Source organism: Alligator mississippiensis, chromosome 14 (genome assembly GCF_030867095.1).
Source record: "Alligator mississippiensis isolate rAllMis1 chromosome 14, rAllMis1, whole genome shotgun sequence".
NCBI classification, from domain to species: domain Eukaryota; kingdom Metazoa; phylum Chordata; order Crocodylia; family Alligatoridae; genus Alligator; species Alligator mississippiensis.
Window position 1 is genome coordinate 10,233,415 of NC_081837.1, and position 288,358 is coordinate 10,521,772.

General features: G+C 43.0%; 5 protein-coding genes across 13 annotated transcripts; 2 read left to right on the forward strand and 3 right to left on the reverse strand.

Moving 5' to 3' along the window:
- Nucleotides 1–2,476: 2,476 nt before the first annotated feature.
- On the reverse strand, nt 2,477–19,790 carry NIPSNAP2 (nipsnap homolog 2). Of its 2 annotated transcripts, none has more exons than XM_006260188.3 (10): nt 19,685–19,790; nt 15,669–15,808; nt 15,540–15,585; nt 12,646–12,740; nt 10,119–10,189; nt 9,229–9,369; nt 8,080–8,111; nt 5,778–5,872; nt 5,359–5,442; nt 2,477–3,852 (listed from the first exon to the last, which is right to left on the reverse strand). In XM_006260188.3, the coding sequence occupies exons 1-10, from the start codon at nt 19,747–19,749 to the stop codon at nt 3,788–3,790; spliced, it is 834 nt and encodes a 277-aa protein (XP_006260250.1). In that variant the 5' UTR covers nt 19,750–19,790; the 3' UTR covers nt 2,477–3,787. The 2 variants fall into 2 exon arrangements, with proteins under 2 accessions (XP_006260250.1, XP_014463561.1); XM_014608075.3 differs by lacking the exon at nt 19,685–19,790 and adding an exon at nt 18,149–18,432.
- A 3,003-nt stretch (nt 19,791–22,793) lies between these two features.
- Nucleotides 22,794–26,420, reverse strand: MRPS17 (mitochondrial ribosomal protein S17). 4 transcript variants are annotated; one of them, XM_014608129.3, is made up of 4 exons: nt 26,331–26,420; nt 25,757–25,796; nt 24,662–24,808; nt 22,794–23,563 (listed from the first exon to the last, which is right to left on the reverse strand). In XM_014608129.3, exons 3-4 carry the CDS (start codon nt 24,782–24,784, stop codon nt 23,273–23,275), a joined length of 414 nt encoding a protein of 137 aa, XP_014463615.1. In that variant the 5' UTR covers nt 24,785–24,808; nt 25,757–25,796; nt 26,331–26,420; the 3' UTR covers nt 22,794–23,272. The 4 variants fall into 4 exon arrangements, with proteins under 4 accessions (XP_014463615.1, XP_019348911.1, XP_006260248.1 ...); XM_019493366.2 differs by lacking the exon at nt 26,331–26,420 and adding an exon at nt 26,134–26,222; XM_006260186.4 differs by lacking the exon at nt 25,757–25,796 and having other exon boundaries at nt 26,331–26,404.
- A 91-nt stretch (nt 26,421–26,511) lies between these two features.
- On the forward strand, nt 26,512–55,267 carry LOC102557928 (merlin). Of its 2 annotated transcripts, none has more exons than XM_014608073.3 (18): nt 26,512–26,984; nt 32,098–32,215; nt 35,039–35,164; nt 35,539–35,661; nt 40,915–40,998; nt 41,965–42,033; nt 42,293–42,375; nt 43,601–43,676; nt 44,114–44,251; nt 45,843–45,917; nt 46,745–46,858; nt 47,303–47,425; nt 48,114–48,331; nt 49,622–49,724; nt 49,968–50,095; nt 51,226–51,376; nt 52,050–52,259; nt 54,115–55,267. In XM_014608073.3, exons 1-18 carry the CDS (start codon nt 26,962–26,964, stop codon nt 54,148–54,150), a joined length of 1,998 nt encoding a protein of 665 aa, XP_014463559.1. In that variant the 5' UTR covers nt 26,512–26,961; the 3' UTR covers nt 54,151–55,267. The 2 variants fall into 2 exon arrangements, with proteins under 2 accessions (XP_014463559.1, XP_006260247.2); XM_006260185.4 differs by lacking the exon at nt 26,512–26,984 and adding an exon at nt 27,159–27,609.
- Nucleotides 55,268–55,598: 331 nt separating this feature from the next.
- On the reverse strand, nt 55,599–60,767 carry SBDS (SBDS ribosome maturation factor). Its single transcript, XM_006260183.4, has 5 exons — nt 60,592–60,767; nt 60,249–60,378; nt 59,215–59,415; nt 58,469–58,633; nt 55,599–57,908 (listed from the first exon to the last, which is right to left on the reverse strand). The coding sequence occupies exons 1-5, from the start codon at nt 60,717–60,719 to the stop codon at nt 57,780–57,782; spliced, it is 753 nt and encodes a 250-aa protein (XP_006260245.1). The 5' UTR covers nt 60,720–60,767; the 3' UTR covers nt 55,599–57,779.
- Nucleotides 60,768–60,874: 107 nt separating this feature from the next.
- Nucleotides 60,875–198,287, forward strand: LOC102576049 (S-adenosyl-L-methionine-dependent tRNA 4-demethylwyosine synthase TYW1). Of its 4 annotated transcripts, none has more exons than XR_009456485.1 (16): nt 60,875–60,987; nt 62,006–62,148; nt 62,603–62,743; nt 63,687–63,788; nt 64,338–64,532; nt 65,718–65,999; nt 67,620–67,742; nt 93,879–94,005; nt 108,440–108,492; nt 111,510–111,628; nt 123,164–123,273; nt 129,571–129,748; nt 134,197–134,332; nt 142,994–143,208; nt 144,418–144,516; nt 164,134–164,219. XR_009456485.1 is itself a non-coding variant. In XM_059717103.1 (16 exons), the coding sequence occupies exons 1-16, from the start codon at nt 60,984–60,986 to the stop codon at nt 197,046–197,048; spliced, it is 2,211 nt and encodes a 736-aa protein (XP_059573086.1). In that variant the 5' UTR covers nt 60,879–60,983; the 3' UTR covers nt 197,049–198,287. The 4 variants fall into 4 exon arrangements, 2 of the variants coding, with proteins under 2 accessions (XP_059573086.1, XP_019348999.2); XR_009456484.1 differs by lacking the exons at nt 142,994–143,208; nt 144,418–144,516 and adding exons at nt 180,989–181,165; nt 181,296–181,376 and having other exon boundaries at nt 60,877–60,987; nt 164,134–164,244; XM_059717103.1 differs by lacking the exons at nt 142,994–143,208; nt 144,418–144,516 and adding exons at nt 181,296–181,463; nt 196,830–198,287 and having other exon boundaries at nt 60,879–60,987; nt 164,134–164,244.
- Nucleotides 198,288–288,358: the final 90,071 nt, after the last annotated feature.

Sequence of the window (288,358 nt, forward strand, 5' to 3'; positions counted from 1 at the left end):
TTTAAGACAGTCTCCTTTAAATTCTTCTTGAGAAAAATCTCAGCAAGTTCCAAAAATGGCATGTGTACAAAAAGGCTTGTGTGGGCAGGAGTGCTTGAGTAGGGCAAGAGTAAGCCATTCTATGCAGCTCTCCTATGGTTCCCTGACATGACAGAGATTTTGTTACAACCTTCTCTTGAACTAAGATATTGTTACAATAATTTAATGATCAGTGCCTTAGTTCTGGAATATGCTTTATTTTCAAGCGTAAGTAGCCCTCAAGTCAGAATGATATGCATATACATAATAAGACTATGCAGTATTGAGACCGTAGTAGAGATCTTAAATTTATCTCTATATGCATCTGTCAGGGTGGCAGAAAGTGGCAATATGGCATTGTGCCTGTTATTTCACAAGAGTTCTTTGGCTGTGATTAGTTTGAAAATTGATGCCCTTTTTCACCTGGCAAGGACTGAGATGCACTTCTCCCCAGGTGGAATCAGAAATTGGTATTTAGTGTAGTTAGCAGGTAACCTGTCTCCTCCCCACTGACCTCTTTCTACTGCAAAACACCCAGCAAAGAGAGGCAGTGAAAGAGTGAGCAAGGCCAGCCGCATGAGGAAAGGTTCCATACTACAGCTAAGGTACCAGGCTAACTGTACACAGACTTCATTACAAAAGAGCAGAAGAAAGTTTCAGAAAATGTTTCAGGGGGTGAAATAATTGGGTAGATAATCATGTGACCATAAAACACCACCGAGAAGCCAAAACAACATTAAGATTTATGGATGACAGGTTAAGTTTACTACTGTTACAGTCTATTTAACACAAGCAAGGCAATAACATTTTAAGATGTATATTCAGAATGAATGAGAAGATTCATTAAAAGCACAGATGTAGCCTCATTAGGAGAGCTAGTCACAGTTTGGGTCTCAAGAAAAAACCCTTCACACTGTCATCAGACAAGGTTCTTTAGACCAACACGGCTACTACCTATACCCCTGTTACAGATTGAATTCAAACATGGATTATTGAATGTCCTTTCAGGGATTGTTCCTGCTTCCCAGATTACCAGAAATTGGCACTGGCAATGATTGTTACACATAAAATGACCAATGTTGTGTCATTAACTGATGACACATCATTAACTGGTAGAAGAGAATTTGCCTGTGAAGTAACAGAGGAAAAGCAGCATGGACTTCACAGTAGTGAAGGGAAGGATTCAAGCAAAGAAACAAAACCCCAAAACCTTAGTTTATATATGCAAAGCAAGGTTCTTTGATTAAATGTGATATCTTTTATTAGACCAACTGAGTAGTTGGAAAAAAGTTACTGGCAAGCTTTTGGGCGCAGCCACCCTTCTTCAGGCATAGGGAATATAGTTCATATATATTAGTTCATATATTGCATTCTTTTAAAGATAAGATTTTAATCCAAAATAAATTTATACCTACTTATCCCTCTGATTACAACAACAGAACAGTTTGGAAGCTCACAACTACTTAGAAGCCATATTCATGGTATATTACAGTAGTGCTAATTGTGAATAAAGAAGACCGATGAGAATTGTTCCACGTGTTGGAACACTTTTAGAATCGTCCTCAGGCTTCTTTATTCAAAAAAAGAAACTTCTTGTATTTCAAACAGAAGTTTTGCCTGATAGGACTCATTTCTCAGTAAGTGTGACAGTAGATAAACTAAGTGAATTGCACCATTGGTAACTCACATCTTATTACATTAAAAAAAGAAGATAAAATAAAAGACAACCGTTCTCTGCCCTATCACATCAAAGTTGCAGGTAAAAAATGGTAGTTGCATAACTGGATCTAAAGAGAGAGTGACAGTAGGAGATACTAGAATAATTATTTAACAAAGAGTAACTATGACTGATGTTGTTTATTCTTTCGTTTTGCAGTCAAGTTAATCTGGCACAAGTACTTCTACTTGAGAGAGGCGTGCTATTAGAATGAAACAAGGATGCTGTAGTAGGCAAAGGATGAAGACAGAGGTATGGCAGCTTACAGAGCTCCCTTGTACACAATGCCATGCTCAAATCTGCATTGTTTGTCCCCAGCTTTCCTGGGCACTGGATATTTTTCAGTAATTAAAAGCAAAAATAAGACACGCAATATACCTGGTAGAACTGCATGGTTCTTTTATAACAAGGCCAATTCTAGGCCAACAAATTAGCATATCCAATTTCAGTATCAGGTTTACAAACACAGATTTCTGAATCCTATGTGGAGCTCTACTGGATCTACATGGGGCAGGGGATCCTAAACACTTCTCATTTCCATATGCCAACACCAAATACTTTTGCAATGAAATCTCTTATTTGGAGGTTGTTGTAAACTATCAGCTCAAAGCAGGTCTTTGTGGAAGTTATAAGCATATTAGGACAATGTTAGTCATGCAAACTGTAATGCTGTGAAATATTTATTTCTATTTTTCATAACAAACACTATACAGGATGAATGAAGACATAAGCTTCCAAGAATATGTGAAAATTAAAAGAATTTTATTGACTGATATGTTTTTGCAGAAAACTCATTGAAATGTACAAATTGGACATTCAGTATTTGATTTGTATATACTGTATATTACACTGATTCTTAAACCACTTTGAATAAAGAGAATATTATTTTCACTTACATAATGTTCACATCATTACATTTACTGAAAATATTGGTATGTCCTAGTCTAAAAGAGAAATCAGGATAGAACTGGACATGATACATTGCTTTATGCCAATCCTACCGACAACATGCATCAGCTTCACACATCATTTCCAAAATACCTAGTGTATAATTAGTGAAACATATGATCAAGCATATGTCTGAAGTCATGACTGCTTATTAAATAAAACCCCTTTTCTTAGACCTCTGTTATTTTTGGAAATAAATACATTTAGCTACACTCGAGTGCTTGTAACGTTTTCACATCACTGTTCCTTATAAAGGATTGTTCCAACACTGTGGATCATAGAGCCCAAAGTCCAAAGAGTTGCTTAAATAAATTTAAAGTTAGTTCCAGATGTAATCACCTAGATGCCATTTCTTTCTGTCAGCTTCAAAGTCTTCTCAGAATGGAATCCACTATTGTTTGTACATTTATAAACTATCACCTGATCTTCAGAATCATTTCTGCAAGTACTTATTCTTTGATTGTAGGTGAAAACATTTCAGTAATTCTATTGAATTGTACAATTTCAATATTCTCAGCTACTTTTTAGAGTGGGTTACTGATTCTTTTCCCAATAAAACTCCTGCAATAGTGTAAGCAGCTAGCGGTATTTTGTTGGTTCAGAGCTTTGTCCGAGACATTATCTCCCTTGTTTCCAGGAACCAACCAACTTTGTTTTCACAATCTGCAGTTATTACAAACACAGTACACATTTTCCTTTGTACAAAAGCCATCTGAACTGTAACAGTTTTCCAGGATTAAAATACAGCGTTGATTTAAAAGTTAAACCATGATAAATAACTCCCCCTTTGCTGCTGCTGAGACTTGGAAATTTTCTATACACCAAGTCGTATCAAGAACCGTAAAGCTCAACTTTAAGAGCCAGTTCCATAGATGAACTGGTGCATCTTTGAAAATTAAGCTTGAAACTATAATCCTACATTTATTTCCCTGGTAAATTTTTAAGTGCAACAAGTCCTTAGATTCTGAAGAAAAGAGGTCTCCTTTATAAGCTTAATACAGTACTTTCATATTTCTTACTATGATATACAATGTATACCATAAAATTAATTTAAGACAAATACTTGTCACTTGAATCTATGTAGGCACAGGTAAATCAATGACTTTACTGAAGTGGAGAGATCTTCAATGGTATCATGATTCTGGACTCCATTTCCTGAATAAGGGGCACTGAAAAAAGGAAACAGGTAGGACTCATTTACTAATAAAGATCTTGTCATTATTCATGCACTTAACCTATACAGAGATTTGCTGATATCAAATTACACCAATCAGTTTAACAACCTATACCTAAAGAACAGTAGATTTGAGAGAAGCAACAGAGAAACAAGCTTATATAACTCTTCTCTTAATTTGCACTAGAGGGTTTCCAAGACAAATCTCTATCATTTTCCACCACAACTTAAGGTTATCTTACAGTTACAATTAGGACTGTGCGAAGCAGCTAGTATTCGCTTCAGATTCGGATGATTTGGGGGACAGTTATTTGATTTGGTGATTCAAATCACTGTCCGCAATCGATTTGGTTGACTCTCCAAATCACCCAGGCCCATCCCCTGCTGCTCCCCACTGCCCCACGTTGCGTGAGGGGCTTTACACGAGCCTCCCAGCCCCCTCTTACTCCCCCAGTCTCCTCCATGGCTGCCCTGCCGGATGCAGCTCATGCAGCTCTGGCCCTTTAAGGAAAAAAAGCCCCCAGATTCACTGCTCCTGCCGGCAGGGGGCGATTCCCACTGCCCAGTACCACATGGGGGCCTCTGTACGAGCCCCCCAAGGCTGCTGCAGGAGCAGTGAGTCCCAGGGCTTTTCTCGATCTTTTTTTTCCTTAAAGGGCCAGAGCTGGCCCAGGTGGGGCAGCCATGGGGGGGCTGGGGGAACAGGCAGGGGTCCCCCCTCCACCAGCCACTCCTCCCCCACCCCTAGTACTTACCAGCATGGAGTCTAGCTGCAGCTCCCTGGTGCAGCGGGCAGGGACTACCCAAATCAAAGTTCTCCAAATCTTTTCCAAAGATTCGGAGAGCTTTGAATCGATTTGGACCTTTTAATTGGTCCCCTGATTTGATTCGGATTTGGAGATTCGGACACCGAATCGGGCCGAATCTCCTCCAAATTGAATCACCATCTGAAGCTTCGCACAGCCCTAGTTACAATGCAGTATTTCCTTTGTGATCTATCCCATGGAACAAAATTTAAAGTATTTAACACAGCCCTTATATGCTAGATTGCTATGAAAGCTGTTTTGGATACCAAAATTAAGGTAGATCCTGGCTCCAAAGGAGTTCATTCCTCTTCAAAGGAATGTATTTAACAGGGCTCCAGTATTTCATGAAATATTGTGGCTTGCTACAATGAAAATATAATGGGTTCATTTTAAGTTACGTTTCACTATTTACTGTGTATTTTTTCTGGATAGACAGATCTCTTCCTTTGATGCACATTCTTTAATAAAAACATTTACTCCTGGTATAGTTCCTATAGCAAGTTAGTGACTTTCATAGCTTGCTGAAGTACAACCTCTCTTCCCTTATGCTAACAGCATTGACTAATACTCCAGGGACATGAAGTATTTACGATGATTGTGCAATTTACTGAAACAAATATTATGGCATCTCAGTCATAAAAAGTGTTTATTCCATTTCCCCCACCAATCTCCTTTGAATTCAGTTAGGCTGTTACCTGTATAATAGACTAGTTCATCCCAGCCATGTTTATGCCAGGCAGCATTCCTTATCTCTTCTCTGGTCAGAAGGTCCTTGTAAGCTACATGGAAGAAGTACATTCATAAAAGAAGGCTGATGTTTAGCTATGTAAAAATATTTCCTCTAAACTATTTTGACTGTACAGTTAACATGTTGCAGTTGTTGGTAAGAAAACAAAGACAGAACCCTCTCCTCCATATCAAGTGAAAAAAAACACATTTCAAATCCATTAGAAAAATGGAGGGGAGAGGGAAGGTAAAGACTGGCTCTGCAGCAAGCATGTGATTCTGTCTTATTCCAAGCATCTTGTTTTCCTGGACTAATTCAGCATTTGTGTTAAGAATCTGTTCAATATAGTGAGAAAGGAACGTGTGCAGCAGAACAGAGAAAGCCTACCCCAAAGATGATGAACCATGTATAACTGTCCAATTTGTGAGAAAAATCCTCCAACCGCCTCTTCACTGTCCTGCCGGAAACGAATTGCACGAGCCCTACAAGGGACAAGAAGAACCTTTACAAAGAGCAGACTGATACAGGTAACAAGTGATGATTGAAAGAAAAGGTGGAGTAGAATTCAGCCCATCTTAAGTGTAAAACAGCACTTTTAGTAGAGAGTAGTGAAGAAGGAAAAAAAACCTTCCAATTCCCAGCAACAAACAATTATAATATATCCTGTTAGAACATGTTAATTGGTTGCATGCTGATTACTGCCTTGTCTTCACCTCCAACTCTGGAGCCTATATGCAATTACCACTGTTACAGAGTAAAACAGCAGGACATTTTGATAAAGTTCCTTTTAAAATTGAATCCTCAAGTTTAGTCAGACTAGGAAGCTAAGCTATTTTGGCATTTATACACATACATTTGTCTGCTCTGATGCACTGGAAATCCAGTGCGTTGGAACAGACTGGACTGAGTCTGCAGAACATGCAAACTGACGCACCCAGCTGGGCGTTGCGTGTGTTTGTATAAATGGTGAAATGCGCATCAGAGCTAAGAAAATGGCGGCGGAGCACTTTGAAGCTAAAACACCTTCGATGCATTTTAGTTCAAAAGTGTGTCACCGCCATTTTCTCAGCACTGACGCACATCTCACTATTTATACAAATGTATACAATGCAGCACTGGGCACTTTTAAAAGCACCCAGCACTGCAGCAGATACGTGTACAAATGCCCTTTTACACTCCCACAGACCCATGGAGTTGTAAGTTACTGGGATGGAAAGTGCTTGTACACATGCATGTTTCTTAGCCAGTTCTCTCCCTTGGAGCCCCCATGTGAGTTTTAAAGATACATAAGAAATACCATCTTCAACGTTTTCTAAAGTGGGCCTGCTGTTAACAAAGAAATGTGCCTGAACAAATATTTTCAAAATAAAAGTACAAAATCAAACTTGCTGGCAAATTACTGAAATTAAATGAATTACTCTGAGAAAGATTATGCTGTGTAAATTCCAAAGCCTCATTTTATTTCAAAGTAATTATAAAGATTCACAAATCATTTAAACTGCTCTCATTAGAACTGCTTGGATTTAGTTAACATAAGTGAAAGAAACTTACACCAGTTTTAAACAAGATAAAGTCAGGAGAACACACTGAAGCACACCGTCTTTAATACTTTTAACCTATATATTAAAATACAAATGTGATGTTCAATAGGATTTTGAAAACACCTTTATTTTAAAAAGCTAGAAAAGCTAAGATTTGGGGCCATTTAATAGCTGCCAACATGTAGCGTTGCAAGTGTTGCACACTTGTCAGACCACCTAGAAGCCAGTATGTGCACTGGCTAATGGCCTCCGAGTTTGGTTCTGGTGATTTTAAAGAACAGGGCAACAACAGACAGTCACTTGACAGATCAGAGCAGAGATTCTGCGATACTCAGACTGATTCACTGGCTTGTACACTAACTTTTGTCACACGGCCCACTTTGGCTTTTTTTTTTTTTTAAACAATGCATTATACACATGGGACCCATCTGCACTGCAAACTTCTCGTGCCAGCAGTAGCACACATATACATGTGCAGAACTAGAAACAGCATAGCCAGGTTTGCACAGTGTCATCACTAATCAGCATGGTCTTTCAATAGTGAAAATTATCCCACTCTGTAGCACTGAGCAAATGCAATTACACTATTACTTGTAGCACAGAGCAACACAGTGTGTTTGTGAGTGTTGTTGCCTTGCATGTTAAGTCTGTGGTGTTGACACAGTGACATCATTGAGAGATGAGTGTAACAGAGATGTACAGAACATTTTATAGCAGTCTATTTTAAATATGTCTGAGTTATAACAAACCTGAACATTCTGTAATGATACATTTTGGGCACGTTGAAGAAAAGTTTTCAGGACACAGAGACATCATATGAAAAATCGGTTGATATGGTCATTTTTTACACGAGTCTATTAGATTTGACCATACTACCACAGCCAATATGGGCACGATTTGTAAAGAAGTAGAGTTGGCAGAGATGGACAAATGAATAGCATGACATTCTTTGCAACAGATAATGGCAGCTGCATAAGACAGCCAATGTTAACAGTTCCAAAGTGCACAACAAATGTGATGGCATCCTGTCTAAAAATATTTACCCTTCCAAAAGCATAAGCTTGGTCTCATTGAATCAATTCCCATTAGTTTCAATGGCATAGGTTCAGAGTTAGATTACAGAACACAAGAGGATGATGTACACTTACCAGTAGTTGCCCCATTCAATCATTGTTCCAGGCTAAAAGCAAAAAAAGGGAAAATTAAGTGCTGGAACCGTCATGCTGGAACACTTTTGAACATGGGGAGAGAGAAACAACAAAGAAAAGAGAAAGGGGATGAAAGGATTTCCTCCATATTTCACACACTGACAATGACATGCCAGCTGCTTATCTAAGCACTAGATTCCATCTCATATTACAGCATGGGGAATGAGAGGGATCTTAAGAGTTCAGAAATGGCCCTAAAAGACACTGCTGTTCAAAAGAATATGATTTCAAGAATGTGGGGTCATGTGAACCAAGGCAGGAATGTGTGCAACAGTGAGTCAAGAAGATAATTCTTCAGGCCTGAAAGTCCTTGCTAGCCTCTCCAGTCTCCTCTCTTGTCTGCTGGCATTATTACAGATTCCCAGCAGCACTTTATTCAGAAGTATGCCTCTTGCATGACTTTTCTATTCATGAACCTGCTGAACACTAATTTTCACTAGTTTTTGACGTTTTTGTTTCGCCTGAGGTTTAAAAAAAATATTACGGCCAAGTGCAATCGAGATCTAGAATAGGCTAACAGCAAAGGGGAACAAAAATGTTTTAAACAAAATACTGACACAACCACAAATGGTCGCATGCTTTGTGCGTGGCTGAACCGCTTTATCCTGTCCAATTATATTTGGAGAATAAAATACTGAGAACTCAGTCATCAATATTAATGAATCCTATTCTCACAGCATCAAGCAGAATGGAAAACAACATCAGTTATCAAATAAACTGCTCCCTTTAAATGCTTAAAATTACGACTAAATATTATCATTATCCAGAACTGCATTGTGCATCAATTATACTCTTTTTCAGTCTTTTGCCTGAAGGTAAGTGTGATCTTCTTTGACATCAGAGTTGAGGTTGCTCAGCTCTTCTCATAAGCCAGCCAGCATCCTGTAAGATACAACCTTTACAGGATATAGCACCTACTGAAGCCAAGAACATTTCTGCCATTGATTTTTGACAGAAACAAAACTGGGTTCTCAGCTGATTTTTAAGGTGAGGTCCACTTTTTGTTGTATCCATGCACCTTGAAGATTTTATAATTTAAATTTATTTACTATGTACAACAGAAAAAAGAGAAAAATGTGTGACACTTACTCTAAGTTGATAAGATCTAAGTTCATAAATATTAGGTCCTTCCCTGGGAACAGGTTCATTCCAGAAACTAAATTCCAACAGCAACTGGTTCTTGCGAGAAAGCAGCATGTTACCTCTTTCTTTGCGAAACGCTGTGAATTCCTTAAAAACAAGGAAGCGGCGATCAAAATTTGCAATGCCTTGTCCTAACAAAGTGCATACTTCTATAGAACACAGCAGCAGAGATTTTGTAAAGCTACTCCAAGGATTTGGACACACAAATCCTATTAGTTTTAATGGTATGCAAATTCCTCCAGCAGCTTTGAAAATTTCACCCAGTGTGCTTATACAATACAGGCTATAGAAACAGCAGAGCTTCAAATCACTGGTAACACCACCCTGGATTTTTGTACTGTTTTTCATCTGATAATCTCAAAATGTTTTACAACCATTAATGCATAACCAACCGGTTTTACAAACAAGTCAATTGAGACAGAAATGTAGAATTATCCATGGCCACAAAACAAGTCTGACATAGCCGAATATACAATTCAGGAGTACAAATTCGTGCTGGATCTCGTGCTCTTAGTGTGACTGTCCCATATCATACTAACTAGATATCATTCCTTGGAGAAGGTTATTCTTTTTGACCTAACAGACAGAAAGCAGAAGGTTGGGTAAGACCTTGTATATGCTTAATAGATTACATCAAGTACTATAGTGGAAAAAGACAGCCCAAAAAGTAGAGAATCAAACTTGAAAGGCATCAGCTACCATCAGATTTGATGGTCTAGTAGGACTGTCTAATTTAGACCTGTACTATGCTCTCCAGTGGCATTGGAAAAAATATTTCTCAGTAAACCATTTGTCATTCCTAGCCATACTTTTGAAAAACCTCCATGAAGTCTTACCTTATTTTGTCGGAGCTTACTCATGACCTCAGTGAGAGCTGGATAGCCTCCTTCATACCGCCAGAGATGGACTGAAATAAAAAATTGCACCTCTTTAGAGACCTGGGGCATTTATGGCAAAACATATGGAACACCACAAAGTATACAGAGCTCAAAATATTACCGCATCATACAACAGCAAAAGCTGGGTAGTAGTTTCAAAATGCACTATCATTACAGACAACAGTATGGGTTTGAGCATTTTAAACGCAGTGAAATCATTTGATTTTTGACCAGGGGGGACTCCTGAAAAACTCAACTTATTCTAGTAAACAGACTCCTTACCCTAAAGGTAGGAATGTATCAACATTACTGAAAGGACCATCACGCTACTTGAATGTGATGCAACTGTAATTAAAATTGATTTTCCAACTTAAAACAGTGCAACTCGTCAAAACGCCTTTGCACATAGGCTTCAAGGGAAGGCAAGAGAGATGTGGAACTTGTTTATCAGTTAACAAGTCAGAAAAAAACACAAAAAGTACATTTATTATTAGTTGCTCAGTGATTATTAATAACTTTCAAAAGTAAAGCAAAAGAGGCCCACATCTCCTAAAATGTTAATAATCAGTAGGATATTCCTCATCAGAAAATAATTGTAAGATGAGAGCTTTGACCTAAATTTGATAGCGACTTCTATACGCTATGTTGTAACTAAAATTCTTTACCAGTGATTAGTATAGCAATGTTGCAACTAAGATTCGCTGACCCATCCATTTTTCTTCCATCTTCCCTTAAAGGAACACAAAATCTACCTACCCTCTTTTGGACTAGTTACTGTTGCTCCTTACATCTATCACAGGAACGGATTAGATTCTAATATGAACATGTGTATGCTGTATCTGCAAAGATCCAAATTTAAGTCCAAGAACTTGTTTTCCTAACATGCCAGGCTGGAAGCTTCTGTTATTTAACATCTTGTACAAATTTAACATATCCTGAGTAATAGCTACAGACTAGAAACACGTATCACACAAACCAAAACCTAGTAACCTGCTTTGTTCTACTGCTAGAAAGGTTGCTACATTTTCAGGCAGACTATGGATATAGTTAAATTATTTTGGTCTATATACCCCCAAATTAAAAAAAGAGATTCTGCTAAGGAAAACAGTATTTTTGGTGTAAGCCCTTCAGACCCTCTCAATTTTTAACCCACTCTTAGAAGCTGACAAATCTCTTTCTACGGTTGTCCCCTCAGGTGGCCAGTGTTAGTATTGTGAGTACTGCAGAAATGAACACGCACATTGATATATTTTCTTTTATTTGAAGCAGCACCATTTGATATTAGCATAGATCTGGAAATAGAGTCTACTATACAACAAACAATTGCGGCTCTCACAAAATTAATGGCCATCCCTCAGAGGTGTAATGACGCTGCTGGACACCCAGGGCAGCTCCCGCACACAAGGCAGCTTCTGGTTGCTGCCGCACTGCACGATCGCGATTGTGATCCTGTGGCTGCAGCAAGAGCCTTTTTTTTTTTCTGTCCTCATCCCACCAAGTCAGCACCCAGGGCAGCTGCCATGGTTGCCCTCTCATAGCCATGTCACCGCCACCTCTGTTCTCCTTCAATTTTATAGAGACTAGGGGATTTTTTAAATTCTGAATTTTAAAATTGTTTCTGCTTCTTCACATACCAAATTCATACCAAATTTGAGCATTCTGTCATTATATAACACTTTTACAAACTTGAGCTAAGATGATGTTTTGATCTTAAAACACTGGACAATACAGATAATAAACATACCTTATTTTACAACAATACAAACCCAATTTACTGTAAAACTAGACCATTTAACTCATTTGCATTGCATTATTATACAACAATGACACAAAGTCAAAGTAAAGCCTTTTGACTGGCTAATGGAAACTAAATTCCACTTCAGGAAACAAGTCTGGGCTTTAAGCCTGAATTTTCAGAACCTTCATTGTGCTTGCAAAATATTGCAGGCACAACATATATGGTGTAAAAAATTAATATAAAAAGAAGGCGTTTACCCTATATTTTTACCATCTGATTAAGATGAGATGTAGACCCTTGGTGGACATTCCATTTATTTAACAACTGGTATCTTAGTCACTTGATAAAATGTAACAAGCCACACATTCAATCAATTTATCATGGGATAAAGGCTCGCGTGGCAAGATGTGTGATTTTTGGGATCCAGGATAAAACTGTTCAGATCCCAACACGTTTAAATTCACATCTGCCAGAGACCTTAGGTATATTAACATGAGATAAACTAGTGCTGCCAAAACATTTTGGGCATTAATGCTTCACTGTTAAACTCAACAAAAGAAAAAACAAAACACATTTAAAGATAACAGACTTGTTAACAGGTTATGCTATATACTCAAGTGCACATGTATCCTCAATGCATACATTGCTAAAGGTTTACTACAACAGTGATGATTTAAAGAGAAGAAACCTGCTAAGCACACATTTCACTTGTATGGTTTTACATTCTTTTGTACTTCTATCTCCTACCAGCCTGATCTTGCTCTCCGTACCACGTGTTCCAAGTTCCCACCAGTGCACATGGGTAGTGTTTTTCTTCATGAATCTTTGGCAGCACCTCTTGACTTAAAAACAAGGAATACAGACACTACGTTGCATTTCCTTTAGGGAGGCTACAGTTGATATGTATAACAAATCACATTATGCCACCACATGATCATAATTATGGTATGAACATTGCCAAGCTTTATTTTTCAGAAGAGAAAGCTGAAATACAAAACCTGTATTCAGGAAAAAATGATACGTGCGACCCTCTCTGTGTAAATTAAAGCTAATGCAATCATCCATTAGGCTGCATATCTAATACACAGCATGGCATATTAGATCTTTTAATGTGACTAGATAAACTAGGCAATGTCATCTGAAAGGGTGTCTGATGCATTAATAAATAGCAACATGTCCCACTTGGAAGGACTGTAGCACATCTGTGCATGTATGGACTTGATTCAGGAACAAGTTTTCTTCTGCTAGCAGCAACGGTAAGATACATAGAGATGGGAAAGGATAATCTTTCTCTTGTATTGAAGTTCTGTTACACTCACATTATTCCTTTTATGCCAAATGGATAAAGACAATCACTTTGATGGATATGAGTACAATCAAGCTATGGTTGCTCCCTGTAGTATCACCAACCTGCTGCTTTTGAATAGCTTAGAAAGAAAGAAGGCCTAGTCTGAGACTGACTTAACCATTAAAGCACATATACAGTGAAAGCTGCCTAAAAATGATTTGTGATGTGCAACCTGATTGTAAGCAACCACTATAAAAATATTCCTAGTGCTTCCAGTACAGATGTAGGCTTCAAACTTGAAAGGCCACCTACATTAGAAAGTTCCGTTTTACTGCTCCCCAGGGTATTTTAAAGACAGATTTCACTGTACTATACTTTGATGAATAAGCTTGTTTCAGACTGGCTAAGGCTTTGTCTTCATTACTTTTTTATCACTGAAAACTGTTGGTCATTTTGCATTCTGGCTCACCACCAGAGATCATATCTAATTTATCAAATAACAAGGAAGAAGGCTGGTCTTGTGGTTAAGAAACAGTAGTGGGAGTCAGGAGACCTGGGTTTTATTCTTGGCTCTGCCACTGGTTTTCTGTGCAACCCTGAGCAAGACTCATGCCTCAAGTTTTCTATCTGAATAACAGGGATAATTTTATGTACTGACCTCACAGAAAAGCTTTGAGTTTTCATCAATTATTTTTGGAAAAGCACAATAAGATCCTAAAATGGTAGTTACAACAAACATGCAAAATATTACCGCAATGATTCTAGAAGCTGTTTTGTTCTAGATTAGGAAAAATTTACATCACTTGATCATATGTGTGAGAACCACATTTTGCTTTTAAAATGCAAAAATCAAATTGGCTCCTGATGCTTCAGAAAGGGATCTTGGGTCCAGTGATTCACAGGTTACTCTTTTATTAGTCTTTGTCTATTTCTGCTAATGCATAGTGGCTAATGCTAATCAGACTGATTTGGGATTACCCTAATGGTAGGAATTTTAGCTGCTGAAGCTCACCGTGATATTTAGGCAGGCATTAGTTTAAGACCAATCCAATAACATTCAGTTCAGTGCACCTCCATCAGCAGTTGTTCTAACCTTTGCTTGAAAATAAGTCTCTGCTTGACTTAACATTTAGATATGTCACGAAGCACTGTTGTGCTCCACTTCCCTGTTCCATATAATCGCACACTTTCATGCTGCACTTTTAAACAGAAGGTTGGTTCAAAACTATTTGCCAACCTCCGTGTTTTAATCAAAAGAAGTTAAAAATATTTTAGACCTGGAAACTATATTAGAAAGATTTTCCACTCTGGATAAGGAGGTTAGTGATGTACCATACCCATTTTAAAAATGAGTAAGGGAAAGCACAGAGAAGCTGGGTAACTTACCCATGGATACAGTAAATCAGTAACAGAGCTAAGACTATAAATCAAGAGTTGCGACTCACAGGCTGGCATTCTAGCCACATATTGGTTGCACTAGGATATTATCTATAACAGTGTTTGATTTAATTGACACAATCTTTTAAATGGTCACTTCCAATAAAAAAGAACTGCCATTTTTAAACATGTGAGGCTCACTGCGTTTCCCAATTTAGGTAGTTAGTTCTTTAGAATGGCAGCTCTTATAGCTCCAAACAAGCGATTATGCAGCTAAATCAGGATTATTACTTCTGCAACTGGTCTTTAATTTAGTATGTTTAACATGCCCTTTTTCAAAACAGTAAACATTTCTTTTGGAAGTCATTCATAATCCTTCCCCCTTTGGATGATGTTACCCCAATGCAAAAAGCCCTCTCTAGGTTTTACATATCACTTAATGAGTGGATTTCCATAACATCATTTTTCACAGAAAATAGGGTCAGGGCTACTGAGCAGCATTTCTTTGACTTTAAACCCCTCTCCCCACCCTTAACACCTTCTTTTTTTTTCCGCCCACTCCTCCCAAATGACTCTTTCCCCTCTCTTCCTGTTTGCAGATAACTCCACCTGGATAAATTCCTACATTGCAGCAGGAAATAGGGAAAACTAAAACAGCATCACCTGCCTGAAGAGGCTGTAGTAGTCTTAATACAACTACACAGAGGGGAGAAAGGTATTCTTGCATCCCTCACAAACACTCTAAAAAAGCATCTGGTATGGTGTAGGGACAAAGCCCTCTAAGAGGAAAGGCAGCAAGAGAATGAGGAGGGAGCACCTGTACTTGATTTGTTTTACTTACCATAAAACACAAAAAGTAAGAACAGGGGTTTCCACTTTCTCATAACAAAGCCAACCCAGACCAGCCAGCTTTCAGTGCTCTCCCCCAGAACAAATTAATATGTCCAAAATCACAGTGAATAACATGCACACTTACCAAAGCTTGTTGTAGGCTTCTAAGCATTCTGGCTTTACATTGTGAACTGAAAAAAACCCAAAAAAGTCAATGAAAAATACAGGAAAGGAATAAAGAAAATAAACTGTTAAATATGAAAACATCACTCACATTGTATTTTATACAGACTGCTGGTCTCCTTTTTGGCTAGAAGATTGGAGTGAGCATCTTTCCGGGGATCAACTTTGCGAACAAACAGTGATTTTAACCAGCTGTCTTCACCGGCTCTGTTAGTTGAGGATACCAGTCCCCTACACATTAATGGAATATGCAGTCACTGAGTGTTCATTCAAAATGTGAGGATTGTTGAAAACAGCTGAGATAAGTTTAAATCAGTCACATTGTATCTTATACAAAGGTATGGTGCTAATTTTTTCTATTATCTAATCTCTAGCAATGCAACAGGTGCATGTGTACTCAACAAAGCACATCCTTACTGTAAAGACATCCCTGGATGGCCCAGAACTGCTCTACCTGGCCTAACACTGCCCCTCTTACACCCCTTGCATGCAGAGGAAGCAGGAGCACAGCAAGCTGTGGGTGAAGTGCTGCTGTGCTAGAGCCGTTCTTAGTTGATGCAACGGGCCCATGGACTACTACAGTCAGACACACATTTAGTATCCTGGAGCTGTTCTAGTTTATATCAGGTCTCAAGACAATATGTGGCATAAAACCCTGCCTGTTCCTACACTGATCATAGCCGTGCCAAGAGAGAAAACTAAGGCTACTCTGTCTTTGCTCAAGCACAATGTGGAGGTCTTTCATTTCTTGGAGTCTCAGAACAGGAGAGACTCCCTATGCCTGATGAAGGGTGACTGTTGTGCCTGAAAGCTTGCCAACATTTTTTTTCCAACTACTCAGTTGGTCTAATAAAAGATATCACCTCTACTCAAAGAACCTTGCCTGCCTAGGTCTTTCAAGAAACCCATAATCAACAGGAAAAAGGAGGTGCAGAGAAGGCAGTATGCATAAACAGGTTTGTCCACTGTGAATGACAGCAAAAACACCATGTGTGTTATGGCATTTTATAAAATAAATTTTTGCAAAAGACAAACTAATGCACCGCCCCAGAGAAGCTAATTTGGAAATGACTTAAAGAGTGGCAGGGGCCCTGAAGCCTGCATAGATTTTAATTCAGAGTAAGAGCAGTTCTAATGATCAGAATACAGATTCACTGTCTTTGCTCAGTTTACAATTTTTCTTGCTCTGGAACAACTGCACTGACTTTGATGGATGAAAGCTTGAATAGCATGTTTGAGTGCTCACAGAATTGATACACTCAAATTAGCTATTTATGACTTTATTACAACAACAAACAATAAAAACATAACAGGTAATCATGCTCTGAGTACACTAGAGGGACTTTTTCTTTTCTAATTGGCAGAAGGCCACCTCAGCTACCAGATGTGATTCATTAGTTCAGTTCACAACAATAGTAATGAGCTTGCATTGAAAGTGAAAAGCAAACAATAAAAAGCATTCATCTTATGCTGATTCTTTATACTGTACTTTTCCTCCTTGTCACCATTAGAAGTATTTTGTTCCTCACTCTTCCCTTTTCCCTAAATAATTCTGGCAAGTTTGGAATGCTTAAGAGACATCACAACCGGAGGGTTAAACCTCAACTGATTCCTCCAGCCTCAGAGGACAACTCTCCTGCTTCTAATCAATGCCTGGGAGACCTATCAGGGAGTTCCTCTAAATCAGGGGTGGGCAAAATGCGGCCCGCGGGCTGGATGTGATCCGCCAGACCATTCTATCCAGCCCGCGGGGCTCCTAAAAAATTTAGAAAATTAATATTTATCTGCCCCTGCCTGTCATGCAGCTCTCGATGGCTTGCCAAAACTCAGTATGCAGCCCCACACCCAAAATTACTGCCTGCCCCGGGTCTAAATGAATTACTGTCTTTCAGGTTCTCAAAAGGCAGTGAAAATCATTAAGGAAAAAGAAATTGGAAAAATAAATTTCTTTCATAAAATCTTTGAGCCAGTAGGCTTTCTGCATCTTAGAGCAAGAGTAAAGGAATTTATTTTAACATGCTTTGCAGTTCACTTATACAGACTAGATTTGGGCATTTGCTTTTGAGGAAGCAAAAAACACGTGATGGCAAGGGAAAGAACAACTGGGAGCGAGGTGACCTTCAACATAAAGAAGTGAGTAAAAACCTCTCAGTGCTCCACTTACTGGAGACTGCATTAATTTTTTTTCACTGTAGCCAAAGAAACAAACACTCTATTGTGTAGAAGTTATACAGCTTTCCTAAAAGTAAATATTTAAAAGGGTGTCTTGTACCAGAAATACTGCTAGGGCACGGAGGGCTGGAAGACATGCATTCGTTCTGTACTCTTCTCTGTCCCCATACGCACTGCAAAGGCTCACAGGGCATCCATGAGTTGTGATCCCACCCCTGAAGCACTTCCTTTGCTATTTTGGGGGGAGTCATTTAACCACCCTGCTTTATTCCCTCCCCAAAAAACCCTCTCTCATAGTTAAGGTTAATGAGTATTTATCTTTCATGGAAGGTGTTGTGAGGAATGGGTAATAATATTGGTAAAACAGTGAAAATGAAAGTGCTCAGCAAGCATGTTTACCTCCTTATCTGTATATGAACTTTACCACTATTCACAGAATTTGTGGTTTGATGTGGCCAGAAGCTTAGGACAGTCATTTGGTGGGGGTGGAGGCAGTTTTCTCAGTTTTTCAATGAAATGGTCAAATGAGTAATGTTTTAGAGCTGCACTGAATCTTTCAACCAAGAACTGGAAAGTGCTTTAGAAACAAGGCATTATTATTGTTGTTTTGTTGCTGTTGTTATTCCCATCCAGCAGAGATTGGCAACACTGACATTTCTGAAAATGGGTGCAGTTTGAGACAGTTAAGGACTGATTTTTTAATCAACACATCTTCTGATAAATCATGTCTTTTTAAACACGCACGCTCAAAAAAAATAAAATACATTTTGTAGCGTAGTTCCATAGTTCTGGAAGACAATGTCTTATTCTAGAATAAATGCAGTTACCTTCAGATAAAACTAAATGTTTACACTACAAGATAAATTCCACCCCAGGGGGTATCAGGAGTTTCCCACTGTTTTGAAGTGCTTGTGTTTGGGCAGAAAAACAGATGCAAAAGGCTATTTAACCCACAACTCCTTTTAAAATTTGTTGGGGGAAAAGGTGAACACAATTATCTGCATTAACAAAATAACAGCTTTAATTTCCTCTAACAGAAATATTATAAGGCACATAATAGGATTATAAACAAAATTCCAGTTTAAAGATCAATCCGATTCTGGAGTTACAGTACAGAAGCAGAGAAAATAAAAAGCATACAGAGTATCTGAACTTTAACCTCGTGTAACCGAACAATAACGCTCTTCTAAAGGAGGAAACGTCTGCTGCCAAATGTCATTTCTGGAATTAGATCAAAGTGTCCCTAATTAGTACAGAGTGAATTTGCAGGTCACATTCAATCGGTGCGGTTTTTGGAAGGCATCGCCTAGCTCGGCACAACGGGGAGAACAGGATCCCGTAGCTCGCTGCTACGAAAGAGGTCACTGGGTCACCTGGTCCCATCTTCTTGCCGGGGGCATCCCGGTTTCCTACTACTCTGTCCTCTATCCATACAAAACCCGATGCCTTTATGTCCTCTGTTTTTCTCTTGAAAATAAAAATAGAGGATGCAAAGGCATCGGGTTTCGTACCAATGGTCCCAGCCTAGCATCCCAAGTCGTACCCCAAGTCCCGGCCTTATGTCTTGGAGACACAAATAGAGGACATAAAGGCATCGGGTTTCATATCAACAGAGGACAACCGGACCGTCCTCCGCGATGGCCACCCTACTTCGCACCAGCGCAACCCCAGCGCACCACGACTCAGTCCCCAGCAGACCCTCGCTTCCCGCCCCGCCCCGCCCGATCGTAAGGGAGCTTCAGGCTGACCTCCGCGATGAGCACCCGCGTCTCCAGCGGCGCCCCCAGGCCCTGCAGGGCCCGTCAGACCCGCTCCTGCCGAGGAGAAATAAACACCCCCCCCCGCGAGCGGGGTGGGCCCGGGAGCCGACGCGGGGAATAAACCAGCTCCTCCCACCCCCGCCATCCCCACCCGCGCGGGGCGCGGCGCGCTCACCTGAGGGCCAGGCCGCGAGGCCCGGCCGCCCCCAGGCTCGGCTGCAGCAGCACTCGGGCCGCCATCTTGCTCCGGCTTCCGCCCCGCCCCCCGCTTCCGGGCGGCCGCAGGGGGAGCCCCGCCCCCGGCCCCGCCCCCAGCTCTCCCCCCGGCCAGGCTGGAGGAGCACGCGGTGGGCAGCCAGGCTCCGCCCCGCAAAGGGACTAAGAAAAAAGCAACCCCCCCCCCACCCCCCACAGCCATGCAGCATCGCCTCTGTGCCAACGCCAGAGGTTTCATCGCCCTGCACGACAGACTGCGGAAGCAGGGAGCTAGGGGCTGCCTGTCTCCCACGGATCAGACCCGGGAAAGAGTCACGGGCAAAACACCAGCAAATGTTGGGCACTGCCAGGCACCAGCCAGCACTGCTTTGCTGGTGCAAATGTCTGCGTACGCGTACGCCTGCTGCCATTGGGGCTGGGAAGAAGCAACTTGGCAGGAGTCTGGGAAATACGTCTAGGTCAAAACCCTGCGCAACGTGTGTGTAAAGAGATAAGCTTCAAGGCTTCAATGCTTTTCAAGTAAAAAACAAGGGCTGGGTTGCTTGATGCAGCCTTCCTCAGGAAAGAGAAGTCACCCTCCGCAGAAGGTGTAATGTTTTCTTCCTTCACCTCTTGCAGTAGCACTAGGGCTTCAATTGACCCAGACCCCGCGCAGTGTGAAGTAGCATTACCTCTTAAAATAACCTTAAAAAAGAGAGACTAACATTTTTAGAAGACTTTTTTTTTTCTTAACTAAGTTTTCTTTTTAAGGGCAGAACTCTAAAAACACACAGAAACCTAGATGAGAAATTACTACCTTGAAGTAATAGCTGGATTTTAAGATTATATTATAAATAGCATCACATAGTCCCTAGTAGGTGCGTCTACACAAGATGCTTAATGCCCGGTAGACTAATTCTACTGTGCGTTAGCGCAGCTGGCAAAATCCATGCTAATGTGCAGATTAATCCAATACGCATTAAGCATCACCTAAAAAGTGTTCCTCTACGCTAATGCGCAGTTGCAGTGATTATGGTGCATTGTTAGTATCTGTTTCTGCATAATTATGGCACATGAATGAATGTGTAGACAGTAGATATCAATTATACAAAAACTAGTTCTCATAAAGATGCGTTTTGGAAACAGCAGTGGTAAGATACGAATACACAGGTCTGTCCCCATGACCGTTCTTTCCTTTGGTTTATCAGCCAACAGGAGCTTCAGTAAAAGATCTATTTGCTGGGTATTTTTCCAGACCAGGGAAAAGACCTCCAAATAGCAAGGATGTCAACTGACCTTGTTCTGACCGAATCAATGCCACTTGGTAAAGTACAGAAAGAAAATACAGAAAGACAAATTCACTAGTGAATGAAAACTATACCAACATCAGATCAGAACGATATACAGCACTGCAACATTTTTGCTAAGATAACTATTCTGTAGCTGTGCTCACTGATATTTAAGTGAGGCTAAGAGTTATTTTCATCACCTAATAGCTACTCCTGAATGCCCAATGGTATGGAAAAATTTGACTTGCTATGAGTTTAATTTTTGTTCACAGCAACCCAAGTCACTTAACTTTTACTTTAAATGTGAAATAAAGAGTTTCACTTTCCTGGGTGCATAATGATTAGATATTACTGTAAACTGTGTGAAGACGCATCCAGAAATGTGCATGCAGTGTCCTTCAGTATCAATGAAATGCGAAAGCATGGTGTTGCAGCTTTGGTCGTTATTGATAAGTATTACAGTTATTTTTTATTAAAAATAGCTTGCCTCAGATTGTTTGTGGGTTACTATCGTATTTAGATCTGAACAGAATGAACCACCAGGCTAAATCTCCAACAGCCTGAAGTCACAGCTCTACAGTTCACTTGATTTTCTGGTTTGTCTGCTAGACTGAAAAAGATCATTACAAAAAAAATTTTGGGTGAACCCCAAACATTTTTCAGCTTTCTGGAGGCAAATAAAAATAGTCACTTCCTGTCAAAAATGTTTTGTTTCACGTAAACTATAAACTGTTTTGTTTGGATTTCAGGCATTTTTAACGAAGGCAAAGGACACTAAAACAAAGGGCTAGACCTACAAAGGCATAATCCCTCTTCGGCTACGGAACAGCTAGTGTGCAGCACTGGGCACACTGCAACCTTGGGAGACAAAGCTTTTAATTACAGAGCAAGCCCTAGTAGGGCAGGAATGAAGGACTAATTGGAAGGCATATAAATTAGAGGGCGGCTTTTAAACTCCATAGAGTAAGGCTGAAGTAGGCACAAGTGACACGATACTCCTATTTGGGCTGCAAATAAAAATCTATGGCAGGATATACACAGGAAAATCTATGCACCTATATAGAGGAAGATTCCTTTTCTGGTATGTTCTTCCTATGGCATCAACATAGGACCAACACATGCAGCCTGCAAGCCTTAAGTCTAGGTCCTGGAAGAGAGTGTCCCTGCGCTTTCAGCATAGAAATTGCTATTAATCACAGCAGCAGAGCCCTACAGCCCTGCTCTATCACCTGCCAAGGGGTGCTCAGGTCTCCAGGCAGCCTGGAATTCCAGCAGCACAAAGTCAGCTTTAATCTCCAGTCGCCACAGACTGAACTTTCTGCATTACAGCTTTCAGAGTATCAATCCCTGTATCTCTTAGCAGGATTTGGCACCTTAATTAGCTTTTCTTATTAGAAGATTAAGACTCTAAACATCTCTAATTTCATTTGCAGCACTGCATTCACAACATTTTCTTGTGTGTGTGTACTTTGTAACTTGTCTGTCAGGAGCCGGATACTTATTGGCAGCTTAAAGGGATATATCTTGCAGTTTATCGGTGTTAAATACATATCCACTTTCCCTTTGTTTTTGGAAGTTAGCTGAATTATAAAGAACTAATTTTTCCTTGAAATGTGGCTTTTATTGTACTGTAACAAAACTTCACTGACTTCAACCAGTGCTGGGTTGGACTTAGCATAAACTTACAATGAAACAGTGGCATAGCTTGGCAAATTCTCTATGGGATCCTTTCCACAAGTATGTCTAATAATAAAGCAGCCAACTTCAGCGTGGTGAACCAGAAAAAATACGCAGTTTAAATGAAGACAATTGTCACTTATTTTATAAGTGGATTTCTGAAGGTATAACACAGGCATAGTGACATAACTGGTATTACTTCTTTTAAAGGGAAAAAGGGCACACACATGGCTAGCTTTAAGCTTTCTACACTTCCTTCTAAAAACTTTAATAATGTTCCTTTAAACATATGCAGGCAAACTACAACAGATCCAGTTCCAGGCTTCATACAAACATCAAGAAAACAAGGAAGAACCATTCTGAATGACCAAGATGGGGACCTTAGCCATTCCTTCTGGTGCTGCAAGGGAACGGGCCAGAGCAGAACATAATTGTCGCTTACGTTCTCCTTCTCTTATTTCTAAGTTTATAAAATTTGGTGAGTTTATCAAAATTTTGGTTTTGGAAGTGGCTATTTATTGTCACTAAGTTCAGAGAAAGGTTTGCATACTAAGACAGTGGGGCACAAACCATGCCTCAGATAATGGGATGGTTCTCATCCTTTATTTCTCTGTTGAGCTAACATTTAGTTCTTGTAGTTTTTCACTGAGATAGGTGGCATCCAACTCTGTCAGACTATCCGAGTCTGACAGAGTTTCCAAGAACTTGGTTCCTGCACAGGCTTTTCCTGTCACTGGGTCTATTACTTTTCCAACCTTGAAAACAATCTCAGATAGCTCATGTTTCACATGCTTGCTCCTCCGCTCAGGCAACGCTTTTAGAAGAACAATGTCTCCAACAGTACACTGCTGCAGTGGATCGTGAGCAAAATATGTTTTCCTCTTGTTAAAAAACTGTTGGGAGAGGATAGAAAGAAACAAGCATTAGGATTCAGAATTTTAAAAGGACCCATAAAATTATATTTGATGACTAAAAGAGTTAAGTTTCAATACTGTTATTACAACAGTTACACCTAATCAGCTGACTTTTTGCCTTTTGAAAAGCTGTAATTTGGACTGTTTTCCCCACAGTCTCTTACCCTTCTCTATCTCAAACCTGCTGTAGCCTCCCCAGGTAGGCTCTCTATTACTACTAGGTATCCCGGCCAACTGAAGTAAGGAGAAAGAAAGTGAACAAAATCCCCAAAAACCCATTGATAGACATTTGCATCTCTGGGCATGTGGGTGTGTACTAGGCAAAGGCAACACACACTCTTCTTCACCCAAGAAAAGTACTACCCTGTACACTCTTACCATTCCTGAATCTCTAACCCACCCACCTTCATTATCGACTCTGCCTCTGCATCTCAGACTTTCCCTCATTCTCCCCAGTACCAGCGCGCAGCATCGTCAGCCAAAAAGGATGCCATGGCCCTTCCAAGCCAAATTTGTGTAGACTGTAGAACAGAGACGGTCAGGAAATGCCACATCCCGCTCTTTCCAGCATTCTCAAGCCTTTACTACTATGGTATTCATATTGCACCAAGGTCTCCCACGCGAGGCGTTTTCAGTTCAATTGATCCTTCCTTACATACAAGAACTTAGCCAAGTTTATTGCTACAGAAACAAGTTTTACAACTTTCAGAATGGAACGAGCCCCAAACATGAGTAATAATTTTTAAAAACAAAAAGGATTTTTTTTTAATCAAAAAGTATGAAACAGCAGATGCCCATATTCCCAACTCTGGTAAAACAAGATTCATTACAAATAAACAAACAAACAAACAAAAAATCAAAGAAACACATTTAATAGTTAACCTGGCATGAAAGAATACTATATTTATATACCAGTTTTCTTCCTTTGCCATCATTATCACAAAACTAAGTATCATGCAAAAGCCCTAAAGTGGTTCACAAAGTTAATAGTTTATAATGAAATCGTAATATATTAGAGAATCAAACTGCGATGTTTCTTTCAAAGCAAGTACAAATAAGTTGTTGACCACCCTTTACCTTCAGCAGATAAGGATCTAGCACAAGCCTCGTCACTCTCACTTTGGCAGTTTTAAGCATTTTGGTTCCTATTACTTTCCCTACTATCCATTTTGCATGCGTGACTCCATGTACCATAGACATGGTCTAGCTGGGCTCATCCAGTGCCTGGCAAACAAGAAAACATATGCATCATTTTAAAAGGAAAATTAGGCGGTTTCTGATCACTGCCAAACAACTACTTCCAGCTACACCTAACCCAATTCAATCTAAAATTAGAAAAATTAGTGCACAGACATAAGCAGTTCAAGTTCCCCCACATGCTCAACTGTGCACTTGAGATGCAAGCTGGGATGTGAACACAGGTCAGGATCTAGCCAGACAGTTCATTTTATGTTGACAACAATAACTGAGGTTTTAGGGATGTGACCTTGGACAGCTTTTCCACTGGGAACTGGACTGAGCCCAACTCACTTTACATGACTTAAGCAGCCATTACAATAACTAAGTAGTCATATGTACTAGAGATGCACCAATACGTTGGTCCATATTGTACCCGCACTGAAAGAAGGAAAATTGACATTATCGGCAATTGGCTTTTTTTGGCTGATGTGGTCAATAACGTTGCCGATAAGCGCCTTGTGCATGTATGCAGCCACAGCATGTGCGCAGCCAGCCTGGCAGCATGGAGAGTAGTGTCCCACTGGTAAGTCTTGGGGAAAAGGGGTGTGGGGGGCAGCAGATCAAGGCCCCTGTGGTGAGGGAGGGAGTGGGAGCTGGGCTGGGGCTAGAGTAAGCACTGCCCATGGGGGAGAGGGGACACTACACGGGACCAAGCCACGAGCGGCTTGTCTGGGGGGTGCAGGAAGAGGGGGCTCCCGCTGCTATGTGCAACCCTGGGGGAGGCATGGGGGGGGTGTTCCCCCCCAGATCTGTGCACGGGGCAAAGGTGGGCTGCCGCTGCAGGATGGTGGCAGTGCTGGGCTCTTCACACCAACTTTTGTTGAAACAGGAAGTTTTCTCTGCAACTGCAGCTCTCTCTGGAAGCACTTCACGCCCAACAGATCTCCAAAAAATGAAAATAAGCTAGGTTGTTTTCAAACAAATCGCAATCACCAAGTCTCTTTATCCAGACTCTTGCTTAAGACGGTCAATCCTTAAAAAAAAAAAAAAAAAAAGAAAAAAAAAATTCTTCTCTAACATATTTTCCATTAACAGAACATATTTTCTTAGAAACAAAAGAAAGGTGTACAGCCCATATTTCTGTGTGCATACACGTGTAAGGGGACACATTTCTACCAGCCGGTGTGCACACTGGATCCCACGGGGCAGGGAACCGGTGCCCGTCGCAGGGACGAGCGGGGAGCGGATGGCAGCTCTGCCCCGGCCCTGCATGGTCACTGCCCCCTGCCTGCCAGCCCACGGGGGTCCTGCGCTGGTCTCCAAGGAGACGTGTGTGTGTGTGTGTGTGTGTGTGTGTGTGTGTGTCGCACCTGTTTCTAGTGGACGTGGCAGCAGCAGGGGAAGGCAGGCCTGGCGCCCCGCCTGGGCCCTCCAGACGCCTCCCCCGGAGCCCTGCCGAGGGTCCAGGCAAACACGGGACGAGGAGCGAACACGCCCCCTCCCCCCGCCAGCAGCCGGAAGCGCACCCCCCCCCCTCCCCCCCGCTCGACACCAGCCCCTGACTCACCCCTCGGCTGCACAGACACCAACCGAAGAAGCAGAGCCGACGCCGGAAGTAGCGCGACGTCACCAAGGAGGCAGGCCGCCGCGACGGAAGCAGAGGGGCGGGGCCCGAGGGAGGGGCGGGGCCAGCGGCCGTGAGGGGGCGGGGTGTTCAACCCCAGCCCTGTCTGCGCTCCCCTGTGCAGTGCTGGGCCGGGCCGGGGGGGTCGCGCCGCGCCCCACCTCCCCTCCCCTCCCCTCCCCCCCGGGGGGTGGTCGCGGCTCCCTGAGGGAAGCCAGGCCCCCCCCGTGTCCCAGGCCGCGGGTGGCGGTTGTGGCAGCGATGCTCTGACAGCGCCGCCGAGCAGAGCTGGGAGGAGTCCGCCCAGCGCAGGCAGGAAACAGCGGAGAGCCCTTCCCATCACCTGGGAAAGCCACCCCTTCGCTTGCTGCCCGGGCGCCAGCATGCTGCACCTCCCCGGGGACAAAGGGAAGCGGGTCCGCCGCTAGCCTCCTGCCTGCGCTTCGTTTTGGGCCGCAGCAGTCGCTGGGACCTCGACGCGCCCTGGGCCATGCGCGCTTTGGGAGTAAAAGCGGTGTTTCCCCCCTGGGAAACAGACTCGTTCCCCCGTTTCTCCTCCAACTGGGGGGTTTAGATGCGTACGAAGTTATCCGACAGGTGAGGAGGGTTGTTTCCGTCTTTAAAACGGCGAATGATGTGCCGAAACGTCACTCGCCTGGGCTGGGCGAGTCGATTTGCTATAAAAGAAACGCAGCGCCGCTTTTCTCTTTAACTGTTGATTTGCATCCACTTCTGGGCTTCGCCGTAGACACCTGGGAGATGGGGGCGGGAGGCGGGTGAAGCGGGGGGACTTGCGAATGAAAGTGTCGGTAACGTTCAGTAGTGCCGAGACTCGAGAGGTGTCTTTCCCTTGCCCGCGTTCGCCACTGGCGTGTCTGTCTGGCACCTTCTTCGGTTGGAGGGAATCGAAGCGCTTCGCGCGGTGGCTTCTTCATCCAAGGGCGCTTCGTTGCGCTGCGCTCCCCGGCGTGTGCAAGGCTCGACAGTCGTTCTGGCTGACTGACTTGTCCAGAGATAGCTAGGCCTTGCCTCCTGATTATGCTCGAACCCTCTTCTGGAAGTACAAAATCACTCCTAGGAGCGAGGGGGGAGCTGACGCTTGATTCACTTCGTGGCCTGTTTGCCTTGCAAAATTTCTGTTTAAAGGCAGTGCTGTACGTGCGTGTGAGAGGGGAATCTGAATGCTTTTCTCCTTTGGAAGAGACCGCTACGCTGTGGGCAGGTGATTAAAATTTTCCTCGCTACCGACCGCAGCAGGATTCAAGCAAGTGCCGTTTCTGTGCAAACTTTTATTATTGAATGCCCTGGCAGGACTAAATTGAAGCCAAACAACTCAGCCTTCAAGAGAGCTGATTACAGCTGTCATTACCTTTTAATGTCCTTGCTTCTGTCATTTAATTCCAGTAGCTATATTAAGGCTATCGGGTTTGCTGTTTCTCTCTTATTCCCACTTCTGTTTTCGGTTGGCATTGCCAGTTTAATGTTTTGGCTTGTTAGCACATTTTGATAAACTCAGAGCAGTGATATGTCCCAGGCTGGATCTCAGCAAAGTGTAATGCACACCTGTATACATTGACTATGATCCCTGCAGTGCAAGAGTCACCTTGCCAGTTCTTCCTGCTGCAGTTGCTTCCTTTTCTCATCCTCCCCTTAATACTCTGTAGGTGCTAGTTTCTGGGTTTGTCTACTGGCAACAATGGAAAAGAGCAGTGTAATGAAGGCTGATTATTTAGGTCGGTTGTGTAATTTCAGAGTGGTTAACAGACCATCTTTAGCTTGGAGATGTGCATCCTAAGAGGCAGGATCGTTGTCGTTTCGTTCCTGCGATTAAATTAGAGCGTCACCGCAATTTCTATTTCCATTTTTCAAGTGGAGCTGAAATCATTCTTGGAGTTATTGTGGGATGTGGGAATAATTGGTCATTTCTTGACTATTCCTGGATTGTCAGATTTTCATTTCAGTTTCCCTAGGTACCTGCTGTGGTTTGTGTTCTTATATGCTGTGTGTATGTGACATGACTATTTTGGCGCTCCAGTGTAGCCTTTGTTTTCCTGGGAGTCACATAAGTACATTCAGTTGCAAGTGATTCACAGTTTTAAGTGGTTGTTAGTAGCAAGGCAACATGATAATTTCTATCACTTTTGCATTTAAAGAAAGGATTTCAAAATTTGATCATGTTGTCCTGCGGGGTTTTTTTTCTTTTTCATTTGAAACAGTTCCTCCTTTAAGTACCCGTTTTCTGCTTTAATTTGCGCTGATTACAAACTTGTGTAACCACATGCTGGATTCAGTATAATTACTCTTCATTAGCTAGCATAGAAGAAATAACCAGTGGGCCTTAGACTGACCTGTTGGAAGATTTCTCTCCTTTTCTATTTCCCTGAGAATACAGCTAGTAGAAACTAGGATTTTCCCTTCTCTGTCACTCTGCAGTTTCCTGAATCGGAATTAAATTCTAAAATTTCCCACGAAATGAGAATTCGGAACATTAAAATTGTTCTGAAAATGTTGACACAATCTTTATTAAAACTTTACATTTTGGTTTATAGTTAAAGTGATAAGGTCAAAATGAATCACTTGGATAACTTTTGATACATTTCAGGTAAATAGCAGAGGAATGTATTGCTTTGATCAGCTTTTTCCCAACAGAGAAATAAGTAGAAAATGGTCGGCTGTCTTCACGTTAGAGCAGTGATTCTCAGCCAAAGTGCTGGGGTACCTAGGGGTGCCTTGAGATCCTTTGAAGTGTGCCCCAAGGTATGAGGAGATAAGCAGATAAGTGCAAGCTCATGCTCAGTTCCTACCTGACTAGTCCTTCACCTTCACTTCCTGCAGTATTGCCAACCCCACCATGTCAAAAATCATGAGATGACTCTTAAAAATCAAGACATTTGGAATGTGAGTCGTGAGATGGTATTTTTGAAGTGGGGGGGGGGAGGAACGGTTATTTGTGAAGGTGTGGAGCCCTGGGGAGGAGGGGTCCCCACATACCCTGGCAGGATGTCGGGTACGGTGGGTCAGGAGTGAGGGGCAGCGGAAGGACTGGGGGGGTGCTGTGGCTTGGGAGTGGGACAGACGCGCAGAAACATGCACACAGCCAGCCAGCCATGGCTTTGTTGCATGATTCGTCCTAACCCTGGGGCTGCATTCACCCCAACCCCACTCCCTCCTGCCCCATGGGGGTCTCAAGCTGCACTCCCCCCAGGCTTCTTCCCTCTCCCCCTGCCACTTCCACTCCACAGACTTACCAGTTTGGCACTCTGTATCCATGTCAAAAGAAAAAGATCCCGAGATTTGATCCCTCTATCAGGAAATCATGAGTCGGAGCTAATTTGACTTGGAAATCAGGAGTCTTGTGATTTTTTTTTTTTCTTTTCTTTCTTGAGAGTTGGCATTACTGACTTCCTGTCCCCTCTGCAAGGAGGTAAGCACTGTGATTAATAAGTTGGTTTTTGAAATGGGGTGTCGCTCAACTCACAAAAGTTTTGGAGGGGTTCCATGAGTCTAAAACGGTTGAGAACTTCTTCAGAGCATACCCATTTAATTGAATTGATGAATCGGAAGGATACACATTAAATAAGGTTAAATAAGGTTTATTATTATTATCTCCCTCTCTTGCCTACAGTCACTATTTTTTCTTCCTTGGGACAACTGGCAGTTGGAGGATCCCTCTGCCTTTATCACTTTGATTCAGGTGGATTCTAACATTTTAACTCTTGTACCAATGCTAGATTCATCTTTCTGTCATGTTCTGTAGAAATGTTGTAACCTTTATAAGAAAAGGCTCAGAGTGACCTTTTGTGACTACAGCAGACCTCGTTGCTGTTGTACATGTTGATCAAATCTTGAGTGTCTTGACAGATTGGGACCTAAAAAGGCATCGATATCTTTAAACTGCTCTTTCATGTAGTTTCAATGGGAGAGTCTTCCTGAGGTTTATGGCAGCTGAAGTGTGGGCAGACTCTTGGTTTTACCTTTGACTGTATTAAGGCTCAGAGAGATCTGTGCAGCTTGGATCCAGCTTGGGTGCATGGATCTAGTGCCAAGTGTGGAGCAGCCAAGGCTGCGGGCAGAGCAAGCTGCATCTTCGTGGTGTCTCTGAAGGGCTTGTTGCTGGCTGGCACAGAGTTGCATTCTCTCCTGAGAAGCTGTTTTGAGTTCTGCCATTGATAACCAGGTAACTCTGGGGAACCCTCCTTCCCCCCCCCCGCCCCCCCCAACCTGTTCTCTGCCTCAGTTTCTATGTCTGTAAAAAGGAAATGCAGATTTTCATTTTTATTACAAAGCACTTTGTGATTCTTGAATGAAAGGTGCAAGTGGAAAATATTCAGGAAATCTGCATGCCAATTTACAGCTCAGCGGAAGAGAAGGAAAGGACACAGATGCTTTATAAAGTTTTGGAAGGTCCAGACAAATGAAACTTTTCCATTCAAATGAGAACTTGATTTGGGATGTCTTAAGGAAAGCCTGCCATGCTATAACAATAGGCTTGTCTTTTAGAAAACTGAAAATGCTCCAGTCTCCTTTTGGCCTATATGGCCTGCAGATGTTAACTAGTAACTAGATGGCTCATATCTGAATTGTTAAACCTTTTGTTCCATAAGTCATCTGAAAGTTTTGAGTTGTCCTATATTGTTCTCAAATTATGTTTTTCTGAGCCTAATGCGGAGCCATGGCCCACTGCTTAATGTCCTGCTGGCTGTGGAGCTAGTTCATATTTTCCATGCAGGTTTATAAAAGGCATTTGGTCAACTGTGCTTAAAATACACGTGCAAAATATATTATGCAAAACTGAATCCATTTCATATTGCAGGCACTCTACAGTGCAAATAAGCAGTTTAAATACCTTTCACTACTTCGATTTAATTGACATATATGCTGAAAGGAAAAAGTGTGCGCCGTATAGTTTCACCAAGTATACTGTTGGTATGTATTAGGTCAGGGAGACTGGGCCTGTAGCATTATGAAATTCAACAGGCTTGTTGCTTAGGGAGTAATAACAAATAAAGAGGTTTAAACTTAATGTTGACCCCTCCGATCAACACTGTACATTTCCAGTGTATATTTTGCACTCAGAGCTCCCACTGATGTCAGTCTCACCTGGGGAACAGAAAGAGTATAGTATATACAACAGAGATCCTGCCTTGGACAAGAGAATTTTGCCCAGGCCTACAGAAGACAAATGCAATGTCATATGTATTAGTGCAGCACAAAATCTGTTTATAATAGCTGTAACATCTGCAACATCTGTATCAAAATACTGCAACAGGTGATGAGTCTGCTGTTCTTTGATTGTCAAGAGCCAGGAGACTGGATCTGGGTATCTCTGAATGCCCTTGCTGGTGGTAAGAGGCAGAGAACTGGGGCTTGCTGTATTAGAGCTGAATGATACTCATTCTAGTGTTTTTACTCTTTAATATTTACCTAAATCTGATGGAATTGTTGTAAACTTCATTTGAATAATAGATTAAAAAACAATCTCTAGGACTCATAAACTTCAAATCTTGAATTCCTTTATTGATCACTGCCTAGGTCACTTTTTGGTGTTGGGTATTCTGAGAGAGCTCATAATGAAGCATGATTTCCTCTAACATGGTTAGACATATTCTGTATTGGAACATGTCCCAGAAAATATTGCTAGATTTCCAATTCAAAGCCATATATTGCAATTTGTGATATTGATAATGTGACTTTTGTTGCTCAATTCCAGGTGCAGTTATCTCGATAAGCTACAAAATATGTCTATTAGGGGATTGAAGAAGAAACAACCAAAGACTTTTAAAGTCAAAGTTGTAACAATGGATGCTGAAATGGAGTTCAGCTGTGAGGTAAGTTTCCTATGCATAATCCCGGAAAGAGTTAGAATCTGTATCTTCCTATTACCAAGGTCTGACTTTGAAAGCTCCATATAGAACTACAAACAGCCTTGAGGGGAAAAGTAATGGATTATAAAGAAGCTATTTGGCTGAAGAGGATAAGAATGGAGTTATGAGCCTGATTTTCCATGGATCTGCACTTTGTACATTCACTTATGCCTGTGCAAAGTAGGTGCAAAATATCAAAACAGAATGGTAGCTTTTCACTCACTTGGCAGACACAACTGAATAGGTAGATGTACAGCAGTGGTGAAGAATCAGGGTCATTGGATTTAAATCAGAATTCTACCCAGGCTAGTAATGTAGGCAAGGCATTACTCTACATGCCTATGTGCCCTGAACACCTGTGTGAAGCAAGTTGGGTGGTCTCAGCTGAGGTCCCAGGGGGCAAAACCCATTTAGTATTTGTTGCCAGCAGAGAGGCCAGAGGTCCCAGTGGGCAAAACCCATTTAGTATTTGTTGCCAGCAGAGAGGCCAGAGACTGAGCGGATGTGCAAATAGAACTTCCCTCTCCTTTCAAGTGGCTGTTGAGCATGGAGCTAATTACACCAAGGTCACAGGCTTGATCCCAGTTGGACTAAGTGATCTCTTGATTGTAGGACTAAATCACATTTCCCTATGAAACTTACCCCTGTGATAGGTCTCCTTAACTTTAAGATGAAGGTGTGCTGAGGAGCATGAGAAAAGGAAGCTTTTATTGCCACTGAGCCTGCCTTTGTTCATAGGGGTCATGATGAGTAGAACTTAATGTATTCAAGATGAATTTTTAAATTTTTATCAGAATGTGTTGGTGGGTGGATATGAAATGACAATCACACAAGTAAAATCAGCCAAAGACTTGCTGCCTGTGATGGGCATCCTTTCCAGTTATTAGTGCGCTGGTTGTTCAAAAATGTATGTTATCGGAAGTAAGGCAACAGACCATAATTATGTTAGAAACTTGTACATTGTGCACCTTTTGATTTAAATACATTTAGTAAAATCCTAAAGCTGACTCTGTAAAATCAATATGACTGGAGCACAAGAGTATAGAGAAGCGGCATTATACCAGGTGGAAACTTCAGTCTGATTTCAATCTTGGTTACATTGATGTGTGTGTACAAATGACAGCCCTGTACAGCGTTATTTTTGGCCATTTCCCACTGACTTAAATGAAAATTGTGTGTGCTCAGTGCCTTGCTGGAGCAGGTCTTAAGAGCTTTTGTTGTATGAGGTCCAGGATGATACCTCCTTAAGTTGGGGGCTATGGTTTTATCCTCAAAAAGGCCCCTATTGGCTTTCTGGGTCTAAGCACTGAATCTATACTCAGGTATAGCTGTTTGAGTCAGAATGATATTTTTAGAAAGTCAAAGCTCTCATTTTCTCTGGGGAACAAAAGAAATTGATAAATCTGGACATACAAGCCAATTCTTTACCATTTAAGTCTCCTAAATAAAGTGGATCAAGGAATCTTGGCTGTAGAAAAGAGAGGGAAGGAGTGCCACAGGCAGAAAATAATACATCTCATGATCACTTGTGGATGGAATTGGGCTGCACTCTTGAGATGCAGAGAGAGCCAATAGATCACTTGATTACTCAACTATAGGAAAAGAAGGTGGGAAAGACTCTTTTGAGCATGACTGTTTTTTTGGGAGATGTGACAGTCTTATGTCACGAATGAAGAACTGACAATCCCATGTAATTCTTGGTTTTTAAAGGCTATTCCATGATTAAAGAACCCAGTTGCAAGTGATAGGTGTCTGTGGCACACTGATCAAAATAGTTTAGGCAAGGTCACAAAAGTAAAGGGCTTGGGGATATTATTTACAGCTCAGGTCCTCACTAACAAACTGGATGAACTGGATTTATCCTCCTGCTTTCCCTCAAATGTTGGTTCAGTTGCTAGGGTGGTTTCCTTCTCCTTGTCTAAATATTGATCTTAAGTTTTTGGGGTTTTTTGTTTTTGTTTTTGTTTTTGTTTTTTTTACCATGAGGTCCTCAGTGACTGGCCCATATTATTGGACAGAAACACTTTTAATATCCACCCAAATAGGTGAAAAAATGTGCAGTCTTTTCAGAGAAAAAAAATGGAAGTGTGTATCTGTGAACTTCAGGACCCTTAATCAAAGCCTTTTTTCCATAAGCACCTATGCTACCTAATCCCCCTTGCTAATGATAGAGCTAAATATAGATTAGATCGTCTGTTGTTTTTTTTTCTGGATGCAGCAAATAATGATTCTGTTATGGGCTGAATCTTACTTCCACTGAAAAGGGTGGCAAAATTTCAGTGATTTCAAATGGCAGTGACCTACATAATTAAGGTGCCAAGATTGTCCTTCGTGTGCTTTCATTGAAGTTGTGGGCGGATTTAACCTATGACCTTCAGGCCTCTCTGCTTTTCTCTGCAGTCCCTCCTTCAACCCCCATTTGTCTTTCTGATTTGCATGACTGATTTGATACTGATTTGCAAATAGTACTGAAGCTTTGTAACACCCTGTGAGGTAAATACTGCAGTTATTCTACATGGAAATAGAATGCATGGTAGAAAGACTAAATGACTTGAACTTGCCTTGTAAAACTGGGAGAGCTAGAAGTCAGGAACCTTGATGGCCTAGCCTTTGCTGTAACTGTTAGATAATATCAACAACCTTACTTGAAAGGATGTGAAATAAGCTGACAAATGACGAGTGAGTTACCTTTCCATGCATTACAACAGTGTGCTTTAGGGCGCATGTGCTAAAATAATGGCATTTTAAAAATCCGTTTTCATTGTTTTGGTGTTTTTTTCCCTCTAGATGAAGTGGAAGGGAAAGGACTTATTTGACCTGGTTTGTCGAGCATTAGGGCTAAGAGAAACGTGGTTCTTTGGCTTGCAATATACAATAAAAGGAATGTGCACCTGGTTAAAGATGGATAAAAAGGTACGGAAAACAACTGGTCTGTAAAAACAGCTACACAGAAACCTTTCAGCTAGGGCATGTGGAAGTGAGTTGCACCTATAGCCCCAAAAGTAAAAGCTCTTGCGTTTAGTGATGACCTATGATTTCCAGATGTGTAAGGCCAGACGGAATCATTATCTGGTCTGACCTTCTGTATAACCTAGCCCACATAATTCATTGGGAGATTCCCTTGCTTCACAGTAGCGATGCTTACACTTACGATCAGCAGTGTGCTTTCAGTTGACATGTGAAAGCCCTGCTTTATCTTGAATTCTGATTGTTCTCTACCCTTCATTTAGAAATTTATTTGGAGGGCTTTATGCTCTAGTTTCCATACTGATTCTGTTTTTCAACAGGTTTTAGATCAAGAAATCCCCAAAGAAGATCCAATTAGTTTCCGGTTTTTAGCTAAATTTTACCCTGAAAAAGTGGAAGAGGAGCTATTGCAAGAAATCACGCAGCACCTCTTCTTCCTGCAGGTGAGGAGAGAATCATCTACCTATTACCCTTTGCTCTGTTTACCCCACCCTTTTTATTGTTTGTATAGTATTGTGTTTATTCTTGTTGGAGTAGTTTTAGTCCTCCCTGTCATGCTGCAGTGTCTGTGGGATATCCTGCTTTGAATAGAGAACGCTCCGCAGGCTGGTATGGCTCAACCTCTGTTAGGCTGGACCTGCCTATTTAAGTTTTAGTAGCTTCTGTTCTCCTGGTGTCTTTGCAAACTGTGGGTATTCAGCTGTTCAGAAGCACAGCCCCAAGGGTGACTTATACCCAGTGTTTTGGGCAGTAACTTCCCTTACATGTGGTCACTATATTTCACTTCAGATACCTCTTAAAAAAAACACAAACAACAAAAAGCTTTGCTTTCCTCCTAGGAAAAAAGAAGGTAGAGCAGGGTAGCATCTGAGATTAACTGGCTCAGAGAGGTGCGAGTTTTCACAAGAAACGACCTATTTCATTAGATGCTAGGACATCTGACAGAGAAAATGATGAAAGCTCAGGCTTCTGAGCCAGTTAATTTAAGGTGTCATCTCTCCTTGCTTTCTGCCTGATTTAGGACTTTACAGCTAACCACCTCTGTGTCCCTAGCAAAGTGTGTGTAAAATTTTCAAGTAGACCTATGGCTTCCCTCCTATGGGAAGAGAAGGAAGAAACAGCTGAAAAAGGAAGTTTTAACATTTCTCTGCATCTCATAAGTCCCTACTGGTCTTCAGGGCTGTAAGTCTTTTTTGTGCATTGGGGTTGTTGCTTGAAGAAAATAGAAATCAGTGGAACAAACTGGTGAATACAGTCCCTGCTGCTAGTGCTTGATATGTCCATGCTGGGAAAGTTTTGTGTCTTGGTTTTGTTTTTCATTCTGCTTCCTGGAAGCCGACAACCTGTCCCAAATGGAGGTTTTCAAAACTTGTTTTGTTGGCAGTATAAGACTTCATGAATCCTTTAAGGATTCGGTGCTCAGGTCCCAGTCTGTGAAGGGTCTTTAAAAATGTACCCTCTGTACAATTGAACCTGTTATATTGAACAAAGCTGTTTGGAAAACTTGCTATTTTTATTGGGATTAATTAAAAAGAAAAATCTTTTTGGTTAAAAAAGAAAAGTAAAAAATCAGCGGTGCTAGCCAGACCCTTGGCTTCCGTCTTCTGGAAATGTATTACAGATAAATTAACATTGGATTGTCTTTGCTCTTCAAGTAAGCAAGCAAGCAATATACCCTGTACCGTACAACTATTTTTAAACCTCATGCTTATTCATTGCACACTATTTCAGTGGTACTCCAAAGTGTTCGGGCACCTGGCCCGCTCTTGACTCCTGCCAGTCCAATTAGCCAGGTGGAGTTACCTTTCGCACCACTAGAAATTTAATGGAATCCCAGTGCTGTGGCTGATGTCATGAACCCCACTCACTGTGACACCCTGCAGCGGGGATAAACTCTGTGGATAATGGAACAATTTTCAGCAGTTGTGGAGTTGTTGAGGCACTCTTACCGAGGAATGACAACTGTTCTTTGTTTTCAGAAGCACAGCTGTCTAGCTGTGAGAACAAAATTCTTTGGTCAGGACTTCTGGGTTTCATGTCTAGTTCTGTCAATATACTGTGAAATCTTAGATAAGCCACTTATCCTTTCAGTGCCTCAATTTTTCCCCTCAAAAAATTAGGGAGATAACACTTCCCAGTTCTGCTCTGAGGCTGTCTGGAGTTCTGCACGTTCTTTGAGTGCAAGGTGGTTAAAAATAATCACTTGTGCAAGATACCTTTCTGACTTCATTGTCAGGTTGGTCACTCCCATTATATTGTCCCGGAGAGGGATGGGGTTCTTTGGCAACTACTGACTGTGGGCCAAATTCTTATGTACTGTGTAGGGTTGCCAACCCTCCCGGATTGGCCATGAGTCTACTGGAATCAGTATCGATCTCCCGGTGACTACTGAAAGCAATCTGGGAGATTTTAATAGGATATTTTAAGAGGAAAAAGTCCCCTGGAATAGCTTCAGTCAGAGTTGGCAACCCTAATACCATGATGAATAAACAAGTTTGCTGCGGGGACCTTAGCCTATCTTGCTTCCGCCTACCTGGAGCAGAGAAGCCATGCTGTCACTCCACAGTAATTGGTGTATATGGTGCTTGGGTTTTTGGCCAGTTATTGAGCGACCCATTGTCTATCCGTTCATCCATTCGCTCACCCACTCCATCCCAAATTTTTTCCTGGTGTATTTGGAGTTCCTGTGGAATACTGCTTCCTGTACAGCTTTTTTACAGATTTCTTTCCTTTTGTAGCAGGACTGTGGCAATTCTGTTGCTTTTTGACCTAGGGATTTCTGTGCAAGGATCCTGGGGTATAGGATAAGATTTGTCTGCATGCCACTTTAAAATGTAAAAGTATGTAAGCACACTTGTTATTTTATAGGTCTGTACAGTTATGGAAAATGCCATTGTTTCAAGGGTTAATATATTGACGGGAACTGTCTTTTCAAGTGCAGTCTTTTGAATTGACAACCTGTTTCTTAAGATATCTTGGAAAGAGATGACAGGCTCAGAACTTGCCCTCTCCTTTCTTTTAATCCTGATTTTTGCTTTGGGTTATAGTTTTTTTCCCCTGTGAACCTGTCTTGACTGGCTTTGACTTTCAGATATGCAATTAGTGAATTCCTTTCATTCTGAAGTAGAAAAACAAGACAAAAACAAATTTGAACTTGCAGTTTCCTGTCAGTAAGAACTTAAGATCGCACCTGGATACTAATAGGAAAAACATGTACAGACATCTGGATGCCTACTGATTATGACTTTATAGACTATTGAAACCTTTTAAATATTAATGTGGCATGAGTGTTTTGTGAAGCCTGAATAAAATTTTGCAATTAAAACTAGTTTATGCTGTTTGCAAGAGAACAATTGCATGTTTATAAGATTTTGTTAAAAACTCAGAGACATTTTCTGCAGGATTTGTCCAGAGCTCTTTTCAATTGTAAAAGATGATTTGTGTTATGGAATATGAAAGCTATAGCTTTCCAATTTGGAACAAAAACCTTGTCATTCTTTCCATTTTAGCAGCTCAGAAATGAGTTTCCCTGCGCTATAACTCAAATACATATATTGTGCTCACCAGAAAATAAAGTTCTAATAAAAGCCTTTCCTGGACGGTTCATTTCAGTTCACAGGACCTACTGTTCCAATGCATATTTTAAAGATAAGTAAGTATTACCCCAGGTCATTCGTTTCTTCTGTTATGGAAGAATTTAAGGCTGCAAATGCCTTTTTTTTTTTTTTTTTTTTTTTTTTTAGACTCCTGTCTGTTTATTAGGGTAAATTTGCATGTGAAAGGGATGGGAGGAAGGTCTGTGAATTGCATTCTTCAATTCCCTTTTAAACCATTAAATAAAAATAAGTTTAAAACCATCCTAACCCCACTAATATGTAACTATATATATTGGCAATCCCTCATAGATGAAGACAATTGTCTTCCATGACTGCTTTTTCTGTGGTGCTCAAGATGGCTGACGAGGCCGTTGCAGGATTGACAGGCTCTGTTGCAACTCAGAGTAACAGTTGGTAATTTGCCTATGCTACTGATAAAGCTTCAGTCATTAAAATGGAAGGAATTCTGAACTATCTAACCGCTTACCATTTATGAGTCCTCCTTTTGCTCCCTCTTCACTTCTTGCACTTTGACTTTCTTGGGCAGCTATAACGGGCTGCTCATTTGCTGGCTTTCCTTCCTTAGTCCAGGTTCAGAGAAGTTAGCCCTTGCTTGGAGTCAGACAGAAGGCAGAACAGAGTTGCACCTTATAGACAAATTGAATTGAAGATGCAACGTATGGATTGCAAGCACCGCAGAACTCTATAACCAGGGGATTATTTTTGATAAGATTGAAAACAATTTTATTAAATTAAACTTTCTCAAGTTGATATTTGTTTTTAAGAAACCTGTATCTTTGGATCTAAATTACCTGTCACTGCCCCGTTAAATACAGTGCTGCAGTTCCTCAGCTAGTGAAATCCAGTCTAGCTCTGTAGAAGACAATGGGAGTTATGCCAGTTCACAATAGCTGAGGAGCTAGCTGCCCTTTTTTATAACGCTGAAAGAAAGCAAGATTTGTTTATAGCTTCCCTCCAGGATATATGTGCTAAGAGTAGGTGATAAATGGGAGCAGGAGCTTGGTGACTCATTCCACTTATGTGAACGAGGCATGATGAATAAACCTGATGATACTAGGTTCAGAGCTTCACCCTTAAATTTTTCTTGAATTTATGGAAGAAACCCATTCTTATCATTTTAAAGCTTAGGATAATTTGTGGCAGCAAGCAAGCTGATTTGCTATATTTTCAATGGATTTCCCTGTTGCTGTTGGAATGATGCCTCCAGTCTAACACTTACCTTTGAAACATAATTTCCATTTACAGTTGGGTTGCAGTGTGAAGGACCCATTTCACACCTCCCTGTCACCTTAGCGGGGGTTTGGGAGGGGGCAGGATATGGAAACCACTTTGTTGCCAGAGTGGTGTTAAATAGTTCTCATATAATTTAGAATCAAGCGTCTAATTTGTACACTGAACACTTGCTTTGGCAGGGAAATGCTGCAATACTTCAATAAGTCTCAGATAAAATTGAATAATTATTGTGGATCTTCCTGCCAAAGTGCCTTTTACAAGCATTTGATGAACTTTCCTGCACTGTAAACTAGACAAGTTTCTATAATTCCATATTCTAAAATGGAAACATTTGGGTAAAGTGAAATTAAGGCTACTGGAATGTGTTAGTGGTTTGAGTGCATCTTGCTTTTCAATAGCAATCCAGCTAAAGAATAAGAAGGTGCAGATTTTTAGAAAGCCAGTTAATGTAAAGGTGAAATTTGTAGGAAACCCAGAAGTTTGACAGCATGAAAATTCACAGTGGAAGTAGCTAAACTATCTTAACTCAGTGCCAGCATTGATATATTGCAGAAAGGAAATGCATTACTGTATGGTAGTTTCCCATCCAAAACAAATGCCTTCATTTTAGCACTGAGCTCAAAAACTGGTGCCTTTATTTTGATCCTACAGCGGTTGTGCTTTAACGCCTACATACTGTTTCCAAAATATCTTTTTTTGTTTTGTTAACTCATAATTTACTACCATGTTAAATATGCCAGGATGTGGTCTAGGCATGTTTGATTTCAATTTTAGGCATGATACAAACCCTGAATTTGGAGCATCTTTCATACTTTGGTGCTATTTATTTATTATTTTAATCCTTAGGTTAAGAAACAAATATTGGATGAAGAAATCTACTGCTCTCCAGAGGCTACAGTTTTACTGGCTTCTTATGCTGTTCAAGCTAAGGTCTGTGTACAGAGTTGTTTTTTATTTTTATTACATTTTTAAACAAACATAATTATCTGCTGTTAACTGACATGTTCAACACTAGCTTTGCTCTGAAAAAGTAGGCCAAGCTGGGAGATCTGTGTACTGCAGAAAGAAGGATGTTCTGTTAGACAGAATTACTTGCAATTAAGGCTAAGTTGACTTGTTTGCTATTTTACATGACGCTTTTAATGATCCAGAGGCTAAAACTAGATTCATGTCTCTGAATCTGCTTAAAGTGCTAAGAAGCAGAGCTCAAGAACATGAATAACTAGATTCTGGCATTTCTATACACAGCATTTTCATAACACCTTCTTTCCAATGTAGCATTACAGTCTGGCTCTTTTTAGAAAGTGTCCAGGGCTACTGCAGATGCCTGGTGCCCTCAGTTCACAGTGGTATCTGTGAGAATAGAGAACACTTGTCATTTCACAGCACATGTTCAGCATCTTACAGTGTCAAGCCTTATTTGCCCTCAGGGGTCAAAATCACCCTGTGGCAGAAGGCCAGGACACAGCCTGTTCTTCTGACCCTCCCCATCAGTAGTCCTATGTGGGGATGCAGGCTTACAGAAAAAGTACCTGAGCTGGCTAAGTCCCCCAACTCCTGAGTGCAACTGAAGTGGGCTCCATGCTGGGCCTGGGGAAGCAGGTCAGTGAGAGGTCCTTGGATCTTTAGTTTGCATGATAACTGGTCCTACTGTTCCGTAGATTGGCAGTGTTGGAACCACGTCTTGCGAAAGGGCTGGGGGTAAATTCCACATTGATAACCTATTTAGGCATCCTTTATGTAAAGCCTATTTACTTGGGCAGGACTTCGTCCTTCAGGTCGAGTTAAAAAATCCTACTGTCTTAGGTGATCATTGTAGACAGAAGCTGTGCAGCCACCAAATTCTTTCAGCATTCTGCTCATAGTAAAGTTTCTTCTTTCCTTTTTCTGGGACAGTACGGTGACTATGATCCAAATTTCCATGAACCTGGCTTTTTGGCCAATGATGAGCTGTTACCCAAAAGAGTAAGTATTTATCATGCATAGAGATGAACATTTTACTCAGCTATGTGGAGGGGCGTACGTTTCTTGGGACTGGCTGGATCACCCGCCAGTTGTTCTGTATGTGTGAATGCATTTTTGTGTTTGTGTTGCTTTGGATATGGCAAGAACTGTGAACTTCCTTGATATTATTTCCACACCAGGGGAAGCCAGATAGTAAACCCACGGGCAGTGCCTGTTCTCACCTTTTCTATAGAAATCCAACCCCTTCCCTTCTTTGTAGGTTCTCAGGCAATATCAGCTGACGGCAGAAATGTGGGAAGAGAAGATTACAGCTTGGTATGCAGAACACAGGGGCATTGCCAGGTACAGTTACACACTTCAGTCTTGGAAACATCACGGGCAAGGCAGTTACACTCGTGCAATCTTGTTGGCTCCAGTTGGGTTTTACTAGCGTAAGTGAGACATGGGATCTGTGACTCCAACCTCTGCTGCTTATCACCATTCTGTTTCCTAAGTAACAACATGGTAGTTTGGAGTCCTAAGGGCCTGCTTATGTCGGGTGCTAAGGCCCTCATGCGAGGGGCTAAATGTCTTCAGCCTGTCTTGAAGCCATTGGTGGGGTTAAGGCCTTCAGCACCTTTCAGGAGGCACAAACGAGGCTTCACCTTCAGAGAGAAGAAACCTGATTTGTGGTGCACCTTCTTTTGGAAATCACAAAGAAGGTACCAGGGTGTTAGAGACATCTAGGTACTTAGCTAGTAATTGAAACAGAGACAGGACGGAATCCACCTGTTCAGCAGCATGTAGTTGGTTTTGGTGCTGTTTCATGTGGATGTTCAAGGGCTCTTACAACAAACATTGAAGCCTCTGGAAGTAAAACAAAAACCTGAGGGAAATAATATGGGCAGAAAGAGTTGCCTGGCTCAGTTGATATGCACAAAATTCTTTAATTTACTTTCCTTCTCTGACTGCCCTGGAAGTTCATTAATATTCTTTCCTCACTATTTATTATTGTTCTACCTGCTTTGTGAGGAGAGAGAATCATGGGCCTTGATTGCTAGGTGAAGAGATTTTTCTACTAGGCACAGGGCAGCTTCTGTGTTTTGTTTTGGACTCTGTCCACACTGGTGTTTGGTGCCTCTTACATCCGTGCTTGTCAGTGAACCATAGCAATTTTTATGCTTCCTGAGGGAGATACTCTTGAGTCATGGAAGGCAGTATTATAGAGCTCTGTAGTCAGTGGTTAGAGGTAACACCTGCAAGCAATAAAATAGACACGCTGGGCTGAGATCAGAGCCAGATACCAAAAATCAGTAAAAGTCATTTTGTCTGGCAAGTAACAAAGTAGATAAAGCTTTATTTTGATTATCCTGGTTAGATGCTGCTGCTCTACGCTTTCCATGCTCTGAGCAATAGACCTTGCACTTAACAGCATAGCTCATAAACACTGCAGAGAGAAACCATAAGAGCAATCAAATTGAATTAAAAAGGAGATTGTTCTCCTTAAAACAGTAGTAAGTAATTTGATCTGAAGAAAAGGGCTGGAGTTTACAGGCTTGTCCAGTGTGATCTCTGATCTGTTTTGCAGGGATGAAGCAGAGATGAACTATTTGAAAATTGCACAAGACTTGGAGATGTATGGTGTCAATTACTTTCCCATTGCTGTAAGTGTCTCTGAGTGGTATTTCTAATTGGTATAGATTCTTGCAGTGTGGTTTTTAAATCTGCAGCATAGTTAGATCCAGCGTGTTCTAGTGCCAGGAGTTGGGATTCCTAGGTTCTGTTTCCACCTCTACTGGTGACTGGTGCTGTGACCATTTTCAGGCTCTTCTATGGCTTGATTTAATTGTCTATATAATAAATCCCTGGTAAGGATGCAATTTGGGACCTAAGGATCTAGAAGTATGAGCCTCTTTTGAATGAGCTAAAGGAACAGGTTAGTAGCCAGTGGTGATAGTGGATTTACAAACCTGTTTTGTGCTGGAAACCCTGGCTCCTAATAGATACCAATAACATTGCTTAGAATAAACACACTGCTGGATGAGATGATACCTGCTACTAGAAATGGCATTTATTGCCTTATTTATTTGTTCCTTTGCAGCAAAGTAAGAACCATACAGATCTCCTCCTTGGAGTTGATGCCAAAGGTATTCATATCTACAGCATAAATAACAGGTTCTCTCCAAATAAGTCTTTTGAGTGGAGTGCTATCAGAAACATTTCCTATAGTGAGAAAGAGGTAGGATGGACCTCTGTTTTGTGAGTATGGGCTTTTTTGTACTGGACTGGAAGCTGTCTGTCTGTCTGTGCGTCTGTCTGTCTGTTGGAAGATTTGTTACAAAACTAAGGTTCTGGGCTGCACGCTCTTGCTCCCTTGAAAGTAGTGGGAGCTGTGAACTTTCAGCAGCACTGAAAACAGGACCTATCATTACAATCTAAAAACCAGTTGACTCTGGTGCAACAATGATGATAGTGTCTGTTCATTTTCCAGCAGCAAAGGGTTATACGTAAGTGGGAGCTCTTCTCTCAGCAGGAAAACCAGGGGCTGAAGTGTCCCTGAAGACTGAATACCATTTTCTTTCATAGAGGTGCTCTCTCTAGGTTACACTGAAGCCCGCTGGCAAGGGAAGTCATGAAGGGGATGGCTTACACATCTCCTTAGGTTCTGCTTGTTTTGTCTGCAGGTAGAAGGTTGAGTCTTCAGGACTTTTAATCTAGCCCATCTCATAAATATTAACATTCACTTATAGAGCACAGATCATCCTCTGTACAGCACATAGAGGGTAGGAGGTGGGAGAAGTTAGAAATTTTTAAATGGAAAAAGATGTGCTATCAGGAAGACTGTGACTTGGGAGGGTGGGCTGGGAAGGGAACACAAGCCTAAATAAAATTAAGCATAAAAGCAGAGCATAGCTGTTCTTTTTTTTTTCAGTGTGTTTTTTTTTTTTTTTATAACGCTTGGGGTCCAAATTCAGCCTTGTATTAAAATTGGAGGCATGCATGTTTTTAAAGCTTCCACTACTTTGAATTCACAGTCCTGCTTCTTGTAATTGTGGCTGTTACCTACAGGGCAAAACAAGCTGTAACAAGTTATGATCTCAATGATTCAGATGACTTGGGCTGAGATTATGCAGTCCTTTGCAATGTGTCGAATAGAGTGCTAATTTATGAGTCACAGCAAACAGGATTTAAAAGAATGGACTTGCTTTTATTATGCCGCTCAGCTGCACACAACAGAGGAAGTGAAGCCCTAGATGCATGGCAGGGTGTCAGCTTTTGCCCAGCTCATCAAAAAACAGCCTGGAAGATGGGCTCAAAATAAGGAAGAAAAAACTCCATGAGTTTCCCTATGTTCAAAAGCCTTTTTGTCGTGTCTTCTCCTTTTTATTCATGGTGGAAATAACTTGAATTGAAGGAGGTGTTGGATACTTCTTGAGGGTGGGCTTGATTATATTGAATTTGTTAAACTAATGGCTTCTATTGGAGATTTAAGCCAAAATAACAATAATCAGTGAGTATGGTGGTATTAATGTAGAATCATGTGGTCACATCACAAAAATTACCATCCTAACTGGTCTCTTTGCTGAGGGTTTAGCAGATTGAGATTGGGACAGGAACTCTTATGGTGAGCTCCAGTCCTCTTGTCTCTGTTCTAGCTCTGTCCCTGAGGCTTTGAGCGAGCCATAACTCACTCTGCTCTGGTTTCCCCCCATACAATTGGGAAAAGTGGTGTGGGGATGAGCTAATGTCTGCAGCAGCATTCAGTAGTTGAGCTTTGTAGTGATCCCGATCTCTTCTGCTTTCTTTCCTCTCTCTTTCTTGTTTGTCAGTTGACGATTAAACCCCTTGACAAAAAGGCAGAAGTTTTCAAGTTCTTTTCCTCGCAGCTCAAAGTAAATAAACTGGTAAGCACACTGACCTGCTTTCACTCTGGATGACGTATCAGTCTCAATTGTGTTGAGTGATATCAGAATGAAAAATATTATGTTCAGTATGGCTTTCATGGTCATGTAGCCGTAAAGACCACAGAAGTATTGGTGATGGGGGAGGGTGGGGTGTAGATTAGATGACCTCTGCAGGTCCTTGCCAGCCCTACTTCTCTATGAGTCACTGATACTTAAGAGACCTGTGGCCATTATAACAACTAGCATTGAAAGTGAGTTGGTAAAAATTGATGTAGGGGGGCCTGGAGGACCACACTTTGTTCTTCAGGAGAACCTCCTGAGGGGAATCGGAACTTGAGGTTGAACACATGACTTGTCTACAGATTATTCTGTTTGACATGTGGGGTTGGGTTTGTCTTCATTTATAGCAGCTGCAGGTGGAGAGTTGTTTAAGTCTTGAGACTCTCAGGGAAGTGATGGAGATGTAGATTGGGATACAGTAGGAAGAAACAACACTCCAGTTGTATCTTTTTTCTGGAGCCCTGCTTTTTTAGGTTCTCGCTCTAGATCAATTCCACTTAGCTCTCCTCTTACAACTGTAGTGGAGTAAAAAAGTGGAGCCAGAAAAACAAAGGCACCCTTAGCTTGTGAACCTGGCAATGTCATACCTGCCAAGATAAAAACCTGTAACCCTGCACTCCTATTTTTATTGGAGAGAAAGGACCTTCTGATTGCATTGCTGTTAGCCCCAAGTAGGATGTGTGTTTGTATCACCGTGCTGTACTCTTTATCGCTCTTGCTGCTGTGCAGATGGGTTTGCAGTCATTTTTTTGTTTTGTTTGTTGCAGATTTTGCAGCTGTGCATTGGAAACCATGATCTGTTTATGAGGAGGAGGAAAGTGGACTCAATAGAGATCCAGCAAATGAAAGCACAGGCCAGGGAGGAAAAGGCTAGAAAAAAGGTGGATTCTGTTTCTCACTACTCAAAATATTGTCTATTTTATTACAGTTGGTCCAATCATTATACCTATATTATCTACCATATTTGTTGAGATCATGAACATAGAAGAACCTAGTTGTTTGTCTGTTTACTGTCTGCCACATAAGTGCATGAGTTTTCGACCAGACATGGGACGTCTAAAGTTGTGGGACAGAAAGAAAGATTGAGAGTGAAGGGGAAGGGGTGACATGAGTGCTCCCTCCTGTGTATGACCAGGAATTCATTTTGATGCCCATGTGCTGACTGGGCACTGCGTGGAATGCCTAACTGATGCTGGCTGGCGGTGGTGCAGCAGGATCATTTCAGCTCTTCAGAAGTCCTTGCCTAGTTTGCGCTGTGATCCCAATCCCAGCACGGACTATGCTGCAAATCTGCAGACTTTTCACATTGCTTATTACCTCCCCAGATGGAGAACCAGAGGCTAGCCAGGGAGAAGCAGCTGAGAGAAGAAGCAGAGCGAGCCAAAGAAGAGTTGGAAAGACGTCTCTTCCAGCTGGAAGATGAAGCCAGGCAAGCCAATGAAGCACTAGTGAGTGTTACAGTAGACTGTAAATGTCATTAGACCTTGGGGACAATTGGAAAAAAGCCCTTTTTCCTATGGCCCCAGCCAGGAGTCTGGGGTTATTCTTCAAGAAAGGATGGAATGCCTTGGGCTAATGGGGAGCAGAGAATATAGGGATGGTTAGGAGGAGCAAGGCCTGGCCCAACCTTTTTTTTTCCTGGAAATCATTCACTTCTACCTGCTGCTAGTTCCAATACCTCTCTCAGGCTAGGAGCCAGAGAGGAAGAAGGCAGCAGGTTGGATTGGAAGCAGATGGTAGGGAGGAGTTAGCATTGAGCACTGGCTCAAATATACCCTGGCACAGTAGCTGCTGAACCTGGCAGCTGCGAGATGGCTCTTGATGCTCTGCACATTTAGGTGCAGTCTTGGTCCAGGACTGAGTAAAGGTGAGAGCCTGCTACAGTGGAGAGATCTTGTATAACAGAAAGACAGGCAGAAGGGAAGACTAGAATCTGGGAGCAGAGAGAAGAAACTCTGCAGACATGCTATTTATTCCTGGTCCTCAGTGTAGAGATCTTAAGAAATGTACTAGTCCTTGCTGTGTAAAGGGTTAATGTTTTATCCCTTAATGCAAAAGGCCGCCTGACTGGAAGCTGACTGTAGCTGTTGTTCTTTTTTGTGTGCTGCATCTGGTAGCTAATAAAAATTGTCTTAGCTCCGCTCCCAGGAAGCAGCAGAGCTGCTGGCTGAGAAAGCACAGATTGCAGAAGAGGAGGCCAAACTGCTGGCTCAGAGTGCTGCAGAAGCTGAACAAGAGCGGCAGAGGCTGGAGATCACAGCGCTGAAAACCAAGGAGGAGAAGCGGCTGATGGAGCAGAAGATGCGGGAGGCGGAGCTCATTGCAGTGAAGCTGGTGAAAGAGTCGGACCGAAGGTTAGATTTCCTTGTGGGTGTGACATTGTGTGAGGTTGGGCTACTCATGAAATGTGTGGACTGTCTTCTCAGAGCCCAGCCATGGAAGAAGGCATTTCCTAAATGACATTTCCTGGCTATGGAACCTTAACATGCCTTATTCAGTTCCACCTCATCTCAGCATATTTGAGATTTGTGCCAGAAAGACTAAACAACAGACAATCAGGCAGAGATCTTAGGCTGGAAAGAGACTAGTATCTCTTTCCATAGCCTCCAGGCTGCAAAAAGATTTTGTGCTTACATAAACTTGGTGTAAGCAGTGCACATTAAGTGCTGAATAACCCATCTCCATTGCTATCAGTTCTGAGGTACTAGCTGCCCACAAACTCAGTAGCCCCTGTGAATTTCAAGGTGTGTAATAGCAATGTCATGATGTTCCCCTTCATGGTTTCTGGTGCCTGCTATGAAGCTGAATTTAGTACAGTTATATTACAAAGCAGACAGAAGGGCTGAAAGATGTCTTGTACTTAACTGGTTTATGTACTTAACCCAGGTGAACTTAACTTTGTTATAATGAATGCAACAGGTAAAACACCAAGATGGGGACGGTGTTATGGGATATTGAGGTCAATTATCCTTTTACATGATAGGCAACACCTTTCACTTAGAATTAGCCAAAGACTGCGGATTACCTGTGGCTCACTGTATTTACTAGTAGCGAGGAGACTGTTTAAACCGATTAGCATAGCTGGTCAAGTTCTGTTACAGCTTTCCTGAACTAATGTGATACACTTAACATAAACCCTGTTGTAAATAATACATATTCCTTTGGCATTATAGGGCAGATTTTGAAGGCCTAATGCTGTCCTGATGTTGATGGCATGTCTCTCAGCGCTCCTTATCTCATCCCTGAGGCTCTTCATGTGTGCCAGGAGGGCATCAAACATCTTCCCAAAATAGAGAGCATGTACTTTGCAACCTAACTTCCTAGATAAAATCTTTGTTAATTAGTAGTCAGGAGCCTTGGAATTCCAAGTCAGTAGGTGAACAACTGGGTCCGTAGAAATTGGATATGGAAGGGACGTAAAAATCAGCCAGCTAATGCACCATTGTCCTCCAAGTGCCATCTCCTTCTGCTTTGTCTGGTTTCTGGTGTCCCATGTTACCACACTCACCATTTTGTCAGGGAAAGGCTCTTGTAGAAGTTCCTAGCTCTTGATCTCAAAAAGCTAGTTAGGCAGAGAACTCTGAAATCGGTGTCCTGCTCTGTGTTTGAAATCTACTGCATACATCACAGTGTTTGTCTGACAGAGCCAAAGAAGCTGAACATCTCAAGCAGGATCTGCACGAAGCCAGGGAAGCGGAACGGAAAGCAAAGCAGAAACTCCTGGATGTAACCCGGCTGAATTATCCTGTACGTCACCTCATTTCCACTCGGGGGGTGGGGTGCGGGGTGGAGCACTTTATCTCGGAGAAGACCGATTTAATCTTTTAGCATGTAACCAACTATCCTCATTGCTTACCTCTTGGCATTAAAGAAGTCAACTTTGAGAAAAAAATATTGTAGAAGCTGGGGATGCTGGTTGCCAATGAAGAAAACTGTTCAAATTGTACTGCTAATGGTATAAACTTACTCTGATATCATTTAATCTTTCAGCATGTAGCCCGATATCCTCATCACTCGCCTGCTGACACCAGAGATGTCAACTTTGACAAGGGATCTGTAAAGCTGGATTTAAAAGACATAGACCTGAAGAGACTGTCCTTTGAGATAGAAAGAGAGAGGTACTACAATGCTCCTAGATGTTAACAAAGTAGGAAGTCTTCATTTTAGAAACTAGAGGTGGAATAAATCTACTGAGCTTCATGGTGAATCTTCCTGTTGGTGCAGGATCATGCCCTCCTGTTCATATTACTGATGCATCTTACATCTGCATAAAACTAGCTTTATACAAAGAGAAAAGATGTTTTCTAAGAATCAAGCCTTGATGAATACAGAGTTTCTGTTTTAAAGGCATGTTTTTTTCTGGTAGCAGTGTACTCTGCTTGGGTAAGAGTGCATAAGAGGATGTAAATGTCCCTCTATTGTTGGGTTATAGTATTGCACAAGTGACCTGGTGCATCAAGGAGGGTTTTCCTTCCTTTGCAGCACTGCTTGCAGTGCTGTTTGTTTTGGACACTGAATAGTGGACTAAGCAGATCATTGATTTGTACTGTTGTGATGTGATTGTTCGTATTTCTGTAAATACTGACTTTTAAAATCTGTCCAAAAGATTATTCAGAATGATCCTATATATACTGCTGCCAAACATAGATTTTTAGAGAGAATCAAGAGGTTGTCTTGAATGTTAAAAGTTTTCTGCATGTAAAGTGATGCTTACTTCCCTGTGTGTACTGTATCATATTGTATACACCTGATAGATCATTTGCTGACAGTGAAAGAATCAGAAACATTTATAAGTTCTGCCTGGCCTGTGTCTAGTGAGAAACATTCAGTGGAGCTGGCAGATTCATTTCTCATTGTTCCCACTTGTCCCGTCAGCAAGGGAACCAAAATCTGCAAACTTCCTGTGAGCACTATGACCATAACGGCAGCCAAAACTAAAACCAGTGTCACGGAAAGCCTTTCCCCTCTATGAAACAAAAGGGGAACATTTTGTCAAGCCTATGGGATCAAGTGTTAGAAGTACACATGGACTGAGATAAATGACAAATCACTATATGTGTCAAATTCATCCCTAGTGTAATATCAACAGACAGCCCAGAATGGATTTGTCCCAAAAGCTGAGTACAAGAACTTTTGGGTTATATAAAGTAGGAGAATGAAACAGCTTTAAAAATAACTATAGTCCTTTTTTTGAGCAATTCACTGATTAATTTGACTCCTCTTTGGCTTCTCCTCATGTGGACTGCAGGTTAGATTACTTAGACAAGAGCAAAAGATTTGAAGATCGATTGAAGGAACTGAAGTCAGAAATCCATGCTCTGAAGCTGGAGGAAAAACAAACTGGGCTCTACTCTCATTGGAATGAAGTTCTTGGATCCTTGGATCGTTCCTTAGGACATGTGTGTAACCTTAAGTATAGGTTGTGTAGTAAAGTGACAGCTAAGCTCATCCATATCATGGAAGTTGCTCATAAGTATCTTGTTGGCAGCACTGAAATCCCTAAAATAATTGTATATGTGAATGTATGTTAAATGTACAGCATTTACTTTGGTTCCCTACATGTTCTCTGATTCCACTGGCAGAAAATGTGAGAAGCGTGACTTGAGAGGTTGAAAAAAGCCTTTTTAAATCTGAGAGAAGCTTTTTGTGAGTGGAATCCTTTCACAGACACAATAATCCCAAACTCCCCATATGATATGAAGGCTGTTGAAACTAAATGAATTCTGTCCATTTCATGACATTTAAGCAGTCCATACTCTTCTGGGTGATACTTATTGTTCAGAGCAGTTTGGTATTTTTTGGTGAAATCATAAGGTTCTTGGGTTTCCGTATACACAATTCCTAGACCCGTATTCAACCAGTGCAACAGTGACATGGACTCAGTCCTTTCAGTAGCCCCAAACCAGGCAGAAGTGACTGAGGAGTAAAACATTTTAAAGACAAAAGGAGGTGATGTTGGGGAATGGATGAGGGGCCCACAATTCCAGATCGGTGCATTTTAATACTCTTATTGGCTTAACATGAATTAGCGTAGTGAGAGCATTAATGTTTCACGTGTTCTGCTCTTTAAAGGTCCCATCATGGATGAAAACCTTTGAAGCTGTGGACTCACTGGATATAAATTTTCAGAGGCCTTTCCCTGCTTACCCACTAAATACTACAAGCAGCTGGCCGTGTACCAACAAAAATCAATATATGGAGCCCATGGGAAAGTCACCTTTTCAAACAGATATCTTGGTTGCCAGTAATGTGGGCACAGGAACTAGAAAACAGATTGTAAAGGTAAGGAGATTGATTTGATCTTTTTCAAAAATTGAATAAATGTAGTACTTAAAGATTAATAGCACTAGTTTGGGCAACCTCCTCCCAGCCAGCTCCATCTACCTCAGTCCCAAGATATGTATGTACTGGTACTTATACTAGTTGTGGGATTTCCTGTCCACAATGGTCTTTCAGGAGTATGCAAGTTGATGACACATGGGCTAAAATGAGACCAGTTGACTCCATTCTACTTGTGAGCCAAGCTGAAGTACGAAGCTAGGTCTCAGTAAATGAAGTGCAGGTGTCATTAGGTACCAAGGGAGATGCAGTCAGCTTCTGGGGTTGACTAATTAGACTAGGAGCTATATAGGAACCATCTTCTGTGTATGAGAAAGATTTAAAGGCATGCAGCCCTGACACAGCAGAAACCTTGCTCTTTGTACTGCTATTTGTGCAGTTCTACTAGAGAACCAATGGGAGGGGTACAGGACACTTGTGTGTAGATGAAGCCAGGGCAAGAGTTTCTATTTTATGACCATTATATTTGCACTGTGCTCATGAGCAGGGATCCAGGTTTTCCATGTTTTTCCACAATGAATGGATTTTCCCCTTAAAGGAGAAATGCAGGAAACTGTGGATTTCCCCTTGCAGACTGGCAGAGTTCCAGCCTGCAAGGGGCTGCTTGGTGCCAAGGGGAGCAGGGGGAGGATGATCAGAGGCAAGGGGTGCCATGTGCATGTGTGTGTACACATACATGCATATGGCTGGCAATATAGCCCCAGGCAGTGTGGTGGAGAACAGCTTCTGTAGGTACCTGCAAGTAAGTCTATGCGGGGTGGTATAGGTGATGGATGGGGGGGATGACTTGGGAGACTGAGGCAGCAGCTTGCACCAATCCTGCACAGTGAGGGATGGAGTGGGGCAGGGTTGGTGGTTGGGGCTTGGGGGGTGCTGCTCAGCTGGGGCAGCGTGTGGTATTCAGGACCTGGGGGGGAATGTGCAGCCATTGGGTCCAGCTGGGGAGCAGGATGGGGCCACAGGTGGCTACTTGGAGGTGGAGGGGCGGCTGCCTAGCGCTGCATGCACTCCCAGGGAGAGGTTGGGTGCCAGAGGTGAAGCATTGTGGGGGGCATGTGTGCCCCCCCCCCCCCCCCCCCCCCGATTTTTGTGCCTACAGTGTGGCAAGGAGCTGCAACCTGGCTGGATCAGCACCAGGCTGGATCTACCTTCTTGGCCCAGCAGGTGGGACTCAGCACAGGAGGGCAGAGCAGGTGGCGAGGCTACTTGCCACCACAAGCCTGGTGCCAGCCACCTGCAGGTCATGCTAGCAGGGCAGGGAGTCACACTGGCAGGGCTGGCAGGGAGCTGAGGCTTGGGACTGAGGGGCACTGGCATATCAGGGCTGCTCAGTGCCATAAAGCAGCGGGAATGCTTGAGGGGGACAACACTGCAGTTGAACCCGCATCCTGGTGAGGGAAGGGGGAGCTTCGATTTTTCCACGATAAAATCAAATGCCAAAATATATAGGTATTAAAAATCTATTTTATTGCAATGATTGAGGCACTGGTTGGCTTCCAAATTGCTTCCAAATTGTAAATATATAAATAAAACATTGTGTTCAGCTGATACCTATATATATATATAGTGATGTTTTATTTTAATTGTGGAAAAACACAGCTTTGGGGGTTTTAATTAGAGAATTTTGGATTTTTAATCAGAAAAAAACAGGATCTCTGCTCATAACATCCTTCATCTTTAGACTTTCCAGGCTCACTGGTACATAATGTTAGAAATTTTACAATTTTGGCTCCCACTCACATTTTTTAATAGGATGTTAGGGTGGAAATAATTTTTTTTGTCTCTGATTTATGTGTAGGTTCAGCAACACGATTCAGATGTGATCTACATTTGAAACATCTTGACAGTTTGGTAGTGCTTTCCCAAAGAGGTGAATAGGCAAAACTTTGTGATGATCCATTTGCCTGACAAGAAAAAAAAGATTTATGCAAGAACATGATGTAGTTCTAGCTGCTGAAATACATCAGCATAAAATATGTTCTGTAGTGACAGCATGGTGCTGTTCACCTTCTAAACAAGCAGCATATGCTGCTTATATTAAAAATGTCAATGGGACATAATAAGCATTTTTGCAAACAAGCAAAACAGAGGAGCCAAACTGCATCTTGTTTACTTTTCATGCACTTTGCAAGGAAACACTTTATGCTTGAGGTCTTTTATCCTAAAGTGTTTTGAAAGCTGATGGACACGATACCGATGAAATGCCAGACCCGTAAGTGAAGTGTGGAAGACAACAGCATCTAGCATGCTGATGGGAAGAGACATTTGGACCGGAGAATCAAGGGAAAAAACCCTGCCTTTACAAAAATGCGTTTGTGTAGCATCCAGGACTTTAGTTTTAAATCTTATCAATTGGGCATGACACTGATACTGTTCAAATACTTAAGCTATACCAGTCTAACCTTCACAAACATAACTGTTCACATACTTTAAGATTCTGTTGGGGAAAGCTTGCCTTCCTATCTTAAATAGATGGACCTTTTCCTCCACATTTGTTCACAGCTCTCTCATGTTGATCAATCCCGGATGCAGGATAAATCCTTAGTGTGGAAGCATGAGGTTTCTGTTATTTTTGTGTTAAGAGAGCACTTTAGTTGCTCACACTTGTCTGCTGCGTAACTGAATACTTCTGTGGAAGCTACTCAGAAAATGCTAGAGACAAAGGGCACCCCTTAGTGTCTGCTAAAGATGGACTCATGTCTGATGGACCATAAAATATGGCATATGCCACAAAGCACCTCCTTTTCAGTGGAACCAGTCAGTACTTTCAGATTCTGTGCATCAAAAGTATATTTAACTGAGAACTCTTCCAACTGCCGAAGTCTGGAAAAGATGATAATATACTTGTAACTGAAAGTGTCTCTGTGTGCAAGACCATAAAGTAAAAATAGATGTTAATGTTCATAACTAGAGTCCTAAAAACCAAAATAAAAATCAGAAATGTTTAAAAAGGTTTCCATTCACTTTTGTTATCACTAGCTTCTTAGCCAGTTAGTCTCTATTACTGTGCTTTAGAATTAAGGCAAAAGATGAAACGCCAAATAAATTATTTCCCTTATGTGATTAAAATAAGATATATCTACCACACATGCCCTTAAACTTAAACTACTCTCAGCTTTCATCTTCACAGCCCAGCATAACTACCGTTTCCCCGTTGAATGGAATTACAACCTATATACATATCTTGCGTTTTCAGGTGTACCCATGTTATTCAGACACTGTGCAGGGAAATACAGGCTGCCACCGAAGAGGGTAAGACTAGAAAATTAGCACACTTGATCATTGTAAGCTTTTACTGGGGTTTATTTTGATACCAAGCAAACATCCTTGCTGACACGTAAATAAACCAAGTGTATATGAATTTTTTTAAATCAAAAAGAACTTCTACTACTAGAAACAACCTTCAACTCACCCCCTCCAAGTACAGAAAGAGCCTTAATACAGAGATAGATTTGCAAGGCTCTCAATAAGCTATACATCAGACTAGGCTCAAATCCTGGGTTTTTCCCTTGGGTAACCACCAAGCTGTTCCAGACACCAAACTGTAAAGGAAAACAGACCTTGTGGTTGTAAGCAATGCATTGTTATGTTTCCACACAACCCAAAGTATTGGATGAGTCTCATAAAGAGCCCAATTTAATGTCAACCAGATGTTAACACCAAGTGCCAGTGACACATTAAATAACAGTGTTTACTCTCACCATTTAAAGTGTATATGAAAGAGGAATGGTCATCTCAAAGATGGGCATGGTTCAGTAAGGACTTGTCTACAGAGCAGCTTATGAGCCTCATTATGTTTGTATGCCCCTGAATTTGGGCCCATGTCCCCAGAGAAGTGAATGGGGTATTTATGGTGGTTAACTTACATAGGTAGCAGTGACGTGCTGCAGATGAGCAGGCATTTTGAATTTGCTCCCACAATTTAAAAGGGGCTTAGGGTCACTGGGCTATAGGCTCCATCTGTGAAACTTTGGTACATCTAAAGACTTTTTCAAAGCTGGCCTTAAACCAAGCTGAGTCTGGGGGAACTAGTGGGCCTTTCTGCTAAGGGCATTCCCTCCTACTCTCATTTACAGAGGACTTTCCAGCTCTTGCTTACCTCAGTTGACTCCAATTGTCTTTGCTTGTATACGGTAGTAGTCTTACCTCCTTGTAGAAAACATATGCATCAACTGAGAATAAGGGACGTGGCTGTGCTTGTCATGTAATGCAAATGAACGTACCCCTTGCACCAGGCACTGTGGATTCTATTAATTAGCATACACATTTTACTGCTCGATACTCCTATCACAGAATTTAGTTTAAACTCCGACTGCTTTGTCTTTGTTAGCTGTGGCTGTAGAGTTTGCCAATTCTCCATGTTTAATAGTTTAACCTACCGCTGCTACCCTAGTCTCTTTCAGGAACGATGAATCTCTTGCTCTCTGAGAAGCCTAGTGTTTAGTTGTGTTACATACACACATAGGGTAACTAGCTCAAACAGGTGCTCTGTAAAGTATCTTACCAGTAGTGTTACATACAGATTTTCATTTTACACTCAAGCCCCTTGTCAGAAATTTTACATAGACACTGACTAGAGACATTTAGAATAAAGACAGATCAAGAGAAATGCCTTCCTATTCTCTTAGACTGGATAAGAAAAGGAGCATGTACAATTACTAGTGAGAAATGAAGGTACAAGAGAAGCATGTCTATCATAGCCAGAGGCTGTTATCCATTACAGACCTGGTTAATTTCAGTAGTGAATGTGCACGTCAGCGAGAACAGCAAGAGAGAAGCATCATGCCATAGCTCAGGGGCAAAGGCTATTCTAGTGGAAAGAGGTCTCATCATCACTGATGACTCCTACACTATGACAAAAATACTTGCTTTATTTTATGTATAAACAATAGTTTCTTATTAACTTATCCAAACATAGCTGTAAGAATAAATTACTCTGCAATCTTATTTCTTTTGAAAAATACAGTGTGTCCCATCTGTCCCCACTGAATGAAGGCTGCAAAAACAGGTCTGCAAGTCATCAATATGTTTCTTTATAGCAGGCTAGGGCACCTAGCTTTCATTGTGCGCGCTGTTTTAGGGATGACACATCACTTGCTTGTCTACAGGTTTTTTGCAAAGCCTCCCATGCAGCACTGAAGTTAGGTAAAGGAAAAACAGCTTGGCATACTATCTAAATCAAACAGTGTTCAGCTGCAGTAGACACCCCTGGCAGAAAGAAGCTAACAGCAAACTTTCAGTGTTAGGTCTTTAACTTTATCTTGGCTAGAGCATTCAAATACTTCCCATTCAAAGTCACTTGTTATGCAAGTAAGTGCAAGAAAACACCACATGGAAAAAATCCCAAGTAGAACTAGTGTCAAAAATTTGGCAGCAAGAGGCTGGAAAAGCATGAGGGCATAGCAGGATGGACCTGCCTTTTAATACAGCGTCCGTCACAGAAATGCTGTTCCTGAAAAGCATTTACTCAAACTTTTCATCGCCTTCTTCCACATCTTTCAGGCTGACTACTTCCAGCGTGCCTTTCCCCTTAGTCTCGCACCGGATCAGTTCATCAATCTCTCTGAAGCAGCCTGGGTCAATAAGGCATACCTGAAACAGTTCACATTATCATCAGTCACACAAGAAAATTTAGTCTATGCCATTTCCTGTTTATGTATGATAGTTTTCTATGCAGAGATGTCTGATCTGTTAGCTTTTACTAAAAGAGGCTTCCCTGGCCACCACTAAAAGCCAGTTTAACAATGTACCTCGACTGCCCCAAGGTAGTTTGGAAGCTCTACACGATGGTAAAGTTACTGATTCAAAACAATTAGACTGCAAAAAGGCCCAAACGCTCCCCAATTCCAGATCTCATTTATTTTTCCTGTAATCCTATATAAAAAAAATTACAGTGCTGTCTGCACTGAACTGCAATAAAATACAATGTAAAATGATGCTAAGACAGTCCATTAAAGTATAATGCCATTTTCTTTCATTTGACAGTGTCAGGAAGTTATAGGTAACTCACTGTCCACTCTGTATCTCTAACTAATGCAGGCTGAGAAATGTAGTATAACTATGGTTAACCCAGCTTCCCTCTTGTTCGTTTCCTCTACTGCTACATGCAAGAATAGCAAAACTGCCCAGAACCAAGAACAGATTTCTCTTACAATTTCGAACTGGTCATGGAAGTCTTCACTTTCTACAACTTTGATCAATGGTTTAAGCTTCTCTTTCAGCTTCTTCCCTTCTTTTTGTGGGAGAACTAACCGCAGTCTCATGTGAGCTCGCTCAATCTTCATGTTCTCCTTTAACTGTCTGATCACTTCCAGTGCCTACAAAGACAGTAAATATGAGTGAAATCTCACCTATACTCATTTATTCAGAATATCACCTGCCCACACCAAGATGTAGTAGTGCCTTCTAGTGTCTTGTATGGGCAGCAGAAGTGTTTTTCAGTACCTTCTCCTGAAATTCTCTAGCATTGAGACTGATGTGCTGCTTGCAGCTGATTCCTGTGACAAGACATATCTTTTCCACCAAGCACTGCTGGGTTTTTGTTGCAAGTCTTTAGAAAAACTGGAAATCTGGCTATAGGTCTACAGTAGAACTATAAAACCACAACATTCAAAAGGTAAGGCTAAATACACTGTTCATGTTAACAGAAGGTAAGATTTGGAGCCCAAACAATATGTTTTAGGAGACTATAAAACAGCAGCAATATTGTTTTTGTTGGTTTCTTATGCTGGCCCCCCAATGAAGAGTTACTAAATCATGCTCTGAGGTTTTGCATCCTGGGTCTGCTTTGAGCAATCTGCTCTAGTGCTACCTGTCTGTCATCCCTTTAGCATCAGAAACTGCACACCAAAATAAACTCCTTTAAGTGCAACCTGAGTGTTTAGGTTGCACTACTGACCTGCTGTTTAGTGCTCTTGCTTGGTTTGACCGAATAGTGAATATCCTTCATGGCTCTTTCTATCAGGATTACAGTGTACGGCCTCTTGGTTTCAGGGTTCACACATTTTTCGGCTACAATCGTTGCAATGTCTCTAAACATCTGCTCCAGCTGTGTATGTCGCTCTTTGTCAGACACCTGCAACTCCCCTTTTGATAAGATCTGGAAGTAATGGATCAAAAATAAAAGCTTCCGTTAAGAAAGTTTCTTATGCCATAAGAAACTTTATGGCAAGAATGGCATTCTCAATGATTATTATATATTTCAACTTTTGTTTTTAAATTGGAGTATTAATTTCTAACTACAAACAATTATGCAAAAGTATAACAACAATTCTTTGAGAGGAAAAAAGAAACCAGCATTTTCAAGTGTTAAATTTGATGCATCAAGCTAAAAATTTCAGAGGAAAAAAGTATCTAAACTCTGCAACTGTTTCAAAATAAGCACCATTACTCTTTTATTTGATTACAAAGCATAAAGTGACTAGTTAATCCCTGCTCTATTATAAAAATACACACGTAATTAAAAAAACCCAAACAAACCCCGCCCCCCCCAAAAACCTTTGTGACCAGGCTTCTCAAACAAAAGTGTCAGTACACAACACAGATTTATAAACGTAGCTGAAAGAATGACACAACAAATGGAACAACAGCGCTTTCCATCCTGGGCCGCTGGTTTGTTAGCAATTGAAAAACATCTCTCGAGTTAACACCAGTGCTGCCAAGAGCAAGTAGGTAGGCGTCCATACACGCTGATCTAACACGTTGGCTCAAGTCGGTATTCTTAAAGACAACAGAATTCAAACACTTCCCTACCCAAAAGGGGGATTTCTGTGACCAATCTCCGAAAGGAAGAATAATACACTCGAAAACTTTATAACTTGAGCAGCCACAGAGCGAGATTCAGCGTAGCCGACTTTCAATAGCAGGCAGCTCGGATCTCGCATTGCCCGTAACAATCAGCAATCCGCACTCCTGCGTGGATGCAGAACCCACCGTTTTACAGATTTCTGTCTGGTCATCAGTCCCGAAAGCCTTGACGAGATCTTCCTTCTTTGCAACTTGGCCTTTAGAGACGTTGACAAACACTGTGTGGGTCTGCAGAACTTCCTCGATATCTTTTTCACTGGTAAAAGGATTGTACAGAGGATTAGAAGATGCCTGGAAACTGTCTGAAGTCTCCAGCGTTAAGTACCCCAAATAATACCATGCCATGTGCATCCTTGGAGGAGCAGAGAGGAGTAGGAGACAAGCCAGCGGGTGCTAGCATCCTGCCCGGGCCCGATACCCCCCCGCCCACACCGGCCCACGGCTCCCCGCCGGGCGCGGCCGCACTCACGAGCCGCTCCGCCAGCCCATGACCTTGTTGCGGTAGCAGGCGATCTCGAAGCGCTTCCCGGCGCGGCGGGCGCGCACCACGGCCACATTGGTGAGGCGGATCTGGTTGGTGGGGGTGAAGATCGACATGGCGTCTCCTCCACTGCGTACGAGTCCGCCGCCTTCTCTGTCCCCCCGGGGGAGGGGACGGGCCCACTTCCGCCCCTCCCCATTGGTCGCTGCCCGCCCCGCCCACCCTTGTGACGTCACGGCGCCGGCGACAAGCGGGGTCCGGCTGGGAAAGGAGCGCGGCCGGAAACGCGGCCTCAGCGCGCGGCGTTCCGGCGTCTGCCCCGCCCCCCGCTCCGTGCGTCGCCGCCTCCGCCTGCGCCTCCGCCTCGCTGCGGCCTCGGCATGGGTGAGGGTGAGGGTGAGGGTGAGGGTGAGGGCCGTGAGGAGACCCCGGCCTGGGGCTGCAACTGCCTCTGCTGAGGGGGGAGGGGATACGAAACCCGACGCTTTGATGTCACCTATTGTTCTCCTCTCCCCTTTGCTTGAAGAGAAACATAGAGGACGTTTCTCCTCAAGAAAGAGAGCGCATGTTTCTCTCCAAGAGAGGACGGAAAAGCATCAGGTTTCGTATCCGTAGAGGACAGGGCATGCTCCTCCACCTGGTCAGACTGGTCCGGACTGGGCGGGGAGAGGAGTTTTGTAGCGGCCGCAGACCCCTCGAGCGCGCCTTGACGGTGTCTCGTGCAAGCAGGGTTTGGGCTGCGGCGGTTGCCCGGCGTCCCCCGCGGCAGGCTGGGTGCTGGCGTCAGGGTTGAGGGTCGTGTCGCGTGGAGTTTCGACCGTCCTGCCGAGATGAGCTCGGCTTCTCTCCAATTTGATCGCCCCGTGACACTTCAAAGCGTGCATGCTTCACTTGGGATACGAGGATGCGGTTCAGATCCAGCGCCAAGGCCTTATTTTGCTAGGCGGAGGGACAGCCGGTCTCTGCCAAATGGATTTGAGAGGCAATCTCCAATTGCACAAGTCCAGGCGGGGTTTGTAGCCCGGGAAGGCTGCATCGAGGCGTTGTGAGATACTGCGTGTGTGTTTTCTGCTTGCTTTAAGTGGGTTGGCGCTGAAGGAAGCTGTCACTGCTTTTGCTTTTTTTAAATGTCATCGATTTCATTGATTTTTAGGGTCGGAAGGGACCTCGGTAGGTCATCGAGTACGACCCCCTGCCCTGGGCAGGAGGGAGCGCTGGGGTCAGACGACCCCAGCCAGGTGCTTGTCCGGTCTCCTCTTAAAGACCTCCAGGGTCCGGGGAGCACCCCCTCCCTTGGAAGCCCATTTCGGATTCTGGTACCCCTCACTGTAAAGAACGTCCAACCTAAATCTGCTCTTGTTTTGTCTAAATCTGCTCCTGTCATGATTCATTTTCCTTTCAGATACATCAGTGGATACTTGGAGTTACTTCTACACTCACCTGATGTCCTTGTGGCTACACAGGTTTTACATCTATTCTTGTGCAGCTTTTGGCATCAGTATTTGGATCTGCATTCAGTTCTTTGCCGGCAGAACCAAAAAGCAAGTAAGTGACATTTCCCAGTCCTGGCATTGTATCATTCGGCCTGAAAAAATCCCATCGTGCCTATACAAGAGGCAGTGAACCCACCAGTGAAACATATCCCTCTCTGCTGTGTAACGTGGTGCTTCATTTTACTTTGGTCCCCTCTAGAGTCAGGAAAGTTCAAAACTATTGACGTTTAAATGCGGTTTGGGGTACTTGAAAGTCATGGTACTTGATGTGTGTTAAGATTCCGGCTGAAGAATGACCTGCTGAATGCTTTCTGTGCGTCTTGTGTATAAGGAGCTCCCTCAAACAGTCACGTCAGCTCGTTTTGCAAAGAGTGGTTGCCATTCAGCATTGACCTGTTAGCCCTTTAAATAGGATATGCCACTTCTGATAGTATGGCTAGTGTGCATGATATCTATGTGAAACTGACTGAAAGGGGAAAGGGTGAGATGCTGTTACTGTTTTGTAGGATGGAAAAGCCAGCTGGAAGCTAGCTTCATTGGAAGTAACTGACGATGTACTGGTCAATGGATACGCAACCCCAAAGGCAGAAGAGGCTTATGTGGCAGGGGTGAAGATTTTCTATGGATCACAGACTGGCACAGCTAAGGTAAAAGTCACTTCATTCCATTTGGTTAAAGGGATTGCAAAATGACACTAGGGTCTCAAAGTGTACATAGGTAAACACCTGCAATGGGGTGAGACCTGAAAGTGGAACTTGCTAGCCGTAATTGGCCAATACGAAAAATAAATAGTGAGAAATGAATTAGATTAAGAAGTATTCAGCTCTGACCCAAAGGGCTGTAGATCATAGATAAGAACTTAAGGTGCCTGTACACGAGCAGGGAGGCTGTTCCAACATGCTGTAATTTCAGCATGGCGGAGCAGACTTGATTAATAGAGTCTGCTGGAGTGTGGTCATTACTGTGCTTCAGCAGCCTACTGTGTCATGTATCAGTGTCTCCACGCTTCAAACTGATGGTGGGGGCACTTAATCTAAAGCTAGGTAGACGAGCTTTAGATAAAGCGCTCCCGCTGCCATTTTGAAGCGCAGGGACACATGCATGAGCTGCTCCGGGCGCTTTAATTAGAGCAGCTCTCGGAGTTGCTCTAATTAAAGTGGTTCCCACCCCCACTCCTGAAGCACATGTATAAACACCCTTATGTTCTCAATTGTCTGCTGTCTGAACACCCTTTTGAGGGCAGGTATTGCTTTATACTGTTTCTCTCTCAAAGGCAAATCTACCTTAAAGTTCTCTCTGTCCTGCGTGCATGTCACTAGTCTGGAAAACATATAAAACTTTTTTTCTGAACCTTTTTCCTCCCAAAAAGAGAATGTTAGCTAATATGACAACCATGCCATGTGCATCCTTGTTCTACCTCTGTACATTGTATTAAATATTATTTTTCTGGTATCCATTGCAAGGTTTATAGGCTCATTGCAAGGTTTATAGGTGTCTTGCACCCTCTCATGGCAGCCAAACAGAATGGAGTTTGTTCAGCACTCACTTTGTTTGGGTTGATGTAATTAAAGGTTTCTCCTGTCTCGCCAGGGGTTTGCAGCAGTTCTTGCTGAAGCCGTCATTGCCCTTACTTTGCCTGCAGAAATTATTAACATGAGAGAGTACGATCCTGATGACTGCCTAGCTGAGGAGGTTGGTAAAATACTTGTAACCGTTTCCTGAGGATGTAGAAGGGCCTGGCTGCTGCTTTCCTCTGTGTTTCCCTGCAAGCATCTCCTCAGCTCCCTGCAAGTCTAATGTACCTGTGTTTGAAGAGCACTTTCCTCTTCTGTGTGGAGTAACAGAGCTCCTCAGTGTTCGGCTACAGAAAAAAGCCAGTGTCTTGAGAATGAGGGTCTGTGTCACAGACTGGGAGGATCTGGGCTCTTTTCCTGGTTTTGCCACAGACTTTGTCAGTGAGAGTGAGCAGCTTGCCTGGAACTTCACAGCCAGGAAAATGTGGGACTGTGACATGGCACATTCATGTTCATTAAGTCCTTTTGAGGTCCTTGGAGGTGCTGTAGAGGTCCAAATCCAGATTCATAGTTCATGATCTCAACAATGTCTATGCATTTTTAATTTACAGACCCCTCAAATGAACCCATATGCTTTGTCATGACATCCTGTGATGGGAAAGCTGGCTTAGAATAGTCAGTGCCCTGCCTTGTAAACTATTCCTTTCCTCTGCTCTGTTATCCTTAGACAATCAGCAAAAATGTCTGTGTGTTCCTAGTTGCAACCTACACAGAGGGACAGCCAACTGAGAATGCAGCCTGGTTCTGCAAGTGGTTAGAAGAGGCTGCAAATGACTTCAGGTTTGGCAAAACATATCTGAAAGGCATGAGATATGCTGTGTTTGGCTTGGGCAATTCGGTATACATCGACCACTACAATACGGTAAGGCTCCCTGAAGTCTCTGTCTCTTGTCTCCTTATCCCACAAGTTGCAGAGTATCCTCCAAACCCACAGATTTCCATGCTGTTGCCAAGGTTTCCGTGTCAATACGGTTCTGGCTGTTAGTGTTCTGGGGCATTTATATATGCACTCTGGGAGGGGGGGAATCTGCTTTGAGCATCTTGTGTATCAGCATCCCCGCACTTAAAAATGGTGGCAGGGGCGCTTTTATCTAAAGCTCATCAAATGAGTTTTAGATAAAGTGCCCCCACTGCCATTTTTAAGCACGGGGACGATGATACATGAGACAATGGAGTCTGCTGGAGTGTGGTAATTACCACACTTCAGCAGACTCGATTAATTGTGTCTGCTCTGATGCACTGTAATTACAGCACATCAGAGCAGCTCGCTGCTCATGTGTTAGGTGCCCCTGGTGACTGTTTCTGTGAGGAAATTGGTGAACTAGGTATGAAGATTTTTTGTGGATTTGAATAGGAATTGTGTTGGACCATAACCTTTACTGTGAGTGCAGTATCGATTCAGAGAGAAAGGGAGTGAGTCCCACTGGTCCAGGAGGAACTTGTGGGCTTTTTTTTTTTTTTACTCAGGATGTTGTAGTCCATTTACATTTGCTTTCCAAAGGACAAAAGGACCCTCTTGCTTGCTGCCTTTTCCATCATCTCCTTTTTGCTTGCTGTGAGGGACCATATAAATATTGTTTTTGGAGCCCTCCTCTGAAATTGTTTAGACCTACTAACCAAGATATATCTAAACTAGAGAGAAAAAAATGATGAAGCTTATCATTAGGTTAGTATATTTGTCCAGTACTGGGTGGTCTGGTGCCACGTCATGTATTTTAAATATATCGGGGCTTGTTGTTATCAGTCAATTTTGGACAAAAAAGTCTCTAGCCCTTAGAGACTGCCTGTTATGTGACTGATGATAGTAAAACTGCTTTAAAGGTGAAGAAACCGTGAGGTCTAGAGACAGTGAATGAATGGTCTTAACCCAGTCTCCTGATCAGTAGCAGAGATGATATTGGAGCACAGCTGTCCCACTCTGCATCCAGTCATCTCTCTGGGTAAACTCTGTCCAGTTTATTTCTCAAATGACTCTCTCTATCTATCTATCTCTGTCTCTCAGCTGTGGGAACATTTTAATGGGCTTTTTCTTCATCTCCCATTCTAGGTTGGAAAAAACATTGACAAATGGCTGTGGATGCTCGGGGCCAATCGTGTTATGACACGTGCAGAAGGAGACTGCAATGTAGCCAAGAGCAAGCATGGCAGCATTGAGGCTGACTTTGCTGCCTGGAGGGCCAGGTTCCTCCTTAGGCTCCAGGCCCTTTGCAAAGGGGAGAAGAAGTCCTGTAGTGGAAACTGCAAGAAAGGGAAGTGCAAGTCCAAAGTGAAGCAGAGCAAGGAGGGATCTGATCATGAGCAAAGGGTGTCGGAGCAGGAAAACACTGAGGTAGAGGGCGTCTTCTTGGCCAAGTAAGGTGGCCTTAATTCCATCATAATAGTTTTGTAGCAGGGATGGCTCTAGTGAACTTGAAGATCCTTTTGGAGAGTTACCGACTTCCTCCTTCCCTTCCACAGCTCAGGGTGAAGAACAGTGGTGTGACCTTCACCTTACATTTTGGCTCCTTACTTCTGTGCCATGGGATTGGGTTAGTTTGGTCCCATGGTGAAGGAGAGGCCCAGATAATTAGTAGTGGGTCCTGAAATGAGGGGGAGGTACACATGGAGTGGCAGTGTGGGGATGTTAGAAGGATGCTTACTGCTAAAGGTAAGGAAGGTCATGCCATGACCAGTAGATGAGTTACTCATAAGGGTCTTCTTATCCTCCCAGCCCTTGTACAGTATAGGAGCAGGCACAGTCTGAACCCCACTAACATTTCATCCTGTGAGCTTCTCTTCCTCAGTGACATTGATAGCTGCAGGTGGAGCTGTGATATATGAGCCTACCCTGTCTCCATTCTGAATCTCTATTGCTCTTGTCTTCTCCATGGTGTTTGTTAGCTGCAGTTTTGATCAAGAGCGATGCGACTACATGGGCTATTACTACGCATGAATAAACTCTGTGACTCATTGCTTTGGAGTTTATTCATGTGGAGCACGTTGAGCTAGGTTGGAGCAGCTCCCAGCTGGCAGATCGCCCCAGGAGTTAGCCTGCCAGTCTGGGGCTTCTCCCCACAGCTCAATATGCTGTGGAGAGGCTGGATGTAGCAGCCTCCACACTGAATCACTCGCATGCCCCAGCCAGTTGGGGCAGTGTCTATGTGTGTGCTGCTGTAGAGTTTTTTAGTCTGCAGCAGGATGGTACTCATATTTACTTCCGTGGAGTAAATTAGTTTACTCCAGCCTAATGGAGCACGCACAGATGCCGAGATGTTTACTGGACAGCTAATTAGTCAACTGGGCAGTAAACATCTCATGTAAATGTGCCTGGAATAATCTCTCTTGCTCAATGGATTGTGAACCCAACAGTTGCTGAGAGGCTTGAATGCTCCCCCTCGTGCCCTGTGTTGTTATTACGCGCAAGAACGTATCGTTAGTGGTGCTACAGACCTTGGCAGAAAATAGGTTCTCTACTTGCTGAATGGGCTGTCTTTTCTTTAGGCTGCCACTGTAAACTGTTGATATAGCAGCCTGACTTACTGGAAAGTAAGGCAAGTTCCCTTCTCTCATCTTTACTTTTATCCTGCTTACTCCAACTGTGAGGGGAATCTAAGAAAATTAGGCACCCAAAGTCCCTTTGAATTCTAGTGGAGTTGAGTCACCAAAGTCCTTATTTTCAGTGACATGGTAGCAAAAAAGACCGATCAGGTGAAAGAGCAGAATGAATCTGGAAACCAGATCATGAGTTGTAAAGGGCTTTGTACTGTTAAACTCATGTTAAGAGTGAAATGTTTGAATTACTTCTGTGACATTGGTTGTTATGTGGGTCCAAAGCTGGCTTGGTGCTAGTCTTCCAGAATACTGTTGGATGCCGTAGCATTGATTCCCTGGGCTGGGATTGGTGGGTGTTTTATCAGTGCCATGGAAGGCAGCCTTCTAAAAATTCCTTCTGCAATTTGATTAATCCTAGGTAGAAGAGTTATTTGAAACCACCAGTGAGGAAGAGTCTGGAGCTGAGGAAGATGGAGATGCTAATTCTGTTATTGACGTTGAAGATCTGGGAAAACTGATGGGTCACATGAAGAAAGCCAAGGTAGCGCAACTGTGGCAAGTTTATAAAGAGAAATTGCTGACTGCCAGTGGGTGGAGGTGATGAAAATACTATTGTCAGATTTTCATGTCCAACTCTCTAAGAGTCTTATATACCAGTTGCCATAATCGCCACAACATGGATTATAGGCTAGGGTTCCATATCAGCTCCGTCCTGAACCCCAGCTCTGCAAACTCAAGCAACTGCAAGTATGAACTTTAGGCTCCACTGTCTTGCTGATAAAAGGGGAAAGCCAGGGATACCGTGAGAAATTTTGCCTGGACTTTGAAAGATGGAGATTAGAACAGGAATCTTTTTTCTGGGTAGGGTTTACCATTTGGTCGCTGTAGAGAGTCTAGAAAAATGGAGCTGTTCCATGGGAAGGTCTTGAGGCGCTACAGCAGCAGCAGTGTTACCTAATAATCAAAAAATGGGTCTTTTGCGTATGCTCCCAGTAAAGCTGAAAGGGTATGCAGTATTTATGTTCTTGGAAATGTGTGTGCATGCACAAATACTGCCCGTGTTTCATGTGCAGCAGAAAAATCTTGCTCCCAAAAATGGATACGGTAGGTTTTAGAGGTGAATGTGCAGCAGTTAGTTTTGCCATGTGTAAAATGAATATTTTTGTATTAGGAAATGAAACCTCTTGCTCTGTGTGGATTTTATTAAATGCTCTGAGCAACCAGTAGTTCCCAGTGCTGTTGAAAAACCAGCCTCTGCCCCTGCCGCATGAACATGATCCATATGTTATTCAGAGTGCATAATCAGGGCTCTGAGGTGTTCACTTTAAACTGAAGGTTCAAGTTAAGCACGGTATGACAGTGAGTGAGTTGTATATGTTGTCATGATCTGCAGTGTTAAGAGCAGTTGCTGGGATTGGCACAGAAACCTCTGAGGTCTGACTTTACATTCCTTCTACATGCAATTCATTGCTTGCTTATTTTTGGGATGTCTCCCTTCCTTTAGCATCAGCGTAATGTCCCTGTCCCAGTGAGTGGGGCTCAGGGATCCATTTCCTTCTTGTAGGGGCACAAGGTGGTAGATCTCCCTTGCTCTGAACCATCCTCAGTCCTATTTGCCATCTGGCACAGTCTCTTTCTCTCTCTGTCTCTCCTCCACATATTTGCCGCTAGAGAGCACCAAACAAAAGGAAAAAACAATTCCTTTCCTTCACCTTCATTTGATTTGAAACCACTTCAGGGATAAAGAATAATTATTTTATGCCCAGGATTTTATGGCAGAGTAAGCCTTGAGGTCTCACTGACTAATAACATCTGGCAACAGCTCCAGGAGTGTGCAAGGTAAAACTAATAAACTAGACAGTGGACCATGTATTTATGGACAAGCAAATGACCACAGCAACAAATTGCTGTCACTTCTAACTTGTTATGATTACTGCATTGGTCGTGAGCAGCTCTGGAATTTCCAGCAGAATCTGGTTTTATGAATAGGCAGCAAAAATCCACTGCTGCTTGACACTTGGCCCATGGAGAATCCAGGAGTGAAGCTGCTTTCTCTGTTGCTTGCTGTCTGGTGTAGCTGGTGTCTTTTAAGAATCTCTTTTCCTCCCCAAATTGTCTTTTTGGGAATCATTGCCCCTTGCTGGCCGGCTGTTTCAGAAGTGCAAAAACCTAGTGCAAACTAGAAGTTCTGTGCTACGGCTCTGACACAAGTTGTCTCATTTTGTGAAGTCCTGTTCCCTGGGTTTTGGATTCAAATCCATGATTATTTGTTAAATGTGGATTTAGCTGTAGGCTACCTGCTGCTGTCAGTTTTAATGTAAAAGCCTAACATACCTCAATGGGAGCTCTGTGTGTGTAATCCTGGGAGGAGATGGCCATATAAATGTTGCATGAGAGCCCAAATAGGTGACTGTCCATACCGTTAGCTGAGAGAACGAATGACTTTGGCTCAGTGACAGATCTTGGAATATGTAGACTGGCTGGTGAACAGATTTGTGCAAACACTTGAAGTGGAAAACAGTCCTTGAGGTGCGGTTATTTACTGTAATAAAAATAAATGCTGAAGATTTGATAGTAAAGTGCAGAAGAATCTGCATCGATGAAGGCAATTCATCATCTATTTCCTTGTTTCCAAGATGGAAGTTACAGTTGTGTGTTAAGTCTGAGATATCCTGCTTTCCCAAGCTGTGTCTTTGCTTTAGCTACTGTGAATTAGCACGGGGGAAAGACTGCCTCGAGATAGACACTGCATTTAAGCTCGTCATCTTTTACAGAACGCTGAGTTGCTCCATTCAGGGCCTGATTGATATCATTTTACATTACTGCAGCCAGTGGATTACAGCAGTTATTCTGATTTAGATGAGGAAAGGGAGAGTGTAATAGGCCCTGAAATCTGTTTGCAGAACTCAGCGTGGTATGTTAGCTACTAAGACCTATACTGTGCCAATCTGTGAATTAATATGCATAGACTTTGTAGCATGATGTCAAACCAGACCTTCCAGCATTTGTGGAGGCTTGGGATGAGCATTTGCACACTCTGTGCATATGGGGCAGTAAAATTTCAATTTTGAGGGATTTGAGGGCCTGGTTTTGATTTAGTCTCAGGGCCCATGTTGCCACTGATAAAAATTATTGGTGGGAAAGTGAATATGCCATCTGTGTAGCCATAAATCCTTGCAGTTTTGATTTTTATGTCCAGGCAGCAAGCTTGTGGTGGCAGCATCTTTAATGAATATTTGTTCAGAGCTGTGTAGTTGATCTCCATATAAGTGTGCTGAATTGGGTCCCTTAACTGGATGGGAAATCCAGGCTAGATTTTTCTTGTCTTTTTCCCACTCCAGCATTTTAGCATTATACAAAAGAGGATAGGTGTTTGAGAGTGACAAGCGAGATGAATGCAGACACAGAGAGCAGAATTACAAGGAAGGGTGCTGGCATCTCTCTCCCAAAGGGCAGATCAATTCTAGTTCATCCCTCTAGAAAAGTAAGCGATCTCAAACAGGTGCTAGACATAAGACAGCTGTTTTAATCTGATGGAGCCCACTTCAACGTGCTGTGTATCAGGGCTGAGCCCAAAGGTTGACAAGCAGAGGCTTGCAAAGGATGCAGGTGTAGAAAACAATGAATAACACGGGGGTAACTGTCACTCTTCTGTTTGTCTTCTTGGAAGAAGGGGCAAAGAACCTTGACTTTGGTCAAAGAAATAGTGAGTGGCTATTTTTTTTTTTTTTTTTACTCTGATATGTAGTTAAGTTGTGGCAGTTCTTACTGGAAGATTAAGGTTGAGTGCTTAGTAAGGCTTTCAAAAAACAGGACTGGGAATATATGCCTTTCCCAAGCATCGAAAAGCCATTTTGCTTTGGGGCATAAAATAACCAGTAACTGATAGGGTTTAGGACAAAACTTGCCTTTTGGCAAAATGGTGGATCCGGCTCGCTGCACAGCTCCTGGCTGGTCTCAATGGAGACCCTGGGAGCATGGAACTGTGACCGCATGGGGCGATGTAACCAGGGCTGTGCCCTGGCCTGTCCCCTTGCTGTCATGGCTCCGTGTTCTTGGGGTCTTAATAGAGACTGGGCAGGACATGCAGCTGGTTGGGGAGCCGCTCTGGGGCCAGGATCTCTGGGGCAGCGACAGCACGGGGCCCTGGGCCTGGGCAAAGCCATGATCCACTCCCTGCTGCAATCCGCTGCCTGCAGAACCCTCACTCGTTGCAGGGGTATCTGAGCAGCAGATTGCGGCTCTGCCCCATCCCGAGACCCACGCTGTTGCTGCCCCAGGATCCCGAGGTCTCCCCAGCCCCTCCTGTCTGTCTTGCTCCCAGCCGCAGCCCCATCCCAGCAGCTCAGCTGCATGCCCTGCCCACATGGGTCCTGCCCCTGGCAGTAGGTGCGGGGTGGAGGGGCTGCGGTGCCCGGGCAATGGGGCTGGGTTCAGCAGTGGCAGCCCACAGGGGCTGCTGGGTAATGGAGTCTGGCGTGCGCCCAACTTTGCCCACCCCTGCCCTATGGGAAGGTTATGCCATTATTGCATGCTGTGGGATTTCTGTGGGGTTGTTTCCCTGAAGCATCTGGTACTAGAGATGAAGAGACAGGATTCTGGGTTAGATGGGACACATCTGGGGTGAGCAGGATTCATGCTGTATCTTTGGCTTTGCTACATTTTCAGTTTTTGTGATTTAAGGAAAGGACCTGTTTGTGTTCCCTCCCTAGGCTTTCCTATAGCAGTGGAAATGGGCTCCTCGATAGATATAACAGCCAACTCTGCTTTTGATCGATACAAATGCAGTGCACTTTCCCTGTCCTCTAAAGCAACTCCCCTGGACTGTGTTTATCAGATAAATATGAAACCTAATAGATATATTTGTGGCCTTGAAGGCTGTGGTCATTAATCACAGGAATACTGGTTCTTAATACATGGTATCTCCCACAGCTGGGACATTGTGATAAACTAGAAATACAGATACATCCAGGTCTCTTCCTTGGGAAGGGAATTGTTTTATTAACCTTTGTGTTTATAAACTACATTCATGAATACTAACAGTATCCTAATTTGGGGATCAGTTGAGAAGTTATCATACAGGCATATTTTACAGTGTTAAGATTAATGCCTCTGTTTTCTAAAGAAAGCCACTGTAATGTGCTGTGCTCCTGGTGGGGTGGGGCGTTTCAATTGGAGCCACTTTTGGGAGCTGCTCTAATTAAAATGCCCAAAGCGTCTTGTGTATTGAGTGTCCCGCACTTCAGAGTGGCAGTGGGGGCACCTTTAAAGCTCATGTGAGCTTTAGTTTAAAGTGCCCTTGCTGTCATTTTGGACGCTGAATAGACGTGATGGCGAGGCTGCTGGAGTGTGCCAATCCAGCAGATGAATCAAGTCTGCTCCAGAGTGTTCTAATTGGCATCCTGCACATGTGTACAGGCGCTCATAGGCTCTTACTCCTGTTCTGCCACTCGTGAGCTGCATGATCTGAGGGAGGTCCCATGACCTTGTGTCACCTTAGCTATGTTGTAAAATGGGAGTCTACCTGTTGGGCAGCTGTGGGGTGGGTGAACCTTTTCAGAAGGTTTTTGAACAATTAAAAGAAAATGAGAAAGAGAAAACCACCTGCAAGGTATTATCCCTGTGAAAGACCCTGTCTTGCTGTGTTTTCTTGAACAAAACTCTTAGTGAGGTTGGTGGAAATTTTCCTTTGAGTTGTGTCACACAAAAAACACTGTCTTAAAAGGCCTATGTAGTAGCTTCGAGATCTGTGCAAAAAGCCGATTTCTTGTCTGTACTGAACCCTGATTGAGTGAAGTTATGAGATTCAATTGTGCAACTTAAAAACAAGCAACTAAAAAGCCTGGGCCTTACTGGAGCATTCCCAGAAAGTTGTCATTGCTTTTAATTGTCATTGGAAAGTCATCACTGGAAAGCAGAGGTGCTGAAGGGGAGCTGAATGGCTCTTTCAGTAGGTTAGACCTCTGGGCTAGATTCTGATCTGTTATCCCAGCCCTAAAACTGAAGTAATTCTGCTTTTTTTCAAACAAGTTTTTAAAGAAAGTGGTGCCTGTGATCTCATTGCACTAGCATCTTTTTCCCAGGTTGTGTGATCAAATCTAAGTTCTCCCTGTTTTGTCTGTTGAAAGGTATTGCAGTTCAGGAGCAGTATAATTAGAGCTTTTGGGGGTTTGCAGTTTCCAGTTAAAACTTGGGCTGCCCAGTTAAAAAAGGGGAAAAATGCTTGTAATCATACAATTTCAAGCCTTTTGCCTCTCTGGTATATGGGCTGGGTGACCTCCTTTTACAAGATGCTTTGAGATCTCTGGCTAAAAAGGGGTAGATAAGGCTAGGTATTATTTTTATTCATGTGCAGTAGATCTCATACCTATAGCTGCCATCTGTAGTCTGCCCTCAATTACTCTGTCAATGGCAAGCTGATGGATGGGGAACAGATTGGGTGCTGAAAACTTCCCTGGACGTAAGTTTGTTTCCTTCTCAGTTTTAGCTCTGGCATGGTCTCCTTCCTCCAGGGTGCACAGCAAGGCACTCGGCTCCACATGGTGAAGTTAACAAGCCATAGCAAGTCACTGGAGTTGGCAAGCTTCTAACAGATCCAACAGGGCGAGCCAGTTGGAAAGCCCACCAGACTGTTCCCGGCACAGATCCACTTCTCATCTCATGTTGAATATCTATCTATCTACTGGTATCACCTCTTTCACTTTGTTGGAGTTACTTCCAAGGTTTACACTGAATCTGAGAGAAATTGAGCCAGAATAAAACATCAGCTTAATTTATCGGTGTGCTTTTTGCTTTGGCGTTTTTTTCATAGTCAAGTTTAGTAGTCGTTTTATCTGATAATGATTACCAGAAACCTAGGCTGCTGCTGCTAGCAAGTCAGAGGAGCTGAAGTGTGAAGGGTTGGGAGGCTTCTTAAAAGCCTATCTGTTTGTAGAACTTGGTCCAAGTCAAGGTGGAGCAGGAGAGGTACATCTCCTCAGCCAGGTGTCACCTGGGTCATCAGTAACCCCATGTGCAGGCATGCTCTGATGACTCCAGAGCCATTTACCCTGCCATGGGCTTTATTCCATAGTGAAGAGGACACATGCCCAACCCACTAGTAGGTGCTACTATAGCTCTTGGCCACACGGTGGCAGAGGGGACTATTTTGCTTTCAGTAAATGGTTAACTGATTCATAGATTCATAGATTGGAGAGTCGGAAGGGACCACAACGGATCGTGTCCAACCCTCTGCCCCTGGCAGGAAAGAGGACCGAGGTCAGACGACCCCAGCCAGGTGCCTACCTCCCCTCCTCTTGAAGACCTCCGAGTTAGGTGATAGCACCACCTCTCTTGGAAGCCCATTCCAGATTCTGGCCACCCTTACTGTAAAAACTGATTAGAGGAGTCTAGGCTGCCTGGATAACTAGAGTTACTACATAAGGTTAGCGGCAAAGAAGCGTTAACTTTATTTCCGAGGCAAATGCTTTCATGGAGTGTGAGCTGTGAGAGAAATTCCATGGCGAGGTTTTGTACACGGTCCGTTGGTGCAGTTCAGGCACAATTTAATATTGGCTTCACTCGTGATCAGGCCTGCCTATTCCCATCTGTAAAACTGAGGTCATTCTCCTTCCTTTCTGCTGCCTTTTATCCATCTCCCGTGTTTAAGTTTTCAGGGCAGGTGCTGCCTATGCGTATGCGTAATGTCTAGCACAGCTGAGCCCCAGCTCTCAGTGACTGCCTCCATGCACTATGTGGACAGACAAGAGGGAGATGTTGGTCCATGTGCTGTGAAGGGAGCAGCGCCAGAAGACAGCTACTTTTCCTTCCTGAGATGGTAACAACCATTGGCAAGGGAAGCAGAATGATGGCTCACCTCAAAGCAGAGAAGAGAAAGCCGGCTCCCACAGTAATTGATGGGTAATGAATGTCACAGTAATGCTGTCTCTAGGTGGGGAAGAAAACAAAAAAGCAGGAAGCTTAGCTAGACAAAAGACACATCCTTTTGGAGCTGACAACCATTTATGGACGCTGCCAAGTACTGGGCACTCATGATAAACTAGCAGGAGGTTGGATTAGAGATGGAACGTGGACAGGTTTACTGACAGCTTTATTGTTGAATGACCGTTGTGCGAGGTCTGCCTGACTTTGCTGTAACTGTGTGCGAACATATTTATGAGACCTCTTGATTTTGTATAGTAGGGCAGTGGGGCCCACACTGGGTATCCTTGAGTGAGGCTCTGTACAAACATTACCAGATGAGCTTGTCCTAATAAACATTGTGCCCAACGAGTGACCCATAAAACTGAATGAGGTAGCTTGTACAGGATATTTTAAAACAACTTTTTGTGCAGCTGTGAATACAGGTTTCCCTCGCCAGCCACTGGAGTTGGGTTCTCGTGGCTGACAAAACCATGGTTGGCAAGACAAAAGGCTTATGGGGAAAAATGGCAGGTGACAGGCTGGTGTGTGGCTACAGAAAACGGTGGTTACTCAAAACTGTATACCATGATAGCCAAAATGATATATATATAGCATGTTAAGCATGGAGACTCAAAACTGTGGTTGGCAAAACTGTGGTTGGTGAGGGAAACCTGTATAGCACTGATGAAAGATGCTGATCTGACATCTCCAGAAACTAAGCAAGGACTGCAGGGAGGGAGGCAGTGTAAGCTTCCCTGGGCTGTCCTGCAAACATAATATATTAACTACTAATGCAGCTTATTCTGTTGCTGCTGATTGTATGGGAAGGACCTAGTGATTGGTGTAAAGATCCAAATTTATTTGAGGCAGTCTGGCCAAGTAACGTCTTTTCAGTACATGCAAGCCATGGAATGAATATCCATGTCTGAACTTCTACAAAGTCTTGGGTCAGGGGTGGGCAAAATGCAGCCCGGGGGCCGGATGCGGCCCACCAGGCCTGTGGGGCCCTTAAAAAATTTATAAAGTTAATATTTATCTGCCCCTGGCTGCCTATCATGTGGCCCTTGATGGCTTGCCAAAACTCAGTAAGCAGCCCTCTGCCCAAAATAATTGCCTGGCCCTGTCTTGGGTTGTGGCTCCAGGATTTGGGTTTAGCCTGGAGGGACCCCAGATATGCATACTTTGGACTCTGCTTTTCCTGGCATTCCCTGAGGTATTGTGATTGCAGTGCTTTGGGTTGGGCCCCCTTTTTATGAAACCCCAAAAATGAAAGGGCTGGTACAGCAATATTGCCTTCTGCTTTTGGATGTCTTGTTGTAGCAGCAGAAATCTGCTGGAGTTTTAATGACAAATAACACTTCTGAGACAAATCGGTTTCCTAACTTGCCTTTCCTAACAAATAGGTTTACCACAAAGATGCATGCTTCTGGCTGGCGCCAGGTTAGTTGGTTGCCTATGATGACTTTTAACAAAAGAAATGATTGCAGAGGAAAAAATCATCAGACTTTGGATGTGTGCATGTACTGTTGACCATTTGAGTGACAGATGCCAAAATGAAATGTCTCCTCTCCAGGTCTGAACTGTAGTGGAAAGAATGGTGGACTGTGAGTGAGGAATCATTTGCAGAGTGATTTAAGGACCGTACAAAAGGCAGTGCTCAAAGTGAGTCTTGGAGAGATGGTAGATGGAGCTGGGCTCGGTGGGTGGTGATGGTATGTTACTGCCCATGATACAAACTCATAATGGATTTAGATTTGGGACTTTAACTGTTGTTAAATCCCTTTGCTTTGGGTTTAGTTATGCTAATAGGTAGCTTGCCACAGGAAAATGAAGGTAAGAAAATGAAGGGAAAAATAATCTATTAATATAGGTCAGAATTTTCCAAAATGATCAGTGACTCTTATGGGGAGATGGACTAAAAAAAGGGACCTGACTTCTAAAGGAGACTGAGCATTTGCCTGAAGAAAAGTCGGTCTCTAAGATGTCTCAAGTCAGGTTTCCAGTACTATCTTGGTTTTAATCATCATGTCCGTAATGCTTAATGTACTTGTGTATTATCATACTCCTTTGGAAATCAGAGGTGCTGTTAGACTCGTGGCCACCACAATATGCTTTAAAATCTATTTTAAGGTTCTCTGGCTTCAGAATCTTGAAGCATAAAAAATCCCTGAAGTCTTGGCTTTGTAAGGGTGCAGTTAATAGCTATGCAAGTCCTTTCCTTCCACATCTTTAATATTCCTAGACAGCACTGCAGACATTGCTGAAATACTTGGATTCTGTTAAGGATCTGTCAGGCTGACTTGTAGGAATCTAATATGGGAACCTTTTTTCTCTCTCTCTCTCTTTTTTTTTTTTTTTTTTTTTTTTTTTTAAGATGGTGGGATTGATCATGGGAAGCACCGTCTACCATCAAAATCTGTGACCAAACTTAAATGTCCGTCAGGGGAATCATGGTCATACCGGCTGTTGGAAGCTGTGGGGTGGCACCTTCTGTAAGACTGGCCTCCTTGAATAATAGCAGAGGTTTCCTACTTGTTTCCCAGCTAAAGGAGCTTAGAGTTCAAAGCTGGGCAGTGATGATGGGTACCCACTTGCCTTAGGCCCATCTGAAAATCTCTCTTTTTTTTTTTTTTTTTTTTTTTTTAAGTATAGGACTTCCTTGTGCAAGCAAACTGGTATTGTCTGTTCAGGGTGATCATCAGGTAGCAATGCGTTGGGCTTGGCCAATCATTTGTAGGCTTTCAGATGGGAGGAAACAAAGGTTTCTGTTTCTGGAAAAATATCCCTGTAACCAATTTGCTTGTGTTTTGAATTAGTAGAAACTTGTCAGAAGTCATCCTTCTTTTCAGAAGTGCTTCTTAAAACTACTTGTCACATTCTCAGCTTTTAATCAAACCACCTCCTTGATCGAGCCATTGAAAAGTAATCGTTTTTCTTGTTCCCCATCTGTCAGCTGTCATACTTTCCCTCTCTCTTGCCTGCATTTTATTTCAGTGCAAGCTTTTCTACTTAACTGGACAGTGATGTTTAGCATTTAGCCTGCTATTATGTAGACTCCAGTAACTACTTTTAATAAGCTTTTCTTTCTGTCTTGCAGTTTTATGGGTTTGCTGACTATTCAGGCTGGTATTCCAGCTTCCTTTTAGTGTGAAATTGCCTTTATTCACAAATTCTCTAAATCAGCTTTTTTTTGCTGCTCAGTGGTTGGAAATCAGGGTACTCCATATTGGTATAAAATTAAAAAGGGTAACTGGGATAAAGGACTGAGCAAGTCTATTTCTACCTGGTGCCATTTTGTTGATGTGATAGGTGGCCTTGTGGCACTGGAACTAGTAGGGGTTCCCAACAATGGACTGGAATTTTCTTTCCTGCAGTTACCAGGAGTATCTGTTTTAATGCCTTCCCTAGCCACCTCTTATTCAACTGTACTTACTTCAGCTGTCTGTGGAGCTTGAATGAAAACAAAACCAATGTCATTAATGGGTGCAGGCAGAAATTACATTTATTGTGTGATTGGCCCCTTGAAAGCGCTGCACAGCCATGCTCTAACAAAAGTGCACAGCTGCAGAGTGCTTTAAAAATCCCTGATCGTGTGACAAATTAACTTCATTATATGAGGGTTCAAATGAAGGTGCTCCAAAATCTTCATTAACTTCTGCCTGCTCCAGTGACCACGCTGCTGCAGCTCAGCCCTGGCCCTGGTGCTGCCTGCACAATGTGGGGCGGGAGATGAGGGAAGAGAGGGAGCTTGGGTTAGGGTTTGCCCAGGCTGTGCTGGAGTGGGGGGGTGGATTAGAACAGGGGGTTCCAGTCCACCCACACCCACTCCAGTACAGGCTGGGCAAACAGCATCCTGAACTCCCTGTCTTCCCTTCCCCCTGCTCCCATTGTGCAGACAGCACCAGAGCTGGGAGGTGGGGAGGCGTGCCTAGGGGAAAGAAGCTGCAGACACACAGTTCCCTGGCTAAATTGGCTCCAAAGTGGAGCTTGATTTCCCCCACCCTTCCAAACTAACAACAAACATCTGTTGGGGGGTGTGTGTGTGTGTGGGGGGGGGGGGACTGGTCTAACTCATAGTGCTTTCTGTGAAGTGCCATAAGTTAGCCCAGGGAGCTGCGTGTCTGTCAGTGCCCAAAATGAGCAGCACAAGTTCTTATATAGCTATTACATGGAAAGTAAAAATGCTACTGCTGAGGCTTTAGTTTGAATTGGAAAACTCCTTTTGTGACCTTATCCAGCCTATTTTATTCATATGGTAGGAATTCCACCACTTCCCTGGGAGGTGCTTTCATAGGCCAATAGCTCTTGCTTTCAGGAAGTCTTTATGGTTCTCCTGCCGCCTATACTTTCCCTTTTAGTTCCTGAGTTCCCTAACAGTTGGTTCTAGTTCACTATAAGTTCTAGTCCTTTTAGCTTATAGTAATACCTATCTCAGTCATTTAAAAAAATGTTGGACCCACTTGATGACAAAACTAATTTACTATATATAAAATGGACCGCTCTAGGAGAATCAGTAATGTGAGTAGTTAGCTGGTTGTGAATAGGAATTGCCTTTTGTGGACATTTTGAGTGGCAGTTGCCATTCGGAAGTAGTGCATTGTGTCTCCCTGTGCGTGTCTGTATGTGCACGTATATTTGTATTTTAGGCAAGATATGCAAATAAGGTAGTATCTAAAACAACTGAGCTGCAAATTTGAGATAAATAGTTATTGTGTTTTCTATTCCCACCTTAATGGGGAGTTCAGAACCTGCCCATTTGGTTGGGCAACTGGTTGCAGTTAACTGGATTTCATGAGGATGTGGGTTGGCCCTCCACCTAGCAAAAATCCAAATAGTTGGGATTTCTGTGTCCATAAATTCTTTCTGCCCATGATTGAAGAGCAGCAGATGACTGTTTAGTTATCAGCACCTAAGTATTTCAAGGACAAGAAAAATTAGTGGTAGCCATCACTTTTTTGATTTCTTATGGAAAGACAATAACTTAGAAAAATTAGAAATAAGAAGATTGTGGGCTTAACTGCTCAACAGTGCAGTGGGCAGAAAACTGGCTGCATGGTAGGACCCAGAGAGTTCTCATGAACAGATCTGTGTCGTCTTGGCGAGAAGTGGCCAGTGGTCTCTCTCAGGGGTCTGTGCTTGGCCCAGTGCTTTTCAATATCTTTATCAATGATTTGGATGTGGGGGTGAAAAGCTCGCTGGCCAAGTTTATGGACAACACCAAGTTATGGGGGAGCGTGGCCATGTCAGAAGATAGGTTGTAGATACAGGCAGACCTGGACAGGCTGGAGAGTTGGGCGGACCGGACCTAGATGAAGTTCAACACTCAGAAGTGTAAGGTGCTCCATTTGGGGGCAAACAATCCCCAACGTACCTACAGGCTTGGTGGCGACAATTTCGCTTGCACCACGGCCGAAAGGGACCTAGGGGTAGTGATAGACCATCGCATGAACATGAGCCGGCAGTGCGATGCCGCGGCCAGCAGGGCAAACAGCATGCCAGCACACACTAACTGTTGCATTTCATGCAAAACTAAGGAAGTGATACTCCCACTGTACTCCACACTGGTGAGACCACAGCTGGAGGACTGCATCCAGTTCTGGGTGCCACACTTCAACAAGGATGTGGAAAAACTTGAGAGGGTTCAGAGAAGAGCCACCCGTATGATCAGGGACTTACAAGGCAAGCCATACGAGGAAAGGCTGAGGGACTTGGGCCTGTTCAGCTTGCAGAAGAGACGGCTGAGAGGGGACTTGATAGTGGCTTACCGCTACGTCAGGGGAGTACATCAAGACCTCGGTGAACAGCTGTTCCCCAGTGCACCCCTGGGGAAGACTAGGAGCAATAGATACATTTGTGAGAGCCCAGCAGGGCAAATTATGCTGAGGGGAAACCAGCACGGGTTTGTGGCGGGCAGATCGTGCCTGACCAATCTAGTCTCTTTCTATGACCAGGTTACGAAACGCCTGGACACAGGAGGAGGGGTGGATGTCGTATACTTAGACTTCAGGAAGGCCTTCGATACGGTATCCCACCCCATACTGGTGAACAAGCTAAGAGGCTGTGATGTGGATGACTACACAGTCCGGTGGGTGGCGAATTGGCTAGAGGGTCGCACCCAGAGAGTCGTGGTGGATGGGTCGGTCTCGACCTGGAAGGTTGTGGGCAGTGGGGTCCCGCAGGGCTCGGTCCTCGGACCGATACTCTTTAATGTCTTCATCAGCGACTTGGACGAGGGAGTGAAATGTACTCTGTCCAAGTTTGCAGATGACACAAAGCTATGGGGAGAAGTGGACACGCCGGAGGGCAGGGAACAGCTGCAGGCAGACCTGGATAGGCTGGACAAGTGGGCAGAAAACAACAGGATGCAGTTCAACAAGGAGAAATGCAAAGTGCTGCACCTAGGGAGGAAAAATGTCCAGCACACCTACAGCCTAGGGAATGACCTGCTGGGTGGCACAGAGGTGGAGAGGGATCTTGGAGTCCTAGTGGACTCCAAGATGAACATGAGCCGGCAGTGTGACGAAGCCATCAGAAAAGCCAATGGCACTTTATCGTGCATCAGCAGATGCATGACGAATAGGTCCAGGGAGGTGATACTTCCCCTCTGTAGGGCGCTGGTCAGACCGCAGTTGGAGTACTGCGTGCAATTCTGGGCGCCACACTTCAAGAAGGATGCGGATAACCTGGAGAGGGTCCAGAGAAGGGCAACTCGTATGGTCAAGGGCCTGCAGACCAAGCCCTACGAGGAGAGACTAGAGAAACTGGACCTTTTCAGCCTCCGCAAGAGAAGGTTGAGAGGCGACCTTGTGGCTGCCTATAAGTTCATCACGGGGGCACAGAAGGGAATTGGTGAGGATTTATTCACCAAGGCGCCCCCGGGGGTTACAAGAAACAATGGCCACAAGCTAGCAGAGAGCAGATTTAGACTGGACATTAGGAAGAACTTCTTCACAGTTCGAGTGGCCAAGGTCTGGAACGGGCTCCCAAGGGAGGTGGTGCTCTCCCCTACCCTGGGGGTCTTCAAGAGGAGGTTAGACGAGTATCTAGCTGGGGTCATTTAGACCCAGCACTCTTATGCAGGGGGTCGGACTTGATGATCTATTGAGGTCCCTTCCGACCCTAACATCTATGAATCTATGATCAGAGGGCAAGAGAACAGGCCTTATGATAAGAGGCTGAGAGCCATGGGACTCTTCAGTCTGGAAAAGCACAGGCTCAGTGGTGACCTGGTGGCAGCCTATAAGTATATAAGGGGCTAACAGGATCTGGGCGAATGCCTGTTCACCAGAACGCCTCAAGGGATGACAAGGTCAAACAGTCACAAGCTCCTCCAAGACCATTTTAGGCTGGACATAAGGAAGACTTCTTTACTATCTGAGCCCCCAAGACCTGGAATAGACTCCCTCCAAAGGTGGTTTAAGCACCTACTCTGGGCTCTTTCAAGAAACATTTGGATGCCTATCTTGCTGGGATCCTTTGACCTTAGCCGACTTCCTGCCCCTGGGGCAGGGGGCTGGACTCGATGATCTTGCGAGGTCCCTTCCAGCCCTAATGTCTATGAAATCTATGAAGCAAAGAAGCAAGACTGGAACATCAAAGCATCAGAAGAACTGAAAATTGAGAGCTGAAAAGAAACCAGCTCAAAAGGAGAAAGGCACGAAGCAGAAAATTGGGGGAGAAAGGTACAAAGCAGAAGACTGAAGAAGAAAAAACTAAAGGACTCGATGATCTATTGAGGTCCCTTCTGACCCTAACATCTATGAATCTATACAAACTCCTGGAAGCCCGCTTCAGGCTCAGTTCCAGGAGAAACTCCTTCATGGTCAGGGTGTCCAGACTGGAATAAACTCACTCCAGCGGTGGTGCAGTCACCTACCCTGGAAATCTTCTAAAGGAGACTGGACAATCACCTTGATGGGGTCACTTGACCCCAATTGTCTTTTCCTGCCTAGTGTAGGGGGGCTGGACCCAATGATCTACAAGGTCCCTTCCAGCCCCAACGATCTATGAATCCATGAACTTGCGTCAGATTTACTGCAGTGCTTCTTGCTAAATCACCATGGGCAACAAGTTTGCTCTCTGTGCAAAACTTCCTTTTGTTCTCTTTCAAAATGTAAATAACAGATGCAAGAGGTTTATTTAAGTAAGTAAGTGCAGCTATTAAGGCAGCAAATTCCATCTCCTGTAAGTATTTTGAATTGAACACTTGCAAGCGCAGGATAAATCGGTTACTCTGGCTTGGAGGAGAGCAAATGATTAGTGTCCTGTGTACATGCTTTCAGATCAAGAGGAGACCGCAAAAATGAAGACCGCTTTTTTAGAGACAGGAAAAATGACAGATTCTCTTTAAAAAAAGAAATACAGAATCTGATTATACTCTTAACATAAATAGATTTATTTTTTGTTTACCATAAATAGATTATTTTGTGGCTCGGATGCTACAGCGACCACATTTTCATAGATTTCATAGACATTAGGGCTGGAAGGGACCTTGCAAGATCATCGAGTCCAGCCCCCTGCCCCAGGGGCAGGAAGTCAGCTAGGGTTAAAGGATCCCAGCAGGTTAAGCATTCAAACGTTTCTTGAATGAGTCCAGAGTAGGTGCCTGCACCGCTTCTGAAGGGAGTCTATTCCAGGTCTTGGGGGCTCAGACAGTAAAGATTTTTTTTCTTATATCTAGCCTGAAACGGTCTTGGAGGAGTTTGACCATTGGTCCTTGTTTTCCTTCGGGGCGCTCTGGTGAACAGACCTTCTCCCAGATCCTGATGTACACCCCTTATATACTTATAGGCTGCCACCAGGTCCCCCCCTGAGCCTATGCTTTTCCAGGCTGAAGAGTCCCATGGCTCTCAGACTGTCTTCATAAGGCTTGTTCTCTTGTCCTCTGATTACGCACGTGACTCTCCTCTGGACTCACTCAAGTTTCTCCTCATCCTTCTTGAATTGTGGAGCCCAGAATTGGATGCAGTACTCCAGCTGCGGCCTCACCAAGGCCGAGTACAACGGGAGGATGACATCCTGAGATTTACTTGACAAGCATCTATGGATGCAAGCCAGAGTTTTGTTGCTTTACCAGCTGCGACATCACATTGGTGGCTAATGTTCATGTTGTGGTCAGTCATGACTCCCAAGTCTCTTTCAGCAGTGGTGCTAGCAAGCGTAGTGCTGCTGAACCTATAAGTATGCTGTGGGTTTTTTCCCCCCGAGGTGGAGTACCTTACATTTATTGGTATTGAACATCATCAGGTTTGTATTCACCCACTTACTAAATTTGTCCAAGTCAGCCTAGATCGCTAGCCTGTCCTCAGGTGTGGATGCTATGCCCCAAAGTTTAGTGTCATCGGTGAATTTAGCCAGTGCACTTCTGACAGCCATGTCCACATCGTTGATAAAGATGTTAAAGAGAACCGGTCCAAGGACAGAGTCTTGGGGGATGCCACTGGTCATGGAGTGCCATAATGATTCGCTACCATTGACCATTTTTTCCTACCCTCTAGGCCAAAAGATGTCTAATCATTCAATACAGCTTCTTCCATGGTTCTGCATAAGACACCTTATTTGTCCTTTCTTATGTATCAGATGCTGAGTTAATGCAGCAACATAAGTACATAATGCACTTCATGCTCCATAGGAAGACAAAAGGTAGTACCCTGGCATCACAGCATGTGGTCCAAGAACCAGAATTTGCCCACTTACTATTTAGTGGTGAATGGATCTACTCTGAGCGTAAGGTACAGAGGACAGAGTGAAGTGTTACGTTACAGATTTTGGAGAAAAGGCTGTTTGTTCAGGATTTAATAGTTACTTAAAAGACCATTTTATCTCTTCCTTGTATGAAACTTTTTTTAGTAACATTAATATTTTATTGTCCATGTGTCTTGATGAGTGAAGATGGATTTTTTTTTATTGGATTTAAAAGCCCATTTATGTTCATGGACAAGTTCTTTATATAGCGAGCCTTTCAAGGGAAGTTTTGATGAATTACAAAGATGCTGGTAGAATTGCCAATGAAATGCTCTACTTCCATCTTAATAGCATTTTTGAGCAAACTGTAAAAGAAAGGAAACAGAGGTTGGAGCAGACTTTCTTCCCTTGCTGAGAGTCTGCTTCAGTTACCAGATGGTAGAATTTGGCCCTAAATGGCTTTAATAATCTGTATTACCTGATTCCTGGAAGTGATGACAAGCTCTGAATTCTTGGTTGTTCTGAACCAGCTCTGAGTGCCTAAAGATATTTTTTGGAGTACAAATGAAATACATGCATGTCTTTAGGCACATTCAGGTGGCTGCCATATTTGGGAAGATCTTAAAGTCGGGGTCTTAAGAAAAATTGTTTGACCCTTATTCATTTTTAAAAAATGTATTTACTTGAATACAAGACAAGATTCCCCCCCAAATTAGCATGGAGGAAATACGCCCCTCATCTTGTAATTGCATACGATGAAATCTCACTAAATACATTGTCTATCATTGAACTGCTGCCAAAAGCAGCATGTGCTTAGCAATGGAAACCAACTATGAAGTTGATTAAATGCAGCCAACACTGAGCATGACTATAGAACACATGGCCCAGATTGGATAAACCTGCTGATATTTTTTTTTGTGTGGCCTTTAAACAAATAAACCAAATAACCAGGCAGTTGTTCCCCCAGGAGGGAATGAGCACTGGGCCTGGAGATACTGCAGTATCAGGCTGGTGCTTGGAGAAGCTGGAGCAAGCTCTAACACTGTACCCTGGTGCCAAGTGCTGATAGGAACCTACCCCCCCCCCCCCTTTTTTTTTTTTAATTAAAATCAAAATCTTCTCCTCCCCATGTTAAAAACAAAACAGTTTATATCACTTTACATAAAATATTTCCCCAAACAAACATAGAATCTCCTCATTTATATCCTTTGACATCTACCGTTTCATCCATCTATGCACTTCTTATCCTCTGGCATCATTTACCTCTTCTTTACATACAGCATCAACAAGGTGCATTCCCCCACGATATATCCATTTTAAACGATCAACATTGCCTTTTATTCCACATCATATTAACATTTCTATACCGGTTCTCATATAACCACCCAACTGGCTTCCCTTACCACCCGCATCTCTTCAGGTGGCATTACCTGTCATGCTGTCATCAGTCTCCTCCCAACCCATTCTGTTATTTCCCTTCTTCCTCCTCTCTCCACTCAGAATTTTCCCTGAACAGCTCTCCCCAGTCTCTTAATTTCCAATTGTTAGTCACATTCATTGCTCCCAGCTCCTCCTCATCTCTTTCAACATATGCTTACGGTTCACGTGTGGCTAGCTGCACGCGTTCTCATGGTGTGAAGAAGTCTCCATCTGCATAACCTCTCCCTTACCAGTAGTACTTTTTACGCCACCATCCATGCGATTCCTGCATGTTCCCTCTTAGTGTGTGCTTCCCACGTCCCCTTCTCCACTTCGGCTGACTCACTCTCTGTCAGGTTCTCCACTTCTGTTATTCTTCCTCTGTCCCTTATATTCCTTTCAAGGCTTTTACTATTTTCCCATTTCTTTGGGTTCCTTTCTAACAATGCGTATGGTACCATGAACTTCCCCACTCTTGGGGTCCAAACCTAAGGCGATTTCCATCCCTCCTTCCCTCTTTCCCATGTCTTCAACACTTTGACGGCTAAATACCTGCAAAAGTCCGCTGTTTTCCCTTCCCCTTTTACCCCCGCCATCCACGTTCTGCTAATGAATGTTGTGTAAATAAACACCTCTCAAGTTTGGCATTCCCCATCCTCCTGCTTGTTTCCCCTTGTGTATCTCTAGTCTCACCATCCACTCCCTTTTCTTGCCCCGGAAAAAGGTGCACAGTTCTCTTTGTGTCTTTCTTGCTTGTTGTCACATTGAAGAAAATGCAATTTCTACATGGAGGATCACTGGTAATAATGCTGTCTTTATCAGTTCCCCTTTACCTTGTTCGGACAGCGTTCTCTGTCTCCAGAGGACTGTTATCAGCCGTATCTTGGCGATTTATCTTTTCCCAGGCCTTGTTGCCTTTCGTGTCCATCTGTATTTGTGGAATCTTCATTACTTCTGTTTGTAGCTGCAAACCTCAGTCTTCCAGCCCACCCCAGTTCCCTAGTCCCGTTACCATGCTCTTCTTTTTATTAATTTTTGACCCTGCCGCTTTGCCATAGTCCGTCACGTGTTTTTTTTTTTTGTACCCGATCAATCAACAATTTGTGTTGTCCTACTACTCTGATGCTGTCTATGATATAGCATGCACTTAATTTCTTCTTTACTAGGGTTTTTAACTTCTGTAATCAGCTTGTCTCTTCTTAGTTTCTGGGCCAGCGGCTGTATGACACATATGGAAAGCCCCGCTGATAATAGTCAGCCTTGTCTTACTTCAGGTTGTATCTCAAAGTCCTGGCTCAAGTCACCTTTTATCAATATCTGGCTCTTGGCTGTGTCATACAGTAACGGTATTGCCTGGATCATCCTATTTCCTAATTCCATTTTTCTTAAGACCACGAGCATGAACCCATGCTCTACTCAGTCATATGCTTTTTCCAAATCTATATTCATAACCACCGTGTTTCTCTTTGTCTTGTACATCTACCAGCGTGTCCCTTATTAACCATAATGCCTCTGCAATCCTTCTCCCTGGTATGGCACATGTCTGGTCCTCATGAATTAGATCCTTTACGTTGCCTCTCATTTTTGGGCTAACACTTTCATGAAGATCGTATAATCTGCATTTAGCAATGTAATTGGTCACCAGTTCTCTAGTTTTTCTTTCTCTCCTTTTATAAAGATAAGGACTGTGACTTCCGCAAACCTTTAGTCTCTTTTGCCTTGCTCCCAGATTCTATTAAATAATTCTACCAGGTCTTTGCCTAAAATTTCTCATAAAATTCACTTGGTAATCTATCTTGGCCTGGTGTTTTCCCTCTCCTCAACTTTCTCATTGCTTTATATACCTCCCTCTGGGTGATTTCTCTCTCCATCTCTACTCTTCCTCCTTTGTTTCTTCTTTGTACAGTTTGTCTCTTCTTCTGTTCCTCTTACCTTGCTGGCATAGGTGGTCAGACATCTTTTATATAGGTGCCCTTCCTTGTTACATACTGTACATTTTATTTTCTCCTGGCAGTCTCTATCCCTGTGGCCTGTCCCATTGCATCTGTAGCAGTGGGTTTATGTGCAATATGCTGCTGTGTGCCCCTCTTCTCCACATTGGCTGCATATTTTGGATTGCCCATAATACCCTCTGTGGGGCCCTAGCTGGATGATTGATGGCAGGTACCTCGTCCCTCCTCGGTTGAATTCATCACTCTTGAGGGTTGCCTTCACTCTCCAAGTTCTGTACTTATCTAAGACTCTCTTCACTGTCTCTACTCTTTGTATTCTTTGTTCCACCCATCTTCTTTATGGCTTGTGTGTCACCTCTGAATACATCTTTACTATTATGACACTCTCCCGTGATTGCTCCCTGGCGAGGAACTTAATCCCCCTGGGCTTTGTCATCTTGTTTTTCCTTGTACTAGTCCCAGAACTCCTCATAGCCCTCTCTCCCCCAGAAAGTGAATTGCCATGCTCTTCAATTTTCGCCTGTCAGCATGCTTGTCAATTGCTCTGGCCTTATGTTCAGTGTCTCAAATAATATTTTTTCCCTAAAGGCATATTTGGCCACATATGTATTCCTTTGTGCCTCTCTGTCAGTTAGGACCGTCCTCACTCTGAGCTGTGGGTCCCCACCATAGTTGCTGTGTTTCTTCCCCATCTTTCTCTCTTTCCACCTCCACATCTCTTACTGGTTGTTGCTGTCTCTTGTCTTCTTCCCTGGGTTGCTTTGGTCCTTTAGTTTTTTCTTCTTCAGTCTTCTGCTTTGTACCTTTCTCCCCCAATTTTCTGCTTCGTGCCTTTCTCCTTTTGAGCTGGTTTCTTTTCAGCTCTCAATTTTCAGTTCTTCTGATGCTTTGATGTTCCAGTCTTGCTTCTTTGCTTCATAGATTTCATAGACATTAGGGCTGGAAGGGACCTCGCAAGATCATCGAGTCCAGCCCCCTGCCCCAGGGGCAGGAAGTCGGCTAAGGTCAAAGGATCCCAGCAAGATAGGCATCCAAATGTTTCTTGAAAGAGCCCAGAGTAGGTGCTTAAACCACCTTTGGAGGGAGTCTATTCCAGGTCTTGGGGGCTCAGATAGTAAAGAAGTCTTCCTTATGTCCAGCCTAAAATGGTCTTGGAGGAGCTTGTGACTGTTTGACCTTGTCATCCCTTGAGGCGTTCTGGTGAACAGGCATTCGCCCAGATCCTGTTAGCCCCTTATATACTTATAGGCTGCCACCAGGTCACCACTGAGCCTGTGCTTTTCCAGACTGAAGAGTCCCATGGCTCTCAGCCTCTTATCATAAGGCCTGTTCTCTTGCCCTCTGATCATAGATTCATAGATGTTAGGGTCGGAAGGGACCTCAATAGATCATCAAGTCCGACCCCCTGCATAAGAGTGCTGGGTCTAAATGACCCCAGCTAGATACTCGTCTAACCTCCTCTTGAAGACCCCCAGGGTAGGGGAGAGCACCACCTCCCTTGGGAGCCCGTTCCAGACCTTGGCCACTCGAACTGTGAAGAAGTTCTTCCTAATGTCCAGTCTAAATCTGCTCTCTGCTAGCTTGTGGCCATTGTTTCTTGTAACCCCCGGGGGCGCCTTGGTGAATAAATCCTCACCAATTCCCTTCTGTGCCCCCGTGATGAACTTATAGGCAGCCACAAGGTCGCCTCTCAACCTTCTCTTGCGGAGGCTGAAAAGGTCCAGTTTCTCTAGTCTCTCCTCGTAGGGCTTGGTCTGCAGGCCCTTGACCATACGAGTTGCCCTTCGCTGTACCCTCTCCAGGTTATCCGCATCCTTCTTGAAGTGTGGCGCCCAGAATTGCACGCAGTACTTCAACTGCGGTCTGACCAACGCCCTATAGAGGGGAAGTATCACCTCCCTGGACCTATTTGTCATGCATCTGCTGATGCACGATAAAGTGCCATTGGCTTTTCTGATGGCTTCGTCACATTGCCGGCTCATGTTCATCTTGGAGTCCACTAGGACTCCAAGATCCCTTTCCACCTCCGTGCCACCCAGCAGGTCATTCCCTAGGCTGTAGGTGTGCTGGACATTTTTCCTCCCTAGGTGCAGCACTTTGCATTTCTCCTTGTTGAACTGCATCCTGTTGTTTTCTGCCCACTTGTCCAACCTATCCAGGTCTGCCTGCAGCTGTTCCCTGCCCTCCGGCGTGTCCACTTCTCCCCATAGCTTTGTGTCATCTGCAAACTTGGACAGAGTACATTTCACTGCCACGTCCAAGTCGCTGATGAAGACATTAAAGAGTATCGGTCCGAGGACCGAACCCTGCGGGACCCCACTGCCCACACCCTTCCAGGTCGAGACTGACCCATCTACCACGACTCTTTGGGTGTGACCCTCTAGCCAATTCGCCACCCACCGGACTGTGCAGTCATCCACATCACAGCCTCTTAATTTGTTCACCAGTATGGGGTGGGATACCGTATCGAAGGCCTTCCTGAAGTCCAGGTATACGACATCCACCCCTCCTCCTGTGTCCAGGCGTTTCGTAACCTGGTCATAGAAAGAGACTAGGTTGGTCAGGCACGATCTGCCCGCCACAAACCCATGCTGGTTTCCCCTCAGCATAATTTGTCCTGCCGGGCTCTCACAAATGTGAGCCTTGATAATTTTTTCAAATACTTTACCAAGGATGGAGGTGAGACTGACCGGCCTATAGTTGCCCGGGTCCTCCTTCCTCCCCTTTTTGAAAATGGGGACCACGTTAGCCCTTTTCCAGTCCTCCGGGACTTGGCCTGTGTGCCACGAGCATTCGAATATTCCCGCCAGTGGCTCTGCAATGACGTCGGCCAGTGCCTTCAGCACCCTGGGATGGAGCCCATCCGGGCCTGCCGACTTAAAGGCATCCAGTTCTTCCAAGTGACTCTGCACCACCTCAGGATCTACGCATGGAAGTCTGGCGCCTTGCTGCTGCCTCTCTACAACCCCAGTGAGAGACTTGTCGTGCCCCTCGCTTAGGAACACTGAGGCAAAGAACTCGTTGAGGAGTTCAGCCTTGTCCCCTCTATCTGTCACCAATTGCTTCTGCCCATTTAGCAGGGGTCCTATTCCTCCCTGGGCCTTCCTTTTACTCCCTATGTGTGTGGTTCTTCTGTGGACTCCCTCAAGCTTTTCCACATTCTTTTTGAATTGTGGAGCCCAGAACTGGATTCAGTTCTCCAGCTGCAGCTTCCCCAAGACTTGCTTTCCACCATTTCCCAGTCTCCCAAGTCTTCTACTTTTTCCATCAGCTCTCTGCTTCTTTCTTTTTCTGATGTGGCAGATTCCATCCCAGTCATCTGGAGCTTCTCTGTTGCTTTTTTTTTTTTTCCTCCCTAGCTCCACCACTCCTGGTCTCTCTCTCACCCTGGGAAAACCACTGCCAGGATCATGTTAGTCCAACCCATCTGAATAAGACATATGGTAGGGCCCATTAAGTGCAGTACCTGTCACTGCCTACTCTTTTCCAAGTCATGGTGAGCTACAACATTGCATACAGTTTACCCAGAATCCCTCTGTCACCCCCTTTCTCAGCCTGGCACATTTGATTAGTGTGGCCCTGCCCTCCATGAGGTAAAGCTGGACCAGGTTGCCCTGTGCCTCTTCTGAGTACAGATTTTTGGACTTGTGACAAGAACACCCAGTTGCAGTTATGATTGGGGGCTAGTTAGCATATGGATCCTTTGTGGGGGGTGTATCTTGAATACACACATATACTGAGCAATTCTGAGCTGTGGGGTCACCATAGCTTGAAATGATGTTGACTCTGGTGTGGTCCAGCTCAGTGAACTCTGTGGTAAATCATGAACCTTTTGACTAATATCATGCATAGTTTGATTGCTTCTTGGTGTTTTGCCTAAGATCAAGTGAGACTGGGGGTGTTTGAACCCCAAGGCCTCTAGATCTGGGGCTTGCACATAGGATGCCTACCTGGATTTGGGGAATATCCGAAGCTGCAGACTGATGGATCTGGGAGGCAGGATACTTGCTGGATGGTAGAGTCGCACAGACTTGACAACTAAGCTCTGCTTAGTTGAGTTTTGGAACTTGAGTGTTGGGCTTTGCCCAATTGAATCTGGAACTGATTTGGCCTTTAAAATGGAATATGCATTTAAAAAATAGTTTGTACTACATATAAGTAGGTGCCAAAGTGCTGCTCAGAGTGTGTTTATGGAGTACCTGTGCTAAAGCTTGCAGCAGTTTCAATAAGAGGCAACATGCATCAATTCTGTGCATGGGTACTATATGCAAATTGCTACAGCCATGCTTAATTTCAAGGTTATTGTTTTCAAATTTGCTCCTTGCGTCCTTGTGCTCAGGGAGAGCAGGGTCTGACAGTTAGGACAGGGGGGAAGGGGCTGCCAGGGGAAAAAAATTGAAGGGAAGCAGAAAGGAAAGGGCTAGCTGCGCCTCCTGATTTATTTTCCCTGTTGTAGCAGTGGGAAGGGGACACATTCAAGACAGGCCTCCAATAATTCAATTCTATACCTGGAAAATTGTAGCAAATTTATAAATTTTTCATATATAGAATGTAATTTGGGGTGGGGCTCATTTTATAATCAGGGTCATCTTCTATTTGAGTAAATATGGCAGTAACAGGGATGGGCTGAAACTGGAACAATTTGAGCTTTTTAGTGTTTTAGTCAAAGATACCTGGATGTGACAGCTTTACTCTTACAGAATCAAAATGGCCTCTGTTTTTGACCACCACTTGTTTGTAGGTTTGTGACTATTTCAAAAATAACACCATATATAACTGACATGCAACGAGTCCCATCAACTATCAAAGTCATTCTTATACTCTCAAGCCTCTGTGTGCAGAAGTGGAACTACAGATGGTTGTAAAATTTTAGAAGTAACACCTGTACATCAAAGGACTCTCAATTTTTTTATTTATTGCTACCTTTTAACTTCTGTTAATGTATGCTGTCCCTTTCTTCATTTCTAACGAGACTTAATGGGACTAACTATATTTGTAGCACTGGATTTCTTAGCATTCAATTTTCAGGATATGCTCTTGGTGAAAATAGTATGCCTAAAATGAATTGGGAGGCCTGTCATAACAGTTTTTTTAGAGAAAATATCGTTTCCTTTCAAAAGGATTTACTTGATTCTTTGTAGACAGTGAAGAAGCTGTGTTTTGTCTATCTAAACTTTTTCTGGTTTGGATTGTCATTGGATTATTCACTAACCTGTACTAAAGATTTGTGAAGTGCTGTTGGAGCAGCTGTTACATTTTACCTGTGAAATGGCCGCATTTTAGTGGGCAGACAGTGGTGTTATTCCTACAGATTATTACCAGTTTATATGGTACGTGGAGATGATGAAAATCTGTATGGCTGGGATTTTGTGTGCCCAAATCCCATTAATGTTTTTGAGGTACAAATGCTGAACTCTGTTAGGTTCCTTTTAAAAATCTTCACCTTAATATTAGTTTTTAATTGTTAATTTCAACTTTATTTTGATTATAAAATTTAGGTGTAAAAAGTCTGTTGAATCAATGGCAGCGAATACTGGATGGTCATCAGTTTGACATGGGGTGGGAAAAGCCCTAGGTTTGCAAGGGAGGCAGGCTTCATTTTTGGAGCGCTGGCATAGTCTGTAGGTTTCTTAGTTCTGATGTGAAGTGGTTGGGAAATTTGCTGGCATTTCGATACTGCCTTTTCAGCTAAATAACCACAATTCATTGTCTTTAAACAGAAAGAACACGAACTCGACGAAAGAGCTGGCAAGATGGATCGATCTTTACGGACCATTGGGAAAAAGGAGGAGAGCGAACAGAGGGAGATGATAACGCCAGCTCTGAGAGATGCGCTTACAAAACAAGGTAAGTCCACCAAGATTGTATGTTGATCAGATTCAGAGTCTGGGGTTTAAAAGCTTTAGTAGATCTTATTTAATCAGAAAAGACACAACATAAGGATTTCAAAAGCTGAGCTGTCTCAACCCTGTGGTTAGTCAATTATTGGTAGCCTGTCAGGCCCTGGTAACTGGCTGTCTGATTGCCCTGACCCTGTCTTTTTGCAATTAAAAGTTTAATAAGGCTGGGCCTGAGACATTTTGAAGGTTGACGCGGGCCTATCAGTCCGAAGAATTTGGTAAAAATTGTCCTAAGCCCTTGACTGTGGTAGGTTTTATAAGGTCAGGAAATTGCAGGTATGAAAGAATCTGTGTTTAGGTGTCATAGCTTCAGAATGCAAAAATGGGACTCTCAAGCCAAGCAATGCAGGCCTAAAATCTTTAATTGGGCAGAACTTTAGCTGGCTTCACATTCAATAATGTATGAATAAGAATTTGGGAGTCTGAAGGCATCCGGTGTCTTGCTGAGCCTATTTATTACTGTTATGAATGAAAACTCCTTTGTGTACCAGTAGTTCTCGAAGGGCATTTTAAGTTGAGCCTGACATTGTACTTTTACATTTTTTGTCCGCTACTTTTCAATTTCATGCTCTGATTTTAGGGTTGACACTTTTCTCCAAAAGAGTCATTCAGATTAATCGTAATGATCCATGGGAGAAAAATGAGGCCATTTATTCTGTCAAGAACCACAGAGAATAATGTTAATGGACTTAATGCCACTTAAAAAAAAAAAAAAGAAAAAAGGCATGCTTGAACATGCGTAAAAGTGCCAGATTAGCAACTCTGCAGACAAAAGGCCTCAGTTCACAGGACAGGTATGGTCTGGGTAGTAGCAGCAGAAACTTCCCCCGGTTGTTCTACTGATTGAGCTAAAAGGCTCATCGGAGAGGAGTTCAGGCCTTGTTTTTCAGTATGACTAGGTAGTTTTCTGTGCAATTAGGGGTCTCTCTCCTGAGTCTCTACAAAGCAGTGCCTACTGTGATATGGAGACCTGACTTAGCCAGACCTGAGATTCTAAACTTGCTTTATGCGAATCAAACATCTGTGGGATGGTAACACTTGCAGCCACCAAGATCTTCATCAAGCCTCAGCCTACTTGTCTGAAAGGGAGCAGCTGCATGTTCTAGCAAAAGGGGTGGGCAAAGTCCATCCCATGGGTCATATTGGACCTATGGCGGACTGTGTTTCCCAGCAGCCCCTATCCATGCTGCTCCGGCCAGTCTCCCTGGAGATCCCAGGAGCAGCAGGACCATGACAATATGGGGCCATGATGCCCTGCCAGTGCCGCTCCAGGCTGGGACCTGTGGAGACCCTGGGAGCATGAGGCTGTCATGGCCCCGCGCTGTCACAGTCCCACTGCTCCTAGGATCTCTGTGGAGATTGGCTGGAGTGGCACAGCCAGGGGCTGCTGGGAAATAATCTGGCACCTGTCTGGATCCACCATTTTACCCACCCCTGTTCTAGCCATGTCCTCTCAGGCATGCATTTTATCTTATCTAGCATCACTGTAAATGGAGCTATATATGATGCTTAGTTAGGCATACAAGAATCCAGCAAAGGTGGCTTCAGAAATGAGCTTCTTGGACACTGATCTGTTGTATTTCCATGCCTGTGCCCATCTCACTACTTGCTGAAGTCTTTGGAAGCCTTGAATCTCTCCCAGATGGCAGGGTAGAGCCCCCCTTTTGTGATTTGGTCCTAAAAGCCACCGCACTGTAACATGCTCTGACGAAATCTGCAGTGCTATTATATTTTTTCACTGCTGTTCCTATAGTGAAACATATGTAATAGTGTCCTAGCCTTTGGGAAAGCTGGGAGATGGGATGTGTTGAATTAGCCAGGACAGAATTGTATGGGGGAGCTGGAAGGATTGTGCCGTGTTGTGCATCCCCAAGATGGCAGGATGTGCATCATGGACTATAAGTTAGGAGTTCTTACTGTTCCCACAGCTGAAAGTGAGTCCAGGAGAGCACATTGTGCATCAAGCAGTGCAGTAGCTGGTTCCTTCCTAAGTGATTTCTGGGCTCATGAGAAGGAAAAGCATTTTGTTATTGTCTGGGCCTGGGGGTGCATAGAGGCATCTAATGTCTTCTAGTTTACACACAAACCTTTAAAGATAGGAAGTGCTAGAAATATCGTTTACCATGTCATGGTTTTTGAGATGCCTCTGAGAGTAGAAAGAAGAGGGTCAGCATCCTGCAGCGTGGGACCTTCATCATATTTTATGGAAATAATTTACATATTTTTGAGACTGCAGCGATGCAGATATAACTTACATTTTTTGCTGAGGCTTTGATCTGCTTTAATCTGGATTGTTTTTGTGGCTCTAACAAGAAGGAGTCTGTTGGGTGGTACATAAAAAGCACCCCTTCACTATCAAAACTGCGCACAGAGTTCTTTTTTTTTTTTTATGCTGTCAGTCTTAAACACAAGACTTCATTGCCAAGAAACTTCTTTAATGTCTCAGATCACAAGAATTTACTCTTCTGGTGTTAAATTCCATTTTGTAAGTACATAGTTCGTTTGCTTTTGTTCTCTTCTGTCATTCTGGATATCCAGTCAACTGAAGAAATTCAACATTTGTGAATCTGCAGGCTTCAAAGAGTTAATGCTAACAAGCATCTGCTTAGTTAAAACTGCTTCCTATTGAAATAAACTTACCCAGTGAATAATGTGGTAGTCACAGAAACCTTTATTGGTGCATGTTGTTATGAAGGGAGATAATCTAATTTCTGTTTTCACGTCTATGAAGATCCTCCTGAGATCACACCATTAGGCCCTATTTACATGATAAAAATTTGGTAAAAGAAGAAATGGATTTGAAAGATGATATAATTTATTTAGCAGTAACTGGTTGATATGGGTTGAACTTCTGTTTCTTATCCAGATTACCCCTGAGGGCATAATTAGCTTGCATAGGTAAAAACTAAGGCTGGTGCTTGCAGAGGAAAGCTGCTCCTTTAAAATTTTAGTTGCATCACATGAATTTGCCTTTGAGCAGTGTCTCTTTGGACTATCTTAACAATCACTCATTTTATTTTTATTCACCTTCAGGCAAATTTATCTTGTTTAGCTGAGGCGAACTGAATATCGATTAAACAGTTGGGCTTTATTTTAGCATTGGTGTTGTGCGTCAGTAGCACTTAGCCTTACTCCTGGGTTGCGTGGGGCCTTGTAGTTGTCTATTTATAAACACGTTTATTAAAGGCGCTCTTCAGTAGTGTCTTTTGTAGTCGATTTTGCATTGTTGGGAAATGTTAATTCCTTTCTCTTTTCTTAGTGTCAAATCTTGCATAAAGTACAAATGCAGGGTAGGCTGTTGAGTGCTTTCAAATGACAAATGTATCTAGAGAGAGACAAGGTATGACAATTGAAGCAGCTGGCTGTGTTTATTACATTTACCGTGATACCATGCTGCAGTGTTAGCCTTATAGGAGATTTCATCTGTTTAGGCGGACAACATGTAAATAAGATGGAAATGGAAACAAAACCTTTGATGTTGCATTGTTTGCCTGAGCAAACGTATATAGCTACAGCTAAGATGTGGCTTGCATTCTAATTTGTCTTCTGCTGTTGCTTGTATTCTTCCCCCCCAATCCCCCCACCCTCCTCCCTTCCCAAAAACTGCACCGAGACTTTTCGGGCTTGACCCAAAGATGAAACGTTGTTTGTAGTAAGATTTGCCTCCAAGCACTTCTAAGTGCCAGGAGCTGACTGTAGTCGAGGAGGAAAACTTAAGTCTTGCTCTGGCTTCAGAGGGGCCCCTGGATTGTCTCTTCCAAATCTACCCGCGTGTTATTCATCAGCACCAGATAGGATTAATTTACTGAGGGTGAAGCAAAAGGTAACCTTCATTTTGCTGTGCTTCAGTGTTAGCATGTCTAGGGCAGAAACCACTATTCTCTTCTGGTTTGCTAAATCGTTTGTAGAATTTTAACTCCTTTCCGATTGGCCAAATCCTTGACTGGTGATGGGAAAAGTCACAGAGAACATACCATGCCAAGCAGGCTCCAAGATGAAGGCTGGTAGTGAGGGAAAAATCAGGATGTTACCAGTAGACTGCTTTGTCTTGAATAACTTCCATGTGCAATATGAGACCCTGGAGGGCCAATTCTACAGTGGCTCTTGGGCAGTATTACTGCACTTCATGGGACTTGCATGGCTCTTTCAGGCATGCTAATGCAAAATAAAGGAAGGATGAGAACCAACACCTAGGGAGAGTCTAAACAGTCTAGATGACTTTCCATGTTGCCGTTATTAATTCAATTCCCGTGGATACAATAGCGTGCTCTTTTCCTTTTTCATTTTAAACAATAATTTTTTTTGCTTTTTGTATGTGTTATGGCATGAATTTAACATAGCATGGCTGAGCTGATGTTACTTAGATGCTTAATCCGGTCAGCTGCACCAAATTTCTTCTGTTGGCTTCTCCAACTAAATCTGGAACAAGCTTACCCAAATCCAGTGGAGCTGGTCTTGGTTTTTACCAATCTAAATGAGAGCAGAATATAGTGCTGTATTGTCCAGAATAGTCTCATTTTCATGGGCTTGATTACTCAACCTTGATTTTTTTTTCCCCCCCCCCATTTAATTAAGACCATAATTTCCTGTTTGTTAACTGAACTGTAATGGAAATACCAAATATTTTTAACAACAGTGCATGTATTTTCTCTCATGCTGTTCTTTAAAGAATCATCATGATCTAGAAAATTGCTTTCTTATTTAATGGAAATTGAAACCCAAGAGGGAGCAATATTACAAGACAGCCCTGTATCAGAAATAGCACAGGCTGTTACGGTATGGTAAGATCTTCAGCACATTGACTTCCTAGTGGGAAGGCAATGTTGAGTACTTTGATCTGTGATTTTCAGAGTATATTGGACATGTGGGAGCTGACTTTTGGAAGAGCTCAGGGCCAGATTTTCAAGTGATCGGCACCCATCGCTGGCTCCACACTCTTTAAAAGTGCTCAGCAGCTCTTGTTGTTCATTCTTATAGCTGGATTTCCTTCAGTACCCAGTGTTCAGAGCTGTTTTGACAATCTGGACTCTACTGTGGATGCTTAGCCCTTCTGGAAATCCTAACTATACGTGCCAGAAGCTATATGTGCTGTGAAAATAATACAGTCCCGAGCCTGACATTGGTTGGCTTAGAAAGCGCGAAGCATTGCTAAGGAGGTTATAGGCTTAGGGCTGTATGGTTTGGGGATGGTAGATGTAGGTAAAGCCCTTGAACGGCAGGGGGCACTAGCAGCCTGTCAGCTGCATTAAGTCTTAGTGACACCAGCCCAGCTAACTGAACTATGTGTTGGAGAAGGACAGAATTCAAATGTTGGTTATGGAAATATTGAATATCGGTGGTGAAAATCTAAATAAAATCAAATAAAATAATTCCTGCTTGAATGCCTGGCAGAATAAATGGAGTGACTTATACCATGAGGCATTGCATCTGCTAAACATACTTGCTATTCCTTGCAACATTTGTGCATGAGTAAATAAATAGACTATATACAGCTCAAGAAAGAAGATACTAAAAGTGCTGAGACTGAATAGGACCATAGGCCGGAAGCTGGAAGAGCTCATGGAAAGGTGACTGCAATGCTAATGTGCTAGTGCAGAAGTAGCTGCTTTGCAGGAATAGAGCTAGAGAGTAATAACCTAGGTGGTGTGCTTATTTGTGGGCCTGATTTTTTTTTTTCTCCTTTTGCCTACAGCAGTGGAAGACAATGAAGGGACTCTTCTATAAAAGTAGGGGCAGGGAGAACTGGATTCTCTGCACTTATATGTTAGGTGTGTCCATTTTTCCAGGTTTTTGGAGGGGCTGGGGATGGGTCTTTGAAGTTAAGACTGTTAGAGACAAAATACAAGTTATAGACAGGCAAGGATGAAATTGTGTGTGCTTCCCCATTAATATTGCTTTCCCAGACAATAAGATGATGGGGTGCTTTTTAAAATAAATTTTAACTAATTCCTAGGGGTAAGAGTGAATGTGCCCTGTTTGTGAGATCGTGGGGGCAGGGGGAACAACCCACTTGCCTGCCCCAAAATCCTGCCTCACCTTTCCAGCACTTTTTTTTTGTTTGCTTTTTTTTTTTAAAGTACCAGGAGGCTGGGCTGGGTGGGGAATGGGGCTGAGCAGGGCAGCCATGGGGGCTTCTCCCGCTGCTCCCCCAGCTGTGCTGGGCGTGGACTGCACTGAGCAGACTTGGGTGTTGGCTCAGCGACAGCCTGCTGTCATCCCACATGCAGATCCGGGGGCTCGTGCCCCCTGGGAGGGCTGCGGGGTTATGCTAGACTCCTTCCGGGTGGTGCAGGCCCCTAGATCTGTGCGTGGGATGACGGCGGGCTGACATCGCTCCCCCAGAGCAGTGGGGTTGGAAGGGACCTTGGGGACAGATTGCAGACGCTGGCCAGCTACAGATGTCAGTATCAGAGCAGTCCTTCTGCCCCTCTTCCCCCTCCCTCTTCTTAGTTTCTGTTTCCCTGCAAGCCTGGCTCCGAAACATCCAAAATATATACAATAGCTTAAAATGAAGTCTTACTCTTGTATATTGTGAAGGGCATGGGGGGTGGGTATAGGTATGGGGATGGCTGTGGGTGTGTGGGGGGAGGATAGGCGTGAGGGGTATGGGTGTGGGGTAAGGGAGTTTTTGAGGGGTGTGTGGATATGTGGGGTGTGGGTGGCTTTGGGGTTTGTGGGAGGATGTGTATGGGGGAGCGTGGCTGGGTGTGTGAGGGGTGTGGATGTGGGGGTCTACGTGTATGGCAGTATGGGGGGTATAGGTACATATATAAGTGCAAAGGTATGGTGGGGTGTGCATGTGGGACTTAAGCTATGAACACACACACACACACCCCTCCTGGTCCTGGGGTACTGGCACCGGCCCCGTGCTCCTGCAGTCCAGTGATGCAGCTGGGGGCCACGTGGTGCTGGAGGCTGGCTGGCATGCAGGGAAGCAGTGAAAGCGGCGGCAGGCAGAGGCTTCTGGTTGGGGGCTGAGCAGGCACAACTGGGCTGGGCCGGCCTTGCTGCTCTGTCCTGCCACTGGCTTCCCCTGGGTCCTACTGCCCCTGGCTCCTGTCATCTTTGACAGCCAGCCAGGAGCAAATAAATATAAATTTTTTAGGGGCCCCAAGGGCCGGATGCAGCCCACAGGCTGTATTTTGCCTGCCCCTGTGGTAGCTCATTAGTTGGGTTCTATCTGAAAATCTGGCTGTGATATTAGACTCTGGTTCAATTATTGGAACAGACTGTTACCCAACATTTATCACTTTTAGCATTATTATTAGACTACACCCATTTCTCTCAGAAGCTGACTTGAAGGCTGTAATTCATGCCTGTTAACACACATTTGATTAGAGAAATTCATGGATGTTTGGCAGGTTCTATCTTATTCAGAATGCATCATTCAGAGTAGGCTGATGTGGTAAACACATCCCTGCTTTTGAAGTTCTTGCACTGTTCATAAGGATTTTTTGTTGCCTTCTGATCCTGTTCATGATTAAGATATTTTAGGGGCTTGACTTCTATGAATACTGGGTCGTTGAAGAATTAATCAGACCATTCATGCAGTGATATTCCAAGGCACAATCCACCAAGTTGTGCTTAGAGAATACTATCCGGAAAGCAAGTTTTTTTTTTTTTAATTATCTGGAATATACAGTAAAAGCTGCGCTATCCGACATCTTACAAGCCGGCATGCTCCACTAACCAGCATGCCAGCTTGTAAGATAAAGTGAAACTGGAAGTACCTACCCACCACGGTACTTTGGGTTTCTCCAAGTCCCCATGGACTGGGGCAAAGCAGCTTGCGGTGCCGAGCCCCCACAGCCCAGGGGCATAACAGGCTGCGCAGGGCCATGCAAGGCCCGCCTCCCTGTCCCATGGGGCAGAGGGATGGGTGGCGATGCCTCGGGAGGGGCAGAGGGACACCCCAGACGTGGCAGGAGAAGTGGTGGCCGGGGCCGCTCAATTAACCGGGATATTTTGTTATCTGGCATCCCCCATTCCTGGGGGATGCCGGATAGCAGAGCTTTTACTGTACTGAAAGTACAGGCTTAAGCTTGTTGCTTATGTGTTGGGTGTCTTTAAAAAGTAAGAAATGTATAATTTCTTTGCTATCACCCAGGAACTGATAATAAAGACAATTGACTACATTAGCCATGTTCTTGGGAATATTGTCAGCATAAACTCAGTTAAAAAGACCCCAGGAGTTGGATCTGAGACTCCCATTGTAAACCAATTTTTTGAGTGCTTTAGGCTAAGAAAGACTTGCCATAGAGCCAAGGAAGGGTAGTAGTGAAGGTCATGTGGCAGGACTGATGCAAGAGGTGAGCTGGCTTGTTACCCATGGTGTCTTTTTAAACATATACAATTTGGTGTCGTTACAAATTATACTCAGTATTTCTTGCACAATTTTTTGTATTCCCTTCCTCTGAGTAACTTAAGCTGGTTTGCTGCCCGTGTTGATGGATAATGGGCTTTATTGAAATTTCAGTGTGTGTTTTCTTAATTAAAATAGCCATACATAGACTATTTAAATATAGTCAGTCTGTGCAGAGAGGAGTTTTACTTGGCTTAGGACTCTGCAAATACTTAGCAGGTCCTGAATTCACTAGGATGGCTGTATGGGTAACTCCTGCCAAACTTTCCATACAATCTACCCAACTGGTAAAGAGCTTGGCTTGCTAGCTGCTTAAATTGCTTATAAGCTGCTCTGCAGATCTGTATAATATTTCTTCCAATCCCCAAAGCTCTGATTCCTGGCAGAGGCTATCTGGATGAGTCAGACCCTTTTCATTGCTAAAATTGGCTGAGGACCTCCAGCCCCTTTTGGTATTGAGCCAAGTTATAAGAGTTGATGAAGGTGTGGGATTCTCTTAGTCTTCTTGGGAGGATTGTGGATGCTCACACAAGGTAGAAATTGTCCTGTGTAGTCCTTTCCTTGAGAAATAAGCTTTGTGGAGGTTAGACCTCAGAGTTTCATCACCTGTCACAATTTCTCATTGTTTCATTACCTTGCACTGCTCAATAGGGGATTCAGGCAGGTGGATTTTGCCTTCAATTTATTTTTAATATAATTTCTATCTTAAAAGGCAATAATGTTAAGACATACTGACGTTCAGGGTTATAGTCTGGGAGAAGAGAAGTCTCGCATAAATACTGCTGATGAACTACAAGCAACTCCTGAATAAGTAACAGCTTCTAATAGAAACATGGAGCACAGGAGTCACATTGATAGATCCGGCTCAGAACTTTTGGCTGAAGGAAGAGCATGTGGCATTGTATTGACACAAGTTGTTTAATACGAATTAAAAAAAACAACCACGCAACATTTGGGGAGCTCTCAGTTGAAATCAGATCCTGGACACAAGAGATTGCTTCTGCCCCAGAGACCTCGAAGGTGGAGGGAAAGCAGAGGTACAGAAAGGCAAAGTGATTTGTCCAAAGTCAAGCAGTGGGTTAATGCAAGAATGAGGAGTAGAACCCAGGTCTTGGACTCCCCGGATCAGGCTGGCTTCCTGGCATTGTGCACTTTGGGAGAAAAATCTCTTCCAAATTTTAAATTTTTTGTTGGTGTTTAAACAGGACCAACACACCTGATTTTTCGTTTTGTTTTGTTTTGTTTCTTCCCCATGTAAGATACAGGTGTTACCCTCAGCTGTGCAAGATGGTATAGGTCCATTAAATTTAATCAGCCTGGCCCATAGATATCTTGACCATCAGTAGTTGATTCTCTCTCATTAACTTTTGCTTAACTTTGAATACAGCATTGTAAGGCTGCTCCTTTGTGGGGCTGAGAGTTGTGGGGCTTTGTGAGAGAGTTGTGGGCTCCTTTGTGGGGCTTTGTGGGGCTGTTGTCCCATTCAACTCAATGGGAGTGGTCCCATTGAGTTGAATAGGAGGGATAGCTGCTCAATTACTGACAGGAGTAGCCCTTAATGAGTGTTATGCATGTTGTATGGGCTTTTCTACTCGTGCAGTTTTAGCTTGCAGATCCATCCAACTCAAATGCCACCCTCATTTAATACTAACTGTCACACTGGCTTGATCTCATTGGGGTTACAGAGGTGGCTAAATGGGGCAGAGATCCATTTGCCCTCACCATCTAGTTGTAATGCAGAGTGTCCAACAACTTCGTAAGTAAAGCCTGGAATGTAAAAACAAAAATTCTTCTCTTCCCCAGGGTTGGCAGAGGTTGGTTCTTTGTGCCGACTGGCAGGTTTTTAGGTTCAGCTCATGCCGTTTGGCAAGGAGGACTTGGTTCATAGATTTTCATTTGAATGAAGAGCAGAAATAGAAACATCTGCTGGAACTAGCAATGAAAAACTCACTAGCTGAGGTGACCATTCAGGTTTAGGTATGCCCAATCTGCCTTACTTAGTAAACATCCTGGCTCATGGTGTGAATGGTACCTAGTGGGTTTTTCAGATCCTTTTCATGCATCTTCTAATTTTGGAGGCGATTTTTATTGTGCAGGCATCTGGGTATTTAAGCACATTTCAAAGAGGGAAATTTAGGGTAATACTAGTATTCAGTGCGTAATGAGCATGACCACTGCACTTGGCAGCACAGCTTGGGAAGGAGGTGAGCAGCCAACTTCAGTAAAAGAACAAGTTAGGGGCTATTTAGAAAAGCTGGACATATACAAATCCATGGGGCCGGATGGGATTCACCTGAGGGTGCTGAGGGAGTTGGCTGATGAGATTGCAGAGCCACTGGCCATGATTTTTGAAAACTTATGGCAATCAAGAGGGTTCCTAGATGACTAGAAAAGGGCAAATGTAGTGCCCATCTTTAAGAAAGGGAAAAAGGAGGATCCAGGGAATTACAGACCAATCAGCCTCACCTTATTTGCTGGAAAAGTTGGGGAGCAGGTCCTAAAGGAATCCATTTATAAGCACTTGGAGAAGGAGCAGTTGATTAGGAAGCATCAGCATGGATTCACCAAGGGCAAGTCATGCCTGACCAACCTGATTGCCTTCTATGATATGACTGGTTCTGTGGATGTGGGGAGGCCAGTGAATGTGGTATATCTTGACTTTATCAAGGCTTTTGATATGGTCTCCCAGCCCCCACTTTGCCATCCCAATCAAGGAGCAGGGGCTGGGAGACCCTTATCTCTCAGTGTCAGCTGTGTGACAGTGAAGCCAGTGCTGGAAGATCCTTATTACAGGCTCCCCAGGCTGTTCACTACCCAGCTCGCTACCCAAAACTGAGCAGGGAACAGGCTCTCCAGCCCCCACTCTGTGGGCTGGGGACTGTCCTGGTCAGGGGTAGGTCCTAGTCCCATGCCCCGATTGGTTGATTGAGGTGCGGGGCTTAGAAAGAGCTGTGGGGAAGGTGAGGGGGAGATGAGCAGGTCCCAGTCCCCATCCCGTGCCTTGATCCACTGATAGCGTAGCTAACAGCGAGCTAACTCCCCTGTAGCTCTTTCCCCTACCCCTGATTAGGAAGCTGGGGCCAGGAGCATCCTGTTGCCAGGGCAGGGGGACATTGCTGCCTGCTGCCAGCACAGGGACACCTCCAAGGGCAGGATGTAGTATCCCAGCCCCAGCCAGGAGCAATGACTCCCTGCCAACCCCAGGGCTGGCAACCAGGGGGGACCTAGAGCTCCCCTGGTGGTGGCAGTGGCCCATTATAGGGCCTCAAGAAGTGGGAGCTGTTTGCTGCCATTAGCAGCAAATCTACTTCTGCTTTCCTGCACATGTGGACGCCTACCTGGGAGCGTTTACTTGTGTAAACCACTCCTGGATCTAATGCATGTGCAGACACACCCAGAGAGACATAGACAAATTGGAGGACTGGACCAAAAGAAATCTCATGAGGTTCACTAAGGACACATGCAAAGTCCTGCACTTAGGACCGAACAATCCCATGCACTGGTACAGGCTGGGGGCTGACTGGCTAAGTAGCAGGTCTGCAGAAAAGGACCTGGGGGTTAAAGTGGACAATAAGCTGAATATGAGCCAACACTGTGCCCTTGTCAAGAAGGCTAATGGCATACTGGGCTGAATTGGTAGGAGTGTTGCCAGCAGATCAAGGGAAGTGATAATTTGCCTGTATTCAGTACTGGTGGACCACATCTGGAGTACTGTGTTTAGCTCTGGGTCCCCATTACAGAAATGATGTGGACAAATTGGAGAGAGTCCAGTGGAGGGCATTGAAAATGGTTAGGGTGCTGGGGCACATGACTAATGAAGAGAGGATGGATGAATTGGGCTTATTTAGTCTGGAGAAGAGAAGACTGAGAGGGGATTTAATAGCAGCCTTTAAGTACCTGAAGGGGATTCCAAAGAGGATGGGACTGGACTGTTCTCAGTGGTGGCAGATGACAGAACAAGGAGCAATGGTCTCAAGTTGCAGCAAGAGAAGTTCTGTTAGATATTAGAAAGAAGTTTCTCATTAGGAGGGTAGTAAAACACTGGAACAGTTTACCCCGAGAAGCTGTGGAGTCTCCATCCTTGGAAAGTTTTAAGACCTGGCTAGATAAAGCCTTGCCTGGGATGATCTAGTTGGGGTTGGTCCTGCTTTGACTAGGGTGTTGGACTACATGACCTCCTGAGATCCCTTCCAACCCTAATTTACTATGATTCTGTGATCATCTAATTAATCCTCTCAGCCCAATAAATTTAATAGAAAGTATATCAGTACTGCTGTGATATTGGGAAGCTGTCTCAAATGTACATTGTACACAGAATGTCAAGTTGGATTCTGACCGGGTGTAAATCAGCATGGGTCCACCGAAGCCAGTGACAGTAGCTGAGATCTGACCCATGAAGTCTTGAGGCCAATTTGGAACCCGGACTTAGAATCCCTTTTCCACCGTCCTTCCCCAGCCTCATGGCTGCAGGAATGGGCTGAGGAGACCTGGGTTTGGTTCTCTTGGGCCTGTTGCCCAGAATGAAGAAAGATGAAGATACTTCCTCTGTCATTCAGACAATGTTGTCTTGAGGCCTGTAGTCCCCGCCATAAATATGCCAGCGACTCTCTTGCTTATTTACTGGCCTGTCTGAATTCAGGGTGTGGACTCAGCTCCATTTCGTGGATGTTTTGAATGAGCTAGAGCTATGTGGTTTTCCTTCTGCCATCTTGGATTTGCAGGAAGTAAGAAAAAGCAGGGGCACAGTGATGCGAGCAGACTTTTTTTTCCCTCCGTTTTATCCCTTTCGCAGTGTTTCTTGTCACATCTACTGGTACTTCCAGAGGGGTAGGGGTGCAACTGATTAAAGATTTTCTTGGCTGATACCAATAGCCGATTATTAACCAGCCATATCAGTCGGTACTGATTTGATAACTGATTTGGTTACATGTGACGCTGGAGGTTGCTGGAGCGTGCCAAAAAAAAAAAAAGGTTTATTTGTGTCAGTACTTTAAAATGCATTTTTAAAGGTCTTTAAAAAACTTCACAGAGCCCCAAGCCAACAGGAGGCAGCCTACATCCATCCTTGCCCCACTCAGCTCTGCTCTGCTTAAAAGCATCCCTGTGCTTAAAAATGGTGGCTGTAGCACTTAAACTAAAGCTCATTTACCATGGGCTTGGGGCTGTCAGCACCAGGAGGCACAGTGAGTGTGCTGACCCCATGGCTGCTGGGTGGGCAGGGGGATACGCGGCTGGTGTGGGGCTCCCGAGGGAAAGGCAGCAAAGTGGGGAGACCTGAGCACACAGCGAGCAACCTGCACCCACGCGCACACAAATCTTGGGGGGGGGGGTTATGCCCCCCCCCATGCCTCCTCCAAGGGTGCATGCAGTGGTGGGGAGCCACTCCCACCCCCCAGCACCCTCTGGACAAGCTGCCTGTGGCTCCATCCTGCTCCCCACCTCAGCCCCAGGTCCCATTCACTGTCCTGGCTGGGCAGCACCTCCAGCCCCTGCCCCTGCTCCACTCCCTCCCTCACCGTGGGGAGCCTTGATCGCCCCTCCCCCTCCACAGACTTACCTGCAAGGAGCTGCTCTCCATGCTATCCGATTGTTTTCCTGGCCATGCACATGCGTGTAGGCACACACAAGCATGCAGGACCCCTTGTAGGCTAGAATGCTGCCCATCTGCAAGGGGAAACCCGCTGTTTCCCGAGGGAACCCAGCCATTCAGGGGCCCGGCCCTGCAGGTGAGAGGAAACCTAGGTGTCCAGGGGACCCAGCCAGAAGACATAATTAATTATATTTATCAGAGAACATTATCAGCTAAATGGGCAAAAAAAGCCAATAGCCAATAATATAAATTTCCCTTTTATTGGTGCCGATCCGATTATGCAGCCTATACGCAGAGGGGTAGGGGAGGGGAAGGATAAGAGTAGCTGCAGCAATAAGAGGTTAATGCCTAAGGAATAGATTCTCTTTTTGTGCCAATTATTGACATTTAAAATCAACTGTATTAATTGTTTTCCCTCTTCCTATTCAGGCTACAGACTGATTGGAAGCCATTCTGGTGTGAAGCTTTGTCGGTGGACAAAGGTACTTCTCTCTCTCTCTCTCTCTCTCTCCCCTAACAAAAGGAAATTACTAGAGACCTAAAGAGGGTGTGACAATCCTGTATCTGAAATAATCTTTAAAAACCTATTACCTGTAAGATTGGCTTCTGGGCTGCCATTTTGCATTGGTAGGTTAAATCCCTGTCACTTAGGGTAGACATATATATGATTAAGGCACAGATGTCAGAGCTACTGTCTGTCATTTTGGGGTGTTTGCTGTTACCATTGTTGTACCCCTGTCTACAGGAATGCATGTTATGGAAAGAACAAGGTTGAAAATACTGTAGAGAAGACACTGCCTAGACATGGCCTCCAGAAGAAAACCAGTTGCATTGCAGCATTAAAATTAGTATAGGTGTAGCAGGCTGCTGAAATCTCTCTGTAATTAATATTTCTGGTTTGCTCAGCTTATATTCCTCCCTGTGTCTAAGGATCTGTCAAACAGTGAGATAAACTTTATTTAAAAGTAACTATGCTGTTGCTTGTCTTGTAATTAATTTGATATAAATGATGGCTTCCCTTTCCAAGTCATACAATTCTGTGTATTGCGGGACATTGTAAAGGATCTGCTTTTCTCACTTGGTGAATCGGTAATGTTACAAATTTTGGGCGTAGCATGCGTGCAGTTTACTGATGTGTGCAATATTATTAAAATTAAAGGCCTTGGGAATAAGCACTTATTGAAAGTGCTGTCACATCGTTGTTTCTTGTGCACCGGCAGCTATATGTTCACTGGTCTCTCTCCCTCCTTGCTGCATTATTAGCTGTGTTTGTTTTCAAAAGAACTTATTGAATGATGAATCCTTTTTTTTTTAATTGAAATGCCAGATATCAGTGAGGTGTCGCATCAAAACATCCGCACCTATGAATAGCTTAAAGAGCACCTGCTGTACTATCATGAATATTTTGTAAGGTGTATTGATCCTGCTAACTTTTTGCTGTTTACATTTTTTCTTTAAATGTTTGTTCCTTCTATTGTTTGATTTCTTGTTAACATAAGAGCAGGCGATGAGATGCTTAAAAGAAAAACGTTGTGAGACTTTGTTAAGGCTGCAAATGAGAGGAGGAGAATGAACGGGTTTGTTAGAGAGTGCCACCTCTTCAAGCATCGCTATAAAAGCCATTTAACAAAAGTAAATAGAAATACACTGTGTTTAGATGGGGGCATGCCATTTTTAGATAGGCTGGAGCGTTGGGTGTATGGCAGTGGAATAAACTACAGCTGAAATGGGTTCTGGAAAATCAGTCTGCTTGACCTGTCACCAATTTCCCAATGTTCCTCAGCTGATTTCAGTAGAACTGGTCCTGGCTTAAACCAGCAGAAGGCAGAATCAGGCCTGCTTTTCATTTAAACTGGACCAGAATATCTGAGTTAAAAGTATTTATTCTTAGAAGTGCCATAGAAAATAATTAGTGTGTTCAAAATTCGTATTTCTGTGTTTGTCATTAGATCATTGATTGTTGGTTTTTATACAATCTATATGCATTATATGGTCTCAAAAGATAGACATCTTCTAAAATCTTTCCATATGACATTTGGCATCTTCTTTGGGGAATGGGATAAACCTTTTTATTTTTAATTTAACTACATGCTTAAATTTTTGTTACCTGTATTGCCTTTCTTATGGGATGAGACTTAATTTTGAATCTGTGGGGCTTTTAGCTCAGGTTGATTACAAGTTATTTTGTTATATTCCTGTACCTCATTTTATAGTGGTAGAGATTGTCCCCTGTTTATTAGTATTTCTTAATTGAATGAAAGGCAGTCTTAATTTAAGAAAGCAACTTGCATTCTAAATAGATTGTAAATGCCTAAAGGATGAGTGCAGCAATCCCATTGTCAAAGTAATATTGTGGTTTTATTGGTGAAGCCAACTACTGGTGTGAATGAGAGTTTACAGGATCAGCCTATTTATTTGAATTAGAGTTGGAAAAAGTACTAGACTTTTAGGAAACTAAAAATCAGTGGGAGTTTATTATGCAGCCTCGAAATGTATTTTTGTTGCTCTTTGTACTAGGTTTTTACAGTAATGATCCTTTTAATGCTAAGAAGTTTAATCCAGTTCGTTTTCAGTGTTGATAGAGAATATTTAGTATGGCTAAAAGCTTAAGTAAAAGACACTGGTGTATGCTTGTGCGTGTGAAAAATGAATGTTTAAATTAAAGGATGCAATTGTTTCCTTCTAGCAAAGGAGAGTCAAATGTTTGAGCACTGAATCATAGTGTTTGTATAAGGACATGTATAAGGTGCTATAGCAGGGGCGGGCAATTATTTTGGGCGGAGGGCTGCTTACTGAGTTTTGGCAAGCCATCGAGGGCCGCATGACAGGCAGTCAGGGGCAGATAAATATTAATTTTCTAATTTTTTTAGGGGCCCCGCAGGCCGGATAGAATCGCCTGGCAGGCTGCATCTGGCCCATGAGCTGCATTTTGCCCACCCCTGTGCTATAGTGTACGCTGATGTATGAATGTTTGCCATGAGTTTCCTCAAAAAGACTGTCTCTTTGCTTGGTGTGACCTATGGCCCCCAAGTTAGCCTGCCTTGTAGAATTTCTGCCTAGATAGATTAGAACATCGTAGTGATTATTAGTTGAAAAGTGCACAGATGCTAGGGGAGCAAATGACTGGTTGGCATTGGATATGGATAGTAGATATGGATATGACATCATTTAAAATCAAATGATGCAGAGCTTGAAGGAATGCTTTGCTGTGGGTACTGCTGTAGAGGGAACTTTAATCTCTATTGCAAGGCATTGATTCTACTTTAAATGAAGTTTTCTTTTCTTAGAGTACCTAAGCAGCTTTGTTGATACTCTGGTTATTGGCTCTATTATATCCATTACACTGAGATTAAATTTGTTCCACGGTTTCCTTTCTTAAATAAGGCTGGAGCTGTCAAAGCTGCTTGGTTTTTTTTCAAAGGCAGCTTGACTTTTTGCATCATTTGGCTGTAGACTGTGTTAAATTTCTGTGTTGTTCTGTTTTCTTTGCTGCTTCTAGTCGATGCTTCGAGGCAGAGGAGGCTGCTACAAACATACTTTTTATGGCATTGAGAGTCACCGATGCATGGAGGCCACCCCGAGCCTGGCTTGTGCGAACAAATGCGTATTTTGCTGGAGGTAAGGTACTGCTGCTCTTTGCCTTTGGGGAGCATCACTCCATTATGTAGCGTATTACTTGTGCATTTACAATATCTCTCCCTGGATTGTCTGCATGAGGAAAACCACCACTACCAGGAATTTTGCAGACCTATTTTTAAAGAAGCAAAACAGCAGTGTTTCAAATGACCAGTTCTGATTTGTTGTGAACTCTTTATAACGTGGAGTATGTTGTCAGGCCTGGCAACACATGGCTGTGGTCCAGCATGGCTATGTGTTGGCCTGTGGAAACCTAGCTTGCCTCAATGTTCTTCCAATTAGCATCTCAACAGGGAAACTTTGAACAATCATTTCAGTAAGATATATCCTAGTCCGGGCCTGCTAAATTGTCATTCTCGGTTATAAGGTATTAACGTGTTGCTTAATATATTAGTGTTCTCTTCCAGTTTTTAATCTGTTATGATGATATTATTTTCTTAAAAAAAAAAAAATCCTTTTACAAAGTGCAGAGTTTGGAGGCTAATTATCTAATATATGTTCTCATTATTTTGATATATAGGGGTTGTAGGAAAAGAATTGCAAAAGCGTCTTTGAGGTTCTTGAGTCTTTCTCCTCTGTAAAGCTGACACACAAGAGCCGACCAAGAAATTGAATATGCAACCTTTTTCAAGAAATTGAATATGCAACACTCCTTTTACCTTTACGTTTAGGGCTCGCCCCTCTTGCAGTGTTACATTCAATGCATAAAAAGGCAATTTTTCTAGTCATCCATTTTGGGACTTGCTTCAGTTAGAAAATAAGAATCAGCTTCCATGTTGTGCAAGAACTTGGTATCTTTAAATGTTTTATATTCTATGAAACTGCCATGCACTCTCTCTCTCTGTCTTCCTTTTTTCTAAGTATTGTCTCCAATAACTCAATAGCATACATTGTAGGTGAAAAGTGAAACAGGTTAACTGGTGGCTTATTAAGACTACAGTTAAAAAAAACAAAATTACTTTTCTATCACCAAAGTGACCCCTCTTAGAAGATGAATTACCTTGTTAAAAGTGCCCTAAGGGGGAATGAGCTTTGTCAGAATCTGAGCTGTAAGATCAGACCTGAATCAGCAGTCCTCCTTCAGGCAAGTGACTTGACTTCAGTGAAGTTTCTTGCCAGACTGGGGAGTGTAGGAGAGGCCTGACCATAAATAAAAACAGTGATATGAAAATATGATGAATGGGAGGAGCTGAAAATGTCTCAGTCATTCTTTCTGCAGCTGATGAACTAATTCAGTATCATTCCAGCTATACTTGACTTGGCTGTCCTTTCTATCCAAGAACACTTAGTTGCCACTCATTTTCAGTTCAGAGGTCTGAATGATTAGGATCAGCTAGTGAGAAAAGTTGCATACTGATATGTGTCAGTTGCTTACTGATTTTGATAGTCTACAACTTTGAATAATGCAAATACTTAACAACAGCAGCAATATAATGCTATGCTATTGATGTACTCCAAAAAATATACATCCCCATTATGTAAGTGCTTGGTATAATCATTATATACTGGCCATGTTTAAATCCATCTTAGGGAGCTTTAAATTAAAAAGTGAATTAGTGCTGCAGTCCGATAGGTTTTTATCACTTCATGGCTTGAAAAGAGTCACCGAACAGCATATCTAGCACGTGTTTTTATCCAGTCTTTTCCACAGTGTATAAATAATAGTCCAGTAGCTGGAAACAAAACATGTTGCTTATTCTCATTTCTGGACTTCAGTTTGTAACAGTGGAGTTAATTCTGTAGCAGTAACAGCACCAATAAGAGGAAAATTGCCCAGTGCATAACTGCATCCAGTCTTAACAGGGGGCATATCATAAATGCCAAATAGAAAGCAGTGAAAAAACCAAAGTGGAGCTCTTTGGTACCTTATGCTTACTGCAGAAGATGTAATAAGTGTTTTTCTCCCCTCTATAATAGCCTGGCTTTAGTATATCCTATTGGCAGGAACCCGTCTTTTGATTATGAGACTGTATCCGAGATGCTAAGCATGTGTCAATTGGAAGATACAGTCATCGGGATAAATTGCCCAGTGTGACTCCCACTGTATGACAGACACACAAATCTGTGGCTATCATTTGTTACTCTAAAAATCCTGGAAATAGAGGAGCTCTAATGATAACTAATACTGAGAAATTGATTTAACTAATAGTGATGAAGGCAGCACAAGCTAATCACTTTTTGTAAAGGATGCAGAGAAACATTCTCTTAGATTTATTGTGTGGGGATGAAATTGGTTTCATTTAGACTGTTCATTATGGATGGATGTTCTTGGTCTCCTCTGGGATCTGTAGTAAATTCCAAGAACTTGTGGGGGTCCTTCTCATCAGTTTGTTTGAGGATATCTGGCTACAGCTTACAGGATAATTTAGAGCACTAGCCGAGCTCATGCTTTGTCATGGTAGGCCAGGTCTGGTGGTTGTTCAAGGTCTGAAGAAGCAACCGAGATCTAATGGGAGTCTGCAGAGTCCATCCAAGAGATCCACGAGTAAAAAGGGCAGAGCACGGGGTCAGGAGACCGCCTGACTTAGGTATCTGAGAGACCAAACCAGAGTTGGGTTAGGGAGCCGAAGGGTCAGGCCAAACTCCAGGTCTGTGAGCAAGGTAGGTAGAGAATCCATCAGAGAGTTGGTAGGGGCACAAGCCCAAGGGCAAGGCAGTCTGGGTACAAGGTTGAGCCCTGTTGCTCGGACACTTCCTCTTCCAGGTCAAGGATTTTTCTAGCAGGGGTAAAGGATGGGCTGGCCCTGGCTGGCCACTCCAGTTGCAAAGAGTAGATAGATCACTAGGCCCAGATAGTGGGTTCTGCTCACCTGTGTCCACCCCAGTGCTCAGCTGAGGTGGCGGCAGACCAGGAGTGGCAAGCTGAGGCCCCAAGTTCAAGGTTCGGAGTGAGACCCAGGTTCCATTATACTGCCTATGTTACTGAGGGCAAAGTACTTGGTCCCCTGGGCCTCTGTCCCACACCTTCAAAATGGGAATAATGATACTGGTTAAATATTGTGAAGCCTTCAAATACTACAGTCTTGGAGTTCTCAGAAAAAGCACAGAAAATAGTGTTCTTGTAAGGAATAGAAGACAGAACTTGCTTAGGTAAGAACTAATCCTGAAGCACCATTTATGTGGGCTGTGTGCTGTCTCTGGATCTCTGATGCTTGGAGAACTGCTGGAATCTTGTTCTATCACACATGGGTATCCTTGCCTTTGGCTTGGACTTGGCAGACGCACACTTCTTTCCTTGACTACACTAGAGGTGACGCAGCATTGCTACAATAGTCCTCCCACCTTCCAAGCCTGTTTAAAATCCCCAGTTTGTAAGGAAAAGAGCTAGAGTCCTATTTTAGTCTTTATTAGGAAACTCTGCTCTAAGCAGCTAATGAGTCGTCTGCAGGCGGGGTGTGGAATAGCTGGCTTGTAGTGTAGTGTGTTGGCAGAGCAACATGTATATTTAGGGTGGAGACAGGGACAGGGGAATCTTACATAATAGCTGCCTTCTCTGTATACCTGTGGCAAGCCAACACAATTTATAAACACCACATTCAGCCCAACTTCTGGGTAATGCTGTTTAAAACAATCAGCCATGGCGAGCTCATTAAGTTAATTGAACTTATTGACAGATGATTCTAAATGTAGAATTATCAACAGACCCTCCTGCTGGAGTAGTATTAATACATTACCTTTTTATAATTGCTAGTTCCCATCTGTGCTGTTGGAGATACACGAGTCAATGATTTTGCTCCAAAGCTAGTATTTATTTATTTTTTAAAATATAGATTTTCCTTCTAGCTGGCCCTGCCAGTCAGCTCTGCATGCTGTTACAGATAAGGTGGCTATGAATTTTGTACTGCTTGATCTCTTCCATTAGGATTTTGACTGAAAGGCATGTATGGATTCCTCTAGCATCTCTAACAGTCTTGGAGCTATGTTCTGGCTGTGCCAGGACAGGAGGAGAACAGGTCAAGGAGCCCTTTGTTTTTCCTTTCCATCACTCTGGGCAAGAGATGGTTTTAATTTGGCTCAAGAGCAGATGTGATGGGAGTGAGGGGGGTGGCTACTTACGACTGGGGTTGATTGGGATGAAGGCAGTGTGTCTAGGTGGGACTGCTATCCTGTCCTTTGCAAAACCTCTCTGCAGGGTAGGCCTTAATTTTAAAGGTATGGCTGGACTCCCTTTACCAACTGCTTTCCCTTCATGCCTTTTGTTGGTATAATACCACTCTTTACCACTGCTGGAAAACACTAATGGCCTTTTCTGTCTCTTTACCTGTCCTGTCCTGTCCAGTGATTGGTAAGATAACTCATCCCACACTTTCTTTAGTGTATTGCTGCTATCTGCTAATACAGTAGCTTCTTCAGAACAGGCGAGAGGTAGTCTTTGTGTTTAAGGGCGTTCTCATTTAAGATGGCAAGTATCTTGCAGTGGGAGGAGGAAATACCTCAATTGCTATAATATACATGAACACACCTAACTTGTGATTCATTTGACAAAAAAAGTGTCACCATCCACTGTTTCTTTCACTCACTCTCATTGTATTTGCAGCATCTCTTCAACTCGTTGTCTAAACAGAAAAGTGTGTGACCACATCTCTTGGTCAATTAGAAATGCGGACTGAATTTTCCGATACTCTCTCTATTATGGCCTGATCGCTAGACAAAGCTGATTTGATTACATCCTCTGGCTGAGCATCTAAAACCTAATCAATTATTGTGGAGAAATGGAGCAGTTGAATAAGATTTCATTTAATATGTTTTATTATTTTGTATCTGAGTAGGAGGCAAGCAGACAGAGTAAAATAGCCCATAAAGAAATTGGCTCATATTTCTTCTTTTAGCTTTATGTTGTTTACAACAATATTTGAAGGCCACAGTGCCTTCACTATACAGTGAGCTGAGCTTTTGGTACCTCACATTTCTCAGCAACAGCAGTGTATAAAATCTCAGTGTGTATTGCCAAAGCCAGCGTTCAAAATTCATGCCCCTATGAGTCCTGAAATTTAAAGAAACAGCATGAACGATGGCAACAACCTTCCCCGCCCCCTGCCCTCCTTCCCCCCGCCCCACTTTCGCATCTTTACACTTAACTTTGTATAACAAAGCCAAAACAGTAGATCCTCATTTAATAATGACTCCAGAAACAGAGGATTTTCAGGGAAATGTCAATTATTAAATTGTCAGAGTGGACAGCAGTGGAGTATAGCCACTGAACATATTTAGAACCGAGGCCAGCAAGGAAGTGGAGCCCTTTCTTGTCTCAATATCCACCTCTGCTTAATAAGCCAAACATCGTTATCTCCTAGGATATAGTTCTGTTGACAAAAACAGGGGAGCTGGAAAATAACGTTATCTGGATTGGTGTGCTCTTGTCTTTTGGTATTAGACAAACCACGGGACCAAACTGTTGCTCAGTGACTTATTTTACCTTGCATAACTGGTGAATTTGTCCCACCAGTTTCAATCTGTTGACAGGGCCCAATGCTGCAATGCTTCCTCTTATTTGACACCAGGGGGAATGCTCCTGTGAATGAGATACATGAGTTTCAAAATCCCTGTATAGGGGCTGATGCCAGCAATAAATGGGGAAACAATGCACTAGCAAAGAGGTGTCTGAATGAGGAGCAGGTTGGGTGAATGCGTGACACCTTTCAGAGTCCTGTAGGCTCCTTGGACTCTGTTGCTTCTGTTAGTGATGTAGCAATCTATTTGAGGTGCTCCAAGCATGGTATAAGCATCTAGTTAGATCTTGTCTTGCCAAACTGAGGAAGTATAGGATGAGGGAGGAGTCGCATGCAAAGCATTATTGCACTAAGTAGGATCTTCTACATGAGGCTTTCCAAAGTGCTCTTCTGGGGGTAGGGTTAGGTAGTGATGAGGATACTGAAGATACACAGGGCCACTGAGTGACTGAGCAATGGTGTGTATGGTCCAGTGTAGAAGGTACTAGAGCAGGGTAGGCAACCCCCTGGCATGCACGCCAGAGTGTGGCACACGACTGCATTTTGCTTGGCACTTGTACCTTGTGGAAGGGGCCGGGCCTGCACTGCCACAGTAAGGATCGGGCTCCGCATGAGGCTCCTGCCATCTGTCCCTGGCATGCCAACATCTTACAAGTCAAGGTGGTGCGTGTTTTTGGCACTCTGCCCAAAAATGTTGCTGATCCCTGTACTAGAGTATGACCTGGGAGATCTAGGTGCTAGTCTGGTCACCACCAGTGAGTTTATTGGTTGACCTTAAGTCAGTCACTTCTTTGTTTCAATTTTCCCTGTTTGTAAATCTGAATAATGATGCATTTCTGGTGTTTAAATCACTTGGGGCTCCATAGAAGAAAAACAGTTTGTAGGAGCTAGATATTAATCATGTCCCCATTCTTGTTCCAGTTCTAACAGCTTACTGGTATTGAAACCCATACTTTTCATCTCCTGAAACAGAGTTATTTAATGTCTCATACTTTTATGTTGCTGGACTTCTATGTTCACTCTCATTTTTGTAATAGAGTGCTATGGCATCAATACTGACTATAATAAACCCCAAATGCTCCCTTTTCTCCATTAAATATAGTATGTGCTTGGTGAACTGGCATCTAGTTTCACACATCCTTTTTGGCAGAATGCTAGAAGTATTCTTATGAACTGATTTGGAAGAAGTTTCTACATCCTGTCATTCCTGGTAATTAAGGAACGGCTCTAAGAGATGACATTGGTTGTTGTCTGTATCTTCTTAGGAAAGCAATATTGCATATGTGATCACCAGGCAGAACTCTGAGAGGCACTAGGTACCCGCAACCCTTTTCTCCCATCAGCTCAGGGGATTTGGTCTCATACTTGGGAGTACACATTTCAGAATTGTTTTGCTCCTTCTGCACTTCTCTTTTATTAGTGTTTATTCATGCATTTCGAAGGACTTCACTAGAAAAAGTAGCCTCTAAGTAACTATGTCACTCTTGCGCCCATCTCTTTCCCTTCCTCCACGTTTCAGCCTGCAAAATACCACAAGCAACACTTACTCAATAGAAAGGTATTTTTATGGCTTAAAAATACTGCTGCTGATAGAAGGTGATCATTATCAATTCTGTTGCACTGTGCTAGCCAAGCTAGAGCTGGACAAATGATGGACTTTTTGAAACGAAGGGCTGAAATTTGTATGTGAAGGGAGGAGAAACTTAAGGTCTGACAGAAACAAACCTATAGGTATGTGGTTTTAGAGAGGTTTTTTTTGGATGAAATGAGAAACCAGTCCATTTATTGTGGGCCAACCTGAATTGTTTTATTTGAAACAAAATGAAATCTTTCATTTTGGGGTTTCTTAATCCTGCAAGAGACCATACTTCTTTAAACTTTTAACAAAAGGGATGCTATTTTGAAACAAGGTCAAAGTTTTTTATTTTGGAAAAAATGGCCAACTTTTAGCATTTCAGAAACGAAAGGTTTCATTGTGATTTTCTTGAGATGTTTCAAGACTTTTGAAATGATTCCTGCTTTTTTTCAGCAGAACTATTTGTCAAGTTTACTCAATCTAATGATCTAAAATGTTTTTGTTGAATTTCCCATTTATGAAAATACTTTAATCCAACTTAAGCCACCACTCACAAGTAATAATTACGTCTAGTATCTAACAGGAGAAAGCTTCTGTAGAAACACTGATAGCACTGTGCACTTTCCTAGAGGAACCTTAATAGGTTTTTATAATTAACAACACTAATTTTTTTCTTTTTTCCCTCTAGGTGAGCTCCTCTTATCAGAAAAGTAAAATATTCCTTTGTATTAGTAATATTTATTCGGAAAGGATTTGAAAAATACTAGGCAGGTAGGAAGGATAACCGCAAGTTGTATTGAGAGTCCATGGAAATTTAATGTTTTCTTTCCTCTGGCTTTTTCTCCCAACCTAAGCATTTCCTAGACAGGCAAAGACTCACATTTCCAGTTCTCTTGCGTTATCATCTTTATTATTGAGATACTGCTTTTTTTAGAACAGGAAAAAGGCTCCTTGGTCTGTAAAGGTTTTGCAGTAATTTCACTGACCTTTTTCCATTATCAGAGTTCATAGTGCTTATGGAATTTGCCCCAAGTAATAAACTAGCAGCTACTTCATTAAAATAACTTGTAATGATCTGGGAGTTGTATATGCAGTTGCACCCCTTCCTGAGAAAGTTATGATTAATTGCCAGGGTCATTGGTAGCATTGGTAAATGATACAGATACATCAAAGGACTGACAAGAATACAAATAAGGTTCATTTGTAGGCCATATTGATTTGCCAAGGGACATCTGAGAACTCCCAGTGGAGTTTAGGTCCTGTCTTTCATCAGTTTCTCATAGCATTGTACTAAAGCAATCATGACTTGTAATCAGAATAGCAGAGCGGCCTCTTTTAGTGGGCATGGTTTGAATCTGAAAGTTGTCTAATACAGCAGGTAATTTTTAGCATAATGCATTATTGCTGAAAGGGCAAGGAAGCTGCCCACAATTCCCTGCTTGGTCAAGATTTGAGCAGTTACTTAGGCAGGTATTCTGGGAGGCCTTAGGGTCTGCTAGTGAATGAAGAGGTGAGAATGAAATATTGGCTCTGCTAGTGATTGGGAAGCACGATCTAGAAAGTCACGAAATATGCTTGGTTTCCACATTGAAGAGGACTGCAGATGCCAAATAAGCCACTTGTAGACATGACCCAGTGTGTTTTATTAAACCCTTATGTGTTAAAATACGATGCTTGCAATTAAGGGTTGTCCAGAGTCCATCAAGAGCCTATTGATTTTTCTGCCAAGTCACCCTATTAAATATGCATGGCATAAGCTTTGTAATTTAAACATGTAAGAGTTTTGTATAAATACCTTTTTAATAGTTAGCTTTCACAAAAAAATTCCATGTTGGCAGCATCAAAAAACAAATTGTAGAAAGTCCAAAAAAAGAACTGCTTCACACTGAGGACCTATCTTTGTTGCAAGAAGGAAAAGTGTCAGTAAGTGAATATGTTCATGATCTGGAGAAGGAACATTTGGTGTGAGGGGCCACGTAACAATCTTGAATTTTCCAAAATGCAAAGTTAAAGGGCTCCCTTCTCCCCACTTCTTCCCTCCCACTGCCCTTTACAGCCCACTGAAAGTAATGGGAGCTTTCTGGTTGAGTTCATTGGGCACAGACTTGCTCTTTAATTCTGGATTGCACTTTCCTGCCCTACTTTAACTACTATGTGTAACTGGAAGCCTGAAGATGGCAAGTGATCATTTGTAAAGGTATGGTCTTGCTTCACAGGCAAGTCTTTTGGGGCAGCTGAGGAACTGTATTGAAGACTGAGGTCAGCTGGCCAGAAAACACTTGTCAAAACACTTCTGAAATATCTTTTTCTAAGAATCATAGAGAAGTGAGACTGGCTGGGACCTCAGCAAATCATCAATCCCAATCCCCTGCTCAAGGTAGGATCGTCTGTCTAAGCCATCCTAGAAAAGTGTTTCTTTAACCAATGCTTAAAAACTTTGGGAGCAGACTCTTGCAGGCACCCTTAAAACATCAAAAACATCTTCAAAACTTGCCACAGGTAAAGCATGGGAGTAAAGGTAATTTCAATACTTTGACCCTGCAAGGGTAGTAAGTTGTTTGGACTGGTTTATTACCTGAACCAAATTACTTGAGCCATGCAAGGTTTTTAGCTAGTAGGCCTGATTCTGTATTCTTTCCCTATCTGACTCCTGTAGAATATTTTGTTTCTAGCAGAATATTTTGTTCCTTCTCTAATGCTTTAATAAACTATTCTCAAAGCTGGGCTGAAATGGATAGTGCTAGCTCTCAAACAAGAAAATACAGGAGCAGTTTGAGAATGAACCAGCAGTCTTGAGATTTTCAGTTCCAAATATGAGCACGGTTGGAGGGGGGTAGAGGAAAAGGAGAGAATTACTGGAAAAATTCTCATACTGGGGCTTCCAAAAGGGAAAGAAAGATGAGAATGAGAAGCACAGAAATAGTTTATTATTTTTGAAAGGTGAAGTTTTAGGGCCCGAGGTGTTTTTTTTTTTTTTTTTTTCCCTTCGTATTTTTTCCCAATTTAACTTTATTGATTTAGGATTTACCTCTGATTCCTACGGGTGAAAGCAAGAGAATCAGGTCTGTAGGCTGGAGCCCCTTTCTGCATTGCTGTTGACAACACGCAAATTAAGCAAAAATGGAGTAATTCTAGGTGTTTGGTTTGGCAGTTCAGATGTCTGGTATTTAGCTCTGTTAACTCTAGGTGGATTTATAAAACTTCTTCCAAACTAAAGGAGAAGTGTGCAGAGAAATGCAGAAATTCTCACCAGAGTGGATGGCCTGTAGTAAAAGAGTCTGTGGGAACTAAACTAGCTAGGAGAAATTAGATTAGTAAAAGTGCCCTTAGTTGGGTAGGGAGGCTGAGCACTGTGGGCCTATTCCAGTTGTCTTGCATGTAGGAGATCAGTTGTTTTTATTCCTGCAGTTTATTTTAGAGCATCTTTCTTTTAAATGTCCAGTTTCAATAATTCTGTAGCTAATAAATCACAGAAGCAACACAAAACCTCCAGCTGAATACATTTTGCAAATTAACTGGATCTATCACAGATGCATCTCTGGCATATTGTAAGCTACCCAGTTCCTTTCTATATTTTAAGTTGGCTGATATCCATTTGACTCTGGGACATCACTTGGAGGGTAAGACTGTATAGCTGTTGTGTTATAATACCAATCCTTTTATTAGCCATTGAGGATAGCACCTGTATCTCATTGTCCAGCTAAAAGACTTGGTTCCTGCCTGTTTGAATGTATCCTGCTGTTGTGACTGCTAGATCATTCTCTGTTGGGGAGGTCTGGCTGGCAGCAGTGTCATCCTGGTTGATCAACAAACACCTGCCGTTAATCCACATGATGAAGTTAGGCTTCAAAGTGACCCTCAAGGCTCAGTTCTCTGTCTGGGTACAAGAAAAATTGAGTGCCAGTGCAGGGGTATATTTAGTGTAGGTTAATGCTAGTGGTAGGATTTTGCAGGTGTGTGGCTGGGTATCATTATGTTATCTTGCCTTTTAAATGATGCTACAGCTACCCGAATGGTAGAGAAACTGCTTTTGATATGTCTTAAAAGGCAAGCTTGGGAACAAAAAATCATAAGCTGGCTGAACACTAGGAACCAAGGACTTAACATTGATACTGATTTTATAGCATATTATAATCTACATGATGCCTGAATTCTTTTCATATATCACAAAGGTGATAAAGACCATCCCCATTTTGGATAGGCATCCATCTCCCAGTAATCCCTTTCTTTTCCTCTAGTAACTGTTTGTCTGCTATCCCTGGGAATTTTTCTCCCCCTCACATTTCACAGCTCTATGAATTCCCTTTTACTATGGATGTGTGCTTGCTTTTCTCCTCAGACCTGAAGAAGAATGTCTTGCATTTGAAAGCTTGTCTAACTCTATCGCAGCGCTGCAGTTGGTCTCCAATAAAATATATCATCCAAAGAAATCCTTGTCTCTTTGATATGTTACCAATTTGCAACAAATCAATCCAGTATCTCCTCCTTCAGGCACCATACAAATCCTGTGGGTACAGAATGGCGATGGAAATTGGACCAACCTGAAATGATCTTGCAGGAAGCTATTGAAAACCATCAGAGCTTGATCAAGCAATTCAGAGGTAAGTGTGGGCTAGCCTTCTTCTTAATGGAACTCTTAGGAGTATCCAAGCGGACATCAACACAATATGAATCAAAATCCTTGTAGCCTGCAGAGCACTAGAAAAGAAATGAGGGAGTTGTACACACATCACTGGGAAATTTTTCTGGAACATTATTTACTCTTTACTATCCTGGGTCTGTCTTGATTACACCACTAGCCACTGAGTTACTAGCTGCTGTTGTCTGGGAGCTGAATGGGACCCCTTCTCAGACACCTAGCAGCTATGCGGTGTAGTTCTTACTTGGTTGTCAGCAGTTCCCGTGATGCTTGAGCCAGGCTGGGTGGCCTTTTACAACACAAAATGTGAAGGACAGGAAAGAACGGAAAGTAATCCCCATTTAACTGGAGCAGAGTGAGTGCTATGTAGCCTCAGTGGGTTGACATTTGCAAGCTCGTGCCTGAATTCTCCAACCAACTAGTTTAGGGACGTAATTTTTGCATCTTGAAGGATTTTGCCCATACAACTACAGCTGTTGTCATTTCTAAATTGGTAGTTCTCAGCACCTCTGGAAACCAGGCCACTGGCTTTGTACACTGAATCCTTACTGGTTTTTCTTCCTATGTGGGTTACTTGTTAGCACAGCCCCTTTCTCTCATCTCCTCCAAAAACAGGAAACTTAGTTATTTAGCCAAGGTCAACTTTTATGCATAAGAGAAGCCAGCCAGCAATGTTCTTTCTTATTGGCACTGGAGGTTGTGTGAGTGTCAGGAGGGAAATGAAACATCCATAAAATGTGCAAGACAAGTAAGTCTTTGTCTTGGATGTCATTTTGGGAACCCATTTGTTTATCTTGGCTGAACACAAGAGAAGACCCGATAGATTAGAAACAAGACAAGGAGAAATTTTAATTGGCAGAAAGGAGCGATTCTGTCATGTTAGTTGGGGTTATAGAATAGTAAGACTAACTGGTTAGATTTAGTAGGCTCCATTTCTCCTTTATCACAAAGTGGCTGATTTAAATCCTCTTGCATTCTGAGAGAAATGTTTTTGGGGTCTAATTCTGACAGAGCTCATTTCATGCAACGAGGTCTGACTATGTATCTCCTGCTGCCTGTAATGTGTGCTTGTGGGGAGAGTCCAGGTATGCAGTTTGAGAAGACTGGAGCAGGGCAGAGATGGAGAAGTCAGGGCTGAGGTGCTCGAGTTGGGTAGGGGGCAAATGAAGTGGATGGGAGGGTGATTGGTCCTGGTGGTGTGTCTTGCTTCTTACTCACCCTAGCACTGTTAACTAGCTATCAAGATAGGGATAGTGCCATTTCAAGAAGCTGCAGAACGTGCTTCTCAGCTTCTGCTTCATTTGCTGTGTGTGGACGGGGAGAGCAACATAGAGGAGAGCCGGAACAGAGGCCACAGTAGTAGCCTCCCTCCAGCTCAGTCTGGAAATCCTCAGGATTTCACTGCTGCTGGTGAGATGCAGCTCAGCAGGTGTCCTACCTGGAAGAAGCCTTGGCTTGAAAATTTTGTCCGAGTGAAAAGTAGGCTGCATAGCAAATTTTGGCCCGGAGGTCACAGCAGCTGTCTGGAATAGAGACTTGCTTTAACCTAGGGTGAGAGTGGTCATGTTTAGCATTTAGGGTATAATCCTACTGTATGTACATTTTTCAAAGTTGTTTTTCATATTATTGAGTCTTAAAAAAAAATTAAAATCAGAAGTCCAAAAACCATTTTCCCTTCTTGAATCAAACTCAAAATAACTGACTGATAAGGGTTTTCACTGGATTCCCCTTGCACATTATTTTGACTCTTAGAGCTTTAATATACGGAATTACTGAGACACTATTATGGTGTTTTTGGGAATAAGTATTCTGAACGTGCAGTAATGAGACAGGATTGAGTTGTAGTATAGTTGTAGTATAGTGCTTTCTTAGGGGAAAAAGGCGCGTTGCTCAGAGCGAAAAAAGCTGAAGATGTTCCACATTCTATACTGTCCGACCCTGCTTGCTGAAACCAGGGTGCAGGGGAATCTTTAAATGGAGTTTCAATATTTGAAGTATAACAATTCCCTTTTCCGTCTCATTTTTTTTCCTCCTCTTGTTCCTCCCTTTCTAGTTCCCCCTCTGCCCCAAATGTAGATGGCAGTATTTGGGAATTTGAGGTAGAAGTATCATGGATCTCATCAAGAAATGCTTGTGCAGGAAAAAAAAGAAATATTAATTCTATTTTCTGGAGCTTTATTTTCTATGAAGCCAATTGTGAAAGAATTCATTAAACTTGCACGTACATCTGCAGCTCAATTATATTTGACCTTGAGCTCTGATAAGAGCTTGGAAAGCGTCACGGATTAGAATTATACTGAGAAAAAACAAATGTGACATCAAATTTTAGGGTGGTGGATTGTAACAGGCTTCCCGTCCTGCAGGTATTGAAGCAAAAAGGCATTTTAAAGAGAGAGGAAGAATAGGAAAAGGGAAACAAGCCCAGTGACTGGCTTAACTTGCACTGTGAATTTTATATAGCTGTTCCTTAAAGTGCCTAGAGAAGAGGAGAGCATGAGCGAAGAAGAAACTAGGTTAAAAGAACGTGTAGCCACTGGAAGCTGAAAGATGCATGGCACCTTGGAGGATCCAGCTCCCTTATGTGGTGCTGAGTCTGAGTTGTTCTCCGTCTGGATCATACATGCCTCAGGGCAGAGCACACAGCTGTGCAGTGCCACAAGAAGTCCATCAGCATGTCCACAAATAGTACATTGGATTTAATTATGATAGATTAAAAGAGAGCAAGGTTTAAGCGGTGTGAGAAGCTAGATTGCTTTGTGGTTTAGGGAGGAGCAATTTGTGGAGAAGACAGATGACAACTCGACTCTGTAGGTTTTACATCTATCTGGTTTGCTGTGGAGTGCCACAGGATAACTCGTGACTTCAGTCAAGTTACCCTACTGGGCACTACAGCTGCTAGTAAAGGTGTTTGAGGATAGACACCCCCACAAGACAGAGTGGACCTAGAATATTTAAGCTACAGTGGAATAAGAGCCTTTCTAGTGTGCTGTAACCTGAGAATCAATGGGGCATTCAAATTACGCGATGTTATTCAGATTACATTGCAATTTATTGTTTGAATTAATTTGCATTTTGGCATCTGATATCTCGTAATATCTTAACTCAGGGCAGTCCAACTGGTGGCCTGCGGGCTGCATGATGCCTGCAAGGGGTTAAATAGTAGCACCCAGGCTCCCATCTGTCTCCTGCTCCCCACATTGCCCCAGCTGAAGAAGCAGCTGGGGGCTCCAGCTCCCTGTTCTGGCTCTCTCTCCAGGTGGCAGGATGGGGTGGTGCAGCATGTTGCAGCTTACAGTGCTGAGGGAGCCTGCACCTGGGGTGCCTGAGGCGTGATGCTGCAGGAGAGCACATGGCTGGGGAACATAGGGTAAGGAAGGGTGCCTGGGTGTGTGGCACAGGGAGGGGGTGGGAGGTGTACATGGTGGCGCAGTGTGTGTGGGGTTGGGGGGAAGGGGTTTGGGGTTGTAGGCAATGTTGTGTGTATTAGCACTAGATTTATGACCCAGAGGCCTTGTTATGGGTGGACCCAAGCCCTCAGACTAACCACAGCCTTTCCATTCGATGATAGGCAAATGTATTGATACACGGTGATAACAGAAAAGAATAATACAAGCAGTTCTATAGCTACCAATCCTAGAGCTGTCATCAGAGTCAAGATATGTCTTGCCAGGACATGAGCTTCACTCTGAGGTTCTCTCTTGAACTTCATATGTCAGCAGTCTGGAGGTTAGAGGCCAAGGCGCTCCTCCCCCTCCCCAGTTTGGTGGATGAGATGGGCTGGTGGTATGCCTTCTGTCCATGGTACCTCGGGTTCCCCTCTCAGGGACCCTTCTGTCCATGTGGCCTCGGGTTTCCATCTCGGGGACCCTTTGTCAGGGAACCCTTTTCAGGGATGGGGAACCCTTCGTTGCTCTAAAATCTCTGTTTTTGTGTTCTTTTCCCCTCCTGATGACTCTTCATCCGTGGCTGTTGTGGATTGGTCTCTCTGTGGTCGTCATACTGTCCAGGTTCTGTTGTATCAGCATATTCCTTTGTGTCACAAACCCATTACATACATGCATCCTAATTTGGGTTTTCCAGGCCTTTTCCTAATTTGGTCTGTTCCCTCAAAACCAGAACCTCAGGCCCCCGCTCTCTTGGGCCTTGGAACTGGTTTCACCTTGTTATGCTATGGAACAGTGTGGTATATGCCCACTATTTCCCAGGCTATGTGTATATCCGTTAGCCTTGTTGTGTTAGACACTGTGAGAATTGTGTGACTGTGTGACCAGGCCTTTAGAAATGAATTTACCCTTGCTGCCACCCTGGATTGTTGTTCTAATGTGTATCTATATTGCCTATAAGCCAATTCCCAAAAGCAAACCTCTAAATACCATTTTCTAGCCATCAGTGTGTGGCCCTGAGGACACAGCAGGGCATGCAGCCCCCTGGCTGCTTAAAATTTGGACAGCCCTATCTTAAGCTATAGCTACCTGAAGTTAAAATAGCAAGTCAGTTCCTCTGAGTAACTGCCTGTGTGTAGATTCCTGCTACACAATAAATGCAAAGAAAAAGTTTACCTCTCATTGTGCAAACAAGCAGTTATTGTCGAATAGGTGGTGTACTGTAAGTTCACACTGTGCATAGCCTTACAGTTGGTTTTTAATTCTATCCTTTGTGTGCGCACATACTTGCCTCCACATCCCAGAGGAAATGGCAAACTTGTCTTATTCATCTAATTCGTTATTGATCCCATTTACTCTTGGAAAAGGAGCTATTCAGTAAAAGGATGCAGAATTATTTGGGTTTTCCCTTTGCAGTCAGTCCATTTGTATGCAGGTATTTTTTTTATGTGTGCATGCTTAAAAATGAAACCCTCTCCATCTCCATCTCTATGCTGTTGTCCTGCTTTGTACAGTTTTGAAGACCGACGACATTAATTAATGCCATATAATTCTCCATTAGTGTAACTGATGGAGAGAGATCTCATTGATTGGGTAGTAAAGTAGACAGGTGTAGGATAGTTTATTTGATGGATATTTTTTCTTGGTACTGACTAGTAAATCCCTGTGCCCTTCACAAGGGCACATGCACAATAGAAACATAACTCAAAAATAGAAGAGCAGGTATCGTAGATGTGACAGTCCTGGATTAGGAAAGCGAGATCTCGGCTGGAGTGGGAAATCCTGGTGGTTTGAGTGGAGGGGACACGAGCGAGAGGTCACTTACCTTGATGCTTATGTGTTTACACAAGGTTCTTAATACTGCCTTGTATTATAGTATTGGTGCAGCATGAAGGGAGAAGCCTAGTTAACTTCTATATAGCATATAATTCATGCTGGTCAAACGATTGTAACGCATCCCCAATTGCTGATGCTACTATTGAATAGCCAGGATCCTCCTTTCTAGTTGGTTAATATTCCCATTTTTAGTCCTGTAGTGTCCCTAGAGAACAAAGATTAGAGCTGTCACCTGCCTGTATGCAACTCTTGCTTAATATGCATTAAACTCCCTGGTTCTGTTTACAAACCTCCTTCTCTATTTAAGGCTGGGGCTGTATCCTCAGAACACCTTTTTATCTTGGCATTGCGGCAGAGCAGGTAATTTTCTGTACCATTTAAGCTGCTGTGTCTAAGCAACACAAGGTGAGTTGAGGACCAGGTTTCAAAACTAGTGCTCATGCTTGCTCTCTCTCATTTTATTTTTTTTCCCCTTATTACTTAGGAACTTATTCAGGTGTATCAAGGCACATCCAGTGAATGTAAAATGACATCTGCAGAACAGATTAAATCAGTTCACAAGGGGGGAAGGGGGATGTTACTGGGTAGAATAGAAAGTTCTTCACCTGCACATAACTAGCATGAATCTGGATCGCATAGTTAAGGACTAAAAGTGCTACATTCACTCTGTTACCTTGAGCGGAGCTGTGTTGATTGACATTGGCTGTGGACCTGGCCCATTGTTTCCTAATGACAAATAAATCTTGATGAGATTTTTAGTAGGTAAAATTAGAGGTAGGAAGCAGCTGCTTGTTTGGTCTCTGATACCAAAGAAGGTGCAGAAGGACTGCTTACAAGTTGGTAGCCTGTTACTGGAAGGTGTTGTGTTGTCTTTCTGGTTTTAGAATTAACCAACCTTCTTCCTTGTAGTGGTCAGTACATTTAGTCCATATGTGATCTCTCTTCCCAAAATATATTTAAGGTATGCTATCAGTGCAGAATTTTGTGTTAAGGTTCTTTCTTTCTCACTTGCTTATTTGTTCTCTTCTTTCCTCCCCCAGGAGTGCCAGGTGTAAAAGCAGATCGCTTTGAAGAAGCAATGGTAGCAAAGCACTGTGCCCTCTCTCTGGTTGGAGAGCCAATTATGTACCCCAAAATCAACAGATTTTTAAAATTGTTGCACGGTCACCACATCTCTAGTTTCCTGGTTACAAATGCACAGTTCCCAGAGGAGATTAGGTGAGTGTAATACAATGTGCGTCTCTCAAAGGCGTTTTGGCTTATTCTAAAGATCTGTTTTGTGCTTGTGTGGAGATGGAAACCCATGACACCACAACAATAGGTCTGTCTAGGTCTCCCTGCTACTCTTATCTTCTTCCTCCTTCACAGCTTGATTTTGTTTTCTGTACCTCTTTACTCCAGTGTGATTATTTAGAAGTGAATACATACAGTTGCACCAAACATTCTTAGTACAGGCTGCTGGGGAGGTCTGTTTTGTCCTTGTGAATTTTAGGGGGGAGTGAAAGACGGGCTGTATTTTGCATTTGGGAATGCAGGAGTCTAAAAGGAATATGGTTCATGAGTAGAGCAGGAGTTAGAACTCGTCAGAACTACTTAGCTCATTTGCTTCATGTATGACCTTGGCCAGTTGCTCAGTATTTGTTTTCATGTCTCTATCTGCAACATAGGAATTAATAATTTACAACCTGTCTCACCGAAGGAGTTGTGAGCATTAATGTGTGTGAGGCATTTTAAGACACTGAGAATACAGGCTATGGGCAAATGCAAAGTATGTGTGTATGTATTGACTTATTTTTAAGTATGCTTGATACCTTTTTAATAACAAATTCGAACAAAGTACAAACATTGTTAGAGCTTGCCCCCTGTCTTCTGTAACAGCTGGGGTGCCTGGGAAGTATTGTATTAATACAGTTGCATTGTATTAATTGGTTGTGTAGTGTAATAATTAACAATGATTAATTAAGAGTGTAGACTCCAATTCCTCCTTGGTGTTGCTCAAGCAAAGTCAGGGAGTTACACAAGGGACAAGTTTGGTTTGTCTTGTTCCCGGTCTCTTATTTCAGCTGGATGCATTTACGTATTCATGGTTTCTGATATGGTGCGTTCCTTCCTACCCCTCCCCTTTTTGATCTGAATCAGGAGGGAGCGAGAGCCCCACACATTTTTGAGTTAGTAATTATGGTACTCAAAGCCATTCCAAATGATTGGGCAATTGTGTAATCAAGTTACTTTTCAAACCATGTATTATGTGCCTGATAGACAGAAACTTCTCCTTCCAGAAACTAAAAATAAAATTGATAAAAGAGAACCTAGGCTACATTTTGGTGATATATTTTAAATAAATCAATAAAACTGTAGATTCACTCTCAAAGAATTGCAGCTGATCTTTGATCAGTCAAGGCAAAGGAATTTCTGGTGTAAGGCATTACAAAGTATTGTAGGGTGAGCTTAACTCAGTAGTTGTCAACCAAGAAGAAACTAGAGTTAAAAATCAATTCCTAGTGACCCCTAAGTAGCAAAATCAGAACGTGGCATGTAAACTGGGCAGTTGGACCAGTGACTGCTAGTGGCACAATCCGAAGCTGGCATTAGTAAGATTTGCTTTCAGACGCATACACTTTTATGAAGGCAAGAGGGATGTTATTGCGGCTGTCCATTTTTAAATTTCTTGGATCCAGTCACTAGTTGTGAATAAATGCTATGCATGTTCAGCTAATGATAATACTGAATTATTTTTTTAGCTGTGGACCAAGCTGCCTACCATATTTAACCATTAAATCCGTGTCAGGATCCCACATTGCCATCTCACGGTGCTGCATCCTGATGTGCTTATCAGCTAACCCAACTCATTACTCTGAGTCGTGCCGAACCCTCGGGCTGTGACTGTGCCTGAATTTGTCTTGTAACAGCTGAACACTGAATTCTGAACCTGATCTCACAGACATGGATGCACTTGTCTAAGCATCAAAAGTTCTGTCTTGTGTGGGTACAATGGGGAAAAGTGAAACAAAAACTGGTAAAAATCCTTGTCTTGGGACTACATTTTGGAAGCAGCATCTACAGCGTGAATATGCAGGCCTTGTGCTGGGAATGCCCCTGTGAAGTCTATCTTCCTTGGCTGGGTTGTGGTTGTGACTGCAGTAGCTCTTGCAGTTGATGCCCTCTCCTTGGTAGGGGAGAACAATAAGCATGCATACCCTTACAGTTTTGAGCTCCACCATGTCTTTGGCAGATGGTGTGGCCCAGATGACACAGTATGGTGCAGGAATTCTTGACCATCCTCTCTTAGTACAGTCTCTGCTGTCTTATAGTCTAACTGTACTGATTCTGCTGGCTCTTGACTGTCTTCAGCAGCTGTGGAAGAAGGGCAGGATTTGGCCCCTTTTGAGAAGAGATCAATTTGGCAGCTACCACTCTGGAAGACAGTAGCTACATGCTCAATACAACCTCTTCTTTTAATTAGGCAAAGGGTAACATTCAGAGTACTCTGGCTCTGCTCTGGTAACAATCCATTTGTATCTAGGATGCTTGCCCATTTAGGAGATTGCTGCTTGGACTGCCAGCTCACAGCACCTCATTAATGAAACCGTTCAAGTTTTCACCTAAAATACTGGATTTATTTCCCATTTAATGATCTGTGCTTGCGTCTGGAAATACGATTGGAGAAGTTGTTTGCGTGTCTTTATCAAGTAATTGCATTTTTTGACCATTGACAGCTCTGCTGTGGTCTCAGTCCAGACGATTTTTGTCATATTTCATTTTTCTTCTTTGGGGTTTTGGTTAGCAGGCATGATGGACACTTGTAGGAAGGATTTTTTTAAAAGATACTTGCACTGTAGCCTACTCATTAGCAGCCTTCACAAGCAGCCTTTGCAGAAGGTTATTCTGTAATATTTCTCTATAAACCATTAAGAACCACAGATAATAACATTTTGAAGCTGTCACTTCATCTTGAAGGCTACTGGATAGAGACTTTTTTGTTTACTCAGTATTTGATAGATGTGCATCTTAACTCTCAACAGTCCTGTCTTCCCACCTCCATCCCCTCCATCCCCCAAAGTGTTAACTAATGTGAAAATTCCCTTGCTTTGGTTATTTCTCCTGCTTTTAAAGAGCCCGTGAAAATTCTGGTTTGTTTTGCCTGTTGTTCTCAATGTCCTGTTTTATTCCTTGGCTATATCCTTGGATATAGCATTATTTATTGTACTCTTGCCCCACAATTACGTGTGTACATGCCCACATCACTCTCTGGCAGCCTTGGAGTTTATGACATGGATGAAATCAATCACAGGCTCTTAAGCTGAATAGGTTAAAACTTTGAGAAGTCAGCTTGTAGTGTAAACAGCTGATGTGCCTTCAGTTTTAGAAAAGATGCATCTTAATACGCTTTTCTGCAGATAGACAAATTGTTGTCTTTTGACTTTGGACAAATAGCAGCTACAGTAATTATAATGACCTCTTTGTCTTTGTTAAACTGACCATTGATATAGACCAGTGATTCTCAGTGAGGGCTATGGGGTACTACCAGATCTTTTGAAGGGTGCCTCAAGGTGTGAGGAGATAAGCAGATAAATTAAGCAGATGAGCACAGGCTTAGGCTTGCCTCTGCTGGAAGGATTCCCCACCCTAATGCCCAAGCCTCTCTGCAAGGAGGTAAGCATTGTAATATAAAAATTAGTTTTTGAAATGGGGTATGACTCAATTCACAAGTTATGGAGGGGGTATTTTGAATCCAATGAGGGGTACCTCAAGTCCAAAAAGGTTGAGAACCCGTGATATAGGTACTCATTGGGGCAGCATCCAAGTGTCCTCCAGCAGCATGTGGTAGAGACTTGGACTAATACAGAATAGGGAAGAAAAAGACACCTGGTCACCCAGTTTTACAGTCATTGTTCTATGTATTCTGGTAGGTCTCTGGTCTCACTATAAGGCTGTTTATAGTCATGCCTGTGCAAAATTTCTAAACTCTTTTACAGGTTTTGCTGTGCAATTTTGCCAGGTCCTTTCCGAAGGACCGTGAGCACATCCTTACCACTATTTTTACTGCTGTGTTTTTCCCTGTTTGCATGCTGCTTACAGTCCTAGAGCCTTACAGATCTACCTGTCAGCACCTTGTTGGGTGACCTCCATTGAATAGCATAGGACTGCCAAATAGGACTGCCTCGTGGCAGGACAGGGCATGTTTTAAGGCTTTTGGACTGCAAATGTTCCAGTATGAAGCAAAGACTTCTAAATGCTTCCTGCAGAACCACAGACATTTTCTCCTTTGATTGGGCCACTTAGGAAGACATTTCTTAATTAATGTTTTACAACTGTACTTGAAAAAAAGAAGATGCTCCTTTTTGGGGGAGAGGTCATTAAAGTATCATGTGAGTCGTCAGCAGTTTGTTACGTTGTACTTTGCACAAGTTATTTGATGGAGGTCTTTTCTGGGTTTTTTTTCTCTTGTGGTTGTTCAGACTCCATTGAAGGGTAAAGATCTGCTGCTGAACTTCGCACCAAAAGTGCTATGATGTTGTGCTTTGCTGCTTGTAGCAGAGCAGAGTTCGGCATAGCAGCTTGCTCAGAGAGATAATATCTTAGGGGCCCTTCTGTAAGAAACCATAAATCCAGTTAGCTATAATGTCTGAAAAATAACGATTTCTTTGTTCCTTTTTATTACCAAGAAACCTTGAGCCAGTAACACAACTGTATGTCAGCGTGGATGCCAGCACCAAAGATAGCCTGAAGAAAATCGACCGTCCCCTCTTCAAGGATTTCTGGCAAAGGTTTCTCGACAGTTTAAAGGCCTTGGCTGAAAAGGTACCAAGTCTTTCTCCCCTTTTCTTGGGAGGAGGTTGGGAGATGGAGGGACTCAACAGAGAGCTGGGAGCTAAAGCTTGTATCCTTGTTCTTTGCAGTCTGTGGCATTATGATTGCTAGTTAGCCTAGTCTAACAAAAAACTTCAGAGGGGTTCTGTGTGGGAATAAATAGTCATCCTGTGTGCCAAGAACAGAATGCATTATTATTCAAAGCACAGGGCAGGCAAGTCCCTCCTGAAACCACTTCTGACCAAAGCAAGATGGTTGGAGAAAGACCCATAGGACATGGGAAGTAGCTTGGGAGAGGCCATCAAAACATGTGGTGCTAGCAGTTGTTTCCAAAGCTTTCCCAGGAACTTAGGTCTGTGAAGCAAGTTAAAGTCTAGATGCATTGGATGCTTCCATACTGAGGTGTATGACTGAGCACATCTGGCAGGACTGGAGCCACCAGTGATGGGTATCATACTTGCTGGCTGTTGGGATGCCTCTTTGGGCCCTCTGCTTGAATATTTTCTTTAGGACAGGCTGAGGTCTATGCGGTGAGGTAGCTTGTGCCAGCTGCAGATTCATCCCGTTTTCCTGACTGAGCCTTACTGACCTAACGTGCAAATTTGCAAGATAGGCATATTGCATACAGATTTTCCAGCTATTTATTGACCGATGCTGTGCGCCGCACCAAAAAATTGCTTTTGTTCACATTTCTGGCACAATATAACATGCTATTTGCCGGGACTGAGCAGACTGGAGAGTGTTTGATTTGAGGAATAATCTGTGCTGCTTTCTGAGATAATAGCATTTGGGCCAAGTCCTGCCAGATTTACTTACACGACGAGGCCCATTGATTTCAATGCAGGTGCCCACACGCTCCGTCCTGCAAATGCATGCCAGTGTCATTAGTATGTGGGATCTTCTTGTTTAATTAGGGGCTGAATCCTGGGATAATTGAGGCCAATGACCAATGGAATCGGGATGTGGCTTGGGGGGGGGAGGGGGCCAGACCTAACAGGGCCAGGATCTGAGAACCAGACCTAACATGACAAGAAATAAAAAGAGAGAGAGAACGAGCACGTGAGAAAAATGTTGATATATTTGGAAACCTGACTTTGGCTGCCTGAGTTCTTCCCCTCAACCTTGGCTGTATAAGGTACATTCTGCTGGTTGTCAGAAATTGTCCCTCAAAAAGAAAGAAGGTGAATATATTGGCAGATATGTCCGTAGAGCTAAAAATACCTTTTGGTCAAGGTGAAGTGGAAACAGAACAGCCAGATGGGTAGGGGCATTTTTCCTCTATGACAGCTGCTTTGGGGTGTTCTTTTAACATTGATGAGGAAGGAGCCAATTAACAGTAGCCTACAATAGACCTTTCTAGCAGTGTGGCCTCTTTGCATGCGATGCCATGGCAAATATACAGACAGGTCAAAAGCTATAAAGAAATTTGGGGATTTTTAGGTGCTCTTAATTTTTACAAATGGTTGTGGTTGTAGCAGGGACCTAATAAATCTTTTCAGCTGCTTCCAAAAAGGAGAACCTTTCAGGTTTCCCTCTAAGCGCATTGTTTGATATTCAAGTGGGAGATAAAGCACCGTTTCATAGGACTCTGATGAATTAAGTGTGGTGAAAGCTGATGCAGCTGCTGATATTCTTGAGAAATGTGGTTTGTATTACAATAGAGATGTTTGGATAGGGACGTGGTAAGGCATTGTGCTGGGGGGGAAAGCAAGGCTGTATGTCAGCAAACAAAAGTCCCAAGTTTTGCACCTTGAATTCGGCTGTCATGTTTTATACAATTCCTCTGGGACTCGGATAGATTGGTGTATTGTAGTTGATGTGAGGTCATTTCTATTAAGAGGCTCCATATGGGTTTTCATTTTCTCAGCTACAAAACAACTTCTACCATCTGAAGTGATATGCCTTCTTGTACTTGCTCTTATTTTTTTGTTCTTTTTTGTTTTTTTGAGATCTGTTTCTACATTCTTCCTCTCCATTTTTGTGCTTATGTTCGAACTTGTTGTTAGCATCACAGTAATATGTAAGGGGACCTGCTAAGATTAGGGCACTACTGTGACTGGTCTTGGTTATACTTCCGGTGAGAGAGGGTCTCAGTCCCAAAATGCTGCTTTTTAAAGAGACATGGAACCAGGAAAGTCAGGGTGATGTCAAGTGTTATCCTCCACTTCAGCACTGGATTGTTTTAATGGATTCCTAGGAATGAATTTTCTCATCCTTTCTCAAGATGGAAAAGGCATAAGCCTTCTCAATTAAGGCTCTAAGACTGCTAGTGATAAGGTCTCTTCTGAGAAAAGAACAATCTTCATCCCACCCACTTGATGGGCTTTCCCATTTTGCCTAAATGGGCAAAGCTCTTGGAATCAAGTGGGTGAATTTTATGGATTATTACCAACACGCAACAAGCAAGTGGCTGGCTACCAGGACATTTATCCAGTGAACTATCGCTCCCTATTACAAGTGGTGGGTTCTTGCTCATTTGATATGGAAGAAGCCATTTGCAATTTGCAGAGGGCAAAAGGTACTTGCAAGTAATCCTTGTGCAGATGATCTCTCTGCTGAATTCTTCATTCTGAGAGCTGTTAGACAAGAGGTCTGTGGCTCTTGATTACCGGTCGCTGCTGAGCTCTTGGAAACTTCATTTGTTTTGGGTCCAAAGATATATTCGGCACATGTCTTCAGTGCTGTTCATCAATGAGAAGGCAGGGCAGGATGTCAGCTAAGTGGCTAAACTAATGGGCAATTTAAAACGTGCTTCTTCAGGCATTGTGTTTGAAGCATCCAGAAGGCTGACTCGCCCCCTCTTCCTTCCGGAGCCAATAACCTAACCTGAAATTGTCTGACTTGCCTTCAGGTGGTTCAACTCTTTCACTGGGGAAAAAAGACATGGTATTAAAAGGGCTCTTTAGCTTAGTGGTAAAAATGGATAACAAGAGCCAATGGCTGGAAATGAAAGCCAAACAAATTCTGATTACAAAAAAAGGCACAGATTAGTGGTGAGGTCATTAACCACTGGAACAAATTAGTAAGGGAAGTGGTGCATTCTCTGTCTTGGAGTCTTTATGGTAGGACTAGATGCCTTCCTGGAAGATACATTATAATTAAACACAATTTATCAGGCTCAGTATAGGAGTAACAAGGTGAAATTCTATGACTTGTGTTACACCGGAGTTAGAATAGTTGATCTAATGATCCCTTTCAGCCTTTAACATTTTTGACAGTATGAACTTTATTTTCACTAATTTTACTAGGAAAGGGCTTGGAAGTTGGTGGCTATTAAAAACCTAATATCCTTGTCTGCTCGGCCTTGACTGTGAAAACCATGTGGCAGTTCCATAAAGGATAGGGGTAGTAGTTGGTCGACTGCTTTGGGCTACATAATGGCACAATATTGTATATGCCTTTAGAAGGAATATTTCTTGTCTTAAAAGGCTTTTACATTTGTACACAAGAGTCCATTAACTTTGGAGAAAAGCTGGCAAAGTAGTGACCGGTAGAGAATCAGGTTATAGAAAAGCAGGGTTGGAAGTGACATTAGGAAGTCAGCCAGTCCAACCCCCGGTCAAGGCGGGAGCATCCCTGACTAAACAAACCCAGCCAAGTGTCCGGCTAACATGCTCTTAAAAACTTTAAAGGATAGATATTCCAAGCTCTAACCTTGGGAGGCATCGTTCACCCTGTGGTGTTAGTCTGTGCATGTGTTTCTTTTTGGCAGGTTTTCCCTTTTGCTTGAGAAATTAATGCAAAAAATGTTAATGAGCTCATTTGGCTCAAACGAAATCAGTGAACTTGAATACAGGAGTATTAGGGAAAAGTCAATATTGTGAAGACTCTTTTGCCTCATCGTGGGACCACCTCTTCCTTCTGTATCTCTTTGACTTAATCATGATAAATCCTGTCCAATCTGCTCGGCACGTGGTACCTCAAAGAACTTGCTGTTCTGCCAGGCATTAAATCGGCATTACTGAACTGCTTTAACTTTCAGGGTCAGGTGCCAGTGTTCTTTTAAACAGATGGAAACTATACAAAAAAAACACCCCTTAGGTTAATGTAATGTTATGTCACTGCAAGAACTGATGACAAAGCAGGACATGATCTTGTCCTTACAGAAGGGTCACAAAAGCTAAGGCACTCCTGGCGCTTTCCAATTTTTGTTTTGAGTTGCATTCTCCTGTGTGTTGTAAGTTCTTTGGTTTTAGTTCTCTGATAAAGTCTTAATTTATCTCCCCTCCCTTTCAAGTGTAATTGGAATTTCATTGGAGGAAAGTTTGGTCTTCAGTAGATGAGATGTAGCAAAACAAATTGACTTCCGTTGCAAAAGATCATTCTTAACTTTGCCTAAGCTGGGAAGTAATGCACTTGAACTTGAACCCTTGCTTACAACACTCCAAGGCTGCAAAGAGAATGGAGTCCCATTCAGAGATTGCACTTCTAGTACCTTGTGCCTGCAAAAGGGGTCTGGCAGTGTGGAACTGTTGTGAAATCTCAGTTTGTCACCTGCTAACTCTGCATGTGCGATACTGCTTTTATGCAAGAAGCTTCTCATATATCCTGGGTGCATAGAGTTGCCAACCTCCTGATTTTGAGATTTCTTTAGCCTTGCATCTGGTACTGTTTACTTTGCTCGACTTTTTAATCTAATGATTGCTTCTGAGCTATCCTTGGCTTCAGAGTGATTGCAGATGTAATGTGTAAATATGTTCCAAGCAAAGTCTTAGCAGTGCTTTAGCACTAATGCCATATTACATAATATATGCTGATAATTATTATTTTTATGGTCACAAGATATTTGGTGTGCAGGGTGATGATTTTATGTGGTTGCTGGTAGAGGGTAGGGCTCTCAGTTCACTGGTTTGGAAAGCCTGCTCTGATGGGTTTAAGCCAAGTGACATTTGAAGGGGAATATAAAATGTAAAATTTGCAACAGATGTTGAAATCAGTAATCAATTTTGTGTCACTATAAATTTTGAAAAATCTGCCTCTCATGCACTGTAAAGTAACTCCCCCCAACAGCTGTGTGCTAGTTTTAATGTTTTTGCTGACAACATTTATTGATGTAATCATTTTGAGATGCAACATGATGAATACTAAAGGTACAGTATTTTATGTTAAATTATTTTCTCTGAAATACTTCACCTTCTTTCAGCAAGGAATGCAGCAGAGGAAGGAAGGAGTGCATCTTTAACAAATTTTTGGGCTTCTGAGGGAAGCAAATCTTACCTTTTCTATCCCAATCTGTTTCTTGACTCATGTGCAGAGACGGGAAGGTTTGTAAATATAGTTCATACTCAAAACCCTGTCATGTGGCTCACTGCTGGGATACCTAGAGATGTGAAAATAAAAATCACTTCCTGCTAAATGGTTTCTCGCTTGCTTATCTCCTGCCAGATTTTTATTTTTTTTTCCTCTGTGTCAGTTAAGGAATATACTTAGCGCTCTCCAGCTTAAAGAGTTGTGTAAAGGAGGCAAGAACTATCTCCATTTGATAAATTCCAGAAACAGGCTTGGGGAGGGTAACGTAACCTATCCAAGGTCAGTGAGCAACTAGGAATAAAATTAACACACATTTTCTTAGTCCTAGACTAGTGCTCTGTCTGGTGTGTCATGCTCATTTCCAGGAATTGATGAGTTGGAAATTATCCTCCATCCTTACCGGGCTTGGCCTTGGTTTTCTGACACTGATATGCAGTGTGATCTTGGGCAGGTCACTTCTTATTTTTTAGCTGCAAACTAGTGCTGCTAATGTACTTTGGAAAAACACTTTGGGTGCTTCTAGATGTAAATCCCCCCCACCCCAATGGTGCTTTACTTAGCATGGTCCCACACTGAGTCCCATGCATGCCTGGAAGAGGCAGCATGTTATTTCAACCCAGCTCTGCAGTGTCTGTAAAGATTGGGCATTTTAGTGGGGCTTTTTTGGCACTTTTATCTAATAGCAGATTGACTTGGCTTTAGCTAAAACCACCAAAAAGCCCTGTTGAAGCACCCAGTCTTTATAGATGCTGCAGAGCCAGGTTGAAGTAACACACTGCTTCTTCTGGTAAAGCACGTTTTTTGGCTTTTTTTAATGCCTGCAAGCAGCCTTTGTGACTCTGGGGCCACTCGCGGATGTTACACTGACGACATGACTACATGTTAATGCAATTAATGGTGTAATAAAACAAGGAATAAGCTGCAAAGTTATTACACAAAAAATGTATAATTAACTTTGTGGCTGATTCCCATCCCACCTTCACTTGCACGTGTGGCCAGGCTGATCGGGGCTCCCAGCTAGGGGAGTGCATGGAAGCCCTTCACTCCCATGTGCTCCCCAGGCTGATTGCTGCTCGTAGCCTCTGGGGCACATTGAAGTAAAGAGCTCCTGTGTGTCCCCAAGGCTGGGAGTCCCAATGAACTGCTGCTTCCAGGCTCTGGGGTACATTGGAGCTTGCACTTCTGCAGCTGGGAATGGCAGCTGATTTGGGTGTCTAGGTTCTGGGGCACAGCTGGAGTCAAGGGCTCTGCTGTGTCGTGGGGGCTAGGAGGGCAGTCAGCTGATCTGTACTCCCAACCTGGGGGTTGCATCAAAGCCCTGGGAGCAGAGTTCGGTTGATTTGCTTCCCAATTGCCATGCAGAGGGAGCCCAGGATCCTGATCCTAGGCTTTCCCTGCACCAGCAATGTGATGTGGATCTGGTCTCTGATCCCATAATTGCAGATCTTGCCATGCACATGTAGCATGATAGGAAGTGCTGTAGTTGGGATTGCAATCAGGTCCCAAAGGGCCTTTAGCTGAACACTGGCCAGGGCCTGAGCGATGAGGTCCTACACACGTATGTTTTTAATCGTAGCACTTAACAAAGGAAAGATTGATCATGGCAGCTAAGCAAAAGAGAACAAAATCTCATTCTGTTTTGGAATGTAATAATTTATACCTATAAAGTGAAAATAGCGCCGGAACAAATGCTGTGCAGACTTGCTTTGGGATTGTTCAAGTATGCAGGGCATTGCATAATGTTCCAATCTGTATAATGATTGAACATCTTTAACTGTTAGGCTTTTTGTTTTTAGTCTTTAAACAAATACTGAGCAGCTCTGACTTGGTGAATTCTATAAAAAGTACTTATCTGGTCCATTGAATTTTTTCATTTGACATTTCAAGAAAGATGAGTTGACAGAGCGTTTCCAGGGCTGATTTATTCTTTCATTTCAATGAGTGAATGTATAATTGAAACCAAGGCACAACAAGCAAAACCGAGGAAGTCTGTTTCAGGCAGACCACAGGAACTGAGGCATTAATGTATATCGAAAGCAGAACGAACAGAGAAACGTGAACTCTTTAACAGACAAAAAAAAATCAGTAAAATAGATCATTCCTGGGAGAAGAGAAATCCCCGGGAAGGCAGAGAATGTAAACCCATCAGTGTAGCTTATTTGGATTGGATTTGTTGATTTCTGGATCACGCTAAATTCTGCTCTCAGTTATGCTGGAGCTACCAATGGCAGATCTTGGCTAATTGTTTTCTACTTTCTTTGGCAAAATGTTTAACTTTCCCAGGAGAATCCATCCTTGTGTTTAGAAAGGATTTGCCACACTATGCTGAAGTAGTGTGACTAAAGGCCAGGTTTTCATGTCTGCACACGCTGAACTAAATAGTGCTATTTTGTTTTATACTGGTACAAATGAGAAAAAAACCCTAGCTTTAAAGATCCATTGGTGCGGGGGTTGCGAACGACTGACTATTAGCTTGTGCTGGATTCTTTGCAGCCTGTAACGACTCAGGCCTTGAGTCTACAGAGAGGACCTTGCATGGAGTGTTCTGCGCTCTAACATGAAGAGAACGGTGTTAAAGTAATAATAAAAGAGCTCTACATTCACCTAGCAGCACACACAGCCTTCCCCTAGAAGCTGTATTGCATACTGTTCTGAACAGCACACAGGTCACCCTCATATACTAGTGGAAAGCTCTGTGAACATACACTGTCCTCAGTAAACTACAGTAGCTGCTGAGCAAAGTCTGGATGGCAACACAGGAGCCTCATTGACCTGACAGGATCTGTCCTTCGTAGCCAAATACTGCATTTCTTCCTTGGGCAAGAGTCCCATTCAGGATTGCAGGATTTACTACGGAGAGGTGTTCAGAGCCCTTTATGTTGCTGCTGAGTTCCAGAACTGTTTTCCATACAGGGTTGTGCATTCCTTTTTGGCTAGGGACGGAAGTTACACATAAACTGCTCTAAGTGATCAGAAACTTGTTTACACCCGTAACGGAATAGAAGTTCAGTGCACGTAAACCAGTTTGAAAATGGCTGAAACTGGTTTAAGATAAACCTGGTTGAATGTAATATTATACTTGACTGTTTTGGGTCAAATCAGTTTATGAAGCATCTGTCCCCTGGTTCAAGTTAAATCAGTCTCCCAGCATGCTTTTCAGCTTTGGGCTGGGCTGGGCTGTCTTCTGCAGAGAGCAGGGCTGACTCTGCGCTTCTGCTCCCTAGCTGGAGCAGTGAGGGCTGGCTGACAAAGGAGTAGAGGGGGGCAAGCCCACCTAGGGATGCTGCCCAGTCTACGGGGAGGGACTGCCCTCCCCCCAGGCAAGCCCTGGCTGGGGGCTGGGGCCAGGGAGGGAGGTTAAACACCCCTTCCCCCTGCACTCACATTTACTGCTGGCTGCAGCTGTGGACTACAAATCCCAGAGGCACCTGGAAACAGGAAGAAGTGATGAGCAACCCTGCAGAGTCCTGCTGCTGTAATTGTGGACTGCAAACCCTAGAGACCTTGGGGGCAGCAGGAAAAGGAAGTGAACACACAGCCAGAGAACTGTACTGTAGCACCCCCAGGCTTCTGGCCTGAACCACTGCAGGCATGTGGTTGCATTTTCTGAATCACAGGTAAATGTCTGTTCACTTCTGTTTCAATTTAATCTGTTCACTAAACTAATCTGCAAAGACTGAATTGATTCAGCCCCGGGCTTTTTGAGTGTCTGTACCTAGCCTTTGTGAGCATGCTTAACAGCTTTGATCGGGGTGAAGTTACTTTGGAGCTGGACTCTTCATTAAAAGAATGTGACTGTTAACTAGTCTCTAGTATTGCTCCGCATCTCCCAGCCAGCCCATTTTCTTTTTTCTTTTTCTTTTGGGTTTTTTTTTTTTTTGTTACCATTAAGGCCTGTTAATACATAGTCCAATGTAATGGGTGAGTAGAACTTCTTTGAAGATTGATCAGCAATACCCAAGTGAATAGATGTGCAGTAGTCAGTGTTATGACACCACCGTAAAGCATGTTTGATGTAAGGACCATTTAAACAATAGTAGTCTTGAAAAGATTGAAATGCATTCTAATTCAGCTCTTTGACTTAATCGTCAGTGTAATCTTGTACTTCCATGTAAAACAATAGGGATTTACTCATTTGTAAATTTCATGTTTTTTTCAGAAATGTATGGCATTTAGATGTATATCAAAGCAAATTGGTGCTTGTACAATGTGTCATGAAAGATAATTGTTTAATCATAGCAGCCCTGGCAGACTGGTAATATTTTAAAGTCTGTTGATGGGAGTGATTTTTACAACAGACTCAGTATAAATGATCTCTTACTTTTCTCAAACCCAAATTTTACTAGTTCATGAGCACAGGCAGTGAATTAAATCACAGTAGAGATATGGGCTTTCAATAAAGAGTCAAAGTGTCAGAAGTCTATTGCAAATGTGTCCAAATGTGTAAAAACCTGTTACATCCACTCTCTCTTGTTTTGCCTGCTGGGATTTTCAAAGAATCTCAAGGTGATTTGGCACCTACTGTTGTTGAATTCCAGCCTTAACTGCATTAATCTCTTCTGATAATCCCAGGCCACAGCACAAATTTTTCAGCACTGTTTACGGATAATTTTAGGAACCTTGTTTTGAGAAGACAACAACCAAGGGACCTGGTTTCAGATGTGTCAACCTTTAAGCCAGGTTTCCTTGATGGAGAATGTGTCAGTAGATTGTTCTTGGAAACCTTGGCAAAATAATCAATAAATCATTGTAAATGTTTAATGCTTACGCTGAGCTAATGGACATCTATGAAATGTGTGATTTTTTTTTTTTTTTTTATTTAACAGGTTGTACTTACAAAGTGCGATCTTACATATGTCTTGAGCAGGTCTGAATCTCTGACCAGCAAATGATGGCAGCAAGAAGACTGGCACACAGCCAACTGTGTAGGTGCTTTCATTGTGCTGAGTCTAGATTTCAGCTAGGCCTATATTGTGAACACAAAAGGCTCCACAAGGACTTGGTGGATCAGGACCTGTGTGTATAGACAGGTGCCCAAAGATGGTAATTTGTAGCACATTGGGTCTTATGTTGTGCATGCAGTTTTGCAGGGGAAATTGATGTCTGCTAGCTTCACAGGAATATGAACATGTGATCATGTTCTAAATACTTTAATTTCACTTGTTGTTCCTCCTGCCAAGTCATGTGCCTGAGACCTGCTTATAGGAAACTCGCGAAGCTGGAGAAGGTGGTGCAGATGCATTTGGTGTGTCAAAGTGCAATCCTATTCCACCCTGCCTGAATCCCTGAAAATGCAAAATTTGGACACTGTCCTCCTCCTCCTCCTCCTTGCTGCCTTTGTGACAGTCTTCAGGCTGAAATGAAGGTGTGTTACAAAGATAGATGCATTTATGGGTTTCCAGGATAGGATGGGAATTAATTGCACGCAGACATTTCAATTCCTAGAAGTGGAGTAGGCTCCTCATGCCTGTGTGTTTTCTTTGGAAGCATAATAGACACCGACCGGCACAAGACACTGAGGAAGAGAGTCTGGTTTTGGCATGAGCAAACTGGCCTCTTAAAAAAGCCCAATGAAGGGGATTGCTTCTGCAAAATCTAGCCCCATGCTGGTGGGATCCTGGGGCTGCTGACAGGATGTCAGACTCACTGTGCATCACAGCAGTGGATTCCATATCCATTCCAGGTGTGGGGGTGCAGAGGGGGCCAAGGGAGGGATGATCTACTGGATCTACTCTTATCTAGCTGTAGTGGGTCCATGGGGTGGTTGGTCCATTTCCCCAACCTGTGATTAATTCCCTTTGCAATACCCAGGGTACAGACTGATGGTAATTATACCAGTTTAAGGGGTGTGGGACTTACTACCTGGGAGGGTGTGTCAGTTGATCTGGTATAGCAACTGACTTTGTCTGCTCCTAGCCTGCAGTTAGTGAATGAATTGGGGAAAATCCCTGCAGCTTTGGTTTAATTCCTGCAAATTGGAAGTGAACAGAGGAAACATTTTCCTTGAATTCAGCTGCTTTATGGTGCGGTTCCCCCCACCTTTTACAAACTGAGTTTCATCTGTCCATCTTGTTCAGGCTGTGTACATGGATGGATCTCACTCAGAGATCTTAAATGCTGGGATGGAAGTCAGTTGGAGTATTCCTGCTCCAGCATCAGTCTTCTCCAAAAGACTGCACGGAAAGTATTCTTTGGTATAATCCTGCACTGTGCTAATGCCAGTACAGGAGCAGAGGGAAGTCTACTACCTCTTATGGCAGTGTTTTTCAAACCATGTCCTGCAGAACCCTGGGGTTCCATAATAGCAACCCCTGATGACTGCAAAGAGATTAGGGCTAGTGATGGAGCAAGCTGGGAAGCAGTGTACCACCACTGCATCCCATCACAGGATAGGGGTAGGAGCCGAAGTAACAGTATGAAAGAGTTCTGTTTAATCTAGGGGCCTGCTTCTGCAGAGATGTTCACATACAACTTTACTCCTGTGCATAGTCTTTGTCAGGTTAGCTGGAAAGTAGTAAAAGCTCTTTATGGCCCAGATCTTACCTTTTTACATGTCTTTAAAGTACCTGGCACAGCACTGACATTGCCACACCATTGGCCCTGCATACTTTTTTTTAATATCTTACACAATCTGCTGGTACTGCTGTGTTTAACAAGGTGGGCGATTTTAAAAATGTTAAAGATTGCTTGCCTTTCATAATATCCGTTACCTAGTCATAAGAGCAGTGCAGGGATGTTACAAGGGTAGTTGGCTTCAAAAGAATTCTTAGTCAATAAAACATATATATTTTTTGAAAGTTGCTTATTTGCACTGATTTTTTTAAAGTAAATTAAACGGGTAGGAATTGCAGCAAATGTCTTTTTTTTTTTTTTTAAATCTTTCTATTTTTAGATAAGACAACCTACAAAGAAAAACATTCATTAGCACTTTATAAAGCAAGAGATTTTAGTGATTTTTTTTGTTTAAATAAGGTAATTACATTTTTTTTAAAGCAGATTGATCTCTGATTTCATCATTTTGCTCTTGAAGCTACTTATATCTGGTTTGATGCTTTCCTGAGGGGCCAGGTGTCATTCCTGCTCTTTTACCACAATATGAACTTATCACATTGTAGTCTGTGCATGCATTCAGCATGCTGATATGGTATTAATCCCACATATATCTTGTTTGTATTATTAGCTACTTTTATCAGTGAGTTTTATGTGTGCAGTGTGGACATGTAGTCAAATGAGGGGCATTTCTATTTCTTCTTCCTAACATAATGCTTCTTAGTTTTTCTTTATCTAGGTAGTGCTATCTTAAAAGCCACTACCATCATTATGATCACGATCATCATCAAGATAGGATTTTTTTTAAATGCAGAGTGACCCTTCCCTTCAGTGTTCCCAGTTAACAAACAGAAAAACCCAGAACATAACAACAACAAAATGAGATCCTTAAAATGGCCAAAAAATCCCAAACAGAAAAACTTCACTGTAAAAGCCATGTAAAATCCAAATGGAGCTGAAACATTTTTCTTGGTTAAGACATGCAGCCACTACAGCCTGCGTTCTGGCTCCTGATCTGTACTTGTTGCACGTAAATAAGTGTGCTGATTGCCTTTAAAAATGCCAAATTCCCCAAAGCTGTTTTTGGGGAAATTGGGTTTCTGACTGAACTGGTGGAGGTCCATTAAAGTTTGATGAGGTCTTATGAGTAGGGTGTGAATCTAATTTAATTTAGGCGTCTAAAGTCCTATTTAGAAACTGCTGAAACTTCCTTAGCCTGACGAAGGGTTTTTGAACCGGAAAGCTTGCTTAAAAACTGTTCTCCAACTATTTAAGTTGGTCTAATAAAAGATGCCAGATTCACCCAAAGAACCTTGTCTGCCTATTTTTCCCTTGGCTTTTATGTTCCTAGTCTGTATCTTGTTGCCCATGATAGTCTCATTTTCCAGAATTATTTTCCTTTGAGCATTTTAAACATAGCTATTAAAAGTGGTCACTTTTATTGCTTAAAAAAATGTTCCTTTAAAGTCCTAAACTTTATGCAGAAGTCTCCTTCTCACTGTGGTTTTAAAGGTCCTTCATCGGAGTGTAACCAGTATCCTCGCATCACCCCGATGCTCTTCATACAGATGAGAATTGAATTGAGGTGTTGAAGCGTTTGAGTCCTGTTAAAATTCCCAAGGCTCTTTTCATGATTGGTCGGGAGCACTGATGTACTGGCCAGTTTCCATTGCTGATAATTACTTTTCGCCTAGCTAAATTGCTCAGGCAATTTGAAGTGGGTATCGGGATCGTCATTTCCTGCTTGTCTCCTGCTGTTCTAGCAGCTGCTGCATTCAGCCCTAGTGACGATTGATGTATTTCACTGGTAAAGAGATTTTTATGCATAAAGGCCCTGATCCAGCAACTATTTGGGCAAAAAGCTTCCCCGGCAAGGTGTTTATACCTGTTGTTTTAAATTAAAGTGAAGCCAGTGGTTTTTAAGGAGGTGCTTATTTCATGCTGATTCCCTATGAATTCTCCTTTAGCTCATGTGGCAATGCCCCATCACATTTTGTTGTAATGGCACTTCAGGATTGGGCTATAGGTTAGCAATGCGCTTGCTGCTCCTAATACCTGCCCCTCTTTATTTAATGTTGAGTTTACCCAGTTCCCAAATAGAACTGGCATATTATGCTGTACTCTGGCCTAATGATAAATTTGAGATCTAGTTTTGTTGATGATATGCTAGAGGTTGGTTTAGTGCTATTTTATTTTCAGGAACATTGCAGCTGATTTTCAGGGTGTGAAATTTATGTGACAGTCCACCAAAGTTAGCTTAGAAATAAAACTTGTTCTTAGTCAACAAAGGAGATTTGTTAAACGATTTATAAAGATAAGTGTGTGGAAGATGGGGGAGGAAACTGACTGTGGCTTTGCTGAGCAAAACCATTTTCAAGCTGAAAAACAAGCCTTTTATTATTTCTAGAGACTGTATTGCTTTGAAAGTAGTTCTCTCTATTTGATTAAAGTGAGGAGAATATTTAACATATAGTGAAAAGATTGAGTAAGTCTAGAGGGTTACAGAAAATTGTTAAGTTTTGTGTTCTGTTGGTGGGTACACTAAATACATAGATTCCAGTTAATCTACTATATTTTTTAGGTTCTGTTCTACTATAGTACTTGAGCTCATGCTTTAATGTTAAATGTGTCATTGGGACAGTTTATATGCTTGAATGTTCTCAAAGATTGACATCCCAGTTTGGGAATTGGCATTGGTGTATTCAATTCAATATGGTGCTCTGAGCCAGGTCAGAGCACCATAATCTTCTCAGTAGAATATTGCTTTTATTTCACTTGAAGGATTTTAAGGGTGGCCAGTAAAAGCTGATGGATGACATTAAAATGATCAGGTTAATTAAATCTCATCCAAGAACAAGATATGAAGCACAGAAGTGCAGCCCTTTCACCTTTTTAGAATTCGTACACATACATTAATAGATGGATAACACTGATAAAAATGTAAATATATTAACACCGTAGAGGTATGACATGGTTTTTGTGCACTTCACCTTTTTATACTTATGGAGTAAAGGACTATGTTTTCTTTTAGTTTCCAGAAAGGCTTGCACTGAAAGGATGTAAAGTCTGATGTGAAATTCAGTCTTTATTTTGGCTAAAACAACTCTTTTGTGTAGAGTAGCCTCCTTTGCAAGATGAGAGAGATCCTTAGTCAGTTTGTCACTGAGAGCATGGGCAGATGAAATGGCTATACTGGGTGCATCTACACATGCATATTAATGTGCAGCAATAAACTCTGGCGTATATTGCACCAGGGTTTTTTGCTCCCAGGCTCTGCATTTACACATGCAGCTGGGATACAGCACGTTGAGCCAGGTCGGAGCAGCCCTGTCTGGCAGGGGGTGCTCTGACCCAGCTCAATGTACTGCAGAGGGGCTGACTGGGGCATGAGGGTACTTCAGTGTGGGGCTAGTCAGCAGGCACCCCTGCACTGAAGCAGCTTCGTGCTCTAGCCAGCCCCGTTGACGTGTATGCGTGTGTTGCTATGCACTAAAAAACTCTGCAGCAGGATAGTACTTTTATTTACAAGTACTAACCTGCTGTGGAGGTTACTAGTTTCCTGTAGCCTTATAGGGCTGCACGTGTAGACGCTGAGATGTTTACTGGGGAGCTAATAAGGCAACTCTGCAGTAAATGCCTGATGTAGATGCACCCGTTGCTTTGAAAGAGTAGAAGTAGCAGTGGTGAGTACAGGTGTGTATGTATTTACCACAGTCTAACTTTTTCATTTGGAAGTAGATTACTGAATATTAGCTTTTGTTATTTGGGGTGAAGAACAGACGGGTGAAACAGTTTTCTTATATTAGATTAGCATATTCCCAAGTGATTAGCCCCTCTCTTGCCTTAAAACAGTATACTTGTATGCCTGTCTGTGCCCATATTTAGTTTCTAGGTAATTTTGTTTCTTGATCTCTTGAGCCAGTATAGCGAAGGAATGGTTTGCGTTTATGGAATATCTGTTTTTTGGAGAAATTTTTATATTCCTTTTTTAAAGGAAAGATTGTAGGTTCTCTTTGACATTCTACCTTTGGGGTCAATCTTTAACTGTGGCTTTGTCGCCATTGCTTACAATTGTGCCGGGTGGAGTTTTGTTCTTTTTAGTAATGAGGTAAAAGGGGAATAGTTGTGGAGAAAAGGCACTTGGTGCTGATCTCATGAACCATATTCAGTCCTTGTAAGGGATAATTTTACTAAGTTTCCTTGCAGTAAAACTAAAGAACCTAGTCTTAACTATAGTTCTTTACATGAGGGTAGCTGATGTGCGCTAATTAGCCTGTGGTAAGAAATTCTTCCCTGTTTTAGCAATGAAAAGAAAACCTAAATCACTTTAAATTGTCATTCTAATAACAAATGCGTGAACAATGTATGGGGGTTTTGCCTGTCAAGTAACTGGCAGGTAACCAGGTAATCTGTTCTGTTGTGGTTTTAATGATTGTGTAAGATGCTTTAAAGAAAAGAAGTAAAAAACCTCTTTGGTGCATGCTTCTTGAGTTTACTATTGAAAGAAAACTTTGCTTTGCAATCTGTGCCATAGCTTTCCTCCTAAGAGGATCATTCTAATCATTTTCAAAAGTTCTGTCTAATTTGCAAAGCAGTAGAATTATTAAATTGCTGATAAATGAGTCAGAATGGAATTATCCATCCCCTTTTGCTAAGGGCAGGAGGGTTTTGGTTGCACAAGACACTATGCCTATAGGTGCTAATCAGAATCGCTTTTAAAACCACTCTGTCTCTTTCTATGATGAGTTATTACTTGGCAACTTATTACTTGATGATTTCTCACTTATTACTTGTAGAAAAAAAACCCAAAACCCAGTGGCTTGGCTCCCTTGGGATGGTGTCTTGCAGAGCTTGGAAACTGGGGTATTGTAGTGAATTGGGAAAGAGGCCAATATGGACCACTAGACTCTGAGCAAATAATTTTTTTCTTCTAAAACTCTGGCATCACTTTACGGTCTAATAGTTCAAAAGCTTCTGAAATCTGGGATGTATTTTTTGACTTTTGATATTTTGTTTTTGTGTAAGATTCACTGTTTATCCCTTAGGCTTTTATGCCTCCTGTTGCATATGATACAAGGATGTTTACAGCAAGCCCCTACGACAAGAGATTACTGAAGAATACCTTTACTTTGGATTTCCATGTTGGATAAGGTGCCGCTCAGCTTGAGCCGCTCTATCAGAATTTGGCTTTTGGAAATGATCTCTAACTTCAGAGGGGCTGGCACTCCAAAAGGTCATCTTATTACTGCTACCACATTTGTAATAAATGACCTGCCAAGGGCATCAGAAATGAAACACTGGCTTTAACACTTTAGACACATGTAAGAATCTAAGCTGCTCTATATTTTGATTAGCTGGTATTGGTCAAATAAAAAGCCTTTGGAAATGCAGCGTAAAATCAGTGGAGACTTTTGTCAGGGAGTCAGAAATATCAGTGAAATGGGAGAGTTAGCTGCAGCAGTAGTTCCCTATTCATAATTGGGTACCTACAAAGTATCTGCAAAATGGGATGGAGGCAATAATCATTTCCATTTAGGCTGCTTACAAACTTAAAAAAAACCCCAAAATGACACTTTACTTTAAACTTTCCTGGGCATGCACTGGGCTCGGCGCAGGGGCATGTAGAGGCATTGCATTAGTTGGACCCGGATCACCCAATTCATCTGAATAGATCGGGCACTTCAGCAAGGATTTTATGGCCTTTTTATCTAATACAGGGGTGGGCAATTATTTTGGGTGGAGGGCTGCTTACTGAGTTTTGGCAAGCGATCAAGGGCCGCACGATAGGCAGCCAGGGGCAGATAAATATTACTTTTCTAAATTTTTTAGGGGCCCCGTGGGCTGGATAGAATGGCCTGGCGGGCCACATCTGGCCCCCGGGCCGCATTTTGCCCACCCCAATCTAATAGCTGATTGAATTAGCTTTAGATAAAAGCGCCAAAAAGCTCTGCTGAAGTGCCTGATCTATATAGATGCTGTGGAGCTGGGTTGAACTAATGTGCTGCTGCTTCTGGTAAATAAAGTGTGGGTTTTTTGGGTTTCGGGGGGGGGGGGAGGGGGGTTCCCCACACCTGTCAGTGCCCAGTGTCCACATAATTTCTTTTCTCATAAGCCTTTTTTCTTCCATTAAGCAACACAGTCTTTCCATTGATGCATGTAATTTTGTTACCTGTTGTTTTAATTCTATTATCTGCAGAACATGAATTATTCCTAGTATCATGCGAATAAATATCTTTCTTTCTTTTTTTGTTTTTTAATATAAACAATCCCTATCAGGGAAGCTGTTCCAAAGAGCTTGCTTTCAGCTATGGAATAAAAATCTGATACGTTTTGTTGTGTTCAGTACTTAACAGTCTGGCTCAGTCGCTGACTCATGAATACATTCAATTCATTTTCCCCAAAGATTTTCTACTTTAAGAAAGGAGCAAATTAAATTGGCACACGTCTGACTAAAGGGCTGGTCATGCCCTTTCACGGTAAAAACCATACGACAGGCTTGGGATACGGAAATCTCTGCAGGCATCTCTCCTATTCTGCCTCATGCAAGTTTCTTTCTCCTCGTGAAAAAGGTGACGTGGCTGCCTCATCGTATCTGGTGGTTTGGGGAGGGTCAGGACCCAATGTGCAAAAGCCTGGTTTGTGTCTGAGGGCTGTGGCCACTGGCAGCCCTGCTTCTGGTCCCCTGGTAACACCAATTAGTGGTGTGAAGGCATGGGGACTTGATAGTGGTTTCTTAGCGCTTGTACTCTGCACAGATGCACACAAGGCAGTCGGGATCCAGGCCCATTCTCGGCTCTCCTGCAGGTTCCACCGAAGTCGGAGAGGACTGCAGATGCTCAGCCTGAAGCCTAAAGCTTTGATGTTGCTTTGCACAATGTACAGCATGGTCCCAATCCCCCTTTCGATGGGAAATTGTTTTGCTTGTCCATAAATGAACTTTTGCATTAGTCCAGCCACTCTGCTTAGGAGTACTTAGGACAAACCCATCCCTCATGGTCCAAGAGTAGACCTGAGTTGTTTTATGAAGAATAATGACACTGGATCTACAAAAAGATGAATATTGAGGAAGAGGGAATTAAAAAGAAATGATAAAAATAACTAATCCCTCTTGGCTATTGAAGCAAGACAGGAGTACTTTGTCAAGCTGACATGTGAAACCTGTATTAACAGGTTCTGGAACAACAAATAATAAAGGGAACACTGTCTCCCAGATAGGGTTTGTCTCAGGGATAAGAAAGTGGATAATTTGGCTTTGTGATTCAGGTGAATGTTATAGAAAGAGGAAAATTCTGGCAGAGTTTAAGACTGAAATTGTAATTGCATTGGATAATCATGGTAAGTTTGTGCGACTGTCTCGAATAGTCGTGTAAATGCCAATCATATATCCAGCCACTCGACCTTATTTCTGTTGTGAATCTGACTACCAATGTCCTGGAACAAAAGGGGTTTTCTCTCTCTCTCTCTTTTGGACCCCTGAACTAATTATTGATAGATTTTTATTACCATAAAAAATCCTTTCCCTGAATTTCTGGTCTCACCAGTAAGAAGGTAAAATGTTTTTGAGGAAATAATTAGAGGTTAACAATAATAAGAAGAAATTGTTGCTTTCCATTAAGGCTCTTTGTTGGTGCTTTATAAAATCTTTTAATCAATGTATTTGGACTTCGGAATGACTGGAAAAGTATGGGCTGATCAGTATATGATTCTTTTGGTAAAAGAAGGGAACAAAGAGCATACATTTCAGTGTGCTACTAATATTTTCATGTTTGGTCCTCTGCATGGTAGAGAAGTTTCTAAGAACCTTGGGGAATAGTTTGTCATGTGGTATCTGTCAAGTAGGCTTCTGGTTTTTTGGCAAGGTCCCTGATCAAACACTATTTTAAGCTTGGTTAAATGGACTAACTAGTACTGAAGAGTTCCAGAAAAGCTTGTCTGGTAATCATGTTTGCTACCTTTAAGAAAAGATGGCTGTAGGGTGATACCATAGGAGGAGCATAGTTTCACTGTGCCTATGAAGATGGCTAAGAAGGAGAATGAAACTATTAGGAGGTCAAGTCTTGTGAATTCGTCTTTGTTCTTTTTCAACATACCTGGCAAAAAGAGACAGGTATAGCGAGTGAGGTCTTCTGCAGATGGATCAGAAGCATCTATTTTGCTCTGTTGTGGGTGTTAAAATACTGCACATACAAAGGTGATATATTTATAGGCAGATTTGCTTTTGTTTTGCACATAATGAAGATGTGCTCTATTCACAGTAAGGGTTCTTTTGCACACCAGGCTCTGTTCATTTACCACCTCTAGTGAAGCTGTTCTCTCCACTGCGCCTTTAATTGGGGTGTTAGGTTGGGGGTTAAAGGGAGGTTGCTTTGCTCTGGATGGAGCAGCACCACAACGTTACTGCAGCTTCTTCACATCTCTCTGGCTCTGCACTTGTGTTAGAACTGAGCAATGCTTTTCTATTGATTTAACTTCTTTTGATGTTTAGGACTTGTGCCACTCCATGCAAACAATATTTTAGAAATACACTGCATTTGGTTTTCGTTGCTAACAGTCTGGGATAGTCTCTTCTTCGGTGCCTTTTCTTCTTGGTCTTGCCCTAGGGGGTTACTCCCTCCCTTTTCCTGTCAAGTCGACTCTGTCCAACCTTCCCTGGGTGTGTTTCTTTTTAAAAGGGTCCTAGTTGTGCCTTAGGAGCTCTATTTGTGGCCTCCTGCCACCCCAGTAGCCATAGCCCAGGTCCATTGCCTTGGACTCTGCCCTGCCAAAAACTGGTCTTATAAACACAGAGTACCCCTGACATCATGCCCTGTGGCCTCCAGATCTCCCCTCTAGCCACACCTAGTTCACCAGTCTTAAGCTAAAATACACAGAAGAAAACCAGAACGCAACGGGTTAACCATTTGGTTATAACCAGGGATCCAGGTATTCCATTTCCCACAGAAAATTGTGGATTTTCCTCTTAAAAGGAGAAAACAGCAGATTTCCCCCCTTAAAAGGAGAAAACCTGGGAAACCACAGGTTTCCCCTTGCAGGCAGGCAGACTTCTAGCCTGTGAGGGCCTTCTTGGGGCTGGGGGAGTGGGAGGAGGCCCATCAGAGGCAGGGGGCTACATCCATGTGCATATGCACACATGCACTTGGCAAGCAATGCAGCCAGGCAGTGTGTTGGAGAGCAGGTAAGTCTATGCCGGGGACATAGATGATGTGGGGGGTGAGGCATGGGCAATGGGTGGAGGGGTATGGGGGGGTATGTGCCCCCCAAACTTCTGCACCTGCAGTGGGGCATGGGGCATGGGACTGCATCCTGCCAGACTGGCACTGGACAGGTGCTGACTCTGGCCCAGTGGGCACAGGATGGGGAGGCTTGGTACTCTTACTGCTCTTGGGAGTGCTGCACTGCCATGGCCACCAAGATGAGGTGCTCTCTGCCCACCCAGCAGCAGCAGGGAGGCACAGCTCTGCTGCTGTTGCTGCTGCACTTCACCTTGGCGATCATGGCAGTGCAGCTGGTGCAGGGTTCCCGGTGGCAGTGGCAAGTTGCTCCCCCCTGCTGCCACCAGGTGGGCAGGGGGCACCTCACCTTGGCGGCCATGGTGGTGTGACACTCCCTCCCACACTGGGTGCCTCCCACAGGGCTGCAGAGGCAGCTCCTGACCAATGCCAGTCTGGCCAGGCTGCAACCCCATGCTCTGCTGCGGGCACAGAAATCTGGCGGACATGTGCCTCTCCATGCTCTGCCGATACATTTCCTATGGTGTTGCCTATACCCACACACACTCTTCCCCACACCCTGGGGGCAGGGGGGGCTGTCTGTCAGGAGTGAGGGGCACCAGCAGAGGCAGTGGGTCGTGGGTGAGGGGCGCTAGTAGGACAGGGGCGGGGGGGGGACTGGGTTGGGAGTGAGGGGCACTAGCAAGGACAGGGGACAGCGGGTTGGGAGTGAGGGGCACCAGCAGGTCTGGAGAGGTGGGTTAGGAGTGAAGGGCACCAGCAGGGCTGGGTGGGGGGCTGTGGGTTGGGAGCAAGGGACAGTGGCATGGGTACAGGCAGGGCACTGGCATATCAGGGCTGCTCAGAGCCACAAAGCAGGTGGGGGATGACTGCTGCAGCTGAACCTGCGTCCTGGTGAGCAAAGGGGGAAGGGGGAGCTCTGATTTTCAATGATAAAAAAAACCCCAAAATCAAACACCAAAACATATAGGTATTTAGAATTTGGTAGGCTTCTAAATTGCTTTAAAATTGTGGTGGCAACCGTTGATCCTCCTGGATTATAGTGTATGCATGAGGGCCACCCAGATCTTCAACGCATGTGCTTGGGCAGGAATTTTATTTTATTTTATATTATTTTATTTTATTTTTTTTGGAGAAGTGGAGGCTGCCCAGACCTTCCATCCTCCCTTTAGGCCACTTTAAAATTGTAAATATATATCAATAAAACATTGTCTTCCTCCTACGCGTGCGCATGCGCGCGTGCACTCACACACACACACACACACACACACACACACACACACACACACACACACACACAGAGAGCGGTGTTTCATTTTCATCATGGAAAATGCCGATTTTGGGCATTTTAATCACGGATTGTGTGTTTAAAAAAAAATAATCGGAGAATTTGCGATTTTGTTTTGTTTTTTTTTTAACAGAGAAAACCAGGATCCTCAGTTATAACTCAGCTGCAGTCTCCTTAAGGCCATAACCATTGATACCATCATAAGGAGCTGCCTTGATCAGTCCCAGGGTACCTCCTTTTCACTGTCAGCCCACTCTGTCTTCTGCTCCATCCCCTGCCACCTGCAGGTATGAACTGCTAGCCCCAACTCCGAAACTCGGTCACATGTCCACTGCACCTGAAAATGGGCCCAGATATTCCTGCTCAGCCTAACAACTGTTTGGCTTTTCTTGCCCCACAGACCTTCTTAGCAGCCCCAGACCTTGAGGTCTGAGTCTGCGTTGCTGCTGTCTGAAGCAGCCGTCTCTCCCTGCCAGCTACCAGAGTTCTCCCCTCCAGCCCCTCTTCTGTATGTAGTTAACAGGGTTGGGGTTCCCTGTTACAGGGACCCTATGCTCTCTACGCCTTTGTCAGGGGCGGGCAATTATTTTGGGTGGAGAGCCGCTTACTGAGTTTTGGCAAGCCATCAAGGGCCAAATAACAGGCAGCCAGGAGCGGATAAATTTTAATTTTCTAAATTTTTTAGGGGCCCTACGGGCCAGATAGAATGGCCTGGTGGGCCACATTCAGTCCACGGGACACGTTTTGCCCACCCCTAACCTATGTAGAGATGTAAATTATTTTGGGATCCTGAGTCTCAGTTTTCAAAAGTGACATGGACATTTTAGAAGTCTAAACCTTTATATTTAGCTTTTATAATCATGAGAGTGTTAAATGGCTCAAGTACTTGGGTATAAAAAGCTATCTTTCATGTTATATTGCCTTGGAAGTATAAACTAGATAGATCTGAGCCTGTTTAGCATCAAAACCCCATTGACATGTCAAAAACTAGTATAATGGCATAAAATATATCTGCTGGCCTTCTGCAAAGAGACCACTTTGTTGAGGAAGGAACCACTTGGCTTATATATTCTTTTCAAACTGAAGTGAAAACAATCTAGAAAAGCTTTCTTAGTGATGTTGGAACTGAAGCTTCACTGGGCTTTTTCCCGAGCATTTTTTTTGTTTTGTTTTAGGGTAAACAACAAAATCCTGCAGGACTTGCTTATTCTGGTTTCGAGAGAGGTGGGTCCTTCTTGTAAATGAGACTTCCCAATCTGAAGCCATCGTTCAGGAAAATAGTTCTGAATGGCTGATGAATGCTTTTGCTTTGTTGAGGATAGATTTTGTTTCTGGGAGTGCCCATTTGGATTTTACCAAGAATATGCCTCGTTTTGAACATGGTGACTCCTGTCCTTAGGTATGCAGATGCTGCAACACACAGCTCCTCTTCTGAACTCTTTCTGCTTTTTAATACTGATTTTAAAATTGTTCTGACTTTTCTGGCTTTGAATGGATTTGCTTTAGTGTACTTGACTGCTCTTCTCTCAGTCTGCTCCCCCAGCTCTTCATTAAGATGTGAATTGCTGGTTTGCTAATCTACCCTGATTCTAACCGCCTGATGTTGGGAGCTAGGGTTTTTACCCCTTCCCCTCCCTTCTATAAGTATGCCCCTTTGAGAGCAAAATGTGCTTTCTGGTGCCATTACTGATTTTGTGTTCTCTTTCGATATTTAAAACCAGATTAAGAAATGGCCTGCGTGAATGCTGCTGCTTTTTATTGTTAAGAATGGGTATTTTCACAGAGCAGAATTGTATGCTGTCCTCCACTCTTCTAAAATCACCCTGGACAGAAGTCATTTGTTGTGGTGCTGGAACAAGTCAACTATTAATTGTCATCTATTTTTTCTTTCACCAAGTGACATGTTTGTGTCGTCTTCCTCGAAACAATATCTGTAGTGTTTAATTTCCTGATTTAGTGTTGTCTGTTTTGGAGGAAGCCTGTTTAGAAGAAGAGCATGTGGTTTTAGACAGGCTTTGTCAGATTGGGCTAGTTCCAATAACAGTGTTAAAATGCGCTTTTCCATGTGCCATTGAATCCTGGAGGAATTAGAATTAGCTTTTTTTTTTTTTCTCTCTCTCTCTCTCTCTCTCTCTCTCTCTTTTTTTTTTTTTTTTAAATAAAGCATGCATCTCCATGCCTATTTTTGCTACTCACCTGGCTTATTCTGATATTTAACTTTCTGTTTTATACTAGTGACTACGATTAGCTGAAAACTAACTTTTATACCAGTGACTATGATTACCATGAATGAGGCATGTAACATTTACATTATTGGCTTTTTAAAATACATTTTGGGTGTGTCTACAGGTGCATTTGATGTGGGGCCAGTTTACTTGCGAGTAAACGCTCCTGGGCAGGTGTCTACACGTCCAGGGAAGTGGGAGCAGATTGGCTGCTCAAGGCACTAAACAGCTTCTGCTTCCCGGGGCCCTGCACCACCAGAGAGAGCTGGAGGCTCTGGCTGCAACTTCCTGCCACCAGAGGCCACTTTTAAAAGCCAGCCCCACTCCCTGCTCCCTGACCAGCTGCGTTTCTGGCCAGGAGCAGCGAGCAGAGCATGGGGGCAGCATGTGACAGCTGTCTTGCCACAGCCTCTGCCTCCCCGTGTCATGGCTGCTTCAGCCCCTGCCCCTGGCAGCAGTGCCCAGCGCCCCAGGCTCCTGCTGGTTACCGTGCTGGCCCTGCTGGCTTGCTGCCGCTCACTGCCAACTGGCCCCTGGCTGCCTGGGCGCTGCTGGTTCCCCCATGTGCAACGACCGCCTGCCCGGCTGAACTGCGCCATCCCAGGGCTGCTGCCACCTGGACCCTGTCCTGCTGGCCAGACCCCAGCAGGGACATCAATGATGTGTTTCTGCACACCAATGCCAGGCCCATCTGCACCTTCCTGGGCCTTCAGCTCCACCGCCTTTGGGCCCACTGGGCCAGCCAGGACTGGTGGCTGCACGTTGTCCAGGCCACCTGGGAAAACGAGCAGTGGCTGGAAGCATTTTGCATGACCTGGGCCACCTTCCTGGACCTCATCGAACAGTCCACCTGCATCTGGAGTGGCAGGACACCACCATGCAGCAGCCCCTCCCCATGGACACCTGGTTGGCCATTGCCCTGCCGAAGCTGGCCATGCCTGCTAGCTTTTGCTACATGGACCATCTCTTTGGCGTGGGCAAGGCCACCACCGGGGAGGCCGTCCTGGAGGTGTGAAGTGCCCTCTGGGGCATGCTGGGGCACACTGTGCTCCGTGTGCATGACCCCGTGGAGGTGGTGGCAGGGTTCCATGCCCTGGGATTCCCCCAGTGCGTTGGGGCCTGGGGTGGGACCCACATCCCCATCACCTGCCTGCCCCATGGGGACCACCTGTACCACAGCTAGAGGGCCTTTCACTCTGTTGGGCTCCAGGCCATTGTCAATCACCGTGGCACCTTCACCAATGTGCTACGGCGTAGTAAAGTGTGTCATGTAGACCCACCCGCTGATAATTTAGTTTGTGAGCTTTTAAGGTTTAAATTCTTATTCTGTTTCAGTGTTGGCTATGGGAGTTGGGGGGAGGAGGGAGCATCTCATGAGACCTCATAGGTCAGGGATGGGCAAAATATGGCCCTCCAAGAGATTTTATCTGGCTTGTGGCAGGTCTCTTGGCTGCATCCAGCCCAGGCGTGGGGGGACAGCCCAGTTGGTCCCACCAACCTTAGGTATGTGGTGGTGCAGTGGCTGGACTTCCCAGCTGTGGGAGCTTCCTCTGCCCGGCTGTCGCTGCCAGTCCATCCCCCGCCCACTGTCGTGGTGGCAGACAGAGTGAGCAGGGAGGCGGCTGGGTTGGGGGTGGTCTTCATGGAGATTGGCCTGGAAGCCCTGTGAGCAGGGCGTGCTCAGCCGGGCAGGCGGGGTAGGGCTGTGGGTGGGCAGGGAACAGCATCCAGGAGTGGGACAGGTTGGTGGGGCCTGGGGCTGAGGGCAGAACCGCGATCTGCTCCCTGGACGTCCCTGACTGTGCAATTGGTGCCTGTTGCAGGGATGTGCAGGGAGCAGATTGCAGCTGTGACCCGGGCCCTGGCTCCTCGCTGTCACCACCCTGTGCTCCAGTCCTGAGTCATTTTGAGTGAGAGTTTTTTAAAATACTATTTTTTTTCTTTAAGTGGTGAGAGGTATTAGTCTCTTAACTCAGAGTAAACGTGAGGAACATTGCTCTTTGGCATGATGTTACTGCAGTTGTAATATTAATTCTTGGTGCTTGTTAACTTTTCTCCCTTTTCCTTTGGGCCATAGTTTAGTGTTCTTCGCTTGCTTCTCTCCGAACCAAGAACAATTAGATAATATATTTTTGTGATGGCTCAGTTAACTGCAGTCGGTGTGTGTTATCCATCATCTTATTAACCATCAGTTAGCTCACTTCTTTTTTAAAAAGACCTGTTAATATATTTGTAGCCACTTCATTTTCAGTAAGTGCCTGAAGTTAAAATTCAGACTTATAAAGATGGACTAAGTTTGTACTTTTGAAAGTACTAATTGAGATTTAAGATGGCAAGAAACCAAACCACTATTCTGTGCAGTTCTTCATTATTATAGAAGAAAGTCTGCATTGATATCACAGTTTTTCTCCCAACTGAAATTAAAAAATGCGGTGACTATAAAAAACAGTATTTAGTTCTCTTCATAAAACCCTATGTAGGTCTCCTTTAATCTTTATCATCATTTAAGAGTGCTTTTTTTCTGTCTCTCTCTCTGATACAAGTGAACATTTACCCAGTTTCTACTGGATGGTGTTATGAGCCTGATAGGCTTTGCGAGACTATTTTAGTGGTATTTCACAAGGTTCTTTCTAAAAGTGGTAAAAACAGGGTGGCAATGTACAGTGCACTCCAAAAAGATAACTTAGGATACAAGTGTAATGTGAAAATGTTTGGTTTTATGCTGTAAATTATCTCCTGAGCTGTCAGCACTTCCTTTCAGTTGGGGGTCATTGCTTTGTATATATATGTAATGAACATACTGCATTTTTTTCTGCAAAGCACAGGAGTGTATTGGGCCCAGTTCTTTATAAGGCATTCTAGAATTAAACAGTGAAATGCTCTTAAAAAATAATAATTTTACTTTAAATTCATCCACAGTTTGCTGGCTGTGTTTGAAATCCATTCTTTCAGCCTAAGATGTCTCAACCCTTTTAATGTTCTTTGCCTCAACAGACTTCCATTAAGGATTATTAAGAGACATAATATTAGTTAACATTTATTTTGAAGCTCTGCATGTTTACTTTTCAGACCTTGGGGACCCATTTCTGGATTAATTGCTATCTAATTGCTACAAATAAAACCTCAGCCGTGCAGGCATTTCAGATTGTGCTGAAGTGTTTTTGTTTTTTTAATTCTTTGGCTTTCCTTTCCTTTAATTATCTGGTAAATGATGCATTATTCTTTTACAGTCCCATTATTATTCCTCTTTTTAGTAATCAGTTGTTGATTTCATGACCATGTTGCTATTTCTTATATTGAACTTTACTTGTGACAGTTCAGTGACAGCACAAGCTCCTTCATTCTCCTGTTCCCAAACTATATCAAGGATATTAATAGAGAAGTCAGGTGGAGGCAAGGCATTTTAAATATGGTAATATCAAATTTGGGGTTTAAAAACCATTCTTTTCTTTCTTGCTGTGCTGAAATACTTATTGCATGGATCAGTGTTTTTAAAAGTGATACAACTTAAAAAACAAAACAAAAAGCACCCCAAAAAAACAATTGATGTTCTAGCATTTTAAATACTTTAACAAAAATATGTGTTTGAGTTTCCAGCATTATGACTAATCTAGGATTTGGTAACTTGGTCGTCTGATTTGCTTAAGAGATTCCTGTAAGAGGAATATTCATCTTAAGTTTCTTTTCCTTTCTTTCAAGCTGTCTCTTTGCCTTTTCCCCATTAAACACTTATGGACTCTGTATATACAGGGTCCTCAATGAGATGTATTTTGTCAAAGATTTTGAAGGGTTCAAGCAACTTTTTAAGGTTAGGTGAACAATTTTTAGATGTGGTTATCTTCTTTACTTAAAAATAATTTAGGCAGTAAGACATGGTTTGAAAGGGGCTGGATCTGGGTTGCGTGAGGTGGGTTTCAGGTCGCATCTGATCCAGGTGCTGACCCCACCGAGATGGGTATCGGCCCTGCGCCACTCATCCAACCTTTGAGGCCAAAAAGTTGAGCAGCGCTGGTCTATACCAAACAGTATCCAAGTGGCTAGTGAACTCGTGCCATAAGCTCTCTATGTCCAGGACCTAGCAGTGAGTCTCTGGCCTCAGGTGGAAAAGAACTGACGTTTCTCAAGCAGAAGAATCTGATTTCAGTGCTTGCTGTTGCAGTGAAATTTTGGCCCTGGCGTACAGTACAGCCTGATGACAAGCGTGAAGTCTTAGGTTGCCATGGATTTGTTGCAGTATTTTTTCCCCCTAAAAATCCAGTGCTCTTGTAATGTTTTACAATCTACTGTGCGCCAAGGATGTAAAATGAGTTAATTAAAAAAACCCCTCGTAATTTTGTTGCCAAATGCTCTATAAATAATATTTAATTCCTCCAGATTCTGTTTGGAATTTGGTGAAAGATGAAGTGAGGGTGAAGTGAGTTGTTTTTAAAAAAAGAAAAAGCTTTGTTTTATTCCACGTTTAAGTGATTTTCTCTGTACAGAAAGTTTGGGATCTTTGATGCTAGTGGCTGCATGATCAAGCTTGCCTTGAGAAAGTGGGAAGCCACTTGAACAAACCTACTCTTAGGACAGGCAGTACTGTGTAGAATGCTAATGATGGCTGGATAGTGCTCTTTTAATTATCAGCATTATTCTTAATATTTTTACAGCATAATGTTTATGGGCTATACTGTAAACAGGATGCTTCTAATATATTTTGGTAGCAATTTTAATTTTCCGTTTTGTTTCCAATAAAACGTTCTGCATAGCTGATCACAGGAGAACCTTCTTCCACAGCTGCATTGAACATAAATTCACTGTCAGAATCGTCAGCCTGCAGTAGACCAATAGCTCATCAATCTAGTTTCTCCTCTCCAATACTTGTTAAGGCCAGATGATCCATCTGGATGAAGTGAAAACATCCATGCTGTAACTAATGGTGAAATTTGTATGCCAAGGGGGTATACACTTTCTTGACACCTGCTGGGCCTGATTAGTAAATGCTACCATTAAAAAAAAGTAAAAGTCACATTTCATTTGGAGCGGAAAGTTAGAGCCAGTCAATCTAGACTAACAGTGGCTCACGTAGAAAGAGTTATCTAGCTGCTGTCCAGAAAGAATGAGTAAAGTTGTTTTTTAAAAGAAATTTCTTTGTACTTGAACTACTACTCCAGGGTATTTTTTTTTTTTTGTCATTTGAAAGGAGGCAATATCAGCTAAGCTAGAGAGTGCATAGTAATTATCACTGAATTGATATTTCCTCGTTTTCAGCAACAACGTACAGTGTACAGACTGACGCTGGTCAAAGCTTGGAACGTGGATGAACTCAAAGCGTATGCTGAATTGGTGTCCCTTGGCAAACCAGACTTCATTGAAGTTAAGGTGAGTTGCACATAGTACTTTTCTACTGAATAGTCTGTATTTTTTTTTCCTCTCTCCTCTCCCATATGAAATAATTCAACATTTCATGAGCAAATCGATGCCAGCTAGGCTTGCTCCAAAGCTCATGGTTCTGTATTAGGACCCATTTCTTGTTTTCAGTCTTGGGAAGTTTGGTTAGCAGATCTTTTAATATCTTTTACATGCATGTTGAGTTGTCCATGCTATTATACAAGCCAGGCTTTGCAGCACTGATCATCACTTTCTAATCAACACAACCACAGCCCTTTGTTCTCTGTGGAAAAAAAGACCTTTTTTTTTTTGGTCATCTTTTGTATAGTATAAATCCACTAGTCCAGAGCCCATATCCTGGCATGGTGTAAATTGCCATAGTGGATGGAAAAGGTGATATAATCTGACTTTCACTGATCTGACATTCATCAGTTCTGTAAAATGGGTAAATAATAACCTCTGGGAATTTAAGTGTGGCACAGAAAGAACAGCCCTTAATAAGAGAGTATATTATACCCATCTTATATAGACATATTGCTGAGTGGGGATGCCTTCTCTTTACGAAAGAAATAATTCATATCTAGAGGACATGGAGAAGACCAGTTACATCATGTTCTGTAATGAATCAATCCTGACATTTTCATCTCAACTGAACTTGATCCAGAAACTTCCATAAGAGTCCAAACCATTTATCTCTGGCCTGGACTTCATCCAACTTTATAACATTTGTACTTTATATTTATTCTCTTTTTGACCACAGGAACCTCCACTTTGGAGTAGGAGGCTGGCACATGCCACACTGACCTACACAGTGAAAAAACACCATTGATATCATCTATTTTGAGTCCTCTTCCTCCCCATTTTGTCTCTCCCAACATCATACACATTACTGAATTTGTGAGAGTAATTTTAAGTATGGCAACAGAAAACATTTGGCCTTGCAGGGTACATCATAGACCATTACACAGTGGATGTCCTAGATCTCTTTTTCCTCCAAGTGGCAGCACTTCTTTCTGAAGGGGTTTTTAAATTCTTGCATCAAGAGCAGTCATCTTTTGAAGCAGTGGCACTGGAAGCAGTAGAACAGCCCCTCTTCTCATAGTGAACAGCAGCGAGTATGGGGGAAACAGGAAATAACCTGGATACACCTGATGTTCTCTGTCATATGTGGAAAGGATTGTTTCCACCTGGATCAATACTTGAGTGCAGGTTCCCCAAAGTTGTCTTTAGGATAAGCACTTGTCTCCCTCAGGGCAGAAGGAGGCTGTCAGTTGCCTTTTTCTCTATAGGAGAATTCAACCTTTTAATGTGTTTAAGATGTACCCAGCCAGTTTGATCCTACCCAATGCAGTACATGCCTTGCCTTTTCTGGGAGATGGGCAAGAAAAGGTACTTTGTTCAGGTGATCTGCTGCCTTCTAACATTGATCCAGTTGGTGTAGCTTCCTTCAGACACAGCACTGCCTTTCACAAATCTAAATCGCACCTGATAAGACCAAGAAGTTGCTACAAGAGCTTCAGAGTACTCCACAGGCACTGCGCTGTCCTTATCGCGAGGGGGAGGAAACAGTAAGTGTTATATCTGGTTTGCAGAGGACTGACCTACTGCGCAGAGAAAGGACATGACCTCTTCTGAAGCTAGTCAGTGGCAGAGCTGTGGGTTCAGATTAGGGAGACAATGGCTTCCTTCCCCATGGCACCAACACCGCATCAGTGATATAGAAAGAAAAATCTGTTGTCTGAAAAAGAGCCGGGTCTGTGCAGATGAGGGCTGGCAGACAGCCTGCGTGCAGACCATTAGTCAGAGCTACATCCCTTGGCGTGTCTCGGGTTCTGTTAAGAACACTTGTGCAAGTAGCATCATCTAAGCCTGATTACTCTGATGTAAATATAGCCCTTAAAAATATTGCGGTACTTGAATGAGTTCTTGCAAACAGTGTTATTGTGCTATCTCAGAGGGGAGAGATTATCTGAACCCAGCACTGGCAGCCAGCATCCTTGAGCTGTGATCCTGGCATTGACATGGCTTACCACTGTAGAGCATTGGATGGGTTGCTTTGTTCTGTGCCTCAGTGCCTTTATCTATAAGCAGGTGTCCTAAGAGACAAGTGCCTGATATAAGAGTAGTGCTGCCAGATATACAGGAAGAGCATGAGTCACTGTCCTGTGCTTCTGCATCTTGGGAAGGGTGCAGTAATTGGTGGTTTACTTGTTTTTTGGGGGGTTTTTTCTTTGTGCCGTTCCCTTTACATGGGCAGAAAGGGAGAACTTACTTTGGCATCTTCCTTCTGCTTCCTGGACTCTTAATTAGGGCTTGTAGAATAATGTAAGTTTATTCCATTTTTTGATGCTTCCAAGGTCATGGGAATGGTTTGTGCTTTGAGTCTCTCATTGAAATTCTGCTAGAAAGGGGGCACTGTTTTCAGCACCCTTGGGACTGCTTTGAGACTGACAGCAGCTAAGCTATGAAGACAGAAACGAACGGTTTGCCTCACTAAAAGCACTGATTGTTTTGCATAGTCACCTTATAGAAATGTTGTTCGTATTCACAAGCGAAGATGACCGCATCCACCAGGGTGGGGGGAGAAGAGAGAAAGGAAGCGGGAAAGAAAAAGGAAGGGAGAAAGGAGAGGAAGAAGGAGAGAGGAAAGAGAGAGAAGGGGAGTGGAGGCTAGGTTGCGCAGGTGCACAGGTGATTTATAAGCCTGATCTTTGCCCTGAACAATCTGCTGCAGCAGGGGCAGGAGAGCAACGAGGACTGGACACAAAAGGTCCTCGTTTTCCTGGCCACATGCTTCCTCACTGCCTCTACCTAATCGAAATAAGGTATTGGTTAACTCTGTACATCACAATCTCTGGTAGATCCTGTAATAGTCTCCATTGTAAATGGAGGGTCCATTAGAATCTCTGTCTTCTAAATGCTTATTCATCCTGTCCCATTATCTTAATTTCCTAGAATTGTAGTCATGTGCACATGCCTTAAATAAGAAGGGCCCTGTAGCAAAAATTCCTTGCAGGCAGTGTGCATTTAAGCTGGGATTTTTTCTTTCCCTGGAAATATAACTGATTTTACCGGCATCTGGAACAAGTGGTGCAGCTGTCTTTGTGCACCAGCAGAACATTTTTAGACTGAATGGCATCTCCGTCTTTTTTAAAACATCATGAAATTTTCCGACACTTTCTGGGAGCTAAGGATTTGTTTGACACTTGATTGTGTTTCGGCAGGCTGTAATTTAGAGCTAATAAAGGACAAATGCCTTGCTCCTAGGTGCTTCAGTCAATTATATATATATTTTTTATATTTAAGTTTTTTTATTTTGGGACAAAGCTTTTATTTGCTTTCAATTTTTTTCCTTTCATCTTTCAGTTCTTTAAAACAGGTGTAATGTTTTAAGAGGTGTAAATTTAGTACTCAGTAAAAAGGCAAAGCAGTTCACACTAAATATGACACTAAATTAACCCAGCCAGTGGCCTTATTTGTTCCACATAGTTTCATCTGCCAGTTTCTGCTAAACAGCAGCATTTCTGAAGTGCAGAAGATTTGGCTCAGTAGGGAAGACACAATAGCTTTCTCTTCTCACAGTACTGTTTCCGCAGATTTGAAATGCGGATGGATTACATGGTTCTTTACCTCGAGTGAAACCAATTTCCTTATTTTTTGCTTCTTTTTTTGTTTTGTTTTGTTCGTTTTGGCCTCTCTTTCCTTTTGGCCAGAAACAAGAAACAGTGTTTCCCCCATAGGTGATAGGAAAACAATTGTCTTTCACTCCAGGATAGCTGCTGGCTGGTTCCTCATTCCTCACTCGCTTCCAGTGAAAAAGCAGATCTTGACACCTTTGTTTTAAGACTAGCTTCTCTGAGTTCAGACCACTGTGTCCCTAGCTGTCTCCAGCATGTTGGGTATTTAGATGTCAGCATCATCTAAAAACCATGAGTGGAGGTCAGGGATCTGTCCATCTGGGAAGAACAGTCTCCACACTAATTAGCTTTCTATATAAATAGATGAGACCAGAAGATTGGCAAAAGGTCCAGTCTTATCCATGAGAGGATCCTTCCATCTAGTAAAGGTTGTGGGGAAGCTAACAATTTATCTAGAAACATAGAAAGCTGCAGTCATTTCAGGGACTAAACAAAGCCTACAGATTTTAATCCCGTTACCTGGATTCGTTTTTGTGACTGCCCCCCCCTCCATCATTCTCTCTTTTTATCATCTTTTATATTCAGATCCCTCTATTTGATACACTGCTCTGTGCACGTCCTTTCAAAGCATCTGATGAAATGAGCTTGGACTTGCAAAACCCCATGCTATACATCTGTTTTAGTTAGTCTGTAAGGTGTAAATCTCTACCCTGCCTTCTGTATGTAATCAAGTGAGAGCTCAGGCTGTTTAATCTGAGTTGCGCAGAAATACCACTTGGCTGAATAAAATTGGGATGGTACGTTTCCAAACTACATGGCTGATGGATGGGGTGTTATAGAGCTCTGTCCAGAGTGGTGGGGAGCATTCCTGTGAGACGCTTGGTCTTTTCAGCTCACATCCCCCAGCTCATCTTGGGTGGAGAGTACTGAGATCCTCATGGAGGAGCTACAGGAACAAGCAAGTCTAGAATAAGAGAATGAATGAAATGCCTTTGAACATTAGAGGAATTAAATGTCTTTGTCATGAGCCTGTTTGCTAAGAGTTTACACGTGCCTCCTCCCCAGAAGACCCAGCTTGGGGAAATCCAGGACCAGGAATGTGTACAAAATATGCCTGGGCAAGAGGTCTGGATCTGAAGAAAGCTATTGTAGATCCACCATCCAGTGAAATAAAAGAGGATTTTCCATTGACTTAATGAAACCCCAAGAGTCCTAGTGGGAACATAAGGCTTCCTAGAAAGTAGTCATCCCATCCCAACTTGTGGGGGATCTGTTCTCTGAGATGTTCATCTTGTCCACTTACTAAACCCAACTCATCCCTGTGGCCACCCTACTGCAGCCAGCAAGATACTCTGAAGATGAACTTGGGCTGCATGAGCCAGAAGCATAAGCCAAGCGGTATTGCTAAAATTCCTGTATTAAATGCAGCAAGTCAAAATGTTAAGCTTCTGTCAGCAAAGATGTCATTCAGTGCTGTGATGTGTTTGGATTAGGGACTCTGTATCACAGAGCTCATTCTTTTTTTTCTGCAGTTCCTGGGTAGGTACTGCTTTATGCATTTTTAGAGCTGTTTTTTGTCTAAACTCTTGGGGTCATTCCTGTTGACACAAATACAGGCCTGTCCTTTAGTGCAGCCATGGTACTTTCAGTAAGTGACATCCAAGAGAGGATGTACATGGCCATTGTGACATGGGAGCTTTGTCCAAAATTTCTTCAAAAGGATTTTTTTTAAAGCATATTTGAAAATCAAATACATGCCCAGGACATTCCCACCTTAACCTCTGCACCCCTGTCCCTTGCTGCTTACTTTGGTGTGATGGGTTGTTAAGGAAAGGGAACCTGGGTCTCCATTCAGAGAAGAGTAAGGAATTAAGTTCCCTAAAGTATCTGCCATTGAACAAGACCTTCCTCTCAGTGGGATTTTTCTGGTTAAATGCTTGAAATAAATTGTGTTAATTTAAAACGAATACAGCTAATCTCCTGTTGCTTCAGAGCCCAGGTGAGAGAGATCTGGAATCTTGCAGGGCTTGATCCTAATGGACATTTATACTACTAGGACTCGGTACCCTCTATGAACCTGGATGAAGGGAGAGTTGGGCTTGTGGAGCTTAATATAAGAGACTGATATATTCTATTTACCCTCTATTCAAAATTGACTTGTGTGTTTAATCCACAAAATTTTCAGTTTGCCTGTAATGTTCATGGGCTTTACCAGATTGTTATTTAGAAAGCCACCAGTGTAATAGGCCTACTTGATTTTGTGATTTGTATTTGTCTTTGAAATCAAGCATATTAGGGAAGGCTGTGTGAAATGTAGTAAAGGTTTGTGTCTTTTGATACTAAATAATTCATTCCAAATATAAGGGAGGCAGTGTAATAGATTAATAGTCTAAAATGCACCAGAAGCTACAGGGGTGGAAGTCAGGTAAGTAAATAGAAATGAAGTACTCTTCTTAATAGCCTTGCAATTCACATAACAAGTGTTCTTAATTGTGCCTGTCTTTGCATAACTGAATTGTGCCTTGGACATTTCTCTCCAAAATGTCAACAGTGTTAAGATAATTTGTGCACAAGCATGCTCATTATGCACCCCTGCACAACTTTGACATGGATTTTTTTTCCCTCCACCTCCTTACAAGTCAGTATAGTAAAGATGATCATTAAATGTTCATGGGATTTTGTATGGTGAGTGATAGGAACTTACCTGGAAATGGCTTTCTTTCTCGTTTATACTTACCTTAAGTATAAATGAGATTCAAACTTGTGACATGGGATTGCCAAAAGCCTCTTGACCCACTTGTCCTTATTTGTATTCTACAGCCCTGTCTTCAGGTCAGCACTTTGGAGCTGCTGAGCTAATGGGTAGTGAATAGTAAAAAGTAGAAAATGGACTTTCTGGAGCTATAATCCTTGTTCTTGAGATCTGAGATTTGCTTTGAAATTAAAATGACCAATTAATAAGTTGGCAAGCAAGTTCCCAACAGGAGATGCACCTGCCCCTCTCTGCTCACCCTTGTCATATTAAACATTAAAGATTATTTAAGTGTTTAAAATAGAGGAAAATTAGCTCCTCTTTAATGAGTTTGTAATTACAAGAAGCAAGAGTTGATTGCTTTCACCTGTCAAAAACCTATTCAGAGACTTGGTGCTGTTCCAGTCCACCTTTAGATGGAGACAAGACAAAGTTAAAAATCACTTATCCTAGTGACTGCTATAAAACAACCAAGCAATGTATAATCTTCTGGCTTGAAGAGTCACTAACTTATTGCCATGATCTGCAGAATTTCAGTATGAGTCTGAGCTTGGCAAAGTTTGTGTCTACAATGCAGTTAAACAGGTGTCTGTGGCATGTGTAGATGTACCAAGGCTAGCTCAGGTCCAGATAGTGGGGCAGCCTAGATCGCAATATGGTCTGCAAAATCAACTTGAGAAAACTGGAGAAATACTTAGGTGGCCTTACCAGTGCTGTGATCTGTGCTGCCATGGCTAGCCTGCTACCCATACCTAAACCAGCTAGTTCAAAGCTAGATCAGGTATATATATCTACATGAGCTTCAGTGTAGATGTACCAGGTAGGAATGGGAAGTGTCATCATTGCCTCTCCTGTGGTTTGGTTTGGTTTCGAGGCTCTGAACAACCATATGCCCTTCAGATATCAGTGGCTGAACAGTTCTGAGTTGAACTCGTGCATGGGAAGTTCAGCTGGAGTCAATGGGTTAACGAAATGCTTAACATCAAGCACACAGCCTATTTTCTTACATACCACAAACCCCCAAATAAAACCTTATTTTTGGAAGGCAGAATGTAGGGAAAAAGAGATTTTCTAGAGTCACGGCTGACTGTGGTATATAGTGTAAGTCCTCCTGGAAACTCAGGGTCCAGGAACTGTGGCAGTCTGGGTGAGGCAGCAGGACCTTTTTGGTGTGGCAGGACAGCAACAAGGCTAGGCCTTAGACCCATGTGAGGGCAGTAGTATGACTGTTGTTTCTTTCCTCTAAATAGTCCTTTATATACGTTTCTGTAAATAATCAAGTGTTGTTTCCATACCACACGCCTAATTAAGATGCTACCACATGCCTAATTAAGATGCTACAGGCTGCATTCAGCAGCTCACTTGCCTTCAGCCAGTGCAGTGGTTTATCAGCTACAAGATAATGGCTCACCAGCAGATATGAGAAGATGAGCATTGGGCTCCATCCTGTTGTTTTCAGCCCCTGGGAGAAGTGGCAGCCATCCCGACAGCCACAAATTAGTGTCCACTTGACCTATTCTATTCTGCTTTTTTCCAGTGAAGAAAAATTAGCTTTCTTGTTTAAGCCACATGTCCCAGTTTTGGAGGACTGATTTGGAGGGGAGGGAAAACTGTGCCCGGTATGTGAGTAAATATGGTATATCAGTTCAAATGAGGTTTTACTTTAAAAAAAAAATAATTTCCAAGAAACCCTTTCACATAGCTGTGGCTGAAAATGTTAAGTGACTTTTAAGAAAGCCTAGCCTCAGGAAAAATGTTTGTTTGCATGAAATGGGGGAGGAGGAGCAATTAAAACAGGAATATCCCGCATGTACTTTTTGCAGCTGAAGCATTGTTGTGTTGTACTTGCCTGGGGCAAAACCAAACAAAAACTAATTTATTTTCATTGTCTAAGCAAAGCGTAGTGTTTGAAGTAAGCGGTAAATATAAACCATGGAAATGAGACTAGACATCTGAAATCCTTTCAGATACAGCTGGGCAGGGAGTTCACAATGTGAATAATGTAAAGAGATGGTTTAAATACCAAATCAATCCATACCATCAATACCGTAATGAAATAAATAATACAACTTACCTAGCATCTTTCATCCGTGAATCTGTATGCTGCCTAAAAATGGACCATCATCATCATTCTTCCTTTACAGTGGGGGAAATGGAGGCTTAGGGTGCTTTTTTTTATTTTTGAGGAATGTCCCACAATGAGTCGGTGTCTGATCTGACTTCCAATCCAGAGCCCTTTCTGTTGGGTCGAAGCAGTGCAGGGATAGAAAGAGATTTGGATCGTGTATGTGCATTTGATCTTTAAATATCTGTGTCCTTTTTTTTAAATAGTGATCTTTTTTTAAAAAGGAATCCAGCCCATGGTCACAAAGTTAGTCTTTGTACTAAACACCCTGACTTCAGAGGAGTTACTCGAGGCTTTCACAGGTAGAACAGATCAGAGCGTACCTCCAAGTGTGTGACATCCGAAGGACTTGCATTAAATATTGTAGCTACAATGCATGACTAAGGAGTTCCATTACTGGCTTTTCAGATATAATTGACACAAATAAACTGATGCCCTTTGGTAAATCAACTCGAAAAACACTTTAAAAGAAAACAAACCTATTTTGGCAAGGTATTAGATGTGCATTACAGCTTGCTTGTGTAATTTAAACATTATTGAAGTCCAAGTAATATGTATTTTTATTGCAGGGAATTTGACCTAATAATGGGCAACTTAAGGCCTTAGGTCAAGACCGGTCTAATTTTTTAAAGCAGAGATCCTGTCACTTAACAATAGGTCAGGGACACTTTGATAGCACCCCTTCCTTCTCTTGTCATTTTGCACAGAATTCAGTTTAATGAATTTTAATCAGTGGAAAGTTGGAAGCAAAGCAAGTTCTCTGGTTCATAACAATTACATTGATGTTTAAGTTTATTTCAGCAACTAAGCAGAGTAATTCCCACTTTGAGTTAACTCCGTCTTGCTCCATAGCTGCTTGCAATAGAATAGTTGTTCAGGCCTTTGGTAAGGAACCAGACTGAAGTGGGAGAGACTCTTGTAATGTCCTCCTGAGAACCAGTCAGCACAGGCTTTTTTTTCTTTTTAAGGTATTTCTCTCTCACCGCAGTTATAAGCAGCTCAGCACAAGTGATCGTATTAAAAAAAATATGGTGAAAACTTTGCTTCACTAAACCAGTGTGAAAATCCATAGAGACTTTGAAGAAGTTGCTCTGGCTTTATATGCATATAACCAAGACTATTTCAGATGTGTTTTAAAGAGGCTTTTGAAGGCTATTTATCAGAAAACTTTTTGTAGTATAGTTAGCAGGCTGAAAACATGCCAACTCAGGATTAATTACAGATTGGTGTCACTGATATTTCCACTACAAAGAAATTTATTTAAGAGCTACTGTGTATAAGACAACTGTATCCTCTTATTTTTAAAAAATGTTTCTTAGTAAGAACTGTCTTAATACCGTGTTGACAAACGTAAGACTGCCACAATCAACTATGCACTTAATCACCAACTATTATTAAGCCACATCGACACTGCTAATTAACTTAAGTTTAAAGAAGTTGGGGAAGTTAAATGTTTCTATGCTTCTGTAGTGTGCGCTGCTAAGTTGATTTTCATTGATTTGCGTGTGAGAAATAATTACTCATCCAAGCGCTTGGTTATTCCACTTGCTTCTGTGCTTTCTTTGCTTGTAAATGATATCTTTGAAGTTTATTAAAGGAATGAATCATGTTGTAGCTTCCTAGGAATTTTCCCCCTCTCTAGTTATACATTTTTCATGCTGCTCAAATCATAATCTGCATAATGAATGAGAGTAAAATATTGCTATACAGAGTTGCCTCTATACAGCTGAACCTTTGAGATGCATATCCCATTATTTGCGTGGCTGGTTGCTTTAGTACAAGCACATTTAAAATCTTTTCCCAACTTTCAGTGCAGGGTTAAATTAATGTACTTTCCTGTTCAGCACTCCCCCAGTGTGTCTTCTATTTTACACCTGTTACCTCACCGGCATTGAGATACGGTACGCTGCCTTAATATCCTTCACTTCTGCAGATTTAATGGAGGAGGTCCACCATAAATTAAAAATGTGAAATATAATTGCTACCAAAACTTATGCACATTCTAATTAATGTGATACCATTTCTTCTTAAGAATATTTTCATCAGTGTACGAGTCTATTCTGCTACGTATTTCATGTTGCCTACCTTTTAGGCATTTACATGGTAAAGACCTTGTTTTGTTTCCTGCTAGTCATGACACCTGCAGTTTTAATACAAGCAGGATTAGGTCCTGAGTGTAATATTAAAGGACTAAGGGGCATCAACATTTTGCAGGTGCAAATATATTTTTTAAAGGAATGGAAATGTTCTTCCCAGTGAAATGCATGAGAACTCCAAACATCATCATCCATAAAGTTGTGCATGGTCTGTTCTAAAGGCACTTGCACGATTAGCATTTGTGACCAGAATCAAATACCTCGTTCGGATAGTAAAGGTGATAAAGCTGCCAGTGGGAGTTGCAAGAGACTTCGGGATTTCTTTGGAAGCAGAGCCAAGTGCATTGCAAGTGTTTTACCTTGAGTGCATGGCCAATTTTGCAGTTTGACAAACGAAACTAGTTCTGTGTATGCTTGATGGATTTTACTAAAAGAATATGTAAGCCACAACCTACATTTAAGCAAGCATATAAGTATGCTGGGCTTTCCACTGTTTTGCTAAGCTATTTAGCAAAGAAGGATCAATACAGTGATCAAAGGAAGATCAATACAGTGATCAAATTGAAGTCACAGCTAAGATTAAATCAGTTTTTGTATCAATATAATGCTTATTTTAATGTTCTTTTGCCAGGAAAACTGCCTGATTTTATATTTAATTGGAATAAATCCTACTCTTAAGTAGAAGTTTTCCCAACCCAGCTCAAACATGGGCCCATCTTCCTCACAGAAAGCTTGTAGAGAAGAGGCCAACTCAGTCTCAGATTTTGTTTTATTAGGGTTACCATATGTCTGGGTTTTTTTGGACATGTCCTCTTTTTGGCCCCCTGTTCTTGTGTCCGGGCGGGTTTTTAAAATGCAGGCAAATATCTGGGTTTTTGTTCTTCCTCTGCTTTCCCGGGCACTAGCAGCTTGGAACTGCTTCTGGCTGGGAGCAGCGGGCAAGGTGATTGGCGTCGGGGGTCATGTGTTCTGCACGCGGGCCCTGGCAAGCTCTGAGGTAAGAGAGACAGAGTGTGTGCGTACATGCACGTGTGTGCGCGGGAGCTGCATGGGTATTTCAAAGTGCACCACTGCCATTTTTCAGTGTGGAGACTTGGGGGACGCTGAGACGCGTGATGTTGAAGGCTGCCGGAGCACCTCGGTTTCTGTGCTCCAGTAGATTCAATGAATTGAGTCTGCTCCACCGCGCTGGATTTCCAGTGTGTTGGAGCAGGCTCCCCACACCTGTATAGGAGCCCAGAGATATTTGATTTGAGGTGCCACTTTAGGAAGTACTCCTTGTTGCGCCTCCTGTAAGGATTCGAACCATTGATAAAACTAATGATGCTAAAAGCAGACAGAATCAGACAGCTGTCAGATCTCGGTCAGTTGGCTATACATGTCAACGGTGTTTCTCCTAGCCAAGAGACAAAGTCAGAATAATCTGAATAGTGTGTCCCGCTATAGTAAATTCTTTGCATGTGTGTGTAATATATACTAAACATTCAGCACTATATAGTGGTCTAAATACAAACAGGTGAACTAACAGCAGATTCTTTAATGAAGCCAGCTCAAGGATGACCGTAGTCTTCACTACCTCTAATAGATTCCCTAGTCTCCAATACCATCAGGACTTGGGTGACAGAGGACTTACAGGATCAACCTTTTAGATACGGGTTAACAGAGCAATTGAATGTTTCTCTTCAGGTGCTTTGTTTATTAGAAAGGGGAGTTGATAATATTTGATAAGCAATAGCTGGGGGAATTTAAGCACATTATTTCCTTTTTAAAATGATATTTGTTTGTAACCTGGGCAGGGAATCGCTGATTTTTCCACCTTCCCCTCCCCACATTTCTTTTGTCTTCTACACTTGCGGTTTGATCCCGCAAGATGCTCGACAACTTCTGAGTGATGCTGATTCTACTGACTTCAGTAGGAAATGAGAGAGCTTAGCTTTTTGCATGATTGAACTATTTAGTCAGAGTGCTTTATTTTTGTATCTAGTTTCTAACTTGGTTTTTCCAAGGCTGCTTCCTGCATGCTTAGAAGCTTATTCTGGCAGGGGAACTTGACTTTAATTCTTTCTACTGAGACTCAAGGTCACTGAACACTTGACAGGATCAGGGCCCCAGTGCTTCGTTGCTGAAAACCCTTATAACACTTAGTCTAGGGGGTGTGAGCGTGGGAGTGGCATACTGAGTATTCTGCATTAAAAAAAACCTCATCTAGATAGCACAAATAAAACGTAAAACACTGAAACTGGTGGTCTCAGTGTAAGTAATGCTGCCAGGTTTGGGCTAGAGAACTACAAAATAGTCTTTGAAATGCCAAATCCAGGTTTAATGTGTCTGGCTGAAGAAATAGAACTCTTTTATCTTATTAAAAAAAAAATATTTCACCCGGCATAGGCTTTGTTTCTACTTTTACCTCTGAGCCAAAGTTTGTGCCTCAGTTACAAAGGCTTGAAAATACAGCTGTGGACAGGATTGTCCTGTCTTTGAGCCATGTGATTTGTTGTAATACGAGTCTGTTTGGTACCTTTTAAATTGTGCGCTTATATAACTGAGCAGTTCAGATTTTTTTTTCTTGTCAATACTCCTGGGAAACGAATGAAAAGGGGGGAAAGAGAGGGAAGAAGGGATCTTTATCTTGCATCACTGCAGTTTATAATAGTTTTCTTCTGCTTCTGAACCAGAGAAGGTCAGAGGAGTACTTCTGAGCTGTGAAGTCAAGGAAATCGCATGGGGTAATTAGAAAGGTCGGGCATAGAGAGTAAGGGAGGGACCACTGACTAAGTTTCATAGATGCTAGGGTCGGAAGGGACCTCAAAGGATCATCAAGTCCGACCACCTGCCAGTGGTAGGAAAAAGGCGATAGTCTGGCATTTGGGAGACCTGGATTCAAGCCTTTTCTCCACTGCTGGTTTCCTATATGAACTTAGGCATTTACCTAAGCTCAGATCCGAACAGATATTAGGCCTACTACTTCCTATCCAGGGGTTGAATCTTCAATTGAGATCACTAAGAGTTAATGTCTATATACCTTTGTGCATCTCAGGCTTAATCATTTTGTGCTTTGTGTCCCTATTTGTGGGATAGTTGTAGTAATAGTTCTGTACTTCCTTAGGTGCTGTGTTGATGAATACAGTGAAGAATGTGAATTGCTCAGATGTCAAAGAATTGGAGAGCATAATAAATGGGTAGTAACTGCTTGAAAAAGACCTGAAGAAGAATGTGCTGCATTCGAAAAGTTGTCCAAGTCTATTCCAGCTGTGCAATTGGTCCATCAGAAGATATCACCCACAAAAATCCTTGCCTCTTTCATAAAAAAGAAAGACATGAGAGCAAATCAAAACCCTTCCACATTTCTTTATCAAAAGGAAATGTCTCCATTCCTTTTTCTATAAATATAACTCCCTTGAATTTGATAGAGTTGCATGCAATTTGCATTTGCTTTAAATAAAGTGGGCAGCCGGCTCTGTGAAACCTCAGGATTTTGGACTCGAAACCCAGCTATCACTGCTTGTTGTGTGCTTACAAGGAGCACTTTTCTTCTGAGGAGCTTAAAATGCAATTTGCCACTGTCATCTTTTTCACGGTTACACTTCATCCACCCCTTGCTCCCCCTTTAGACTTTTGAACAGTTTTGCTCAGTTGTCTCGAGAGTCATTTCACACTTCATGTTTTTGCACAGAGGATTAGGAGACATTTTGCACACTTGCAGTGATTTCTCTCCCCGCCCCTCCCCAAAGAAAGGTGATTTTTAAAAGCTTGCTCTTTTCTACAGGGTCTCAGTGCTGGTGTTACCAGGTCTTCCACTTGCTTGTTTTTAATTGTAATGCATTTCTTTGCTGAAGGCTGATTTTCACCGTGGTTTCTATCATTGGTAGATCTCATGTGAAGGTTAAACAATTGCATGAGAAGGTTTAGACAGAGGTGATCCTGCCCAGAGGAGAATTGGACTGGAAGATTTCTTTAGGTCCCTTCCAGCTCTGTTTTTATCTATGATGGTAGTGTGCAATGCCAGCCAGTTGGATATGTGCTTGAATAGGTCATGTACAGAGGTCCTGCTTCTGTGAAGACAGAGTTCAGTTCAAGTGGACCAAGCAACATCTCTGGCTCATTCTCTGTCCTGTGGCTGCAGTAACTTGCTTGGCCCTAGACCAAGAGAAAAAGAAATGGCATGTTGTTCTTTTTTGCCACTGGGATGCTCCAGGCATTAGTTAACACAGTTAAGATTGGTTGAGTCTGTTTTCCTCTAAGTTTTGTTGGTTCTTTTTCATTGGCAAAGCAATCTATTTCTTTGTGCTACGAGTCCCATGTCTTTGGTTATTTAAGGGGAATTCTGAATCCACATTTAGTACACAAGTATGAAAATATTCCGTTTTTGTGCAGCAACATTAGAAGAAAATAAGATTCTTGCAGTAGGGATATTTAGTCTTTGAAGGTTTCTTAGTTATGGTGTGGTCATTAGTCTGCTAATGGAATTACAAGCCTTTTGTTTCCCTTCATATTCATTTCAATGCATGCAGAATCCTATTTATCATGAAGCATATGTAGATCCATTAGGGAAAATGAGAGAGCATGCTTTGGCCTTGGGAGGGCTTTTCACTTTCTTACCCTTTGCAGCAAGCCTTCACCTTTTCAGCCCTCCAGCAAAGTCTCTCTCAGGTTTAGTTGTTGATACTCATGTTGGCATTCTGTATGTGTGTTGTTCTGTAGTTCCCTATCAGTTATCTTATTGTGACTAGTCAGGGAGAGCAATGACAAGAAATAGGTAGGAAAATTTTTATGCAGAAATGGCAAGTAGCGACTGAGATGCTTGTGATCCCAAAGAGTTACCCAAAGAGAACAAAGCAATTTACCAGCGACCTACCTGCTGACTTGTCATCATTGAAAAAGTCTCTGGTGGTGTGCAGCGTTACGTCCAGGAACGTTAAATTGGGCCTTGTACTGAGTGTTAATTCCAAGACTAGGACACGGTTACTCCTTAACCAATAACAAATATATTAAGCCCTTAGCAGTTACAAGTTTAGTGTTATAGTTGATCAAAAGCAGTACAACGTGTTCACCACCCCAAAATTTAATGAATGCGACGACACCGGGTGATCAGTCTGTGAAGCCTTGTCCGGGGTTCCTGACGCCGTCTGAGTTTTGAATCTTAGATCCGTGACCAGATCTTTCAGGAGTAGGTTTCGAAGGGTACAATCTCTCACCTCTCTTTCATATACCATATAGCTTGCATTTCTTAATACACAAAATTAGCTCAAGCCTTCCTCCTAATGTATATTAATAATTCTGCTTCTGTTTGCCAAATATGGTCACTCTTAACTAGAATTTTCCATTCTATGGTAATGTTTTCATTTTTAGGTGGGGGGTAGGTTTTGCTCAGACTGTTCCCTTTTTGTCCAGACTATATTTATTCAATGTAGTTAGCTAACCTCTCGATTCATTTTCAGTCGGGGACAGTGTTTTTCCATCACGCCCCTTTAACCGGGTGCAAATTTTGACCACAGTTCAAGCTAAGCACGCAGCTTAAGCTAAGTCCAAAGGTCAAAACCCAGGCCTAAAGGCCTCTGGGTCCCAACAGTAGCTATCTGTCACCATTTGAAGCAGCAACATAAGATGGTTTCCAGTTCTTTCAATGTGGAGACTTTGTGGAAGGCAAGCAGACAATCTTCTAAGTTCTCTCCACGTTCATTTGTGGCTGTATGGTCTGTCCTTCTTTTTAGATAAGATCACAGAGCACTTCTATGGCCAACACAAAAAAAGGAATAGTAGAGAGGTAGTGGGCATGCTTTTAGGCATCTCATTAATTAAATTTAACAGTGGAAATGAGGAGCACCAACACTATGTGACCAGTCACTTCTTTCAGCACAATTTGGAATATGGGCAAGGGTCAAGAATTCATTTACACGTGCACAGGAGATTTGCAGATGTTAAGGCCCAGGACATCTCTGCTTTCTTCCTGTGCCGTATTGCAGGTTTTTTGAGGCTAGAGTTTTTACCACAAAGGTCCTGAATTTTAGAGGGTGTTTGCAGGGGTGCTCTACAGTTGTAGAATATGGGAAGGCCAGAATGGGACATTGTCATAGACCCTTTTGGACTTTTATTATTTGGTTACTCTTTTCCTTTACTCTCTCAGGCATTAAAGCCTGTGAGGTGGGAGGAGGCTGCTATTCCCAGCTATACAAAAGGGGAAACTGGCTTGCTCAACATGGATGATGCTGACTGAGCCTTTGGAAGGGGAAGGAAGCTCTCCTCACTCTTCTACATCCTTGTCATCAGGCGGTTCTTCCCACTCCAGAGCAAACTGTGCTAGGTAATGGGACATTGTTATGAAATGGATGTTCATCTGCAACATTTGCTGAGAAAAATGTGCATCTATGCTTCCCTAAAATTATGAACCAGTGACACAGGTGCTGAATAACAGCTTCAAAATGTTTCAACAGGGTGTGACCTACTGCGGAGAAAGCTCGGCCAGCAACTTAACCATGGCCAACGTCCCCTGGCATGAAGAGGTGGTGCGTTTTGTTCAGGAGTTAGCCGAGCTTCTTCCTGACTATGAAATTGCGTGCGAGCATGAGCACTCCAACTGCCTCCTGATAGCTCACCAAAAGGTAAGGGGTCTTTATCCCAACGTGTGGAAACAGGCATTGGATGGAACAGAATTTGACTCCTCCCTTTCTGCAACAAGAAGTTGCTGAGTCTCAGCAATTGCTGTGTCCCAGCAAGTTCTCTCCCTAATAGAGTTGAATTATTAACTTTTTTTTTATATGCTTTAACAGATATCCCAAAAAGCCGTGTGCATTTGTTTTAAGACTCTTAAGGGCTCTGCTACTGCCCTTGTTACAACCTTCCCCAGTGACGCATGTAAAAGTTGGGAAATGTACCGGAGCCCCTAGAAGAGCATTTAGCTCTCTAAAAAGCAAATGAAAGTATGTCCTGGTCCCATCGCTTTGACATTTTTGACAGCGAGAACAAATTGCACAGGGTTGGGTTGGTTGTTTCTTCCCAATCCCCTGTTTCTTCCTTGATAATGTTCATCAAGGAAAGCAAAAACCGTTCTGTAGCGTCCCACACTAAGTAGCATGTCTTGTTATGTACAGAAGACAGTGAAGGGGTCCTGGTGCTGGGAACAGTTTGCCGTATTTTTTTCTGAATCATTAGAACGCTTGTCAAAGCTGTTAGAGATCTTTATTTCTGTTGCTCAGAGTTGGAGTAGCAGGGAGGACTGTTTTCCTCCTTGCTTTGAGATAAACAATGTCTATATGAGACAAACTGATATAGCCGTGATAAACACGGAAAGATCTTCCCTTAGAACAACTTGACGTTTCTGGTTTTCAGGAGTGGAGCGGTCCTTGCAGTACATTTCTAGAGAACTGTTACAGAAGATGAACATAAAACAACTCTGTCGTAATTTCATACTCTTTCTCTATCCATACAAAAGATAGATAAAAGGCCCTGAAACTACTGTTGCTATCATGACAGCGGCAGTAGTCCAGCACTGTCGGTCACTGAAGTACTTTGCAGGCCAACCATGTTGCAGCAGCATATATATTTCCTTTGAAACGTAGGTTTCTTATAAATGCCATCAAAGTAATTTGAAATGTAAGTGAAATGCCAAAAGCATGATTAATTTTTAGGGATGCAGGGTAGGAAAAATACCAAGTGTAATTTGGATTCTAAATTCTAGAAAAAACTAATAGGAAGATTATGAGAAGTGTGAAATAAAGAATCAGCTAGACCACTGATGTAACAGCTACTTGTTATGTGAATGGTCATAGTTTTGCTATTAGTGTACCCTATCCTTATGGGTGGCATTCTCTGATTGCTTGCTTAGATGACGAAATCTTATTCTTTATTCCGTTGATTGTGGCTATTGTACTCTTGTGTGTGGGGGGTTCTCCAGGCAGCACGACATCAGATGATCAGTCCACATCAAAATTCGCAGAAAATCAGAAATTATTTTTGATTGGTATTTTTATCACTAACTGTAATTGTTGAAAACGTCTCTTGGGAAAGTGCGGAAGTTACTACTTCTGGTGAGAATCCTGAGACGGGCTGTTTTATTGACTTGTGGCACCTCGAACTCTTCCTTGGTTTCCATTTTAAATCCTGTCTTGTGGTCCTGGTAGGTGTGCTGGAGTGAGTCGCTCAACAGAAAAAAAATCTCTTGTATTCCAAGGTGAAAGACTGGCTTAGGGAATGAAAGGAAACAAATTCCCCCCTAGGTTATTGATACATAATTTAAGTAACATCCTTATTAACAGTAACAAGCATAGACTGATACCAGCCCCTGGGGAATTCTGCAACTGTTTTGTTTTCCAAATCTATTAGGAGAGGGCGTCTTTGGGAAGCGATCTATACTTGGGTACTAAAATAACTAATAAAAAGTAAATTTATTTCCATTCCTTTTAATTCTGGATTTCAGGCTCCAGTGGAGAATAAAATTTGTCAGTGTTTTATTGGCTACAAACCAGTGCTATGGGAGCCATCAGCCTGCAGTGAATCATTACAAAATGAAAGGAATCTTTAAAATACAAACCAGAGGAGGTGGGGGAAAGAGAATAGTAAAAATCATTAACAAATTTAATTTGCTTCATTGTGTTCTGCTAGATAGATCTCAATTTTATTAAGTTCAAGTTAGTTTTGGTGTTGGTGGGGCGGGGGAAGGTGGAGGGAGAACATCTTTATTGTAATGCTAGTATGTTCAAGAGAGTCTCAGAACGACAGAGAAACGATGCTCTCTGCTAATAATACCTGGCTTTGTCCTTAATGAGCAACGCCGACTGCAAGCTGCTTGTGGACTCAATGAATGCTTAGGCTCCTAATCACTTAGGGCCACGTGTTTAGGTTCTGAAAAAGGTAGCTGGGCATCATCTGACCTCAGCGCTCTTTCCTGCCCAGGGCAGGGGGTCGGACTCGATGATCTACTGAGGTCCCTTCCGACCCGTAAAATCTATTAAATCCATTGGGGTTTTTAATACTTTTTTAGGAAATCCGTGGGAATTGGGTACCTTGAAGCTTTAAAACAGGGGTGTCAGATTCACCTTGTGCCCTGAATTGGATCTGGACTGCAGACCTCCTTGTGAGCTGGATCCAGCTGGGGCACGCAGTGGTGGTGGCAGCTCTAACTCCAACCTGGGGCATGTGGAAGTGGCAGCTCTAGCTCCGACTCTAGGAGGCTCCTCCATGGGATGGCAGTAGGGCTGGCGACTGAGAAGCTAGGGCCATGGTGGAGGTGCTGAATGAAGTGGCTAGAGGGTGACCAGGGCTGTATCGGCCCCTGCTCACTCCTGCCAGGTTTGCTGGGGCCCAAAGCCCTTAGATTTGGTGACACACCACACCTCCTTCTCCCCCAACAGGCTGGATAGAGCGGCTCTGCGGGCCGTGCATTTGACACCCCTGCTTCAGAATATCTCCTTAGACATATGCAAGCATCTGGGACACTCAAACACCTTGAAGAGCCTGGCACTTCGTCTCATAAGTCCCACTGATCTTTCAATGAGAACTTGGTTTCTAGTACACCTGTCTCTGGAATATAGGAATTGGGTGCCTTTGAAAGTGTTACGTTTGGGTCTCAACTACACCTCTCATTGAAGTGAATGGAAAGACTCTATTTTAACAGAGGTTAGACCTGGCTGTTACTATTGCATTGTCCAAAAGGATTAGAAAATACTTGATTATTAGATTAATATAAACCTGCAGGCTGAGAAACTGATTCTTGCGCCTTTTTGAGGTTGGCTGGGCACTGACTGCTGTAGGACAGTCGTTGCCATCAAGTGGCAGCCTATAAAATGAAGGAAGGAAGCCCCGAGTCCCACAGTGTCCTTAGCTGTCTTCTGCTTCTGTCGTCCAGTCTGTGGTGACATTTCTTGTAGCTACTGATCCCAATTGTCTTTTTTTCCTTGCTCTCCCCTTCATTGCACCCTCGTTTCTTAAACCGATGACCTCCATCTCTCTTCTTCTTGCTAGGTGCCTGGAGAATTCCAGCGCTCTCCTTTGATTTTTTTTTCCTTCCAGCAATGCTGACATATTATCAAGTAATTATATTTGCTTTGTGGCAAATCCTATAAACAGTGAAGTACAAAAATCTAATTTATTACAGTACTTTTGAATTAATTGGCTGAGATATTGAGACAGCCGCAAGTTTATAATTTAACAATTAATTCTAATAACCTTTCCAGTGAGAGAACTTAGGCAGCTGGTTTTTCCTTGTGTTGTAACAATAAATGTATCCTTGACACAAAATGGAATGAGTGACTAATAGGAGGGGAAAATATGCTGCAGATGCCTTGCAGCAACTATCTTTTTTGAATGAAAGTTACAATCTCCATAATTTCTCGAATAAAAATGTCTGTTCCTTTTTGTTGAATTGGCTTTACCCTGGCATTTACCACATGCTCCATTGTGCTGCTGCCCTTGCTTGCCAATTGTATTCCCTTATGTTCATTTAAATATCTACCTTGCTTTTGTGATGGGTTTGTGTTCTGGCCGTGCCATTCCTGTTGTGTTCTAGTCAGGGGTTTCTCATTAACACGATTTGTTTCATGTCTTTTCCCCTGGTGTTCAGGATTTTTTTTCCGGTAGTTTTTGGATATGCATGGATCCACAGTATGTCCGAATTGAAATATGCTATGAGCTCCTTCCTTTGTGGTCCCAAATGAGATCGAGGCTGTTTTCCTCAACAGTGAGGCTGCACATTGAGGCAGTCAACTGGCTAGTTAGTCCAGGGCCGTCATCACTATTCCGTCGTTCAGTTGTGCTGCATGCACGTAGGTGTGAAGTCCACTTTTGTTAGCCTACATGTGGCTTCTGTCGCGTAGTGTCTACTATTTTTACCTAATAGACAAAAGGGGTTCAGTTGGGACTCTGGCAGGAGCAAGTCAACATCTGGTTTAACTGGTTCAAATGTAACGGCTTATGTTACAAAGGAGGCCAGGCTAGATGATCAAGTGGTCCGTAGGACATTTAATTGAAGCATCTCTTACCTATTATTGCAGTTCTCTCTGATGGAGACTCCAGAGGTTTCAGTAAAAGGATGCAAATAAGTTGCTTTGTTCCTTGCTGATGAGCTCTCCTGTGTAGAAGGAGGACAACATGCTCCCAGCAGCTTGCTGCGTGTTGACTAATGAGACATGAGCAAAAATCTCTGTAACGTTTTATTTTCAGCTGGGCCTTAATGGTCCTACACCTTAGAGATCCCTTCTGGGTTGTAAGCAACCCCCGTCATTGCAAACTATGCAATCCAGAGTCTGGATTACATGCTCTGCCTGTTTCTGATAACAGGTCTTCAGTGTAACTCCACCGATTGCAGTGGGATTGTATCTCAGAGGAGAATCAAGACCTCAATTTATCATCCCCTGTGAAAAGGTTACTTTTATTTGAACAGGGAATAAACTTCCCGGTGTTTACAAGAGCCGTGTTGTTCCCCACCCATTCAACATACAATCCACGTTCTCAAAGGCAATACTAATGTTGGCATGGCGGCTTGTAATTTAATGTTTCCTGTGAAACTTTTCATTGCTGCTCTCGAGACGCAAAGCTGGGGTCTGCTGTGCTTGATCCGTTAGTTATTAAAAAAAAAAAAAAAATCACAGTTGTTCCAAAAGTAATCCATTTTTCATCCATTAGAATTAAAACTGTCCGGCTATATCTTTGGCTCAATTGAGAGATGGACTATTCCATAATGATGCTGGTATGGATTAAAAAAAAAAAAATCTACAGCGATCAATCTTTGATTACGAATAAGCCACCTAAGATTAGATTTAATAAATAGAGGCAAATAAATTACAGAAGAGAGATCCCGCCTGGAGATGGCTTTAGCATTAGTGAGCGGTGATAAAGGTATACTAGTGCAGAATTTCTTCACCTTTTTTGGACTGCAGTAATACATTTATAAGACTTGACAGATGCCAACTTTTAAAGAATGTCTGCAACTAGTAATATAGCTTGTTTATTGATCTAAATCAATAAATATATGGTCAAGAGCCTACTTCTGACCAGCGAAAGATTGATGTATAATTAGTTGAACACTTCTTGTATGATAATCTTTTCATTGATATTGGTTTTTCAGATGTCCTGAAGGGATGTATTTACACAGCAGTATTATTGTCCTGAACATTCAGTGTTGATCTATGGACTTTCATTTTACCCCAAGGGGATGATACCTGATGAAATTCTCATCCCTACATGCCATCTATACTGTTCGATTTCATAAATTCCCTTTCCAACATTTGATTTGATTCATGTCTTTCTTCTAGTTTCTTCCCTTAAAGCCTGAACTTTATAATTGAAAATAGACAGTAGGGGATTAGAAGATCTGATGTAGAAGAAGCCATGTGATCTTGGTTGGAGTTATGTGTCTACCATGTTCTTACGGCTTTCCATCAACTCCAGTTCCCTCACTCTCACTGTGTGACAGGTATACACCCTGAGACTTGACTAGTTAAAGAAACTGTCCATAATAACTTAATGAAACAGCTGAGTGACTCAGACAGATTTCGATTCGCAGATGGTAAAAACAGCCTTGTTATAAAATTTGCATAATGTAAGTGCTTTGCACTCTCATTATGTTTAATCTGTTTAATGCTGCTTTGTGCGAAAGTATAAAAGCTATTCTATTTATTAAGATGGCTTACTGTCACAAATTCTAAACGAAGGACCTAAAGCTTCAAACTTGCGTGAGAATTCTTCCTGCTACAGTTCTGATTTAAGAATTTTCTTGGTGCGCACTTTGACAAGAAAGAGCTTTTGCTTTATGCTGGAAAGGTACAGTATAAAGCTAGCGGCATAACATTGTTCCACCGCAGAGCCCTAATAACGTGGCAGTATCTTTTAAATAGCAGATTTTTCATGAAATAATTTTGTACTTACCTACCTCCCACTGAAGGAGCTCATCAGTCTTAAACTTTTTTAAATTAAGCAGTGCACAGAAGAAAAGGAGGGGGCAGTTACATTTTCATTGTGCAGATGGAGAAAGAGAGGCATTGGAAGATGAAATGACAGGTAGGTCGATTGAGTCAGATCTGTTTGTCTGCCTGGGGTTTTACACTGCCCTGAGTCGCAGTTGAATTTGAGTAGTTTCTGGCTCCTATTCTCTTGCTTTAATGACTAGACTGTACACTCCTGTCTGGTTTCTAGGCTGTATTGTATGACAGATTACACATCTGGATATCAAAATTGGAAGGCTGATAAACAGAGGCTTTGCAATCCTGGAGCCTTTGCATTGGAGAATAATATGCTGAAATGGACTTGGATTCATCAGCAGTTTTAGCCCTCCTGCTGTCAGGTCTTGGAGAAAGCAGGTTTGTTGTAAAGTTAATGTGTTTGGCCTCCCTGCAAACATCAGGGAGGAGGAGACTATGGGCAGCATCTCTTAACATCTGTACCACGACATGACTACTAAATGACCTCCTAGCTTAGGACAGTGCCTGCTTATGCTGGTCTCTGGGAAAATGGTGTTGGTTATTTCGCCAGATCTGAGTTTATTTTGAGTCTATTCTAATATTCCATTAATACATACTGGGATCCAAGAGTGGTTCATGTTTCTGCCACTGTTTTATCTTCTAAATATTCTTATATATAAAGCATTTGGAATGCATTTGTGGTAGCAATCATCTTAGATGACTGCTAGCCCATCAGTGGGCTCACCTGATTTGAGATATGAGCACTCCTACAGGCTATACAGTACAGCTTATAGAGCTATAGGAAGATGCTTGAAAATGCACAATACCTTTTTTCTAGCCTGTAAGAGTATAAATGTATAAGTGTGGGACTAAAAAACCCATTTTAAGCTTTGTGTGCACATCAATACTCACCCTACCTTTGGAAATGCTGATGTAGTACTGCCTGCTGCTCTGACTGTAAATCTTAGAAAGGTTTCAACATTTTTTGACATAAAATGTCTGAATCTATGAAGACTTAAAATTTAAGCAACCCTCAAATAATTAGGTTCAATTAGTTATAATTTTCTACATATAGAATCTAATTATTGGAGGGTCATCTTAAATTCATTCCTTTGTGGGGAAAGCAGTGGCAGGGGCAGGTGGTGGGGAGGCAAAAGGGGGAAGAGCCAGATGACGTGGCTCCTGACCCTTGCCTCCACCGGTGCCTGTCCCTTTGCCTCTTGCCTACCTTGCTACCTGTTCTCTCCTTCCTCCCCCATGGTTGGTCCTGTGCCATGTAGGTCCCTTATTGCCCCATGCTTCGATGCCAGATCACACACCACCCTATGCTGCCACTCCAGGTCTTGCACTTCTGTGTACCTTGCCAAGTGGATTCCTGCCCCCTCTTTTGACTACACTTTAACTTGACACATGATCCTAAGATGAGGCTTCATTTTTCCCCATGTTGAATGGGGGAGAAAAACCTTGTCCTGGAACTGAGTAAATACGGTATAACTGAAGTAGGAGAGCAGGTCATTTTGTGACCATGTATGTTTTCCAGTGAAGGCTTTATACTGTTGCATTAGAGGGACATCCTTATGGTTTGCAGGCCCTAAAATACCGGTGTTCCTTTATGTATAAAATTACATTGATGGTGGAAAGGTATGACTAGTTCTCCAAAACCCCAGTTGCAAGGCTGAAATTCTTGCTTCAGAGGTGAGTCACCAAACACCAAAGAGCAACACCATATGATGGTTTTCTTATAAGCTGCCATGGATGCGAAAGGAGCACAGTCCTAGCTCAGGGCACACTCATGTGAGGTATGGTTCTCTGCTCTCATGAAATCAGAGGAGTCTGGGAAAACACTAGCAATAGGATGACACTGTGTGGGTGTGTATGCACGTGTATGTGTGTGTGTGACCTTGATACACTCACTTGCTCTGCTGGCTGCTTGTATTGCCTAGTCTTTCTGTTGAAATATGGTCATTTGGAAATGTCTAATAGAAGGGCAAGGGGAGGAGAGTAAATTTTCATGTATTTGCTGAGATTGGCAGATGGAAAAGGAGCAGCATGGAAGTAAGAATCAAATGCTGGATGTGCAAGACCTCCCCATTTAATGTTGGCTGGTAAAACATCCTCTTCTAGCGCCCAGTGCTGTTAGCAAACTGGGAAAACATTAGTAGAAAACGCATTGCAGCTGGGTTTGAAAATGCTAGATGTTAGAGATAGAAATGCTCTCTGATGGCGTCCAGCCCATCGCCCTGCCAATTCAGGACGGTTCCCTCCCATGTAATCCTGGAGCGGTAACTGTGCTGCTATAGCAGTGCCACTGAAGCATACGCTGTCTTTTCTGCTAATCACTGAGTGATCGTTATGCAGTCTGAAACACTGTGCACGGGTGATGTAAACTTCAGTTGCTGGACTGGGCACCAAACCATGCAGCCCAAGACCATTATCAAGTGATGGAGAAAATGTAATGCCGGGGGTTTCATTCTTCCCTCAACACTCCATTTAGTGGCAGAGATGTTGGGTAGACATACACCTGCATTTGATTCCAACTTGGGACCAAATTGAAATCCTATACATTTATTGCACTTCATTTGCCATGGAAAGGATTCCCTAGCTCTGCCTTCCCAACAGTCTGCATGGAGAGGGCTGTAATGATTGCCCTGGGAAGGGCAGCGTCACCCACGAGAAGGTATCTCCTTGCAGCTCAGGATTTAACCCTCTAAGTGTAAGAGCTGCAGAGTAACCTTAGCTGCACTGATCTGGTTTACTTTCTGATGTTGCCCATACTATTTTCTCTCTCCTGAGCCTAATGGTTTGAAATAGAAAGAACTGCCAAAGTGAATGGATGAAGAGAGACCTGATTCCTTAGTCTAATATGTGTTCCTCCAAAGAAAATATAATGTTATCCTTATTAGGACAAACTAATTGATTTTTGGCCACCTTCCATTTTTCAGCTCAAGCATTTCATATGTCACAGTCTCTGTTTCTCTTCTGTATTTTACCCCACCATATAAATCTACTGTGACTTTTATTTCTCTGCAATTATGCCTGTCTGGTGGAATGTAGTATATTGTACTACTACATTGTATTATCTCCAATATAAATTCTTTATAAAATAGTTACTAAAAAAAATTGCTTATGCAAATAGGTTGGCAAGAGAAGAAATATGCAGTGCAACAGTGTGCTGTTATCCATGTCTGACTCTGTTCCTTCTTTCACAAATTTTCATCATTTTCCATAATAAGAAATGACTCTATTTACAGCTTCAGGAAATTGAAGTTGCAGCAGCATCCAGTAGCTTTTATATTGTTTGGCATGTATTTTCATTGCTTAGGCCCCCAAGTCTGGTCCAAACTCCGTTGAAACCAGTCCGGTGGGATTTATCGTGGGACCACTTGTTCTTCCCAGGAAATAATTTAATTGCTACTCTTGGGTAAAACAGAAAGGGGCTCAGCCACTGTGAAGCTGAACAAGGTGGCAAAGCAGTCTCTATGGAGAGAGGGAGATGATCCAGCCTGTGAGTTGAGGAGCTCTGAGATAAGAACCCTTGGAGCAGCCAGGCCTGAGGGTGAAAGTCTGAGCTGATATTTCTGTGATCTTTGTGTTGCAGCCAAAGCTCTAGGAGAGAGGAATTTGTGCTGTATGCACAGAACAGACTTGGTTTTAGAGCTGGCTAGAAGAGACCGTCTCACTGAAGCTTTATTACTTTTTTTTATTGAGCCAGCTGAAAAAAAAAGGTTCAGCCATTTGTCTTTTGTGCATGTATTTATTACCTTAAACGCCTGACTAGGTAGCGAGAGAAACAGTAAAACTCCCAGCAGTACCAGCCTTTGAAATAACATTGTTTTTTGGCTTTATCTTGCCTTTGTCTGGATGCCGAAAGACTACCGGAAGCCTTAAATCTTTGCTTATCTATAAAATCATAATTTTATCTGCAAATCTATGAGGGCAATTGAAGCTGTTCCCCACCCCAAATTTATCTGCCTTTTTTATTATTATTATTGTCTTGGAGGAAATAATTGGTTTCTCTGACACACACTGTGCTTACAGATAACTTCCCTAGTTCTGTGTTTTATTGTTTTCGTATCTCTGCGCTAAAAATATTTAATGCTTCTTAACTTGCTTCGGTAGCAAATATCACAGAAACTTGGTTTGATCATTTTAATGGGGACATTGTTGGTATGTTAGTATGCAGAGAACCCCCATTGGGTTTATGGGCCTCATTGTGCAAGGGGCTTCGTGTGAGAAGACATAGCCAAACAGTTTAAAATCTAATGTCAACCAGATCAGGTAAGTGTTTAGTGTTCATAGGCTAGGTTCAAGCCACGTAGGCAGCCCACATAGTTCACCCAGGCCCCTTTGGATTGTCAAGTTCCAGTTCAAATGGAGGAATCCCACCGTGTGGGGCCAGCCCTGCTGGGAAAGGAGCTTCGGGAGAAAAGAGTTGTATCCTGGGGAATTGGTGTAATGTTTTATAGCTCATTTGTCTGTTTAACACCAAACCCACAGAGGGATGCCATTTTTGTTCCTTATCTCAGCACATTGCTTGCGCTCAGGTGGGTTGGGGAGCCTCGCCAGCCCTCGCTGACCTTGTCTGGCACACTCGCCTCCTCTCCTTGCACCTGCCGCAACCTGAATACAAATACAGTTTTGTTCCTTGTTCCTCTGTAAGCCTGTGGCACTTGGGACGCATCTCATGCATGTACCCAAAGCACTGAGTGTTTCATTTGCAATTCTAGACTGGTTTGTCCGCTTCAGTTAGGATCTTACCTGGGTCAGCGTGCATTCCCATCGAGCCTCTCTGAAGCTTTGCCTGTTTGACCTCAGTTGATTTGGGCTTTGATAGGAGCACTTTTTTAGATCCTCCTCACTTCATTTTTCATAGGAATAACAGCAATGCCATTTATATGCAGGCAGTAGTTGGTCTTAGTCCCTGCACACCATGTGAGGCAGATTGATATGTCTCATAATTGCCTTCAGTCATGGCTGCCTTCTTATTTTTCTAAGAAGGGGAATTGTGGAGTTTGGCACTTCCCTGAGGATTCGGAGAGCTCACTTTCTGTAGCTTTTGAGGAGTGCCGCGGTGTCCCAAAAGTCCTAGTGCTGCGGTGTCCCGGGTGCTGCTTGGGCCAGAAATGGCCCATCCGAGTTAATGTTTTGTCTTCCCTTTCCCACACCATTTTTCTAGAGTACTTTAACAACGGTCAGGTCCCCCAGAAAAGAGCAGCCACAGCAGTGAAATACAGCCCTATTGAAGCCTGAGAAAAGTGGTTCATTTTGTTTAAAAAAAAAAAAAAAAAAAAAATTTAATTGTGTCCCAAAACTCATTTAAAATCTCATCTCTATAAGAGACAGCTATGCCCATCTCAGCTGGATGACAATGATGGCCTATTGCTCATGCAGCTGCTGCACACTTTGAAAAGGACAAGGACATCAGTGCTAACCCATTCATAAGCTTGTGGTTTTAATCCACACATTCCTATTAAATTGAGCACTAGTGAAACTGAATCACTATTGATTGTCTTGCCAGTACAGAGGTCTGCGTCGGGTTTGTTCATCTTGAAATAGTTTTTGTCCAGTGCATCCTGCAGATAATACACAACGAATTACCGTGTTATTACCTAGTTTAAGGATGTGACCAGGCTGAGACAGGGTTTGCCAGCTGGCCTGTTGCCGAATTTTTTAATCCATATCTTGGTTTTCATCTTGTCTGGATGATTTGTGCTTAAACAGTTTTTCTTATTATGAGATTGAGGACAAAGTTCAGCAGCTGCTGGCCACTGTTAAAAAAAAAAAAAAAAAAAAGCTTATTGCAAACCTTTTTTTTTTTTTTTTTAAACCTTCTAAGATAAGAGCATCCTATTTGCTTACAAGAAACTAGTTTTGTTGAATTAGCCATGTGCTCAGTTGGTTTCAGGCCTCAACTATTTCATCTTTGATCACCATTTGGTAGATTGTTTTTTATCTTCCCTTCTGGGCTTTCAATGGTTTTGATCAGCTCCCTATGCTGAGAGTGCTTCACATGGTCTTTCCTTGTGCGTTAAACAGTTTGCTGTTGCACTGCTTCATGTTTAAGGCTGCTCTGCCAACCGACTTGCTTCAGGGGTGTACTTGGTAGCCGTGTTGGTCTGAGACAAAAAGACATACAAAAAACTAGAACTCTTGGTTCCAAAATGATAGCTTTTATTAGACCAACTGGAAAATGGCAAGAAAATTGTCCTTTTCTGCAAGCTTTCGGGAATCAAATTCCCTTCGTCAGGCTCTGGGAAAAGTGTAGATGGTACAAGATTGTAAAAAGTCCCCATAGGTCGGAAATAAACTTCATTTTTGCACAGAGGGAGTGGAAGATAGAAGTCTGTCCTCTGGGTCCATGAGAGTGTCCTTGTGAGCTGTGTTGAGTAGCTCTTTGATGTGTTGATCAGGTAGGATTCCTTCCCTGATGGTGCCAGATGGTAGGTAGGGAGGAAAAAAACTTCCTTGTTGTCCTGCAGTGAAGTTTAAAATCCAAAATCGGCTGAAATTTGGCATCTTTCATGTTTCAGGGGTAGCCGTGTTGGTCTGAGACAAAAAAACAAAAACCTACTTGCTTAATTTTTTTCCTTCTATTGTATGTGTACTTTCTGCCAAATTTTGTAGAGTCTGGAGATATTTAGTGAAATTTCTTCTAAATAGCATTTTGTCCTAGGGTTTTCAAACCACTTTTTGGTCATTAATTAAGCCTTGGGATACTTTCCCATGGCACAGGTAAACATTTGAGTTGAGAGAGAGGGGATGAATAAAGTATGGGGTAGATTAAGTATCTTGCCACAAGGTGCAGAGGATTCCATGAACGTCCTTGTGGACACAGTGCAAGTATCAATACCCCTTCTGCCAGCTGCCTCTTGGGAGCATTTCTTTTTTGTTTAGCAGAACCTGTTGTCCCAACCTAGATCAGATGAAATGCTACAGGAACATAGGCAGAGAGGGCTAAAGAGCTTCCACTTTATACAAGCAATGAAGGAACTGCAAAGGTTAAGTGATTTGCCCAGCGTTGTATAGCAGGTTAGTGACACACTGAGAATCCAGGGGTGCCTGTAGATGTGCGCTGTAATTACAGCACGTCAGAGCAGACTTGATTAATCGAGTCTGCTGCAGCACGCTAATCAGCATGACAATAATGGCTCCACTAAATTAAGGTGCCTTACTTTTCAGCTGTACACATCACAAGAGATGCCTGACACAGCCTTCATATAACTGCATTTAGAATGAATGTTGAATAACCTGAGGAAATATTGCTGCAATCATGACTCTGTAGTCTCCCAGTCCTGACTAAGCTAATTATGTTGAGGCCTCCTCATGCAAGTATTCTCCATAATTAATTATAGGAGTAGCACTAGATTAACAGTGGCAAGGCTTTTATTTGAAAAAAAAATTGCTAACATCAGCAACATCCACAGGTTGCGCTCCCCTTCCCACCCCCCTCCCGCCAAAAAAAGAAAGAAGAAGAAAAAGCTTTTAGCTACTAGGCTTGGAATCAAATGCCTCATAGATGCATAGCATTCCACTTTAAACAATCCGTGGAGCTGCTACGTGTTCCTTTTATTTCTTGGATGGGCTGTGTAATAAGCTCTTAGCTCAGATAAATTCCAATTGAGGAGTCAGCCAAGGCTGTTGCTAAATTAGCATGACAGACTTATTAGACAAATGTAGCCCAGACTTGTCAAAATACACAGTTCTTAAAAATCTTAGCACATCAGAAAAGTCATGTAATTAAGCCTTTTTCCCTTTCTCCCTTCCCCGTGTACTGGCCTCATTTAGAGTACACATGCATGTGCGTGCACACGCACAAAACCTCCCTCCCATCTACCTACCTCTGTTTCCTCTCTGCTCTTTCACTTGTTCTTGAACGTCCTCCAGCTGGTATTACGGTTTCCTGCCAGGACCTGCGATCAGTGTGGTACATGGCATCCTCCAAACTGCAATGCTTGGCTAATGTTTTGTAATATTTAAGGCTGCAACAGACTTTTTCCAGCACTTGAAATGTTGGTCTCCAAGTCAGATGAATACCTGGAAGTGGAAGTTGGCTTTTGAGTAGAAACCAATTGCTGAGGGTGACATTTTTCTTCTGTGGAAGCAGCACCAAGTGTTTGTAAGACTTGAAATACGTTTACTTTTGCCATGCAGGTAAAACACCCAAGGGATCAAACTACCTTTAAGATAATCTGCTGGTAGAGAACACTGTTTTAATGACTAGAGCAGGAGCAACTTATGGCCCCTGGGTTGGATCCGACCCACAAAGCAGAGCTGGCATAACTGGTCAGGTAGCAGAGGCGGCTGCCTAGGGCAGCAAATTGAAGAGGACAGGAGAAAGTCTAAGGCAAGTTGAAGGGGACAGGAAAAATTGTGCGCACAACTTGCAAATGCGAATCGGTGGCTTCCTCAGGAGTCTGGGCATGTGCAGAAGCAAGCAGGGCAACTCCAGTGCTGTGGAGCCGCTGCTCCAGACCGCTGCCTAGTGCCCACCCTCACCAGGTCCCAGGTATGTTACAAGGGAGGGAGGCAAATTTTCACTTGCCGAGGGCATTAAAAATCCTTGTGCTGCTTCTGCTGCAAAGCCTTTGGATTTGGCCTGCAGAGCAGGGGCTTTGGTGATGTTTGGTGCTGGGTGACTTCACCCATGTTGTGCTGTGGCTGGATGGCAGGGAGAAGTGGCAGCAGCCCGATCCTAGCTCTGGCTGCCTTTGACCTGAGCTGGGTCATTCCAGCCTGCCGTTGGTGTACACTGTCCTCCCTTGGACTAGAGCTTTAAGAAAAGTGGTTGTCCCACTTCTGTGTGCGCTGTCAAGCCTTAAGATGTGAATCAGAAAAAGCGAGTTCCCATTTCTGGTGACTAGGACACTGCCTGCAACTTTTTGCATTCAGCCAATATCTGGTTTCTTTCCCCCCCGCACAGATGCAGCATATAGGGAGTAAGAAATGTTGTAATTTGCTGACCAGTTTAAAAATTGTACCTGGGGTTGATGGTTGTCTTAACACGTAGATATGATTTTTTGGGTACTCTTCATAGCTCTCCAGGATAACAAGACAGATGTCCTTTTTCTCTTCCAGTTCAAGATCCATGGGGAATGGTACACGTGGATTGATTACGACCGTTTTCAGGAGCTGGTCCAAAACTATGACGAGAGCGGAGGATCTAAGACTTTCACTGCGGCGGATTACATGGCCAGAACTCCGTGCTGGGCAGTTTTTGGCTCCAGAGAAAGGGGCTTTGATCCTTTGGACACTAGATATCAACGGAAGAACAAGAAGGACATCTCAGGCTGTTGATGTTGTTCAGATGGGGTACTGAAAAAAGTTGATTTTTTTTCCTTCCATAGCGTAACATGAATACAGAATATCTGCACAGTGTCCCTGATGTTTGATTGTTACAAGGAGACCAGAGACTTTTATAGCCCCTTTTCCTTCAATTTCCTCTGACTCCTTGGATTATAAATATTTTATGCTCTTGTTTTTTAATCTAGTCCAAATGATCCAGGTAAGCAATTCACTGGCTTTGGCAGGGTGCCATGTAATTCTTGCATAGACTTTGCAATTAGAAAGCAACGACTTGTGACCCATACAATTTGGCGATGCCATTTTTTATTTTGTTGCTGCACTCTTCACTGAGGAGAGAGCCTGACATCTGTTTGGTCCTTGTTCCACACCAGTTGCTATTAAAAAATAAAGAAGATTAATATGGAGCCCAATCTAGCAGGAAGTATGGTGTCCACTGAGGTTTCTTCTAGTAGCGCAAGTCTTTCATGCTTAGATAAGTCTCGTCTAATGTCATGATTCTTTTAATGACTTTTAAAAACTGGTTTTACACCCCATCCCTCTTGAGTCTCCCAACAAAACATGTCATGTAGCTCTTTTGTACCAAGTCATGCTTTCCTTATTTACACATGGTGTCCAAATAATTTCAGTGCCAATTTGGAATGAGGTAGGTTCTCAGGACTTGATCTTCTCAATCAATTCATAATGGATTTAAATTTGAATCCCTAATTTAGATGGAAAACAAATCCATCAGGTCTTAACACCCAAAGCAGCATTTTCTACGTTTGAGCTGAAACGATGAATGATTGAAAACAGTCAGAAACTATGAGGAACAATGTATAAATGTTAATCTCTCAAACCAGGTCATTGGTTAGATTTGACTTTTCGTTGAATATTCTGCCGCGTCTCTATTCCAAACCTTTCGGCAGTTTCATTTTTTGTAAAAAGCTTTGATGCTGCAAGAAGAATTGGGGTCTGATTGTGAGCTTCCTAACACCGGAGGAAATAAATGGCAGCACCATGGAATTGGATCAAGGTGCAGACCTGTCAGTTGATGTTACTTGAGACTGAATAACGTGTGGAGCCACAGAAATGTAAAACCCCCATAGAAGGTGAAGTTAATGCGTGTTTACGGATGCTTGTGTCAAAAACAGTGGGACACGCGTGGTATTTAGCTATATTCTGAGATTTTTTTTTAAACTGTTGCTGCAAATTTACATTTAAATAAATGTTTTGGTGTTGTCATTGTGGAAATCATTGTTTTCATCTGCTGTTCTGTTGTGAAACATGCCAAGCCATTGCATGAAAACATGCGGTAGGAGGGCAGGAGACCTTCCTCATTAAGCTGAGAAAATCGCTGTGAAAATAGCTAGTACCAGACCTTCAGATGGTGCCAGCTTAGACCAGCTAAAAACGTTGACGATACACACATACAAAATCTGGGTAGGAGACTTTGGTGTACTGCCTGTGCTGATAACGGAATGGGATTGCATTTGAGCATATTCTGTAGCTTGTAAATTCAGGTCAAAATGTAAATGTAAATTGTTTGTGATGTAATACAGTAAAATCTCAGGCTTATTATAGAATCGTAGAAAATGAGGGTTGGAAGGGACCTCAGGAGGTCACATCTAGTCCAACCCCCTGCTCAAAGCAGGACCATCCCCAACTAGATCATCCTAGCCAAGGCTTTGTCTAGCTGGGTCTTAAAAAACCAACAGGGATGGAGAGTCCACCACCTCTCTGGGTAACCTGGTCCAGTGTTTTACTACCCTTCTAATGAGAAAATTCGTCCTAATATCTAACCTAAACTTTCCTTCCTGCAACTTGAGACTGTTGTTCCTTCTTCTGTCAAGACACATTCTGGCCCTGTGTTAAGTCGAGCTGTGCTTCCCATGCCTTTTAGTATTATCAGCATCTTGTCAGTAGTTTCTCTTGGGGGTTTTTAGTGTGGCATAACATCACTTGGCCATTTTACAGAAGTACTGTAGGGTTTTTTTAGTATGCCTTCCCATAGCAGGCAGTATTTGAACAAGAATTAATAATACTTCTGCCTTAGAGCATGGGCACATCAGCATTAATAGGATTTTTCTTTTTTCTTTTTTTTTTTTTTTTAAGAAATAGCATCCTTACATTTAAAAAGAAAATTCAGGAAGGACAGTAGGAAATGAAATAAAGTATGAGATTTTTCGACAGTCCCTTGTGTTGCATGATTGTACTGTGATTATTATTTTCTATATGGAGGCATGGCTGAGTTGTTTTTTTTTTTCCACTGGCAATTTAAATGTTTAGTGCTTTTGGCTTGAAGGCAAAGAAAAATGAACACTCTAGGATCCACGTGTGTGAAACGAGGTTTGGATCAGAGTGGAAGATGCTCCACTCCATCTTTTCTCCATTTTTGTTTCCCCCTTAACCCTGCAGAATTGCCCTCAGGCAGTGAACGGCAATGTTTTTAGAGAGAGTGACATCTAGTAGGTACAAGAGGGTAGGCATCAGGATTCAAACTGTAGTAGAGGCTGCCACTCTTAAGGTCTTGAGCACATACAAATCACTGACGTTCTGTGCCTCGCTTTGCCTGTTAAATTTGGGTGCAATAATGTTGATTTGCTCTTGTGCATTGTTACAAAGCTACAAGTAAGAACCCTTGCATCCCCAAGTCCCAGCCCCCAATACAATGTGCTGGGCTGTAGGCTACCTCTTTTTATATTAATTGGAGACTCGAGCTCATCTCTCTTTTAATTCTATTAAACTGCGACTATATTGGATTTACATGTATCAAGAAGAAATATGGTGGTTGTTCAGTGAATTGTAAAGGAAAGATAATTAGATGGCATTGATTCTTTAAGCTATTTAAAAACTCATAGCATAATGCTGTTGACATACTTGGTTACAGTAATAATCAGAAAACTATCTTCAGACAAGGCCTTTGAAATGATTTTTTTTATTTCCTTCTTGTCCTTCTTTTCTTCCATATTTAAAAAAAACAGTCTCCAAATCCTAGTTCGAAAAGTAACTTGGTGGTTCCAATTTTTCATGGCTTTTCCTAATAAATTGTCTAGGGATGAATACTTATTTTCTTTTTTCTGCGCATGGATCTGTGCTACAAACATTTATAATGTTCTCTCCAAAATGTGACTCCAAAATATTATATCTTTAAAAAGTAATATCTTTCTTATTATTCCTGTTTACTTTCAGTTACATTTTTATCAACAGTTATTCCCCACTTGCAGCATTTGGAGAATAGTTTATAGGACCTGGAGCTGAGTTGGTCAGCTTGATGACTTTTTTTTCTGTAATATATTCAAATGATTAATGCACTAGTAAGTTTGGCTGCTAGTATTTCTTCTAGTGAAGGCAGAATTTCATGCAATTGAATCGTTCTCCTCCCCCCCCCCCTTTTTAAATGGGTATCTCAAATCCCATTGTTATCCTACTTTTAATGAATTCAGGGACGATCATGCTCTATTGTGGTGTTGCAAAACCAGAACTTGCTTGAGTAAGGCACACTGGTTTGGTCTACTCTGGAATTATGGTAGTTTTTTGTGCTTGCTAGAATTAACATTACATGTTTCAACAGCACAATCTGCTATCAAATTTTATATGTAAGGTACCTCCTTACTGTCAAATCCAGAAGGAGCAGGAGTGAATCTGCTCATGCAGTCGTAAGTTATCCTCCGATGGGTGCTTCTGTGGACTAAGACCATGACTGATCCCACTATACTTTTTAGCAGGCCAGATGTCTCATTAGCAGTTTATTGGGTGAGCAGAGCAGGGTGAAAATGTCTTTGAAATTAAGGACAGTTTTTGGTGCCAATAGAGAAAAGGTACTTACCTTCTGAGAGAGTCTAACTGAAATCATTAATATAAATATAATGTCCTGAATAGGTTTCTGGTAGATTAGTATTAGCATACAAGCATCAATACAGAAATTGGGCTCAATGATTTTTATCTATGCATGGCAGGATGGTAGGATCAGGGCTCAGGAATGCAATGTAATCTATGCACAATATTTTCCTTGTTCAAGACTTTTTATTAAAGTTTCCTGGGTCACATACTTTGCTTGTTACAAACTTCCCTGCAGTCTGGGATAGTGCAAGCATAAATCACTACAGAATTCCCTACCCCCAGCTGTTTAATTTACCAAAACCTCTCTTGTGGTACAGTATAGTTATTCATTTTCAGTTTCCTACTTATATTTAGTCCTTGAAAGTGGAGAGTTTCGTGGACTCCCAGGAGGGTGGAAGCTGGAAGCTTGTGACCTCTGGCAGCAAGCAGAAATCTTCCTCTCCACCTGCAGCAGTTTGTCTGGAGAACAGATGTGCAGCCCTAGCAGCAGAGAGGGAGGAGCATGTCCCATTGCTGGAGGACAGGCCTGGTCTCACCAGGGTGGGAAGGATCGAGATGACTGCCACCAAAAAAGGGACGGGTGGTGGTGGTTGGAGACTCCCTTCTGTGGGGGATGAAGGGAGCCATCTGCTGATCTGACCTGTTGTCTCGGGAAATGTGCTGCTTGCCCATAGCCCAGATCCAAGATGTCTTGGAGGGATTACCAAGACTCATTGGCCCTCTGATACTACCCCGCGCTGCTCATCCATGTGGGCACCAATGATACTGCCAGGGGAGACCCTGAGTGGATCAAAAGTGAATACAGGGCTCTGGGTGCAAGGGTGAAGGGGTCTGGGGCTCGGGTTTCTGTTCTCTTCAATCCTTCCGGTCAAGGAAAAGGACCTGAGCAGGGACAGGTGAATCCTGCAGAGATCTACCTGGCTGCGCAGGTGGTGTCTCCAGTAAGGCTTTGGCTTCTTTGACCATAGGATGTTGTTCCAAGAAGAATAATTGCTGGGAAGAAATGGGATCCATCTGACGAAGAGAGGGAAGAGCATCTTTGCAGACAGGCTTGATAACCTAGTAAGGGGAGGCTTTAAACTGGATTCACCAGAGGATGGAGACCAAAGCCCTGAGGTAAGTGGGGAAGCGGGAGACTTGGAGGAAGAGCAAGCAGGAAGGGACATCAGGTGAGGTGTTTTCATACTTCCTGAGAAATCAGGTCAATCAACTAGATAACTCAGTTGCCTGTACACAAATGCACGGAGCCTGGGAAATGAGCAGGAAGATTTGGAAGTCCTCACACAGTCATGAAACAATGACGTGATCAGAATAACAGAGACTTGGTGGGAGCTCACATGACTGCAGCACTGTCATGGATGGGCACAAAGTGTTCAGGAAGGACACTCAGGGGAGAAGAGGAGGAGGAGTTGCACTTTATGTAAGAGTCGTATGAATGCTCAGAGCTCCAGTATATGAAACTGGAGTATGGCCTGTTGAAAGTCGCTGGGTTAAGGTTAGAGAAAAGAGCAACAAGGGTGATGTTGTGGTGGGGGTCTGCTATAGACCACCAGACCAGGAGGAAGTGGTGGATGAGGCTGTCTTCAGACAGCTAGTGGAAGTTTCCTGATCAAAAGCCCTGGTTCTCATGGAGGACTTCAATCACCCTGACATCTGCCAGGAGGGCAATACAGCAGTGGGCAAGCAAATCCAGGAAGTGTTTGGACTGTTGGGGACAACTTCCTGGTGCAAGTGCTGGAGCGGTCAACTAGAGGCATGGTCTTCTTGACCTGCTGCTCACAAACACGAATGAAGTGGTAGGGAACGTAGTAGATGATGGCAACTTGGGCAGCAGTGACCATGAGACGACTAAGTTCAGGATCCTGAGGAAAGGAAGAGTGGAGAGCAGCAGAGTAAGGAACCTGGACTTCAGAAAAGCAGACTTCGACTTGCTCAGGGAATTCATGGGCAGGATCCCCTGGGAAGCCAGTCTTCAGAGGAGAGGAGTCCAGGAGAACTGGCTGGACTTTAAGGAAGCCTTATTGAGTGTGCAGGAGCAAACTGCTGATGCGCAGGTAGACTAGCAAGTATGGTAGAAGACTAGGTTGGCTTAGCGGGGAACTCTTCAGTAAACTAAATGACAAGAAGGAAGCATATAAGAAGTTGAAACTTAAATAACTAGGGAGGAGTATAAGAGCATTGTTCAGGCATACAAGGACAAAGTCAGGAAGGTCAAAGCGCAACTTGCAAGGGATGTGAAGGGTAACCAGCAGGGTTTCTACAAGTATGTCAGTAGCAAGAGGAAGATTTTAGCAAGGCTTTTGATACGGTCTCCCACAGCATTCTCGCAGGCAAGATAAAGAAGCATGGGCTAGATGAATGGACTGGAAGATGGATAGAAAACTGGCTGGAGCATCGGGCTCAGAGGGTAATAATAGCTTGATGTCTAGTCTTTAGCTGGTATCAAGTGGGGTGCCTCAGAGGCCGGTCCTGGGGCTGGTTTTGTTCAATGTCTTCATCAATGACCTGGAAGATGGCATAGAGTGCACCCTCAGCAAGTTTGCATATGACAGCAAGGGAAGTTTAGGTTAGATATTAGGAAGAGTTTTCTCACTAGAAGGGTAGTAAAACACGACAACAGGTTACCAGAGAGGTGGTGGAATCTCCATCCTTGGAGGTTTTCAAGACCCGGCTAGACAAAGCTTTGGCTGAGATGGTCTAGTTGGGGTTGGTCCTGGTCTGAGCAGGGGGTTGAACATTTTCTTCCCATGTTCCATCTAGCTAAGCCAGGGGTGAGCAATTATTTGAGCCCAGGGGCTATAGAGGAAGTTTTGATGAGTTGTGGCAGGCCATGTCAGAACCTGCCCCCCCACCACACACAGCGCAACAACTCACCAAAACTCACTAAGTGGGATGGGGCCACAGGTAGGTGGGGAGTGGTGTTCGGAAGTGGGATGGGCAGGTGAGACCAGGCGGGTGGAGTGGGTGGAAAGCAGGTGTGAGCTGGAGCCGGAGCCCCGTGTTGTGGGGCAGGAGCTGCTTGGCTAAAGTTTCCTTCCTGCCCAGAGCTGTGCAGCAGGAGCAGCAGCTGGAGGTGAGGGGAGCTAAGCAGCACCTGGGTGACTGCAGCCCCACCGGGAGCTGTGCATGCTGGCTTGGACTGGGGCCAGCGGATGCTGGCTAGAGCATGGTGCAGGTTGCCCCAGGTGGGGCTCAGCTCTGTGCGGAGTGCCGTGGCGCAGCCGTGGACTGGATCCAAATAATTGGCAGGAGCCCCCCACAGGCTGGATTCAATCAGTTGGCAGGGCAGCTCTAGCCCGTGGGCCGTATTTTGCCCATCCCTGATTTAAGCATTCTGTGCCGCCTCCACTGCACTACAGTAGTCTGTGAGCATATCATTTTCTCTCATGCAGTTATGCTCACAACATGCCTTTGGGGAACAGAACTGCTCTTTTCTCCACTTCATGGATAGCTGCTTTGTGCTTCAAATTCTTTAGGGTTTTATCCAAGATCCCACAGGAGTTATGAGGTTGGCCAGGAACTTGAAGGGCGCTCCTGTCATAGGGTAGCTTCCTAATCAGTGTATCATCCTTCCTCGTTCTGCTACCCTCTTCTAGTCATTTGTCCCTCTCTCCACAAATACAAAGTAGCTCCGGCTGCTCTTGGTTGGTGTCCATTTGCAGGAGAAGCCCCACTACAGAGTGAGGGCTTACCAACCCAAGGAACTGTTGCCCGATTGGGGTCTTTCATGTTGTCCTTGAGGCTTCCTGGGCCTAAACTCAAGGGCAGGCTCCCAATGACACAGACAAGGGGAAATCCCATCTCCCTTGCTCTGAGTAACAAAACTATTTGACAAACTATTATTCACCGCCCATTGGAAAAAGAGAGTTTCATCTTTAAAATAATATGTGGATTGGCTTTAACCTCGCAGGGTCTTAAATGCCAAGGGGTTGAATCAAAGAGTATTATTTGTAGCCCTTTTACAAAAGTTCAGTCGCTGAAACTTGCTGAACAAATATTGCTTATGTATTTCCAGCTCAGGAGTTGCCTGTGCTCGCTGATAGGTGGAGACTTCCACTGAAAGTTTGCAGAAGGGAAATCAGCGTGGAGAGGGAAATGGACTAGTATTTTTGTTTCCAATGAATGAAATTTAAAATCAGATTTAGTGCCACTTGCAGCTAAGTGCTCAGGTCCATTCCTAAAGGCATAGACATAGCTCACGTCTATCCATTGGATTGCTGCCACAAGTTTAGAAGCAGAACTGGAACTGAATGGTCTCACCTCCATCTCGGCGGCACTGCCAATATTTTCAGTTGTAGGGAATAATGCTGTGGAATTAGTGGTGAGTAAGAGAAATGAGTACTGGATAAAATCAGGCAAAGTCAGCAAACTGAGGGCCAACTCCTTGCTTTCGTGTCTTGAGCAGTCTTCTTAACTGCTAGACCATTTAAGTGGGTAAGACAAACAGGACTTGATTTTCCAATAATAATTGAGATGCCCATTGCTTACAGCAAATTCTTTCAATGCGTATATCCAAAACTGAATCCTCTGCTACAAGCAGCTTTCAGCTGTACAACTGAATACAAATTGCCCTTCATGGCTGTTCCTGGGATACACTAAAGCAGCCAGAATGGATCATTATCCTCGATTCGACTATCTGAAAAAGTTCCGATAGATGCTGTTCTCAGATTCAGATATTTGCCGGGGCTGCGAAGTTCGGTGCTTCAGCTGGAATGGTTTTTCCTTTCATCTGAGAGAGGGAGCTATGGGGTTTCAGCCATAAGCAGTAACATTTTATGCCTTGACAGAAATTGCTTATTTTAGAACGGATTTAAAATAGATTGCTGCTCGTCGTCCATTCACTCTGACTGTGATTTACGTTGTTTCACCGCTAGAGCTGGATTAGTACAGTATTTGCCCAACCGGCACCAAAAGGAGTGATTTATTTATTATTTTTGACATGGACATCTTTTGCCATTGGTAGTTATATGGGGTGGATGCTAGGAAAAGTGTCCTAGAGCTCTGTGCTTAGGAGCAGACCTATTCTGTCATGAGATTTTGATGTACTATTGTTGTAAATGTTCTTTAGACTAAATAAGTCATTAGGCAAGGAAAGCCAGCCTGTTTTTTTTTCTAACATATTGATTTGTAACAGAGCCTACTGCCTCAGCAATTGTGTGGCTTTGCACTAATTAAATAGAGGCTAACAAACTCCCACCATCATGTAAGTTACTGGAAAAAACAGGTGAAGAGTCATTTAAAAATTTGATCCAACAGCGCAGTCTTTGCACTCTTGCCAGAAGCCCCTGCCTGCCCTTTTCCCCTCCCCACCAAAACCTCAGGGTCAGGTACAACTGCAGGAAGTCCTCTTACTGGGAATACCAAACATTTTAGTATGGAAAGTCCATAGCCATAATGGATTTTAACCTCCTTAACGGCATGTATTGTGTTGCCGAGGCTTTCAGAGCGAGCACATGGTGAACCATATTGACTTGCCACGGATCAAACAGAGCTGGCATTTGATGCTATACCATGATGACACCATCATTTGCTGTAGAATTTCAACGTTTGCGTAAAAAGTTTTTACCATCCTCTGGCAAAGGAAACCAAGGGAAGTTAGAAGTGAAGCAGCACCATCTCTTGAGACTGGGGTTAGGAACAATATCTCTATGGGTGGGCAGGATATTGTAATTCGCCCCACTGGTGTGTGAACTCTGAAGCCCAATGATAACTGACAATGTTGACATTTTACAATTTAAATGATAAACAACCCCAAAACCTGACAGTTGCTTTCCATCTGCTCGGCCTGCTTCCTGGCTCCAACTCTGGAGCATTTGCAATGTTCTATTTATCATCATGCAGAAAGGGGAAGATGGAGACACCTCGCTTCTATTTAAATAAGGACATTTTTTTCATTTCATGAAGTGCAAATTGATTTGTGAGCTGGCACAGGGTCGTGGCCTATGAGTAAGTGCCAATGGGAAGGGAACTGATGGCAAGTAAAGGCAGGTGTTGTGCTAATAACTTACCATGGTGAAGTGAAGGAAATGAAGATTGTGAGAAATAACACTGGAAATGATGCATCTGAGTTCCCAAAGGATCCAAGGAGTTCCTTGGTTGACTGGGTATCTAATTCTTTTTCTTCCTGACTAGGTTGGAGGGATGGGGGGTGGGGGAAGTGCTTGATTTGTTGCAGTGCAAACGGGAATTTTCAGTTTTATGTTTTAAAAAAATGTGATACTTGTAGATTGTGTGGTCTTGAACCCTCTGTTCAGTACATTCGCTGGATTAGGGGTAACTATTTCAAAAACATCTGCATCCCTTTCTCAAAGGTGGACTATGCATTTAGCCTGGTAAATCCTAGGATTGAGGGGGTGGTACATAGTCCTAGGATCAAGGGGGTGGTGCATGTACGCATAGGAGGCCTTAAATGCCTCTACACTAATGCTCGTAGTATGGGGAACAAGCAGGAGGAACTTGCCCTCCTGCTAGCTAACAGAGGCCCAGACATGGTGGGATTCAACCCATGATTGGGTGGTAAACATTGAGGACTATAGGCTTGATGAAAAGCACCTTGTTCAAATTCACGGACGACACTAAGATGTGGGGAGAAGGGAGGGACAGGCTACAACTAGATCTGGACAGGTTACAGGGTGGGCGGATGAGAACAGGATGGGATTCAATACTGACAAGTGCAGGGTGCTGCATCTGGGGAGGAAGAACCAGCAGCATACCTACAGGATGGGGAACTCTGTTCTTGCCAGCACAGAGGCAGAAAAGGATCTTGGAGTCATTATAGACTCCAAGATGAACATGGGCCACCAATGTGAGGACACGGTCAGTAAGGCTAACTGCACCTTGTCATGCATCCACAGATGCATCACAAGCAGGTCCAAGGAGGTGATCCTCCCCCTCTATGCGACATTGGTCAGGCCACAGTTGGAGTACTGTGTCCAGTTCTGGGCGCCGCACTTCAGGAGGGATGTGGACAGCATAGAGAGGGACCAGAGGAGGGCCACCTGCATGATCAGGGGGCAGCAGGGCAGGTCCTACGAAGAGAGGCTACAGGACCTGAACCTGTTCAGCCTCCACAAGAGAAGGCTGAGAGGGGATCTGGTGGCCGTCTATAAACTTACCGGTGGACCTGCGGAGAACGGGAGAATCCCTGATCCCCTGGGCACTACCAGGAGTAACAAGGAATAGCGGCCATAAGTTGACTGAAAGTAGGTTCAGGCTAGACATCAGGAGGCACTACTTCACAGTCAGGGCGACTAGGATCTGGAACCAACTTCCAAGGGAAGTGGTGCTTGCTCCTACCCTGGGGGTCTTCAAAAGGAGGCTAGATAATCACCTAGCCAGGTTAGTTTGACCCCAGTATTTATTCCTGCCCAGGGCAGGGGGTTGGACTTAATGATTTGCTCAGGTCCCTTTCAACCCTTCATACTATGAAACTAAGTCTCCTTGAAAGCCATTTGTGATTGAAGTCCCTAATTCACTTCAGGCAGGCACAAAGGAAATAGAAGCTAAACCACAATACCTTAGCCATGTTGCATTTGGAGGTAGGTTACTCTGGCTCAGTTTTTACTTTGCAGCTGGCACAGGCACATGGGCTGTTACTATATATCGGGTGCTCTGTAGTAAGTGACTCTTGTTTCACTTACTGGAATTTGTTCCTTTGTCTGTACCCTTACATGCCTTTGAAAATTTTGCCCTTCATCTTTTTTTAGACATTTCCAGTGCTTCACTCAGATCCATGCTGCTTCACAAACATTAAAGCCAACATTATCTTAGGCAAACATGTGAGATTATATAGATATAACTCTACAGTTAATGAAACATTAACCCAAACTGCAAAAGCTCCTTGTGCAGTCCATTACGTCTTTCTATCCACCTGCTGCTTCCCTATATGATGGAGGAAAAATGACAGGCTTTCAGATTGACCCTGAATATTTATTGATTACCTTGCATTGAAGGAGACATGGGTATATGTGTACCTCTTCTTGTTCTTATTCAGGATAGTGAAGGTAAATAGATGGTTCCCCTGTTCATTGTCTCCTTTGAATATATATAGTTGACTAGAGATGAGTTCCTGCTTGGAAATCTATAGACATTATTCTTGATCTTTTGGGATTTGCACCTTCTACCACCTCATTTTGTCTCCTCTCAAAAACCTGAGGCAGATGCTGGTCCAAGGCCGCCTACCTAATTCATGTGTCTGCTGTATGGAAATCAACCGGGAAAATCCTGCCTTGCTTGCTTGCCACACACAGGCTGTTGAAGCCAATGAGAGTTCATAGTGCGAAGTCCCAATTTAGACCGATGAGGTAGTTTACATGACTAAAAGCTACTTACATTAGTGCCAGTTGGAGCATCAGGTCTATAATTCCTAATGGTCCTTTTTATGATCAAAAGGAATAACTCGGGATGTCTCGGGGATTCCACACCTGAGGATATGAGACTTGCAAGATTTCTTTTCTCCATGGTCAAGTTGGGCTTGGCTTTCCTCCTTTTCTGGCGTTATCCTGTGACACATGCCCGTACCTCACCACTCTCATGGAGCCAAGTCTGGAGTTGCGTGGGATGAGGATCTAAGGCGAGTTAGGATCATCTCTTTCAGGAAGCTGCGGTCTTGGGGCCAGGTGGGAAGGAGCATGGAGTAGCGTGCTCAAACAGAACAAGGGAGGGGATTCGGATTCATTGAGTAGACTGAAATGCTATGAAATAGAATTGGGGGATTTGGCAGGAAATCATCCTAGCTCCGAAAATGCCTGAAGGAATAGATATCTGCTCCTGTTCTGGGATGCAGAGACCTGTGTTGCTTTGGAGTTTTACTAGGTAAGATGAGCTCAGTTAACAGAGGGCCTTTGAGACTTCACCCTTGACATGGTAAAAACTGCGATGGGAGTCCCTCCTGCACATCCAATAGCACCATTTGGCTTTAAATCAACACATCAGCTTCATTGCTACTGAAGTGCAGCTGGATACTACCTTGCCATCACTTTCTTACCCTTGTTCTCCAATCCCTATTCTAATCCCTGCTAGAGGAAATACATGTCCCATGTTTTAGCCATGATTTTGAAGGCGTTCTTTGGGTGCATTTTACACATACAGGGCTACTTAAGGCATGAAAGGTTCTTAAAATCAAAGCGTTCAGGGGGCTGTTTCAACAAAAATATGGAAGGCAAAATTATGCAGAGTGCTTTATGATGGTTATGTAATGTGGCCAGTCTGTCATAAAACCAAACTTGGAATGAAATTGTGCAGTTGCAAAGTAAATTGAATTCTGTCATTACCACGGCTTTCTCTTTATCGCTTTGTACCTGTACTGGGTTAAGTCACTGGTTAAAGCATCACTTAGAATTGTACAAAGAGGCAAAAGTATATTTTCACCCAATAACCTCTCTTTAAGGTAAAATTCTCAGTTGGGAACATCAAGGCTTTTTGAAGGTTTTTTTTTTTTCTTTTTAAGCTATAGATATTTTCTGTGAGTTTCTTATGGATCCAGGTGACTGCAGAAAATCTTGCTATTGCTAGTTTTTTCCCCAAACTGGGTTTTGACTTTCTTCACCTGGGCTCTGCTGACACTAATGGAAAGCATTCTCAAGACAGCATGACCTTCCCTTGTTCCACCGAGTGCATGTTTCAGAGGCAGTCTCTTTAGTGAACACTGAAACTTGGCACCGCTTTTGGTGGTTTCTGTAGGCTGATACTGATATTTTAAAAGGCAGCGAAATTGTTATTATTAACCCTTGCACTGGTGTGCGTGCATGTGTGTTCTGTGCACAACACACTATTTCTTGCTTTACAAGTGGGTACATCGATCTATATTGTGCCTGAACTTGGAGTTAAAAACTGTCTCTCCTTTTAGAAGAGGCATCTGCATAATTACCATATAATGTAGCCGTTCCATCAAGATTATCTCCATAATCACCACTATGGTTTCATGCTGGGAGTCCAACATCCCTGCCTGAAAATGCTGAAGCTGTGAATTGCTACATCATTGCTTTTCTGTTCCTTTTCTGTTGCATGCTACAGCTTCCATATAGTGTGCGACAGACTGTGAAGCAGGGCAGCGCTATCGTTCCAGCGTTACAGATGGAGAACTGAGACGCACAGAGTAACTTGCCCAAGGCCACTCAGGAAGACGGACAACATGGGGATTTGAATGTGGGTCATCAAATGCCAGGCTAATGCCCTAATCAGTGGGCCATAGAGCAGCACTGTTGTAAGATGCAGTGAGTTCAGGACCACTGCTGTAAATCTTACAGAGCTAAAATGCTGCAGTGGCCTCTACAGAGGAGCAGAAAACAGTAGCACCTGATGGGAACTAAAGTAGGGTCCTCTGTACAGCAAGGGGAGCCATATTCCAGCAGAGTAACATATAAACCCTCACGCAAGACCAGCCCCCTTCGGCGGACCGGACTGGCTTGCACCTTGGTACTTCAAGCTCCACTTATCTGATTGCTCTAGCAGGGTTTAAGACGCAGGCTAGGTATATTGTTGCTGTGGGTGGGTTTGATGTAGACGTGCTTCAAAGTAGTTGATCCCAATGAATTAGAGCAGCTGTCTGCTGAGAAGGTGATGGTTTATAGGGTGAAATGTTTCTGGGAATGTCTGGCTGGAAACATGAATAGCAAATTGGCAGGTTGTTCAGGGCGGCAGAGGGAGGGGTGGGCTTTGTTTTCAACGTGTGTAATAATTACTGGGGCTGTGATGGATTTTTTGCTTTTGGGGCGAGGGAAAAAGATCTCTTTTATTTTAGGGCTCTGTGTTTGAAGACGCAGCAGGGACCTGGAGATGCAAAGGAGCAGATGCAGCAAAGGGTTATATTTAGTCTTGCAAGTTTAGAATATTTTACTCAAGTAGTTGGTATGAGACGGGGGATAATATAAAGTGTCAGCAGGCAGACAGACTAGAACGGCACTGGGCAAGGCAGGACTCATGAGGCTTTTTTTCTGAGGCTAAGTCTGTGCGGTCTGGAGTGGATTTGCTTTGGGGTCTGTTTTTAAGAATCCCTGAGCTCCCTCTCTCCTCATTGACTGCAGCAGGGATGTTGAATACTCCGTCCTTTTTGAACCCTCTGTTTTTAATTCGTGAGTTTCCTATCTACAGAATAGGCTTGTCTTACCTTCAAGGGTTGATCTGAACAATTGCATTGTGATAATGCAGCTGTCATTCCTAAACGTTTAAAAAAGAAGTTGAGATTGTCTTAAAGATCAGGAGCAGTTAGGGTTGAAGGGAGGGGGTCGTAAATGGAGGGTTCCTTTTATGGACTATTCTGGGTTTGAATCGAAGGTATAACTGGGTCAAATTTTTTAACTTTCTTTTGTGATCAGAAAGGCAAGGAACCTGGCTGTTTTAAAGAAAGCTGAGATTCCTGCGTCTTTGCAGAGCTCTAGTTAGAGCTCCTTGTCTTAAAAAAGAAAAAGCAAGAGAGGATGAGTAAGCATCACTGGCTTTGTTAGGTTTTCTTCCTTGAGAGAATGGCGGGAATATTTTTAGAGATGATTTTGATAGATATCCATCTATCAAAATAAACTATAGTTTGAGAGAGAGAATTTTCCATTTTCTATATGTGCGTCAATCATATTCAAGCAAGTCTAAATAACAAGAACAATACAAATTTGTACATTTTAAAAGAAGCAGCCCTTTAAGTTTGGCAATTAACAGGACCTGGAGTAAGACCAAAGTTTGGGGGTTTTTTTAATTTTGTGAAAAATAAAAATAAAAAATTGGAATGACAGATTATATCCCATTTTCTAACTAGTTCTCTGTTGACAAGATATACTTCCAAACCTACTACATTGTAGATCCTTATTCCAAAAATAAGTAACTTGCTGTTTTGATTAAGGTAAAAATGGAGAGAGGTAACTTTAAGAACTGGTATACCTCTTACTGGAACTTAATTACCATTGAAGGATGAATGTGTGTCAGAAAGATTACATACCTTCCCTGTATCTCATTTATACTTTTAACTACAGAGTAATCTTAACTTTATTTCTCTCCCTTGGGCCTGAGTTAATAAAAGCTCCATCTGGCATGTGTGCTTTGCAAGCTATCATTTTTACTGAGGAGGGGGACTGTGCAGTGTGGATTACAGATGAAGAGTAGCATATCTGGCCTTCAGCCTTTTCCTTTTTGCCACCTGTAATGATGTGATACAATATCTAGCAAGTGTAGATGCAATACGTTGCTTCTCCATGATAATACTGACTTTTTCCTAACAGGAGCAAGGACCAAGGTCTTTACTGTTGTTCTGGTTGTCCTGACCATTTATATGACCTTCTTGCCCTATAACTTTAAGCTAAACATTGTGCCATTAGTCATAGCCATGAGCATGCAGGCTTTTATAAACGTAATCATCTCAGTAAGTGATGTAGCCTAGTGAATGGGGCCCTGGATCTGCAGTTGGGAGGTCTGGGTTTTCCTGTGACCTTGGGCAAATCACCTTATCCCTCCGTCTCTCCCACCCTTGGTTATTTATTTAGACCAGTGGTGTTCAACCTTTTGGCACTGTGGGCCAAATGCAGGGCTAGTCCACAGGCCAGATCAGACCCCATGCTGCAGGGTTGGGTCCAGATACCCAGATCCAGGCCGTGCTGCTCCCACCCAGTCCTGTGTGGCAGGACTGGGGTCCTGGGACCACGTGCCACCTCCAGTTGGCCCCATGTGCTGGGATGGAGGTCCCAGGATCCTGTGCCATCTCCACTGGGCTCTGCACGCCAGGATTGGGCCCCAGGACTCCTCACTGCCTCTGCCCAGCCCCATGCACTGAGGTTGGGCCCCACATCTCTTTGCATGCCAGATTTATGACATGCAGGATTCCCTATGGATCATGGGGGAGTCCCATGGGCTAGATGACAAAGCACTGGGGGCCATGGGTTTGAGCCCCTTCGATTTAAATTGTATGGACTCTCTCTCAATGTATTGGCAATGAGTAGTACAATGGAGCTCTGATTTGTACTGGGGCAGGGGTGGGCAACATGCAGCCCACGGGCTGGATGCAGCCCGCCAGGCCATTCTGTCTGGTCTGCGGAGCCCCCCCAAATTTTGAAAATTAATATTTATCTGCCCTGGGCTATCTGTCATGCAGCCCTCGATGGCTTGTCAAAACTCATTAAGGGGCCCTCTGCCCAAAATAATTGCCTGCCCCTGTACTGGGGTCTACAGTAATAAAAGTCGATCAATAATATTGCCACCTTGCTTCCTCGTTATTTGGGTGAGACTGTCAGCAGTGTGGTGGGGAAATGTATTCTTGTCAGGCAAGAGTTTTTACCTCCTCAAAAAATCTTTTGCCCTGCCCCACAGCAGGAAGAGATGTGGAAATCTTGAAATCACAGGAAATGCTGTTCCTCACCATTTGGGGGGGTATATTTGAGGCCCAGCTGTATGTAGAATTATAGGCCATGTCTATGCTTCAGTCCAAGGTGTGACTGCAGATAGGTGTGAACTGCAGCACAGAGGTCAGTGCAAATTAAGGCTTGGGACAGAAATTACATATGAACCGGTATAAGTGCAGGGGAACCGGTTCATAAGTGCACTTAACCTGCTTTCAAAATGTCCGTAACCGTTGTAAGATAAACCTGGATGGATGTAGTATCAGACTTAACTGATTTAGGTTAAGTCAGTGTATTGAACTTCTGTCCCAGATCCCCTCAAGATTTAATCTGTTTGCTCCAGCCCAGCAGGGAGGCATGTTCTAGGAACCCTTGTCTTCTGCCCAGGCTCACTGCAGGCACGTGGCTGCATTTCTGGAATCAAAAGTGAGTATCTGTTCACTTGCTTGGCCATTCGGTCTATGCAGCTCAGACTAAGCTGCAAAGATTGAATTGATTCAGTCTCAGGCTTTTTGACTGTCTGTACTTAGCCTCAGAGCCTGTGGGTTTTACTGAACTGCATAGCTGTCAGTATCCAAAGTCCCTTTTTTAAGTCTAGTTCAGCTGTGCCTACATGCGCGGTACTTGCGCCTTGGCTACAGTGTAGACATACCCTGAGTCTCATGTTGGTGTCCATGACATTCAAATTTTACTAAGAATAATCCTGCTTATCCACTGCACAACTGATTAATGCAAATGCATGTAATACTGCTCAATACCCACTTAAGCATCTGTAGACAAATTCCATATGGGAGGTTATTCTGAAAATTAGTCATTTGGGAGCAAGGCATAGTTCAAAAAATCCCAATAAGTTTATAATTATATATGAATTATACTTAATATGGACAGTTGCCATAACCCTGCATTTCCTTTGCTTCTGCATCTTTTCCTTGCAATGTAACTAGGCTGATTGATTGCCATTGAAGAAACCAATTCCCACTGCACTTATGTACTAATATATATTATAGTATATAGTGTATTATATATTATTATACACAATATGTGTGTGTACATGTGTGTGTGTGTGTGTGTGTGTGTGTGTATAAATAAATAAATGCAATGTAGCAATATATAAATGCAATGGGAATTGTGTGTGTGCAATACACTCCCCCCCCCCAACTTATCCCAACTTTTATTCATACAGCAGCATTAGAAGCTTCTGTATAAATTATAGATCTAGAATTTAAAGAGTGGTAGTTAGCCATGTTAGTCTAAAGCCAGTCAGAAGGCAGGGTGGAGCTGCAGCTTTATAGACTAACTAAATAAGATATATTTCTATCAATATTGATATAGATCACAAGCTTTTGTGAACCCAAGTTCACTTCATCAAATGCTGGACTCATCTGATGAGTTGAACTTGGATTCAGGAAAGCTTGCACTCTCTCTCTCTAATCTTATTCCAGAATTTAGCCATCTTGGGTGCAGGGGTAAATACAGTGGCTGCTTAACAGCAAAGCAGCATTATGTAATTGTGTATGACAGAAAGTGAAGACTATTGCCTTATCCAATTCAAAGAGCTGGGGAAGGCAGGGGGGTAACTACTGGCTGAATAGGATTCCACCCAAGTGGATAGCCAGCCAGCAGCTCCTCCCACAGTACACAGAAGCTCCTATCAAGATCCAGCTCAGACTTGCTGATGGATTTTGTATATGAATACGGTTTAAATGCACTGAGTTGCTACACTGGGAATTTAGATTTATCTACCTATTCTATTTGGTCTGCCTCTATCCATATCCATAGGGTTCAGTATGTAAGCTTACCAGTGAGCATTAAGGTTGGCTGTCTCCAACTGTTTTGCTCTGAAAGATGTATGTGCTTAACCTCATGCACTCCAGTAGTCTACTGATGAGTGGTGTTTAAATATACAGATTATTGCAGGATCAGGCCCCAAGAAGACAATGCTCCTTTGAGAGAAAACAACCAATTGATGGGGTGGTTGGTAAATTTTCCAGTGGTTCATTTAATTACTGCCTCCCCCAACCCCAAACACTGTTGTTTGCTTGCTGTGTCTGTCTCCCACGTTTAATGGATTTGCCATACGTGCCGTTATCTCATGGATTTTTTTTTCCTCTTTTTTTAATATATTCTGATAATAGTATAAGCCTCACCTCCAGGGCAGCCATCTGGGAGTTTAAACTGCCATTGCCATGCTAAATTTCATCCTCTTTGCCAGGGGTTTTGATTGGATGAGCTGTTTTAAATCATCTCTAGCACTAAATGCATATTATTTAGAAAACAGAGAGAGTGCATCAAAAATGGGAATAATTACCCATTAAATGCTCCATTCTCATTCAGTGGATGGCTCCAGGAAATAAGAAAAAGGTTGTCAAATTATCTGTACCTATGTAGTCCCCTGAGTAGTTGTCCTGTTGACAGCAAATTGTAATTTTTCCTTCTGAATGAGGTCATTCATGGGAAAGGCCATGAAATTAATGTGTTGCCTTCTGTGTGGTGGTGTGGCTTCAGTTTCAGCCCTCAGTGGCCATTTCTTGAGGTAGCTGCTGTAGTGGAAAACAGGTGAAGCTATTATTTGCACCACGTGAAGCTATTATTTGCACCCCAGGTATGCAGGGTTGTACTATTTGCACCCCTGTATACCTGCTTGGACCTGAGGCAAGGTACCCTGGGAAGAATGGAAGCATTTGACTCCTTTTTTTTTTTCCATGCCAAGAGTTTGTAGTGTTTGTGAGTGAAATGGGTCCAACTCTTCGCTGCAGACGAACAGTGAGCTTGGTGGAAGATAGTTATAAGTGTTTCTACATTTCTGCGGCCGATTACATTGAGAATAAGGAACTTGGTTTTGAAATATTTTCCATTTAAATAATCCTGTTCTACTCAGTAGTTTGCACACATCCTGGCAATAAAGTTCATTACCCTTAGGTTTCTCTGAGTGGTACATTCACATAGGAAGAAATGGTGCGTGTAGGCGTCTCATATATCAGGTCCACATTACTCTACAGCAGTGTTGTATAGCCTGCAGACAAGCTCCCCTGACTCATTGCTATCCAGTCTGAGCTGGTGGCTTCATTTGTTAATTTGTTTTATCCTGCGTCTAACTGAAAATCCACTGGCTTCAAAGTGATGGATAACCTTCAGCAGAGAATAACGACAAACACGTCTGTACTACATTTAATTTAACCATGTGTTAGTACTTTCCTCTGTGGACTTAGTGCATGGTTCACTTCTGGCTGGTGACAGTGTTGAAACAGGATTGTGCATTAATTCTTGCCTGCCTTGGCTTTGTATTAGACAGAAAGAATCTCTTTTTGTTTCTAAGTGTGGCTTATATTGATTCAGCGTGCGCTGGCGTGTTGCAGATGAGAGTGCACATGTGCGAGCAGAATTCGATTGCATGTCTTACTTTGGAGTAAGTGACGCATGCTCAGTGTCCTGCATGCTTAACCTGGGCAACACTTGGCACAGCTGAGATCCTGGTCTGGGCTCCCAGGCATCACCAGAAATAAGTTTGCAAATAGGTGATGCCCTTATGTCATTATAAGCAACTGATTTAAATCATAGATGACAGTTGATGGCTGCAGCCATCTGATGATTGCTCTTGAGCCTCCATTGTGTAACCAGTTGGGATCTGTTCAGCTGGATGTAGATTTTTTTTCATATCTTTCAGCTGTTCTGGCAATCCAGATGCAGGATTAAATGCTTGGGTTTGTGCTGTTGATTTGAGACAGCTGTGCAGGTCATGGGGTCTATCAGCCAATTAATAGATTAAAACAATACATGTACATTTTCATCTATGCCAGGTGTAATTTTCATCCTTTTCTGGTACACTGATGGAACTTATAGTTTAATAATAGAACAGAATGAACTTGTTTATATGGTGCTTGGAAGCACTTGTTAAGTATTACCAGGGTATGTTACTTGATTTGTTAACCATGATTAGGACAACAGAACAAATATTAATGATTTGTTAATATGACTTTGTTCTTTCCTTGTGTTTTTTAAAAAATTGTATGCCTCAGAAATCTTTGCAAAACAGCCTAGCTTATAGCCACAGCATTTCTACTCTCCAGGTTTTGGGGTTTTTTATGATCCTTGGTTTTCATCACTAGCATAAAAATGAGATGCCTGCTCCTGAGATTTGATCTTTTGCTACTGAAGACATTTTTCGCTTGAAAGTCAGCAGAATATTCTTGCTCTCACCAGGGCTGCATTTCGCTTAGATTTTCTAGAGAAGGGTCTGAGCTGCAAAGTTCAGAATGGCTGAGCTCAGAGGCATAAAAAGGAGTTTTTACTCTTATAATGGCAGGGTGGCCACCACTCTGCACTTGGTGCCCCCTCTACGTCAATGCCCTGGGCTGGAGCCCCATTTGCCCACCCCTGGTTATGCTACCAGCTGAACTGATTTTCATATTGTACTTAATTATTTTCCCCATTTCCTCTTCTCAGTCTCTGTTTTGTGAGGGTTTTTTGTTTTGTTTTGTGTTGTTTTACAGGTGGGTGAGAGGACATTTATCATCTTGCAGGATATGGTTTGTTATAGAAATGGCTCTATTGTTGTCCATGCAATGTTGTTTACCTCTCTGTTCCACTCTCCATCATCCAGGTGTCTATTGTGAGTAGTATGTGGCCAAAGAAGAACTTCAGTGCTCTACAGTGTCCTCTCCTGGAGCACAGGAAAAATCACAATGTCTAGCAAAACCACCTACATACTAGAAATGATCTGCTTCTACTCTAGAGCTGAAGTTGGCCATGGTCCTATAAGATTCCCCTTTGGAAGCAGCTGGGGTCTCCCACTTCCATTAAAATTTTGGGAAGTTGAGGGCGCTGGATAAGTTGTAGCAGTTCTGAATTTTGTAGGTCCATTGGTACTTTACTCAACCTTTCCCAATGATATTGCATGTTATGACTGAGCAAAGAGGGCGAAGAACCCCCCACGCAGATTGAGCTCCTGGGAGGGTCAACACCTTCATTATCAAAAGAAAATGACATCCTCTCTGTTCCACTCTCCATCATCCAGGTGTCTATTGTGAGTAGTAAGTGGCCAAAGAAGAACTTCACTGCTCTATAGTGTCCTCTCCTGGAGCACAGGAAAAATCAAAATGTCTAGCAAAACCAGCTACATGCTAGAAATGATCTGCTGGATTACCATCATTTCAGGGTAACCTGTTAAAAAGGTTGGCTCCCTTCTATAACTCCTCTCTACAACTCGGCAAATGACCAAGACAGAATATATGGCTCTTTCCTGTTATCAGTTTAATTGTTTTAGTATTTATTTTTCATAAAAAAAGCAATTGATAGAACTACCTAGTAAAACCCATAGAAACCTGTAGGTATTTTATTTTCTGTAGGCACATTTGTGTAGTATAGGGTAAAGATATACTGCAGTGAATTCATGTTTATTTCATTCCTCAAATCATGTTTATGATTAACATGATTCAAATCAAGAAACTGATTTAATGGCAATATTTACAAATTGACTGATTGCTTTCAAGTAAGCCACATCATAATACGCATTTCATCATTAGCTTGTAAAATTCCTCCCATTGACAGATGCGTTTTCAAGTTACGTCTTACCAGCGTGCTGGCAAAGCTTCCTTCTGGGCATTATTTGCTTGGTTTGAATGTAAATTGTTAATTGAAAGGGTGAAAGTAGGTGAAGAGAAACATTGCACTGCAGTTATTATATGCAAATGCCAAGTAGACTTCTCGTTTTCTTTTTTATTTCCCACCATTAACTCTGTTTCCATGTACTTGCATCAGAATACGAACTCTGGGAAGTGAGCATCAATTTTAGTCCATACAGAGGACAAGTAGAAAACTGAGTTTCCATAATGCACAAATTGATCACACTGTGAAAGCGGGTGGAATAATTCAAGTTTGTTCTTTTCTTTGCTTCTTTGTCAACTTACCGTACAGAGAGACAGTGAATTCAACTGATTTGTCCCTGGATTCAACTGATTTGTCCCTGTAAGCCAACTCTGAGAAGTTTAAGGGTATCAGCGATTCTTTGTGTAGGCTAATGCAAAAACACAGGCAAATTGCATGGTCTGTGTCATAGCACAAGGGGATTGTGGTCTGGGTCATGATGCTGAATGATTCAAAATCTGTTATGCCGTGTACCACGTGGGACTTGGAGTGCTCTAGGAATCAGTGGTATTTTGCCGAGAATGGGCAAAGGGCATGTAAATCCTTCACCCAGTTCTTATTTTGATGATTAACATGCAACTTCTCTGCTGTAAACCACCATAGGCAGAGGTTAACGCCAAATTCCCTGCTGGACCACTGTCAAACCTTATCTAGAGACAACAGCATTTCCAAAAGCGCATATTGTATTTGAGCATCAGGCTGATTTGCATTATAATAGACAGGGCTGTCATTCCCAACGCCGCATAGTGACTGATACGTTTCATTGTATAGGGACCAGGGCATGTTGCATTCATAATATTTACAAGGTAGCTAATAAATAAAAATCCTCTTCGATAGCATCCTGTAGATATACTACTTGGCTTATTTCAACACAATGAAAGGGGCCCCGAGGGAATTATAATGTGATTCAATCTCTTTTAAGAGACTGCGTAGTGAACGATGGAGTATATCATCCACATGTTCTAGCAACCAACTCCACAGGTTAATTCAGTAGAAAAAATAAATAGCGGTGGACTTTCCAGGCCAAAACTGGGGTAATGAATTCAGATAGATTTTAGCAGATCATGGTATTAGCACGTGGCTAATAAAATTGTGTTCTTCAGTAGTAGGCTTAATGCATTGTAACTAAAGCAGATCTGGTACTGTATTTAATTTGTCTAGGTAGGCTTGAAATAGTCTAATTCCTTGTTCACCTTCCATTTCAGCTGCTAGAATCTGCTCCGAACAAAACATATCATTTCCTTTGAACAAATAAGCTGAACAAGCCATTAAATGCCTTAGAGAAACAGTAGTGAGAAAATATGGCCGCATAAAATCAAGTTAATTTCCAGCTGCTCCAACTGGAAAATAGCACTGAGAAAATAAAAAAGATAAAGATACTATTGCTTGGTTTTTTTTCTGTTTCCAGCATATTTTATTTCCTAAATAAGATACTGGCCTCTCAGAAAGCAATCTCTGCTCTCTGTGTGTTCTCAACATGACGTGAGACGTTTCAGCCAAAACCGGGATGTTGACTACCAGATGTCCAGGAGCTGATGAGGATTTGATGGCTGAGTTTTGCTGTTTGCTGTGGACTAGAACCCCGCAGAGTCAACGGGTAGCTAGTTCAAACACTATAAATATAGTAAAGCAGTGCAGACAAAGGTACTGGAAGCAAGTAGGTGAAACCAGCTTGAGCATGTTACTGTGGCAGGGTTTGTTAATGGGTATCACAGCTACAGCACATTCACTCATACACTTGTAGTAACCAGCAAGCTACGCTTCTCTCTATGAATCTGCCATTTCACTTCTTGGGGAAATCTAATCTTTCCTGGATAGTCGATATTGGTTTGTTTTTTTTTTAGTGTTTCCCCTCCAGTTTTCTCACTCTAAAGGGTGCTCTCATCAATGACAGCCTTACTTCCCCGGCACTGAGGGTGCATTTTTAATAGTATGCTGATTCCAATGGGTATGAATATGAAATTAGAGGGAAGCATGCTTGCTTCCCGAGTGCTTGTGTTGGCTTTTCTTTGGCGGGTTAGGATCTGGTAGCTTAGCCCTTCCGTCAGCTTTTGCAGTGCCCTTGGTAAGAGGCTCTGCTAGCAATTGTGGCAAAGACTCTGGAATATAGACCAGCCCTTCCTCAGACTGTGAGGAGTTGGGCCAGGAGTCATCTTTCTTGTGTGTTTGGTCCTTAGAAGTGCAACCATGCACTTCATTTTAGATGAACACCTTGCTGGGATCGTTTGACCCCAGTACTTTTTCCTGCCATGGCAGGGGGTCGGACTTGATGATCTGCTCGGGTCCCTTCCCACCCTACCAACTATGAAACCAAAATACGAAGGTATCCAGGTTGTAGCTGTGTTGGTCTAGAGGAAAAGGCAATTGGGACTCATAGTAGAGATGATATCTTTTATTAGATTAACAAGATTTCTGCAATTAAAGACATTTTTTTGCAAAAACCTTGTTGGTCTAATAAAAGATATCATCTCTACTATGAGTCCTGAATCTCAAAATATAAGTAAGTCTTAAAAGCCTGGATATTATTTGCCTCAATATCATTTATATCCTGGCTCATTCTTGAAAGAAGTCTCTTACCTAAGTGTTGACCCCGTTTGAAATTGCCAAGCTTGTCTCAGTATTTGATGGCATGGTCACCCTCTTCACGCTCCAGAACGGTGAGGTCCTTGGCACTTGCAACTCCTCCCAATAATTTCTGTGGAAGCTGAGGACAGTGGTTCTGGAGGATTGATTCCTATCAGTAGCTTGCAGTTGTGTTTTAAGAACACATTCATGAGCAAAGTCATCTTTTTCAGCTACATCGGACATCTAAAATAAAGAAATTCAGTGCAATGTGGCTGGATGTGGAACTTGCCATAATAGTTGTAGGCTCCACGTTGCCTCCATAAGAGATGTGGTTATGGTTCTTGAGACTCCCTGGTTGTATATTCACACTAGAGTGAGAGTGAAGTAATGTGCTGAGAGAGCTTCCAGGATCCCTCTCTTGGCTTCATTATGTCGATATTGCAGCATGTGCTGCCGCAGTTGTCCGCCAAGCCTGCTGCCACTTTTACCACTCCAGAAAATGAAGGCAGAAGGCTGTCTGTCCGGCTGGTGCCTTCCATGCAGCTTACGTGCCTTCAGGTGCCGTGGGAGAGATTGAAAAGCCAGCTAGACAGGTTTGTTTGCAGGAAGCCCTTAAGCTCAATGAAAGATTTTTCAAAGGCTGAGGAAGGTCTTGTGGCAAAGGTACTGCCCTGAGAGGCAAAAGCTTGAGGTTCAATCCTGGCTTCATTACAGACTCCTTGTGTGATCTCAGACAAGCTACTTAACCTCTGTTTTGCCTGTAGAAGGTGTTAAGACTGGAAGGGACCCTGGATCAGTGAGTCTGCCCCGCCGCTATCTCAGGCAGCACATCATATAATCTCCTCCGTGAATGGGGTCAATATTACTTCCTTTGTCTGTCTCATCTGGTGAGACTGTAAGCACTTGGTGAGAGGGATTTGCTGTTGCTTGGCGTGTGCTTAGCCTTTAGCAGATAGTGACCGTGACTCCAGCTGGAGCCGGCAGGCATTGCCATAACAAATGAGAACGGTGGGACAAGATGGGTTGCTGAAAGATTCCTGATGGGGTCCTGGAAGGTCAATGGGAGTTAACTGCCGGCTTTTTCACGTCATTTTTAGATGATGTTGCAAGCGGGCTGAAATCTTGCTGGAACGTGCATCGTGTTCTGTTGAGCACCCGGACCGTGAGCTCTCTCGGGGCAGATCTGTCATCCTTGTCTGTACCGCACATAGCACAGTACAACCCAGGGCACAATAATAAAGGTAAACACTGGTAATCTGAGAACTAGAGTCACATGAGAGCAGCACGTGCATTGTAAATTGGCTTTTCTTCTTTGCCTTACTTTTAAAGTCAGGTGTACTCTCACTCTCAGGCAACATTTATTTTATTTTTTTATGGAAGTGAGTGTAATACCTTTTGTAATAAAGCACATAAAAGCCCATCAAGCCTACGAAAGGATTCAGGTTCCCAATGCTGGGTCTTCTTTTCTTGGCAAGACATTATAAATGTCTTCTGGCTGTAATTCTAAATTATGCTGCAGCCAAGGCACCCAAAATAATGGCAGTAACCACTCCATTTGGTTGTGCAATGTCTAGTGTGAAGACATAACGCTAACATCAGTGTAGTTTTTTACCATCCTTTAGGCACCATACATCACCTTATGGAATGAGCTGGGATAATCAGTACGTTTCTGCTCAGGCATATTAGGGTGCCTTTAAAATGACAGGTGTAAAGTTTATTGCTAAAATTCTCTTTAAAAATGACACACTAACGAGGCCGGTTCGGCTGCAATGTATTTTGTGCAAGCGAGGGGTTCATCTCCAGGAAGAGCTGTGAAAGTAGATTGGGCATGCAGATGTGGTCCTAATTTTACAATAAGCTATTACTTAATGGAGCCCAAGCATTGCTCAATTCTGTTGCTCGGTCCAGACTCCTTTGCACTCTGTTCACAGCACAGCTGAAAAGCCAAGAGCCTTGTCAGTCACTGGGATTGAGAGGGAAATAAATCCTTAGTGGTTTGTGTTTTATAGGAATGATATGCTTTCAAGACTGCCTGAGAAGGGAAGCTGACTGAATGCACAGCACCCCTTGCCCTGTCTCATCCTGCTGAGCTGGCAACTGGCAGGCTCCCTGACCTTGCTGATAAACTTCTGCACTAGGTTGCATTGCAATGGCTACAGAAAGTTGGGGCCATTGGTAGCCCATTTTAATGCTGCATAACTAGAACCACATGCTAGTTCTAAAGACTTCTCTTTGTAGGTCCTTGGGAATTTTGCATATAATTTGAGGGTAGGGGTATCCTACCCTGTACGGGCTAACAGTTTCAGTACTTCAAAATTATTCATATATGTGCTAAAGAGAAAATCAGGGCCGCTGTGTCAAGTGCTGCTCATACATGGATTCAGAATGAGCTTACAGTTGTGATGAGATAACATATGCAACAGCTCCACCTAAGAGATGGAGGTGCAGAAGAGCATAAGGGTAACATGTATAAAAGCATCTCTATACTATATTCAAAAGGGACTGGGAACCAAGGTCTCACTGTCGGATTTAAGTTCAGAGCCACTTTTGAATGTTGGCCTCCAAAACATTCGGATGCTTTTGAAAATGCTACTCCCAGTGAGTTTCTTAAGGTCATACAGGAAGCCTGTGGCAGAGCTGGGAATTGCTTGCTTTCTTGAGTCCTGGTTTTTCATCATGAGACCATCCTCTTGTGCTTTTCTGTCCCCTCAAAGCTGCTTAACAGTTCCACAGGAAGTTCTGTTTGCCTGATGCTCTGTCCTCTTTCCTCCACCTTCCCGTTAGCAGAGAGCTATTTCTGCTGCTTTGCCTCATCTACAGCAATGTAAACTCTTTTAAATCAATGGTATTCAATTATAGGAGACAGCCCCTTAATCTAGAGACTATTACAAACATCACTATTCTCCTTAGGGGCATCACTTATGTTCTTGCAACCTTGTAATGACAAGCAGAATCCTTTGTGTCACCTGTGAGTCTAACAAGTCAACATACAAATCAAAAAGACAAAAACATGGAGATGTAGCGCTGGGTATTACAACCTGCATGGGCGCATGCAATGTCTGAGACTGGACCATCTTCGATGCCATGGAGCTAATTATATTCTAATTTATTCTGGTATAAATTGATCGTAACGCCTTCTTATGGTGAAGTAGCTGGCATGAAAACTGATGCCCACTTCTGGTCCCACTGACCTCATTGAGAATAGGAGCAGACTTTCAGTTACTAGATCTCTAAACCCAGATGCTGCTTGTTAGCGCTTCATGTCCAGACATTTCATCACTGGTAATTATCAGTTTCCTAGATAGTGCTGGATCATGAGCAAAGCCAATATGCCTGCTTCAAATCTTTTCTAATGCTGTTAGACTGGAAGGCAGATTTCCTGTTTCTTGCAAAGACTGAGGGACAGACTTTTAGTCTGATTTTTGCAGGTCACCTGCTTGTGACATTATACAGCCGTTAAGCATCTGTCAGCATTTTCACAATAAGCCACTGCACTTGGAGTTTTATGGCATGTCTGAAAAGATTTTCTCTGGGCTCAAAATTTTCTTGCTGATGGATATGTTCTTTCTGAAACCGGGGAGAGACCTTTGAAGTAACTTTATTTTATATATATATATATATATATATATATATATATATATATATATATATATATAAGTGAACGCTCATTTTTTAAATCACCTAATAACAAAAAGTGACTTTCATTTAACAGAACAGGGGAATTATATAAGCAGCCCTGGCCTGTTCTTCTGAGTCTCTGAGTACTCTTTGGTTTTAATGGAAGCTGTCTTGCACTCAGTATTGCTGCACATTTAGCCACTAGTCTATAATTTCATCAGTCACATCCGTCACGCTTCCAATTCCATTGATTTAAATGGGAGAAAAATCAGGCCAATCACCCCTTCTGTTTAAAATTGGAAAATAGCTAATAAGGGACCCCAGACTCTAACCTTTACTTGGGGGAGTTGTCCTTTTTTGACGTCAGTGGAACTACTCAAATGAGAGAGGACTGCTCAGGTGAGTAAGGTTTGCAAAGTCTATGATATATGCATTGCCGAGATGTAAAAATGGGCTATGCTTGCAATGTTGCTCTTTATATATCCTGAAAGATTGAATTCCTAAACAAGATTACCTGCAGTGGTCAGATTCTGGAGGTGCTAACGTCTGCAGCTTCCATTGGGCTCAGTGGGAGTTGTGGATGTGCACTGCATCCAATAATCAATTCATGAATTCATATTTACATGGTGGTCTGTGGGAGGCTGATGCATTTATACATACTTTTAATGTGTTTACTGTTTATCCAGCAGACTGGAACGGTTCCTTGGGAGCCATTCTGGAAAGTATCTGACATAATATTGTGTATCAGGTTCCATAATCATGCAGTCATCATGCATTTCTGGATAAATAAATAGTGTATGAATTAAGCAGTCAGTATTTATGCAGGGGGCTATGCCGGTTCTATACAAGCAATTGTCATTTCTCACGTGCTTTTTACTTCTTTTTTTCTTCCCTTCTTTTTTCTTTTACGTTGGTGCCCATTATGTGGTAGACACCTACTAAACCTGGGAGTCTCAACCAGGGTGCTGTGGCATAGTGTTACACACATTCTGCCCTGTTGTGGGTTCTCTGCAACAGAAAAAAATGCTCTATCATTTTTTCATGGTAAAAAATAGTTAAAATTAAGACCTGGCATTTCTCAAGGGGTGCCTCGAGTCTGTCTAGTGGTGGCTGGAGTTGAAAGAAGTCGAGAACTAAACTCCTGATGATTATTTGCTCTATAGAGCTTGAAATGGAAAACTGTTTGGTAAGGGCACGGAGGTTAAAGGCATACAGTACACAACGTTTATATGAATGAACTTAATTTGATGTAAGCAGGACAGCAGAAGTGGTTCTTTGAGAGGAAGTTAAATACGAGCAGGTTAAGGAGATCTTGGGTAACTTCAGGGAGCTTGTGTCGGACAAAGAGGACAGAGGTGATTGTGCGAGAAGTTGACAACCAAGTAAACGGAGTTTTGGCAGTAAGTAAGAGTTTTTGCTGCTCTCTTATCAGTTTTCCTTGGTTTTAAATGCAATGGCAAAATCCTAGAGGAAATATAAAGCATACTACAGTACTCTGTACAAATCATATTTAAAGGTCTGATTAAAGCATACCAGCCCAATACCTAAGTTAGCCTGCTTCTGTCACGATTGTGATTCTCTGGCTTTAAATTGAAGGGCAAGGGCATTTGTGTGGGGGCATGATTTGCTCCCATACAAATCATTCCTATTGATTAACAGTACGAGGGATGACAGGACAATTGAGTCTATGGAGTGCCAGGTAGTGACAATGGTGACTGCAGTTCTAGTGACTGGTCCTGGTGCTTCCTTAGGATCTGGGCTGAGTTTTATCAAGCTCACTTCACACGTCCTTCCATTCATGCCTCTTGTGAGGCTCCTTGAACTTCCCCCTGAAACTGGCCAGTCAAAGTGCCCATAGGGCAGTGGTGGATTTGGAAGGCAGCAAGTCAATGCTGGCCAAAGGCAGGAAGGACCGATAGGCAGAAAGTCTGACTTCCTGTGTGTAGCTACTGGAGAAAGCTCGGCAGCTATCGGGGAAATAGAAGTGTACAGAAGAAACCATTCTGATCATCCAGTCTGACCTCTGGCATAGCACAGGCCGAAGAACTTCACCCAGTGACTTTTAAATTGTAGTTGAGCTAGAACATAAATTGTCGGAAGACGCCCAGCACTGATTTAAGACCGCTGGGGATAGAGAATCAACAACTCGTGCCTAGCAGTATCTGAAATACAGCGCCTCTTCCCTATTTCGTTGATAGGGAATTAAACAGTTCACTGACCACTGTTGGAAAGCAGGGCCTGGCTGCTGGCAAATTAGCAGCACATAATGATTCATCAAACCGGAGCAGAGAGGCTGGCAGTCCTGCTTGGCTATCACAGGTAAGGGGGAGGTTTGCATGTTGCTGGGGTGGAGGGTTAGAGTTGATACGGGAAGTAATGATGAATAAAGGTAGGGGCATCTCCACGGGCAGTCTGACTGCATTAAGGGGTTCTTCTCTGTCACTCCCATTAACCCTTTAGCTGGTGGTTCTCCATTGCATTGGCTTTGCTACTGAGTGTCACTGATAAATCGGTTAATTGATTATTTGTAGTATAAATGCATCGGCAGAGCCCAAGATTGGGGCCTCGTTGTACAAGGCTTTGTATTGGTGGTGTCCTGTGCTCACTGGAAGATTGTCCTGAGTGATAAAATATATGGAGCGTAGTCAGTTCGGTGACATAACAGCTGCATTCCACCTGTACGTAACCGAGACTTTCAGCAGCCGCTAGAGACAGTAAAAAATACAGTAGTCAAATACAGAATCATCAGTGGAGACAATGATTAATAATAGCCAATTCACTCATAACAGCGGCATGCTGTGTTGTGTTTGCCAAGAATCCCACAGGGATGCAGAAGAAGGGTGTGCTCATCATTTAGTGTCTGAATTCTTTGTTTTTCTTCCATTAAGGTTTGGCAGTAGTGGGTCTTCATTGTTTGAGGCAAGACAGTTTGTTTCTTTGGAAATGTCATTAGTGTTCAAAGGGCAACTCGAGTAAAAAAAGCTGTCAACTGTGCATATTGGATTCCACAGTCAGGCAAAATTTAGTACTTTTTTTAAGTCAGCACTTTCCCCCTGCCCCTCTCCATCTTGTTTAGTTTGTCCTTTCTGGTCCTGATCCTCTGACTTGGGTGGGAGAGACTTGTACTCAGTTCTGTCGCTGATCAGTTGACTGGAAGAGAGCCAGAAACTGCAGCAGTTTTTTCATTTTATTGAAGCAGAGCTGGAATTATGTAAAGGATGTAACACTGCAAAGTGTGTGCTGTGCAACAAGCTTAGCTGCAATGGAGGGAACAAGTGAGATGGCAGCACGCAGGGACAGTGTATATTTTCCTTGACAAAAATCTTCTTTAAAAAAAAAAGGCAGCTCAGTGTTCTTCCCATGCTTTATGGGTTACAAATACAGGCTGGGAGACGAGAAGTGAAGTCTTCAGCATAACGCATTTACTTCTAACCACTCAAGTGTGGTTGAAAATGGCACTTGCACGTGCTGCAAGGAGAGGGTAGGTCAGAGATTCATATTTTGTGGGTAAGGTAATGTGCTGTTATGGTCTCAGATTGCAAGGTGAGGAATTACCTAGTGATTCCTGATGGTCACCGATTACATCGTGGGAATAAACACTGTGGGAACAAAAAGTATCGTTTACACTAAAAGACAAGATTGGCAGAAGAACAAATGGATCATACCTGGCTATAAAGAAGTTTAGCCTGGAAAGTAGGAGGCGTTTTTTAACCATCAGAGAGTGAGGTCCTGGATCAGGCTTCCAGTAGGAGAAGTGGGGGCAAAATTCTTAACTGTGGCTGTAAGATGGTTCTTGATAAATTATTAAAGGTATGACATGGTGGGGTTGTCTTTGACAGCAAGGGGCTGCTGAACTGGGTGAGCAGGAGGTGTTTCCAGTCCTGTGTCTTATGGATTGTTTGTAACCCCACTTTTGGGTCCAATTCTTCTGTCCTTCAAGGTAAGGAAAGGTTTCAAGTGATTAGTATGGGAACATTGTGACAAAGGTGGCTTCTCAGTGTTTTTTGTCTTCAGTGGGATCTTTGCTAAATAAGGAACATCTGGCAGCAAATGGTTCTTGGCCCAAGATTTTCAAGTGGTGAGTGATATTTTTTTTTCGGTTGTCCAGATTGAGACCCCTTAGAGGGTCATGGTTTTGAGAGAAAGATAAGTACCACCTTGTAGAAGTCAGATTTCTCTAAGGCAGGGGCAGGCAATTATTTGGGTTCATGGGCCACATAGGGAGTTTTGCTGAACTGCTGTGGGCCAGGGGAGTCCCCCCACTCCCCTATGGAAAAGTTCACCAAAACTCTCTATGTGGGATGGGGCCACAGATGGGTGAGGAGCAGTGTTTGGGAGTGGGACAGATGGGTGAGTCTGGGATTGTGGGGTGAGGTCATGGGGTGGTGACAGTGCAGGGCTGGGGCAGAGCCATGATCTGCTGCCCGCATGTCCCTGTAATGGGTGCTGGTTCTGCGAGCAAGGGCATATAGGGAGCAGATCACAGCTTAGTACTGGCCCCACCCTGGACCCATGCTGTCACCACCCCAAGATCCTGGACCTGGCCCCAGACACTGCTCCCTGGCCCCATCCCATCCACCTGGCTGTGCATCGTGCCCCAGCTAGTCTCCATGCAGTCCTTGGGATTGTGGGGCAGTGACAACATGGGGCTGTGGCAGATCTGCGATTTGGTCCTTGCACATCCCTGCCTGAAGAACTGGGGCTCTGCCCTGGCCCCACACTGTCACCATCCCAAGATCTTGGGGTCTTTGCAGCCCTGCCTGCAGCCCCCTTCCAGCCAAGTGCCCTCCCTACATGGGTCTCACCCCTGGTGGCTGGTGCGGGGCAGATGGGCTGGGGTGCCCAGGCAGTGGGGCTGGGTGAGGTGGCTGTGGCAGCGAGACGGAGCTGCTGCCACTGGGGCTGCCAGGACATGTAGCCTGGCTACTACGCTGCCCCCGCCCTGCTGGGTGCCTGGGGGAGTCAGGACTGGCTGCATGTGCCACGGCCAAGGCTGCTTTGCACACCTGGGCCAGGTGGGACTGAGGGACCCACCGTGGGCCGGATAAAATCCCTCAGTGGGATCCAGCCCACAAGCTGTATTTTTTTTCCTGTCTCTGCTCTAAGGTATCTCAGAAGTTGAGGCACCCTAATCACTAGTCGCTTTTGGAAACCTCAGACCTGGGCTTCAGCATGATAAAACCAGTCCCCACAGTGTTTGCAAATACTTATTTTAACACTTCAAGGTTTGAAAATAATTCATAAACTTAATATATTTATTACTTCAATCTTTCGCGCTAAGGCACTTGCTTGAATCCTGATTCCATGTTTTGGAGCACCTTTCAGTTATAGTTGCTTATAATTATAAATCTGTTCAACTTAAATAAGAAAAACTATGCATTGTTGACCTATATATTTATGCATTGGTTGTGGATTGATTTTTCTGTCCTATTATTCTTTTAATTTTTAACGAAAGCGATCTCTTTCAAGTGGGAAAAGATTTCATTTTCAGAATGACTTCAAAGCAGCGAGCCTAATTCATTGCTGAACCTGTCTAAGAAGGTGTTTTTCTAGCCAATGGTAAGGCAAAATACAAATAGCATGAGTCAAGTGTACAGACATTATTCATTGCAGGGATACAAGTCAAGCAAACCCATATAGTAGTTTTGTTATAACTTAGATGGAAATATTAGTGTATTGTCACCACAATGGAGCATCAGGTACTTTGCCTGAACTGCTAGTGCTACCTTTTTCCCCCCCTTTCTAAGATCTATTCCACTTTTCTCATGACTCCACAGACATCTAGTCCTTGTTTTTCTTTTTTCCATTTTCCCCCCGGAGATTAAACGGAGAATACAGCGAACATCCTGAACATTTTGAACAATACTGGTAAAGCTCTGATCTCTTCAAAGGCATGGTTTGATGTTTGATTTAAAAGATGCCATGCAGATTTCATTTAAACATCTTTTCAAGGCAGTATTGTAGGATGTCGGAAGAGTGCAGAGCTATATCTGGGTTCCTTTGGTTAAATGAAATTCAATATTCTTAGATTTCACTTCTACAACTAGGGTTGGACTTTTAATGATCCTTTTGCTCTTTTTTTCTATTAACCCAAGCACAGTGCAGTTAAGGAGACTGAAACTGGATCACAGGGATTTTTTTTCCCCCAATTACAACTTTCCCAGACTATACAGGTGGAGGGAGTGCTTTGCATTCACAAGAGTAGAATATACCTTCTTTTGTTCCCAGGGTGTGACACCAGCACTCGTATGCTGGAACAGCACAGGGAGCGGATGAAGGCTGTGATTCTGGGTAGGAAAATGCAAGTGAGCACAATAGACAACACAAGAGCTAGAAATCAAGCCCCTTTGAAATGAAAATCTTAAAAAGGATGAATTGCAGTAGTCTAGCTTGACCGCTCTTCTCAATGAAAGGCCATAGATTTCACTGAATCACTGCTTACCACGGCCCTGGAGGTAAAAGGCTTCTGTATTTCTTACTGGATCATCTGCACAGGTTACAAGGTTAACGTGCTGCTCCACATGTTCCTGTTTGCATCACACCTAATATGCTGATATGACCCCCCTGGGGCCTGCCTGTGATTATTTTCACAGCATAATAGCGCCCTCGCCGCTGGTAATAATTAGGCATTATGATCCGACACAGCGCGTAGCTGTTGGCTGGTTTGCCGAGGGTATAATGGCAGCTGACATGAAGCTGAGTATCATTACTTCAGCACCTAGCCAGGCTGGATACAGAAGCAAAATCTCTGAGTGACAGGGCTGGGAGCATTTGTGAAATCTTCTAAGAATTTTGTGCAGCTTGTTTTTCTGCATGAAACATTTAAAAAGCATTATCTGTGCCACAGTTTAAGTGCCAGTTTTTTAACATGGACTAGACACTTGAATGAAATACAGCAGCATGCTTATTTTTCTGTTTTCATATATATTGGTCTATTAAGTCAATATTTTCATTATAATTAAAAAAAAAAAAAAAAAAAGCCCTGAAGTAGCTTGCATGCAAATAGATCGCTGTTTACACACTCCCATTTCTATAAATAAAGGCACAACTGCAGCGTAAGCTGTTTTCTCACTCTGAAGATTTCCTAGAATACCGTTCTAAATTTTAATTGACGGATAAGATATTATTTCTGTGGGGGCATAGGCAGTAATGGATTGCTTGTCAGAGTAAATGTATATCAATTTAATATGATCGGCTCCCTTTATGTAAACATGTTTGCGCTGTGCTTGCATTACATATAAATTAGGCTCTGTTAAATATAAATGAAGCTTTTCAAGCTTCGTGATGGAGATCAAGAGGTCAGGGATGAAAAGTTATATTGATCTTTATAAGAATTGGGATTCTGTGCCATATTTTCTGAAACGTTTTCAATTTCTGGGAGCTGCTACTTAGATAAGGCTTTGCTGCTTTCATCTGAGGACTCCGATGTGCTTTCCCAACTTTACTGAAATAAGCTCTTGCCTTTGCCTTTGTATTAGTGCCTACAGGACCCAACTGAACTCAAGGTCTCATTTTGTTGGCATTGTGCATGTGTGCACTCACACACACATGTGTGTGTGTACACACACATGCGCACGTCATAGGAGTCCTTGCCTCAAAGAACTCAGTCTTTTGGGAGGCTGGGAGAGGGGAAGTACGATAGCCTCCATGTTTTCGGTTATGAGTACTAGAGGTTCTGGACAACTTCTGTTTGAATGCTGTGTTCAGTCACCTGTAAAATTGGACCCAAAGTGACCTACCAAATGTCACACAGGAAGCCAGTAGCAGAATGAAAACTAGAACACAGAAACCCTGCCTTCTAGCCCTGTGTTTCCACTGGGTGACTGTTGTTTTACCTTTAGATAATGGGAATTGAATCTCATGCCAGTCACTTCTGGGATGTCAGAAAGGAACTGCTCATTCCATGCACAGCTGGCCATGTGCACTCTGTTAGGATTTGCATTTCATCTGTATCATCTCCCTGAAGACAAGCTACCGATGAGCAAGGAATCAGTGGCCTACTTTACTCCTGACACATGATAGAGATGAGTTCATGCTTTTGACCTAGCTAGAATTCCTGTGAACCAGGTGATGAACACCTTCAATGCTCATCAGGGCAAGTAAAGATTTGAGGGCTCTTAGCACCTTTCAAGTTTGGGCCCTAAATTGGAAATATCTAAACCCTTTCCCTGTATTCTTTATGCCTCCTCCCTTTGCCATGCCAGTAGCATAGGAGGTATTCTCCAGGGTGACCCTTTGTTCTCTTTTAGAAGTCATGGCTCAGAGCATCCTTCAATTCTGCAATGCCAGCTTGAAGAACATTTGGTTTCAATGCTATGTGCTTGCTGAATTGGTGATGCTAGTCCCCATGCAACCCATTGTCCCTATAAGGAGGTAAGTTTTCTCCTAGGCAGATATTTAACACTCACTTTCTCAATACAAATTGCCTTTAAATTCTTGCTATAAATCAAACTTTCCCAGTGGAGTTTGATTTTTCAGTTGCTAAGTGTTATTCACTTAATGTGTCTCTGGCAAAACCTTCTCTTCTGGGGAGAATGGAAGGGAGTTTCCCAGGCTTATCTGATTAAGTAAATGTTTAAAGGAGGAATTTGCTTTATTGTTTGCAAACACCTTACCAAATAATCACTAAAATCTTCTGAGAGCAGAACTGCCTTTTAAAAACACTGAGTAAAGGGTACTGCAAGAGGATCACCAAGGGGGTTAGATTGGTGACAGCCTTCCAGAGTCCCAGTTGTGCCTGTGGGGAGGAATCTACTTGTGTAAAGTTATTGTAGATTTGGGACTTAGGTTGATATTGGTGAATAATCCTCCTTACTTAGGCCTGATTCCTGACCCACTGTGTCACTGGGTGGCTCAGCTCCTGGGAAAAGTTTGTGGGGTGAGACTGCACTGAACTTGAAACTAGCTAGTTTGAGTTCCTATATGTGAGCTTCAATCACAGCTTCAGATTGCACTATAGCATGGGCAGGCAAATATTTTGGGTGGAAGGCCACTTACTGAGTTTTGGCAGGCTATTAAGGGCTGCGTGACAGGCAGCCAGGGGCAGATAAATATTATTTTCTAAATTTTTTAGCCAGGCCATTGTTTCTGTACCTCAGTGCTCACTGTCCTCAGTACTAATCTATAAAATTAGTGGCACCATGAGGATAAATATGCTAAAGACTGCGGGGTGTTTGGATAATATCATCATGGTGGCAGTGTAAGTACACTAAATCAATAGCATGCATGTATTAGTAGATATTATTTTCACTCAAACCGCTTAACAGAACTTGATTAGGTAGACCTCCCAAGTGCTTTCAGTATCGTTGCTAATGCATCATGTTAATTATTAGCATATGCTGATATATCAGTGGTGCTCCACCATTCAGCCTGTGGGCTGGATGTGGCCTGGGGCTGGTCCACAGCCCTGATCTCTCATGGGGTCAGTGCACTGGGTTGAGCTCAGGGCTGGCCCCATGGGCCTGGATCAGGCCCTATGCTATATTGTCCCAGCTGTACATACCCAGATCAGGTACATCCGAATTGGGTTCCATGCTCCCTGGGCCTGGTCCCATGCATCTGGATGGGGCCCTGCACCACTTTGGCCTGGTTCACCCTACCTAGCATGCAGGGCCATGCTGTGTGGCCCACAGAGCTACCCACAGGTCTGGAAACTTGGGCAGCAGGGAAGCAGCAATTAGCACTGCCACACTCCTCTATGACTTAATATTCAGACCTGTGTGGAGCTCTGGGAGCCAGATGACAGCTCCATGGGCCACAGGATTATGGGCACTTTAGAAACTTGTGTCATCGTAAGAAATAATATTATCCTCATTTTGTAAAGGGGGACAGTCAGGGGACACTGAGTGACATGTCGCTGCTCTCCATGCCTCTCGAAGGCACAGCCGGGAATGGCACCCAGATAGCCTGAATCCTGCCTTGAAATTTTAACCATGCCACTTGCCTCTTTCTTTGACCCTCAGATGCATCAGAACCTTTAGTTCAATATTAGTAGAATGAGTCTCATCTCATGGCAATGGCAAGCCTGCCATTTAAACCCTCTCTGCCTGATATGAACATCATGTTATCATTTTGTTAATAGTATTACTAGAAATGATTAAATGAGGGAGAGGGAAAGAACAGATTAATGGACATGCTAGATGGTTCACCAAGTATTTCTAGTGTGTAGAGTGGTGATCCTTTCCTCTGCTTTTTAGACTTACTGATTTGGCTTCTGCTGCCATTAGTCTGGACTGATTTCTCCAGTCACATCCATGATTCAGTGGACCAGATGGAGCAGTGCAAAAATCACTTCTTTGGGATGGGCCCAGAACATTTTTAGCTCAGCCGAGGCTGCGGGAATCACAATTAACAGTGGCAAAAGCATTGCCGGAAGGGAGGTCTTTACTCCTAGAAACTCTCCACCAGTTAATTCATTTGAGCAAATTGTGCCATGCTCTTTTCTTGACTTTGCCAACTTGTCTTGTGTATTTTTGTTGGTGCTTTTATTGTAGTGCTGCTCACTACTTTGGATGCCAAGTTTCCCTGAATTCATTGTAACAAGGGGTTGCAGTAAGTAGCGCAGTTTGTGCTTGAGTCACTGGACTATGACTCAAGACATCCTGTGTATGGTTTCTGCCTTTGTTGCAGGCTCTGGATGTGCCCTGAGCAAGGAACTTGGGGTAAAACATTCAACAGTAACTAAGATCCATAAGTCCTATGTAAAAGCTCATTCCCAGCCAGTGATTATATGGACAGGAAAAGCTCTGAGAGGGTTGGGGGGTGGGAACAGAGTAAAACTTGAATCCTGAGTGGTTTGACTTAATCTTTCAAAGCACAGGTCAATGGAAGATCACCATCTCCACAGCATGCTGAGCTGCAGAGCAGGAAATTGAGCTTCACTGTGGAGGTGTGCTAGAGGCTAGCTTTGTATGTCTCCTATTGATAGATGCTTCTTGGATCAAGAATTTGCTATTGCCCTTGTAAAGAAAAGGTTCGCCCAGTGCCTCTACCTTACATCAGTGCTTTATAGTAACTCTCCTTATTTCACATCAAACAACGCCCTGTGGATTCTGTCAGTGCTTCTGTGCCTGAAGAGGTTCCCCTTCCACCTGCTCCCCACCTTTTGGAAGCTCAACTTGTTTTTTTGGCCCATCTTTCCTCTTAATGCTTGTCCTGGAGAAGCAGATCCAAGAAGAAGTGAGATCTGAGCTGTGCCTCCTAAAGCAAAGTGCTTCCTAGATGCCGATCATGGTTTTCTAAAAATCTGACCTGTTTGGCTGGGAAATAAATGGTGACACATGTTGTTACTAGGGTATTTGGAGCTGAAGAAGCTGATGTCATGATTGTGTGGAGGCAGGGCATCCCTTCTCTGTTAAATGAAATCCGGATATGACAGCTTGTTATCACAGTAAGGCTTGGGCGTGGGTGGTACAAACAATGCTACCTGCAGGAAGGGATAAATATGATGCCACAACCACCTAACGGAGAGGAGTAATATGTACTAGACAGATCTGTTGGTTCCATATGGCTATGTAAACTAAAATGTGGTTTGTAGCAGACGAGATTAGTAGAATATACATTAGCAACCAGAGAATACTGCTGTCCTCAAAAAACCTATCAGCTGAGCTGACTTACTGGAAGCAATATTGTCACATCAGAGAGAGCCTACAGGCTAGGAGAAGGCAAATATCTTTGGAAAAATACTGACCTCAAAAGGCCTATTATTATAGAAAATTAGTTTTTTTTGCTAGAGAAGAAAATCCTAGATGGGTTGTGTTTCCCAGTTGTCTTCTCAGGATGGTGGATGCTAGTCCTGTTTTATGTCAGAAATAAATCTAAATGAGCATAGGAGAGTTGCTTGTTTAGCAGTGCCCACCCAACAACATTATGATGCATGTTGTACTGGCTACTGGGGAATATTAGGTTTCAGAACAGCTTGAGATGTGTGTCTTGAAATAGATGAGTTGACATGAACTTTCCAGCAAAGCTTCCTTTAAGCTTTCCTCCTCTCACTTGTGATCTGAGTTACTGTCTACATATGGACATATTGATCCCCCAGTTTGTGCTACTCTGGGGGAATTCATGAAAGTCAAGGGCAGGAGGAAGGGAAAATTAGAGCGTATTGACCAAAGTTCAACTCTTCTGAGGCTAAGTAAGGAGAAGATGACGTTTGATTTTTTCAGGTGAGTGGTTCAGTAGAAAATGCAATACGACAGAGCAGCTTTGGAGCCAGATGGCCACATCCCAGAAGCTGATCTTCTGCTGATTATGAGTCTTCAGCTTCTATAAACAATATAGCTCGACAGCTGAGCAAGTGGAGGGGGTATGTAGCCAAGGAGTAGATGGGCTTAGGGCGGTGGGAAAGCCTGCCCAATGAGAGGCCTTAATTCTAGAATTAACACCATGTACCCAACTCAATGTCTGTGGTCCATAACATTTCTTACCAGGTTTGAGAAACACAGCTGGTAAATCTTTAAGAAAACGAGCTCTGTCCAAGCAAATTTTTGTTCTCAGTCAATGCTGGAAAGCCAACTGAGGAGGGCCCGGAGCAAATCAGTCTTTAAACGTGTGTCAAACATTGAGCGGCCTTCTATTTTTACTCTAAAGTGAAGGGAGCTCTGTGTTTAGATCATTCACCTATCACATAGAAGACACAGAGGTGTAATTATGCAGCAGAGCTGAGAAACGGTGCCTGAAATATTGCCACCAACAGGGTCAAGCCCTACTCTTTTTCCATGTAAAAGAGCTGTCAACAATTCCTGGAAGGGAGGGAAGGGGGCAAGGAGAAAAAGCTGCCCTTAATATATTTTATATCAAGTTCTTAAGGAAATTCACCAGACCCTTGAAACCCTTCCTCTGGGGAGTGGGGCATTTCTCCACATGGTTCTGTTGAAATGGTGGAGAAAACAGGATTTACCCTGTAGACTGAGCAACTGGGGCTAACCTGCTCTTCCTGGTTCCTAGGCAGGATGCTGTCCAGGACTTCCTTCACCAGAGGCTGGTCCAGGAAGCCCGTTGAAGGTTGGTCCCACGGTGCAGAACTCGTCGTAGTCAGCAGGCTGTGCAGTCTCAGGCTGAACTCATGGTTTTGCATGTTCTCTGTTGGGCAAAGAGTGACAGGGAAAAAAGCCTGGTTCTTTGCCTCACCTGGCCACTCACGCAGGTCCCAGGATGCTGTCAGGGGGAGCAAGGGAGGGATAATTCTGGGAAGTAGTGCACACACATCTCCAACAGCTATCCCTATCCATGCTATACATGGAGATCCATCTATATGCAGATCCAGGAGCCACCATCTGGCCTGGGCTGGTTCAGGCTTTTCAGGATGTGTTCTGTAAAAGTGACCAGTGCTTTGCTTTTCTTATGAAATGCCAAGACATTTCTGCCCCCTCCACCCCACACCCCTAGCTACCATCACTCAGAGAACATGCAAGATTAATAGTCTACTGCTCATCCCAGCCACGGAGTCCATCGTTCCTCCTGGGCCAGCTCTGGAAATGGATTTTTCTGCTGACTATGAGCCTTTGGCCAGCTGACAATGGCTTTAAACTTTTTACATTGATAAAATGTTAAGAGATACAGACGGACAGACAGAGAGACAGCATTTGTTTTGGGGCTCCCAAGAGCACTAACAGTAATAGCTTGCAATGGGGAAAAGGTCTCTGATTAAATTTAAAAGCAGCCAAGCTAGTGAACTTGTATACTTAATTTAATTTGGGGAGAACTTAAGTAATTTAAAGTAGAGTGTGCGTGTGTGTACTTGCATGCATGTGCATGAAATCATATGGATAGGTCTGATTTTTCAAAGGTGCTGGGCATTTGCTCTTTCCGTTGACTTCATTGGACTTTAATTGGCACCTATCTCTTCTGAAAATGAAGCTGATGTTAAAACTGGGGCACAGGGTCAAACACTCAATTAAAATGAGGTGCGAACCTGATCCCTTATCTGGTGTACTTTCTTTGAAACACTAAGAGAGATTCACAACTGTCAGCGTACTTTTTGGAGCCAAGTGGTCATAAATATACAATCATTTCTAGGAAGCTTTTAACCTTTTTATGTGTGTCAAATGAGAGGTTTGTTCATGTCATTAAGGGCTTTTGTAGTTGTGTAGAAAGCAATTTGGAAGGGTTTCTGGTCGCTTGTGCTGTACAAAGCTCCCTAAGAGAAGTCAACTGTTTATAGCACAGAGGTATCACTGGGAATGAGGCCTTTGTACAATGGGTGTGTGAGTGGAGTTTTCTTCTGTGCTCTGATACCTGAAGGTCAGTTAAAAGGCATTTAATTGCAGGAGAGTACCTATTGTCCCTTCATTGAGGCGAAAGGGGTGGGGGTGAGGGCTGGAAACTGGTTTCTGTAACAAATCTTTTCTTTATCAACTCCTTCAGCACTTATGGTCACTGCATCTGTACCTCTCACATATTAATGAAATTATCCACACAAGAGCCCTGCAAGACACCATTATTATATCCATTTTACAAACTGGGAACTGAGGCAGAATGGCTTGCTCAAGCTCTCCCAAGGTTTATAATTCCTTGTCTGGGGAATCTGAAGCCCTAAACCCTCTTGTTAGAGCTGCATTGTATATAAGGTTGGGATATATGATGTGCATGGGCCATTTTAGATGCACTTGGCCCTTTGTTAGGCTCAGAAACTGCTATATATTATTAAAGGGTGGAAAATTCTGCTTGTGGCCTTACTGGTATGTGGGGAGAGGCTTCTGACTTATTGGCTGACATCTTTAATGATCATTCACAGAGGTCTGCAAAAATTTACACAAGTGGTTAAGTGAGTGAATCCCATTGAACTAGTGCCATGCTGAGAGGTTGGCATATGTGTGACCTGACAGGATTAGGGCCATTAGCTTGTCATTGTTTGTATTGTTGATCCTTGCTAGGCCTGGAGTAGCTCAGAAAGTACTAGAGGCACCTAACTTGGGGATCCCTGAGGACTGAACCGTACAAAACTCTGTTGAATACCTCCAGGCATTCATGCCACTAGCAGCACCACAATGTCTGGACACCTCTCAAAGAATAAGTCTTATTATCTCTTACTTCATAGCTACATACGCCTGGAAGTCCAGGCCACTGAATCCAGTCCCTGCTTCTGCGGGTAATCATTTATCCTAGGATTCCCCCAGATCACCCCTTCAAACCATCACACTCAACTGCAAGGCACAAAACCAGCAACACCAAGAACACAATATAACCCATCACAGGTGTAAAGCACAGAAGATGAAGGCACTGTCTGCCTTTACAATGGCAGAGAAGGAATTGGTTAATACATATTACTCGACGATCTACTGAGGTCCCTTCCGACCCTAAAAATCAAATACAGGCAGTCCTCGACTTACAACGTTTTGAGATGCAATGTTTTGCACTTACAACATTTATAAATTGACACCCTGTTTCAATGTTATGACATCAGTTTCGACTTTACAACACTTGATCCAATGCGACGCCACGCCAGCAAACAAGTTTGCTGTGTCGCTCATCTCCCTGGAGAACATCTGTCCAAACTTCCTTGGACACTTTCTTTAAGAAAGCAGACGGGACTCCAGAAAACCCTTCAGCCAAGACTCCTGAGAAGACTCCAGCCAAGAGCCCTTCAAAAAGTCCAGCAAAGAAACCTCAAAGAAGTCCTTCCAAATCAATATGATTGCTATTTACAATCTAAATACATTAGCGTAACTATATTACTCATCTATAATTGATTGAGTACGAAATTCTGGGGTATTTTTGGTGAAAATAAGGTATCGGGCCTTGGTTCAGGAACCAATCCCCCATTTATAACATTGTTTCATATGAGAAAATTGGTTCCGAGTTACAACGCTTCAAGGAAAATAAGTACAATTTCAACTAGGAAGGGCTTGCACGTATACTATCTCAGTTTGGTATGTGACGATAGATTTCTTTGGCCCTGGATTAAAAATGAATATCAAGTACTGGGGTTATTTGACCCTAGCAGTCTTTCCTGCCCAGAGCAAGGGGGCAAGACCTGATGATCTCACGAGGTCCCTTCCAGCCCTAAACTTTTGTGAATCTGTGACTTAAGACGTGGTTTTCAGGAACCAATTGTGTCATAAGTCCGAGGACTGCCTGTACTCGGAAGGTCCTATGATGTGTTTGGTAGTATGTTTTATTGGATCAACTTTATAGTTAGGGAAGGTGTTAGAGAAGCTGCTGGCACAAAATGCCATTCCTCGGGTCTGGGCTAGGGAGTTCTGGATCCTGCAAATCTGGGCTGGACCTGTTTTGTACCTGAAAGCTTATCTAACATCTCTCCCAACCATCAAGTTGGTCCCAATGGAAGTGATTACTAAACAAATCTTGCTTCGTGCATGTTTCCTCAACTGTCATGGCTATGGCTCAACACTCCTGCAGCCCTAGTACAACACAGAGGACCCTTGGAAGAGGAGGCATGCTACAGAGGAAGGCAAAAATCCCCACAGTCCTTGGCCATTTGCCCTAAGAGAAAAATTCCTTCCTGAGTTCTCCCTCCCTCTTGGATGGATACAGGCAGGAGCTGCCTAACAATGTTTGATTTCTCCAAGCATCTGATAGGGCACAGCCTATTCAGTCAGTAAAAACCGCACAGAAGTTTTTGTGCTGCTCCATGAAATGCTCATCAGGGCTGCTCCACTGCCTTCTGCTTCTCGAGGAACGTAACATTAGCAGCTATAGATCTGTGAGGGGGCGCATGCGTGTGCGCACAAGCCAGGACTAGAGACAGAGAGAGAGAGGGGGAGAGAGAGAGAAAGGAATTGAAAAGAGATATACATCTCCCAGAAGTCTGTGTTAAAAGAAGACAGTAAGCTTGGAAGAATGATGGGTAAGATTAAAAAGCCCAGGGACTGAGCAGGAGGTGGGGGAAGATGAGAAATAGAAATGGGGAAAGCATCTGAGACAGACCAGGGGAAGAGCTGTGATAGCAGGGATGCTATTTATCAGGACATATTTGATGCTTGCAAAGGAAAAAAATGAAGCCCTAAAAACCTGGCGGTGCAAATGAAAGCAACCCCCAGGAGAGATGCTGTGGTCCTCCTTAGTATTATTTTTAGCTGTTTTGCTCATACAAGTGCAAGCAAGTTTCAGGGCTGAAGAAAATAATCAGAAGGTAGGATCTTAGTTGCTGGCAGGAGCCCCTCCTGGGGCTCCCAGCCGCACATAGGACAAGCCAACTCTAACCCTACTGCCGCTGCACTCTGCAAAACCTAATTTAAATGATGCTTGTGCTATGTTGGGGAGGAGGGGCAGCGAAAGAGAGCGAGGCTAAGTGAGAGCCTTGAGACTTTCAAGAGCATAGCTGAGCTGAAGACATGTTTGATCTCATCAGAAGTTACGGCACTTAAATCTAGCGCAGGAAAGAGAGTTTAGGGGAGGGCTATATGGAACGGTGAGCCCTGTCTCTTTAAAGTTAGCGAGCCAGCTGTGTTCCTGCAGATACTTTTGGCTGCAACAACCAGCACAAGCCTGAGCGGCAGGCCAGAACAGAGAGCAGGTGCCCTGGGAGGGGAGAGCTGCCGATTTGGAAATGAGATGTAAAAGAGGTTGCGGGGTCTGGGGCTGACAGGATTTCAGCCCTGTTTACTAGAGGGTCAGAATTGCGGCAGTGAATGACAAGAGAAAGCCTGCATTGCCCATGGCAGGAGAACAGGCTGTGATGGCCCCAGCATGTGTGTGTATGGGGGGAGAGCGGGTTTCTGATAAAAAGCCAGACACATCAAACTCTGAGTCCGGAGAAGACCGAAACTCCCGTGGTCTTGGACATATAGCTGAGGGTGGCACATCCGGGAAGCACAGGGGTAGTTGAGAGAGCACCAAGGTATTGCTTATTCCCAGAGCCTCGGCAGAAAAGTTAACAAAAAGGGTTACATTTTCAATGGCACCTGAATGACTTGGGCTGCGGGCATGCAAGCAGGATTTTGCAGGAAAAAAAGCCACTTACCATGAGAGAGGGAAAAAACCCAAAGCTGCTATCCCAGGATGCAGCTGTAAATCTGGCCTAACCCAGGACATTTCAGCCCATTACAAACAGGGATAGCTTTTCACCGTTTATTTGCACACAACTGTTTCTCAGGTGTTGGCTCCAGGGTTTAGCATCAACTTGCCATATCTCCCAGCAATGCTCTTTACATAGCCATGGTCTTTGGTGCCTAGGTGCCATAGACAATCAGCGACTTAGGTGCTTTGGAAAAATGTACTTTATTATGCAGAATGTTTTTTTTTGTTAATCTTGTCTTGTCTTGCCATAAGAAGTCGTGTTTTAGTAGGTGTATGTTTTGACATCTTGGGGAAATTCTCCCTTCTAAAGAGATGGAACAATCTACAACAGGGGCAGGCAATTATTTTGGGAGGAGGGCCGCTTGCTGAGTTTTGGTAAGCCATCGAGGGCCGCATGGCAGGCAGCCAGGGGCAGATAAATATTAATTTTCTACATTTTTTAAGGGGCCCAACAGGCCGGATAGAATGGCCTGGCAGGCCACATCTGGCTTGCGGGCCGCATTTTGCCCACCACCCCTGATTTACAACCTCTGATAATTAAGGGTATCTGGGGAGGCCAGAATCCTTGCCCAGATAGGCTCAGACAAAACAGTCCTCCCTAGCGAAGCATGTTTCCGAACGGGCTGTTGACCTCAGGCTGTATGAGAAATGTGTGTAAACCAGGGGATACTCAATAATGTGACTATATGGCGGTGGTGATGATAATGTAAAAAGACACTTGTTAGTAGACCAGTGGTAGGTGTGGTGGTTCAGGGTGGTCCTGGGTTTCCATGTTTGGAGATCTAGGGGTAAAGCTTGTGCTGGTTGCAACAGTAAGTAAGTTTGTAATTACTTTAATTTTATTCTCTGCTGGCTATCGTGGGCCTTCTCCCACTGAAGTCAGTCAAAAAATACCTGTCGACTCTGGCTAGACTAGGACCACAGGCCATGTTTAAAAACAAGTTAGTTAAATTGTGTTGGCTAGTTGTGGTCTGTTTGCCTTGTCTAGACATGCCTATTGATTTCAGTGGGGGCAGGATTTCCGACTGGGACGTGTTCTCCTGTGAGACATGCATTTTACACCAAGCCACTAATTGATTCTCCACCTCCCTCCATTCTTGCTTGTGTTGCTTAAATTTTTGGACTATATCTGACTTGGATAATTGGAGTGACTCTTCTCTAAGTAGTTGGATGTCAAGGCATCTAATCTAACATACACATCAGTATTCTGATGATTGCACTTAGGAAGATGTTATTTTTATCCCAAGGTTAATAAAATGCCAGTATTTGCTAAGGAGAATTGGGGTCTTAAATATTTGGCTACTGTAACAACCCAGATATTGGTGGCTACTTTAACAGCTTTTCCTACCCATCCTTTTCATCTCGCATGAAGTAAGAGATATTGGGAGGAACAGTAGAGAGAGTTCGAACTGCTTATTTGACATTGCAGTTTATATCCCAGACTTGCTAAATACCAATGAGATGGCTGCAAAGAAATGTTGCTTATGAAATTTTAAAGCCCCCCTAACTACACCGCCTCATCGGATTAATTCAGTTGACCTTTTATCTTGCCTGGCAGTCTAATGACCGTTAAATTATTCTACTTACATGAAACCTTCAACATTAAAAACATGCTTGAAGAAGATCTTTGATTCCCAGGGGCAATATTTAAAGAAGGTGGTGAGAAAACAACTATAATTACTGTACACATCTGCTTTCCCCTCCTTCTGTAAGCAGATTGGCTATTTAACCCTCTACTCTGCTATTGATTCCTCTTTCCCAGTGGTTGTTAAATTCTTTCCATCAAATGCATTATGATTAATCTTTCCCATTAGACTTGTATTAGATTCCAGAGCAGAAAGAAGCTCTGTATAATAGAGGGGGCCCTTGACTGGGCCTATAACCCCCAGAACTTTGCATTTGGATCCCAACTTTTGAAATGTATGGACCCACATGAAAAGATGAATAACTTTTCCTGTTTTCCACCAACTTATTTTTTTTTTAAAGAAACTGAGAACAAGTGTTTTACAGCTTTACAAAGAGTTTGAACAAAGTTTCACTTTATATTCCAGTTGGAGTACTAGCTAGATTGGATGTGGAAATGCTGTGATATGACAAAGCATACTGTTCTCCAAATGATGGCTGTTAGAATGGATGCAGCAACCTCCTGACACAGAGGGAGGGATGCAAAAGTCTCCCAGGCCAAAAGCTAAGTTAGTCTTCCCAGAGAAGACTAACACAGGGTAGGAGTAAATCTCTGGTGGCAGAGAACCCATGACAAAGCTCTTATGCCATCCCTTGTTTCCTGTGGCTGGGTTGTCAGGGGGAAGAGGTCTTGGCTAGGATGCTCTGGGCCATGCTGATCTTAGGCTGTGCTGTCTGCTGCTTTTGAATGCAACTGGTCTTAGGGTAAAATAGATGTCAGGCTCTGAGTGGGACAGAGTGACCAACAGTCCATAGAGAAGCTCCAGAATCAAGAGAGTAGCTCAAGCAAGGCTTGGGCCACAGCAGCAAACACCAACGCTTTTGCTACCAAGAACCTGAGACAGGCAGTAGAATGTGATTTTTGGGAATTAATGATGAGACAACTTGGGTAATCTTGAGGACATGTTCTTCAGAGGCAGGTAGGCCAAGCTCATCACTTGCTGGAAGAGAGCTGGCTTCAGTTCACCTCCAAGTCCAAAATGAGCCACAGTCTTTGACTGAGTGTGCCAAGCTCTTAGTGATAACATTCATCATTAATTTGGAATTGATTTTTAGAACATTTGTAAAGCACTGCCTTGAAGTGAATTTTAAAAGCTAGCTATGTAGCATTTCACTTAATAGCAGAGGAAAATTATGGAGGAAAATATACAACTTGGAGAGGCAGAATGACCAGAAGGCATTTAGCAAGTTCTAATTTTGGAAAAAAAAGTAATGAAAAAGTCATTCTGATTCAAAGCTGCAAACTTCATCCTTCCACTTTGTTTTCCCCACTACAATTTGGCCAATGCGGCTAGTCTTGAAAAGTCCTAATTTTCCCATGTTTTGCCATTCCAAGTAAAATAGGTTTCTGAAGGGCACATCATTCTTTCCCGTTCTTTTAATTTAAACAATATATATTTTTATGGTTTTGAAAATGATACGCAAACCAACACTTGTTTTGCTCAATCACCCACGATTAGATTTTCCAAATGGTTCAGCATGTTTTGCGCGTGTCGAGACCTTGAAATTCAAGCCGTACGTTTCACAGTAGAAGCTGTTGCATTGTGCCTAGTTCTGGGTCTTGGTGCTTCATCTCTGCCTGCACAAGACCTATTTTGTAGTAAAGGCGAAACATGGTGAAGTCTATGCTGCAAGTTTATTGAAGAAAGCAACTTTCTGAGATGCCGCCACTGTAGCTACATAAACATAGTGATGTGGACAGCACATGTTAAATATTGATATACAGAACACATGCGATAAGAATTCAAAAGATAGGGCTGAGATGCGATCTGAGGATGCTCAAGTAAGAAGCAGCTATTTTTGTCAGCAAATCCTCAAATCCTGCTGGGATCTTTTGGTCTCTATGTAACCTTATTGTTTCAATTTAACACAGGTAGCTCTTACAAACTCTCAAAAATGTCTGTCTCTGCACGTCAATGGTATACAGTAGGTTTTTGACAAATAAACAGTTTTTGTCCCTCTTGTGGACTTTTTTCTGGTTATGATGTCTTCAGCAGCAGCCTGTGATTTAGGGTGCCTCAATTTTTGGGTGCTTGGTTTGGGGTGTGTTTGTAAGGGGCTGATTTTCATGGCTGAGTGCGCAGCGCTTTCTGAAAATCAGGACCTTCTAAGGCACCTCAACTGGAGCACTTCAGACATCTTTAGCTAAGTTTTAAACATTGGCCTATCTGATATAATAATCCTGCCAGTTCTTCAGAGGAGTTTTCTGATGTAGATGGAACCTGTTAAAAAAAAAAGAGTATTAAAAAATCCTTTAACACCAGTTAAGACTCTTCAGGCTTTTTCTTTTAGCATGAAGAAGAAGAAAAATCATTACCCTTTTTTCCTTTGTTGGTTACCTTTTGAGGTGCGCTTGCCAACTATCTAATGAGCAATGATGAAGGCAGATAGCAGTCGAAGTGGGAAAGAAGCACATTGCATCATTTGTGAAGCTAGTGATGTTTCAGTATTTGGGGGGGTGGGGAGGAAAGGGGAGCAAGAAGGATAGGATAATATGAAAGGAGAGATTATGGAAACAGAGGTAAGCATCAGAAAATGTGTATGGGTAGAAGGGGGAGGGGGTAACAGGTATGAAGACCAGCTTTCTGTGAATTTGATTTTGTAATGTTTATTTGGATCTATAGAGCTTAACTGGTGATTGTGTCTGTGTTCATTATATTACAAGTATTACAGGTTTGTATTGCATCTTGTTTTACAAGTTCATGTTTTGGATACATGTTGCTGAACAGCAGAGAAATGAAGATAACTATTTTTTGTTTTTAGAGAAAAATGCTACCATATTAGCAGAGGCATAACAATGCAGCTGGGGGTCCAGGGCAGCAGTGACACAGGGGGGCAGTGGTGGCTTCTGGCTTCCCCCTGCCTCAAATTGAGGCCCACAGTGGCTGCCCAGGGTGCCCCCTCTAGTTAAATTATTGATTCCAAAACATTAGAGGGCCATGGGAATGATACCTCGAATGAGGTATCATTTTCTGTTTTTAAAATGAATTTGCAACAGGGTAAGTTGGGGAGAAGGGAACCAGAACAAGGCCTCAGAGGCTTATTCTGACATTGAGCTGTTGAATAAACCCAAATGTTTCCTCCTGGAAGACTTCAGAGTCCCAAGTCCCTTTCCCTAAAATGAAGGCTGTGATGAAAAGGGTTTGTTTTTTTAAACTAAGATCCAGTAGAGCTCTTCCTAAATGACATATTTTAACATTCTCAACTAAATATACCAAGGGATTCATTTGACCAAGACTTGGAGTTATAGCATGACCTGGGTGGAATCTGACACGTTCAAGCAGTGTTCACTTGTGCTTGATTCTGATGGACATTTTATTTCCATGGGAGCTCTCTGGGGAAACATGGGTCCCTCGTGGCATTACCAGAGTGTTTTCAAATGCACCAGCACCAGCCAATCCTGCTTTAAGTATGTGATGTGGCTGCTCTGGAAAGGGTTGAAAGTGCTATAAACTTGCAGCCCAACCTGCCTGAGCTGCTGTAAGTCGATGACCTTGATGACTTGTTTGTTTCTGATGACTTCTGTTGACTTACCATGGCATCATGTAAGTCCCCGTGGATTGATAATCTAGAGCTGCAGTAAACTTGATGCCAATGTTTGTTACACAGTGCTCTCCCCTCTGGAATTTTAATTTGTTAATGAAGAACATTTTCTTTAAAAAAAAAAAAAAATCCCTTGTTTGAATGATGAGCTTTATAAATGATACGTGACGTTAGTTACAATTCTAGAACGTGACAGTATTTCTTGATGCACAAAATATGCCTGTTTATGGGAGCAGTCTGATTGTCTTTCCTAGCTACATCACCCAAGTTCCTGGAGAAGTTGCATTTGGGTCCAAGAGGGTAGCCCTTTCCCCAGGGTCCAACCAGATCTTGGCTGTCAAGAGCTCCTTTGCATTTGTCCTATGGAAGCAAGTCCAGTCAGATCTGGGCTGATGCTCCCAACTCATTGAACTAGTCAGCGAGCATCGTCTTCTCCTTTGCTCCTCAAAGAGTACAGCTCTGTTCCATCTTCCTACTAGAAGCTCCTTATCTTTTAAACTGTGGAAATCATGTTTTATCTGTGTAGGCCTTGGAGCAGAGAGCTGTAGCCAACCCCAGAACATCTATTGCATTAGGCATACAAGGGGCAAAGGCAATATGCACTATGTAAAACATGGGTTTCTCACACACACACACACACACACACACACACACACACACACACACACTGGAGATGGAGAACTCTCCAGAGACCTGACTTGTTTTCCCCATAATCCCCACCTCCTTGGGCCTGGAGTCTGTTGGCTTCCCCAGGGATCCTAACAGTGTCACTCTGCCATCATGAAGTCCTCTACTTTCCAGGTGGCTTCTTCCAAGCTGGGCACCCAGTGATGATACACCTGTCTCTGGCCTTTTGCTGGGAGGATAGCGTAGAACTGCTCTAACATTACCAGCTCCACAATCTCTGCTGCTGACTAGGAGTCTGGGTTTAGCTAGTGGGTGCACAAGTCTTTTAACTTCTGGGCTATGGCCTGGGGTCAGATACTTGGGTCCCAGGTCTCCAACCAAAACTTTCAGCGATAGGGCTCCTCCATAATACCCAACTGGTCCAGTATGGCTGCTTTGAGGGTCCTGTAATCCCAGGCCATGTCTGCTCCCAGGGCCTGCTAAGTGCCCTGTGCCAGTTAATGGAGGGGTCACCCTCAGCCCACATGTCCTATGGCCACTGATAGGTCTCTGCCACCTGCTCAAAAGTTGCAAGAACTGGTCAGCCCCTCCAGCCAATTTTTTTCAGGGCTCCTGCCTCCATTACTGGAGTTGGCTTTGGAAGGCATGAATTCTCCGCAAAGTGAAGCGAGTTGATGCTGTTTGCAGCTTTGTTTCCTTGGGTCAAACTTGTCCCCACAGGAAACAACGGAGGCATCTAACTTGAGGATCCTTGAGGACTGAACCCTACTAAACTCTGTTGAATCCATCCAGGCGTTAGTGCCACAAGCAGCACCATGATGTCTGAACACCTCTATGACAGCAAGTTCAATTATCCCTTATTACAGACACCCTTGTAGCCATGTTGGTCTGGAAGGGGCCTCCTGGGCCACTGAGTCCAGCCCCTGTCTTTGTGAGTAATCATTCATCTAAGGATTCCCCCAGATCACCCCTTCAAACCCTCACATGCATCTGGAAGGCACAAAGCCAGCAATACCAAAAAACACTATATAACCTATCACAGGTGAAAAGCACAGGAGATGAGAGTACTGTCGGGCTTTGCAAATGACAGAAGAAATTGGTTACAGCTCCAGATGTTTCATGCTTTCTGAAACGCAGGGTAATTCAAGGGACCAACATTTTAAGAATCTGGAATTGTTAGCTATTTAAGAAAATTATATCCTGCTAGTGAAAACCTTTCCATGATTTCTCATGACATTTATAAAACTTCTAGCATATCCTATATCTAGTGTACTCTAGTGATAGATGCTTTTTAAAAAAAATATAGCAAAGAAAGAGTTGAAAGTGCAAAGTGAATCTTATAGGCTGTTCATCATCAGTCCCCTAAAATAGTACCAGTTAGCAATATTCACCTGTCACTTTGAAATGTATCCTTGTTCCCAAGCAAGTGTCTTTTGGCAATATAACTAGTTCCTAGGTGAGATTTTGTCTGTAGATAGAGGTGCCTTTTGATGACATAAAGAATGAGTATTACAAGACAGGTGAATTTGTTTGGTCTGATTTAGAAATTCCCCTTGAGACTCATCTAAAGTTGAATCAAGCCTATTTGTATGTTCAGTAAAGCTTATGGAGGAGTAAATTTTGCCCAACCCCTCACTACTTCCTCTGAAATATCTTGCCTAGAGTAGATCTCAGGTGGGACTGATATGCAGAATCGGGGTATCTGACTTCAAAGGTATGTATCCCTGCACATTGTAGGTTATTCTCTGTCTCCAGCTGGGAGTTAGAAGGTGGGGCAAGGTCAAAGACAGAAAAAAAAGGTTATATCTTGTAACTTCAGAGCTTTGGTTCTGTTGCAACACCTGTGCAGTGTATGGGAATGGGGAAAGTTTCTCAGTCCCTTCAAAGATTTTATTTTGGCAAGTGCACTCAGGTTCAGTGGTGAACAGGGAAGTTTTGGCCAGACTTTTTCTCCTCATCTTCCCTTATTTTTATCACTGCTGCTTTAGTGGGGGTCAACAGGAGTTTAAAGTGATGGTGCCCGAACCCTAAGAGAAACAAGTGATGGACCCACAAATGATTGGACTTCCCATGAGAATGCCTTAGCAGCCTAGCTTGGCAGAGCTGTGATGACCAGATGTCTCAAATCAGCATCAAATTTTGTGTTATTATCAAGTCTTTGCAGGAGCTGGGTTCCTCAGTATTTTGCGATCAACACGTAATAAATAACCTGTTGTCATTAAAAGTCCTAGCAAATGCTACACATCTCCAAGTATGCTACTCTTGAACAGCAGCTTTCTGAAAAAACCTGTGCAAGGTGGAAAGGCAATTAAAATGTCAGTCAGGATATCCAAAGTCCTTTGACACTAGTTCATTCTCATCCTTTTTGGGGATCATTATTTTTGATTGTTCTGTATTCATTTATTTTTATCTGTCTCAAATCCAACTGGCTATATGCCTGATCATAAAACAAATCCAGCATCCCCCTTGCTGCAGTTGCATTTTCCCCCTTTTTATTTCCATTTTTGCCAAGTCAGCAAATTGTGCTAGCTTGTGCTTCAGTCACTTGGTCTCTCTAGGTCATTTGCTGTAGATGGAATAAAAAGCTGAAGATGTATAAGGTTAAGCAGTAATCTTTTGTCTGCATGCATGCGCATCACCAGTGCCATGCATATTTGTAGTATCATACAGGTGTCTACAGCAGGTAGACAAGGTAAATTCAGATCACAGGGGATGCCCTTTGATTTTCTGATGTTTTGGGGATCTTCAAGAGCCAGGTTCTCCCCACTTCCAAAGGGATTTCTTTTAATGACTACAAGAGTCTAAATGGACACCAGGAAGGAGCTGTTATACTGCTCACATCTTATTGCAATGGGTGTCAGACAGGAACCTAGCTAACATAGATGAAACAAAGATCCAAAGCAGGGTGTTAGGACTGTTGTAAACACTGTCTGTTCATCTTTCTTTCTTATTTATCCATTCCCTTTTCAAGTATAATGAGCCCTAGTGAAAGTCTGAATGGGAATAATCCATCCCATTATGTATTTTGTCTCCTGTTATTTAGTTATACTGGGCATGTCTACACGTGCACTTTAATGCACAGTATTCTATTTTACTGGGCATTACAGCATCATATAAAAGGTGCAATTATGCTTATACGCAGTAAAATAGGCTGCTGTGCATTAAGCATCACTTAAAAACTGCACTTTGGGTACTGCACATTAGGGCAACTTAATGCACATTTATTTAGTACCTCACAGTGGAGGTACTAAATTTAATGCACATTAGGAAAAGCATATTAATGCATATGTAGACATGCCTACTGTGTACAATGCCTGGAGGCCTCCCCCACCAGGGATCAGGTCCCTGTCTGCCCGGCACTGTCCTACCAGATAACAAATAGATGTAAATGGTCTTGGTGAAAGAATACTCGAAATAGGACTGCAAATGTACCTGGGTTAATCCTTTGGAGCTCAAAGGGGTAAAAGATGCTCTTTACATAAGGATGGTGAGAAGCTGCTGTAGTGTTTTAGAAATCAATTGAATTGCACCAGGGATACTTCTGGTCCAGGGTCACAGACAGCTGCATGTTTTATGTTCTTCAAGCTTGAACTCTTATGTTGTTTCTTCTGACTGTGAATGCAGATGCTAGCTAGACTGGGCAAGTGGGGCCTAGCTAACACCTCGGCCATTCTTCTCTTATATGTTACCCTGGTTCACCCTGGGCTGTGAATGAACTGTGAGGATTTTTTTCCGTGACACACTTGTAAACTCAAAACGAAACTCTGGCATTTCACATAAGGGCTCTAAATGGATAAAACTCACTCTTATTTTTATGGAAACCTTCCAGTTTCCTGCATTCAAAGCCATTGTTGAATGATAGTATTTTCTCTCCAAAGTACATATTTTCACGTATTACTTCAATTATTTTCCCTTCCTCTGCAATTTACTTTCATATTTTATCCTATAATGGGCTTGCTGTTCCCACAGATCTTTTCATCTCTTAGAATAATGATAATAATAATAAAAAATATTCTTCTTGGTGCTTTCCACATGCATCTGATCATTTCCTTTGCCTTCTTAATAGCGTTAGAGATGATCAAAGGGAGTGTTTTGACATCTTTTTCTTTTACCAACCCGAGGAGAATTGCCAGGTTTATCTCCATCATTTTTAAAATTGTGGCAACCTCATCGTGCACTCTGTCACTAAGAGCTAACTAGTATTGCTGGAACCTGCACCATTTGTGTGAGTCATCTTTAATGAGTGCTGCATGTAGAGACAGGTTATCTCCTAAAGGTTATAAGTAAGAGATGAATATTCAGAAGTACACACAATTTAACACTTGTTTACAGCACTGTTACTGTATTCATTTCTGGCATAGCCATTGTTCATGCTAAATCACTAAAAAAACCCTAACCCCACCCCCCCCCCAAAAAAAACCCAAAAACAAAACCCCAGTCATAATATAGCTCTCTTAAAAGGAATTATTTGTTGAAGAATAGAGTTCACCCATGAGAGAATAGGCAGACAAGATTCTTTGGGTAAATCTGATATCTTTTATTAGACCAACTCAAATAGTTGGAAAAATTCTTTGTAGCAAGCTTTCAGGCACAAACACCCTTCGACAGGCTGAGGAAGTGTCTCCAGATGGTCTATGTTCTTCCTGGATGGAGTGGTAAAGCATCCGGAGGCTTGTACCTATGCAAGAAAGTCAGTTAGTTAAAGTGTAAATTGAGGTGGTCAGTATGTGAGATGCAGGTTGGCAAGGTCGGGGTATGGGGTATGAATGTAGTTGTAGTCAACGGATGAGAGACAGGAGGGTGAGGGGGAAGGGAATGAGAATAGCTGGTAAAAAGTAGAGGGTTTACCTGGCGAGTCAGATGTTAGGCAGGTTATAATGTGTCATAAATCCAGTGTCGATATTTAGTCCAGGATTTTGTGTATCCAGTAGATTAATGACATGAAGTTCATAGTCTCGTCTGTGAAAGGTATTTTGTAAATTCCCATGAGGGAATCCCATTCCACGTGGTACATTCATTCCACTCTGTATTCAGTCTCGCCTGTAAGATTGTGCTAAGATATGGGAATATGGGTGGATGTTTAAACACAGCTTACTTTAACACTTGATCACTGTAGTGCTGATACTTCCTCAGTCTTGCTCTAGGGTGCATATAAGGCATGACATACAGCCCAACAGCAATATAGCTTACAATTTGAGCTTAAAATTGTGAAAAGAATAACCAAGGGTAAAACTAAACCAGCGTAAGCCACATATGTATGGCATGTCTACAGCCAATTGGGTGTAGCCATTTGCTGAAAGTAAATGAGCTATTTCCTGCTTCCCCTGCCCCCTTGTGTCCTGTCTAATGTGTGCAGCTACCCTGGGATAGCTACAGGGTCTGCTCTGGATCCAGGTATACAAAACAGAGGTATGTTATACCACTGCTAGCCTGTAATTTATACCAGGATTGTTAGACTCTGAGCTTACTCAGTGGACCATGTGGAAGATGAGTAAACTGGATGAAAAGAATTGTAACTTAAAATGTGCATTTCTGATTCTTCTGTGTATTGAGAAATAAAATGAGGAGGAGAGATCAAATGACTCAAAATAAGCTTCCTGATAGCAGACCCCCCCCCCCCCCCCCAAAAAAAAAAATAGAATCATAGAAAATGAGGGTTGGAAGGTCATCTAGTCCAACCATCTGCTCAAATCAAGACCATCCCAGCCAAGGCTTTGTTGAGATGGACCTTAAAACCTCCAATTCCACATCCTCTCTGGGGAACCTATTTCAATGCCTCACCACCCTCCTAGTGTGAAAGTTGTTCCTAAGATCCAACCTAAACCTCCCTTGCTGTAACTTGAAACCATTGCTTCTTGTTCTGTCATCTGCCACCCCTGAAAGCAGTCCAGCTCCATTCTCTTTGGATCCCCACTTCAGGTAGTTAAAGGCTCAAATCCCCTCTCAGTCTTCTCTTCTCCAGACTAAATAAGCCCAGTTCTCTCAGAAGTCATGTGCTTCAGCCCCTTAACCATTTTTGCTGCCCTTTGCTGAACTCTTTTGAACTTTTTCACATCCTTTCTATAGTGGGGGTCCCAAAACTGGACACAGTGCTCCAGATGTGACCTCACCAGTGCAAAATAGAGGAGAATAATTACTTCCCTTGATCTGTTGGCAATGCTCCTACTAATGCAGCCCAAGATGCTCTTAGCCTTGGCAACAAGGGCACACTGTTCACTCATATCCAGCTTATTGTACACTGTACCCCGCTCAGGTCCTTTTCTGCAGAGATGCTGCTTAGCCAATTGGTCCCAAGCCTGTAGCAGTACATAGGATTCTTCTGCCCTAAGTGCAGGACTTTGAACTTGTCCTAGTTGAACGTCATGAGATTTCTTTTGCTTCAATCCTCCAATTTCTCAAGGTTGTTCTGAATCCTAGCCCTACCCTCCAGTGTATCTACTGCTCCCCCCAGCCTGATGTCATCTGTGAACTTGCTGAGTGTGCACTACATCCCATCTTCCAGGTCATTGATGAAGACGTTGAACAAAACTGGCCCCAGGACCAACCTCTGGGTCACTCCACTTGGTACCGGCTGCCAACTAGACCCTGAACCTTGGATCACTACCTGTTGAGCCCAACGATCCAGCCAGTTTTCTATTCACCTTACAGTCCATTCATTCAACCCTTATTTCCTTAGGTTAGAAATTCAATCTAGTGCATCTACTTCGGAGAGTGTAATTTGCTCATAGAAAAATAACAGGCAACTCTCCTGAAACCTGGGAAAAGTTTTCAGATCGTAAATTGTACATCATCTTCATTAGTCGAAATGACACAGAACAAAGTGCTACTCTCCAGGCTCTTCCTTCTCTCTTTGTATCATCTTCCTTTTTTGTTTGCCATTATTTTTGTTTGTTAGTTGGTGCCATAAATGCTGCTATAAATTGGCAGAGTTTTGTCAAGCGTGCATCTTTAATGTGCCCTGATCGACATGTAAATATATCTTAGCTCTGACCTCACTACTTACCATTTATATTTTGATGATGCCTGAGTCCAGCAGGTTTGTGGAGCTATGCTGATTTGACTGACTGATTATCTGATCCACGATGCCTGTTTTGTGAGTGAGAAAATACTTGTGGTATTAATAAAAGGAAGCACTGAGCTGAAGCATATGTATATATGTTTTTAAAATCTCTATTTTTTCCCCCTCTGTTGTGTACTTGAAATTTTAAAAGCTGCCAAGACGTTTCCCCCATTTGTACTGCTAAATTTACTTTTCACAGCCTCCAAGAGCCTGTGCCTGCAAGTATTTATGAATGACAACCACTGTCTGATCAGGCTGCCTTAAGCCAATGGTGCTCAATCTCTGACCCCTGAGCCAGATCTGATCAGTGCTGCCATGTCATCTGGGTATCGGAGCTCCTTAGGGGTTTGGAAATGTGGTAGCAGGGGAGCAGCGCTGGCATTAATTGCTGCTCCCATGTTGCCTGAAGGCTGGATGACATGGCCCTGCCCAAGCATGTGGGTCAGGATCTGTGGCCACATCTGGATGCGTGGGGTCAGACTTGCATGCAGGATCACACCTGAAGATGGACCCCATGCACCGATCCCGCACAGGCTTCCTTCTGTGGCCTGATCCCATGCCACTCATTCGGCCCAGGGGGCCAGAAGTTTGGGTATCGCTGATGTCAGCAGAACCACTGCCCAATTCCCTTCTTTTGTCAGTGGCTTCTAGTTATTTTGAGTGAAGTCTTCAAAAGTGTCCCAAGAACTAAGGAATCCAAATCCTGCTGATGTTCAGTAAGACACAGAACATGTCAAACCCATCTCAGAGCAAGCTAAAAACAGGTGTATAGATGCTGAAAAATGTACTGTAGCCACCAGCAGAGCTGTCCTGGGCTGTGTCAAGAAACACCCCCAAAACTTGGAGGGCTGTTGCTGTGCCAAACTGTGGCTACATCAGGTTGTAATATGTCTGGTGTGCATGATGCAAGGGCGAGCAAGCAGGTAGGTTTTTCATGGGCATGGTCCCTATCATGGTCAAAGACAGTTTATTTAAGACTTTAGTGACAAGGCATCTCTGCATTATTTGGCTTTCCAGAAGTTCCAGAATACCTACTTTCCGGCCACTTATGGATCTCACTATATGTTAAGGTATCTAAATACCTTTAAAAACCTGGTCCTTGGAAGCCTAAATCCCAATGAAAGTATATAGGAATTAGGTTTTTAAATCACTCATTATAATAAGATTGAGGCTTCTAAATCATGTAGAGGCTTTGTCCTTCTGTGTTTTTATTTCTGTTTCCCTAGGCCTTTTATGGCAGCAAATTCTCTCCCTTTCTTTTGCTCTCTGTGAATTTTGTTTTCTTTTCACTAGAGGTGCTAATTAATTTTTTTCTCGCAGCAGTAAGTGCTTCAGTGCTTTGCAAGGCTGAGGTGTTCACTCCTCCTTTGTACTTTTTTTTTCAATCAAATATTTATTCTAATTGTTGCTGCTTTCTTCCACACCCCTAACTTGAGTGCACTAGAAAGTCTATTTTAGTTTTGACTCTCTCTCTTTCCTCCAGAGCTTCATTGTTAATTCCAGAAACCTCATTTAGATTGGGAACGTATCTCCCCCGAGTGTAAATATCTTCGTTTCTATACAGTATAGCAGTCTTGTACTCTATGACGCTAGCTCTGTTTTCTAATGGTACATATTCTTTTGATAATTATCCGTATTGCCTCTGTATTGAACACTGTTTTCCTTAACAGACTACAATGGACTCGTACAGATTTATATGCATTTTTACAGCTGCAAATGAGGAAGGGGCATTTCTAAATCTTAACACCCTCGGCAAACAGGGGCCAGTTAAGAAAAAAAAGTCTCCTGAAACCCCTGAGTTTTTATCACAGTTTAGATAAGGGATCGTCTTATCCAAACGACCCTAACAACGCTGTAACCAGAACTATCACATGCCTTAAATCATCTCTCCATTTTACTTGTGTGTGTTGTTCTGCTTTTTTGGTCAGAAAGACAGAGAAATGCATTAACGTTAGGTCTTCACCCTGATCTTGCCAGACGTGACAGATTGTCCTTGAGCTCTCTGACTTTTCCTTAAATCTCATCTTAATCCTTATCGCAGAAGCGTTCTCAGGCAGACAGTTGCCTCAGAAAATGAGTGTTTTAAAGGTCTGGGAGGGAAGGCCGGTGGGGATTTTTAGCAAGGGACCTGGGAGACTCTCTTGCAGCTGAACTGGGAAACGTAGCCGCTGTCTGAAAGGAATCCCGCTCCATCCTACCTCCTTACTGTATGAAACCTTCTCGGACACCTCCATTCTCAGATACATTTTTTGTTGGGCTGTCAACTTCTATCTGCCAAGCACTTTCAGCCCCTTAACGGTTTATTGGTCCAGATGTTGACACTGTAGCTTCCAGAGGAAAGGAAATATGATTTATTGATTGAGTTTTAACATACAGTTACACTGATGTTAGTCCAGACAGACTCCACCAGTCAGTGGTGTGACTCCAGCGTCGCATGTATGTACCGAAGGCAAGATCGTTATTTTTTGACTTCGCAGTCTCTTTAAAGAATGCAAGTGTCATGTCCCACGTTTAATTGTGTGTTTGTAATATCCTTGGCCATCTGAGACGTACTATGAAAGGGATTTTTTTTGAAAATGCTCCATAGCACCTATCACTTCATCCTGCCAGGGCTTTGCAAAAATATTTTTGGGTGATCCATTTTTGCATTGAAATGAATCTGACATTGAACTGGCCATGCATTGGATTTAAAACCTGAGCCCCTTTGAGAAAAGTTATGCCTTCCTTGCTTGAGCAGACACCAGAGGGCACTGTGTGACGTGCCGGGAAGAGGTTGAGTTCTCTTCTTAACACAAGCAGGATTTGCTTGGTTACGGTGCGGGAAGTATCCGTGCTAACACGCAGAACTAACAGCCCTGGAGGGCAAATTGTCAGGGTGTTGTGATTGTTACATCGTCACCATTGCTCTCTGAACCACTCTCCTGACCGTTGTTGCTGTGCATACAAAACACAGCATCCTTCAGTACTGCACGTCCTCTAAACGGCTGCATCAGGAACCTGTTACATGAGAGAGGCAATAGTTAGTTATAACATCCACTGTGCATTGAATGGAGAGCATACTGAATATGGCGACTGGTCTGAAATTATTCATAATGCGGTCTACTCAGAATGGAGATGCTGGGGTTACTGGGAGAGACATCCCTCGGAGGATATCATACTAACAAAATTACTGATGTACCCTCACTGCTGTTCATTTTTGCACGCCAGCTTCTTTGTGGCTTTGCCAGTAGCGTGGCTGTAGTGCACGAGGTATCAAAGCCCGACCTGCTTTTCTTGCAGGATTTGGACGGGAACAATGAAGGTGTGTTGCTGCTATGCATTTGGCATCAAGCACGCGTGTTCTTTTTGGGTACTTCGTGTGGATGCTGTGTCCAGCTGTTTGAAACTTGCTGTTATCAGCACAGAAGCATCTTTCGAAGCGCCCTTTCAAGCTACGTTACCATCTCAGCCTTGGATCTAATAAAGAGGGATACGATGGAGGTGTATTCGTTTTCAGATACTTCCCCCTGAGGTTGACCTGAGAGCACCTCTTAACGCAAAGCTTTATTTGTATAGTTGGCGCTAAAGAAGAGCATTGGAATGTGTGGGTGGTTGGAAAGATTCCCGGCTTAAACGAAAGGCAGAAAGCACTAATAGGTTTGCTTTTGTTAAGTAAAATGTTAGTTTACTTAAAATTATGCTTTCTTGGAGCTTGGTAGAAAACCAGCGGAAAAGAGAGCGCCGAAGGAACCATTTCAATGATCATGTATGAGGTTTGCAGAGACACTGTCCTTTCTTCCAAAAGATGCATTAAATACTTTAGCTTGGGGTAGGGACCATGGTCCTCATCACCAGCAGTGTTGGACCCTTCTGGGATTTAGTTCCCATTACGTGGTGTTGGTTGGAATGGGTGATTATAGTTGAATAGAAGGAAGACGGGATGGTTTAGTGCAAGGGCGGGCAATTATTTTGGGCGGAGGGCCACTTACTGGGATTTGGGACGCCATTGAGGGTCACATGACAGGCAGCCAGGGCAGATAAATATTAATTTTCTAAATTTTTTAGAGGCCCCGTGGACCGGATAGAATGGCCTGGCGGGCCACATCTGGCCCCTGGGTTGCATTTTGCCCGCCCCTGGTTTAGTGGCTGGATTTAGGACACTTCTATTCAGTTCCTAACTGTGATATAGGCTTACCCTTTGACTTTGGGGAAGTTGCTTCATTTTATCATGTGCCTCACTTCCCTCTAAAACGTGGTCAGTGCAGCTCTCTTTCATCGGGATGTTGCGAGTATAAATGGACTAACGTCTGTGAGGCACTCAGATGCTATGGCTGTAGCGTCCCTATCTAGTTAGCTGGCTCCAATACAATCCGTAGGTCTTCTGCTCCCCTTATTAGCTAGTGTAACTCAGTTGACATCTGCAGAGGTATTCAGACCTGACTTACAACAGTGCAAGTCAGGAAAAAAGATCAGTCCCCACTGCATTCATACTTAAGAAAAATGGTGCTCTGTGCCCAGCTCTTGCTCTGAACTTCATGGCCAAGGTGCGTCTCTCTGAGGAGCCCAAAATGAAACATGCCACCTTGGAATGGCTGTGACCCTTGTGTGGGGTTTGGATTCAGATCCCATTGTGGAACAGAGTCACTACCTTGACACTTCCCTCCTTTATTCCATCTGTTAAATGCCTTGCCTGTAGGTGGAGTAACTATTATAAAAGTAAGCATATTTTTCAGCCCAGGGTTATGCTAACGTAATAGGCAGTGCTTGGGTAACCTCGACAAGAGGCGGCTGCTACTTAACTTCCTTTGAACTCAATAATTCCAGCAATCTGAAAAAAACCCCCAAAACTTTGCATTTTTAATGCACTGTAGCTCTGTATGAAGTCAGATGTGCGCTGCTGGAGCTGTCAGAAGCTTGAAAAAATAACTGGAAAATGTCTCCTGCTCCTGCATTTGCACCTGTGCCATTATCGGTGAGCAAACTTCTGAAGTCTGCAGTCAGGCTCAAAATGACCCAGAGACCAGAGGTGTGGGATGAGGGATGGCATTTTTGCCAGGATAAATCCCTTGTTAGGGATGGCCAATTTTAATCCCCATGTTTCCCTGTGATACAGGCCATGAGGTCATCCCCTAATTAATGAGGACCATTACTCAGCCCCAGGCAAATGGACTGTCAGGGGGGCTCTCCCTACCAGCCTTTGCCCCAGGGACACATTGATGTTGTCCAGGGACATCACTAGGGATTACAGGAGTGAAGTGCAGCATAACTGTTCTATGTGTACCGTACCGTGAAAGGATGCAGCTCTGGGCACGTGCCAGTAAACACATCTGAGACAAAGAGCATTTGGCACGTACCCAGTGCGGCATGACAGTATCCACATTGCGTTCTCGTGGGATATAGTGCATGTGAAGCTGACGTGCTGTGCTTCACTGTGTTGCTCCCTAGTGAGGTCCTTTGATGCAGTCATACCTCAGGGATCTGAGTGACCAGAAAAAAATCACACAGCCTCAGGCTAGATTATCTTTTCTGGGGATTCTCCCTGAGCTGGAGGAAGGCTGATTCACATCCCTTTGCATGACCTATACCTTCCACCTCCTTGGTCTCTAGATGTCTATAGGATCTCAACTGACCACAGACTAGGTAAAAACTATGCAAGGACTTTGCAGCGAGAAAGAAATATTCTTCCTGTACTTAATGACTTACATGTGTGATTTAAATGTGCCTGAAAGCTTGCAAGGAACTGGTTCCAACTATTCAGTTGGTCTAATAAACCACATGTACCCAAAGAAGCTTGCCTATCTATGTCCTTCGACCAACACGGCTCCAACAAAAAACCCTGATTTAAATGACTAAGTTGTTGGGGACAAAATACCTAGAAAGAAACACTTCAGTGTTATGAAATGTTAGAGCAGTGGTTTGCAAACTTTTTAGACTCATGGCAACTCCCCCCGACCCCATTAGGTTCAAGGCATCCCTTGGAAAATGCCAGCTGAGTTTCACTTGTTTTTTGACTATAGAAAAATAGTAAAACAATTCTTCTGTCACAAAGAACTGAGGAAGATCACAACAGGGCAGAATGGTTTTAACACCAAGGACTTCTGTTTGAAATCTCTGGGTTTATTTTGTGAATTATGTTTGCACATTGCACAGTGCTATCATTGTGTGGCACCCCACAGCACCCTTGAAAGCATCTCAAGGCACCCCAGTTGAGAAGCACTGTCAAGCAATAATGAATGAACATATTTGTGGCTGGTCACTGGATTAGTCCTGTCCTGCTTATTCTTCTTTATGCCACACACTTGTTGGCATGGTTCAAGTATGAATGCCCTGATTCCATTTTTGTTTGCTCTTTACTTTGCAATCAGCCCCACCTTTTGTTGTCTGATGAGTCATGACTGAATATACCTTAAGAGGTTAAGGATCTTCTGATTTGGTCTCCACTGCTCTAGAGGCTGGGGGGAAGAATGTGTAGGGAGGGGGAGTCCTGTCTCCCCTTCTGATTTTTCTCCTGTGCCTCTTGTGCCAACTTCTGCTGGGAGCTTTCCTCAAGAGTCGGGGGTGTGACCTGTCTAGGGGATGGGTGAGATGAGAAGGTTTCCTTATTCTACATCTCCCTAGTTAGGCCAAATCTGGACCAGTCAGATGCTAATTTCTTTTCAGTTGTGCCTCCACGTGTAACTCCAGCTCCCCAACAGAGACGAATGAAAAATGACTGTGGCTCTTAGAAGAGACCATTCTCTTTCCTCTTTTGCATCCACATACCAGATGCTTCTCCATGTGTTCTAGCCTTCAGCCAGTTTCTTTGCAATTCTCATTTGAGCACAGAGAGATCATGGGGAAGGGGGCCAGAATCAGCAGATACCGAGTGATTAAGGGATAAGGACCACATTAATGGTTAATCTTGGCCCTTCGCGACTTGAATTGGATCGATGTAATACCACATATGTTAACAGGAAACACTGCACAGAGATATTAGCAGTCATCTTATTCTAGTCCTTCACTGAGTTCATTCACTCCCATTTAATGTAAGTGCAGGATTAACCTGAGAACAAGGTTTTACAAGGGGGATTCCTTGTCTTTTTAATTGTAGTTTTAAGGGTATTCAGAAAATCACTCTGAAGATGTTGGTTGCAATGATTTGGACAGAGATGCAAGAGAACCCAGCAGCTGGGGACGGAGGATGGACAGAGCCTCAGAAGCTGAGAATGGCAGGCATTACAGTCCAAAACTTACTTCTGAGCCTGTTGATGATCAAGTGGGGCTCATATACCCCAAAAGCATCAATCAACCCCCCTCCCCAGCTCCTTCCTTCATCCTAGATTAGGGAGTCCTTGTATTGGTTCCTGTTACAAATTAAACCCTTCACCGGCCACCCCAAATAGACCCTTAGTTATTCACAGCATCATTGGACTCTTCAGATTTCCATTCCCTCGGTCATAGGGGTCCATTGATTATACCTTGACCTATCAATGAAATCCCCCTTGATTTGTTTTTTTCTAATACTTACAGACATACGCATGCACTGTCTTTTACATTTTCCTTTATGGGGACCACATTAGCATATGAATTGAGACAGATTAACGATGATATTGCATCTGTCTACACAACAGGTGCAAAATGAGGGAGAATTATCATGTCTATGTCACTGCACACCTTCCCAGGCCTGCTAGTGCTGATGAAGAGCAGATGAGTGATGGAGAGAGAGGAGTTGTGTCTGCCCTGAATACCTGATTTTGGAGAGCCAAAAGAACGGTGTGCTTCTTTGAAAGGCAGAACCATCTTGGGTCCTTGTTAACTTCTCTCTTCACTGCTACCAGTGGCCTCTAGGGTAAGTGCAACTCCTGTTCTTTCCTGTCTTAGGGAATGTTCAGAACTAAGTCTAATGGGACAGATTATGCAAGTCACAAACTGGAGTTTAAATATTTGCTTTCCAATGCAATCTTTCCAAATGAGAGGACAGCCCAACATGCCTTTTGTCTGTGGAGGGCGTGCATACGACATACTGCCATTATGACTACATTTGTATCAGGATATTTTGGCTTTAGTTTGAATGAGCTGCAGCAGTTTGGAAAAGTCTTTGCACCTCTTCTCATTCATTTGCTGGTTTTGGGGTTGGTTTGAACCTAATCTGGTGCCCAGGTGAAAGCCAAAGCCAAACCGGGAAGTATTTTTAAGTATTCCTATTTACAGGTCCTATACTCCTGCGGAAATGCATCCGAGCCAATGTACGCTGCCCAAAGTGAGCGGAAAACTGCCCTAAATGTCAACTCTAGATTTACGTGACAGTGGGGGCATCTACACATGCACTTTACTGTGGAGTTGACTAATTAGCTCTGCAATAAAGTGTCAGGGTCTACCGTGCACACCTATTAGGGCGCAGTAAGTTAATTAACGCTGCTGTAGAATAGTACCGTCTATCCTATGGCAGAGTTATTTAGTGCACCAAAATGCATGAGGGTGCTACAGTGCGGGGGCTGCCTGCTGACTAGCCCCACACTAACACCCTCATGCAACAGGCAGCTCCTCTGCAGCACATTGAGCTGGGGCAGAGCAACTCCAGGCTGGCAGGCCGACACCCAGACCTCCACCCTGGCTCAATATACTGTGGTTCCGGGTGCACGTTTAAATGCTGCACTCAGAAGCAATAAACTGGCACAAACTGCACCGGAGTTTATTGCTATGTGTTACTTGCATGTGTAGATGCACCCAGAAGGTGCTAGTTGCTCCCTTCCTCTCTACGTTGGAGAAGGGAAGAATAAATGAAGGACATTCAACTTGACCCACAGCACCCACAGCCATTATTTGTGGGAAAGGTACAGATTAAGTGCTGCTATTAGTCACGCTCTGGGCTGCTTTGGCCTCTGACCCTCCTAGGGTCAACAAAGACAAGGTTATTTACAGCCACCTTCCCACCTGCAGGCTCTTTCCCTTCACCTGTGTATTGTGTATACTTGGTGAAGCTGAAAAGCTGGCCCAATCTGGTAATTCTCACATTATCATCGCATCGGTGTGCCACTGCATAAGAGGGGTGCTCAGCGCTGCACACCAGATGTGACCAGCTGTCTTTACTGGGACAGATCGCCCCACCTCTCATTATGAAAGCACAGCACGCAGACTGTTTTGACTCAATATCTGGGACGATTTCACAGGGCTCTCTGATGTATTCATTTCCCTGCTGGAAGGCCGATTGAGACTATATTTTGCATAGGTTTGGGATATTGTTCTAAAAGGATGATGCAGTCCTGCTCACCATGGCAACAGAAAGTCAAGGTAGAAACCATGCTGTTCTTGGCAATATTCTGGGAGTGATGGACTTCATTCACAGTCCTGCTGTATCCCCAGCACTCACTAAAGGATACCAGCACAGAAATCCTTCCTATTATTATAAACCTGCAATTTAGCCTTTGCTGTTAAAATCACTTATTTCTACTTTTTATTGTATCAATTATATTGGATGATTTGAGTTGTTAACACACATGGACATACGAATATCTTTCCTCCTCTCACTCTGTCCTGTTGACTATCATTGGCTTGATGCACATACGATAGCGAAAGTGGTTTGAATGGTTACGTATGGCTGAACCGAAGCTACATAACTTGGTAGAATTAATGTTTTAGGTAGTAATAGCTGTACTTCAAAAAATTGCTTAATAGCTCTTTTTCCCTAGTCCTCAAAGTCACTCAAACAAGAGAGCCGCAGAAGCTCATAAAACCCAATTAGCAATTATAAAGCTCTTTTACTCGTGAATTTAAGGACTAAGTTTTGCATAGACCAATCACAGCCTGCAGTCTCACCTTCATCAGAGTACTGCGCATTGGGCGTTTGCATCTATAGTATGGTCCACAAGTGCTACAGCTCTCTCGTTTTGCCAAAGCCAGCTCTACCCAGAAATACAGCAGTAAAACAAAAATCTAGAATGGGGGTTTCTCATTTTGTAGGACCAGAAAATGTTTCAGAGGCCACCTGACTATCAGATGTTTCCTTCTCATGTACCAAGCCCTGAGAATTACAGTAAACTGTTGAAATAGTGTGTGTGTGTGTGTGTGTGATGAGACCATAAAGCTTGTGGGGTGACAGCTGTCTTGCTGCTATAATGAAATCCTCTTCTTGGTTCACCCTGCACTGGGGACCTATATTGGAACTGGCTGCTCAAAACTGTGCTAAGATGGAGCAACAGAGAATAACAAGCCCATCAAGGGTCCTGACAAACCACTCTTGGGGATGAAAAGGGGTTAGTTCATAAACTGCACCTGGAGTGTCGTTGTCTTTTTTTTTTGTTCTGTCCTCTTAATGACTTCTGCCTTTTGAATGATTAAGTGGTGGTAACCTTATTATAGTCATAATACAGAGAGGCAGATAGGAATTGCCACAGGGGATGTGACCGGTGATCCATCCAGCCCAATGTCCTGCCTCTGCAAATGGCATCAGCTGCCTCAGAGAATGGTTCAGATCAGTGACAGAACTGATTCTCGGGTGGGGAAAAAAAGAGGGGAACCCCATCAATTCAACTGAAAAACTTCCCTATTATTTGGAAAAATATCAATGTTTTGGACAATTCAAATGAGCTCTATAGTTGGTTTGGCAGAAAAAGCACCAAAAAAGGAAGAAAAGGTTTTTTTTTGAAAATGACCTAAAACGTTTTCTAAATCAAATACACCCCGCAGGACACAGGTATGGAGTCACCTCACCCACAGAGTTTGCTTCATGTCCTGGAGCACAATGGTTTCTATCCCTATGAAATCTTTCCCACGCCCCAATATCCTCACTGATAACAAGATATTGTTATCCATGTATGTGGCCAGTCCCTTTATAAATCTTGTCGGACCATTACTTTCTGTGATGCCTTATGGCACCCAATTCCATAATTTCCCCGTCCAAAAATAGCTCCTTTTACTTTTAAATTCATCCGCTTGAGAGAGCGTGAATTTCATTATTTTATGCATCTGTATCCTGTCCCCTCTTATTCCTTTCGCCGCAAAGATGGATGGTCCCAGCCTTTTCAGGCTCTCCTCATATGAAACTTTTTCCAGGCTTTAATTATTCTTCTTACCTGCTTGTAGGCTCCCTTTAGTTCTGCTTCCCAAATTAGTTGCTGAGAGGGTGACCCAGAACTGAACGCGCTATTCCAAGCATCGGCATATTTGACGTAAGCACCTGTTCCTGCAGTTATTCTGCTTGTTAAAAACCCCTCTTAAACTCTTTGCTCTCTCTCAGCTTCTTATTTATGATTTTTCTGGATGTACCACGGTAATCGGCACTTAGAAAATAATTTATTATGGAAATTAAAAAAACCACCCATAGAGATGGAACAGAGGCCCCACCTCATCTAGAGTTGAGAGATGGATTTGTTACATTGCTACCTAACAGACTGATTTGAGAAGTCAGGAAAAAAATGGGATCAAGGACAGATTAACAGATCTGGACTAAGAATTGATTTGTCTCTGTTCAACTAGATTTTTGTTTCCAAATAACTTTTGCAGCTCTAGATAACCGCATCGACACTTGGCTGAAACAAACCAAGCTTTTAAACCCTCCAACAGGGAAACCGAACCAGAAAAGTCAAACGCTGGACTGAGAATTGTATTATTTATTTGCCTTTATTTCACTAGAAGCATGACAGAGCTGTTCTACCGAGCGTGTGTTTCGCCGGGCAGGAAACGGGCACAACACAGAACGTGCCCCCATGTGCTGGAATATTAATTTATACTATGTTAATGCTGAAGATCTCCAGTTTGTGACTGGACCACCTCTTGCTCTGGGTTATTGAGAAGTGAAATGATATGGCCTGTGTTATTCAGGAATTCAAATGAGGAAGCTGTGACAAAACCCTGGGGTGTCGGGGTACTCCCAGATATACACCCTGGATTTGTGTAATCCTACTTGTCCCCTGGTCTGCTGAAGGACTAGCCCCAGGTTATTAATTTGCCCAGAAATCACACTTTGCCACAGGCACTTCAATCAAATAACTGAACAAACAAAAGTGGCTTATTACACAGAAAGAAAAAGTGATCAAATGCTTTGACAGCCTCCCCTCAATCACAGCTAGCTCCTTGCACCAAGGACCTCCAGTCCACCTCTCTTCTCGGGGAGCCAGTGGTGTAGGGATGTGGCCAGGTATCCAGTGCAAAGTGGAAGCAGTGACTTCCAGTTTGTGATCTTGAGCACTAATATGAACATGCAGTTGCCAGCAGCAGCCACAGTTTTTTTTGCCCCTCTACACTGCCCAAGTTGGTGTCCGGGGCAGTTGCCCCTATTGCCCCCCTAGTTACGCCCCTGCAGGGAGCCCTCTCTTAATTGTCACTCATTGCATGCAGCTGCCCCCAGCCCTCCACCTGACTTCAGGGGAGCCAGAGAATCCGCTTAAGTGTCTCTGCCTGTGCCTCCATGACAATAGCCATAAAGGTGTCTTTTAGCCTTGGAGCCTATGAAAGCACCAGAGTAAGACAGTCCCTGATTCAGCGAGTTCACATGCTAGATGGTAAACGGGTTGCAGTAGGAAAATGGCACATAGTGGTGCATGAAGTTTAGCATAGGAACAAACTCTCAGCTCACCGCTTGCTTACCCAGTGGTGGATGACAGTGATCTGTAGATGGGGTGGCTGCTGGTGCATTTTAAGGTGCTCTCGGTTCCACCAGATCTACTGCCACGCTCCCCTTTCTTCCTTCCTTGCCTTGGGTTACAATATTAAAAACTCCAAAATGCCAAAATCTGGGAAAGGCTGTTTGAACTCGCTTTGAGCTGGTGGGGCTTATGTGTTTGCTTAAAGAGGCAATGCCATCATTTTGGTTCAGTGGACTCTAAAGATAAGGGTCCAGGTGCAAAATTCAGACCTGGATTGCAAAATTCCTTAAAGTTTAGACAGGCAAAGTTCTTTGGGGAGATGTGATATTTTTTATTAGACCAGCTAGTTTAGAGAAGTTTTGCTGCGGCTTATTTGCCTACCATCCTAAATGGGAAGACTAAATGAAAAAAAAAAACCCCAACATTTAAAAATAGTATTACAAGTTGGAAAATGAAACCAGTACTGAGTTGTTCCAAAGCAAAGCTCAGTAACCACCACATTGATATAACATTCAGCCCTAGCTATTTGAGTAAAACATTAGTATGATAGTTATAGTGAATCCTGTTATTGTCAAGAACGTGGTTTTAATCTTGACATCAGATACCGCACAATTCCACTTAATGCTGCCAAACTGGGATTTTTCATTTGTATTCAGCATATAATACAGTTTTAAGCTTCCTGGGCAAGTCCTTTTTATTTCATTCCTTAGTATTGTGTGATGCAATTAATATTGGGCTGGAAAGACAATACAGTTAGTCCTGTAATTAAAACTGTTGAAAAGGAGAGGAAGTCAATCCTGTGACTGTTTATTTTCTTGTTTTTGTGCTTCAGCATCTTTGGAAGCATGAGCGCATTCAAACATGTCAATATGCAGCTTAATAATTTAAGGAACAGCAATAGAACATCTCTAAGATTCATAAAAGCAAGCAAGAACTCGAGCTTAGATAGAGGCACGTGTCTCCAGGGACAGAACGTCTCTGCTGGCATTTTACCTCAACATGGCATTTCTCTTTATTTAGAAAAGTCCTTTCTTACCATGCTTTCTCAAGAAAGATCTTTAAGTAGCAATTCATAGATGGTTCGGGGCTGGAAGGGACCTTGCAGATCATCGGGTCCAGCCCCCCTGTGCTAGGCGGGAAGACAACTGGGGTTAGGTGACCCCAGCAAGGTGACTGTCCAGTCTCCTCTTGGAGACCTCCAGGGTAGGTGACTGCACCACCTTTGGAGGGATTTTATTCCACAGTGTGGACACCCTGGCTGTGAAGGAGTTTTTCCTGGTATTAAACCTGAAGCGGCCTTCCAGGAGTTTGTACCCATTGGTCCTGGTCTTCCCCAGGGGTGCCCTAGTGAACAGTCGTTCACCGAGCTCCTGATGCACTCCTCTGATACAGCAGTAAGTCGCTATCAAGTCCCCAATCAACCTTCTCTTCTTTAGGCTACAGAGGCCCAGGACTCTCAGTCTTTCCTTATATGGCTTGTCTTGCATCATACGGGTAGCTTTTCTCTAGACCCTCTCAAGTTTTTCTACCTCTTTATTGAAATGCAGCGCCCAGAACTGGACGCAGTACTCCAGCCGCGGTCTCACCAGTGCTGAGTACAGCGGGAGTATCACTTCCTTAGTTTTACACGCCAGCGTGTTATTTACCCTGCTGACCACCGCCTCGCACTGACGGCTCATATTCGTGCGACATTCAATCATTATTCCCTAGGTCCCTTTTGGCCGTGGTGCAAGTCAAGCCGTCGCCCCTGAGCCTGTATGTATGTTGAGGGTTATTTGCCCCCAGATGGAGCACCTTACACTGGGAAGTGTTAAACTTCATCTGGTTCTGGTCTGCCCAACTCTTGAGCCTGTCCAGGTCTGCCTGTATCTGCAAATTTGCAGCCTAGAGATAACCTCATCATTAACTCAGGAAATTACATCTCTTCTCTTTATCCAGTTGACTTCAGAAGAAAAATCAGAGGTACTGGTATAGGTTACCAATATTTCTAACTTCTCTGAAGTTTGTGATCCAAAGCCTTAGACAGTCAGTGGAGGTCTTTGGACTTAGAATTAGGCCCTTCATGTTTCAGACAAACTGATTTTCAGAAAGCGCAGTGGAGGTTGAAGCTATGGTGCTCAGCTGCTCTGAAAACTGGCTTTTTAAGTTGCTTTCTGCCTACTTTCAAGAGCAACCTTGGGGTAGATGGAAGCCATTTCAGTCCAAAGAGAACAGAAAGAGTCCATAGTTAGGCCCGCATGCTCTATTGTGCAGGTGTCTTATCCCGTAGGGTGGTGATTTAAGGCACTCAAACTCTGGGAGCCCCCATTGGCGTCAGAGACGGTTCCATTCAGAGAACAAGGAAGGAAAATCCAGAGGGTGGAAGAGAAAACAAGAGCTTTGCAATTGGGGATCACCTTTAACACTCCTGTGTTTCCTTTGGAATACGTGTTCCTTTGTGTTTCCTTTCCCCCTTTTTACTTCCTCCCTGTAGCTAGTTTTCTCATTTGCTTAAAAACCCACTAATTATCTCAACAGCTTAAAGCGAGATATTTTTTTGGCATTCACAGTCCTGTCTAATTAATAACGAATGACACCACCGGGGTCACGTTGCTGACTTAGGAGTGAAAAACTGAGCGATCTTACATGGCTGGTGTTAGAGATCAGTGCTTTGGGTCTGTGTTTGGGGAGGCTGTGTTGTCACACAAGACTAGAAAGGATGACGAAGGGGAGGAATATATATTTTTTTTCTTTCCCTAGTGCTTCTCTCTCTGTGTATTTAACTCAAGACTGGTCACAACCCAGAATACATTGTGGTGCTTGACTGATCGATTCTTTATAGTAAATTTTTGCTGTGATAAAACAATCCAGCAAAGCTTAATAACATGTTTCCAGCATATCTGCTGTGTCTAAGGAAATGGGAATGCTGTAGCTTTAAGGAGTATCACAGGCTGATATTCTGATAGACATCTCGAGGACAACCGGAGGATCCTAGTAGATCGGCTGATGGAGTATCCTGTGAAATGGAAGGAAGAACAAGGACATTTGCATTCAAACAAATATAAGGGCACTGGAAAACAGGGTTTATATTGCTGCTGATTCCCACGTCGCGATGACTGGAGGAAACATTGCCAAATCAGAAAGGTTACGACTTCACTTGACACACGTGGGAAGACAAAGACACAAGACAAGCAAGGAACTTGACTGGCAGATGCAAAGAAAGCGCAACACTTTAAACGATTGGCCCTTTTCCCCCTGAGGCTTTCCAGACTTTTACCGAAGTCCTGATTTGCCTAAACCTAGCGGATTTCAACGAGGGTTTTGCTTGAAGGTTCAGGGTGTGGGCCACTGGTGTTAGGAAAGGCTTGAGCGTTTTCAGTAACGAGGACGGAGTTGGAGAGTCCTTGTGCTAAGGTGAGGAAGCTGGAAAGGTCTCTAGATTGTCAACTTTTCTTTCCTTCCTGTTCCAGAAATGCTTTGGCTCACCAGTTGCCAATCAGCTCTCTGCTTACGCTGCACGGGCTGCTAGCCTCTATGCCTACACTCTGTAGAATTGATTTACAATTTGTTTGCTGCTGCCACCAAATAACTACTGTTGCTGCTTACTACACAGTTACCGTATTACCAGAATGCTACTGATGGGCTCTGATTTGCTGCTGAAGCTGACAGGCCAAAGCGAGAGACGATCATTTCCAAGAGAGCCACAGCACCAGATTTGGATTCTAGCCCTTTAAATGCTATCAGTTACCAAGAAAGAAAAAAAAAAAGGGCTTCAGCCTCTTTAATTAAAGCTGGTATTATATTCGGTCTTTCCAAGTAGCTGCAGTTACTCTAGCTTCTTCAGCACAGGTTAGGCATCCCCCAGCACCACATCATGGATCTTGGAAGCTGCTCACCTGCGATCAACTGTAGTAGGTATGCTGCTTTCTGATGGCCATTTGGGTGCTATATATGGAAGCGGGCTGACTGCGTGCTTTCTTCCTCTTCTACTTGTCAGGTAGAAAGCGTCCCCATTTTTCATCTGCTTTTGTTTTCTGGATATCGAGCCTCATTTATTTCTTCTGGCCCTGTGCCTTGCTCCGATTACAAACTGATCGCAAGAGGAGAGTTAGGTGTCCTCTTTTGCAATCCAGTCGTATCTCTTCACCCTTTCTTCCTATTGGGGATGGGGGTCTGGTCTCTCTTTCTCCTAAATAATGAAGTGCGTGATGAAGAGATTTTCTTGTTTCTTGGAAGATAAGTTGGGTTACCTATTTCATAAATTGCTGGAGAATTTGTTCCCTATTGCTTGGCCTCTATAAATTGTCCTGGGCTGGAGTTCAGTGTCTCATCCTTTCCCCTTTGCTTTTCCTTTCGCAAATGCTGAATTAATAGAATTTTGCCATATTCTTCCTTGCGCATTGCACTTGTAATGCAGAGCATTTCCTAGAAGCCTAACAACTGAATATTAGGGCTATTAAGAAGGACTGTGTTGTGTTCATATTGGAGTTTGATATATTCACAGCAGCATAACCAATAGTGGGTTTATCTGGCCTTATAAATTGCCTTTTAGTGAGAACACTGTGTACAGAGAGCATTTAACTGCTAACCAGCACGTTCACCCATTGATTTTTCTTCCAACCCCCCCCTCCCCCCAACACCCCCACTGTTTCTTATTGAGTCAGTATTTTAATTTATATTTCCCAACAACAGGAGCTGTTTCTTTAAATTATGCCTTGACGCTCCATCATTTCCATCTCTGCGATGCATTGGTGCTCCATCATTTCCATCTCAGGTTGTGCGTCTAGTTAAGATTCTTTAACCTTAATGAGCAATTCTTTTTATCTTTGCAGTCAGATCCCAGGTGAGCTCTGGGCCCTCTGAAGCTCTTAGGTTGTGCAGTTCCCTGAAGGGGAATGTAGGCTCAGGAAGAAAAGCTGATTCCTATCTGAGGTTAATAACACTTTTGACAAATAACAGTTCTTCTCAGTACTTAAAGTAGGGCTGAAAACCCAGCTACTAATCTCTCAGAAAAGTGCCACGTTATTCTCCCACCGTTTTCAGCATAGGATGAAACAGGCTGTTTGTATATGGCGTATTGAAAAATGAACACACCAAAAATTCTTCCATTAATCTGCTGGCAAAGTGACTGTAGTTGTTAATGTTGAAAACAGGGTACCTGTTCAGGAAATGCTGTAAAATCAGCACACGCCAAAGATCATAGGAACATAAGGACTGCCGGGCAGGATTAGATAGTGGTTTCTCCTGCTCGTCTCTCACTCTGTTTAGTGTCAGATGCTTCAGAGGAGGATGGGACAAGAAGTGTCGAAGTGAGAAGTATTGTACATAGCAATATGTCGACATCTGAATATGAACACAGGTGCAGCTCTAGGTACCACATATCTTCTGTGCCCTGGGAAGGGGCTGCAGGTATTATGATTTGAACTGTTAAAAGGAAAAACTTAGTGAGAGTATGTGCTGCCTGCTAGCAAAAACTAGAAATATCAGAGAGCAGGGAAACCTGCAGCACTGGCTCCATTATTAACTAATAAAGGAGCAGGTCTGGGTAAGATATAAATTTTCTGTACCCTGGGGCTATGCATTTAGTTGTTTTCCACAGTCCTGATTTCCTTCATCAATTATGCTGTGTCGTCTGTGAATTGCTTGATGGTAAAGTGTTAACTGTGCATGCCGGTGGCATTATGAAAGAGCTTGGACCTTGTGACTATGGGAGAGGATAATAGGTCTGTTGTTTTCAGTTTGCAGAGGAAAAGCAAATAACCTGGCTGGAAAGCCTGAAAGTGCCTTTTACTTCTGTGGATGAAAAACAAAATATGTGCGTGTGATCTGGTTCAGGCCGTGGGATCTAGCTTTATACTTTTCTTACGTTCCTGCAGCAAAACCCACCATTGGTAATTAGAAGAGTTTAAACCTATTACTGTCAGATCCATCATGCGGTCCTCTATCACATACGTCAGAGGATTACCTCTGCTAGCTAACTGTTAGCTATATAGTAAGCTGCTATCTTGCATGTGGCCTAGATTAATAGTGGTCAGAAGGGGACCACTATATTCACCTGTCAGCCGCCGACGTAACACAGGTCACAGAGCTTCACCAAGTAGTTTCTGCTTTAAGTCCAAAATATTTGCCACCAGGAGTATGTGACACACACAATGAACAGAGAAGACGTTAAAAGCTAAACTTGCCATTTGTTTAAACCCTTTGCAACTCCCCAGCTCCACAGAGGGGTCCTAGAAAGCTGAATCTGTCCTGCACTGCACATACCTTGATGTGAGTAACTTCTGAATAGTAGATACCACATCATGTCCCTTCAGATGCTTTCACTTATATATTGCTTGGTTAATAGATACATTCAGTCAAACCACAAATACATTTCAGTTTCCATTTGTTGCTGACCTACTCTAACTGATTCTCTAAAACTTGCAAATTGGATTCTCAATGTTGCCTTGATTCAAGTGACAGCCCTGTTGAGATGGAGTTCAAAATGCCTCCTGCCTATGCAGGGAGGACGTGTCCTGGGGCATGGAGGTAAAGGACTCTTTCCTTTGTGGTTCCTGGAATCAGGGGTGGATCCTGGAGGCGAGGGGAGGGTGCAGTGGTGCAGCTGCACCCCGCTGTGATTCCTGCTCTACCCAGAGTTTAAAACCAACTGCCTGGCAGTGGCAGCAGTATTTCTGTTCAGGTAGAGTGAGGGTGTCAGTTGAGGTCCTGGCTCATTATAATACACCCGATTTCTTCTGAACTCTCAAGTGCCCAGGCATTAATGACTTTTTAATGGTCTTTAATTGTTCCACTAGTCACTCTAGACTTTGTTCTGCGATTCTTTTCTTTTTTGTTAGCTGCTCCTGGTAATGTAACTCCTATTTCATAGTCCTGCAGACTGTTTGAATGTTAGCTAGAAACAATAGCTCATCTGTGGAGTTAACTTTCAGTGAAATACTGGGTGTACTGTCAAGATGCTCAGGAAGGCTCCATTTCGGTTTATGAATCTGAAAGATATGCATTTAATCCTAATGGACTACGGGACTAATGAAATGTCTTTTGATTATTTTGCCTAGTTTGTTGTGCTTTTATACATAATATATGATGTAGCAAATGAATGCATATTCCAATAAAGTTCTATTTTTAATAAATACAGGGGTAGGCAATGCTTTTTGGCCGGAGTGCCAAAAACCCCACAAAGTCTGCCTTGGAAGGTGCCAGGGTGTTGACATGCCAGAGCCTGGAGCAGCTGTTTGCAGCCTCCCGGCTGCAGCTGGCCCACGGAGCCTGGTTTGCTTGCAGCCTCCCAGCCGCCTGCTGGGAGCAGCCTGGGCTCCGTGGCTGGCAGCAGATGCTTAGAGCCTGGGCTGGCGGTGGCGTGCCAAGCATGCCATGCATGCTCGGCACGCGTGCCAGGGGTTGCTGACCCCTTGCCCTAACCTATTAGTAAAATGTTTAGTTTCTTTTTAACCGAAGAAAAACGTGTGTTGTGGCATACGTGAAGATACACCGTACTAGCTGCACCCTCCTTTTCAAATTCCTAGAACCGCCCATGCCTGGTCTCCAACGTTTGCTTCTTGGCCCCTTGTTACTAGAAGGCTTATTGGCAAACTGGCACTTGGAGAATAGCAATAGATATGGTCAGAGCCAGAAGAGATTAAAAGATCTAAATATATGGCTTGACTCAGTGATGTGACACAAATCTTAAAAGCATTGGAAAGATGTAAACAGCGAGGATGGGGAGTTGATATTTATGGTGGTATAACTAGGAGTAATGGTATGACATTAATGGTATGAAATTAAGAAAGTGACAATTCATGCTGACTGTTGGGAATGACTTCCTGACCCTGAGATGTGTTTTATAGCATCCCAAAGCACAGCTGGCAGTCTGCATCCCCAGCTGAAAAGAGTTCACTGTCAAAGGCCCCAGCCCTTCAAGGGAGTTCTCTGCAGCCACAGGGTCCATTCATGGCTCTGGAATCAGCTGTGATGGAGTGAGGAGGGGGAATGCTGCGCTCTGGAGTTACTGAAAGAAGTGAGCTGTGGACACGTGGAATTAGGCTGTTCAAAAATGAATGTATGGAACAGAACTTCACTGGCACCATAAAGTAGATGGCTGAGCAGGGTTTTTCCATTTCTAATTCCCTGAATGCAGCTATTAAAAAGGAAAGAAAAAAGCTATTTTCAAGATCAGCCGTTAGTATAACTCAGTGCATTGTCCTCCATAATTAAGCCCTACATTCTTGTTTCAGTAATGCTCCTGCACTGTAATGACAAAAGGAATTAGAAGGGATTGGCAGAGCAGATAGGCAAGCATAAAAGCACTCACCTGACATCAGTAATATTAAAGGTGACCTACAAAAGTCTGGTGAAAAATTGAGTTTTTGCTTCTTTTAGTTTCGTGATAAAGGAACCCCAATCCCCCTCTTCCTCCCCCCCTTTTTTTTTTGAACCTTAGAAATTCCAGGACGATGAAGTTGGTTTTTCCCCGATTCCTGGGGAAATTGTTGGAGGCCTGAGTGATGTTTATTATGATCTCTCATGTCTTGGATGGAGCTCTGCATCTTCAGCAGACATCCGTTCAACGAAGCGTTCATTGGACACCAGGGTTACATACCCGCTTGCCAAAAGCAACCGACCAATATGGTTTAAATAAACACAGAATCCCTTCTTCTCTCAAGTGTTTAGTGATTCTCTTTAGCTGCATTATCATTTCAGCAAGGGCCACATCCTCACTGGTTGTAAATTAGCATAACTCATCAGAAGTCGGTAGAGGTGTGCAAGCTTCTATCCTCACCTGTAGCTCTAGTTCCAATTCTGCAGTCATAGACTCTTGGAGAAGAGACGAGACTCGAATATCCATCAGAAAAACTAAGCAGCAAAATAATCCTATTTATGTCATAGTTAACCACCTGTCTGGCATGTGCAATATTGCATATTCAAAACAGTGCATATATAAAAGGCACAAGTCTGCTTTGTGTTTTTGTCTTGGCAAATCACTATAAAAGACAAATGCTATTTCCAGAGCAGGAGGGAGCCAGAGTCGGGCTGAATGAGGGAAAATCTGAGTTTATTCTCTCTAGCGTAGCTTATTCTTTAGCGAATAGGACATATGTCAAACCCATTCTACTTTGTCTGGCAGGATATTACAGTTCGAATTAATATGATAAATTAAAAATAGTCTTCAAATTGTACAGCCGTCCTCAATTGTTAAAACGTATTGTACAACTGAAATGACACACTCTTTAACTGATACGTTAGAGATATAAACATTACCCTGAGCCTGCAACCGTGTGGACTGAGCAACAGTTACGTCAAGAGAAATATAAAGGATCCAGATAATCTTTACCAAAAATCTGAATGATATGACTTAAATGAAGGCACTCCTTAAATATGGGCTAACCTACCATCTGCTGGGATAGGTTTTTCCCCAGTCTTTTATCTTTTATTATTCAAGAAGCTGATCATTTCCCCCCCCGTTGAACCACAGTTATTTTCAGTGTGTGATTTAAAACACATATTTTCATAATTTCATAATTTTTATGGGTCGGAAGGGACCTCAGTAGATCATCGAGTCTGACCCCCTGCCCTGGGCAGGAAAGAGCGCTGAGGTCAGATGATGCCCAGCTACCTTTTTCAGAACCTAAACACGTGGCCCTAAGTGATTAGGAGCCTAGGCATTCATTGAGTCCACAAGCAGCTTGCAGTCGGCGTTGCTCATTAAGGACAAATCCAGGTATTATTAGCAGAGAACATCGTTTCTCTGTCAGTCTGAGACTCTCTTGAACATACTTGATGGTGGGGGGGGAGGAAAAAGAATGTAAAGGGTACTGAAAATCCTGTTTTCAGTGACCGCTCTTGAGATTAGGAAAAATCAGTTTGTCTATCTTGAAATGAAGTGAGACCAAATGGTAACAGAAGCCTCCGGGATACTTTAAAATGGTTGTTTAAGAAGGTCGTGTGTTGGAGATAATGTTTAGTTTGGTGTTGGCTTCACTGTTTAAGTCCTGTCTTTGTGTTGGTACCAGATCTTCTCAGCAGCTGAATTATGCTGCCTTCTAGCCCTTGCCAAAATACTGACTCCAGTATCTGAAGTCACCTAAATTCTTTGGGAGCCAATTTGCCAAGGTGACTTATGAAGACCCGACATTGCTGCAAGTCAATGGGAAGCAGAATCTTAAGTGCCTTTCAAATGTTGCTTTTGGTTCTTGGCATCAAGAGCAAGTTATTTTGAAGGGGGAGAGGTCGGACATGGCTATAAGAGTGACTGGAAAAGTCACTCCTTCCTGCACTGCCGTGCTTAACACAGCATTGCCCGGAGGGATATTCAGCAAGAGGTAAGCTGAGGTTAGTAGCATGAATTTTGGAAGGAACTTGCCCTCCAGAAGGCAGAGCATCAAATAAAATGATTCAATAGGTTTCCCCCCTACTGTTAGATGATGTAGTTTATGTCTAAAAATATGACCTCACTTAACATTTCTGTGATGTGATGGTTGCATCATTCAGGTTCTACCTATGCAGGAGTGATAGGAAGACAAAAACAGTTTCTTTCTAGCCTTTCTTGGCAGGCAAAGAAAGCTACGGAGATCTCTGGGGAATTGTAGAGATACCCTGTGCCTCTGAAGCAGATCTTGGCTTCGTTGGATATCTTTGGTTCATGGATTTAGTGGAGCTGGAGGGCATTCAGCACAGGTTTCTCTTACTGGGACTCTCGTGTCAGGAACCTGGAAGCTATCCTAGTTTCAACCCCCCTTGGGTTTGGTAGTGCATGTGGGGGAGTAACTTTCTCCCTGGTAATATCTACGATGGTGTCCCTGGTTTCATTGTCCCAATATATCTATTGTAATAAAGGGAACACTACTGGGCTTTACTCTCAGATCTAGTCTCAACTCACTGGTTTATTGGCAATGAACACAGCTGATTTCCACTCAGTGGAGTGATCTGACATTCTCCTCCTGCTTGTATTTGGGGAATGGTTCATAGTGCCTCTTTAGACATCTGCATCTTACTCTGCTGCAGCATCAGTGAAAGCCAGTGAATGGTGCGGCTCTATGAGTCGGAAGACTTGAGTTATCTTCTCCAGTCTGCTACTGCCCTATTGTACGACCCAGGGCATTTCACCTCTCTGTGCCTCAGTGCCCACATCTGTAAAATAGCAGTAATGAGATTTATAGATAAAGGCTGGACTATTAGGGCTAAGCAATATTATCCTCCTCCTCATACCTTCTAGGGACAATAAAAAGCTCAGTTATGGGACACTGTTGTGGCACATATAAGGCATGGTGACTGTTCAAGTTGATCTAAATTGTACAATAAGTGAAATATTTGAAAGGGAATGGATAGGGGTTGGCAGGGTCAACCTTACATATGCTTCCCTTTAAGAGCTAGCAGAAGAAGTTAGACAAAAATTACAGTGATCCATAAGAGAGGCCTGGGTTTTGTTTCAACTTAAATGAATAGAGACAGAGAGCAAGAGAGAAATTAGGGTGTATAACCCAAGCAAAACAGGCTAGCCAAGCAATATGGCATGTGGTAAAAGTTACGCGGCTCAGCACAAAACTTGTTTGGATTTTCCAGAAAACTGAGCCTTCGAAAAGCTGCTGAATTGGGATTGTGCAATCCTTGCTATGTAAGGTATTGATACTATTGTGTGTATGCACAGCAGCTCTACCCCCCGGGTCCCCAGTGAGGACAGACTGGGGCCTTGGGCTGCTGCTGTAACAGTGTGAATACTAAATATTGGTACCTTGCAGAAATCAGATTATCTAGCAAAACTGCCAATTCAGGAAAGCACTCAAGCAACATACCTAATTGCCCCTGAGGGAACTCCAGTCAATGGGATTTAAGCACATGCTTGAAGTTAAGCATGTTTCTAAGTCTTTTTCCAAACAGGCATTGCTTTACGCATGTGCTTAAGTGCTTTTCTGCGCTGGGACAAGGCCTTCTGCATGCACAGTTGTGAGACTAATGCAGCTCCTGCTGAAGTCATCGGTAGTTTTGCTTTTAACCTCAGCAGGATTGGCATTTAACTGTTATTGTGGCATAGGCCAATTTACTTTGATCTGTACTAGTGTAGCATCTAGATACTATTGATATTATTGATGATGTTCAGATGGTCACTGTGATAATGGCGAGGCCAGGGACAGGACCTGAAATATGTAGACAGCTCGTTCTCCTGTGTGGGTGGACTATTTCTTGTTAAGATTACGTGTATTAGGAGGTCTCCTTGAGGGGCATAGATCAAGGGGCTGCTTTGACAAGGGCTTCTTCAGGCAGGTAATACCTAACTTGTTTTGAATCTGATACAACGATCAGGCATTCTGACCTTTTTCTTCCTCTTTCTTGACTTTGACGGCTCTAATGTGGGTTAGTCTCACATACCTACATTTAAATATTGCCAGCCTCCATGGTGAGAGCCCTGGAATATGCCAGGCCTGCATTGATCTGGAGGAACCACCAACTGGAGTGAGAGGTCGTTTAATCTCCGTGCCTATGTCTTAGCTGTCATCGCCAGTGAAAGGATCAATGTGTCTTGCTTGTGGTGGTGGTATTTGTAATGAGGCCATCTGTCTCTTGGGAACTGGACTGAGATCTACCTATTCATTACACACAGGCCCTAAAACAGCCTTCAGGGATAATCAGATATCCATTTGGAAAAACCTCCCATTCTTTTCAACGGAAGGGAAATCAATGCAAATAAACTGATCAATATCTAAGGTTTGCAGATAATTTAAAACCCAAGGAAGAGAAAGGCAAGAGTGTGAGTTCTCTCCTAGAAGGTGGGTGCATAATGATGAAGGATTATTTTACAGCTGTAGAGGACTGGTTATGTCACTTGTGTGTTCATTTCTAGATATTCTGACCTCTGAGGTTTTAAAAAGTGTTCAGCTCTCATAAGAGAGTGCATCATTATTTTTTATTGACTTAGCATACACTGACTTGCACTCTATCTGGAATCCTCCTGAACACAACTGATGTTCAGAAATGTGAGAGGGGTGCACATGCATATATTAAATATATTTTATTTTTGCCCTTCATTTGTATCTTTATAATATTTTAAGGTATATGTGTGTCTTGTAAGTTGTATAATGACTATTATACCGCATAGTAAGCCTTCACCAAATTTCAAATGATATTGAGCTGAAAGTTGGGATGTTGTCGAGTTTGAATACATCTGGTATGATTGATAGTTTTGGTGCAAACCAGGATAAACTCCGAGGGTTTGAGTTCAGATCCAGACGTCAGTTCAAATGTCCCTGTTTTTTTTTTATTATGGAGCAATTTGACCATGAGAGCAATTAATCATTTACCCTAACCTTTGTGTTATGATTTCCCTGACAAAAGCCAGGTGCTTCTTCCAAGCACTATGTATAACATGAGGAGTCCTTTTTTCGGTAGCCTGTATAATGTGATGTTTCCCAAGCTTCCAGGAGCTTTCTAGATACCCATCACACTCCTTCCTAACATCCCGTGGTTCATATACTGTCCTGCCTCCAACTGATCCTATAAGTGATGTTAGGTGGAGATCTGTTATGTGCAAATAGCAGACCAAGAGAGTCTGAGAGCGTGGATTCAGCACACGTGTCTCATGTAATCTGGGTCCATGATGATATAGTAATGTTTTTGCTATGTGTTGTCCAGGGAAATCCGACAAGGATTGCTTCTGGTTTTGCTTGCCCTCATGTGCATCCGCAATATTGAACCAAATGGAGATGTGCTGTTGTGAAGCTGGTACAAGGTTATAATCAGGCCCATTTTGTCAGATGATCCATGGCAATATTGTTCTTTTGCTGCAATGCAATTGTAGTCTAGGCAATACCACCTGCCAACAGTGAGTGAACAAGTCGGGTTATTAAGTATTTCTCACGTGGGAGTTAATATAATGAAGCCAAAAAGTGGTATAGAGGAAAAGGGCAGGAAAGACCACAGCTGTGGGTCAGCATAGTGAGAAGAGCAAGTCCTGTTGTACCAGGAAAATGTGTAGGTGTTGCCTATAAAAGTGAGGGCACTAATAATTGTATTAGGGTCAGATAGACACCAGTGGGCAGAAAAAAACTGCCCACTGACTAATGTTAGTCTTGTGACTTAAGGCAATGCGGGAAGGCGCTCGCATACTGTGGTGGTAAGGATAGTAGAAAAATTTGAATACAAAAGAATAATAGAAAAGTCAAGAAAAAATAGTTAAGAAAGGGGAGCAATCCAGCTGCCCAAATAAGACAGAGAGAATCCAAAATGTTCCCTTTTTGTGCTATTTGAATGCAAGGCTTCAGATCCAATTAAAAAAAACAACCAAATACCTTCTCAGCAGTATGTGTTCATTTTACCCCATATCATCCATTTTTCAAGAGGCAAAAGTCTGGAGCAGCTGGTGATTTCTGTTTTAATAGTATTTGGTTTTGCGCTATCAATAAGCATGGAAAATAACCATGTTTTATATCAATTATGGAGCAGATGTTAAATTCCCCAGTATGTCGAGGTGTCAGTCCCATGGAAGAAGTGATGTTGAGATCTCTTGTTTTTTTTCTCAGAACGGTTTCCCCCTGAACATATTGCAGTAGATTGTGGGTATTGTGGGTACAATCTGGTATTGTGGGTGAAAAGAAAGTTGTTATTGTTCCATCTGATATAATCTGTTTTGGATGGGGCCAAGGTGCTCCCCCTTTTTGTTCTAGATCAGATAAATGGTGTGTTTTTGATTTTCCTGCCTTTCCCAAACATAATATTTTTTAAGATGGTGCCACTGCAAATGAAATCCTGTTGAAATAATGTGCTCAGATGAAGAACTGTTGAAGGGGCCGTTGAGCTTAAGTTGGCACAGTGTACCATAAAGGAGTCCAGTATCCTGATACTTGGCATGATACACTGCCAAGCAGAAAAGAAACAGAGAGCTCTAGACAAGGAGCACTGCAGTCGTTGGTTAACCCGTTAACTTGATTAGTGATAACCTTTATTTGCAACAGTTTAAATGATGTTGCTGTCACCTCCCCAAATTGAAAGGCTCTGTTCTGGTTTTATGGCTACAAGAAAGCTCAGTTCAGCCAAGGTAAGATGTGCTGTGGGTGCTCACTGAAGACAAAAATTGGTGTCTTAAGCATGACAAACCTGGAGAAGTCAAAAGAATTGTTGCTATTTTTGGCTTTTTATCTCCAAAAAGAAGGTTGTCCAGCTATCAGATCTTGTTAGCCTTTTAAAATTTCTTTTTCCCTAGTTAGGCAGAAGGTGGGGATGGTGACACCTTGGACGCACATGTTTCAGCAAAGCTTCTAGGGACCTTGTTAGTTTGGTGTCAACCTGCCCACCCTTCTGCCGGTCTTGAGACTAACATAGCTAATCTCTCTGCTTTTTTTCTCTAGTTGTTTTTAAACTTATAGAAATATCAGGAATATCCAATCATATCTCCCCCCTCCCCACCTCCTCCGACACGCACACGTTTTTTGTCCTGAAAGTAATCTTGAAGGATTCAGGGCAACATTCTTAGTTACAATGTAGAAGTGTGGGCATGCTAAATCTTTAAGGAGAAAATCTTTCTCCCATGGCTTGTTGCTTGTTTGAATATAATAAATGAGAACAATAATTAAACAAAACCCAAAAGTTTCTTAAATCTTTTTTATTCCCCCTCTTAATCAGGCTGTTCCATTACTCGTCATGCTATATTACTAGTTCTCCATTCATCCCTGGAGTCTTGCAGCAAACCAGTGTAGTACAGACCTTAGTTCCTAATGTAAAAGTTAGAAGCAGGAAAGAATAAATTTCCAATTTTGTGTGCTCCTGCATACATTGATGGAGGAAAAAATAAAGAAGGAAAATACAAACCTAATTTGTGGGTCGCTTTTAGTAGAGGCACTGTCTAATAAAGGTGGAACAAAAGAGCAATGAGATACTGCGGCAGTCTTGAGATAAAGGTTTATAAGCACGGCTTCTGGTATATAATGTCACTGTGTTTACAAAATTGTTTCCAAAAATGGGCCCTTTTTGTAGCCGAATAAGCATTAGGAGCAATAGTTCAATATCTAAACTAGTGGGGAAGCTACTACCACTTATGTTAGTTCTGACTCTGATCTACTGGCCTGCACTTAGATGCAATGCTAAATATTTCTGCCTGAAATCTGCTTTTAACATCTTTTGGAATTTGTATATTGTCATGGCAACTAGAAACATTCCTTAATACCAGAGTGTTTCCTTCCCTCGTGATAATGCTTCTGGGGAAACTTGGCTCAAACTTGAACAGGCTTACAGTAGCAAATTCCCAATGTGAATGTTCAGGTCTGTTGTCCCTGTCTCCTATTTTGGTGTATCCAGAAATGTTTGTAAAGAGTGTCCCACTGAACAGCTTTGGATCCGACTCTCATTTTCCATGTACTGTAAGCAGAGAATCCAGGACCTTTTTACAAGTATATTCTTGCAGTATGTGATGTTTACAGGATTGTGAATGTAATGAAAACTTCTTGAGCAAATGGATCTAGTCAGGGCAGCTTCAGAAGTGATACAGCCTCAGAAACTTCATGGAGAGAATTCTGCTGGAGATGAGTATTGGCCATTTTAACCAAATGGAAAACGTGGCAAAAAATCAGGAAGACGGGTTCTTGAATGACTATAAGAGTTCCCTGTGGTTCTCCTTATTTTGTCCTTCAACAAAAGTTGATGGTCTTACTCTCTCTATATTACTCAGTCCTCAGTATTGATTAATGGGATCCCAATGTCATTATGTATTTGATTAGCTAACCAATCTTGAAGATCAGCCACTATCTATAAAAAGGCAATTTCTTGCTGGCAGTAAATGGCTGGCTAGCAGAGTGAAGCGTAAGCTCCATTTAAAAAAAAAAAAAAATGAGAATCGGGCATTATTAGTGAGAAAAATCCCAGTAAATGCTGGGTTGGCACAAATACGATGACAAGCAGAGAGGGGAAGGAATCCAGTTATTGAAAGAGGTGTTGAAAGCCCAGTAGTGCAATGCACAGAGATAGGCAAAACAGTCTGAAAAACAAGGACCTGTCTAGAGCTCAGATGAAACCTATTGCTAGACTCAAACGGAGTCTATAATTGTTGTTGAAGTAATAATATTGCATCTAAGATGCCCGGTCCTGGACATGAATCCCACTCTACTAGATGTTGTACAAACATAAGACAAAGTGACAACCCCAAAGAGCTTACAGTCTACATATAAAACAAGACTGATAGACAGATAGAAGGACAAGGAAGCAAGAAGACATTGTTAGTCGGTGTGATCAGCTATGGGCTCAGCATACCAGTAGCCCGAACAGTTGTTAACTATTTTGTAGGCATCTTGGAAAAGGAGAGTTTTAAGAAGGATACAGAGGTGGCTTTGTGGGTGTTTACAGGACGCTGCTCCCAAGCATGGGGTGGGTAGCAAGGAGAGTGAAATTCATTGCCTGGTCCAGGAGTGACACAGGAATAAACCAGTCCCATAACAGTTTCAGAGAAGGTGTGTAGAATGCCCGTCCCTGCCCTTCCTCTGTGAAGGATGGGGGAAGGAGGCCACAGGGCTCCCATAATGGGATCATTTGAACATTGGGAAATGGGTAGGATTATTGTCCTGGGGCTTGCAGGGCCTCATGCTAAACATAAGTGTGCATTCAGGTAACTTCCCCAACTCCTGGAGGGGAGCAAATGCCACAGAGAGAACTTGCCTGTGTGGCATTTCTAACCGAAGGGAAGTAAGGGGTATCAGAGTCTTCACAAGAGGGTCACTGCTCAAATGTTGATACTCCTGAAATATGGAGAAGGATTGGATTGAGCCTTGTTCAAAGCAATCTAAACCTTGTCTGCTGCTGTTGACCCATCACAGCAATTGATGCCAGTGCCTCAGATGCTTTCTAAGCTTGCTGTGTGCTGGCCCAGGCCCTAAAGAAGGAAAATGGAGCATTCACTAGGGATGGAGCCAGATTGTGGCTGGCCTGGGGTTGGGTGTGTAAAGGTGTCAGGGCATGGAGCCTTCCCCTATTAGTGTTCCTGTACAGAGACAGTCGGGGCTCATAATGTGGGACATCAGGGCTGCTTGGTCTCACTGTCCACAGCGATAACTGGGTTGCTGAAGGATGCTGATCCTCGGAGCCCTTCAGGGGAAGGAGCAAGAGGCCTATTTTGTACACTGCATTAGAAACACCCTGCACACTCACCAACAACTTGGGCCTTACTTTGTGGGTGTTTACAGGACCTTCTCTCACCCCGCTCCTCATTTTCCCCCCAGTATATTGATTCCAATGGAGCTACTCCAGTGTGAGCTCAAAATCATCCCGCTATATTTGCATCTGCTTCTGAGATTGCCCTTTCCAAAGCTGCAGGTCCAACCTCCCCCTGTACCATGGCTACAGGTCCAACCGCCCCCTGTACCCTCTACCCTGGGGCTATAGCTGAACCTGGCCCTGGATTTGTCACTTCATCTATGCAAACACTGCATTGCAGAACAAAGGAGCAAGGGTTCCTGCCCACCTGTAAATAACAGGGCTGTCTCCTGAAGCACGTCATTAACCTGTCGCTTAATATTTGTTGGTAATATATAGCTTGTATCAATACCTAAACATCCGCTACAGCTGTGATTATTCACTCTTTGTGTCACTGTGGTGCTACCATTGTTGTCCTGCTACACAGTGAAAGGGTGGCATGAATTATTGAAAGGGTGAGTCTAAATAAATCATAAAGTAGTACAGTGCGTGCAGTAAGTTTCTGTCAACTCCTTGCAGAATCGCACTGCTGGCTTTGATGTCCCCATGATGTGCCCACAAATCTCCAGAACTTATCATCTCTACTGCCTGATGGGACTGATAGAAGAACATGGAGAGGGGCAGCCCAAGCATGAAGATGACCAAGGAGGAGAGTCTCCCAGAGAAGTTGAGAAGTCCTTGGAGCCTCTGCAGGCAAGCAGGAAACCAGAGTTCCCCATCTGGCAAGTTTTTTTTTTTGTCTTCTTTCTAATCACAAACTGT

What these genes read in the sequence shown, in the direction of transcription:
- NIPSNAP2 (XM_014608075.3), bottom strand. Translation starts at nt 18,225, where the DNA reads ATGACTGTCCTAAGCTTCTGGCCACATCAAACCACAAATTCTGTGAAT. An exon ending in GTTCATATACAGATAAGGAG is followed by an intron (nt 15,809 to 18,148) that starts GTAAACATGCTT and finishes ATTAATGTGTAG; the next exon opens with GGGACTGGTATCCTCAACTA. An exon ending in CAGTCTGTATAAAATACAAT is followed by an intron (nt 15,586 to 15,668) that starts GTGAGTGATGTT and finishes GGTTTTTTTCAG; the next exon opens with TTCACAATGTAAAGCCAGAA.
- MRPS17 (XM_014608129.3), bottom strand. Translation starts at nt 24,784, where the DNA reads ATGTCTATGGTACATGGAGTCACGCATGCAAAATGGATAGTAGGGAAA. An exon ending in TAGATCCTTATCTGCTGAAG is followed by an intron (nt 23,564 to 24,661) that starts GTAAAGGGTGGT and finishes CTCTCCCAACAG; the next exon opens with TTTTTTAACAAGAGGAAAAC.
- LOC102557928 (XM_006260185.4), top strand. Translation starts at nt 27,569, where the DNA reads ATGCTTTTCTCCTTTGGAAGAGACCGCTACGCTGTGGGCAG. An exon ending in GACCGCTACGCTGTGGGCAG is followed by an intron (nt 27,610 to 32,097) that starts GTGATTAAAATT and finishes GCTCAATTCCAG; the next exon opens with GTGCAGTTATCTCGATAAGC. An exon ending in CTAGAAAACAGATTGTAAAG is followed by an intron (nt 52,260 to 54,114) that starts GTAAGGAGATTG and finishes ATTTATGTGTAG; the next exon opens with GTTCAGCAACACGATTCAGA.
- SBDS (XM_006260183.4), bottom strand. Translation starts at nt 60,719, where the DNA reads ATGTCGATCTTCACCCCCACCAACCAGATCCGCCTCACCAATGTGGCC. An exon ending in AGACAGAAATCTGTAAAACG is followed by an intron (nt 59,416 to 60,248) that starts GTGGGTTCTGCA and finishes CATTACTTCCAG; the next exon opens with ATCTTATCAAAAGGGGAGTT. An exon ending in TCCATGACCAGTTCGAAATT is followed by an intron (nt 57,909 to 58,468) that starts GTAAGAGAAATC and finishes GAACTGTTTCAG; the next exon opens with GTATGCCTTATTGACCCAGG.
- LOC102576049 (XM_059717103.1), top strand. An exon ending in ATGACTGCCTAGCTGAGGAG is followed by an intron (nt 63,789 to 64,337) that starts GTTGGTAAAATA and finishes TGTTATCCTTAG; the next exon opens with ACAATCAGCAAAAATGTCTG. An exon ending in AGCTTTGTCGGTGGACAAAG is followed by an intron (nt 108,493 to 111,509) that starts GTACTTCTCTCT and finishes TGCTGCTTCTAG; the next exon opens with TCGATGCTTCGAGGCAGAGG.